The sequence below is a fragment of the Pocillopora verrucosa genome, chromosome 6, assembly GCF_036669915.1.
Source record: "Pocillopora verrucosa isolate sample1 chromosome 6, ASM3666991v2, whole genome shotgun sequence".
NCBI classification, from domain to species: domain Eukaryota; kingdom Metazoa; phylum Cnidaria; class Anthozoa; order Scleractinia; family Pocilloporidae; genus Pocillopora; species Pocillopora verrucosa.
The window spans coordinates 21975780-22203404 of record NC_089317.1 but is presented as its reverse complement, the minus strand read 5'-3'; the positions used below and the strand labels follow the sequence as shown (position 1 = coordinate 22203404).

General features: G+C 38.1%; 21 protein-coding genes and 2 non-coding genes across 31 annotated transcripts; 15 read left to right on the top strand and 8 right to left on the bottom strand.

Annotated features, from left to right (window-relative positions):
- Nucleotides 1-8916: 8916 nt before the first annotated feature.
- On the bottom strand, nucleotides 8917-19871 carry LOC131783558 (coiled-coil domain-containing protein 191). Its single transcript, XM_059100317.2, has 15 exons — nucleotides 19716-19871; nucleotides 19598-19633; nucleotides 19296-19398; nucleotides 18829-19071; nucleotides 18187-18353; nucleotides 16910-17133; nucleotides 16198-16372; nucleotides 15110-15300; nucleotides 14661-14928; nucleotides 13816-14308; nucleotides 13283-13365; nucleotides 12589-12690; nucleotides 12107-12403; nucleotides 10520-10674; nucleotides 8917-10262 (listed from the first exon to the last, which is right to left on the bottom strand). Exons 1-15 carry the CDS (start codon nucleotides 19770-19772, stop codon nucleotides 10112-10114), a joined length of 2745 nt encoding a protein of 914 aa, XP_058956300.2. The 5' UTR covers nucleotides 19773-19871; the 3' UTR covers nucleotides 8917-10111.
- Nucleotides 19872-20588: 717 nt separating this feature from the next.
- LOC131783576 (dynein axonemal heavy chain 8-like) lies at nucleotides 20589-71388 on the bottom strand. Its single transcript, XM_059100341.2, is given in 92 exon segments — nucleotides 20589-21059; nucleotides 21327-21578; nucleotides 21735-21794; nucleotides 22190-22342; nucleotides 22434-22590; nucleotides 23533-23693; nucleotides 24089-24190; nucleotides 24276-24392; nucleotides 24749-24904; nucleotides 25284-25436; nucleotides 25801-25874; nucleotides 25982-26184; nucleotides 26280-26398; nucleotides 26776-26897; nucleotides 27452-27642; nucleotides 27987-28240; nucleotides 28949-29053; nucleotides 29173-29265; nucleotides 29544-29633; nucleotides 30191-30346; nucleotides 30809-30964; nucleotides 31548-31716; nucleotides 32170-32297; nucleotides 32648-32785; nucleotides 33336-33422; nucleotides 33515-33643; nucleotides 34322-34489; nucleotides 35169-35243; nucleotides 35726-35827; nucleotides 36588-36810; nucleotides 37016-37242; nucleotides 37755-37919; nucleotides 38315-38468; nucleotides 38882-39012; nucleotides 39254-39376; nucleotides 39782-39851; nucleotides 40540-40612; nucleotides 40615-40825; nucleotides 41978-42096; nucleotides 42656-42757; nucleotides 42760-42868; nucleotides 43416-43462; nucleotides 43465-43537; nucleotides 43623-43757; nucleotides 44212-44354; nucleotides 44697-44931; nucleotides 45343-45483; nucleotides 45776-45804; nucleotides 45807-46016; nucleotides 46682-46928; nucleotides 47233-47394; nucleotides 47787-47921; nucleotides 48875-48982; nucleotides 49117-49203; nucleotides 49281-49468; nucleotides 49601-49699; nucleotides 50021-50273; nucleotides 50772-50996; nucleotides 51348-51509; nucleotides 51829-51933; nucleotides 52337-52439; nucleotides 52669-52832; nucleotides 53117-53270; nucleotides 53628-53827; nucleotides 54290-54530; nucleotides 55166-55404; nucleotides 55907-55969; nucleotides 56071-56184; nucleotides 56622-56726; nucleotides 57131-57366; nucleotides 57491-57623; nucleotides 58760-58947; nucleotides 59063-59246; nucleotides 59821-59938; nucleotides 60420-60778; nucleotides 61176-61412; nucleotides 62106-62186; nucleotides 62622-62809; nucleotides 63372-63627; nucleotides 63905-64004; nucleotides 64258-64334; nucleotides 64405-64602; nucleotides 64896-65144; nucleotides 65762-65869; nucleotides 66170-66283; nucleotides 66783-66959; nucleotides 67609-67772; nucleotides 68358-68553; nucleotides 69086-69234; nucleotides 69398-69488; nucleotides 70716-70850; nucleotides 71085-71388. Coding segments are annotated over 92 exon segments (13941 nt in total). The 5' UTR covers nucleotides 71256-71388; the 3' UTR covers nucleotides 20589-20771.
- A 316-nt stretch (nucleotides 71389-71704) lies between these two features.
- On the top strand, nucleotides 71705-77811 carry LOC131783547 (UDP-N-acetylglucosamine--dolichyl-phosphate N-acetylglucosaminephosphotransferase). Of its 2 annotated transcripts, none has more exons than XM_059100304.2 (7): nucleotides 71705-71943; nucleotides 72855-72975; nucleotides 73369-73582; nucleotides 73768-74002; nucleotides 75150-75338; nucleotides 75874-76117; nucleotides 76909-77811. In XM_059100304.2, the coding sequence occupies exons 1-7, from the start codon at nucleotides 71786-71788 to the stop codon at nucleotides 76981-76983; spliced, it is 1236 nt and encodes a 411-aa protein (XP_058956287.1). In that variant the 5' UTR covers nucleotides 71705-71785; the 3' UTR covers nucleotides 76984-77811. The 2 variants fall into 2 exon arrangements, with proteins under 2 accessions (XP_058956287.1, XP_058956288.1); XM_059100305.2 differs by lacking the exon at nucleotides 76909-77811 and adding an exon at nucleotides 76336-76853.
- Nucleotides 77812-77957: 146 nt separating this feature from the next.
- Nucleotides 77958-85349, bottom strand: LOC131783560 (serine/threonine-protein kinase Chk1). The gene is made up of 15 exons (XM_059100319.2): nucleotides 85207-85349; nucleotides 85017-85116; nucleotides 84761-84884; nucleotides 83957-84021; nucleotides 83640-83709; nucleotides 83433-83539; nucleotides 82807-82888; nucleotides 81916-82020; nucleotides 80965-81046; nucleotides 80611-80642; nucleotides 80269-80365; nucleotides 79618-79795; nucleotides 79246-79377; nucleotides 78695-78796; nucleotides 77958-78476 (listed from the first exon to the last, which is right to left on the bottom strand). The coding sequence occupies exons 1-15, from the start codon at nucleotides 85266-85268 to the stop codon at nucleotides 78405-78407; spliced, it is 1410 nt and encodes a 469-aa protein (XP_058956302.1). The 5' UTR covers nucleotides 85269-85349; the 3' UTR covers nucleotides 77958-78404.
- A 79-nt stretch (nucleotides 85350-85428) lies between these two features.
- On the top strand, nucleotides 85429-90982 carry LOC131783510 (omega-amidase NIT2). Of its 2 annotated transcripts, XM_066168817.1 has the most exons (11): nucleotides 85429-85458; nucleotides 85531-85649; nucleotides 86617-86829; nucleotides 87251-87344; nucleotides 87490-87564; nucleotides 87842-87920; nucleotides 88627-88642; nucleotides 88775-88857; nucleotides 89510-89565; nucleotides 89829-89935; nucleotides 90424-90982. In XM_066168817.1, the coding sequence occupies exons 1-10, from the start codon at nucleotides 85446-85448 to the stop codon at nucleotides 89915-89917; spliced, it is 837 nt and encodes a 278-aa protein (XP_066024914.1). In that variant the 5' UTR covers nucleotides 85429-85445; the 3' UTR covers nucleotides 89918-89935; nucleotides 90424-90982. The 2 variants fall into 2 exon arrangements, with proteins under 2 accessions (XP_066024914.1, XP_058956254.1); XM_059100271.2 differs by having other exon boundaries at nucleotides 89829-90980.
- A 131-nt stretch (nucleotides 90983-91113) lies between these two features.
- LOC131783511 (DNA damage-regulated autophagy modulator protein 1) lies at nucleotides 91114-93107 on the bottom strand. Its single transcript, XM_059100272.2, has 2 exons — nucleotides 92392-93107; nucleotides 91114-91795 (listed from the first exon to the last, which is right to left on the bottom strand). Exons 1-2 carry the CDS (start codon nucleotides 92749-92751, stop codon nucleotides 91388-91390), a joined length of 768 nt encoding a protein of 255 aa, XP_058956255.1. The 5' UTR covers nucleotides 92752-93107; the 3' UTR covers nucleotides 91114-91387.
- Nucleotides 93108-94413: 1306 nt separating this feature from the next.
- On the top strand, nucleotides 94414-99305 carry LOC131783557 (alpha-1,3-mannosyl-glycoprotein 4-beta-N-acetylglucosaminyltransferase C). 2 transcript variants are annotated; one of them, XM_066169235.1, is made up of 5 exons: nucleotides 94414-94851; nucleotides 95921-96073; nucleotides 96713-96830; nucleotides 97477-97590; nucleotides 97685-99305. In XM_066169235.1, the coding sequence occupies exons 2-5, from the start codon at nucleotides 96056-96058 to the stop codon at nucleotides 98383-98385; spliced, it is 951 nt and encodes a 316-aa protein (XP_066025332.1). In that variant the 5' UTR covers nucleotides 94414-94851; nucleotides 95921-96055; the 3' UTR covers nucleotides 98386-99305. The 2 variants fall into 2 exon arrangements, with proteins under 2 accessions (XP_066025332.1, XP_058956299.2); XM_059100316.2 differs by lacking the exon at nucleotides 94414-94851 and adding an exon at nucleotides 94876-95172 and having other exon boundaries at nucleotides 97685-99304.
- LOC131783556 (uncharacterized) lies at nucleotides 99088-101047 on the bottom strand. The gene is made up of 2 exons (XM_059100315.2): nucleotides 100867-101047; nucleotides 99088-100239 (listed from the first exon to the last, which is right to left on the bottom strand). The coding sequence occupies exons 1-2, from the start codon at nucleotides 100988-100990 to the stop codon at nucleotides 99212-99214; spliced, it is 1152 nt and encodes a 383-aa protein (XP_058956298.2). The 5' UTR covers nucleotides 100991-101047; the 3' UTR covers nucleotides 99088-99211.
- Nucleotides 101048-103246: 2199 nt separating this feature from the next.
- On the top strand, nucleotides 103247-110647 carry LOC131783584 (zinc finger protein 667). The gene is made up of 6 exons (XM_059100351.2): nucleotides 103247-103720; nucleotides 104268-104336; nucleotides 105756-106227; nucleotides 106924-107126; nucleotides 107404-107580; nucleotides 107967-110647. Exons 1-6 carry the CDS (start codon nucleotides 103651-103653, stop codon nucleotides 108269-108271), a joined length of 1296 nt encoding a protein of 431 aa, XP_058956334.1. The 5' UTR covers nucleotides 103247-103650; the 3' UTR covers nucleotides 108272-110647.
- Nucleotides 110648-111450: 803 nt separating this feature from the next.
- Nucleotides 111451-116376, top strand: LOC131783545 (zinc transporter ZIP12). 3 transcript variants are annotated; one of them, XM_066168744.1, is made up of 7 exons: nucleotides 111451-111568; nucleotides 112142-112288; nucleotides 113532-113701; nucleotides 114057-114191; nucleotides 114277-114532; nucleotides 115035-115222; nucleotides 115740-116376. In XM_066168744.1, exons 2-7 carry the CDS (start codon nucleotides 112273-112275, stop codon nucleotides 115884-115886), a joined length of 912 nt encoding a protein of 303 aa, XP_066024841.1. In that variant the 5' UTR covers nucleotides 111451-111568; nucleotides 112142-112272; the 3' UTR covers nucleotides 115887-116376. The 3 variants fall into 3 exon arrangements, with proteins under 3 accessions (XP_066024841.1, XP_066024840.1, XP_058956285.2); XM_066168743.1 differs by having other exon boundaries at nucleotides 111504-111798; XM_059100302.2 differs by having other exon boundaries at nucleotides 111504-111880.
- Nucleotides 116377-116445: 69 nt separating this feature from the next.
- On the bottom strand, nucleotides 116446-119975 carry LOC131783581 (uncharacterized). The gene is made up of 4 exons (XM_059100348.2): nucleotides 118800-119975; nucleotides 117273-117822; nucleotides 117048-117192; nucleotides 116446-116661 (listed from the first exon to the last, which is right to left on the bottom strand). Exons 1-4 carry the CDS (start codon nucleotides 119783-119785, stop codon nucleotides 116516-116518), a joined length of 1827 nt encoding a protein of 608 aa, XP_058956331.2. The 5' UTR covers nucleotides 119786-119975; the 3' UTR covers nucleotides 116446-116515.
- A 439-nt stretch (nucleotides 119976-120414) lies between these two features.
- Trnat-cgu (transfer RNA threonine (anticodon CGU)) lies at nucleotides 120415-120486 on the top strand. Its single transcript has one exon. It is a non-coding gene; the product is annotated as a tRNA-Thr (tRNA).
- A 917-nt stretch (nucleotides 120487-121403) lies between these two features.
- On the top strand, nucleotides 121404-133122 carry LOC131783559 (endothelin-converting enzyme 1). Its single transcript, XM_059100318.2, has 17 exons — nucleotides 121404-122298; nucleotides 123405-123458; nucleotides 123823-123939; nucleotides 124205-124276; nucleotides 124827-124954; nucleotides 125579-125801; nucleotides 126942-127040; nucleotides 127770-127847; nucleotides 128293-128396; nucleotides 128790-128848; nucleotides 129671-129725; nucleotides 129877-129944; nucleotides 130076-130212; nucleotides 130798-130863; nucleotides 131453-131548; nucleotides 131737-131813; nucleotides 132351-133122. The coding sequence occupies exons 1-17, from the start codon at nucleotides 121591-121593 to the stop codon at nucleotides 132448-132450; spliced, it is 2241 nt and encodes a 746-aa protein (XP_058956301.2). The 5' UTR covers nucleotides 121404-121590; the 3' UTR covers nucleotides 132451-133122.
- Nucleotides 127923-127994, top strand: Trnad-guc (transfer RNA aspartic acid (anticodon GUC)). The gene has a single exon. It is a non-coding gene; the product is annotated as a tRNA-Asp (tRNA).
- An 897-nt stretch (nucleotides 133123-134019) lies between the features above and the next one.
- LOC131783518 (dixin-like) lies at nucleotides 134020-147959 on the top strand. 2 transcript variants are annotated; one of them, XM_059100279.2, is made up of 15 exons: nucleotides 134020-134400; nucleotides 138694-138814; nucleotides 140468-140590; nucleotides 140866-141100; nucleotides 141357-141771; nucleotides 142375-142552; nucleotides 143413-143672; nucleotides 144119-144217; nucleotides 144658-144759; nucleotides 144905-145006; nucleotides 145482-145562; nucleotides 145642-145708; nucleotides 146252-146348; nucleotides 146610-146718; nucleotides 147248-147959. In XM_059100279.2, the coding sequence occupies exons 1-15, from the start codon at nucleotides 134233-134235 to the stop codon at nucleotides 147356-147358; spliced, it is 2268 nt and encodes a 755-aa protein (XP_058956262.1). In that variant the 5' UTR covers nucleotides 134020-134232; the 3' UTR covers nucleotides 147359-147959. The 2 variants fall into 2 exon arrangements, with proteins under 2 accessions (XP_058956262.1, XP_066024429.1); XM_066168332.1 differs by lacking the exon at nucleotides 134020-134400 and adding an exon at nucleotides 138360-138594.
- A 591-nt stretch (nucleotides 147960-148550) lies between these two features.
- On the bottom strand, nucleotides 148551-153365 carry LOC131783519 (out at first protein). The gene is made up of 4 exons (XM_059100280.2): nucleotides 153146-153365; nucleotides 152457-152591; nucleotides 151417-151588; nucleotides 148551-150357 (listed from the first exon to the last, which is right to left on the bottom strand). The coding sequence occupies exons 1-4, from the start codon at nucleotides 153353-153355 to the stop codon at nucleotides 150068-150070; spliced, it is 807 nt and encodes a 268-aa protein (XP_058956263.1). The 5' UTR covers nucleotides 153356-153365; the 3' UTR covers nucleotides 148551-150067.
- A 1410-nt stretch (nucleotides 153366-154775) lies between these two features.
- Nucleotides 154776-164806, top strand: LOC131783521 (AMP deaminase 2). The gene is made up of 15 exons (XM_059100283.2): nucleotides 154776-154935; nucleotides 156026-156426; nucleotides 156691-156883; nucleotides 157379-157619; nucleotides 158048-158177; nucleotides 158539-158670; nucleotides 158909-158971; nucleotides 159726-159780; nucleotides 160251-160491; nucleotides 160987-161113; nucleotides 161697-161860; nucleotides 162152-162272; nucleotides 162663-162836; nucleotides 163304-163414; nucleotides 163803-164806. Exons 1-15 carry the CDS (start codon nucleotides 154875-154877, stop codon nucleotides 163953-163955), a joined length of 2367 nt encoding a protein of 788 aa, XP_058956266.1. The 5' UTR covers nucleotides 154776-154874; the 3' UTR covers nucleotides 163956-164806.
- A 796-nt stretch (nucleotides 164807-165602) lies between these two features.
- Nucleotides 165603-174066, top strand: LOC131783550 (uncharacterized). The gene is made up of 11 exons (XM_059100308.2): nucleotides 165603-165866; nucleotides 166228-166479; nucleotides 166876-167124; nucleotides 167880-167955; nucleotides 168158-168298; nucleotides 168959-169077; nucleotides 169665-169857; nucleotides 170661-170804; nucleotides 171648-171768; nucleotides 172686-172798; nucleotides 173070-174066. Exons 1-11 carry the CDS (start codon nucleotides 165823-165825, stop codon nucleotides 173166-173168), a joined length of 1551 nt encoding a protein of 516 aa, XP_058956291.2. The 5' UTR covers nucleotides 165603-165822; the 3' UTR covers nucleotides 173169-174066.
- A 1785-nt stretch (nucleotides 174067-175851) lies between these two features.
- LOC131783578 (homeobox protein PKNOX1) lies at nucleotides 175852-181396 on the top strand. Its single transcript, XM_059100344.2, has 5 exons — nucleotides 175852-175937; nucleotides 176070-176460; nucleotides 178022-178729; nucleotides 178992-179068; nucleotides 179204-181396. The coding sequence occupies exons 2-5, from the start codon at nucleotides 176080-176082 to the stop codon at nucleotides 179889-179891; spliced, it is 1854 nt and encodes a 617-aa protein (XP_058956327.1). The 5' UTR covers nucleotides 175852-175937; nucleotides 176070-176079; the 3' UTR covers nucleotides 179892-181396.
- Nucleotides 181397-182446: 1050 nt separating this feature from the next.
- LOC131783574 (phosphatidylinositol-glycan-specific phospholipase D) lies at nucleotides 182447-192087 on the bottom strand. Of its 3 annotated transcripts, none has more exons than XM_059100339.2 (11): nucleotides 191718-192087; nucleotides 189466-189689; nucleotides 188953-189152; nucleotides 187919-188357; nucleotides 187566-187840; nucleotides 186655-187039; nucleotides 185770-185975; nucleotides 185260-185385; nucleotides 184422-184522; nucleotides 184189-184215; nucleotides 182447-183876 (listed from the first exon to the last, which is right to left on the bottom strand). In XM_059100339.2, exons 1-11 carry the CDS (start codon nucleotides 192060-192062, stop codon nucleotides 183721-183723), a joined length of 2484 nt encoding a protein of 827 aa, XP_058956322.2. In that variant the 5' UTR covers nucleotides 192063-192087; the 3' UTR covers nucleotides 182447-183720. The 3 variants fall into 3 exon arrangements, with proteins under 3 accessions (XP_058956322.2, XP_058956323.2, XP_058956321.2); XM_059100340.2 differs by having other exon boundaries at nucleotides 182452-183876; nucleotides 185260-185532; nucleotides 189466-189553; nucleotides 191718-191858; XM_059100338.2 differs by having other exon boundaries at nucleotides 182453-183876; nucleotides 185260-185532.
- Nucleotides 192088-195777: 3690 nt separating this feature from the next.
- LOC131783520 (ATP-binding cassette sub-family G member 4-like) lies at nucleotides 195778-208124 on the top strand. The gene is made up of 13 exons (XM_066168257.1): nucleotides 195778-195794; nucleotides 195897-196212; nucleotides 199570-199644; nucleotides 200534-200576; nucleotides 201506-201638; nucleotides 202060-202116; nucleotides 202447-202716; nucleotides 202942-203056; nucleotides 203463-203680; nucleotides 204188-204404; nucleotides 204650-204750; nucleotides 205627-205785; nucleotides 206194-208124. The coding sequence occupies exons 2-13, from the start codon at nucleotides 196005-196007 to the stop codon at nucleotides 206557-206559; spliced, it is 1962 nt and encodes a 653-aa protein (XP_066024354.1). The 5' UTR covers nucleotides 195778-195794; nucleotides 195897-196004; the 3' UTR covers nucleotides 206560-208124.
- Nucleotides 208125-208528: 404 nt separating this feature from the next.
- Nucleotides 208529-219867, top strand: LOC131783546 (tetratricopeptide repeat protein 28-like). The gene is made up of 4 exons (XM_059100303.2): nucleotides 208529-208566; nucleotides 210461-213617; nucleotides 214367-214538; nucleotides 219756-219867. Exons 2-3 carry the CDS (start codon nucleotides 210488-210490, stop codon nucleotides 214369-214371), a joined length of 3135 nt encoding a protein of 1044 aa, XP_058956286.2. The 5' UTR covers nucleotides 208529-208566; nucleotides 210461-210487; the 3' UTR covers nucleotides 214372-214538; nucleotides 219756-219867.
- Nucleotides 219868-225607: 5740 nt separating this feature from the next.
- On the top strand, nucleotides 225608-226507 carry LOC136281948 (uncharacterized). Its single transcript, XM_066168991.1, has one exon. It carries the CDS (start codon nucleotides 225608-225610, stop codon nucleotides 226505-226507), a length of 900 nt encoding a protein of 299 aa, XP_066025088.1.
- Nucleotides 226508-227625: the final 1118 nt, after the last annotated feature.

Genomic DNA, 227625 nt, shown 5'->3' with positions numbered 1-227625 from the left:
GTCCATTTAACAAGTTTAATTCATATTTTCTGCGGAGTTTGGACTCCAGCGTCTATTTTCGTAGATGGATTTTTGTCACACTGTCCATCAAAGAGGAACACACTTTTGCAGTCTGTTCTACTGGAGTGTTCGTTGCTCTGTCACGCGAATCGTGCAAATCAGAGACCAAATGGAAAATTTAAGTGGCTAACAGAACACAAGAAGTTTTATTTGATCTGCTGATTCATATCTAGTTCACAGTAATACAATACAATTATCTAAGAAGGAGTAATGCTCTTAACAAATCCGATATACTGGGCTCTCAAGGGAGCTCGTGTTGCATCATACTGCTGTTAATTTTAAACAGCCTAGCCCATATGTTAATAATAATCGCATCTCCTTACAACAAGTTTTTGTTTGTAGAAATGAAATCAGAGAGTAGGTTTCCTTTAATCTTCTTATTAAAAGTATATTATGACTCACAGGTTTTGCATGTGTTGGGAGAATGTTCCATATTAGCTATCTCTGAATAAAGTTCAAGAAATATGGAGTGGTTAAAATTGTCCGTACATAATCGACATGAACTTTATTTGATGATCTTGCATTTTGATTGTGTAACCCCTTGTAAATTTAAAGGTGCATTATTCGTCGATGTTTGTGGAAAAGTATTGTAAAGTATCTTATTCAATGGAAGAAGTCATAGTTTCCTTTCAAAGGGGGGGGGAACAGTGAGATTTCTATTTGCTGTTAATGTTGTTACTCTTATAATTTTCTTTTGTAGTTTTCATAAAGATACTAGTGTTGTGTGGATTCCTAAAACAGTCGGCTTCATTAATGTATACTACCTTGAAAAGTTAGGAATGTTCCTTATTCATTTTGATGAAGGGGACTTGTATGAGATCTTCCGAAGGAGGTCAACTTTTTCCTAGAAAAAGGAAGAGAATAATTCATGGTGAAAAGTTGGGAATTTATCAAAATTATTATTTTTTATTTTTTTTCACGCCATCAAACTGAAAGTAAACGGGCTAAATTGTCTTAAAGCCAAGAATTATCGAGAAAATTTATACCAATCTGGCTTTTTCTTTCGGAGTCGATTATTTTCCACTGAGTAGGCGATTGTCCGAATTTCAGACAAAAATTGATAAGGTGTAGTTTGAGGGGACCAATTTTATTTCCCTTCATAGACTGTAAATACAATGACCGTAAAGAAAATAAACATTATTTCTTTCCGCTGCAAAAATGATAAGTTGACAACCAACATTTTTATACATTCATGATATCTTTCTCAGCCAGCCAATTATATATTTCGGAACAGCATTGGATGTCATGTTGATGACTGGCGAAAAGTTTCATTTTTCACAGGTTTTTCCCTTTCGGGGTAAAACGTCAGTTCCCTTGCATGCCGTAATATATGTAATTTTGGATTTTTAAGGATAATTTTAAGGATATTGCCCGGTACAATCAACCGTTGAGTGTTAGAGACAAATTTAATTTTCAAATCGTTTCTAGTTCTGTTGTATTCGTGTTAACGGCCATACATCACGGATCGTTTTAGAATTAAAATCCCCAACTCCTTAAAATATTATCTGATAGTTTATAAGTTCATGTTTTCACTTCTTTTGTTAAATATCTTTGATCATAGTTCCCATTTTTCCTTCAAGTTATCAAAATTTGGTAACAACAGATTCACCTACTCAGACTACTCATGAGGGTAACTTGCGTTCTGGGAACGGGTAACTTATACCCACTCCATGGGTCTTATACCCACCCCAATTATCCATTACTATTGGAAAAAGAAACTTCCGGTAAATTCTGAGTAATCAGAAGTACCTGACATCAGAAGGACAAATTACTCGTACCAGAAACCTAGGAACTTTGTTCCGATCACTTGGTCAATTTTACTCGTTACAGTAACTTAGGAACTTTGTTCCGATCACTTGGTCAATTTTACAAGGCCTGAGAATATCAGGAGAAGGCACACGCTATCAGAAACTGGCGACAGGAGTGAAAAAGCAAACCTAGGAACTTTGTTCCATTCACTTGGTCAATATGACAAGGCCCGAGATTATGAGAAGAAATAGAATTTTCAATTTTGATAATTCGGCTAATCGCTCGCAGCACTACTTTTCAAGTTTAAATCACTTGCCCGAGTAAAGAGAATATGTAAACTCAAATAGATGACCGATGTTGTACATTCTTGTTCATATTAACACTCTTAAAAGATGAACGGAGAGAGAAATTTGTTGTCTTTTAAGGGTAAAGCACTGATTAACCTAGCCGTTCCTCTTATTTACCAACTTTGTCTTCGATGACGCAAATCGCACTTGCTGGAAAATGAACAGCTCATGAAGAGATAGTCATCGACCACAAATAGCTTACCGTTTCGAGATAGAAGCTCCAATTTAGCACTGTAACAAGTCTTGATTGTAATTTTGTGTTAAAATCCAACAGTTCTTGCAAAACAATGTATACTGAGAGCGGATGTTAACTGCAACCAAAGAGAATTGTTTCGTTTTTGCATGCTCACATCCGTCATCGGTAAAAAAGTTAGACGTACAAAACCGAAATGCATTTACGTACATCAGATGGCGCCGCTTTAAAAGTAGGATAACAAATATGTATCGATCTCTCCTTATATTTCCTTCGTTGCAAGGAACATAATGAATTTCATTTAAGCTTTTGTATAGACATTCGGAATGAATGAGTTGCCAGTAATCAGATCCTTGTGTTTACACACAGATTTCTGGGATCGCCACGGGCAAACATTGCAAATCACTAGAAGGAAATGTACGGCGAACGTTTGTTTCGAAGTCCAAAAAAGACGATTTTAGCGAGAGATTTTTGGTTTTCGCCGCTCTTTTATCAGAAATGGATTTGGGTAATGCTGATACTAGAGAGGCTCAAGTTTTTGTTTGAAAAACCATGTAATTTGTAGTAAAATCTACCGATTAACTTGTCTCCATGCGCAAGGTTTATTGTGAATTTGACGTCGCGTAGTGGTCTCGACATTTTGAAAACATAACTAGAAATCGCCAAGGAATAACTCAACTAAGCCGTTTCAGTATTTAGTACGTGTTAAGTCTCTTTCTAGCGTTTTTCGTGGCTTGGTAATACAAAAGAGCGCTAGAAGAGCTAACTTGAGACAGCAGGAGGTTGAAATGACGTGTTTGATTATCAAATATTGCGGTACATTAAAGTGCTGAATCACCTACACTGCTTCTTTGTTGTGATGAATGCGAACGAATCAGCGTTAATAATCGGCTAAAAACTGAACCTTTTTTCCTGTGACGATTAGTGATACAAATTGGTCCCTTAAGGAACGATGCACAACCGATGATATTTCCGCAGTTTCTGCCGGAATTCCCGCGATCTTGCTTTTCCTGACAAGATCCTTCAAGGAGTTCGAGGAAAAAAGTTGCAGCTCAGAGACCTTTGGATTTTTCTCAAACAAGCTATCGCTTGAACGAGGGATTTCCTCATGTTTTTCATCGCTTATTTCATCCTTTCAGAGAGCAACAGCTCGGTAAAAATTATTTCCATCTCAGTGGACGACTTCTCTCCTTAAAGGAGGTATATTTTCAAACGTCGTAATTTGTTCATTAAATACGTTAACAAGCATGAAAACAAGCTGTACATATATAAATACAACTGAAAAGAATTAAATGAGTTATTTCTTAGCGATCCCTGGCCAACTTTGTAATATTTCGGGACCATTACGCGATAACGATTTCACAATAGACCTTACGCAAGGAGAGAAATTTTCGGTATTTTTTTTATGACATATTTCGTGATAATTCCAACTAAAACTTACACTTCCATCCTATCAACATATCTCTATCCATGTATAATGAAACTGCGGCGAAAAAGCCATAATCTCTCGCAAAGTTCGCTTTTATTGGACATCAAAAGAACCTTTCGCCATACGTTCCTTTCCCTTGTGGCGATCCCAGAACTCTTTGAGCAAACGCAAGGATCCGATTACTGGCAACTCATTCATTCATATTCAATGAGGTATCATTTCTCACTTACATGAAGCAAAATGCTCTCGACCATGACATCACGTGATTCTTACAATATTTCCTTCCTATTCAAGTTAACACCATTCTAAGATAAACGGAGAGAGCAATTTGTTGTCTTTTAAGGATACAACACTTATCAACCTAGCCGTTCCTCTTATTTACCAACTTTGTCTTCGATGACGCAAATCGCACTTGCTGGAAAATGAACAGCTCATGAATAGATAGTCATCGAGCACAAATAGCTTACCGTTCCGAGATAGAAGCTCCAAGTCAGCACTGTAACAAGTCTTGATTGAAATTTTGTGTTAAAAATACACCGGTTCTTGCAAAACAAAGCATAATGAGACCGGATGTTAACTGCAACCAAAGTGAATTTTTTCATTTTTGCATGCTCACATCCGTCATGGGTAAAAAAGTTAGGCGGACAAAACCGAAATACCTGCATTTACGTGCATTAGATGGCGCCGCTTTAAAAGTAGGATAACAAATATCCGTCTCTCCTTATCTTTCCTTCATTGAAGGAACATAACGAGTTTCATTTAAGATTTTGTAGTGGACATTTAAAATTCATATTAGTCACATAACTGTTGGAGTTCTGAGCGAGGTTGGTGCATCAGTAGTAAAAAATCCACGGTGAAAAGTCGGAAATTTATCAAAATTATTTGTTTCGTCTCTTGTCACGCCATCAAACTGAACCGTAAACGGACTGAACTTGCTTAAAGCCAAGATTTAGGAGTCAATTTCTTTCGATCGCCCAAATTTCGGACAAAAATTGATGGGTCTAGTTTGAGGGGGACAATTTTCGTCCCTTCTATAGACTACAAATGTTATGACCGTAAAGTAAATAAACATTGTTTCTTTTCGCCATAAAAGTGATAAGTTGACAAACAATCAATCGATACCAACATTTTTATACATTCATGATATCTTCCTCAGCCAGCCATTTTAATATTTCGGAACAGCATTGGATGTCATGCTGATGACTGGCGAAAAGTTTCATTTCTCACAGGATTTCCCTTTTGAGGTAAAACGTCAATACTCTTGTATGCTGTAATGTATGTAATTTTGGATTTCATAGCGTCAAACGAAAACCAAGGATATCGCCCGGCGCAATCATCCGTTGAGTGTTAGAGACAAATTTAATTTTCAAATCGTTTCTAGTTCTGTTGTATTCGTGTTAACGGCCGCACATAGTGGATCGTTTAATAATTAAAAAATCCCAATTCCTTTAAATATTATCTGATAGTTTATGAGTTCATGTTTTCACTGCTTTTGTTAAATATCATGGATCACAGTTCCCATTTTTCCTTCAAGTTATCAAAATTTAGCAACAACAGGTTCACCTACTCAGACTGCTCAGGAGGGTAACCAAAAGGATCTTCAGTTGGTTGTAACCAGCTCCCCCAGCAGAAATGATAATGGAACATCATGGTTTACTCCTAAATCCTTGTTAGAAGCTGCTGTAAAACTCCTCTCCGCCCCCTTCCCCATTAAAAAATATGCCCGCCCCTATCACCCATCACTATTGGAAAGTGAGACTTCCGGAAAATTCCGAGTAATCAGGGGTACCTGACATCAGAAGGAAAAATCACTCGTTCTTTGAAGGAGGTTTCGATGAGATTCAGGAAAAGAATATGTGGAATAAACTTTACCTTTTCAGGAAAAGATGACCGATGTTGTACATTCTTATACAGATTAACACCCTTAAAAGATAAACGGAGAGAGCAATTTGTTGTCTTTGAAGGGTACACTTATCAACCTAGCCGTTCCTCTTATTTACCAACTTTGTCTTCGATGACGCAAATCGCAATTACTGGAAAATGAATAACTCATGAAGAGATAGTCATCGAACACAAATAGCTTACCGTTTCAAGACAGTAGCTCCAATTTTATTAGCACTGTAACAAGTCTTGTAATTAATTTTGTGTTAAAAATCCAACGGTTCTTGCAAAACAATGTATACTGAGAGCGGATGTTAACTGCAACCAAAGTGAATTGTTTCATTTTTGCATGTTCACATCTGTCATCGGTAAAAAAGTTAGACGTACAAAACCGAAATACATGCATTTACGTACATAAGATGGCGCTGCTCTAAAAGTAGGATAACAGATATCCGTCTCTCCTTATTTTTCCTTCATGGACGGAACAAAATGAATTTCATTTAAGCTTTTGTAATGGACATTCGGAATTCATATTTTTCACAGAACGGTTGGAATTCTGCGCGAGGTTGGTGCGTTGGTAGAAAAAAAAATCCACGTTTAAAAGTCGGGAATTTATCAAAATTATTTTTTTGTCACTTGTCACGCCATCAAACTGAAAGCCAACGAACTGATACGGCTTAAAGCCAAGAATCATCGAGAAAATTTATACCAATCTGGCAAAGTCTTTCTTTCCGAGTCAATTTTCTTTCGATTTTGGAAGTCCATTTCTTTCGATCGCCCAAGTTTCGGACAAAAATTAATGAGGGGTAGTTTGAGTGGGCAAATTTGTTCCCTTTCATAAACTGCAAGTCCATTTCTTTCGATCGCCCAAACTTCGGACAAAAATCAATGGGGTGTAATTTGATGGGGCCAATTTTATTCCCTTTCATAAACTGCAAATGTAATGAGCGTAAATCAAATAAATATTGTTTCTTTTCGCCATAAAAATAGTAAGTTACCCGTTGCGTTCTGGCAACGGGTAACTTATACCCACCCAACCGGTCTTATACCCACTCCAAGACTATTGGAAAGTGAAGCCTGCGGAAAATTCCGAGTAATTAGAGGTACCTGACATCAGAAGGAAAAATCACACGTTCTTTGAAGGAAGTTTCGATGAGATTCAGGAAAAGAATATGTGGAAAAAACTCCACCTATTCAGAAAAAAAGGCTAAATAATAATTTGAAAATTATTTTCAAATTCTTGAAAATTAACAAGCTGCGGAAACCTAGGAACTTTGTTCCGATCACTTGGTTAATTTTACAAGGCCCGATAATATCAGGAGGCGGCACTCGCCATCAGAATAGAAATTGGCGACAGGGATAAAAAGGAGAGCTACGGAAACCTAGGAACTTTATTCCATTCACTTGGTCAATATGACAAGGCCCGAGATTATGAGGAGAAATAGAATTTTCAACTTTTTATATTTCGGCTTATCAATAAAGGGAAAAATTACTGAGCACTGATTGGTTGAGAGAGAGGGCATTTTTTTCTTAATCGAGGGCATTTTTAGTAATCAAGAGAGGACATGATTACCTGTTAATGATTGGCTAATCCGTTGCATTGCTAATCCGTTGCTTCCCAGATAAAAATAGACTGCGCGCGTGATTTTCCTTCGTATAAATTTTGCCCTTTATTGATAAACAAGTAATCCCATGAGACCTCGTACTATTAAGGATTAATTGCACTTGAGTTTTCAAAATTTTCCAAATTTTGGAAAATTTTGAAAACTCTCGTGCAATTAATCCTTAATAGTACTTGGCCTCATGTGATTACCTATACTAATCGCCCGGCGCACTACTTTTCAAATTTAAATCGCTTGCCCGAGTAAAGAGGAAATATAAACTCAAATAGATGACCGATGTTGTACATTCTTAGGAAAATTCCTCTTTGTTAGAGCGCTCCAGGATCATTATTAAGCTTTCCCTCCCCTCCTAAAAGAGGTATCATTTCTCACTTACATGAAGCGAGATCCTCTCGATTATGACATCACGTGATTGTTACAATATTTCTGTCTTATTTAGATTAACACCCTAACGAGATAAACGGAGATAGCAATGTGTTGTCTTTAAAAGTTACGACACTTATCAACCCAGCCGTTCCTCTTATTTACCAACTTTGTCTTCGATGACGCAAATCGCACTTACTGGAAAATGAACAGCTCATGAAGAGATAGTCATCGAGCACAAATAGCTTACCTTTTCGAGATAGAAGCTCCAACAAGTCTCGATTGCAATTTTTTGTCAAAAATCCAACGGTTCTTGCAAAATAATGTATACTGAGACCGGATGTTAACTGCTACCAAAGTGAATTGTTTCATTTTTGCATGCTCACATCTGCCATCGGTAAGAAAGTTAGACGTATAAAACCGAAATATATTTTTATCAGATGGCGCCGCTGTATCCGCATATCCGTATGTCTTCATCTTTCCTTCAGTGGAAGGAACAAAATAAATTTCATTTAAGCTTTTGTAATGGACTTTCCAAATTTATATTTTTTACATAACGGTTGGAATTCCGCTCGAGGCAGGAGCGTTAGTACATAGCCCTTCCGCTAACTCAGAGAATGTCGGAATTTAACCTTCAGAGAAGGTAGCTTGAAAGAAATCATCATGTCCACTGTCGGTTAAAATACCACTCTATTCGTCGATTTTAGTCAACTTTGGTAGGTCTAGGTGGGGTTAAAAACATTAAACCGACTTTGCCGCCTATGTATTTCTTTCAATTTCTATCGCACATATCAGAATTCTCTTCCGTCAAGTCATTTATCACATTATTCATAACTGAACGAGGTCCTGGACGGCGATCTTTCGTGTTCGTTTAATTTCTTCCCCAAACCTCTACTCGCATTCAGCTCGCAAACGAGGTTCTGCCGAGGCACGACATGTACTTGATTTAACTGTTTACGTCTTTGGCCGAAATGAATTATTTCTTTTGCATTTTAAATCGAGATAATGCCTCCGAAGAAACTACCGAAGTTAGATGATACTTGAGGCCAAAGAAAACTTTCAACTTTTTTTTAACCAAGCGGTGTGTGCACTCCGATTGCGTTGTATTGTGGTAGCTTCATTTTCAATATGGCGGTGAAAGCGGTAGAAATCGGCAGATTTTTACTGAACATTTCGCAAGTTAGGCCGTTTCTTTTTCTTTTCACCATAGGTAAATGTAATTTGATTTATTAAGAATGCGTAAAAGTATTTTTTGTACATATCTGTCGGGTATGCTATTGTTCTTATGGACAAACGTAATCACTGTTTTTTTTAGTATGTAATTTGAGACTGGTTTTCGAGTTAGTCAAATTTGATGTACGTCGTTGTTTGGAGCCTTTCAAAGATTTGGATGGCCGCTTTGATCCTCCTTCAACAGCTCTGACGAAAAGCTCTCAGACGCTCTCCAACGGTACATGTGTTTCTCCGCATTTTAAGTGCTAGTGTTTGAGAGCGATAACGACCGAGAAGAGGCCTATTGTTGCGTTACACAGCGTTACTTTCCTAAGTAAAAACAAATTAACTAATCGCGAGTGTTGTATGGTAAATCTACTATCTTGATCATTGAATGAAGGACAGGTGAATTAGAGCAATGGAAGGAGTCACTTGACCAATGAACAACTTTACAATGCACATGGCGACGCGCCGGGTAAGCGGGAAAGCAAAAGGCAGTCGATCGTTAAAAGGTGTTGATAGACTTGTGCGACTCCTGCCATTCGCTCAGCTGTTATTAAGATATCTTTTGATGACTTTTGTACTTGATGACAGTATTACAATAAAATTCGTTGATTGATTGAGAAATGTAAAACTTAAATAAATAAAATAAAAAAGTGAAAAACTGGAAAAAAAATACTGTACATACTGTCACGAATTGCTATTTCCGTTTTCCTTTTCATCCGGCCCATACTTCTACCAAATGGCCCATAACTTTACAAAGTTATGGGCCATTTGTCTAATTTGCCTTCCCAATCCCTGCATTGTACATCTAAACAAAATGTTTCCAGGGAAGCCGTTTGCGGGTTCAAATGGGACGTACATGTAGTAAAAATTCTGACGATGGAACGATAAGAGAAGGTATTTTGAACGCTAGGGATTTATGAAAAGGAAGGTTTTGTATATCCGCACAATTATACGTTAGTTCGCAAAAGTAGAAAGCGGTTTCTGTACTCTTTAAATGTAACACCATTAAGAAAAATCGAGGACTACATGACCAGTTAAAACCGCCATTCTATTAGGGACCTCTTGGATAGATTTTTAATTGAGATGTATTGTTTGTAAATAAAAATACTTCTAAGAAAGAATTCGAGCGAGATTTTGAATCCAAGTTCTCGCCCTGCAGCCAGACGATCAGGAAAAATTCTTGGTCCTAGCTTTGCGTGAACAAAGATGTGGAAGTCTGGGGAGAGGTCACGCGGCGCTCTTAGGATGATCAGGGTGATGTTTCCGTTAACGACTGAAAATCAGGCAGCCATGAGTGAACTCTTTTCCTCAAGTCCGCCCTCCTGACTTCCTTTTCTCGTTCTGATCTCAACATTGGTATGTACTTTTTCCAGTAGATCATCGCGAGTTTCTTCAATCGCCTATGAATGTAACCGAAACATCTATTCAAAACAAAGACATTGCCACTGGCGCTTGAGGAAAGCGCGGGAAAACAACCCTACGCTGCCACACGCGCCAAGAAAAAAGGCGGGAAGGCATCGATCTGTTTCCACGCACGTTAAAAAATACAACACGTGACCACTACAACAGTGATCAACAAATACCAAACTGAAAAAGGACACAAAACTAATCAAAAATTCTTTCCGAAACCAATGAAAGACATTCTATTTGCTTTTACCATTCATTGTGTTCCTCGGCTGCCCTCTCTTTCTCCCATAACAGGATCTGTTGCTCGGTAACGTAGTCCTGCCAGAGTCTGAAGTATTTTTTCACAAGGTACGAGGAACAATAATCTTCGGCGACCAACTGCAGTCGGACAGCATGCTGGCCAAACTGCAACATACACAACAGTAATTTTATTGGATTCCTGACCAAAATGTGTCCAACAATAGTAGAATGTAATTCAAACTAAACAGTCGAACCCAGAGTTTTAACTAAGAAAAAAAAGAGCACGATACTCGACTCCAAAAAGATAGTTGTCACATTTCGCCGGTTACACATATCTAGCTTGCTTGTTCAACCACAACCAAGGTTACCTCATCAGCCAATAAGAAAAAAAATTACCAACTAGAATTCAAAGTAAAATCAAGCAAACTTCCTGGAACGGGGAAAAAATCGAGTGAAGTCTGGCGAGCAGGCCTTCATTAATAGCGCTGCAGGACGCGAGTTTCTCCGCCCACGGGAAGTTTTCAGAAGTGTCCGGGAGAGGTTTGCTGAGTGTCTTGCATTAATTATCAGTGCTTCTCCCTTAAACTCCCAAGATCTAAGTGATAATTCTCCCCTTTAACTGCTACACATTTCCTTGGAAATCAGTTATGAGAATTTGGTGTTTTATCAAGAAAAGAACTCCTACCCAATGAGTTTGAGTATTCTCATTACCTGTATGCTGTGTGGATATCAAAGGGAGAAGTTACGCGTTAATCACTTCTGGGAGTTAAAGGTTTAACCCTTGCAGATTTCTCGCCAGCTGACCTTGCTCAAGGCTTCATACTTCCCTCGTGCGGAGAAACGCTCGTCCCGAAGCGCTAATAATGAGCGTCTTCCCGCACGCTATCTAGAGTAATCTGGTTGTGATTGGGGTTGTTGTTTTATTTCATAGGTACTGAGATTAACCCACAAAAATCGTACAGAATAAAATTCGTACTGATTCTAAATGTAGCCAATCAGGAGTACGAACGACAAAATTTCACCGTGAAAAATTATCGTTCGTCCAATCAGCAACGCGAACGACGAAATTTCACTAATGATGAATGAACGTACTGAAGAGAACGTCATGCGAGAGCCGTTTCACAAAACCCGTGCGCTTTGAAAAATGGCCGAGGGAAGGTTCGCTTCTGTTTACTCAGTTGAAGAATTCATTTTAGAACACGAAAACAAAAATACCGCTCAAAAACTGAAAGAGATGTAAGATTGCTTGAAAGATTTTTGAAAACGAAGGACGAAGACAGGAAAATTGAAGATATTCCAGCGGCTGAGTTGAATGAATTCATTAGCGAATTTATTATCTCCTAGAACTAATTTTTACGCTTTTCATCGCCCCATTTGTGCTATTTGTCTACCAAAGACAACACGAAAAAATCTCAGCACCTATGAAATAAGCACATTACAGCATGGAAAATGCTTTGTACGATTTTCATTCACTCGTTGATACGTATCAGAAAACTCACTCGTTCGCTGCGCTCACTCGTTCGTTTTCTGATACTACACAACTCGTGAATAAAAATCGTACGCGCGCATTTTCCATGAAGTAATCTCTATTTCTGACCTTTCTCCACTGTCTCCACATTCGTCGCAACAAAATATTTTGGTGCAACGCTTCTGATGCCTCAAGTCTATCTTCATTCGCTCTTCTTGTGAAATCCAGCCACGGATGGAAACATCTTGTAAGCAACAGTCTATTATGATGTAATACTGCACATGACATATTTTCCCGTGTCGTCTCCACTAGATGTCTCCACGGTGACAAGCCGTACTTTTTCAGCAGGACACAAGCGTAGTGCTGGGTTGCTAGGGAAATCTGCTGTCGGTTTTGTTCTAACTGCCGTTGTTTCTCGAGCTCTCGCTGTGACAAAGGGACAATAGAACTCTGTATATCGCAACTCGATGTTCAAATAACAAATTCACGTACAAAAGCGTTTAGGCTATCCTTTACAAAGCCCGAAACTCCCGCAGTGCATCAAGGATGATGATCATCGGCTTATTCGTGTTGGGAGAAAATAGATATTTAATAGATAACGAGTTTCTCACCTCTCTAGCGATGCGTTTCTCTTCTCTTCTTTTTTGTAACGCTTCTTGTTTCTCCGCTAACAATTCTGCTTCTTTACGCTCTTGTTCCTTTTTGAGAAATTCCTGCCATTATGGTAATACTATGTGTAAGCATGAAAAAGCTGAAAAAGGTTTGACAATGTTATGTGTGACACAATCTTTCACGCATGGTAAAATATGTCACACTGGAGGAAGAAACAATAAAACCTGGTGTTTGTGGGCTCAAACGATTCTTGTCATACGCATGACCAATGGAACCATAAGTTTTTCTTACAGGAACTACCTTAAATTTTTGAGATTTTTTATCGTTACCCAGTGTTCATGACGGCAATAAAATCAAGCAAAGCGACATGTTGTCAACAGAACACGCGGAGAGACTTGTGGTAAAGACCCTTTGCAGTGACTTGCCGCGTGCGTCGATCTTACCCTTAGCACTTCAATCTCGGTATACATAGTCTCCTAACTGTTCTCGATAATTTATTATGGTATTGACAAGAATAATCTGTGAAACGATGAAATGTTGTTATAGTTCGTGATCATCCCCTTCATTCTCGCGACTTGAATGTTTCAGAGTTTCAGTAGTGATGTTGTAGAAATTGGATGCTCTTCACTCTTGAATTTTACGGTTAAAAGCAGAAATGCGCACAATTCAGAGTTTATTAAAGTGTTCACGTACCAGTCTCTCCTCTTCCGCCTTTCTCTTTTTTTCGTCCAAAGCTTTCTTTCGCTCCTGGCGTTTCTGAGCACGTTCCTCCATGGCTTGAAAGGAAGCCAAGTTAAGTTAGTATTGGTCGTTGCCTAGATAGAATCTTGTTGAAAAATCATTATCCAAACTTGTCGAGATAATCACAATCATCATGATAATATTTTTTGATGCACTACCATCAAAATATGACTTTTACACTGCAAGAATAATAAGGAAAGAATTTAGGATTGAAAAGATGAGAAAATAAAGAAATAAACGAGAATTCTTTTTACTGGGGAGGAAGTGTTTGAAATTGTTATTGCAAATGAGCCGTGGTTGAGGTGAATTTTGTCGACAAGAACATACCAAACGAGTGGAGAAAGCTTTTCACGCTGGTTTCTTCGCTCCCGGCTAGAAGCGAAACTAGGGCAGAATAATCAGTCATCGGTTGCCAGAAAAGTTCATGTTGCCATAACATGATGCAAAATATGACTCACGTCTACGAGATTTACTGTACAACTTACCCAGATGTAACGGTTTTGTGGTTGGCTTCTGTGATTTGACAACGGCTTCTCGTGAAGTGTACTTACTAGGTGCAGAGGATCTGCCATTGTCCAACGAAGTACTACTGGCTGATCGCCCAGTTAAAACATGTTCTCTAGATTCCGCCTCTTGTGAATCAAGTCTTTCATCAGATTTACTCTTTGAAAAACCTGGGTTAGTTTCCTTGTCTTCACTTTTCGCTTTTTCTCTATTTTTGGTTGTAGAATAAAGTGTTTCAATGTTTTCCACTTCACTGTAACTGCGTTGTCGATTGGATTTACTCCTAGCCTCTCTGCCTGTCTGGAATTCTCTCTTGGATTGCTCCTTTCTCTGTTGCTCACTCCAAGCTGGTTTAATTATTGGTGGTTTGTCACTAACTTTAGTCCTTCTTGAGGAAATCTCCTCTGGATCTATTACATTTGTCAAGGAATGTTTGTGGTTTACCGTCCTTGCAGGTTGTGAGAAAATTTCGTCCTAAGAAGTACAAACAACAATCATAATTTTAATAACCCCATTTTTAAAGCACCATTCCTCGAGTCGTTCATTTAACAAATAGATTCAAAGTTGCTGTGCGTCTGTTTAGCAATAGATCACAGATGACGTCAAAATGTGGTAACAACGAAAACGTGGCACAGGGGACCAGTCGAGTGTGTCACTGATGTTCTTACCATATCAACCTGCATTACAGGTTTAGGCGTGAAGTTTCGGCTTAGAACGAATCGTGCTTCGTGGTTGTGGTTTAGCGAAGAAATTTTACTAAAAACAACCTCCCTGCTTCGCAAAACACAGCTTATTTTCCAGCGGCGCTTAAATCTCCAAGCCTTACCAGTTTTCTCGCAGTGCTTGAGCTCTGCACATCCTTATCATCTTCAATGTCTTGAAGTTCTAACCCCGTGTTAGTATTTTCCCCCCGCTCACTCCACAATCTTCCAGTAGCTGCTGCTTGCAGTAACGCCGCCATCTTTTGTGTCTTTTTTTCGTGTTCTTCCTGAAGCTGTCTTCTTTCTTGTTCTCTTTTCACCCACTGTTGCCACGACCGAAGGCAGCGCAGCAACAAATGACGACGATGGAATTTCAAAGACAATTGCTCCTTTCTGAAACATCAAGAAATTTTTGGCTGAGAAATTTTATAAGGTGAGGAGTTTTCAGTTTGGTAAAATTAACATAGAGAGATTCTTCAAATTAGACTTGAACTGCTTCTCCATTTGCGACCAGTCCTAGAGAAGGATTATTTGGAAAGAATCGGCAAGCAAACGCAAATTACATATACTGTACCTGTGCTTTTCTTTCATCTCCATGGTGATGGTTTGAGCCTCCTTATCAGATCTTATGTGATTGACGTAGGCCAACCATGCATTCCAAGCTCTTAGTTTACAACGCCAGTCAGACATAGCTTTTGCTTTACCAAGTTTGATCCTCTGTGATGCAACAACTGAATACCAAGCTGAGAAGTGTCTCTGGAGAATCTGATATCAAGTAAAAGAGAAAATAATGAGACTGATTTGGTATTTAGTGCATATTCAACCACTAAAATGTAATTTCACCAAATAACGCAGAGACAACTAAAAATACTTGAGACCCTAATACATTGCAGTTTACCAATTTGACCGGTTTGCAGGAAAGAGACTAGTTTCACCTTTAGACAAACAGAGATCGAATACGAATGGAAAACACGTATAACGGAGATATAATGGTCAAACTGGACGTTAAAACGCTCGAAAACTACTCCTTTACAAACATGTAAATCCCTTGTCATTAATCTTTTCGCTTTATCCAATCGAATTGAACACATTTCACTGCCTCTCTGTGCTGTGTACATCAATAGCGAACCTGTATAACAATCCTTTCCGATCAAATTGACCATATTTTACTTGCTGTCTGTGCTATCTGTAAAATTATATTGCCAGGTTACACTCCTTTCCGTCTCCTTCAAACCACGCGGGAAAAACGTGCAAGGAGAGAGCGCCGCGCGAGAGCACAATTTTGTTCCTATTTGCTCTATACATTTGCAAGACTCCTGCTGTTCTCACCCGTATTCCTTTGAGCAAAAAGGAAACGGAAAAGAACGCTTCGCAGGCGAGACGTTACCACACGCAGTCTAGCAATAAAAACATAAGACAGGGTGACATTTGATAAAGGAGAAAAGTTTCTACAGAAAAATGCGTTACTGCGTCAGTGAGGGTATTAAAAGATAATGATCAACTGAGTTGATATGTAAATTGGCCACCGTAAAGAGTTTATAAAGCTGATGTATTAGCGTTAGCCCTTTGTTAGACGTTGGAAACTTCAGTTAGAATAACACTAGGTAAAATTACAGACTCTAAGAAAAAAATCTTTCAACAATTAACATAATTTGAGTATACCCTAAGACTGTTGCTGGCCTCTTTTGCTGCCCTCTTCTCCATCTGTTCCAACAACATTCTCCTCATCTCCTCTTTATCTTCTGCGTCCCTCCTCAGCTGTTCTTCCTTCTTCCTCTGCTCTTCCTCGAGATATTGCCGAGCCAGCAACTCCGCTTCCTTCTCTTTGCGCCGCTCACTATGAAGCAATAACAACAACATAAAGCAGACATGTGATCAGAATAAAGAAAAATATGAAATGGGGATTATCATTTGATCCAATACCAAATTCTCCAAACTAACATCACAGGAATTGTAAGGCAGGCAGTAAGGAGAATTATTAACAAGATCCTGGGAGTGAAAGATGAAAGAGTTAAAGGTACTCACTTGTGGACTAAGCAGTAAAACACTTTGTTGTCCTGATCTGAAATAAATTTTAACCTTAGACCGCTGGGATTTTTCATAAGACTGGCTACTCAAACAAAGTTTTCTATAGACCCTTGAGATATTGCTAATTTGAAAAATTGCTGACATAAACTATTAAAAAATCATTCACAAAAGGATAACATGCAATTTGTGGCAATGGTCATTACCACAAACAAGCCTTCACCATGGCTTGATGACAGCGTATCAGATAAATATAGCAATCAGATAACACCACTTAAACAACATCTGCTTGAGGTTGTACAGATATTGTTACAGATAATTTTAATCAAAGCACTTCAAACAAGCTCACTTGTCTAGTTTTTCCTTGGTAGCCTTCTTCTCCTCCTCCATAGCTCTGCGGATCTTGTTCATTTCTTTTTGTATTTGATCCTCTTCTCTTTTGAGTTTTGCTTGTTGCTCTCTTTCTTCCCTGAGCAAATGTTGACGAGCTTCTGCTTCTGCTTGCTTACGAGCTGCATTTTCTCTTCGTTTCTTTTCTATATCCTTCTGTCTTGCTCGACTTTTCTCTTTCACCTAATACAATGGTAGAATTATGTTTGCATTTAAGCTCTCAGGAGTGGAGTTGTTCATAATGCTCTTTTTTAATTGACATGTTTCATTAACCAATAAACATGTATCTCCTGTGTCTTGAATTTTTGCTCTGGATGAAATACATCAAAACAAGAGTGACTGTGACTTTTCTTTCTGTTGTATCATAACATAACCTAAATTCTTAGGAGTTACAACAATTGCCATTGAAAAAAAACAAAACAAAAAAAACAGCTATAATGTTCAGAGGGATGTTAGTGGGGTTTGGGTGAGGAGATGGGAGAAAATTGGTATGCCATCCCAGGGTTCTACCATCCTGGTTTTATATATCAACTATTTTGTCACGGATTTTAGTACTGACAGTAACTTGACCTACATTACAAAGACATTTTTGGCTGCTTTTGTGTTTTGTGTTCCATAAAGAAAATTGTGAAACATTTTCACTAGCATAGGATTTAAATCTAAATTCCTTCTTTATTGTAGAGCCAGCTCAATTTTCGATCATATTTAACTCTTTAACCCCCTAAGAGTGACCAGCCTCTAATTTCTCCTTACAATATCAACTCTGAGTCATACATTAAGGTTATAAGAATAAGGGAAATGATCCCCAACTTAAGAAGCTCTTGATTGATAAACAAATTCTCCTTGTTAGCATCTTAAGAAATGTATGGAGAACAGTATGGAGAATATGCATAATGATATTAAGTGTAAAGGTTTAAAACAATGATGGTTGTATATTTATGATTATTAAAAGAATATCATCAAATCAATTTTAATTTCCTTCTTCATTGCAGAAAAAGCTTAACTTTCTATGATATTTAAACTGATGATGGTTGTACATTGATTATCATTAAACAAATATCATCAGAATAAGGTTTAATTTCCTTCTCTATACACAACCAGCTTAGCTTTCAATCATCTTTAAAACAATGATACTAGTACAATGGTGATTAACAGTACTAAAAGAATATCATCGGCTAAAGATACATGTAGCAACTTCTATAAATTTGTGACTGATTCATATGAGGCCCACTGTACCTGTTTATGTCGGAGCTCCATCTTAGGCCTTGGGTCTTTTTTCTTTTTGCTGCCATCAAATCCTAAGTCATTCAAGATCTCTTTTTCAACAACATTCTTGTCCAACATGTCCCTTAGTATATGCTGAACTGATATCTCATCATTAAGGTCTTCATCATATTCTGCACCTACAAGTAATATGAACATGACAACTGAAGTCTGCAACCTGAAAAAATTCATTATTTTCCAGCAACAGTAATCTTTATTAATACATGTGTATTCACTTTAATACCATTAATAATGTAAATGAAAAAATTTGGCACTTCTAGATGGGCTGAAAACAAGTGCATTCTTGTCTAACAAGTGTGCAAGAGAGCAAAGTCGTAACAAGAGTGCATGGTTATAATACTAGGGTAAATTACAAATAGGGTGCACACGCTTTCAAAATCTTGTCTGTCTTGACTTTCTGTGATGCTTTTTTTTTCATGTAAATTATTAACAAGTAAAAACATGATCTTTCATGCAATTTGGTGTCATAAGCGCTTGTAAATTTTTCAAAAACTACAAACTGCACTTGCCTTACAAGCTTATTAACACCAAACTTCCCTCCAAATCATGTTATCACCTAAGTATACACATTTTTTCATGAAGTATATATCTTACCCATAGCATTAGGAACCTGGTTGCTATGATAACTGTTCAGTGTTGACCAGTCATGTGACTGTAAGAACTGGTCAGGCATATCCCTATAATCACTGTAATCATCATCAGTAATGGATTTTCTTGTGACTTGTTCCAAGGGTTTGCCTTGCTGTGCCCACTTTTCATGCTTAAATTGCACTTCTAAATTAAATTGATCATCTTGATGTTTCTTTTCATGAAGCCAGGAATCCAATAAATCTTGTGCTGAAAGCAATGGGGGAAATAAATAAACCCACTTTGAGCAACAGTTCCATGATGCAATGCTATGAAATTATTTTTTTCCACAACAACAATTAAGCACTAAGGTAGTGCACACTGCTACACATTTTAAGATGACTGAGCTCTAGGGGATACTCAAGGATATTTATAAGAATCTGGCCAACTGCGATATTTCAGAAAATAAAAATTAAAAATACTGTTTCTCTTACCTTCCACCAATGCATCATCGTCAACATGGACTTGTTCTAGAACACTTTGATAATTGTTTCCAAAAACTTCTCTGGCAGCTTGAGTTGATTCTCTCTGTACTCTCTAGAGTATCAGTAAGGGATTTTTGTGTTAATCTAAGGGACACAAGATCCTCTGAAATTTTTCAATAACTCACGTATGGATTTATAAAATTGTCAATGTTTGGCTGTGACAATACACATAAACTTACTACTATTATCCTCAGCGGTTGCTGAAGTTTGCTAACGAAAAGCAATGAAAATTCAGCGATTTAAACTTTTACCTTGATCCAATCCTGAACCTCACTTCGTCCGGAGTACTGTTGGAAATATGGAGTCTAAAAGTTAGCATTCGTTGAAATCAGAAATGTACGAAGTGTCAATTCTCTGCTATGAGCTCACCGTCTTGGGATTTGTTTGTCGGTTCCATTTAAACAGGTTTTGTCTCGCCCCTGCCATTGTGTATTCTTATAATTGCGGTTAAAGTGGAAATTTAAAGCAGCAAACCAATAATATAAAATAGGACACCAGAAGATTGTTTTCATGGACATCTCAAACTTTCCGCCATTTTGAATAATACCCATGAGGCACTGCCATCCTAACTACTACTCATTCTTCTTCGCGACATTTAGTCGACCATAGGTTGCCCAAGGGGGTAAAGGAGGGGAAAGAAATCGAGGCAATAATTTAGCTCGCCAAGAAAGAGAGGAGTGTTAGGTATAAGGGAGATGGTAGCCTGGAAATAGTCTCTTTCTTTCGAAGAAGTCCGTTCGAAGAGCTGAAAAGAGTAGCACCGAAGATATGCGGCGGCCTCGATGAAGGCGCCTTTCCTAATGCCTTGTTTCTAGTAGGAAACTTGAATGACCAACCAAAAAATGGAGGCTGCTAGTACTTTAGAGAGATGGGCGGGAGTTCATGATATGGAGATTTTTTTTTAATTTGAAAGTCGGATTAGGAACCGAAATAGTTTATGGAAGCAAGAGATTCCCCCAACCCCCCTCCCCCCATTCCGTCCTCCTCCATAGGACATCCATAAGGTATTATGTCGAGTCTAAGGCTTATTTGCTATAACAAAAGATACTGGTGCCACCCTAAAAGCGTTCTTTACAGTTTGTAGAAAGTCTTATGTAGTCTCTATAAAGATCTTTAATTGTTCAGGAACAGAAATATAACAACAAGCCTTTTGTAAACAGACTTTTTATTGAAAACATTTCGTTCTTTGATATTTGAAAAATGTTTTCTTTAAATTTACATATAGCATAAAAGAAAGACCGAAACGTTCTGCAGAACTATTTGTTTTATCAGATTAAAAGAACATTGAGAGTCATAACATTTGACCAAAATCGCAATCTAAACGACGAAGTTCAATAATATACCAAACTAAGAGTGCCAAGGTTAAGGTCAAGTGTAGCACAAAAGTAGAAAAAAATGGAAGTGGAAAATTACACCAGATTCCAATCACTTAATGTCGCACAAAAGAGCGACCCCTCTAAGAATCCAATGATCGGGACTCAGCACAGTCTTGAGCCACAGCGGGGTGATGTAAGTCAAATCAGTCCTCTGCGGTTTCTTGTATACGGGGCACTGGTACAGACGGGAATCCTTGGGTGCTGTGGAGTTCACAGCATACACGTGTACCACAGGGAGAAGGGTGAAGAGAACTTTGGGCTGAGGTTCAATTAGTTTACAGCCACGGCGGTCCCAGCCGGCACCATCCAGGTACAAGCCATATATGTACACACCTTCCTGTTATGATAGTAACATGAAAGTATTGTTAAAAGACATAGGTCTATGATGCTTTTCTGAAGGGGCGTATATTAAAGGTTTGTGAATGTAAAAGTTTGAGCGCTAGTCAGCGTAAATGTCTCATTCCCTTGAACTGTAAACGACATTGGACACCTTAGAGCCACTATCTACGTTAGCAATCCAACATGGCAGTCATAAGGGATCGGGGGAAAAGTACCCCCAGGAATTGGATGTTATTACCAATAAATAAATACTACCGAAACCCACCGATGGAGGGGAATTTATGTCTTCCTTCATTGCCCTGATGACATCATTGTGCAATACTACAGAGTCCAAGGCCCAACCCTTGTGTGCACGCGTGACCTCCTGTCTCATTGCTGTGAGAAAGCCCTGAGGATTGAAGAAACCAGTCATCCAGAAAACACTGGGTCGGCCATTGAAAATCCATGTAGAGAATTGGTTGTTCCTCTCCAGAAACTCTGTGAACCAGAAACCCAGGGTCGATGACTCCCACGAGATCTGAAGGGAAAAAAAAGACAAATTGTGTCCGCTATCACAGAATTGATTATTCTTGAGAATGAACATGCCGTACAATGACACCGCATTCACGAAAATAGTTCAGTCAGACTTTGTCTACTATCTTCTTTATCATTCTTAAAAACGAAAACGCCCCACCTTTCTCCACAGCGCAGGAATTCTAGCATCGTACATGTTGTCCAGTGCGTCTCGTAGATTCTATTGTCAAGGATATAAAATTAGTTTCAAACACATTTTGACATCCGGACTGGGTTTTATAAGCTTTCCCTTGAGTTCAATTAGATTTAGTTTATGTTTTGCTTTTCTTTTTCTTTTGTTTACTTGTCTCTGGAAAAAATAACGAACATAAAGAACAAAAATTAACAGCGACATCACTGAGCGATTTCATCGTAATTTTAAACTGATCATCCCTATAATTTCTATTGAAACTAATGGAGTATTCGCATTCTTTAAAAAAACGGTTTCTCACTAGCACATATCGCCAATCAAATTTTTCCTTTGAATGATGATTGCGCAATTGTGCTGTTCACTGGCAAATTGGGCAGCCACTTAAAAAAAAGAGCTTCGTTTACCGTTAAAAGATTCCTAAATACCTCGCTCATTATAATTGTTCCTTCTATTGCCAGCTTTAAGTCAGTCAGGGTCTGCCGTACCAAAGTGATCACTCGCTGCATACGGTCGATCTCTTGTCTCAAAAAGATGTTCATGGAAGCAAGAGCTCCCATTTTCTGCAGTCGCGCTCTCACCTGCACACAGACGAAGAATGTCAAAGTGTTTCGTCTCGCATCTCATGGAAAAGAACTCAAACTTTCACTACGATACAAACATCTTTCTTACCTCGTGTGGTACGTAATCATTCGGAAGTTTATCCAGCATGTCATCTGCTTGTCTGGTGACTACACTCTCACGAGTCTCCCCAGATCCTCCCCCTGAGTCTTTAGGTTGGATGCTCATGATGGTGTCCAGAACCTCTTTAGCTGTATTGCTCTGGTATCTGAAAGGCAAGTAAAGAGGTAACAAGACAACTGATATTAGAAAATTTGTTGAAGAAATAAACTAAGAAATGAGACCAAGTCGCAGGAAATACGACGGTAGCAGTTCTTTGTTGCAAAGGAGTGAATAGAAGTGGCGAATGAGGGTGAGGAATGTTAGCGCGGATGCTGTGGATTACGAGGGGATAAAACTACGGGTAAGTGAAAGGACATCCTAAAGCAGACCTCGAAATTACGGCAGCTCAATGGACAATGTCCTGTCAAATATAGGTTTTCTGACACTAGTCTCCAAAATCAGACACTAGCGTCAAAAATCGGACATTAGTGTCCAAAATCAGACGCTAGTGTTCAAAATTGGACACTAGCGTTCAAAATCGACACTAGTGTCCAAAATCGGACACTTGCGTCCCAAATTGAATAGTTTATCAGCTTGCTAGCTATAGTGGGTATTGATGTTTAACGGTATGCATAAATCTGAAACAACAAATTAACATTGATTTTGCCGAACGTTACGGCTATATCGCTTTTCCTGCATTGAGTTCAAGGCTCCTTGTGCAAGAAGAGGAGTGAATAGGTTTATTTTATTAAATAGGAGGGGGGAGGAAAATTTATTGAGATATTCATTACGTGATGGATATTTCTCTCGCAAAAACTGGATTGTGTCCGATAAAAAATAGGTTTGATGGGACAACCTGACATGAAATTGTTTCGAGTCTGGTAAAGATAAACTGCCGAGAGGAAATAAGCCAAACACATTTCCTGTCTACACTCTATATGCCTATTAAATTTCCTTGTTTGCCATCCGTCTTTTCACAGCCGTTCCGTTTAACGGATGAAAGAGATGAATTCCCCAAATAAAAATACTGAGAGATGGCAATTGGAACGTATCATGTTGATTTGCGAATCGTAATTTGTTTGTGAAAATGAAAAGAAGATTAACTTACGTGATATCTGCATTTGGGTGCAGGCCAAACACTTGAGGCGTGTCCACAGATGGGAGAGCTTGAATAGCCTCGAAGAAATTCTCCAAACTACGACACTTAGGGATCTTGTAACCAGTGTAGAAACAGAAGTCTTCAGTGAACATGTGCTCTCCGAACCACACCTGAAACAAAACCACGACGTTAATGCAATGACAAATGTCGCGGTTCTTTAGTACAAGAAGGACGTTGTGGTTCACAGATTAACACCCTTGATTGCAGATCGAAAGATAATGATGTCGTGTGTCAGGAAAGCTATGGGAGTCTCGAATAAAGACTTTTTCTTACCCCGAAAAATGTTGGCGACAATTGAGTCCTAAAGTTGATGGGCCATGCTTATACATTTGCACATGTGTGGGGTTCTTTGTCGATCATTTAATTCCGTTTAGCCGCATATTGAACTGTTTTATCGTCGAATAGTTGTAAGAATCGAAAACCACAGGACACAAAAACGAAATTAACGAAGGTCACTGACACGAAGTGGTTTGAGGAAAAAAGGAATTCTCGACAATGCTATTACCTTAGCAAATGTGTTCAACAGGCGCTTGTCATAATCATCCGTGACCCTTCCTCCGTACTGCACTTCTCCCAGCATGTACCTCACTGTATTCCAAGACACGCCCTGTACAAATGAGAAAGGACTTACAGTTAAGGTGACGTTAAAATAACGAAAAGGAGATTGTAAGTTTAAATCGCGAGCTGAGTACCTTTTTGGGATCGATATCATCCAAGTGGTTTTGGACAAACTGCACACTCGCGGCAAAATCGGCCTGATTGAACTCGTAAGGGATATTCCAGCCCAAAGGACCAAACTTACGCCTTTCCTGTTGAAATGGAATACGTCACTGACAAAATATGTTGAAAAAGAGCTTCAACCCAATAACGAACTAAGAAGCCGTATATTCAAAATATCCCCTTTAAGGCAGAGCAAAACAGCCACAGCTTTTGGAGGCTTTGACAGCAGGAGAGCGGTAAAAGAAATAATGAACGTGCAAACTCCGACAGTTTTTGTGTCGACCTCAATAGCTGGGATAAATGAGCCAACCCATATCCGTGACAGCAATGAGACATTTGCGAAAGGGTAAATGTAGTTTTTTAAACTAACAACAATACGTTATCTGCACTGCACTGGTGCAAAAAGTTTCCGGTAAGGTTTTGAGTAGAGAAAATCTCTCCTGACCTGAACGACAGTATGCAAGAAAGCAACAGCATACAGAGTTGGCTTCCACTGAGGCATGTTAGTGACATCCAACTGATCTTGAGTAATGCCAGCGTAAGTTCTCTTCAGTCCTGGTTTCACACCTTGTGGCGGCTCATTTGTAAATTTGATTGAAGACTACGAGAGAAACAGCCGTACTTAAGTTATATTCATAAATGGTTCTTTGGGTTTGTGAGCAAATGGGAAAATTATTTAACATGTGATGTGTTTTGTAACAGCTAAACGTTTAGAACAAAACATAAAGCTAGTTATTTAAGAAGAGATCAAGTCCTTCGCGACAGCAATGTTTCTTGTCTCTTGAGTATCTTGGAGCCCTCAACAACAACTCCGGCCCTATTCGCACATCTCCAGATGTCTCCTAAGCCGGGGATTCATCCTCCGTTTTACACACGAAGGCGAAATTTTCAAGAACAAGTACAAAAAAGAACTTTCAGGAAATAGAAGACAGGAAAAACTTTTCATTATTCACACTGGAAGGTATAAACTACAGCCTTACCTGCAGAAGACTGATGGGAAACTGGTTGTGTGCCTCTGTTGTGATCCAGACTCTAAAGCCCTCGTGGGAAGACTCTGAAGTAGTCACAGTCTCCAGAAGCTCATCCATGAAGTTCAATCCAAGGTGACAGTTCTGTAAGAGGACCCAGCCTCCCTACAGTTTTAAAAGAAGACTTTTATAATTTCTAAAGGTGTACCATTTGGGGAGGTAGAGCACCACCAAGCAGTTGAAACACCTTTTTACAAAAGTGACAAAATTTGGTTGCAACTAATAAACATTAGGCTACCATAACCTGGAAATTATAAAAGACACTTTCAGAGACTAACAACGAAACTTCATCATTTCAATCGCAGAAAAGCGGTAAATCTAAATGGAAAGAAGGATCGTGAACGCCAATTCTATTACCCGAAATATTTTGAATTTTCTCGGTAAATTGAGCTGTGTCTATATTTCCAGCCACGACAACAAAAAAGGGCACAAAAAAAATATTTTACATAGAGGGAAGAGCATAACATACCCCAGCCATAGACTGCTGAAGAAGTCTTCGGGCGTGAACTTCTTGCCCTTGGCCCATGGAGACTGCACGACACTCTACAAATACAACCATGAAACCATTCCACAAAAATTCATCTCTAACGCTAACTGCTACCCTTGAGTTCCAATGAACTTGATAATACAACAACAGACTTGTTACGTACCGATTCCCTTGCGTTTCGCCAGGTTCTCAATGGCACCTGTAGGGTCTGAGCCCATGGAGAGGAAGCAGATGAGTGGCGTTTGGGGATCACTCTCTTCCCATGTGGCTTCCAAGTTGAGAATGACGCCTTCAGCGTACCTTTCACCCATGGTGTCAGCTATGTACTTGCGGGCCTGGTGCAGCGTTCGATCTGGACACCATGACCTGCATAGGACCATTATCTTGGATTAGCATTGAGCATACACGGTCATTTCCCACAATAAATTAGATAAATTAGAATGAATAACACCCCTTCTTACCTGACTAGTAACAGTTTCCTGAAGGTATCCAGGGAACTATCGTATCCATCAGGAATGGTGCTCTCTTCAGGTGCGTCTTTATCGAACCACTGCTTCCAGCCGGAATCGTTACGACGAACCTTAAAGATGTTGTGCATTCCTTATCAGTCTTTAATAGCGGGGGCTTTTAACAATAATGGTATAAAAGAATCTACATTTCTTAAAAATCCTTAAAAAGAATATCCATCTCAACTGATCAAATTTAAATGGTCAAATTTAAGGACGAATAAACTATTTACTTCAGGCTTAAAGAGACTTTCTTTGTTGCCATTTTTAACCCTGTTTTCTTACTATAGCCATTCAAAAGTTGTAGATAGTCTCTAAGAGATTTATTCTGCTTCATTAGGAACAGTCGTTTTCCATCTTCGTAAGAGTCACGTTAATAATCTGCAGTCTTCTTCTCCTTGGCTACCTTTACCTTCATCTCCTACCTATTTTGTTTCGCTGTCTAACACACCTGGTCTAACACGCCTGAAAACTGAGGTAACTTGCTGAGCTCAACTAAGTTCAACCATGTCATGTCCATGATCCATTTGCTGGGTTTGGGTTGTACAGCCTTAAGATCAAGAGCCGCGCCACCTTAACCAGAACAATCACAGGTTATCACCCACTCTAGCGCTTAACCTTATTTTAGTTGTGTTTAACATGTTTGCGTTTTGACGACGTGACGTGACGTCATGAACTGGCTTTTAGGCCTTTTTCTCACCGCTCTTGCTTAGTTTAATACGTTTTCCCGCGCAACGAGTTACAGACTTGCTTTCCCGTGACCGGATGCATTTTCATCCGAGCTTTGCAACAGTTAAATCTCATTTACTTGACTTTTATATGTTTGGCAACGCTCACAAGTAACTTGTACAACTCTTAGGTTCTAACTAGCTTATCGTACTCTCAGTCCTTACATCGATTTTCAACTCAATAAGTTGATAGTTTGAGAAGTTCAACTAAAAACTACTGGACAGAATTAATACAAGGTGTTATAATAATAATAATAATAATAATAATAATAATAATAATAATAATAATAATAATAATAATAATAATAATAATAACAATAACAATAATACAAGAACCATAATTCTGTCTAGCCCGCTTGTCTCTAACTTCCTCCTTCATTTGTTCTTCTACACGCTTACCTTTTATAAGAGTCTGGAATTCCAGCACCTTAACCTTTCCGCCTTGAATATCAATCTTGAGGGCCAGAAGCAAGGTGAACAAAAACTTGTGGTTCTCGAATAGGCCACGACATGAATACTTGAACACCTCATACGTCAGAAACTCGATGATGTTCTGAATTCTTTTAGCTGGGATCGGTGACTTTTCGGACCTATCGGTGATTGGAAAGAAAAAAAACGTCAGTCTTGTCTTTGTTCAACTATGACCTCCCTCTCTGTTAAATAAACACATCACCATAACCTTATTATTTCAAAATTCCAAATTATTTCTTTAACATGAATCTTTTTACATGAATTTCCTCTTTTTTCACTGAAGTCTAAAACGAAACACGTGTCTCTGTCGCTCCTCCTTAGGTTGGCTGTGTCAGTAAGTCTGCTGATGATTTCAACATTCAGAGACCACTGTTTATCTGGGCGAAAGACGAACACAAAGATTAACCTGATTGAAGTTGAGAATTACAGTGCCCTTAATCTTACGAGTAATCACATCACTAACCTTGCCATGGACAAATCAAAGATTCCCAAGAACTGTTTCAGCGAAGTCTGGTACATAACATTCACCATACTCATCTCAACAATCAAAAAGTATAGAATGGAGCCGCGCGTAGCTACAGGACGAAACTCCTCACGAGCTAAGTTGATCTTGACTTCTGTCTCAGCAGCCACAGCAAGCTTCTCACTCACTTCCTCTGCTGTCTCTTTGGTGGTCTTTAGTACAGCTACCAGAGATTCGTCCTCAACTAACGAGCCCTATGGGAAAAAAAACTGCCAGATCAAATAATTTTTAAATGTAATAGACAGGAGCACCTTTTTCTCCATATCACCGCATTACATACTCGACAGGGTCGTTATGGCTCTCGGTGGGAGGAGATGGGGAGAAGGGCAGGGACGGCGCGGTACTGAGAGCGCTTGCCGTCTGTAACTGTGGCTTGTATTCAATTCTGGACCCTTGCATCCAGTGCGTATTGGTCAATATTGTTCTCGATTCTAATCCTTTCCCCGGCGTTTTCTCTCATATTCACCAAAGGTAACAGTCTAAATTACAAATCCCTTTGGAAACAATGAGAGAGGAGCCACTTTGCGCACACTCCACTACTAAAATTCAAGTTGCTACTAATTTTCAATTTTCCCTCCTAAAGGACCCGTTGTTAATATAAGATATAAAGACCCTCGAAAAACCACAGAAAACTATATAATCATGACCGAAACTGAGGCAATCCCAGAAATATCACGATTCGAGACAGATCATTCCACAGGTAAATGGGTTGGGAAATGACAATTAAAAAGAATTCTGTTGATTAGGAGTAACGAGTTAATAACACCAAACACTTTAACAAAATGATTTGTTAAGCAGTCTTCAGCAGTTCGAAGTACTTTTGTTTGCAAAGTGGTAGAAGAGCGTAAGTGATTCCGAATAAATTCTTTTATAACGTAACATTACACAGGAAACCAACTGACCTGAGTACTTGTCAGTCTGAACAACAAGTTATCCTCAAGCTCCTTCATTTTTCTTTTGTTTGACGTAACGTCCTCCATCAGTTTCACTCGCTCTGCTTCTAGTTCCTTGATTCAAAAGAACATTGGGAAACAGGCTGAAGAGATTAGAGAAGACTACAAAAGAACCTGAAACGTAAAAATGACATGCTCAATGGTGGTATTAAGCCATACGTCGCGCGGTTTACCTCTTTTTCTGTGTTGATAACTCTGCCGAGAAGCTGTTCTTCCAAGCCTTTCATTGTCACCGTGAAGTCAATAATGGCTGTTCGTGCACTGACCTAAAAGAGAGAGACAAGAGTCCTATTCCAGGCTTAAAATAACGAATTTACAGTTGGTTCAGGCGCCAGCGTGCGTTCGTCGAAATGTGAAGTTTGCAGGTTTTAATAACCTGAAAAAACGCACAAGAGTTGGCAGACTTTACAATGCGCACAATCAGGTCATTAAGGTATAGACTAACATTACAAAGCACGTTTAAACAATTGAATTTGGCTTCGCGAATCAACTGGCTGTGACGGAGGTATAAGACTGGTTGTTTACTGGTTTAATCTGTACGTACCTCAGGAGTGTATGACGGGTTTCCCAGTTTTGTCGTGATGTACATTCTGAAACCGCTCATGACATCACATTCTTTATCCCCCACTTTGACCTAGGAAATGGAAACGAAAAGATATTTACCAACGAGTTTGTTACATTAAAAAAGTTTTATCGTGCTGCGCAAGCAAGACTCGACCAAAAAGCCTTACAATTAACAGTGATCATGTTGTAGAAAAAGAGCCAAGAAACTACAGTTCTCATATTTCCAAGTTCGAAAATGCGGAAATTGCTCTCCGCTTATGGCGTGGGCTGCCTCGCAGAAGTAGCGCGCGCTCTTTTTCTTTGCGCGTACTTTAAATTGTATAAGATTGTGTCGTCATCATTTACTGACCGTTACTTGTCTTTTAAACACTTGAATGCTCTGAAGCGTTCTGAGAACCGGTCCACGCTTGACTCAAACAAAGACGTTGCTTCTTGGTATATAAGGTAAGCCATAAAATTTTCCACAGTGAACGTATTTATCTTAAACACGTTCATCGCAATTATTACTCCGCGGCACTTGTAACTAAGGTTATCAAAGTCGTCTTAATTTAGCTAAAACATATCTCATCTTGCTGGGTTTTCCTTACCAGTTCGGATGATTTTCTCTACACAAAAAAGTTTTCGAACCTTATACGTAGAACCAGACTTGATAAAGTTCTTCTCGAGCACATTATCCAAAGCAGGGTCCAACTCCTCTCCGACGTCCTCAATGAGAAGGGGCCTCCCAAGAGACAAAGAGTCTTCTAGGTGATTTCGGAAGTACTTGTGGTTGAGAGATGTCACCTAGTAAAAGCAGATTAAAAACCCTTTGAGAATACGATTAAGATCTAATACCTTTGTCAGTTAGAGAAACATTCCATGAGAGTGACACTGTTGGGTAAACTGTCAGCTTTAATGGCAATATGAATATTTTGTAGTGGAAATTTTAATCTCATTTTTAGTCAGAAGAAAATCTTGAAAAGCAGCTTCAGACTGCATAAATCAATAAAATGAGCCTTAAGCGTAAAAAATTCCACTTCATGTCCATTCTCGAACTTGCCTTTGTTGGGTGTATAACCCAGACAGGTAATTACACATGATCATTAAAATTGTTATCGTGTTCTTTAAGCTCCTCCATGGAATTAATTGCTTGAGTACCAGAATTTCTGCACGTGCTAAACGTTTAGAAAAGTCTTGAACTTTGAGTATACTTCTGATATCATACTATACTATAAACCTCTGAGAAATTTAACAATTTTCCCGCACCTGCAATTCATTTTCTTTCTCTCTACTCATGATCCAAGCCTTGCCTTGTGTTTGCGGGTCAATAAGAAGAGGATATCTCGTTGCCTTGGTAACAATGATACCATTCTGAATAGAGAGCTCGTCGCTAGGTAACCCGTGAAGATTCCACTCACCAATCTGTAAAGAGGAGCCTGGCTTACAAACTCATTAAATAACATAATAATCGATGCGCACAAAGGTTAAGAACGATTCTCATTTGACTCCCTTCCACCAAAAAGAAATAATCTCGACCACCTTCGAGTGCATAAACAACAAATTTCAAATACAGCCAAGGGACTCTCAAAATATTACTCTTCAAGGAATATTACAACGCCTAATATGAAATTTGTCGTTTCAATCCAATCAAGTCTCCTCCATCTTAAGTCAATTTTTCTAGTATTTTATTTTTGGCTTGTTGTTCTTGTATGTTCTTTTTCTTCCTTGAAAAATTTTCATTTTCAGGCATCGAAATAGAGCGAAATACATGGATCGCGATAAGGATTTACAAACAAAGGAGACTAAGTTGTGATTGATCTTGCATACTTTGTACTTATCCTGATGGTCGTACAGTTATGTACGCGATATTTTAAACCAATATGGGAGCAAGGTGAACCAATCCCAAAGCAGATCCGTATTGCTGGAAGACAAACTTTTGAAACTCGATGTATCAGATCTTTTGAACTCGATTAGTACACACTCAAAAAACAATTTCACCACACACCGTTGCGGCATCTGTTAGCATATTGATGAGATTCAGATTTTCTGAGAAGGGGATCTTGTTCTTCGTCATTTCCTTCTCCCACCTGCTCAGCAATAGGTTACGGAAGTTTTGGTTAAACGGTCCTAAGTATGAAAGGAAGCCTGTGGCCAGCAACACATCTCCAACGAGCCTAGAAGTAAATAAACCGACAAACATTCATTCCAACACGTTCTTATATTTAACACATATTCATCAAATATCAAAGGATTTTTCTGCACGGTCAAAGATTATTTACGAACGTTTACGTGGTAGTCAAAGAAAGATGTGCAAATTACATCTAAATTCTTCAAATCAAATGACAGCAACACAAGTACCTTATATTCGGGAGTTGTTTTTCATTGAGTGCAGTGAAGCCAAAAATAGTGATCGCTACAAAAATCTGAGCAAAGCCGGTAAATATCACAAATAGCTGCACTTACTTTACAGTTAAACCAAGCGCAGGGAAATAAAATTAAGTGATCACGTGCTTATGGATTTTAGTTTTGCAACTGATTGGTTGAGAATGTGGCGTGAGTTTTCTAGGCCAATCATAAACGTCATGAAGTAGAATCAATACAACAAATCTGCTTCCCGATTGTCTTACCTGCCAATTTGATCCTGAAACTCTTTACTCTGTTGAGTCCACCGAACCTTCTCACCTCCCAAGCCTGTAATGAGCGCAGAAGCAGCTTGCATTTTGTTCTTACATGATTCAGCATCGTCAAGCAACTCCTGTCGTAGTAATAAAAAGCCATTTTCAGAGGACATTTCAAGGATAAACTTCTTTTAAAAGCATCTATCTGGAGTAGTGTTCTGTCAATTATTCCATCACATCTTGATCGCTTTTTCTGCTGGTTCTGACATTTACTTTTCAGTTAATTTCTCCACACAGTAATTGAAACGACTAGCAGCACCTTGCAGAGACGAAATTGGAGACCTGCACGGAGCCCCATGATTGTAGATTAGTCTAATGTCAACACAGGAAACCGGGATGTGCTCCAGTCGTTCCACATAGCGATAGGCTCTAAACCAAATACCTAGAAGAATATTTTAAAATACACGTTAGTAGACGCCGTTGTCACCTGTTTCTCCCTGACAGCGGCATCGTACATTGCTTGCACTTTGTCCAGTTCCCGCTGCTTATCATCCAATTGAGCCTGTGCACTGTTCAGTTCAGCGGCAGCCACTTTGAGTCTTGCCTCCTGTACGACGAGATTAGCCTGGAAAAAACAGACACAATTAAAGAAATAACCCATTAAAAAAATAAATGCAAATGTTTCCTTCATTTCCTTCCAATGGCATGCTTTTGTTTGCCAGCGTGACGTGGTGTTTTCAAATATTTGTCCATACAGGAAACTTGTGTGAGTTTTGTTTTTTTGTTTTTCCTGATTGCGCGAATCTAAATTGTGAGTCATATCAAGTCTCTTAAATCTAATCACCGATCAGTGCCTAATGAGGGGACTCCAGTTGTGAGTTAATGCTCATGTGCAATTTAATAACCATAAAGCTTTTAGTGAGATAAACCAACTCTCTTGGATGCAGCCACTCAACTAGGCGGCTCCTCTCTCTTCTTGTGGCTCTTTCCTTCTTCTCTTCTCGTACAGCTTAGTTGGAATAATAAGCCATTCATCTTCAGAACTTCTTTACGCGGAATGACCGTAATACCTGTGTACCATTTCACTGCCTTGGGTCATTAATAAAGGCATTGAAGACAGTCTGCATAACAACAATAAAGGATCTAATATCTCCTTTTGCCCCTCCATAGCTTACCTTCAGAGGTAAAACCTCTTTGTTCACTTCATAGAAAAAAGCCATCGCACATGTCCACGAACACAATCCTGCCACATTGCCACAAACCTTTAAAAGAAAAACAGAGGAACGGAAAGTGAGTATTAAAAGGAAGCCCTGGACATTTCTGTAAAGCATTCTTTACGACCAAAGTGACAAACCTTTTTAGCAGTTTCTAAGTTGTAGTCTTCCATCGAAAGGTAGGGTTGAAGTAATTCAACAGCTTCCTCGTTGATTGTGTCTTTTGGAAAGTTTACTAAATTTTGAAGGAATCCTCCCTGACTCATAAGCTATACGAAAATTTGATACATTAGTGTTCATTCACTGTAACATAATAAAAAGTAAAAAGTCAAATAATAATAATATTAATCATCATTAAAATAATAACGATAAAAATAATAATGGTAACGAAAATAATAATTATAATAATAACTACGATAGTAATGATAATAATAAAAACAAGCTCTCTGTAAATTTCCCCTGTCACTTTGCTCAGCTTTAAGAAATCTCCAAATGACAAAATGTCAGCTTTCTTTTGATTTACTTCTTTTATTCAAGCCAGGACGCGGCCATGAGGTAAATTATCTTTTTCTTGTAAGATTGCATGGCGATCTGTGGCGAACTATTACTCTTATCTTCTTTTTTTGCATTAAGATTTTAGCACTTTTCTTTCTGTAAAAGAAATATAGATCAATACTAGAGCATAATTAGGAACAAACATAGAAATTTGAATCAGGTAAATCCAATCATAAGGCTCTTTCAACGAATTACTTACAAGTTGCTACAGCTCCAGATCGAGCATCCAATCGCTTCATGTTTTTAATATTGAACAGATTCAGTCAATAGGTGACCTTCAAGACAGAAGATTACCTCATTCCGAGTTACGATTTAATAACATATATGGCGAGGATAGTTGCAAAACCTAAACAATGTCTCACATCGTAGAGAGTAAATATGAATGGTGTCACCTTAAGAGATTCACTCCAACTGGGTGTAAGACACTGCCTCTCTGCATCATAGATAAATGGGGACACTGTACGTCTGAAGAGAAGTAACACACAGTCCATGATGCGCATGATCAAATGAGGTGGTTTGGCCAGTTTACGAACAGTAGATATGTCAGCAGCTTTGATAGTCTGGCGAGACAACAAATTAGTTACCATAGATAAGGAGCTTGAATTGCAGTTCGTTCCTGGAATTTTACTTGTCGTAAGGCAAAACAATAGGCTATAGAATAGGCAGTAAAACAAGCGCAAAACCACAAACGTGATAAAATACCACACCGAAATACCCACAAAATGTAATTCAAAACGGGTTTTAAATCGTAAAATTCCACCTAAGTACCCACAATATGTAAAATTTGAATTGGATGTAAAGTTATATTTTATAGGCATCAAACAATATTTTCGGCCAACCCTGTAACTATGTAGCAGTAAACTGGAATAATAAGCTCCAGTAAAATCCACTTTACAGGGATTGAAGAGTGTGTAAGACATAGGGCGTAGGAAGAGAAATGGTTAGTGGCTGAATTAGTGAGAACAAATTCAATTAGTGTATGGCAAACCTAAAGAGCATAAGGTCCTGTAAAATTAAAAATGTAACCGGTTGAGTCACGTGACACATCTTAAAGTTGTTCCGCCAAACCTCCCAGATACCGCTATTGGTGTTTCATAAGAAATTATATGGTCATAACGAATAGGAAGTCAGACAAGATCGTTTTTAAGGAACGAAGGACGGACATATAACAGAGGATAATGACGGAGTTCTGCCCTAATTAGCCTGAATACAAATTAACCACGCTCCATTTGCACCAACCTGTAGGGCTGACTCAGCTTCCTCCAGAGCTGGCTTGGCTGCTGACAGCTTCTTTTCCGCAACAGCTTTATCAGCCTAATTAAAAACGTTGCACTCGTTTTGTTTTCAATAATAACCTTTCACCGGCGACATACCTGACAATTTTTTCGCTAATCGCTGCGATCGACGTATAAAATCGCCGATATCTGGCATGTGAGATATAATATAGGCTATAAAATACGTGTGTCGCCAACTTTAAGACTGCCCGCTCGCTCACGGCTTGAATATGGGATGTTTTTTTTGGCAAAGGGCCATGCAAACTTCACAAGGTATTATCCAAGGTATACTTGCAATTGAAAAAAAAAGGAAAGGACATTCATATTAATGATGAGAACTAGATTGAAATTTACCATCGCTATGATATTCTACAGCGCCAAATTTCCAAACGTTTTCATTCCAAGTGATAAGGATTCACATCAGCAGTAAATGTTTACTCCGGCCAAAAGATCGACATTCGATCGAAAATGAGCAAATAAAGCCAACAACCTTGACTAACACAGACTAAATCAGGCACTTGCCTCAATTTCATCCACGATCGCTTGAGCTTTGTCTTTCACTTTCTGTACCGAGGCTTTAACTTTCTCGGCGGCTTGAGCACTAACGGTCACCTCCGCCAGTACCTAGGTAAATCACATGAATACCCCATGACTGCAGTGACGCAATAAGGCAAAGAGCAATACTTCAAAAACCAGTTATTTTGGCTATGCATTTTTTACTCGTTAAAGAATCGATGAAAATCGCAAAGGCATAACGGAAGAAGTTAATCATTTACTGAGAACGTTGGGCAAAGAAACGAAGTAGCGCTAAGCCTCAGCCAGTTATGATTTCGCGATAAGATACGCCATTCAGCCGAACTACCAAGAACTCGCTGGGAAGCCAGGCAACGACGAAAGCTTATACATGACATTCGTCTTGTAAAGTATTACAATATACGATATAAAAAACGTCCAGTGCAGAATGAGAAAGAAGATACATTTTACGCTCGGTCAGCTTACAGGCCGGTTATTTACACGAGGTTTAACCCAAACCACGGTTTTACGCAATCAGTGGGCCTCAGGTTTTCTCTATAAGAAGAGCTGATTTAATTTTATAAATTTCCTTCCACTGTTAGCTTTCGGTCCTCTTTACACTGTTCACAAAAATAAATTTTCAGATGAAAGATTCAGCTCAGTGACGATTGTTTAGGACGAGGTTTGGTTAAACAGTGGCTAAACTATGTATAGCTAACCGGCCCTACCAGTTTGGAGAATCTGCAACTTAGCTTCAGCCCCAAAAAATTGTACAGTTTGAGCCAAACCCGTACAATTTTCGAATTCGCAATCGGTATGACCGAGTCGACAATCACATCTACACGACAACACTTAAGGAATAATTATATACTTTGTCAGCCTTGACTGAGGCAACGGCGAGTTCCTTCTCTTTCACAACTAGCTCCTTTGCCAGCTCCGCCACTGAGGCACTGGCTTCAACCAGTTTATCAAGTCCAGTGTTCATACGGTTCGCAAGTTCGCCAATCTGTGATCTCTTCTCGGCGTAGATGGTTTTGTACCCGTCCACAAATGACAGGTACGATTTGGGAGTCACGTGTGTTTGACGACGGAACCTGGAAAGTGGCATAAGCAAATAAGAGATGAGACAAAAAGTTTCTTCATATCAGAACTAGTGTTAGAAATTTAAAGCCGGTTATTTGAACTTTGAGGAAGTATGTTGAAAATAAATCAACTATGAGTACCCATACCTCTGAGTCATAAAGTGACTCATAAGTTGGAAAATAAACGCAGTAGCAATACATTTTGACATTTCCTTGCCTTTCAAAATACTCGACGCAGGCCTCAGCCACTCCATCATGGAAGGTTCCCATGGTCTGCACCACACTATTCTTAATAGCCGCCGTGCACGTGATGTCGAACTTGGACAAGAAGTAGTCTGCCACTGCAATCAATGCATCCTTTGGCCAGCGGGTAAACCAGTCCATGGTACAACCACTGATCAAGCCGGGAAACTTCAAAGAGCGGTTTCGAAATTTCTCTCCAACCTGCAGTAAAATTTAATAGAGTACGAAATCGAGAACTACTGAAAAACGCCAATTTGAAAATAAGATGCAACAAATACTCTTAAAGGTAATCAAAATTAAGACATGAAAGGGAGCCGCTTTGACATTCTCTCACCCAGTTTAGGAGAGTGGTAAGGTATGGTAAACGATGGTTGAAATTGAGAACCTCTGAAAGTATCTATTTCTCGTAATCATTGCTCCGTTGTTGTGTATTGAGATACCGATCTGCTACTGTTCTACAATAAACACTTTTTAAGGGTTGAAAGTCGAACAATGCCAGAGAGGTACAAGTTACAATTCGTTTATCTTGCTTAAAATAATTGCTTTTTAAAATAAAACAATTTTCCGCTTCCACCAATTTCTACCGAGTCTTACAAACGAGTCTCCTGCATTACACTGTTGAACTGCAGCAAGCCAATAAGAGCCCTAAATTATTCCCGACGCTGCACCCCGTTTTTTTAAGGGACTTTAAGGAATCATTGAGTAAAACCTACGGGTGAAAAACATAAAACCACATGCAGATTCTTTCTGGAGCGCGAGATGAAATAGCTGTACAAGTTATCATTGGTTGGTGGAACTCGCGGCATCTCCTTCTTCATGACTCCGATGAGACCTTGAGTTATTTCGTCCAGCTCGTCACGAGCAAATAAGTTAGATACCTGACGATAGAAGAAATCATTGATGAAGCCGCATTTACGTTGGAAGTTATTCCTTAAGGTGTAGATTGAAAAATGTGATAAGTTTTTCCTTAAAACGTCCTCTATTTTACAGCCTGACTAGCCTCTATTGTAAAAAGGAGACTTGTCCGGGACTGGTATAAATAAATTACCAAGGAAATTATTAAAGGATAAAGAGAGAGAGTTCTTTTGTAGCAGTTTCCTTCGACAAATCCATGTGTTATTTTCAAATTTTCCTTATAACTGTATTTAGCATTCACAAGTCCACTTCCCAAAGAAAACTCACAACTATAAATAGGACATCAGTTTGAAAAAAATTCTACCAAAAGCAGTAACATTTGGAGGAAAGACCACAGCCGTAGTAAAACGCTTCATACCTCTCCGGAAGAAAGCACATTGTTCAGATATTCCAGGAAACTCTCATCTTTGATCTCATTATCAGTGAAGACAAATGTAATGCCTTTTCCTTCAGAGCCTGCGACACGGTACAGGTATTTAAGGTCCTCCATCAAGTTGCTGACATTGTATGACCTGCAAATTTGACCAACAGATGTGACGTTGAATTGACTGAGCACTTAGTAGCTATAGTTCAGTAAGAGTCTAGCAGCAGTGCAAAAACCTGCGATGAGCTTTCGTCCTAGGACGCAAAACTAGCGTTAAACTAAACTAAACTAGTATTAAAAATTTGTAAAACTGGCTGGCCAGGGAATGGTCACCTCTTCTAATTTCCAGAAAACGAGACCCTACCCCCACCACCACTCTCTTACCCTTTGAAAACCATGACCAATAAATCTCAAACCTGTAAAGTGAATTGAATGGGCAATAAAGCTTGAATCAGTTCATGAAAAGAGAGAAGTTATTTTTTTTATTGCACATATGTAGACTTTTAATCCCGTGAATGCTGCAAAACAAAACCCAGTCGTAACAGTTGAGTATTGCTTCACCTTGTAAGTGTAATCTGGAAGATTTTGTATCCAGCGATAAAAGAGGCTAGTCTTGTAAGAGATTGTTTGCCAGACCCTCCTACTCCAACAAGAAGGGCGTTGCCACACGGTGTGCGGATAATACGGGAGATCTGATAAGAAAAAACAGTTTGAATAGCCCACGTGGCGCACAGAACAGTACGAAAAGTATCTAGGTTTTGAACATTCGGATCTGCACTATCTGATGTGAAACAGATAATTATACCACATACAGGCAGATGAATGTTCATCTCAACTGAATGTCACATGAAGTCATGGTTAAGAGGACAAATTGGTTCCTCTCTCGTCTATCGCAAGGCTTTTTGTCCCACCACATGGGAAAACAAAGTTTACCTTTACGAGATGAGTCATTGCATCTTTGAAAAACACCAGATCTAGGTTTGCTCCTCGAACGGTATCGTTATACATCGCCATGTACTGGCCTAGCTTCTCATTCAAAAAATCCAACGTCGGCACCTGCAAAACACAAGAGCCACTATAGCAATGCATGTCTTTTTCATTTGCAAGGTGTTTCAAGAACAGGGTTCAAAACAGGGTACTCAAAAAACCTTTACACACCACAGTGCTATACACATGATAGTTATTTAAGATTTATAAGCATGTTTATCGCGGATGGCTGCAAGGACTGTGCCCTTCGAAATCAGAAACGTCATAATTTGAGTTTTCTATAGATCTTACCGTAGATTCTGATATGATTACATTAGTCTATAACAATTAATTTCATTTCAATTGTACTTTAAAATTAAATGTCCCCAAAGCAGTTCGTTACTCAGGAATAAAATAGTGTCTTTTAGCGGCCTATTTCGCATGGTAGCTGACCTAGTCTTGGTGACATCTAGTCTCGTGCGCTCTTTAATTTACCATTTCGTAAATCTTGGGTGCATCCAAATCGGCATCTTCTGTTTCCTCTCCTGTCGGTTCTGGTGCATCCCTGAAAAAAAATTCACCTTTTTATCAAGAATTTCCAGGCGTTATAGGCATGAGCTTTCGATGCTTTCATCCAGATTAGGATAGTGCCTACAAGTTCATCGCCATATACCATGTATGGTAAAGTATAACGTCCGTAAACAGTACTATATTGGTGCTAAGTGTTCTAATCAACAAGTGGCTGCAATTCGCTGGTGAAAGGTTTACATTTTATTCTAAAATATTGGTATAAATATACCACAAACTAAGACTATATAACAGCAAAATGGTGATATGGTAAAAATGGTACGTTGAAGCCACAGGACGCTCTCTATCGCAACAGTTATGGTGGCTGCGACAGAAATTTGATGCAAAATTAAGCCACAGCGCTAACACCAAAGACAGCTGTTCTGGTCTTGATAAGCCTCAGCATAGCAAAATGATGAAAACAGCCAGATAAATATTCAGAATGTGAATAACTAACAAACAGTGCAAAAAAAAACAACAACAAAAACAAAAACAAATCAAAGGACAGTGAGTAACAATTAATAAACAGAGCTAAGGCGAGGAATAAAACCCTTATCGATCGTTACATTACAGCTCAGACTAAAAGAGTTCTTTTCAGTTCAGTAAACAAGATCACTCTCTCAACTTAACACCAAATGTTTCAGTTGACTCACCAACTCTTCGAAGACCTATTTCTACGTACACACCTGAGAAAATCAACGAAGTAAGGTTCGTCCATCAATTGTTCCACACCTTCCTCGCCCATATGTTCCTCAATTACTTTGTTACCGTCTTCTCAAACCACTTGCGGTCGGCGTCGTTCGTGAAGCGATCGGCTATCACTCGAGTACACTCGTGTTTCCACAACGCGAGAGCAAGCTTCCTAGTGTTGACTTCTTCTCCAGCTACGTTTAGCATGCCTTCCCATATACGTGACAAGTCACGCAGGTTGAAAATATAGTGGAACTTGGCGGGTGTAGGTAGCATCTTGTCCTAAAGTAAGTCAAAGAATGGTTACTACTCCAACACTGAATGGGAGCAGGTTTCAAGAGATCCAAAATCTCAAGAACTGAATAAAGGAGGCTGGAAAGGGTTTTTAGATGCACGCGCGCGCACAATCTACACACGCCACCACTAAGATGCACGCGTCAGATGAGTGAATCAAAATCAGCACACCAGAAGTTAAATGTTGCTTGAAATTGCGCGAACCGGAAATAAAATCTGCGAAATACATTTGTTTCTAGCTCGAAATTTTGTTCGGATGACCTATCTTGATTTTTTGCATGCACGCACCATTCACGATGGCACGTCAAATATAAAAGTTTCGGGAAAAATATCCAGTAGAATTTTCTGTAAGCCATAAATCGCATTTTCTTTAAATATATTTAATTCTATTGGATAAATTATTTCCATACTGTCTGAAAAGTTAAAGAATTTAGGGAACTTTCCAACAAAGAAATAAAAATGGTAGGTCACCGAATTAGTTTTTCAGATAATTTACAAAAACTAAAATTTAGTGGACGTTTTTGTGGACCCTGTACGTTGCCATGGTAACTGCTATGACGTCACAAGAACTCTCAAAGTATAGCCCAGCAATGGAGTTGCAAGTTTGCCCACCACATTAAATATCCTTCTTTGTAATTTTCCATCGTTTCACAAACACTGCAACACGAAAAACCCTTTCGAGCCTCCTTAAGACCGTGTAGAACAACGAAACGATAAAGCATACTGCTTCTCCCTTGTAGGGGCTGCTTAGCTGAATCCGAACGCTATTTTTTTAGGTTCATCACGAGTTACTTGACAGCATTTTACACTCCCGGAGTGTAAATGGTGCTAATTTAGCTGAGCCCTGCTAAGACCAAAATTGCACTCCACTCAGTTCACTTATCACTACTTATTTTCAGGTAGCAACTTGCAATAGCTTTCATGTAAGCTGGGTTTACAAGCAATTCATGGCTGTATTTGGTGCTCTTGATTTGTGCTTGGCTTGTATACCTCATTCATAGTTAGATAACAAACAGAACATTGGATGTGTACCAATTCAAAGTTAAAATTAATATATCCACCACGGCCGTGCAATAACCTTTGCATCTTCTGTGGAGATAATAAAATGTAAGTCGTCTTACAGAGCCAAGAGTTTCTTACTTTGGTTTTCTGCCAAAGAACCCTTGTGCAGGCGACGAGCTGATCGACGATATCTTTGCAACACTTCATGATCTGAGAATCGGAGCTGGCCACCAAAAATACCCAGTAACCAATGACACCTTGAATGGGAGGACTCGTTAGCTATTAAGCGTAAGATCACTCACTTAGAGACAAAAAAAATTTAATTTTTAAAAGGCATTACAAATAACTAATACATTAAACAACCACTAAAAAGTTATGTTGGAAAGTAAGTTGGCAGGGAAAAGGTAAGGATATAAAACTGCGCATCCTTAGTTAACTTGGACAGACTAACTTTACAAGCTCAATTTTATTTTCAGTATTCAACAAACTGTGAAATTAGACCAAGGTTATTCTTTTTGGCCTATAGCAAGTTGAGTGTATGACCGATAACGTGACATCATTACCATTTAAAAGTTTCAATCGTTCAAAGCTGAATTTTCCTAAGAGATTTTTGCTTCTCACAAACGTGTCGCGATAAACGAAATTGATACCTTTCACTAACTAATGCCTTTCTGAGTTTTACCAAAGTGCGTGCTGAACCGCAACTTGAGGGCCTAAACGAAGTGTTCTTTACTGTAAGTTAGGTAACAACATGCATCAATTTGGCAGAAGAACACTTAATGTGGTTAAGACTGTCAAACTTTCAAGAATACTTACCAATATATTTATCTATAGACGCATTTGAAGGCAAGGTACAGTTGAAGATGCTAAACTGACGCTTGAGCCTCTCAGGAATATCATTCCTTCCTCCTCCTGGTGGATCATGGCCGCAATAAATTGAATGTCCACGATGTGTGTGAATTCGCCAGGCTTCTCCAGATTATAAAATCCTTGTTGCTCCATTACTTGACGCACGATCTCGTTTGTTACCTAAAAAGGCACCCGAAGGGTATCGCTAAGTGAGATCAGCAGTGAAAGAGGTGTATTCATCTTGTTCTTGTTGGGGAACAACATTTCCTTTGAAGTCTGACTTATCTCTTTTTTCCCCTGCATTTTCTGATTAACTTCATTATCAACGGGGCTAGCACTTTTCTGTGAGACCCAAAAAAGTCACATGACCAAGTTGTAACTGAATTTGCTTTTGCAACTGAGTTAGAGGTGGCAAGAGAGTTTTTAAAAATCCCTTGGAGAACATGGTGGGGGTAGTACCAGTGAATTCACGGATTGATTTAGGACACTTAATCTTAACCGCGCATATATGTAATCATTACATTAATTTCCGAAATCTAAGAGATTCGACCGAAGGGTTGCACTGACGCCTAGAACAAGCGCGCGGATAAAGGTCTAACTCAGAATAAGGTAAATACGAAATGGCAAGATCAAGCACGTGGCACATCTCAGAGATTTAAATGTGCCAACGATATAAATGGCGGCAAAGCTCTAAATGGTGACCTAAAATATATAAGAACTAGCTAACCTGATCACCCCATTCATTTATAATAGGCATATTGACGTCATCGATAAGCAGGTCATTTTGCGCCCCGCCGGTGGTCCGTACGTGGTACCCACGCGTTTGTCCACGTAGCTCTCGATTGTACGCTATAAAAGGAGCAAAATGCGGTCAGAGTAAGCTTGGAACTATTATTTGGAAGCTAAAGATAGATCTGACAATGAGTGAACTGACCTGGAAGAGTAAAGGTGTGGTGGCAGAAGAGAAGTTGACGCTCTTACTCATGTGCACTTCAGGGTTGTATTTGGCAAGGTAACCTTTGATCATCACTGTCTTTGCTGTACCCTGTTCCCCAATGAGCAGTACTGCCTTTTAAAAAAGGAAGCGAAAATCTTAATCTAACTTAGTGTCAAGCTTTCTTTTTCTTGTCGGTTGAGTACACCCGAATTTACACTACCAGGTTTTCTTTAACGGGTGCCCGTTAAAGAAAACCAGGTAATAAACCCGGTGTTTTCCAACAGGTTTTCTGTGCAGCTGTGAACAGTTGTCTATCCATGTAAAATCACCTCGCCGGACACGGAAATTACGGTTTTTGAACAAGGCGAAACTTATCGAGGACCTAAGAGTCGTCAGTTTAAACTCTCGAATAGCTCTTTTTGTAATTAAGGTTTAAGCTTTCGTTCAGCTTCCAACAGAAAAGTGAATAAAATTTAAAAGTTGACTGATCTGGCCGAAAGAATGCAAATAATAATGAAATCTCTTTGAAATCTAAGTGGTCCAACCTTCCAGAAGTATATTGGGGTAAACACACTAAAGCACGAACCTTGCTCTGCTTGGCGATAGTTTCCATAAGGAAGCTGGTTCTGACATTGTCAACATTTGGTACTAAGATGGAGGAGTACTCGGGTTTGTAATCAGGTGGGTAGTTGTACTCTTGAACTCGGTTCAACCAGTGTTCCCAATTACCTAACAGTACAATTAACAACACCATCAGCTTTGGACATTTCTACCCAGGATCTGAAATACCTATTTTCAACAATTGTGTTATGTAAATCAAAAAACAACTTTTATATCATGTACATAAAATGTTGATTATAATAATTTCCCACATTCTCAATTACGAAGATATCTTACCGGCCGTAAGACTAATGCCTTCAACGACACCAAATTTCAAAACCGTAACAACCTTTATTAGGCGCTTAAGACGAGTCTATTTGTGCATGTTTCAAAGTTTACTATTTACTTTAGGCGTAGATCTTAACAATCAATTTTTGTGTTATGGGAAAGTAATAAATAACCGGTGCTCACCACAGTTGTCTACCACAAACTCAAAGATGGTGTCCTGGCTTCCTGCGTCGATATCAGGCAGAGCAAGCTTTCCGTGTTTGACAAGAAACTCCTCCATCTTGGCACGGTCTTCTATCTCCAGCAGAGCACCCACTCCCCACATGAGAGCAAAAACGAAAAGTCGACTTAAGTGGTTTGGTTTAAGAACACCGTGTTCCTCTTTGCTTGGAATAAGACCCTCCAGTATGTCGATACACTGCAAAATGCGAACAAAAACAGCCGTTATAAGGAATGGATTGAGTTATCTTGCTGTGGTGCTGATGTTCATGGGTCTCAGCGACCCTTCATAAGTTTTATTTGTCTACGACGTTAGTCCCCAGCAAGTATCAACCAGACCAGACAAGTGGAAGTGTGTATAGTATGGCTTAAGCCAACCAACATTGCCATCCATCTGAAGATTGACCGATGAAAACGTGAAAAAGATAAAGAATCCTTAAATTGAAGAACAGAGAAAACGTGCTCTCCGTCACGGCATCCTTTTTGGTGCTTTGAAATTTAAATACGCCGAGTAAAATGAGCCCCCCCTTACTTTAGAAGCCCTCGAAATTGATAAGCACCCCCCCCCCCTTCACGTAGGAAATTTACGTTGAGAGAGCTGCACAGTTACCTGTTTGATGACGTTACATTCCAACACCTCCATCTTTGGAGAAAGATTCTGCTTGACGTAAGTGTAAACCTCATCAAAGATGCACTCAAACAACGGTTCCAACACGTCATGTTCCTGCACTTCTCTCTTGTTCAGCCAAGCCTACGTAGGTTTAAGAATCAAACAATAAGTCAACCAGGAAAGCTGGACAATGAGGGCGATTTTGTTTTTAAGGATGGAAATATGGTGGATTGTTTGACAAGTCATGGTTGGCGCCAAACTCAGGGTAACAGAGAATCGATGCGTCCTCTTTGATTCTTTCACTTGTATATATATAAATAAAATTATACAAATATATATACACACACACAACAGTTTCATCTACAAATTGTTAAACGGAATATTTTTTCAGCTTTTTTTAACAGAGGACGTTTCATTGAGAAAAGTGAAGCACCTTGACTATTGGTCTCCAGTCCATAACGAGGAGCTCATGTACACCATTCCATTACGCGATACAGTGGCAGGTGAAGCATTATCTATGTTGTGTGGCTCAAACACAACTTTACATTGAGGTGACATAGGGATTCGGTCCCCGTTGGCTAGTGTAAGTGTCTTGTTATCGTCCAGAACGCTGTTCAGGTTCTCGATCCAAATGGCATCCACAGGACCATCTAGTACGATCCAAATGTGTTCCCCTGCAAAAATCCCGCATTAGACCCAAGAGAGCTAATTAGCCATTAACAGTAGAGTCAATCTACATTGTGAAAGGTAAATTCCTCCATTCGCTCTGACGAAGGGCTAACGCTCGAAACGTCAGCTTTGAAGCTCAACTCAGTTGATAATACTAAATTAGCCTGCTATACTCTCCCACCGACGCAGTACTACAGTTTCTTTAGAAACTTGCCCCCTGTGTACATTGTGAAAGGCTTTTTTTTTCATCGTGCTCGAATGAACGAAACTGAAGCGGTCAGTTTTACCGTTAACGTGAAGCAACTCATCGTCATAATGCGCCAATCACAGCTGCTGACCAATGCGAAGCCGCTTTTACGCGCTGTTACGAGTTGCCATTTTATTTCAGTGCCAGAATAGGAATAACAGCATGGATAAATTTGTGAAACGAACGATTATACTTCATAATTATTTTGCCCAATTCTCTGTGGTTTCATTACAAAGGTTAGACATGGGAAAAAGGAAATTCTTAGTTCTTTCAAAGTTGGATGGATTTGGTATAACTTTACCACATTCGCGTTTCGTGGTCAAGTTGAAGATAGTTTTCCACAAAACAGAAATTACTTGGTCATAAAATTACATTTGATGCGCAATTTGAAGAATACCTAAAGAGTAGCTCGTGGACACAAACCTTTCTTTGCCTTTAGCGTTTTTCGCCACAAAGTAGAGAATATGCCATCTGTCCAGTCATTAGTCGCTACATCCAACCTGCCAAACATCTGCGGCGCAGTGATAGCCTTCGGGTTCATACGCATCTCCCGATGTGGAGCACCGCAGTCACCCATGGCCTTCATGAGGATGTTAATACAAACTGACTTGCCGGCTCCACTTGGTCCCAGGGTCATCATTCCATGACGAACACGCTGAGTTTCGTAGAGCTAGGATGAACAAAAAAACCAAAGCAACAGCTTGCGATGATTAAAAACACAAATCCTTTTCAATGCAAACATAGACTAATGGAAATCCTAAAAAAGCCAAGTCTTAAAAACTAAACGATACAAAATGTCCCTATTTTTGTCATGTTTCAACACGTTTCCATGCAAATCACGTTACAACTGCGGTAAAAAATGTGTCTAAATGTACCCACATTAACTAGTTATCTGGGAATGACCTGGTATAAATGATTTCTTCAAAAAAAGTAGGTTCAAGGCTAAAAATTTTCCTCAAGATATTTGCCGATACCTGGATTAGTTTGAGTATCCAAGGAGGATGGAAGATCAGTCCTGCCTCTTCAACGTGTTTCTGAATCATTTCTTCAAGTTCAGGGTAACCAGCCTTGTCCAAGACTATTCCAGGGAACAAATCATTGATCAAACTCAGAAAAAGGGGTTCGTCCTCGTCCACCTAAACACATAAAACCAAAAGTACAATGTTTGTGTTCAAAGTTCAGAACAAGTTTTAGACTTTTTCTGAATCCTTTCACGGATTTTCACCACTCAAATCGCATGGCCTGAACATTCATATGTGGGAGGTTTGCCACAAAATTAGTATCATTCAAATATTTCAGTTGTCAGTTCAGTAAATTCAGAAATCGTGCCGAGCTTTCACCTAGCAATTTGGCAACAGTTGCAGTTATTTTGAGCATTTTATTTCAGTAATTAATTTTCAGTTTTCACTATTTTTTAAAGCTCTTGAAGACTCCCGAATTCAATACCTCTTCAAGTCTTCAAGTCTCGGAACAAATCAAGTCAACACGAACGATCTCGTTTATTCTGTTCGTATTACATGCATCTTACCAGTTTGGATAGGTTCATATCTCGTAGTACTCTCATTACAGTGGTACTTTCACTATCCTGTGGGTTGGCTCGTTTAGCAGCACCCAAAGTACGCAGCACTGACAAGATGTTTCGCAAACCAAAGTCGTAGTGAACCTACACATTTTCAGTTGGGAAACAAATACTTCAATCCATGGAATCGTTACTTTGCACTGAAATTCTGGACACGAACTACATGATGAGGTCAAATTATTGAAGCTGCTGGTATCAAAATCAGATTTCCCATACAGCCCTGGTAGCCCTTGTCATAAAGAGTGCAACAACCTGACTTTCATTTCAAATTGAGCAAAACAATTTAAGTTGAAAGGAGATAAGACTAAAAACTACACGGCACCAATTTTCTCCCTTTCACCAGGTAAATGGCAAACATTTAATGATAACCCAAGTAACAAAAGCTTATCTTATAAGCACCAGTCTCTTAAGGTAGTCAACATAGTAATTGAAAACCATTTTCACTAGGCCAGCCGAAAATAAAGTGTTATGGATAATACCTGTAAAGATAAATATCTCGAAATTTCTAGAACGCTTTGTCATGCTGACATACATACCATGGAACCTTCTAGAACATTTTATTAGGTCACGCATTTATAATGTAACTAACCAAAATAGTTGTTTTGTAAGCTTCCGGAGTGTTTTGGAATACTTTGTAAATGTATATAGGGACTCAGTCGTATAGTACTTGTAGTTGCTGTTGTCGGGGGTGACCGACTGTTTGGAAAGCTATTCTGAGAGAGAGTTACTGTGAAAATTGTTTATTAAAGGAGCTATGGAGAAAACTATGAGTTTGTGTCAGTGATGAGCTAGGATAGAGACTGTAGCAGGCTAAAATAAGTTTGGTGAGGATAATTACTGTATTGTCTTTTGGAGTCGCTCCTTATAAAGAACAATACACGTTGTTCAACAAAGTAGTTAACCTTGTAGGATTGTAGTGTTCTCTCTGTCGGTTACAGGCGTCTGCTGCTAGAGAAAAGATTTAAATGAACTCTTCTTCTCCCTAAACATATCCACACACAGAGAATCTACATTTTTTTCAATAACGTTACACGAACCTGTTTGCTGAGCTGCTCTTCGCACAGTTTGTAGAGCGTAAAGAATTTCTGAGCCAGAATGACATTTTCAATAAAACCGCAACTGGCTAGTTTCACCCTCATTATAATCTGAAATAAGAAGTACTTTTAAGTTATAAATAAACCCTTTCACGACTGGAATATTAAAATATTACAACAAATACAAATTCACTTCTTTTAAACAAAGAGAAAAACAAACCGACACAACAAATTGAATTGAGAACCTGTCTGTCGGGAACCATCATGGCGACAGTGCGAAACTGGACTTTGAGATTCTCTGGCAACTCCTGACGGCCTGCGTATCCCGGATTCTACAAAAAAGGCATGTTGAGTCAATAATCACAAGAACTCTGACAAAACAGTGACGAAATCCAATTTGCTCACTTACCATGGTTAGAAAAATACCAAACTCTGGGTTAAGATCTACAACATCTCCATCGCTGAATACAAACTGCTTCTTTCGGTCCTTCTTAGCTGTTAGGACGATGTAGATTTGTTGTGCGGCAACTGATAACACAGGAAGTTCAATGCGGTTGAACTCATCGAAACAACCCCAGCTTCCAGACTGTGCTAAACCTATATAAAAAAAAGAATCGCAATTAGTTCAAAACGTCTGGCGTGATGACAGATTTACTACCATTGTCTAACTTAACTTTGATTGCATTTCTCGAGCAGGTTTGTTCATAATATCGATATGATTGATTTTACCTTTGTAAATGCGACCCAAGCCTCTGAAGTCCATCTGATCAGAGCAGTTAAAAACGACCACGTACTTTCCAAGAGCCTTTCCCATGTCTTTAGTTGTCTCTAGAACAAACCAAGCAATTTCCAATTGATAACAAGTAGAATGGTTAGCGTGATAACTACGGTATAAAGCAATTATACGAAACCATATTCAGAAAATAGGCTTTCATGGTGCTGACGCAGTTCCACAACAAAAATTTCATTATAGTCTGACAATTCCTGGGGGCAACACGAGCCTCCAAAACCAAAGCAGGAGCATTTTAGCACTCAGATTTTCAGAAGAATATTTTAAGAGGTGGCTCTCAATAAAAATCGAGGAGTGTATCGTGTTATTGTATCTTTAAACCAAATCTTAAAAACGTAAGGTTGCGACAGCACTCTTACCAGTCTTGCCAGTACCAGCAGGTCCAGCGGGCGCACCACCCATAGACATGCCCAGTGCCTGAGCAAGTGTTATGTAACATCTGTCCGTGAGGGGAGTGATGACGAGCCTGTCTGTGCAGCCCAGGAACTCGTTCTGATAACTGAAGTCAACGTCTGTGATGGAGATAATACAATCATCGATGTCTTCCTTGAAGTAGAAGCGAGATTGTTTCAGCCACTCGAAGTCTGTCACTGAGCGGATGTGCATCTTGACCTGCGATAACAATGAAGGAAAGTAGCAAAAGTCGGTCAGTGTGCATGCATTTTACTGACAACTGAACATTCAGAGATTTGCCACTTGGATAACAGCAGTATGGACATACACACCGTGTGTTATTTGAATTTTAGAAAAAAGTACTTAAATGGTAATTAATTAGAAAAGTACTTAGAAAAAGAGGATGCGTGATTTTGGAAAGCCCATGTTGATTGTATTTTACCAAATAATCACTAAAGACTATTTAACCTTTAAAATAATTTACCATAAAGAGTTCTTCAAACTCAGTGTCTTAATTACATCATCTCGCTATTTGAGAACTGATTATGAACAAATTTTGTGTTTCACACTGCAATTGACAGGTTACCCGTGAAACATGCCATTTCAGCAACACTTCTTGCTCTAACAAGTTGACTTGTGACAAACCTTTCTGTAACCTTACAGAGAAGCGGAAGACATGGATGTTTTAACGAAATACACAAAAAGAGGAAATCGTACCAAATCATCAAAGATGTCTCTCTGATGTACGTGAATCGTGACAAATGTCTCAAACTTGGTCCTCTCCATCTTGGTCAGTTCCTGAGTCGTAACCTCAATCAGTGAGTTCAACAGATTCAAGAACTTCTGGTTCGTCGTGGCCATAACTTTTTTGTCCGATCGCGCATTCTTAAGCGCTTCTTCGGCATCTCTGGTCCAGATCATTTGAATGCCTAATAAGCCAACCTACCCACCAGCAAAGAACACAATGTAATATCACCGTATCTGTAATAGCTAAGCATAACACCAACTGAGATCTCCAGTAATAAGCTATTAAAATGTGCAGCGACATCAAAGATTTAAAGAAGATCATGCAGCTGAAGAATAGGATGATGGATATCCAGCAAGACGCCCAAAAACAGTTAGAAAGTTTATAGCAATTTTTACTAGGATGTTAAGGGATGACCAGTCTTTAAGCATTGTTCTATAGCTGGAATTTTCCCCAATTTCGCACGCTGTCATGGGTTGCTTTGGAGTCACAAGCGTCAAAACTCCACAGTAGCACATATAAAATGGTAGGAAGTCATAGAGACGTACCTGCGATGGAAACTGACCCAAGAAGCTCATGAGCTGAAAGCCACCGTCGTTGATGGCGTGATAGGCATCTCTGATAACTGCATGGAGTGAGTGCATAGCTTGATTGAGCAGTTCCCCTAACCACAACTCCACATTTCCTTTTGCCATGACGGGTGATTCCAGCTGTTGACGGGCAGTTATTGAGTGTTACGATCGAACTTCTGAAATAGCCCAACTTCCTTCCTAGCTGCTCAGAGCAGTTTTCGACGCATTTCCCAAAGTAACCCGCGTCTGCATTTATTTTCTTTTCTATGCTATTTAATGGTCTGGAAAACTTGAGTTACCCTCTTAGCCAAGCAAAGAATGGTCACAGATGTCCACTTTGATTTTCATTTAGTTCTCTGTGTGGTTCACTTTTGATGCTATTGATCACTATAATTAGTTTGGTTTTGTTTTGCAACCTTAAATCAACAAGTGTCCTTTAGAGCCAGGCCATCCATACCTGTACAGTCTCTCCCTCGGATGAGATGATGGCTAAGATCCTATCATAATCCTTCTCATGGAATGCCACGTTTTTCACGTTATCAAACACGTTCAGTAAATGCGCCTGCAATATAGAAAAATAAATATCGGGCATGAATAAAGTAAAAGCAAATTTAGCAGCAGATAAAGATGGGGTATATTTAAAGCTAAGTGTAGACAAAAATACGCGATTTTATCCGTTTTGCTCGCTACGTTCAGGCATGGGCTTAGAAAAGCTGCGCCACCTAGCTTCTCAACCAACCAGATGAAAAACCAAAGTAATCCTATTCTCAATTCAGTCACTTGCTCTTTCCGACCCCAAAAGTCGGTTACATGTGTTTAATATGGGTTCTTAATGCCGCCTAATGACAAATATTATTGTTTGCGTACATGTTATGCCTATTTCAGTTTTTCTGTCACGACGATTCATCGAAAAGCGCTCTATGTTACTTCCATGATTCGTAAAAGAACAGAGTTGTACACCAAACCTGTATGGTGTGTGAGTCACTGGCTTGTCCCAAAATTTCCAAAAGCGCTGGATCAGAGACAAAGAAGAAACGGGGAAACACAAGTCGTTTCTTTTCCAGATAACTGCATGAAAACAAATAAGAAATGTTTGGTCAACAAAAGTACATACAATACACTCGAAATTTAGTCAGTTTATTAAAAACCATTTTCCTGAGAGCAACGCAGACAAATTTCCCTCACCTCCACCAATGATTCAACAGCAAATAGCGCATTTGAGAAATACAACCCTCAGTATTCCTTGCTACTAGTATTTGATACTCAGGAAATGAAAATCAAAAGACTAATATCTTACCCAGTAAGCGATTTTTGACAAAGCTCCAATTGTTCCAGTAAGTGAGGTAACAGCTGACCAAGAGTGTCGTCACCCACACAGCATTGAACCACGTTAGGTGTCTCATGCGCACGCGTCAAGATCTTCACCCAAGACTTGTCAATGTTGGCAAATCGCTTGGCTTCCTAAAAGCAAAGTAAGAGAGCTCATAACAGTCAGCCGATTAACAGAACAGTTTTAAACGCTGACACTCGCTTGCAGGTCAGTTGGCGTTTTGTTGTAAACGTCTATGAATAGGACCACATACCAAGACAGGGTCCGAAATAACCACCGAATTCAAGATAGTGCAACATAATATTTGCTATATAAACTAGGAGTTGCTGCTCCTCAACAGCATTTAATTCCCTGCAATTGATGAGAAATTTATTTTCCTTTGAAATAAAGACCTTTACACCAGCTGAAATTATACCTGTGGTAGTTGTTTTGCGATATCTCCACCTACAAATACAGCCTCTAGGTAGACCCACAAGTTTTGCACTATCATCCAGTTCTCGATGATGTCTGAAGTGTTGGATAGCTTCTGAACCCAGCCTTGGATATCCTTCTTGAACGGTGCATTGTATCTAAACAGAAAAGAGTTAAATACCGTCGACTGAAGGGAAATTTTCATCAACAAATACCATGTGCCAGAGAGTTTGATATAGATTTCTTTAAACCAACTTACGCAAATTTCACAACTTCTCTGCTGGTAGCAATATTTCTTTAAGATCCTTATTCAACGTAAATGTATTGTACTGTTAATAACATAAAGCAAGTCCTACGTGTTACGTAAACAAAATCACACTTTCCGTTAAGCCGGGTTAGGGTGGACGAAGTTCTGAGAATTCTATTTTTTTTTTTTTAATGAAACATTTTATGTTCATTTTAAAATAGTAGGTTAAACGCAACACGAAACCTAATCAGCTCGATTTTCAAATTACCTGTTGCTTAACAGAGAACCCAACACCATGAGGCTGTCTTCCAGTAGTGAGATAATCTCAGCTGTTTCACCTCCTTTCAGCAGCAACTCTCCACGGTTCTTGAATCCTGCGAAGCTGAACATTTGAGATTTCCATTCCGCTACAACCTGGCTCAGCTTGGCCTCAATGTCCTTCTCCTTCACGGCTGAGATGCAAATGTCCTAAAACAAATAACTTAAAATAAGAACTCAAACTCTACTGAAGGAGTCCAACTCTTGGGCATTAAGACTGTTTAAGAACTCTTCTGTTTCTTTTTTGATCAAACTGATCAAACTTGAGTGACCGAGTTCCCCCCAGTCAAAGTAACTTTTTAATAAATCAAAGTTTAAACGCCTTCAGTGATGCCTTCCGGAATAAATTTTAACCAGATACCAGCGGTCTATCGTCGCTTACGTGTATTGTTAAGGCCTCTTACGGCCGTCTGTTTAGATTAAATTTCCAGGATTTATACGCCCCTTTCGTGGTCACAGCCACTTGGAGAAAAAACATTTTTGAAAGGCGCCACTTTTGACTGAATGACAGTCAAAAAAAGCCATGTGAGATAGTTCTGGAGACTGGGAAAAGACACTTTTTGCACCAAATACATTCATATAAAGTGGTTTGCATACGCATTATTAACGTACCTCAATATCTTCTTTGTTCTCCAACAGGGGAGCTTCCATGATATTCCTCAGCAAAAAGTTCTCCGACTCGACTTCAAATGTGTGTCCTGTAAGGGCAGCTAATCGTTCCCAGTGCCTATCCTTCATGGCTTTGTTCGCCATCAACTCCAGAAGTGGACAGCACTCGTTGAAGTCGTCAATCTTTTTCTTTAGCTCATTAAACGCTTGCCACTCCCTGAGCGCTTTAGGAAGTTTACGGCATCTAACAAATTCGCAAAAGAAACAGGAAGTTAACCCTTTAGCTCCCAGAAGTGATTTACTGGTAACTTCTCCCTGTAATATCCGCACATTATCCAGCCAACAGGTAACGAGAATACGAAGACTTATCAGGAAGAAGTTGTTATCTTGATCTAACACCGAATTCTAATAATTTTTTAAACAAGGAAAGGAGTTTAAAGGTGAAAGGTTACCGCACGGTCATGTCAGTGATCGCGGCTGCTACGCGAGCAAGCTTGGTGGCATGAGGTGAAGACACTTAGCGAGGTTAAAGATCAGTAGCTACTGCCAACTCTCAAAATCAGCCTTTCTCCTTCTACCCCCAGAAGTGATTAAAATCAAAGTTACGAGTACTGATCAGTACTTCACCCAGAAACAGAGGTATTTAGAATGAACAAACCGGCTTAGTTTACACGTCACGACTTTGCAGTGAGTGGAAAAATATAAGACTAAAATAATTTTTGACAATTATTTGAATCTTCGTAATTGAAATCCTCGTAAAACTATTCAATTAGAATCTGTCGTCTCCTCTTTTTCCGGAAATTTTCAGGATTTTCGGACCACGAATTCTCAACTCTTTTTGAACACTCCTACACGTTTATCCAAATGATAATGACAGACCTGTTTTGAAAGTCAAGCAGTTCATTATTGATCTTCTCAATGTCGACTTCAATCCACAGAATATCATAGTAGCCGTTGACACCATCAATAACAGCATTGTACAGTCCATACAGTTTCTGCAGCAATCCCAGTTCCTTCTTGGTGCGAACCAATTCAGGATATTCAGTTACAGTGAGGCCAAACAATTGTTCGCCGCCGGAGTAGGTGGTGTATTTACGCCACAGTTCATCAAAACGACTCTGAAAATTGAAACAATAATTATGATTGGAAAAGTTTAATCATCGTTGCCTCGGCTACACCAATGTCGTAATTTTCTTTTCCGGGAGCCTGATAACTAAAGCACACGGTCTTCCACATTTGAAACTAGAATCAATCCAGTAGTTGGTAATATGATACTCACTACAACTAAGTTGAAATGAGTTCAGGAAAATAACCTTAAAAAATAACTACACACTACTCTTCAAATGGACCAAATACGTATAATTCTACAGTGTGCATCCCACTCAAGATTTTGATTAAATTTCGCATTCATTCCTAAAAAACGTGTTCATCAATGTTCTTAATTACAGCGAAACTGTTTCCATTGCTGCCATGTCTCGTGGTTTCTACTTCTTCTCTTTTCGTTCGAAGTGCACCAATCGAAATGGAGTATAGTGCAGTTGCCGCTCCCGCAGTTACTGGTTAATAAGCTTGTAGCACCTCTCTGAGCTGTTCTTTTACGTATTTCATTAAGACCATCACCTGGAAGGTATTGAGTCTGTCACTGGCCTCTTGAGGAGTAATACCACTCACCATCGGCCCAATCTGAAACCCGTAAGCACCAGGCATAAGTGACAACAAAGAAACCGAAAAAAAAAAAACTCGTCAAAAAGTATTTTTAAATGTTTGTCTGTAGAAATGCACACCTCGCTGTAGTCGCTCATGTAGTTAGAGGAGGCTTCGCGAAAGACCACGACTTTCTCTAGCAGGTCAGCTTTGAACTGGGGCTGAATCTTCACTAAGTGACTTTGTACTTGACCCTGTAAATAACAGAACAATGGTCATCAAAGTACGCAAAAAAGGTACGGTTGTGGCATGCACAGTGGCCAGTCATCGGAGGGTCCCAAAATGAGAATTTGTTCCGACAAAAAAATAAAAGCGCGAATTTAAGCTTGTTTAAAAAGTGTGCTGGCTTTGGAGGGGAAAATGGGTCGAAACAACTTGCTTAAGAAGTAATACACAAGAAGCGGTGTCTCGAAAACATCAATCTTGTAACACTTAAAATAATGATAACGGTCATAACGTTAAAAAAGAAACAATCCAACGCAGCCCAAACGAGTATGACAAGGTTCAAACAGTACTATACTTCACTTTCAACAAATTTCCTACTGTTATTCATTGTAATCGAAAAAAGCCACGTATTGTTTTGCTATGGGTGTACACATATAAATCCGGTATTAGAGGTCTTATCACTCACCGCCTGGGCAAGAAGTTTCTCAAAAGAGTATCTTAGGGTGTCCACGCCTTCTACTTCTTCACGAGAAACGGAAACCTCGAACTTGTTGAGCATGGAATAAGCTTCCTGAAGTTTAACACCGAAAAAAAAGCGAGCATTCAGCCGTAGCTAACAATCAAATGTATCAGTTCAGTTCTAGATAATAGACAACGTCAAAATGTGGTATGAAAATCTAGTTATCACACGAGCTAGTAGATGTTGATTTAACATCACTAATTTGCCTCAATACATTCAACTGATCTAACATTTTTCCACTCTGAAGCATTCTCAAATCAGCAAGTGATTTATGCTGAGCTTTTCTTGGAAAAGTTTGGCAAACCCTTTTCAAAACGAAGCTCTTATTGACAAAACAAAGAAAATAATATTTCTGAGACGTCTGTCGCATGTCTGTATTACGACAGATCACAAGCAACGATCAATCCCAGAGAGTGAACTAATCAATTCATGGTAAATTTGAGTAAATGGAGTACCTCTATAGGACCAAGGATCATATCAATTCGAATCTCATTCTGCCTGATATCTTCCAAGGCAGCCATAGCATTCCTGACATCTTCCAAGTCGTTGATCTGTCGGGCGAGCCGCTTGCTGTAATCTGACACAAATTGTGTGATCTCGTCCATGCTATGTTTGTATTTGTTATTGATGCTGTGGCCAAAAAGAAGCTTCCATGCTTTCAGCTCCACTCGTAAGGCGAGCTTAAACGGTTCTGCAGAAAAACGTAGGGAAATCGTACAGTCATTGTAACCAATTTAAAAGTTAGTGCTAATGAGAGGTTTCAGATTGATTATAGAAAACCTAGAACAAAAGGTTCTTATTACAAGCAGTCTAACCTGAGAATAACTCAATAGCTCCGTGACCCACTCTGAAGGAAGGTTCAATGTTTTCAACGTCCTGCTCTATAACCTGATATTTCAAGATCTCGGATTTGAATTCTGACAAAATTGGATCCGAAGCAACGAAATCCTACGAAGGAAGAGTATCCAATTCAGTCAGCATCATTCACCTCTTACGCACCAATCGTATCTCACGGGATTCGGGGTTCTTGTCACTACCATAAGGCTTTCAGTATGTGCTGAAAATTACGCCACACTGTTACTTATACTAGATTATCCACACAGTTAGAACAGGTCTACGGGTTGCAAGCCTTCAACTGCACCAGGTCCGCGTTTCTCGAAAGTCCCTGTAACCTAACGGGCCCTTTAAGCTGTTCTCTTTTCCTTCAAGATGAGTGTTTCAAAAGTTTTGTAGAATTATTCTATAAAATCATCAATTAAAGAAAGCAGATGAACTGGTTGGGATATTTTGGGAGACTCTTTCTCTTCTCTTAACGGCCTCCAACCAAAAGTCATTTCGTAAAAAGACGCTTTAAACAGCTCATGAAGGCGAAAAAATACCACAAATGCGTCGATTAACATTTCATTTAACATTATTGAGACATAAAGACTGAGATGTAATTAAGATATGCAATTTTCAGAGCTTTATTCCTAACTCTCATAGATTTTGTTCGTCTCATGTCAACAATAACCACAAACACATAGTGTGGTCTGCCTATGCCAGGACTTTCGAGAAGTGCGAAGTGGATTAATTACTTTAAAATGACGAAGTTTGATGTTTCTGAAGTGTCACAAGAGAGTTTTTCTATTTCCAATTTTTCCTCTCCTTTGCTGACAATAGTGTGCCCGACTTAGCTTCAGAAAATTATATACGATGGCTTATCAAGGAACAGGTACTCGCCAGTATTTTATTCTCTTCCTTAACGTGGGCATGATATGCTCGGAGAAGGAAAAAAAACAATATACTAATAAGCATATATCAATATCTCAGTGACGGCAGCCAAAAGTTTCTCTAACGTTTGGAATCTATGAGTGAAACATCCCTGGAGCGTGTGCCTGAATCCCATACGCCGATTTAATTAATTGCACAGATGGTAACGATTCTTGACGAGACGAATCCACTCGACCAGCATCAAGAGAAATGAGGGGACTATGTCCTGGAGGTTTTCCTATATTTAGAGTTAAGCTAATTGTGCGATAAACTTAAGCGCAGATGTGACAAGAATGATTAGTTTTAGAACGACCTTGATGCAAACGCGTACTTACAGCTACAGTCTTTTCTTTGTCTTCATCCCACACGTGGTGAAACTGTGTGAACGAGTCAAGACATGTCATCACCTCAGCCTTGGTGGAACTGATCACTGAAGTAAGTACCATCAGCAGTTTAGTAATGTCTTTGTGCTCTGCAACGCTCTTGTAGTAGTTCTTAAGTTTGGATGCTGGAATCTCCTCCGCTGCATGCAAAACCAAACATACCTTAACACCTTCATTGAAATACACAGAGACGATCACTCCTGACATATCTAAGCTGAGACACGCCCGGTATTAAAATTTAAACAGGACACTTACTGGAATCATTAGCTCGAACTGTCCGTTTAATGTGCCCAAGAGCACCATCGTCCTGTGCAGAACTAGTTTCCGTGCATTTAAACCTCTTCTGCCCCCACTGGGCCACAGACCGAGTAACATCCAGCACCGCTTGGGTTGCTTTGTTAAGGGCCTGTTGGACATCGTCCAGGGTGGGTTGTACAACCTGTGCGGAGAGATAAGGGTGGTGTGAAATATTTCTTCTAATAATTAAGACGAAGTTCATATTAACAGTTAACTTTGACATCTACAAGCTCATAAAAGATCACACTGCAATTTAGGTTAATTTTTTTCACAATTCTTTTCTCCAGTGCTACTGAAGGAAACAACGCAATGAGGCAGTGGTAAATAATAATGACTGGTCGAATTTCCCAATAAATTAGACTGTAATAAATTAGTTGGACCAATTATTATAACAATTATGTTCATCGCTGACTAGGAACAGTTCGCGTTCAGACGGCTGATTGCAAGAAGGAAAATACAAATCATTTCGGCACATTAATCTACTACCATTACAGCGATCATAGCGTACTGGATCATATGTTCCCCCTGAAATATTGGATCTTTCAAGGATACACTAAAATAAGCAAACTATCACTCCTCAACGGCCAAATGTCGTTTTTATTCACGTGGTTTTGATTCCATATCGCACTTTCACTCGTGTTAACGCGCCAGTTCCGAACGATTATGCGAACTCGTAAAAAAAACCATGGTATCAAGGTTCGATAATCAATATTTACCACAAGTGGAATGACCAGAGAAATATCTGCCTTGAAAAAAGGAGCCTTGTTATAAGTGTTTGCGGGCAAATCACTGGACAGCGAAAACGTCCCCTTACCATATGTTGAGCGTGTTGTACTACAGAAAAAATAAAAAGGTGAATCATGAAACAAAGACAATAGATTTAACATCAGTAAAATCATCCCAGTAAACCTAACAAGGTTCTTACATAATAGATGTTGGCGGTAAAACTATGCTATTACAGTTTAAGCTTTATGCCGTCGTGAAACAAGCATGTAAAGTCATCATTCGCCGGCGTACGATAAATTGAAAAGGAAGATTTTAAAGGGTCTTAAAAGGTTCTTATTTTCTTAAGAAATATGCGCCTATAATCACGCAAACTCAAAACTACAATACAAGAGCAAAATGTTGCTTCAAACGGGTTTATTTTCTTCGCATTCCGTATTCCGAATTGTTCGGTAACACTGCTTGTCACACTATTCGACTCGTTTAACATGACACTTTCGAGACGTCTCAAATAAGGAACAAACAGTACTGAGGCTGCAGCAGAGAATTGTACATACTAAGAAGAATATAAAATAATTTTGATTAAACTTACTTGGTACAAAACAGTCTGCGTTTCAAACCATCCAGAGCGTTCCTTGTGGCTCGTAAAAGAGCCTCAAAATTGCGGTGATTAAAATACAAAATCACCTCATCAATTTCTTCATCGATAGTTTTCTCATCCGGTACTTTGGGTGTCCTTTCTCTCTGCCCCTCTTTGTTGTTCTCTCCGCGGCTTTCCAGTTTGCGATCTCTGTCTCTCTCCGAGGGCTTGGCAGACGGAGAACTGGGTCCCAATGCTGAAACACCAATCCTCTCCAAGCTTTCTACGAAAATGCTGGCCAACTCGTGGACAGCCTCTTCGATGCACAAGCTCATATGATCCAGAACCTTTCCAAGAGGCGCGCAGCGTTTCTTAAATGACAAACAAATTCTCTGTTACGATCTAGCATAAATCTTCCAAATGCAATCTCCTCTTTACAGCCATTGGAGGCAAAAGACAGGCGAAAGTGATCGGTCGGGTTTGCATTGTTTTTCTTTTTTCTCGTTTCTTGGATCTGCATGAACTGGTCTTAAAAATCTGACGCCACTAACCCAACCAAAGAAATGCAAAATTGATACAAGTCACCACGCGGTCCTTACGTTCTCCCGCGTATGTATATAATAGTCATGAACAGTCAATCAGGAAATTAAAGCCTTTGTCGATTACACTATAGTCAAGGAGTCCAAGAAGTCCACTTCAAAATCAATGCTTTATTTTGTGGAATTCCTAATAAGTAAAACGTTATTGAAGGTAAATATCATAGTTTACTTGCGTTTCTGTTACGAACTCATCAATGGTCCAAGGGTCGTCACCAGGTAGCTCACAAAACACAGTTTCACTCATCTCTTTCAGGACTGCATCGATGCGTGCATCACGGATATCGTTGACTTGTTTAACCAGCAGATCAACTTCTCGTAACCGGCTGTACACGTTGGAAATGTAAGCAGGTATGTTGAGTGAATTCCAATTTAGCATGGTCACACCAGGACTAATCGCTACCTCCACCTACCAAAAGAAAACATTCAGTTAACGTTTTAGTTTTAAATCTTAAATCTTACTTACAATTGCATTTATTTCCGTGGCAAGCACACTCGTTGAAGGAAGATTATTTTCGATACATGGTCTAGCAAAGAAAAACTTGCCATGTGATTTGGTGCAGTAGAAAACCTCACAAGGGAGATTTCCCTTAAACTCTCAACGATTCCTTGACATGTGTCCACGCTAACTCATCTTCACTAGCAAATTTTGTTCTAAAAAGAACATAGAGGGGACTCTTTACTTCTCAAAGAAGAACGTGTGGTAGTTTGACATCTACACTGCCAAGACAAAGTTGCTTAATTATGGCTACACAAAACTTTCTTTTCAAGGTTTAAGCCCAAAGGCCAAAAGGATTAAACTCAAGCTTACTATAAAGCTAGTTTAAATGTAAAAAAACATTGTTCACTCGTGTTTTCAACTTGTAAGAGAGACTCGCATATATAATAATGACCGCTTTGCCATTAACCTGAGCGTGAAAAGAGTACTGACGAGACTTTGGGTGGGTTTCTACATTATCTAGTAACACTTTCAACATTAGAATGGAATGACTCGTGTACATTCGATTTTCTTTAAACGGGGCAAAATTGACAAAACCAAAAATCAACGTAAATATGTCTCAACATTGTACAACAGAAACTGCAATTAGATTAGTAAACTTACTCTTTGCATGTGGGGTAGCATCAGAGGCATAAAGATATTTGGGATCTTTGCGCGAACTTTCTTGACGTCTTCCAGCATCATCTGTGAATGAAAGGTGCATGTACTATAGAGATTCTGGGTATTTGTCTCGAGACAACCATATTTTCCCTCGTGCTCTTTCATGCTTTTTACAATGATTAAATTCAGTAACATCACTGGAAAGAAAAGCTTTTCCGTTTCATGTCAAGAATTACATTCACCAATGGCTAGTTTTTTTCTCAAATTTTGTCATAGTTTGGATTAAGTGGTAACAGGACTTCGTGCTGTCCAGTTCTGTCAGCAATCATACTCGTATTTAAAAAAATCGGACTCCCGCTTCGTGGTCGTCCGATTTTGTTAATCACTCGTATCAGTTACAAACCAACTTGAATTCCACTCAGTCTTATTACCCTTACAAATCGGGCTGGTGAAAACCAATCACGCTCGAGAACTTTGTCATAGATTTACTTCGATATACTTTTCTGATAAATCACCAACCTTTAGGTTACCATCCGCCGTCTTAATAATATCCCTTCTTAAGAATATCAGACGTGCCGTCTCAGGTATTGGCAGGTTAAGCTTCATCATGTACTCAGTTTCACGGATCAATTGTATCAACTGAGGATCACAGTTTACATACAGCTCGCCCGTATCCGGATGTCGCACTAGCAGTGATGCTTGCAGTCCTAAAAATATGAAATATGAAAAGATCATTTTTCGCTTTCAGAAAATTAATAACACATCTATTTGAACTACGTCATTAACGAGGCACTTATTTCCCACGATGGAACTTAGTATGGCATTTGTTTTTCTCCTTGAAGGCGTACTGACTTTTCGGGTTACTATTCATTCAAGCAACAATGTACTAGGTAGGCAGACAATGGTTTGCAATGTTATTTTTTCCAGTTGAGAGCATTGTAGTCATCCTGTGACCCGTTCAAAAGCTGGGTCTTCCACTTAGCATTTAGTCGACGTAACAACTAAGAGCCATGGAGCCAAAAAAATATGAAAAACTAAAAAAAAAAGACGGAGATTTATTTTCTGTTGCCGCGACCAAAGTTGTATCGTTTGCATGTACTGAGTATCTGAGCAACTGCGCACCTACCCCTCCCCTAACCCAACATTAACCCTAATTTGTTATTAACTGATTGTTGTTGGGTTAGGGGAGAAGTAAGTGTACAGTTGCTCAGATACTTACATTGATCCCAAATGCTGTAGACCGTCACAAACTCTAACATAGCCACACACCTGTTTTGGCTATCTCTACTTGCTTAAGCCAGCCCTTGTGATACAGAATCTCAAACTCGACCAGCACAGTCGCTAATTGATTGAAGTTGCGAATGATTTTATATGCCTCTGGTGTTTTTAAACAGCTTGAGTGCTGCTCAAAGATGTTCATAGGATTCCGTATGCGCCTCATGAGCTGCCGTGCCCAGCTGATGCGACCCGAGATAGGAGGAACATCGCGATGCAAAGGAGGATTTTCACAGTGCCGCTGGTACATCTGCAATACAATTTAAAGCAACCAGTGACACGCATGTCTTGATTAAGGACATACATTTTTTGCCTCGTGCTTTACATGGAGCAGTTTCTACTACGTGTGACAATCAGGACGTTCTTAAACTCTGACACAAACGCCTGATCGTTAGGAAAATTGTCACATGGACTTGATAACGTGGTAAAATAATAAAGCACGAGCAAAGCTGAGCCATAATCATACCTGACCAATAAAGGACAATTTAAATGACAACTTTCCATATCATAGCAATGATGGACCATACCTTGGATATAGCTTCCACTTCCTTGCCAAAGTGATGGAGAAGACTGGCATAACGGTCTTCAATATGTGCCTGCAGACTGGGAATCCCAAGCTTCCCAAATCTGAAAGGCCAAAAATATTAGCTTTTTACTCACTAGAACATTGCTTTCAACCGTTATAAAGGCGACAGTTCGCCTTTACTGTAGTGTTGCCATGAATATCTCGGATCTCTGGTGCGATAGATGAAATTATGTTCACCTTGTCCTTAGGAGGTTTAAAATGATGGGACTCTTTAGCCTGTAAGAGCTAATATTACCACCGACCACCTAGAAATTCTCTAAGGTACGCATATCAGTCATAAGAAAAATTACTCACCTTCCCAGCAGCTCCAAAGACTGTGAGATTGAGACAATCTTTTCAAAGCAGCCACTCATAAACATTTTTAAGTGATTCTGTCAAGATAAAACAGTCAATATTGACGCCTATAATCTATCAAATGAGAAAGGAAAGGGTTTCACAAACCTCAAAGTCGCTGATCTGTCGCCTGAATTCAGTGAAATCCGCCTCAAAATCCGGCTTCCTATGATCCAACGGGTCATACGGCTTTTTCTTCAACGCCGAGTACATTGACTGGAATCTGTTAGATATCGGTTCAATTCCCTCTATCTTAGACTCTGACAGAACAGAATAAGTTTCCAATGCATCCAGCACTTCTATGATCTGCAATAGCAAAATGGAACAGGCTCTAAGATCTAGTCGTTTGATTTGAATTCTTTTATCCTCTCTTCGTTTCACTGCATGATACTTGAGACCCAAAAACCTTGATCTGGAGTCCCAAAGAGCCTAGTATCATTGCACCATGCCTTACCTAAATTATGCTCTGGTCGAAGTTCCATGGAACATAATTTTGAACATTGCTTTATTTAAAAAAATCTTCTAGGATTCCATTCCTCCTCCCTTGGCCTGTTCCACCCAAAGGTTCGTCACTGAAAGGTAACTAAAGCAGGACCCACCTGGTTCAAACGCTTACAAAAGGCGTCAAATTTGCCAAAGATGTACATCTCAGAAAATTCAAATGGTCTCATGGTTGGGTCCTCAGCGATTCGCTTCTTTGTCCGCTGGAAACACTTTTGATATTCTTGGTTTAATCTCAGACAAGCTTTCAGCTTCTCTATCATAGGCTGTCTAGGTTGATCCCAAACACGATTCACACCTCGATCAGTTAAGTAGTTCTTACATGCAGTAACCATTTGATTTGTTACCTGGAAAATAGCAGCAAGAAGAGCATAAATTAGCTTAAGAAGAGATCATGATCATCAATCAAAGAATCGTGATCCAAATCAATTAAATATTTTTTGCTTCCACACTATTGGTATGGACTGAAATAAAAATGTCAAAACTAGGGAAAATACAATAAACATTCCACTGGACATTCTCCTCAATGTGATACATAAGATACTCTTTTAACCCTTTAACTCCCATGAGTGACGAAGACAGAGATTCTCCTTACAATATCAATACAACATCAAGCAAACAAATGATGAGAATAAAGAAAAATATCAATTAGGGGATTAATAAATTAATTCAATCCCAAATTCTCCAAATTATCATCACTAGAACTGCATGGTAGACAGTAAGGAGAATTATTAATGAGATCTTGGGAGTTTAAGGATTAAGTGGCCAATTTTCATTGTCACCTCATTTTATCATAAAACCAAATTATCTTGCAATACCCTTAACTGTTGCAGCACCACAGCTTCTTTAGAAAACTACCCCCTTAATTCAATATGATGAACACCGAAGTTTTGATTTCCCTTTGAATGAAGGTTGCAACCAAAATCTCACACCCACAAGAGCAACATTAAAGTGCCTCAGTTACCTTTATGAAAAGTGATGTCATCCTTTGAGAGGTGTTGCAGTATCTTGATATGCTGTGTATCATCTGTATGGTATTGATTAGTTTAGGAATGCAGTCAATCATGGTAACCTTTGAGGAAAATCACAGTTTCCAAGGTGAGTCAATTTTAGGGTAAACACAGACACTTTTCCAATGACCTATAATAAGGTCTTGTCCTGGGCCCAGTTGTATAAAGGTCAAATGACACTATCCAACAGATAAGTCGTTATCTAGTGGATAAGTGATAACAAAACCTTTGACACTATCCACCAGATAGAGATTTATCAAGCAGGTAGCATTATTTGAACAACCAGGCCTGATGTGCCAATTGGGCACACATGATTCTAAGAAACCAGATGAGGCTCCATTGAAAATAAATTTGTTGCATACCGGGTCTGCATGATAGAGTGGATCACATTCCTTCTCCAATGTGTAGAGGAACTTCACATTATCTTTGGCTTCATTGGCTGCATCTGTAATGCGACAATCCAACTCACGCCAAAACTGCCATCATAGAAATCAACAAAGTAAGATTATTGAGTTACATACCAATATGTGTAAGACACTGCCTAGGATAGGTAAACCTTTGATAGAGTACAAGGCAACCCACAAACATATATCAAATTCTCTTTTGAATTTTCTCTTTAATTACCAGACCCTTTCATACAATAATTTATAGGCAAAACTAACACCAATCTCAACCTAATAACATTTTCTTTATTTTAATGTTTGCTTGTTTTTCTATAGTTCTTGTTGCCTTTTTGAGTCATTATGTTTGGTAAGCACTATTGCCATACTTTGCTTTAGGTCTATAACAATAAATCAAGGTATAGTCTAAGTCCAAACTACATGTTGGTCACTAAGTTTTCTGTAAGTATTTAAATTGACTACTGACAAACCTGCGTCTTTAATAAGCCACAAAAAGGTCAATCAACTGAGTGATCTTCCATGTGATAAAAAACTATATCATTTAAATGTTTGTTGAAAAGATTCAATTTGTTACCTTGAGTGTTTTCGACTTGGCAATAAGCAGTATTTTTATGACTGCACGACACTCAGCACCCTTAATTTGTTCAACAAGTGAGTTGAATTTTGCCATTCTCATCTTCCAGTGTTCCAGTTCTGCCATAGGACCAGTGTCATCTGCCTCCTTCCGCATTTGTTCACTTTCAGCTAACACCTGTGAGACAAAAGCATTACATTTTCATTGTTACATGTGCATCAAACTATGAAACAGGAGGAGAGTTGAGTTCATCCTAGGGCCAAGAGAGTTACAGACTCAGCATTTTCCATGGTTTCCTAACAGTTTCATACTCCCAGGTGAACAGAGGCTCCAAAAGAACACAGCCAGAGCTTAAACCATGCAGACTCTTCTCGACCCAAAAGACCCCTTTCAACAAACCACTGCCTAGGTCTCTTAGACAAAATGAGACAAGGTGAGAGAAATGACTGCTTTGTTTGAATCCTTTTTTCAGAAAAGAGGTGTTTTGTTTATGTCAGCAGACTGAGAGGTATGAGGGAGTTATGACGAATTCTGTATGCTTGAATGTCGCTTACTTCTCCACACTAAAAATGTTTTCTTTTTTCATGACAAATCTACAACATTTACAATGAGTGAAGAAAGCTATTTGATGTGGCATTATGTGGGGATACTGCAATCTAACAGTTATATTCCCCTCAATGAGCACAAAGATTCCTCTTAGTTTTGAGAACCTAAAATAACCAAGTTATCCTCACTGATTCCTTGAGGAAATGCTTGAGACAACTGCAAAAGCGAAGGAAAATAAACATATGAATATCATGTAGAGAAGGCTTGAATAAGAACTAACTTGTTCAATCTGTTTGCACCAGGAGTGTACTAGTTCATCCAGTCCAGTCAGTATATCTTGGTTGTTTGCTATGGCCTGATAGTCAGCTGGACCCTCTAGAGCAGTCACATCAATTAACTCACATGGGTGAAGAGTGATTGCTTCATTAAGTGCTGCATGAGCTCCTGCGATGGACAGATCAGTTAGAGGTTTTTTATACGCTAAACATATTGAGGAAAACTGAAACACGAGGTAGTTTGGCTGGCAAAGGTCACTGACAGTGTAAGCTGCCACACATAGCTAAGAAGATGAAGCCCCTTGGGACATTCATACTCTCTGATTTCTTTATTTATCTATCCTAGTTATTATTAATCTATTCTTTCATTAATTTACATGTATTATCTATTTCTTATTTCATTTGATTAATTCATGTCTATCAGATTGGCATTTATTATGCATGAACTTGCCATAATTATTGCAACCATACATCTGAGATACTAACATGACGTTCTACTGCCTTTTAGTATGGCTGTGGTGGTTTTACATATGAATTTAATTTGAATTTAATATTCATCCTCAAAGGTTGTTGTTAGGTTTTTTTGCCATTCATTTATCTCCTTCCTATCAATTACTGTAAATTAATTTCTTAGTATAATGTCAAACATAACAAGTCAACTACACTCTCTAAGGAAAGGGGTGGTACATAATGAGTAATGTTGAAAAGTGTTACATGGCCTACATTTTGGCATTAAGTATCTCAAATATCCCACCATCAATAAAATGAACAAAGCCATCCAATGACTCAACAAACTGTGCACTGGCTTTTACTCCTTGTGGTGTCTTTTCCAGTTCTCCCCAGCTAGACATGGCTCTAATGGCTGGTATATAAATCTTTGTGAGATGTGTTCTTAGGGCTGGAATAAAGGATCCTGCTTCTCCAGCATTTATCATTCCAAAACATGCCTCCTAAAAAATCAATTACAATTTCCAGAAACAGTTTCTACAGTTTCTGTAAGTTTGTAATGAAGACAAACTGATACTTAAAAATTCATGTATTTTGACATCCTATGAAATGAGAGGATGTACAGTGCACTGACTAAAACCAGGCCCAGCAAGCAAGAATTTAAACCATGAACACTCTTTTATACACTGTTTGTTTTCATCCACATTTCAACTCAGACATTGACCCAATGGTCATTGAAATAACATTTAAATCCTTAAAAAAAAGAAAACTCTTTTAACCCTGCAAAGCCAGAAAACGCTATAAAACTCGGTTTTATGAGTACTCTAATCACATAAACATCACAAGTAAACAAAGAAGCTGAGACCCCATACTGTTTTGTATCTGAAATTTGGCTGAATTTAAAATACTGGAATCTTTAGCTTAAATTTAGCCCTCTTATTTATTTATTTTTTAATCAAACCCCTGCTTCACTGGATATACAATACACTAGAACAAAAAAAAAATTTTTTTCACAAGCTCCAGTTGAGTACTTACATCAGCAATGTTTCTCATCTTAAGCTCTTTATTTGCATCAGCCTTCACACAGTATACTAGGGTCCCAGTCAGTTTCTCTTCAAGACCACTAGTTACTAGCAGCACTGCTACTTTACCAGACTTTACAGTACGAGCTCGTACCTCTGTGTCTTGAAAAACAAAGTCAAACTGTAAGATTAAAAAGGTTTGCTAATTTCAATAGCACCACTTGGTGTAACAAAATAACCTTCTAATAAATCATCTCAGAATTTTATCTCCTGATTTCATTAAATTGCTTTAAAATTTCTAGTAGAGGTCCATGAGAATACTTACGACTTCTTCCCTCATGATCAACCTCCTGATAGAAAAACATTAATGATCTTCTTCCCTTTGGCTTTAAAAAGCTGTTTATCAAGTAAACTGCCTAGAGAAAAAGAGACCAAATCCTTCTTAAGTCATGAAGTTGTTGGTTTGTTTCTCACTGAGTTTTTCCCAGTAGTAATCCTAACTTAGGAAGAAGTTAAATTTCAGTCAAAGTATTGCCCCAATTGTGTTTCTGTCCAAATTCTCATTGTCCACAGCTTTTTTAGTTTTGGGTCATTTTAGCCTCCATTACAGAAACCATCAACACTGAATATATTGACAAAAGAAAAAAAGGGGGAAGGAAGAGGTGTGGGAAGTTACACTTGAAAACAACCACTAAAAATAAGATCAGGACTGTTGAGGAATGGCTGTTACCAAATCTGCTGGAGAACACAAAGATTCCAGCTTAATTTGAAAAAAGATACCACCTTCCACATGAGCCTGTATATGCATGTATTTGTGACCATCACTGCTCTTAAACCTTACTCCACTTAACTATCATTTCACTAAACCTCATGTTGTGAACATGTTGTTTGAACCTGACAATTATTAAGGACCACTAAAACATTCAAGAGGGCAGAGGTAGATTCAGCCCCAGAGAGTGAAAAATCACTCTTTTGAAGTTGATCACACATACATACCTTTTTTTTACCAACATCAGGAGCCCATTACCCAGAGCTTTCAACTTCCATACTTACCCTCTGCGTCAACCCTGTCCCATATCTTTTTATTTTCAGAGGCACCTTCCACAGGGTTTTTCACATGTGTTTACATAATAGCAAATCATAAGAGAGCTGTGGTCATCTATTGTTTATGTCACATGCAGGTAACATGGAAGTATATCAATAATGGCAAAAAGCACGGAAAGTCAGCGTGGAAATTAAAGAACCCATCTCATATCTCAGTTCTAAAACTAAAAAGATATGGGACAGGGTTGACTAAAGGGTGCAATTGGTTTGGAAGCTCTGAGTAATGAGTCCCTGCCAATGTATACTGACAAAAAAAGGAAAAACAACTTTTGATCGACATTTATCTACATAAAGGAGGATATCTGTGACATCGTTTCAATTGGTTGTGTTGCCATGGCAACAACACAAAGAAGCTTACGCATGTACTGTTAAAACCTTTCATTATCCCAACTTAAGCTTTCAAGCGTCAGCGTTTTCATGAAAACCATGGAAACAACATTAAGATACCTGAAATAGAGTACTTTTACCTCTCCTCTCATTTTATTGCGAAAGGAATCACAGGATTAAGGGCAAAATCTTGCGGAAAGAGTTAAATTTACCTCTTCTGAATCAAGTACGAATTCTTCAACTGCAGACACATCCAGATCTACGTAGCCTCCAACGATTCCCATGAGAAATCTGTACTCGTCCGTTATCATTCGTTTCCTTGCTTCACGGTTTTCTCTCACTTTTTGCTGTAGAAAATGGTTCACACGGCTTACAAAAACTTCACAAGCAGGTTAACAAGATTTATAATTTCTTTGATACCTAAGCTTGCTTAAAAGTTGGCAAATGACGAATGGGGGTAAACTGAAATTGAAGCAAAAGAGTAAAAAAAAAGGATTCCCTTCTATTAATTTTTTCCACAAAACGCTCTAAGTAAGTAGTTTTTTCATTCTGTTTTAAGATTTATTTGTTTCGATTCGTACCTGCCTTTCTTTAACAGTTTCGCCAGTCAAGGGATGAGCGAAAAGCGAAGTACCGGTACTACCTTTCAGAGAACTTCGCCTGTTTCTATCAGCTTTTGACCCACCAGAATGCTCCTGGGATGCACCACCGGCACTTTTCTTCGAACCTTTTGAATCCTTGACACTCGGCATTGTTCTAGTGTTCACCCACTTTCAGGGTTCAGCCGTGTTTTGGCAGCTTTTTCTTGGACGCTCTAACAGTTCTGTAAGTTGCAAGCGCTCGGAAAAAACGGCTCAAATCCGACGAATTCCTTTCCTAATTCGAATTGAAAGTAATCATGAAACTATCGCGTTATTTCATATCCATAACAGATTAAAAAAAAAAGGTTACCCCTCAGTATCTTCTAGGTTTTCTCGGAACAAAAATCCTCACTTATCCGCGAAAATTTTTGAACTGCAAATTTGCGTAATAGTTTTTTAACCAATCACATGCTAGAAAAATAAGCTATCAATCATTTTGTTGCTTAGATACATATTATGACATTTCGCGTCCATTTCGCGGAAAGTCTCGCGCGATTGCATATCTAACGTCTGATCAACGCCGCTTCGATCAGGCATCGGTCAGCGGTTATCCTCAAAGGTACAAAAGCTTTGAGATTTTCGATTGCCCAGCGTTTAATTAGGACTTTCAAAACGCGATAATCTGGAAAAGATAATCGAAAATGATCTACAGAATGATATATCCGTTAACTGTAAACTCTGTCATGTCCTGTGTGACATTTTTTGTGGCGTTGAAGTTAATTTCAGGTATGAAATCGCTGTTCCTTAAAGCTGGGCTGTGCGGGAAAGACCTCAACAAGAAAGACAACAAAGAGAAAGTGTAAGTCTTGAGAGATCTTATTTCGGGGCTTGGGCTGATAAGTAATGGAGATCTATAGGTCACACAAGAGGATAATTCCAGACGCTGTATTCCTATGGCTGACTCATGTTGCATGGTGATTTGTCATGCAATTAATTACTCGTACTCCAATTCAAACAATACGAGTACTTGTTATTAATTCACCGTCCATCCTCGTGATTAGAGAGTGGAACAGTTTTTTTAAGGTGACTCCGGAGTTTTTACTTAATTATCATAGCCTTATTGTAATCTATACTTGCTGTAAAAGCTTTTTTTGTAGATTTCTGTTCATCAATAAATTAATACAATTTTTGGTAATACAGCTGTGTTGATCTTTGTCAAAAATCAAAACACTTTAATCCAAATTATTCTTCCTTTAATAATTCTACGTCTTTAACCCCCTTTTAGTATTCAGAGATGCTTATGGGTACTCTTCAGTATTCACTGCATCTGGCTCTTGATAAGTGATTGATATCTTGGAATTAAGATGGTGATAATTCTTTGTTACTATGGTGAAAGTAATCCAGAAAAGGTCTGTTGTTGGCAGCATTGGCAGTCACTACTACCAAAAACAGTTCCTTTCAGGACCATTTCACCTGCCAAGTTGGATTACATGATCAACTGTTGCTTCAGTGTTCCAACCATTCACTTCATCAACAATGTTGCCAAAAACTGTTGTGAATATTTTCCCTATAGATCAGGACATGGTTGTTTAAAAGGTGGATAACACAATCCACTGGATAAATCCATATAAAGTGGATAGCTCAGTATCTTTTGTTAACATTTATATGCTGGATAACGATTTATCCATTGGATAGAATTATTCACCCTTTATACAACTGTACCCAAATGTTTATTAATAATTAATGTACATGTATGTTTTAATTCCACAGTGCAGAGGGTTTAGGAGTTGTTAGTGGAGCAGTATTTCTTATTACGATGTTTTTATTCATCCCAATCCCTTTCCTCTCTATTTGGTTTGAGAAAGGTGATTATGATTTTCCACATCATGAGGTGAGTTTATCTCATAAATGTGAGGGTATAAGTAGCTTCTCCTGCTTATAAAAACATTGTATACTCTATAAAACATGTCTTTGAGCAGGTTATGCAATTAAGAGGAACCATGTGTCAAGCTGTTTGACTTTATTACCATTGTTCTGTTACTGAGAATTACAGAAAATTGTTTGGTCAATTTGTCCTAAAACTTGCTTCTTGATCCTCACAACAGTGAAGATATGAAAATCAAATTTCAAGTAAAGACTGTCAACTTTCCCAATTGTCTGGTGCTATTTGAGATTTAATCACAGTCTACAAGAAAATGGAATTGAATTTTTGAGATTCCTCATCTTACAAGGTTCTTTACCTATGTGTGGATTATTTTAACCAACATTACTGTTCCTTAAATAGTTTGTCATGTTCATCACTGGCCTTCTGTCCATCTGTTGTATGATCTTCCTGGGATTTGCGGATGATGTTCTCGATCTCAGGTGGCGAGACAGGCTTCTTCTGCCAGCAATGGCATCTCTTCCCCTCCTCATGGTCTACTGTGTCAATATTGGTGTTACAACAATCATTGTACCAAAACCCATCAGATTCATTTTTGGCTTTGATGTAGATCTAGGTAAGGTTGTATAGTTATGCAGCACAGTTTTGAATTATGGCCTCCTAAGTCAGTTGGTTTAATGCTTTTGTGGTTTCTGTGACCTGTGAGAGCTCAGTTATTGTACAAAGCATTATGTAACTCAAGAATAAAAAGAAATGAAACTATTTAAAAGAATAAACACATGCTTCCATTTTATTCTTCAGGAATATTATACTATGTTTATATGGGAATGTTGGCAATATTCTGCACAAATGCAATCAATATCTTGGCTGGTATCAATGGCGTTGAGGCAGGACAGTCGCTCATCATTGCAGTCTCCATTTTGATGTTTAATTTCATTGAGCTTCAAGGAACTTGTTGTTGGCAGGCTCATTTGTTCTCAGCATATTTCATGATGCCTTTCATTGCCACATGTTCAGCATTACTTTATCATAACTGGTGAGTTGTTGTCTGAATTAAGTGAAAACTGCTGAATTAACCCTTTCACTCCCATGAGTGTGCAAGACAGAATTCCTCCTCAACTCTCTAACTCCCAAAATCTTATTAGTAATTCTACTCACTGTCTACCATAGAATTCTTAGGATGTCAATTTGGAGACTTTGGTATTGGATCAACTAATGATCCCCAAATTAATATTTTTCTTTATTCTCATCACTTCTATGCTTGATATTGAATTATAAAATAATTCAAATAGTGTGCGCGCTCTGATTGGCCATAAAACCATTTTACATGAGCGTATGTAAACATGGTTTTCGTTCATCTTTCATTAGTTCTTTTATAAAAGAAATGTAAAATGGTTTCCGTGTTTACATAGCCTGATGTAAACACGCGGGGGGTTGGGAGAACACTCGATAGGCTGGAAACCACTCCGCTTCGCATCGTGGTTTCCTACGCTTATCTCATGTTCTCCCAACCTCCCGCGTGTTTACATCAGGCTATGTAAACACGGAAACCATTTTACATTTCTTCATTGATATTATAAGAAGAAATTCTGTCTTGGTCACTCATGGGAGTTAAAGGGTTAAAATATCAATACAATACCTAGCATCAATGAGAATGAAGAAAAGTAGCAATTAGGTGATTATTAGTTGACCCAATATCAAATTCTCTGAAGTAATATAATAAGAATCGTATAGCAGACAGTCAGGAGAATTACTGGGAGAATTTCACTTTCTGTCACCATTACTGTCCAACTCCAAAAACCATGAACACCTGAATTATAGACACTATGTGTTACATTGTATTATGACCAATCCTAATGGAGACCAAGGCATGCAAAATCACCTTCAAACCACAAACTAATTGGCAATACTCCACACAGGTCAGTTTTTCCACATCTTATTGGCTTTCTCTGTGACACCAGAATTTGTCCCTTGTCCATAGTCTTCTGAATTATAAATTACCGCAATGCATATATTGTATTTTTTTAAAATCATTTTTCATTTGACATGTTAAGTGTTTTTAAGTTACAAGTTCAAGTCATCCTTACTACCTTTCCCAGAAATAAACTAGTAAAACTTTAAATCAAGAATAAAAGTGAACCACCAACACATCTTTCTTATATTTGTCCAATATTCCATTTTAGGTACCCATCCTCTGTATTTGTAGGAGACACATTCTGCTATTTTGCAGGAATGACATTTGCAGTAGTCGGCATTTTAGGACACTTCAGTAAAACAATGTTGCTGTTCTTTATTCCACAAGTTATCAACTTTGTTTACTCAATTCCTCAATTGTTTCGTTTCATACCATGTCCAAGACATCGACTACCAAGGTGAGTTTGGAAATGTAATAAGTAGTTAGACTATAGCTGAATCCAGGGCTTTAAAACTCCTAAGATCCAATTAATGACCCTCCCAATTGACTGTTACATGTTTACACTTAAATAGGACAGGAGAACTCCATTTTAAATCAAGAAAACACTCTCCAACTGACAAGCATCTCAGTTCTCATAACTTCTTTGGAAGATAATGTATTGGAATGGTAATGAGAAGTTATAAGCTAATCACCTCTGGGAATAAGGGTTGACATGGGTCATGTGAAATTCTAAGGGCCTATTTACACGGTACGACTTTGTCGCATGCGACAAGCTTACGACAGGCTTACGACACGAATTGTTTCGTGTAAATCAAACCTACAACTCGCTTACGACTCTTAAGTCATGTCGTAGGCCTGTCGTAAGCTTGTCGCATGCGACAAAGTCGTGCCGTGTAAATAGGCCTTAATAAAGTTTAGCAAGTGAAAAGTTTAGTGTCTGAAATGTGCCAAAGTTCACTCATTTATTATTGATTAACTTTTTTCTTTTATAGGTTTAACCCAGACACTGGTTTGCTAGGAATGAGTTACAGTGTGTTTAAAATGTCTGACCTTCATCCATTAGGGAAACTTATATTGTCAGTGTTCAGCCTTCTAAGATTAGTTACAGTGGAGGAAGGTGTTGGTGAAGACAAAAAATCTACACGCGTGAACAACTTGACACTTATAAACTTTGTTATCAAAGTGCTGGGACCCTTACATGAAAGAACATTGACAATAATAATCATGGGAATACAGGTAAAATTATTAATTAAAAACCTCTATCAGTATCTATGAAGGACCACTTTACAGTCACATAATTTGCTCAAGGCCATGAAGTATGAACCAAGGGCACTGAAGTCCATACATTAGGACTGAGAGCCAAATATTTGCTTGTTCCACTCAAGTTTACTCAGTCAGTAAACATTTTCATTACAAGCCTAACTCTCTTTTTCTGTCTCTTTTTTTTGGTTTAGTTCCCTTCTTGTAGAGCCATGTGGCTCTTTCCAACCTGCTTGCTTCAAGGTTAAGCCCTATTTGTACCTGCCAGTCATTTTCAATAACAAGTTTCTATGGTTTTTTTTTCCTACGTTGCTGTACAATTATCACAAAGGGATATCTTATCATAAGTCCTCTTCAAATATTAGCAAAGAGTTTTAGAAACAAGAAAACATGTTGAGGACACTTCTTGGGGGAACATTTATGGGTTTGAACAACTAGATAGAGAAACTTGGCAACTTTTCCAGAGTTCTTTTTCATGCTTTTTTATTCCTGTTTTCTTTTTGAGCAATTGTGCCTGACCTCATTGATGTAAAATTCAAGAAATACCCTCATATTTATTAAATTGCAATAGAGAACAATTTTCCAAGCCTTAATGTTTTGTGAAATAAGTTAGGTATATTGTGTTTCCTTCATGGGTAACGATCAATCAGAAACATTTTTGCACATGTATATGTTGCATGTAGATTATAAACCTCAGTGATGTAATTAACATTACAAATATATAGAGATCTATGCAGCCAGCTAATTTTGAGTTCTTTTCTTTGCAGATTTGTGGAAGTGTTATTGCCTTTATTATTCGTTACCACCTTGTGAGGTTTTTTTATGACATTGAGCAGCATTGAACTTATCTTTGATTTTAGTGTTATGAACCTTTTAACTCCCTTGAATGACCAAGAGAGAATTTCTCCTTACAATATAAGTACAATATCAAGCAGACAAGTGATGAGAATAAAGAATAGCATCAATAGGGGATTATTAGTAAATTCATTACCAAATTTTCCAATTAACATCACAAGAATTATATGGCAGACAGTAATGAGAATTACTAATGAGATCTTGGGAGTGAAAGGGTTGATTATCAATTCATAATAACAATGGAATAGTCATTTTTTATGCTTGAAAATTAAAAGGGAGAATGCTGATCTGTATGCAGATTTAAAAAGCTTTTTTTATAGTCATTCCTGTAAAAATTTTGTACATTAACATGATAATTGCATGTGACAATTAGACACAGAATTATTTGTAAAGATTAAAAAGCTCATGATGTCACCAAATTGTTTGATGCTCCTATGGAATAAACCCTTATTTTAACCCTCAAGAGTGACTAACATTAAATTTCTCCTTTTGGTTTCTCCCCTGAATCAAACATTAAAGTCATCAGAAGAGAGAAAATGATCGCCAACTAGAGCAGATCAAATTCTCCTTGTCAGCACCTTAAGAAATGTATAGAGAACAGTATGGAGAGTATAGATTCTGATGTTGGGGTGTAGAGGGTTAACTGCTGATTGAAATTTTTTTGCTCTAAGATTTAATTCCCAGACTGTGTTGTGCCTTGAAGATACGCCTGTAAACTTTTTTTCCTATCACACGCACACAATAAAAAAACAACAACAGAAGCAGCAGCAACAAATGTAAATGCAATTTCACTTTGAGCCAGCATTCACTAGAGACAGACTTGGAATTGAAGTGGTAATCAGAGTAGTATGATGTAGTGAAAATCCAACCAACAGAATTCGTAGCCAAATATCTATGCTGCAATGTCTCTATTGCTCTTGAAATTAAGGTGAAGTTTTTATATATTTGTGGACACTTCTCTGACTTTCTCTTTAAATTTTATTTAAAACTATATCATTGGGATTTCAAAATAAAAAGTCCACAAAAAAAGACAACTTCCTTTCCCATTAAAATACTTTATTTAGACTTAAGCAACCTTACCCCAAACCCATATGAATACAATTTAAATGCTTCCATCTTTGCACGTGATTAAATACATGTACAAAGCATGGTCTTATGTAAGTTATAGAAAATTTCTTTTGAACAGGAACAGGTATATCTCTAACTCTTTCATTTGTTTTTTGTATAAATCCCTTAGTTATCTTTTTAAATATATTTGTTTAATTAAGCTAAAAAAAAAACAACAGGAACAACAACAATGAGGGCTCCTAGTAGTTCACAGGGAACAGTACATGCTGGGATGTGTTTTGGTACAAGAGAGTCCTTAAATGCACCCATTGTCTTGTGGCATCCACAGTAATTTCACCTGCTACCTGTCAATAATGTCCTTTAGTTGAGCCTTAATCTTCAGGAAGTGACGCTTGAAATCTAAACCATCACCCTGAGAGGAAAAAAATGTCCAGAGTTAGCCACAGAATGTTGTAGTACTGTAACATTAGAACCCAACATAAGTTGGAGTAAGCAGGAGTTCAAATTAGCTGATAGTATAGTGTACCATCCTCTTACCATTTGCCACATAGAACCAAAATTTTTACAAATCTTTGAAACAGTTCTCATTGTATTCATTTTTCTTAACTCTACAATATCAAATTTATTTACCTTGGATAATCTGAAGTCCACCAACAGAGAGGGATGCATATCAATGAGGTTTACTTTAACACTCAGTTTATTTTGTCGTCTGTCAGTTGTCAATATTGTGACCTACAGTGTATTAAAGAAGAGGAAATTGTTTAAGTTGATTTTTTCCTAGGAACACATTCTTTCTACTGTATGGTTAAAGACAAGAAATTTACTATATAAGAGTCTTCATCAGTAAAACATTTCATTTTGCTCTCTAGCAAAAACAAGGGCCATGAGAAAATTGTGCTTTACATTATTCTTTCTTACACTCATTATTTTTTCTTACACTATCTTGCAAGATGATCAAACCCTTTGATGCCGAACATCACCCAGCATCTAATTTCTCCCTACAATATCAGCCCTGAATCACACATCAAGGTCAAGAAATTAAAGGAAATGATCACTGACTGAAGAACCTCTTGGTTGTTGAAAAAATTCTTCTGTTAGCACCTCAAGAATTGTATTGAGAACAGTATGGAGAATATGCATGCTGATGTTAGGGTTTAAAGGGTTAAGGTGTATCTCTTTACCTGACGAGGAGAATTCACAGTAAAGCTATATTTAAGTTTGTCCAAGACTTCCTTTAACTTGTGAAGTGTCTTGTCTGCACTCCTCTTTGTGTGGAAACGAGTCATACGCTTAACCAGACTCTGGAATGGACTCTAAAAGGGAGCAGTAAAGAAATGTGTACTCATTAAAATCATTATTGTCATCTGGTTGTTAAAAATATAACTTTTGCCTCGACTGATTTGTGCCCGCAGGGAAACTTTAAACCATATAGTGTTATTATTCATGTGAAGATACTTATTCAAGGTTTCTAATTAAAGAGGTGTTTGCATTGGCTGCTACTGCAAAACATCAGATTAGACAAATGTAATATGTAAAAAACATTTTATCTTCACCTGTGATGTTCCAGGAGTAGACTGCATCTGTGTGCTTAGTAACATGTGATCCAGATGGACAGGCTGTGAGAAACACAATCCATTCACTGTCGCCTCGTCATCAACAAGCTCCAATGCACCACTCCCAATACCACTGTCCAGTCTGCGGGGCTCAGGCTGAGAGGCAGATATGTGATCCCTAAAGAATGCAAGGGAAAGTCTTGAAAGCCTAGTTCACAGAACACTCACAAAAGAAGCTTATCTGGATTTTGGAAATGTGAGAAACCACAAATTTTATGACACAGAGTTTATTTTCAGTGACAGTTGTTAGAACCTTTTTATACTTGTGGGCTTGGTTGCCCTAAGCTAATAGTAAAGCTGTCCAGAAAACTACACATGTATCTTGCCATGGTAGTGAGATCTGCATTAGTATTGATCGTACTTTGAACAACTTAGTGCAAAGAAGTTTTGAAAAATGAAAGAAAGTGTTTTGCCTAAAACACATGCACATTACGAGTATCCAGGTGAGAGCTCACATCCAAACTTCTTGATCAAAAATTTGCCATGCTAATCATTGCTTTTAGCATAAACGCTACACAACTGTCTGAAAAAATATTTACCAAGGACAAAGTAGGAATATAATGATATGGCTAGTCACAGCACAGCACTCACTTGTATCTTTTTGGTCGTTGTGGAGAAGAAACATCTGCTTCAGTGCATCTTCTCTTAAATGTTCCAGTACCTGTGGGTGTGTTCCCTGGAGAACATCCTTAAAAACAGAAAGATTTACACATTTGAATCCCAATAACTCAAACCCTTGATAACTAGAACCTTGTGCTTACATGAGCCAAAAAATATTTCCCCTCAATTTGCGACATACATTTTCAACAATCTTACCCTCAGTAACTCAAACCCTTGATAATTCTAACCTCTTGCTAACTCAAAGCAATTTCACTTGTGAGATGTTGCTAAATCTGGTCAGAAATATTAAAAATTTTAAGGACATTCACTAACCATCTCTTGGACTTCTTGATGTACTTATTGATCTAGAGGTAAAATAAATTGAAAAAGAACTCAATAAATTCATTTTACATTTGGCAAGATGTTCATTTAAACTTGAGGAATTTAACCCTTTGCTCCCCAACATCAATATACATGTTCTCCATACTATTACCTTAACAATTCCTATGGTATCAACAGGGAGAATTTGTTTGATAATCAAGAGCATCTTTATTTGGGATCATTACCCATTTTCTCATATCCTTAATGTTTGATTCAAAGGTGATATTGTAAGGAGAAATTTGATGCTGGTCACTTGTAGGGATTTAAGGGTTAAAGCAAAAAAGCAAATCATACAGACAGCCTTACCTAGAAAACCATCGTTCTTTCTTTATTTGTGGTATTGTTAGCCTCCTTTTAGCATTTTCCACAAGAATTTCTGACAAGAAATCTACAGGTAAAAGAAAGGTATACATGCAGATTTCAACAGAGGACACCAACCTACAAAGGATAACTTAAACAAAGATGTTTTTTCGTCTTGTCACAAGCGTGGGACGAAGTCTCCACGAGGAATTGAACCTCAGACCTTCAGATTCCATGCTTCCATGCTCTAAGCCCATTACAAAGTTCCAATAAGAAATGCGTCCAGCATACTGCTAGGATCAGCAATTTCAATAATGTCATGTCTTGTAAATAGAATAAGAGAGATGTAAGTTTTAAGCTCAATAAAGAATAGAGAGAGATGTTTTTTGTCTTGTCACAAGTGAGGGACTAACATGATCAACAACAAGGAACTGAAAAGAAACACTTACTGTACTTCATTAGTGAATAGAGACTGACCAATCACATATTTATTACCAATAATATTTTAACCAAACAGCTAATCACATCACAGAACAAATGACTACACAATTAACGAGAACAAATGTTTAAAATCCAACTTAAGAACAACCCTCATCTCTGATAATGACTTCAGTTCTAGCTGTCTTATTACCATTCAGTTACTTTCACCCTTGCTCTTGACCCTTTAATTCCCAGATCACATTTGAAATTCTCCTTACTGTCAACCATACAATTCTTATAATATTAGTTCAGAGAATTTAGTATTGGATCAACTAATTATCCCCAAATTGATATTTTTCTTTATTATCATCAGTTATCCAGTTGATATTGTATTGATACTGTAAGGAGAAATTCTGTGTTGATCATTCACAGAAGTTAAAGAGTTAACCTCCACCACTACATTTTCCACACATGTGTTTATGCATAACTTTTACTTCCACACTTGAATTTGTAACTTCATAATAAAAATGAACAAACCTAATGACTGTGGGTCCATTTTGCACCAAGGTGTCCTGTTTACTCTGCCATTGAGCCAGTCATTATACTCTTTGTTTGATTTTGTTGGTTCATCCCATGGAAGCTCTATTTTTGATAAAAAATTCAAATACATTCACAAAGATACTGACTTCTTACAGAATTATTTATAGGGTTTCATGAAAAGCTTGTTACTGGTGGTCTACTGCTGCCTATAAAACCTCTTACCCCTGCCTGTGTAGCTTACAAGTTGGATTTTGCCTTACAGCACCTTTTAAGCACATGTGCCTATCACACCATCAGCCATGGCTTATGTTAAAAGTTATAGAAACCCTCGCATATTATGTTAAGGACATTGATTTACACCTGCAGTGAAGGCAGCATGAAGTGTTGAGGCACAAGGCATGAAGCTGATATATTACACAGGGTGAAGCTGAGGAGGGGTCCAGGCGTGTGAACCCTTCCATTCACCTCACTCTCCTGAACCCTTAAACTCTCAAGATCTGATTGTTAATTCTCCCCTCTAGCTGTTATACATTACCTTCTATATTAGTTATGAGAATTTGGTGTTAGATCAGGATGAAAACTTCTACCTAATACATTTGAGCATCATAATAACCTGTTTGCTAGGTGGTGTATGGATATTACAGGGAGTTATTTCATGTTAGTCATGAAAGGGCTAAGGAATTCATAGTTAATAGTAATATTATTATTAGTAATATTATTATTAACAGTATTATTACATTTTCATATTACAAAAGAAGGCTTTTAACTTCCAGTAAGTGTTTGTTAAGTGGTCCAATCAACTGAGGTTTATTCCCTTTCCTCTAGACAATATCGTTAAATCATTGAAAATTAATTTTATCAACCAAAAAATAAAAAATGACTACTTACCTCCTGCCAACATTGCAACAAGAACAATACCACAGGACCAAATGTCTGCAGGCTCAGCTCTATATTCACCCTTTAAAAGAACCTACAGAGAGACACACCTTAACTTAAGTAACCCAGATTACTGTTGACTTTGTCCCAATTCTTGTCGCATGGAAGAACAGTACACATGCACATAAGTACATGTATATGATCACTCCATCTGGATGGAATGCTAATCCATCACAGGCTGCCCTGTTCTTCACAATTTTCTGAACTATTTGAAAGAATCAATTTTTACCCCTGAGTAGACTTGGTCAATCACTCAGTCACTGTGAAAGTTGAGTGTGTCTACCAATCTTCTTTGCTCCTGTCTGTGCATTGTTTTGTCCCTTTTGGACTTGCACAACATGAAATTTATCTAAGAATGCGTGAGCACTCTAGATTTATCTGCAACCATATATGATTTCAGACAAAATGTTCCTAATCCTAAAATTAAATTTTAAAAAGATTGAACCCAGCACAATAATCCCACAAAGACCCAGACGACAACACCCTACTGGTCTCAGGGCAGAAACTACCAGGGCCACAGTTTGATTACATGTAATGAGAAATGAAGATTAGTTAAAAGCTTTAAGTGTTATTCCTACCTCAGGAGCAACATAGGGAGGTGTCCCACAACATTTTCCTAGTAGACGTTCCTTTCCTTTGTGTCGGAATACCGTTGACAAGCCAAAATCAGTGATCTTTAAATTATCTATTATAACACAGAAAACAGACAGATAAGGTGAATCATTTAGTACAGCAATATGTTTGAACTTTGGTATAATTTGAACAATTGTTTGACTTTCTCTTACCATCAGCATCCAACAGAAGGTTCTCAGGCTTTATGTCTCTGTGTGTGACACCTTGCTTGTGAAGATACTCCTGTATGTGACATGCGGAGAAAGAAAACATCTCAAAAGTCTGATAATAACTTAACCCATCACACCTTAACATCAGTGTACTCCATACCAGATGGAGACTTAGCCCTTTTCCTTTATACCGATATGCCTTAGACTTAAGATTAAAGAAAGACAATACTTAGTCATTCACAACGTCTAAGAATTCCATGCGCATAATCCTCAACTTGGTACTAACGGTACAAGTTATCTAACATATAACACCATCATACCACGCCCTCAATAAGCTGCCTGAAGTAGCGATGAGCTTGTGAAAGAGGCATTCCAACATCAGGTTCTATGGAGGAAAAATGGACATCTTGTTACTCACACTGTATCTGATCAAGTACGTGTTGGTTAGTTTTTTTACTAACACTACCAGAAGAAAGAACACATTTACTTGGCCCCTCCACTTTACATTTAAGGCAGGACTCACTCTTGCATAAATTCTGAAGGACTTTTGCTGTACTCAATTTTGATGTTACAATACATGAATCAAGTCAACTCAGTGAGACAGACATGATCAAAACAGCCTTTACATGTCTGTCCTAGAGAAGGGCCAATTACAAGAACCTGATATCCATTTAAGGAGATTTTCCATGCGACATTTGACAGTTTAACTTCAATGTAAGCTGTTGTTTCTAAATAACTGAGAAGTCTACCAGGGAGAAAATCCAGGAAATTAAGAAAGAGACCAGATGGAAAGAAATCAAAACCTCACTCAGTACCGACAAAATCTGCTAATAATCTTCCACATTAAAAAAGAAAAAAATTTGAAATCTCAAAAAGGGAGAGGCAGAGCCCTCTTGCTCCTCTTCCCCCCCCCCCCCACCTTACCGTGCCACTCCCTCTACGTCGTACTCTCTCCAAATATTCTCATAACTACAGCTACACATGATTGCAAGTGCTTATTTTGACAATTGCACAGGAGAAGGAGAAGCTCTTAAAGGAAAAGATTACCCCACATCGGTGAAGAACATGTTAGCAAGCAAAAATCAAATCACATTTTGTAATTTACATGATCTTATTAAGCTAACCTATTCTGTCAAATAATTCTCCACCGCCGGCGCACTCCAGAAACAGATACTGTTTCTTCCCTTCAGTTCTTTGTCCGTAAAACCGAATAACGTGAACATCTTGGAGCATGCGATGAATACAAATCTGCCGACACAATAAGTCAATTTGTAAATGATATATATTTTAATGCACGTGCTTCTACAGAGGTTAATACTGCAGCGATTCTCTCTCTGATCCCTCACATCAATTGTCTCGATTTCGATAATCCCCACTAACCTCTTTCCTGACATTATCGTAGCAATCAGCAGCTTTCTCTACATCGATAATTTTCACAGCAATCGCCTGCTCCGTTTCTCTGTTCACTGCTAGTTTTACTCTAAATATAGAACATTGAAGAATCGAAGACAAGTAGTCATTCATCTATATCATTCACAATAACAACAAATTCAGGATTCGCGACACTTACTCGCCATAAGCACCTTCACCCAGCGTCTCTACAAAATCCCATCCTTCGACAAAAGGTGTCATCCTACCATTAGAATAAGATCAACGCTTGAAATTTCTCGTTTTCACAAATTACAACTTCACAGCCGCCATAATTATGCAACGCAATGCTGATGAGTGAACGCAAATTTCGCGCGCTCTTTCAAGGCACTAGTCACGTGCCAAATAATACCAAATACGGTAAAACTCACCTGAAGGAACATGTCAGCCTCCAGTTAGTAAAATTTCCTTTTCGTTAAATGAAATATTTTTCAGTTTTTCATCCTTTAATATATTACTTTTTCAGAATTCCGTATCGCGCTGATTCAGCTTGCAGTAACTGCAAACAAGGCTCAGAATTTGCTGCGTGCTAAAGACAAGATCAAAGAAGCTGTCTCTAACGGAGCGAAGATTGTCGCACTGCCGGTAATATATACCTTTTGGAGAAATTTCCACCATGAAATTGTTAACCAAAGTGTTATGAGAGATTCATGTAATCGAATAGGAACTCATATTATGGTGGTGTTTTGGAGTCAAATGGGATGTTTTCAGTGATCCTTTGATGGGATGAGTGACTGGGGGGAACTCCTACATTAACAACCCTACCCCTTTTAAAGGGGAACGTTTTTGGAAGGGGAGGGGGGGACTCTGAAGCGCAAAGCTCTGATAAAATACCTCAAAACACATTCTTTTCTTTGTTTTAGAGACAGTACACTGGATCCCTTCAGGAAACATTATCATCATTTCAATCATGGTCCTATGTGTGATTATTTTATTTACACATTGCAGAGACCAATTTTTGGAATCAATTTTTAAGCATTGAGTATTAACCTTTAATCTAACATCAGTCTGCATATTCTCCAAACTGTTCTCCATACATTTCCTAAGGTGCTGACAAGGAGAATTTTTGCAACAATCAAGAGCTTCTTCAGTTGATGACATTTCCTTAATTCTCATGATCTTTCTGTGTGATTCAGGGGTGATATTGTGAGGAGAAATTAGATGCCAGTCACTCCTAAGGGTATAATTTTCATTGGAAATAGTAGGCAACAATAGACTCAATCTCTACATGATATTTTAAATCTCACCAATTTGAGATTCCAGTATTCATAAGCACCTTCTGTGTCACCCTTATAGAAGAAAATTGGTTTTGTCAACTGAGTTAATAATGTAAATTGATCACTGTAAAGATTTTCTTAAGTGTAGTTTCAATTGTTAGCCCTCCTAGTTTGAAAACACCAAATTATCTTGCATTATCCCTCACCAACACAGCACCACATTTTCTCTAGAAAGTTATCCCCATTATTCATTTGTCACCTTCTAAGGTTAGTTAAGGAATTATTCTTTTTATTATTTTCTTAAATTTAACTTAAAAATAATCCGACTCCATCAGGAATGTTTCAATTCACCTTATGGCACTCAGTATTTTGCCGATTATGCTGAGCAAATTCCAGGGGAATCCACAAACATGCTATCATCTGTTGCTAAGGAGACAGGTTGTTACATCATAGGAGGGTCTATCCCTGAAAGTGATTCTGATGGGAAGCTGTACAATACTTCAACTTCTTTTGGACCTGATGGTGCCATGCTTGCCAAACACAGGAAGGTTAGCACACTAATGCAGCCCCAAGTTGTTGTCAGATTGAGAAGTTGGTTAACAATTTATAGCAGTTGTTTTTAACTCACACCAAGCCATTTAGATTTTCTTAATAAATGACCTCAGATTTTTGATATTGAGATTTTAATTCTCAGATTTTGACCCTAGAGTTGGGGAAACAAGAAAATTTGAGGAGCATTGAATATCTATACTTTTACATGCTTTGTTCCAATCTGTATTTTTATCAATCTATGTGGGCAGTGTTGGGTTTCCAAATTCTGTTTTGCTTAGCACCATCTCCTTCTTAAATTTCAAATTTTTTTGTTGGAAAAGAGTACAATGTCAATCTCCCTGATATCACTTGAATCCAGTTTGTTATTTTTTTCTTTATAAAGAATTTTTCTGAACAGGTATCACATATTTTTCATAGGTTCATCTCTTTGATATTGATGTTCCAGGAAAAATTCGCTTTCAAGAATCAGAAGTTTTGTGTGGTGGGAAACAGCTGACAATGATGGATACATGTATGTTGGTTTAAAATCTTTTATCTTTATTAATCACTCTAAACTGGGAATGCTGCCGTTGTTGAAATTATTTTGTAATGTTATTGTTTATGTGGTTGTGGAAGCTATATTCATTTTACCTGAAGTCATGTTATTTTTTTGGCAGCTCTCTGTAAAATAGGAATTGGAATCTGTTATGACATCAGGTTTCCAGAGATGGCTCAAGTTTACACACAGCAAGGTGAATGTTGATCAATTACAAAGCTGAGAATGGCTAGTCTGCCATCTTTTTTACTTCCTACTTTCGAACTTGTCAACAGCCTTGCAATTATCATCTTTTTTCATAATAGTGTTTTTATCATTATGAATACTAAGGTGTGCCAATGAGAAACTTGCAGTACCTTGGTTGAATTGGTTCAATAAGATCTGTTGTTGAATTGTGCAAAATTTTTTTATGCATTTTTATAAGTTTATTAAAAAACATGCACTCATCACCAAAAATTGCTTCAAATTTTTAGGGTGTAAACTGCTATTTTATCCTGGAGCATTTAACATGACCACAGGACCAGCTCATTGGGAACCACTCATTAGGGCAAGGTAAGTTTTTTGCAGATTATAGTGTATAGTTGTAGATTTAACCCTTTCACTCCAAGGATCTAGTTGATAATTCTCCCCTCTAGCTGCAACACATTTCCTTGCAAATTAGTAACAAGAATCTGGTGTTACCATAATTTTTGGCCATTTACCCGTGGGTAATCTGTTGATTTTGCATTAAACACGTGCCACTGCGGGTACCTCAGGTACCACTGCGGGTACCTCGGGTACCACTGCGGGTACCTCGGGTACCACTGCGGGTACCTCGGGTACCACTGCGGGTACCTCGGGTACCACTGCGGGTACCTCGGGTACCACTGCGGGTACCTCGGGTACCACTGCGGGTACCTCGGGTACCACTGCGGGTAGATCAAGACAGCAGCTGTTTGCTGGATAATTTATGGATATTACAGGGGGTAGTTACATGTTAATCACTTCTGGGAGTTAAGGGGTTAAAAGAAAAGAGTGTTCAAGAAAGCATGTAATTTTCATCTCTGCCATATGAACTAAAACATCATAAAATGTAGTTCTGACTAAACTGCTTAAATTTATCTTCAAATGTGTTAAGATTTTAACATAACACCATTTTGAAATTAACTTAGGTATTTGCCCTTACCATAATAAGATACCTGGTCAGCTTCCACTGTTGTTGCTTGAATTCTGATGTAGAATGTTCTGAAAACTTAACAGTCTCTGTTTTCATTCACAGGGCGCTGGATAATCAGGTCAGGAAAATTAATCATCCAATATTTGTGAATTGAACTCACCCTTGTTTAGTTATTAACAATAAATAGTATTATACATTGAACAAAAGAAACACAAATTATGAATTTCAAGTTGTCTCTTTTTTTTTTCAGTTGTATGTAGCAGCTGTGTCTCCAGCCAGAGATGAAAAAGCAACATATGTTGCCTGGGGCCACAGTACAGTTGTCAATCCATGGTAAAAATTTATAAACCTGTAGACCCCTAAGAGTGACTAGCATCTAATTTCCCCTTACAATATCACCCCTGAATCATTTATTAAAGTCGCAAGAATAAAGGAAATCGAGCACCAACTACCAAAGCTCCTGATTGTAAGGGTAAGGATTGTAATGGTGAAAAGGTCATTTGTAAGCTTGTGGTTTATCACCAGCCAAAGAAAGATGCAGTTGGATGAGAACAGAAATTGTGTTGTGATTATTATGACTTTTTTGTCATTGATTTCCTAGATAGTGTTGAGTATTTTGGGTGTGTTTGTGTTTGTGTTTTCCTCTGATCATCTGAAAAAACTGGAGATCAATTGGAGGGCTCAGAGCAAGAACGATTCCTTGATTTTTCGGCCATTTTTGAAAGTGTCCACATGCCAAAATTCAACTACTTCTGAACACTTTCAAAAATGGCCGAAAAATCAAGGGATCATTCTTGCTCTGAGCCCTCCAATTAGGATCATTCCTGTTTTTCTGTTTCTTTGATAGTCAGTTGTCATTCCTTACTTAATCAAATTTCCTTTTTTAACTGCATGGATCAACCATCATTTATTATAATTGATTCATGCTTTGTCACTTTGATTTTTATTGATAAAATGATGATGCATTGTGGATGGTTTTTCTTAGGGGTGAAGTGATTGCCAAAGCAGACCATACAGAGCAAATCTTATATTCAGATATAGGTATGTTTGTTTTTACACATGGTCTGTACAGCTCTCTTGCAGATTTTATTTGTTAAGGAGTTGATTACACAAATCAAAGAACAAAAAAATAAATTGAATTTGTAATGGCATAAGTAAAGATGGTTGTGGAAATACAAAAATATCACAGAGACAAAGACTAGATCTTCTGATTTTGTATTATTCTTGTTGTAGAATTATTGCTATAAAATTGAAAAAGTTTGATTTCCAAAAATTCATTTAAAGTCTTCCCATTTTTTTTGCAGATGTTAACTATCTTGAAGAAATAAGAGCTCAGATTCCTGTTCAGCAGCAAAAAAGAAGTGATTTGTACAAATTAGAAATGTCATCCTGAAGCTGATCTTCATTAATGGTAGAATAATAGCATAAAATCAGTGGTGGGGTAGATGTCAGGAGCAGTGACTTCTTTAACCCTTTACAGTCCAACATCAGTATCATATTCTCCTTACATTAACTAAGGTGCTGACAAGGAGAATTTGTGTAACAATCAAGAACTTCTTTAGTTGGTGATCATTTCCTTTACTCTCATGACATCAGCATGTGATTCAGTGGTGATATTGTGAGGAGAAATTAGATGCTAGTCACTCTTAACAGTTAAATGGTTAATGCTTTAAAGGTCACCTCTGTCAGCTCTGTCCCACAATGGATGCAAAAAAACGTTAATGGTGAATTTGGTGGAATTTTGCCAATGGTTTTGGTGAAGGGTCTGCAACCAGTTTCTTCAAAGTCCTAGTAACTTAATGGGCTGGAAATCATTAAAACAATAGAGAAGCAGTTTCTGGCACTGTAATGAGTCCATTTTGGTTCTTTGGCTAATAGTTTTTTTTGTATGTTTTCTAGACCTTTTAAACCCCCATCTGGAATTAAAATCAGAACAGCTTTACAGGCCAGTAAGTTGCCAGGACCTTCAAGAAACAGATCCCAGGGCATTATGCTGGGGCAGTATTTTTGAAAGCAATGTGAATATAATGTTAAACAATTAATATTAAGGGAACTGAATTTCCAAAAACAAATATTTCTACATTGGAAAATATGTGTCTGTATTATCTATATTTTGGAGATGATAGCTTAGAGAAAGTAAAAAATAGAATGGTGTTGAACCACAACCTGTACTGATATAGCTAGGGTAAAAAATATGATTATATAATAATGAAATATTTCTCTTGTTTTGCACTCTGTGCTCTCACCAAGCAGTCATTCTAGCAGACTCTTTTTTTTTTCACGAGTGTTTGGACATACTTCTGAGAAATTTTGCTGAAATGTTATCAGTGAGGAAGACATCATCAGCACTTAAAAGAAAAGTTTTAAGTTGTGTCCACGCCTGGTCAAACTAAGTGCTAACTCGACGAAGTTCAGCTTCAAAGCTTTTATGATCAAGGTTTTAATTTTTAAAAGGAATTCTAATAAAAGAGTTGTTGAAACGTTATTATGAAAATGTCCTTCAACTATTGTAGCTCAGTACCCTGATTATCGAGGATGATAGCCAATCTGGACGTAGAAAGGCCCCAGCAAGTCTTGTACCCAGACCTTTCCCAGCCAAGCGGTTGTAAGCTACAGTTACATTGTAGGATCTGGGTTCGAGATTACTCTCATGCTAATCTGGCGCTCTTCCGTTTGATGAACTGTAGCTGAAAAATGCTATAATCAAGGCTAACATTCACATGTTAAGACTTCACTCTTTTAAAGCTCCTGGCTGTTTTGAGCGCGTAATTTTAAAATTAAAATTTATTACCGTATTCTAATTAAATTTCATCCAATACTGAAAAAGGAGATCCGAAGTGGGCTGAGTTCCGCATAGAAATCGTCACCAGTAATCAGTAGACGAAATATCAGATGTTATCTCTATTTGCTGGAACTCGTGCGCAAACGTCAACATAAACAGAAGCATTCCTCCACACATACTCCATTCTGCAACATTAGATACCACGTGGTAAAAATATCCCGGATCTTCAGGGCTCCATTTGAGTTTGGCTAAGAAATGATAACGAGGCCGAGCTTGGTCCCATTCCCAATTGGCCTTGGTCTGGCACGCGCCAAATATCGCCACGCAAAAGGTTATGAGGAGAGAGACCGTGACTCTGGAGTGACACACTGCTGAGCTGTTGATGACACCGTGGTCGCGTAGCTTATATGACATTGCGCATTGTAACCAGCAGTAAAGAAGACCGCTGAAAAAGGCTGTCATCGCACCGATGTCGTGAATGGACCAGTCCTGAATAGTGTAAAAGCAAAAGTGCTTTTTCTTCGATCTACGTTTTAGTCAACCATGATATCTTACTCTAAAAAATGACTAAATTATCCTCATCACTTAACACCCTGGGGTGATTTCTTTTACGGCACCTCCCCAACAGTATGTCTTCCCTTCCCCCCGCCCACCGAGATTCGAAATTTCGGGGTACGATAACACCTGGGGTAAGACAAAAAGGTTCCCGCCCGGAAGACGTCTCCGGTTTGAACTATGGGACTCCTCTATTTCTCGTCAGCTTCAGAGACAGAAAAAGTCTGAGTTTCAAGAGTTAATATAAGCTTGAAGTTGCTTGCATTTCACTCAAAGACCAATCATTATTTATCACCGGGGGAGGGAAAGGGGACAGAGGAGAGAGGCCGCCCCCGCCATATCGGCGATAAATAATGACCGGTCGCTTTATCTAACATTCGTATCACGATCTGCGAGTTTCTGGTGTCATGAATCTCAAACGCCACTCACTAACTTATTACATATGAATATATCCGCTTTAGAGATCGGAAACAATATCAGAAGGAAATTGCAAGGTTTTAAGACTAATATAATAACTGTGTTAGCCATACCTTTTCTATTTCAAAGTTAGCCACGAAGGTCATTCCGACACCTGCCAAGATGGCGACCACAAAAGCCAGTTTGTTGAGACGTCGCAGTTTTACATGCTCCTCTCGACACTGCTCAGCCACAAGCTTGTACTGCATAAAACGGACAAACGCATTGGAGATGAACAAAAACGCAGTTAAATTTGTTAACTCTCTAAAGACATATTTCTCCGGAAATAAGACGCCAGTTTCGCTAATCGCCGGCAGAAAGGGATAAATATGTCCATGAGAAAGAGCCACGCAATACGATGAGACAACTGTGACAACACTACAGATAACTAGTAAGATGCAAAGCCAGCCTAATCCACATCTTGGCCATGGCATAACTTGACTTTGTTTAGCCGGCAAATGATCGACAGTTTTCGTCCAAAGAGTTTCCCTTGTTTGTTTGTTTTAACGGAGTATAACGTTCGTTAGTTGCTATAAGACGAATATCACTGTCGTTCTGTAACCTAACGAGGAGAAATATTGTAAAAAATCTATGACAGAATTCCAAGATGAACCATGATATATATTCGCAGTTTCCATGAAAGCGTCTGTTGACGGCATTTTATCACCGTACACCCGAGCAATTCCACATACGAAAAATAAAAAATCCAAGCCGAATTTTCTCGTCGGTCAAGTTAGCAAATTAACCTCCCGGTACCAGCCACAGTTATCTGACCTAAACGATAAAATCACGTTCTGTCTCTTATATTTGAGGCGAGTCAGAGAACTGCTTAAACATGAGTGGATAGTGTTTTTTTTTTCTTTTTTAAGTAGCAAAAAAATGGCCCATAGATACCCATTACTTTGATTCTGAATCATTGAGGTCACGCACAAATATTATTATCGTTAACACACACGGTACCTGTTAAAAATAATTCATGCGTATCTTGTTTTTTTCTAATTAATTTAAGGTCAAACTGTTGCTCAAACAAATGTATTCCCACTGTCTTAAATTGTCACGATTCGCCAGACATTAGTTGTGTAGTTTAGGTATGAATTGTTGCGTAGTTTATACTAAGAAAGAAAATTCTTAGTTCCCTGTTCATACGCTCTTAAATTCGATGTTTCCATGATTATCTTTTAGGCTCTTCTACTGGCGTAAGGTTCACATCTGTACGTGTTTCTACAGTCGAACCTGTACTAAACGGTTCCCTCTATTTAGCGGTCCTGGTCTCCCTATACAAAGTCCCAATAGCCTGTTTCTATCGTCCTCCACCTGTATTGAACGGTCACTGAAAGCGGGATCACTCTAATAAAACTAGCAATAATCTATCAATTAATCAATTCTCTCCCAGATTCAAAGTAAATAGTATTTTTGAGCGAGATTCAGTTTACGTTTTTTTGAATACCCCAAATCTGTGGAACATGTCTTCAGTAGTCGACCCGTATTGAGCGGTCTATTTCCAGTGGGTGACTGTGATATAAAAGTTTTCTCTAATTTTGAACTTTTTGTGCTTCAGATTGTCTGTCACACGCTCATATGAGCCGCTATCTCAAACAGAGCACAAGTTTGATGTGAACTTTTCAGATTAAGGCAACACAACACAGTGAGAATATAAGGGGTATAATTTTCTATAGAAACTGTGGTGCTGCTTCGGTGGAGGGTGTTACAAGATGATTTGGCTTTATCAGCTGGGTAGTTTTAGTAAAGACGGTCGAAAACGGAGACGTCCTCCTTTCGAAAACGAGGACGTTGGATGACGCCATAGCGTCGTGCAACCTTATTTCCAGGCCTCTCGTCTCAAATTCGAAACAAATAAGACGGATGAGCGTATGGATATGTTTTTAATGTTGTTGCCTTGCTTAATCGCTTGTTTGGAGCTTAATATTGCGTCATTCAACCTTTTGTTGAACATTGGTTCTCTCAAACGGTTCGCAACTCACCACTCGGACAAGTAAGTCAAAGGGAAGCCAAAGGTCGTTCGCTCAGGCATGCGCAGTTTGACGAGTACATCAAATCACGTTTTGTATGCGTTTTCGCGTGTCTTAGTGTGGATATTCAAAAACGCTATGAAAACGCTGATGTGGACGCAAAGTATTCGATGCGTTTTTAATAAGACGAAAACGGAGCGTTTCGGAAACGCATTTGTGTGGACGGGGTCTGAGTCTGTCGAACAATAACTAGGTCTTGGGATAATTGGCAGTAATCAAGAGAAAGTGTTCTCTTGCGCCAACATACCCAGGTGTAAAGTGCGAAGCGGAAAGTGGAGTGGAGAGCTTCCTAAAATGAGTCCAAATGCATGCTACGTCATCAGAGCTTCGAATGAGACACGGCAACCTTGGAAAGCAGGCTTTCTTAGGAGCCGGGCAGAACTAGATATTTTGCTTGTAAAATCAGTATGCTGAAGGAATCTACAAAGTTATCAATCAATCTAAAGCGGGACATAACTCTGGGGAATTTCTATCAGAAAGCAAGCAAAAATTAGCATTTCCAGGGTATGATTTATCTCATAGATTCACACTATTTCGACGCTGAACTTGTTGCTAATTACAATTTTTGGAAATTCAATGTCCTTAAAAACGACGTGGCTGGAAAAAAAATTGAAATCCACGGTAACGAAAACTCACTGATCGCTATTTCTAACAAATATAACGTGAATTTTGCATAAATTACCTTTGATAAGTTCGGAGGTGACCGAAAGAAGATGTATTTGATGCAGACGACAGGTTTTTCGCTACACAGAGACAATTTTGAATTTGGAAAACTGAAATAAGTGAAGACTCCTACAGATCAACTGTGTCAACAACGCTCGGAAGGTAGGACGCGGTTCTCAGACCAACTATGGCGAATACCGTATTCACCAAATGTTTTGTTCCGATAAATTTCTTTCGCATGATGACAATCGCCATCTCTAAAATTTTATTGATTTGTGTTATGGTGGTGATTCAGGCCATTAAAATAAATTTTGAGAGCAAAAACAATTTGACTGATTTCCGAAATAACATTGTTTCAAGCATGAAAAGGCAGCACAATCCGTTGGCCTCTGCAACAATCGAGAAATTATTCATCATGGGCGCTGAAAGACAATGGGTATTTGATTTCTTGTCGGTGTTTTTTAATCATTATTAAATCCTTTTTCTCGAAGGCTAGTTAAAAAAAAAACTTCGTAAGAAACGTAAAAAATCTCCAATATTGTTAATAAAAAAAACTACTTCATACGTGAGTTAGTTCCAGGCATTCTGGAGACACATTTCAAAATAGACTTGGCTTTCGTTGTTGGGTCAGAGGAAGGGCGGTTGCGCAGTTGCTCTGCAACTGAGATTGATCCAGAACATTTTAGCACGCAAAAAGTTGAAAGACAACGGGTACTGATTTCTTCATGAAATATTTTAAATCGCCATTTAATACTTATTCTTGAAAGCTTCATTCAAGGGTTTCTATGATTTGAAAATGTTTCAGTATAAAGTTTCATGATCCGCAATTTCTTTCAGCTTTCACAACGCTCTCTCGGAAAAAGGGATAGATGAAAGAGAGAAAATCATTTCTTTTTTTTTGATATTGCAGCCACAGATGGACCTCTTGGCGCTAGAAAAATCTGGAAAGTGAGAACAATAGTGCTTTAGAAAGTCGTTAATAAAAGGTCTCTTCTCTGACACATGATCGCACTTAATTAAACACTCCAAGGAAAACGTCGGTAACATGAGGTGGATGGTAAAGGTAAACTGAATGAATTTGCCTATGGTGTTATTTCTATTATTACACATTAGACTTACTTTGAAAACTCTAATTGGTCGAGAGAGCATACAGTCAGTATACTTTAGCGTGTGAAGTTGACATGATAACCCAGTGTCTGCAGCGGATGTTGAGTCATCAAGTCGAGTTCAAAGTCTGCCTAGTTTCCAAGTCTCATACTTTTACAAACGCAGAGAGAAGTATCTTCTCTTGCAAATAGTTTAAAAATGTATGATAAAAATATTATTGAATTCGTTTTTTGCATGATATCATGAATTATCAAACCTCGAGTTTGTGTTATCTGCCTCAGCCTTTGGCTTCCGTAGGTAACTCAGAGCTCGGCGTTGATAAATCATGATATTATGCTCAACAATTAACTTCATCCAATAATTGCTCAGTCTCCATTTTTTAATGTCAATACTTTCATTGCAAACTTAGTCCACCAACACGCCAGGGCAAGATAAAATTCTTAGTTTACCCAACCCCTTCTCCCAAGTGTTCGCATTCTTCAAATCTTCTTGGCTGTCAGTTTCGTTCGCACCTTTGAAGATGAACAAAGAGAAAATGGACGGTCTGTGAATAGAGTATTGCAAAATGTTATAACAAGTTTTTGTTTCTTCACAGTTGAAGTTATGTCTTGGTTATTCAAGAGGAAATAATTCGCCTTCCAAGACAATTCTCCTGATTTTCACAGCGGGACTGATGCTTCATTTAAACTGGAAATTTCAACCACCTGACGTCAGTAAGTAGTCAGGGGTTTTTCGAGGAAACAGTGCTGTGATTGGTTCAAAATTCACCCCCCCCCGGCCCGGTTCTGAATTAAGACAAAGAATCATGCTGATTCTCGCACAAACAACAAGTCGCAAAACCAAGACCAATCGTAAATTAATTTATCTACGATCTTTCAGTTGAGCATGATTCACTTTGAGATTTTGCGAGTTCTCATTGGCTTGTTACACAAGTAACCACGACAGCGACGGCAACGGGGACGTGGCAAAACAAAGGACGTAAAAGACAGAGCAATGGCTCAGCACGAGTGTTTTAAAACTTTGTACATTTCTTTGTACATTTCCGTCCTCTGCAAGATCACCAACATTTTCGTGATCTGACAACGGGAACTTAGACGGTATTTTAAGCATCGATTTAAAACTCAACGCAGAGCACTTAAGTCATGTTGAAGTTGAGACGTGGCGCTGTTAGAGACAGTTAACATATCCAGTCATTCGCGAAATTCTAACTAAAAATATACGTTCACTTTTAAATCGAAGTCTTCCTCGGCGTTTCTTTCCTGGCTGCTAAAGGTCTCTAATATGAATGGGTTACGGCAGAGTTAATGGGGAGAAATAATTCTAAGATACGTCTAAGAGTAACGGATGTTCTCTTCTCAGGTATGAGTTGTAAGGCAAGCTGTAATGTGAAGGACGTTTTGTCTTGTTCACCAAACGGGGAGATCATCACGAAGACAAGTGTGAGGGAGCTGGGAAAACCACTTACGAGAAAAGGTACAAAATGGAAGGCATCACGATTATATCCCTTATTGCGGTTTATTTAATCAAATGTAACTTTGCCAATTATTTTCTAATCTTTTTGTTTTAGTTTTTCTAACCATTGGAATTCCAACTGTCGAAAGAACTTACAAGAACAAGACGGAAAGTTATTTGACTGCAACTTTAAACTCGCTCTTGACGAGTAATGTTTCGGAGGATGACCTTAAAGACATCTTAATTGTTGTTTTTCTCGCCGACACCGAAGAATCAGCCCGCGCGATCGTCAAAAAGAAACTATTAGAAAACTTTATTAAATACGTGGAGATGAATTTAATTCATGTAATTTCGGCTCCTCCCTCGTTCTATCCTCGCTTGAAAGGAATTCCGTCTACTCTTGGCGACGGGCCTGACAGAATGTACTGGCGTTCAAAACAGAGCATGGATTACGTGTTTATGTTTTATTACAGTCATGGCCTTGCAAATTATTACTTGCATCTTGAAGATGATGTCACAACTGAGCCCAACACTTTGAGTCAAATACGAAAATTTATTGATCAAAGAGGAAATGTTACTTGGGAGGTGTTGAATTTCAGCATGTGGGGGTTTATAGGAAAGCTTTTCCACGACGAAAATCTTCGATTGCTGGGTCGTTATCTCGAGAAATTTTACTTTGAAATGCCTTGCGACTGGTTGTTATATAATTACTACGCTTCGAGAGGAGGAAAATCAATGCTTAAAGATAAGAAGAACATGTATGAGAAGGAACTTTTTCATCACATTGGTCACCAGTCTTCCTCTCTTGGCACATAATATGGTCAGCAGTCTTTCAAATTAGCACTCATTACCATTTCTCCTCCATGAATCACTATCAGCAATCTCCTTACTAATTGTCCTTCTCTCTGAAAGTGGTGGTCACAAGTTCTATTCCCCCTCTATTCTGTTTTTCTGATATAAATTCGCTATTCTAAGCTTAGGAAAAACCAGCTACAGTTTATAAAGATCACGTTACGACATCGATTATTCTAAAGAAATACACAAACCTAGAAAGTTTGCCATCAAAGTTAAAGTTTTTTGGAAATTTGTGGCTGAGAACATTAATCCTCATGGCATACGAAAAAGAAACTGAAGTCCCAAGGAAGTATTCTTGGCCAGGAGAAAGCGTGATGAGAGAGGATCCTGTCCATTTAATCAATGGGCTTTTTGAGGTGGACAAAAAACTGAAGAAACTTGTCATAAAGCTCGGAGCGAATACGTGTGCCAAGTGGCTAATCTTTGGTACGTGTGCTGTTATTTTGAATCTCACTGTTCCTTTTATCACTGATCTCCATGCAATCTATTTCAACATTCAAAGAGCTATAAAAACGAACCCAGAAAGGTAGTCTTCGTAATAATCATGGCAGAAGTTTCTTTAGTGAGCGTTATGGTTCTTGGAACGTAAGTTGAATTTAGGGACGTCATTCACGAGCAAAGTTGTGAAACCCGAGTTGGATTTTCACCCCTCAGGTTCTCAGAACACAACGAGTAATATTTTTTATAAACACTTATTAATGGTAGAGATAATAACCTTGTGGTTTCTAGAACATATTTCTCCTGCAACAATTAATTTCTAGATATAAAAAATTGATCACACTATAAACTAGCTATTTGAACAGTTTGTATGATTAAATCGATTTAACAACACTTCCACCATCCCGACTGAGTTTTTTTCTGCAGAGTATTTACGCGTTAGCACAACAGGTCTAATATAACTTATGTTGCGCGAGATAAATCGCCAAAATAAACTACCGTCGTTTTGTGCGCGCTCCTCCCCGTAAATAAATCCGATATCTACTCCTGATATTTTCTCTGATTTTTCAGACAGATCGAGCATTTTAATCATGGTGGGAACTGCTATTTCTATATACACCTGATACTTTTGAAAAATAGTGGACAGTTTTTCAAAGGCAGTGGCCAGTTCTGAAGGAATATAAAATAGGTTTGAAAAGCCTCGATAGCACATGTTTAAGCCACGCCCATTCCATAGCAAAGCATTTAATGAGTTTTCCACGTCCCACGAGCTTTCTTCTTGCCCTTTACTATCAATTATTGCACGCTTCTGCGCGTCATTCAGGAAAATAAGGTCTTTATAGGCCTCCTCACAAGCTTTTAGCCCCCATGGCGTGTACCACCAGATCCAGGAATCGCGCGGTTGCTCAAACATGACCTGGTAACCAAGCTGTTCAGAGCTTTCCCATATCCTAGATCTATTCAAATTTGAAATGCTCCAAAAATTTAAAAACAAATCACTTCTAATAAACAAATAACCCGTAAATTGAGGTTGTGTTCTGATTGCAGTGCTCAGACACTCGTAAGCTGTGACTCCGTGAAGCATAGATACCACGATCATCTTGTACTCTTGGTCTCCAGGTGGTTTTGTAGGTCCGCAATAAACTATATGTGGAAAACGATGTCTGTAAAGTCGCTCCAGTAACGGAATGGAATCATAGAAGATTTCCACAAAGACAATAACTAATAAGATATCTTCAAAATCCCCTTCTTTACAAGTTCTTTCACTGAAGTTTCCTCTGTGGTTGTTGATGATGGGCAGTTCGCGTTTTCGTTCGATCGAATTACTTTCCTCTTCGACGATTTCAAATCCTCGGCTGACGAAGAAGGACAAATAACCTATCAAAAGTATAGTTGTTACTTTTATTAAAGAGAATTTCGAATCAAACTCAGCATTAAAAGGACAAAAATATATTTTTAGTGGCACTAACGAAAGAAGAGATTAGTAAGGGCATATCGAGACAATTCTAAGCTCAAGCTAAATCTTGCTTAGCAAGAACATTCTACGTGACATAAAATAAGCGAACAGGAGTAATTTTACTCCCCCCTTACCAACTATTCTCCCTGGTTGGAGGTTTTTTTTTTCTTTTTTTTCCAGGGACACAACTCAACGACCCGTCCTGGGCTTGAACCCGGAAATCTCAACGACCCAATGTACTGTGCAATACCCTTAAAGCAATGATTCTTTTACAGTTAAGTTTTGTAATCTGAGTTGATAAGCAAAGGACAGCTTTGATATGTTTACTATTTCAATGACAGTGCTGATGGCTCTCGATCGAACTCGCGACTTCAGGCGCCACTTTGAGAAGTATGTTAATAAATTTGTTTTACGCTTCAATGAATGTTTAATAAGCGATCATCTCGACGCACGGGGTCTTCACGATTATCTTCCAAGCAAAATATGGATGTTTTTAGATCATGGAAAGTAAATACCCCTTAGCAAGAGGATCCTTTCGCCGTGCTTACCTCTTGACATGATGAACACAACGGAACAGAGAGAGAACGTTATTAGACCAAAAAAACAAAGACGATGGCAGAAGCGATAAGAGGCCATGGGCAATTCAACATCGCCCGCTTCCTCATGAAGCATTTGTTTTGAGATCCTGTACGAAGTCAATCAAAACGTTGAAGCAGAGTTTGCTTTCCATTTATCCTTTGTAAGCTAATTTCGTTTCCTTTGTGCAAGGAGCAACGTGAAAAAAACCGCTGAGGCCACTGCGCATGAGCGTATCATTTTTAAGCGGGTACCAGCTACACGCAATTTTTTATTTTCATTTGACCGACCATTACCATTTGTTTTGCTTGATATGAACATGGTTTATTTCAATTATTTCGCACAAATCCGTCGGTTTTCTTTTTGTCCCTTATGTTCCATTTTGAAGAAAACTTTCAACACAACAACCGAAACAATTCGTCAAAAATCTGCTTCTTTTTTGGGGGCATTACAAAAGAGTTCTAAGTTGTTGGTGGCAAATCAAAGCCGGTTTCCCTTAGTCATTCAGAGTCTAATTAAAGCACAGAGTGGTGGAGCCATTCACCGCTACTGCAACGCTTCTCCAATTAGTTAGGTACCAATAGATTATTTAAGTGTTGCTAAAGACAAATTCGTGGAAAACATTCCCACTAATTGTCTATTTATCACGGATCATTGACTGCCTAATCATACGGTCATCTCGCCTTAAAAAAACAATTCACAATTAGAAACTAAACACGGAGATTTAAATGACGTCTCAAGAATCATCCTCTGGAAGGTTTTCCTTTAAGTGGATAGCTGAAAATCGAAAAAACAAAGTTTTCTTAATTGAGAATAAACGCTGAAAGTTTGAGCCGAGAAGCTGCATTGGACAACATTCTCTCTATTTCCTAATTACCTGAATGCTCATCGATAAACTTTGAGACCACAATTGTTTATTTGGATTGTTTTGGGAAAACAGTGAATTTTTCTTTTCTAAGAATTTGGACGTAATTTCCAAATCTAAGCTTGAAATTAGAGGTGAAAGTTTCCAATTTTGTAGACAGATAAATTATTTTCAAGTTCTATAGTTGAAAAGGGAAAGCTCAGTGTTGCAAGTGACGATGCGCGTTCAATTCTAACACGCAACCTGTTAATGCATATGACCTGCTTGATTCAAATATATCTCTTACGAAGTGCAATAAATATGAGGAAGCAATTTAAATTGTTCTTGAAACAAAACTCACTTTAAGATTTCAAAAACGTTTCCGCACGGACTCAGGAGAGCATTGAATTCTTGCCTCTACAATCAAATGTTCAATTAACGTTTTCATGGAGACAGAATCTTCTTGATGCGCAATGGTTTATCGGCAGCTAACCTCTGTCATCTAAATTCTTAAAGTTGTCAACATTTTTAATTCATTCAGTAAATCCAGGGTCAGTAACTAAGCTCGTTATGTAAACTTTAAGACGGCTTTGATTTTAGTATGAATTTCACCCATCGTGACTCTTTTTTATATTGATTGGAATTCGTCACATGCACAAAAGTTTCTGAAAGAAGTTAGAATGATCCTAGTTTCTGACACGATATCTTGCTCCATAACACTGCTTAATAGTGCAACTGGTTAAAATACAAAATTAACTTCGTGTTCAGCTTTAAAACTTTGTGTTCAACCAAACTATCTATCGCAGAAAATAGCCATACACTGGGAAGGCAAAAAGTCGCTTGTGGTATTAACAACACTTCCGGCTGAAAGACGCACTATGCATTGAAGAAACGTCGGAGATTAACAGATCATCTTACGTCAAAAATCAATCGCGTTCTTTCCCAATCTTGATTGACGAAAAGTTCGATAAATTATCTCTAAAACAAGAGGGAATTTCGACAGTGATTTCATCCATGTAGAATAGACACTCAACCCACGCTGACATTGATCTCTGCTAGTGTTGTTCAATTTATTCTGACCTTATCACACTGAACACACGGGGCCTAGTCGCTGTTTACACATGTTACTGTCGGCCACCTGTAAGTTTACTCACTGGCTCGCCGCTCGACACCGTAACAACTGCTAAAAACGGGTCGAGCGCGGGATATTCAAGAACCGGCCAATAACAAGTATCATACCGGTAAATATCGAGATATCCGCATGTTAGCGGACCTCGAAGGGACGTCGGCAGGAAGCCGATTCAAAATCTTTTTTAAAAAATGTATACTGACTAAAATAAAAAAGGGTGAATGGCACCAACCGTGAGTAATTGAAATTTGAGAGTCGGTTAATCTGGGAGCATGACTCTAACCGTAAGACAGTCAATTTTATTACCTAACCGTACACCTGGTTGTGACGTAATTGCTAACTTATTCAATCCGCTTGGTCAGATGGACCGAAACTTCTCCAAACAGCTAGCGGTGTAACATCAACATTTTACCATCACTGTCGATTGTCACGAAAATTGTGGAGAGTTATCTTCATCACATACTACCACGGTTAGAATTAGAATTTTCGTTCAAGTTTTAGTAGACGTTTGCAAGCTTTAATCTGAACGCGCACTTCCAGGTTTATTTTGAAACGCCAGATTGCTCCTGCGCGTGCGCAAATCGTAAGGATATCAGTTACGCGTTGTTAATGGTGATACCTGATGGGGGTTTGTGAGTCTCAGAGACGCAAATGGAGACAGGGCTAATCGGTTGATAACGTCATTTGAGGCAAGGAGGGAGGGATTCCTCCTTAAGTTGCCTTAAAGCTCGATGAGCAGTGGAGTTGGTTTGAAGAGAAAGAACGCGTCCGAGTCTAGAGGATATGCCAAAATCCTTTCTTGTGAAAAAAGCCTCTCGCAACAAGAGGAAGTTAGCCGAGGATATACACCAGGGTAAGTACCTGTACTGTTATACCAACGCACCGGGATCAACTTGGTTTCTCAAGATTAAAGGTCAATCGTGTTTTTCAGCTAAGAAACTCTGAGCCTTTCCATTAAGAAGGCTTTTGCTTGTGCGATGTCATCATTTCTAGTGCAATTTTGTTCATTTTCATAACATTTTCTCTGAGTTATTTTAATTTTTCTGTTGAGGCGTCAGTCCGCGGTTCGCTGGGTCAGCGAAAGTCAGTCAGATTTAGTATTTCTGACTAATTGGTGGAAAGGAGTTAGATTCAATTGTTTTTCATATTGAATTAGTTTCTTACGCTAAAGAAAAAAAAAACTTTTTTTTATCGTGATTTTTTTCTTCGGAGCGCTCAAATTTCTTTGAGATTTTCCAAGCGCTGATTACTTCAGTGAGCGAGTATGCAAAAGTAGTGAAATCACTACCTGGCATCAATAATTCAACCTTGCGTTTAGTGTTCTAAAACTCTTTAAATCGAACTTCCTAGAATAGCTTTCTCGACTCATTTTGCAGAAAAAATTCTCTTTTGTTTGTCAGAAAATGAGGAGTTATCAGACATCGCTGAGGAAGCAGAGAAACAGACAAATCCGGGCTCATCAGCCACCGGTAAGTGTTGGTAAACTTTGTTGACATGACCACCTGTAAAGTCCTGAACTTCAAAATGGCAATTAGGGAAGATCTTCACGGTCCGAAAATCACAAGTAGTCCATACTAAACTTCCTAGCCTCTAGATTCGACGCGATTCCGGGCTGTAAACTTGTCTAAACTGGTTAAAACCGACCAAAATGCTAAAACCTGTTCAATAAAATTACTCTCGTCAGTAAAAAGAGGATTCTTTCCGAGGAGATTCCAGCGCAATATTGAGCTAGGTACACTTTGTTCACACTACTTAGAAGTAGATATGAAATGCGATAGGAGAGAGACTAAGTGCGAGGGAAAATCCAATTTTTTCTTCACATGTCTTTCGAAACAGAACCATTAATTACGCAGCAACAAATTTTTAGATTTTTCTGTTATTGGGTTAGGTGATCAAAGTTACACTATCAAATGGCAAGACAATTGTTATTTTCTTTTTATCTTCACTATATGGGACAGATCGAATTAATTTAAATCACGAGAATGCTCAGATCAGGACCTTGAATTTTTTACAAATATTTCCTCTCTATTTTTTAACAAAAAATTTCAAAAATATCGGTGTAGCTCGGAAGTTAATTGTGTTATTCGATGCAGTGAAAATTAAGCCCGCATCACGTCATCACACGCTCAAACACTCCAAGAGGAAAAAATTGAGGTAAGGTAGGAAATGGTGTCATATGATAAATTCAGATTAATGCAAAAAACAAACAAAACAACATTCGTATGCGGTTTTCTATTTAAAAAGATCTTAAGTTATCTAATTTCACTGGAGATTTCCGGCTGTGACAAATAGATTCGACTTTTTCTGGTGGAGTTTTATCCAGAACCCTATAGAATTGATCCGGTTTAGCTTTTGAATCATCCACGGTTCTAAGTAACAGGTTTTCCTTGAGAAAAACAAATTTTTGAAGGAAAAATCAAAGGAGTTCAAATGAAATTTTGCGAGAGGTAGCTCTTTACTTGAACTTGCGATCAGCGTAAACGCACAGAACGTAAAACGTACAAAGTTATTAGGACCGTGTAGCTTCATCGTCGAAGATATTTCCATTTTGAAGATAAACCCCCCTCAAAAAATTTACTTTTCTTGGCTTTGAACACTGAGATAATTCACCGAGAGGACAGATCATGGAAGGGCAGAGCACTTGTAAGAGCTTTCTTTTGCTTTATTTCGATAAACTTTTTTTCAATAGAAGGGTAAGTTCCTAAAGAAACTGTGGTGCTGCGTCGGCGGGGAGCAATACAAGATTATTTGGTGTTATCATCTGAGTTGATGATGTAAACTGGCCACCGAAAAGAGTTTCCAAAGCAGAGTGAATGGATAAATTATGGGTTGTGTAAGTGCATATTTTTTCTGTAGTTTCGTGTTCAAAACTTTAATTTTTTTTTCAGGCGATGTGGCCATCCAGTGCAATTTGGAAGCCAACGCGGACTCTTACATTCCCCGCACCAATAACGGGAGGAATCAGCCGGTGCCTTTTCCCGCGCTCGACACGCGCGGATTACACACGCTTGCTGAGCTGTGCTTACGACGGGCAGACTACGAGTTTTGTACCCAGAACGTTACTGTAGACCACAGGAAGATCAATGATGGCGACGTGCATGAAACTGAATTAAACGAAAGCGAGACTTTTAAGGAACCTCGTAAAGTGCATGACACGAAGTTTAAACGACGTGTAAGCGACAGTTTAACAAGTGTAAAAAGAGAACAGGTCAACGTTGAGGAAAATGAAACAGCCGAAGAAAAATGCGAGGATCTAAAGGAGAGAAAGAGTAAAGCTATGAGACGTTCGATAAATCCCGTGAATGAAAACAACTCAACAAGACTCCACAAACTTGAGGAGGAGCTGGAAAAAATGCTACAGTAAGTTTTGAAAAATTTTCTTTGATCTCACTCAATGTTATCTCCTCCTCCAGTAAACCGTTTTGATAAATGCCGCCAACCTCTTTGAGAAACGACTTTTAGATAAAAACAACACCAGTTTATCACAATTTTTATTAGCCTTGTAAAGAAAAAAATATTTTTTAGGGAATTGAACTATATTTTGTGAACAGAATACACAAAGGACCTGTCATTATTTATCTCCAGAGAGGGGTGGAGGATTTTGGTTGGTCGCAATGGTATTAATCTGATTCCCCCTCAATAATAATTCTACTAGGTAATTGTCAAATTTGCCGAGCTCCTACCGATTAGCTCAGAGGTTAGCGCGCGGACGTCGGGTTAGGAAGCCTGGATTCGAGCTCTGAGAAGCCGCGTTGTCTATCGGCGCAAGACTCTATACTGTAACAGTTAATTTTACATCTGGGAAATGAATCGGCACCACAAAAAATTTGGGAAAAAGTAATCAATAAACATGGGGGGAGTGGAGGGAGGTGACGTAAGACGGACCAGCATCCTTTTCGAAGGAAAAGGCGTTTCTCTTTATCGTTCCAAAGCTAAAGATGGAAGCCGGACAAATCTCCGGCAGTAGTATTTTACTTCCTTAAGTTGATAATCAGTCCAATCAAAATTATCCACCAGAGGTATTCTACTTAACTAAGAGATATATGTCACATTTAGGGGCAAAGAAGAAATCATTGGACGAGAAATCAGAGATTTTATGGAAAACAACAAGGCTTTGGAAAAAGAACTGATTGAGGAGACTGGCGTGTCGCAGATAGAGATTACAAAATACCTGCAAGAAAGCGTCCATTTGAAAGAAGACAAACGAACAAAATTGTTCAGGTGGTATCTTGAGAAGAAGCTTAGCAGAGTGGAATCGGGTAAGTTCAGTAAAGAATGGCCTAGACCAACATTTTCGGGACAAAAGGGGGCTTTATGGACGAAATCGTAGACTTAGCCAAGGAAAATTTTGGCCCACATTGATAGAAGGCGATGGAGATGAACGGAACGGACGAAAATGAGCAGGGGATTCAACTGAGTTTGAACACTTTGATTTCAGATTCAAAACAATCATCAACATCTTGGTTAAGTTATTTCTTGAAAACTTTCACGAGTAGATAGCATTTAAACTGATGATTCTCTTCTCTTGATTTTAAGACGACGAGAGTTACACGTGCTACAAATGCGGCAAGATCTTTGCATACGAGAGTTACCTAGAGCGTCATGTTAAGTACGTTTGTCCTGACAAGACTGGTCGCACATGGAAGTGTTCTTACTGCAGTAAAGCATTTCAATACCCTTGTTACTTGAGGAGGCACATGAGATCACACACAGGTAAATGATATGTACTTATTGACTGAGTGGGAGGGCTGGAAGGGAAATATTTGGCTCGAGGATCAACGTAAGGACCGAGCATAGCGAGATCCGTGCGTTATGATCATGAGCCATACAATTTCCCTTTCAGCCCGAATTAGCGCAGTCAAGAAACTTTCTATCACATGACTATCCCTCTTTCTTTAACTTCTTTTCCTCATCAGCTCGCATCTCGAGGGGTCTTGCGGCTTTTTCCATCTCGTGCGGCCCTCAAACGGGGATTTTTATCTTAAAGTTTTCAATAAAAGCACGCGGGGTGATACAGGTCATTAGGTGACTCAAGCTGTGATACTTAAATACATTTGGTCGCGATAAAATATCGTTTGACGGTTGCCTTTGTATTTCAGGCGAGAGTCCTTACAAATGCACGCAGTGTTCTCGAGCATTTGTTCGTTCTACAGACCTTCAAAGACATTTGAGAAATCACACCGGTGAAAAGCCGTACAAATGTCAAGAGTGCTCGAGGGCATTTGCACGCTCCACGGACCTAAAGCGACACATGCGAACTCACACAGGAGAGAAACCCTACAAATGCTGGCAATGTTCCAAAGCGTTCTCTCAGTCTGGGAGTTTGCAAACCCATTTACATACGCATTATAAGGAGTCTTTGCAAATGAAGGGAGTTATACCGGAAAAAACGAAAAGAACTTAAAAGTGGCGCAGAAGCGTCGCAATTTTGTCGCGAGGAGCGGATAACGGAGGGTTAGCAAGCAGAGAAGCATTTGCTGTTTAATCAGTTGCATAAGACCAAAATATCAGACCTTTCAGGCAACAAGCGCGATATTGCCCAGTATGTGCGCTTCGTCAATTGAAGGATCCATGTTCGAGCTATCGGTATATTTCTCTCTGCATCAGAAAGATCAATCTTTTTGACTTTGTTTTGAGTCACATTTTGCTGATGAATCCATGCATGCTGAAACAGTTCTGGAAGACAACTCTAAGAATCTTCAAGTTTGATAAAGATTCACTTTTGCTTTAAACGCTGAACGAGCTTTACCCAAAGAAACTGCAGACTTTAAGACGCATGGGAGGTTCAAACCTTCTAGGTGGATTAATGCTCATCAAAAACAGTGCATTTGTGTTTTACTCAAATGGTTTAAGACTTGATAACTTGATTTCTGCAAGAAAATGAGTGTCATTACGCAGTATTATATCGAAGGCTGGACTTAACTGGCAAGGAAGAAGTTAAAGTGAAATTGGAGAAAGCATTGACGGTTTTACCGAAGAGGAAATTGCTCTCCGATAGTTTCTGTTTCTATCTGCTTTTTTTACGTTGCTTTTTTACATCGCTCGAGATGGACGCTGATAACACAAAAACAAAAGGCTTAAAGAAAAAAAAATGAAAAGCGCATGTATATTTTTGGAATTTTTGCAAGGGTAAAATATTTAGTTTTGTGTATACTTTTGCTCGGGAAACTATTTTTATTTGCTTTGCTTAACTTTTGAAGAAAGTGAAGGATCTACTTGTATAGCTCTCAAAAAGGTTTCTACCAAAATTTAAGGTGTTGATCCGATCTTTGTCACACGGAGTCTACAATGTAAACGAAAAATCAACAATAGCTTCGCATAAACATCCACCATCGCATTGGGTAAAGAATGTCGACAACATTCAAAAAAATGTAGATTTCAGAGAGTAAAACCACAGTCTTAAAGACTGTTGTACAAGAAGGTAAGGCTTGTTTTGGAACTGAAAAACCAAAAGATCTCTTTACATTGTCGACTTCAGAATTCCGCCATGATATCACTAAACTCGTTGCATTGGCAAATTTTTCAGTAGCCACTCTAAATCAACTACTTTGTCAGTCACATTCTGGAAGAAACGTGATTTGGTGTAAAGGTTGCTAAATTTTACTAGAGACCTTCTATAGATGTTGACATCCAAAATACTCGCCAGTTTTCTCCGGGATCTCCTCTCATTTTGCACAGTTAAAATTAAGGAAGTTGGGGATTATTGTAATAACCGAGCAACTGCACATCTACCCTTCCCTTAACTCAGCAACAGTGAACTGAGAACAAGGTAGGGTTGATGTTGAATTAGAAGGGGGGAGGGGAGGGGGTAGGTGCGCCTTTGCTCAATACTGAAATTGATCCCAAGTTGGTTCGTAGTAATCTCGTCCCCAGATCCTATCGTTTAATTGTAACTAAAATGGACGAGGAAGATCTGGGTATGAGACTAGGTTCGTGGCAATGACGAAACTTCGATTCTACGTTTTTCCCATTTTCTGTTCAGCTATGTTTGTTTCTCTTCAAATAAGGTTATGCGCGAAATTCTTTCAATGCAGCATAGTCCCAAAGAATTTTGTCGAATGTTGTAGATAGCTTCATCATGAATTGATTTATTTTGTAACTTTCCTGTACATATGTTGCGAAATAGAAATCACTTTCTGGTATCATAAGCTCATTAATTGAGTTATATTTTTGCTATTCAGCTTTTATCAATAGCTGGTGTATATAGAGCATTATAGCTTATTTAAGCTTCAATTTTTTTTGTTCTGTGATTGGTCGATTGTAATTCTAGTTTTCAATTTATAGTACATGATAATCATGCCTACTTACTTTCATCGGGAAAAATAAGACAACATTTGTTAGTTCTATCGAAACATTAAGTTTGTTACTGCCTTCTTTGACAAAGCCAATTCATTTTTGCGATCAGTTTGATTTCTGACGTATCAAAATAAAGCTGGCTACTTACCAAATACTTTTTTTTCAATGAAAATTGAGTCTAAACATATATTTTTTCGAAATTATATATCGCTGGAGTAGTTTAATTCTCTTTTCCATTAAAAGAAAAGACTATTTTACCCGTGTGTCTGTCAACTCTTGTTCTGTATAAAATTGTTATCATAGCTTACAAGATAATAATTTCAATATTCTGCGCAACCAGTTTCCAGGGTCTCTGTTCTTTCCTACTGCGGGACCGCGTGGGCATGTAGAAGAGAGACATTGAAACGAGGTTGCATCCTGGAGGTACAATGTGTGTTCATTTAAGAAAAGATACTTAACACGAGCTGGTCTCAAAGTCATTCAATAAAAGCAAGATCTTAAGAACGACTGCAGTGACTTGTGACTGTAGTAACCTAAAAATTCCTCGCCTTTTTTAAATTCCGCTTTTAAAGTAGAAGAGGGTTACCTTGGGTTTGAAAATGACTCAACTTTCGTATTTTATTGAAGGTTTCAAAACTTAATCTGCATCGCGGAGTGACTTAGATTCTAATGTCTTACTCGGTTTTGGTCAGAATATCCTCCTTCCTCAAGCAAGCGTCAGCACAAAAATTAAAATTTTTAAGGGATAACGACTTGAAGACTTGAAGATCTCTAATGGACCCCCCTTTCCCGTGGAAACAGACAAACTGAATCACAAGTGAAAATTAAATGCATTTAGACAGTATCTTGGCAGAGGGTAACTCAGATCAAAGAGACTAAGATGAAAGGTAAATTATGTATGAGTATCTTGGAGGAAAGGCCTCTTGCGTTGCGCTTTTAAAGGATCTAGTTTTGCGTTATCAACTGGTCACTTTTGAGGGCCTGGGTGTGGAGGACTTTGGTTGAGTCAAAATAAAATTTATCAGTCCTCCACCTTCATACTCTGTTAGAAACGACTGATCCTCCTCCGTGCCTTTGAAAACCACCTGATCGTACCAAACATCCTCAGCTCCCCACCCTCCCCTCCCTGCCAAGCGATAACTGGTACTTAAAGACTCAATGTCTGCTTCTCAAAGAGCATCGTTCTGCGAACAAATTAATTTCACACAACAAAGCTGCACGCGCGCGCACGAGTTTCCCTTTAGTGACTCGCATTGCCATAGCAACTTTCATGTCTAGTAAGATTGTGCCAAATTTGTGTATCATTCTTGACACCACCTGAGAGGAAATAATTTCGACTTAAGAGGCGGTCAACAAGTGGAAAGCAAACCCCCTTAAAACATCGCCGTTGGTAAATATTGGAAATGTAAGGATGAAGAACACGTTCGCAAAAGTAACGTTACGTTACCTTCTCCTAGAACGCTTTTTCGTGTACGCTGAAATATCAGTAACAGGCCTTTTGATAAATACGGGTACCGTTTGGAATATTTAGCCTTTGTCTCCTATTTTTCATCATAATTTATTTTGAAGACTCGTATTCGGTCAGTCAAAAAGTCAACTCCATGGTTATTCCACTCTGAAAAGGATATTTAAAAGGTGAATGGGAAATAAGAGATATACTACTCGTATTCCCTGATTGCGAAACTGTATATTTGAGCCAAGACTGAATCTAACTAAGGTAAGCACTCGATATTTCTCCCAATGAGAATTAAAACATACTGGCCCGCGAGTCTGATCGGTGAGTACTTTTAAAATGCACCTAATCTCCTGCAGGTAAACTGCCGCGTACCCAGACTTCGTTTTTTTTTCAAAGCTGCGATTTACCTGGTTCAGAACTGGTGGCTTTAGTCATTGTAATCCCTTCCCTGTAAACAGCGTTTAAAAACGTGACCTTGCTACCTGCTTTTCTATAGATATTTATGTGTTATTATTTCCTCAGTGTTCTTCACTTGTGGAGACGTCTTCTTTTAATTTAACAAGAGAAATTTTGCCTCGTTCCGGCCAAAAAAAGGGATTAAAAAAACCGAACGCTTGAAACCTCCGCATCGACCGAAGGAACGGCACTCGACCATGTCCATTACCAGAGGTGAGTGTTGAAAGTGATCTCTCAATTCAAAATGAATTATTTGAGAATTTAAGCAGTTGACGAGCCAGATTGGCGAACCCAACATCATTGGTTTTAAATTTTAAGTTTTAGATTAAAAAATAGTGCGACCACAACACATCTTAAAGTCAATTTGATGTAATTGTAAATATTTTAACCCTTCTTTACGCTGATTGATCTCTTCTAACTCCGCTAATTGCAATCGTTGGATAAACAGCACCTTCCAAAAAACCACGACGTGCTCTCCATTTCACAGGGGGGAGAAGGAGGAAGGGAAAATATACCTTGTGCTCCTCGTTACACGAAAAATATGGTTTGATCTCTCCTAATTCTGCAATGATTGCAATCGTTGTATAAACAGGATCTTGCGAAAAATAAGCCATGCTCTCCGTTCGACAGTGTGCAAAGTAAATATAATTACCGGCTCTCCTCAAATAAAAAAAATATGCAAATACAGTAATTTTTCGAATGTCTCGCAAACTGGGCGACTAATCGATTCTTAAAAATGAAATGCAGTGAATAGGAAAAAAGATATTGAAAGTTGAACGATGGAGATATTTTTCAGGCCGCAGTATCTGCACTTGAGAAAGTGTCTGTTTATTGAACCTGCGTTTACTCAAAGCTGAAAGGGCAAATGTCGGAAATTAAATTTCACATTAATTTAAATACAGCTGATATCGTGCATCGTTGCCACGTTGCTAAGACAGGTTGCCATATGATCAATAAAGCTATGTCAACAGAACCGACTCATTTCCACCACAAAAGTGTAATTTTCACTTAAAACACACTCTGCCTGCCATGGCAAGATAGATCACCGATGCGCTTTTTCTGAGAGACTAGCGTGAAATAGGCCTAATGATGTGCTTTGCGTTTCTTGTTCTCGTGCTCATGTCTAATTTTTGGGCCTAGATACACAATTTTCGTCTCATACCCAGACCCTTCACGGCCAGGTAGTTACATTACATTTCAGCTATAGTTACACGGTGGCACATTTGCAGTTAATTGGCAGTTAATTGGCAGTCAGTTTCCCTATAGTCCCCCCCTTTATACATTGTTGGCGACGAAAAAAAAATACCACTAACTCCCCCCCCTTCTAAAAAAAAAAAAAAAAGAAAGTCCTTCCCACACAGGCGATAAATTATGCCTGTACCTTGGGCAGGATGGTGGCGTTGAAGTCATTGACGAACCGTGTGATTGGTAATAACTTTGATGTTATCGCCCTCAGTTATTCTTCAGGGATGCGGAGCAGAGACTGTCATTTTCTTCTTGTCTGTGCTGTCATCAGCTGTTATATGTCCCGCCCTTGGTAGATATTGTAAAGACGCAATCACAGTGCTCATCGCTCTTGGAGCTGCTTGTCTCACCGGCGACGCGATCTTCCACCTCTTGCCGCACGTAAGTAAAACTAACAACTTAAAAGTGTATTTCTAAAAAATGAACACTAGGAACTGTGCTCAATCTCAAAGCGGTTATGGATTTGGGAATAGGACGTGTTAAAAATGAGTTTCCCAAAAGCCAAAACTGAAAAAATCACAAGAGTGGATTAAAAGGATAGCGAGTATAGGACAGTATCCTGGACAAAATAATGTCAGATTATCTCAATGGCGAAAAGTCTTAGCTTTTCATCTGATCAGTTGAGAGGGTTGCACGAGTTTTCTTGACCAATCACAGAGTGGAGTGAGGCAAAACACATGCATTTCTTGATTACCTCTGGCACTAAACTTCAGTACTTCAATCTCAAATTCTTTAGGCATTATCTCAACATCACGACCATGACGCTGGTGCTACAGAATCTACTCATAGCGTACTTTTATGGCGTTCCTTCTTGGTTGTGTGCAGTATTTATTCCTTCTACCTATTCCATCTTTTTTTTCAAGTTATGGAGGTAAGGAGAACAAAACTGTGGTTGGCATGGTTGTCTGCTGTGCCTAAGTCACGCACTATGACAGTAACACAATCTCATTTTCTAGGGTAGTCACTCTCACTCTCATACTACGTCACCTGATCCACTTGAGAACAAGGGCCTGCTAGAGGCAGAAACCAAAGCCAAGCGAGAGCAGTCTGCGGCCAAAATTAACAAAACGCTCATAGGAACGATATTAGTGGGTGAAGTACTACACACATCGTGCGATGGAATAGCTATAGGAGCAGCTTTCTCAAAATCATCAGGGGACGGACTCAGTACGACACTAGCTGTGTTATTTCATGAAATACCGCACGCAGTAGGTAAGGAAATGACCAATTCCATATCAATCTTTTATGCTAAGCGAGTGTAGCCTCACTACATTTGCAAGCTCCTACGCATTTGGTGTGGGTATTACGCCCATGGGTTGAAAACTCTTTTCATTCACGTGCACGTAGAGAAAATATGCAATGGGCAAATTGTAAACTGGGCATGTATAATTTTTTTGAGAACAAAAGACATTGAAAGAATCACAACTTGCATGAAATACAACCCAATCTACACATTGACTTTTTAGCCTCTAAGAATGATCAGCATGGAATTTCTCCTGACATTATCATCCCTTAATCAAGCATCAAGGTCATGAGAATAAAGGAAATGATCGCAAACTCAGGAAGCTATTGTTAGTTTAACAAATTCTCCTTGTCAGCATCTTAGGAAATTTATATATTACTGTATAGAAAATATGCATGGGGTTCCATCGATTAAGTTGTCAGAAGCAGCGGCACTGCAAAATCCTTTTTTCGCTTTTCTAATTTCCTCTAGGTGATTTTGCCATCTTTGTCTCGTCTGGTCTGCGTTTCCGCGAGGCCCTGGGTCTGTTATGTTTCTGTTACCTATGCTCATACGCGGGCATACTTGTAGGAGCGACCCTAAGCGCCAGTCTGAATATGACGCCCTGGATATTTGCCGTCATAGCAGGAATGTTTCTTTACGTAGCACTGGCAGAAATGGTGAGTAGTGACCGTATATTCCTTGTTCATTAAATGGAATGTAATTGCTCCCATGATGCAACATGATAACACTCTCAAACATATGCTTGGACTCCCAAGTCGAGACTCCAATGTTTTAGTGTAAAGAGTCAAATTGAAGAAACAAGAACATGCTTTAATGAAATTTTGTAAGTTATGTGTTTTCGTCTTGTCACGAGCTTGGGACAAAGAATGACTAATTCTGAGTCCTAACGAGGAATCGAACCTCAGACTTTCGGGTTTCGTGCTCCATCGCTCTTCCACTGAACCGAAGAGACTCTACGGTGGGTCAGGCTATCGCTAGGTTCATCTCTGACACGCGAGCCGCATACACGTACTGTCAGGATCAGCATCGAAAGCATCGAGCGTTTCAACAGAGTAAGAAAGATGGAAAATTTTAAGATCGACAAAAAGAAATGGAGAAAGCTAGCATTCCATCCTTTTGTGCTTTAAAGTTACTGTTACCATGACAAATAAAGCTTCATTATTCCCATTTCAGGTTCCAGAGATGTTCGCCAGCATAACATCAAGATCTGATAAAAAACGGCGAGTTATATTTCTACAAAACCTTGGACTTTTGCTCGGATTTGCTATAATGATGACGTTAGCCGTTTTTGAAGAAACGATAAGGACATCGTTGCAGTAGTTAATACTATGGAAATGATTTTTTGTAGTTACCCCTCGGCTTCCTTTTCGCACAGCAAAAGTAAAATGTTGTTGAGGTCAGTCTGAAGAGAGTGATTCCAGCGGAATTTTCTCGTAGCCAATGAGAAATAAGCGGTAATCAGAAACGAAATGAACATGAACGCGAACTTCGCAGTAATGAACACTACTTTACCAGAAGTGAAAATAAGGCCTGACAAAAAAATTCAGGCCTGTACGGGATTTGAATCCTTGACCTCTGCGATATCGGTGCAATCAGTCTACCAACTGAGCTAACAAGCCAACTGGGAGCTGGTCAGTATGTTATTCATCACTATTGAGTTTATTATGAACCAACATACTCTGCTTAAGTACTATTCATTACTGCGAAGATTGCTTTCATATTCATGTCGAACATGAATTTATATCTGGTAATCCTTGAACACAGATCTTGGTCTTATCACTGTAAAATTAGGCTTACAAAAGAATAAGAACGAAATAATATTTTTGTCCTTTTTACGAAAGCGAGTGACAGAATTCTCTCTTGTTTACTTAATGTCCATTTATAGCATTTTTATTGCTGTAAAGTCGTTTTTGTCCTCAATCAACTTTCTCTTTTATAAAATTGACAAGCTATGTTACGTTTAAATCACGTGGCTTGGGATAAAACAAGCGAAACAGATTTTCAGTCTTCAAACGTGCCACGTGCAAACCGCTGGATAAAATGCGATCCATTAGGTCCCAGGCGGCTAAATGATCTGCTGTTCCTTTATCCATTCCTATGAAATGTAGAGGATTGTGAAAAAAGAGAATGAGGGATGAAAAGATCAACTGCTGCCGTTTCGATTTTCTGAGATGAATTCGCCATGTGCTAAAGAAAAAGAGCTAAGGCGCATTTTAATTGTCACAAAATCAAACGACAATGCCCAATAAGAAAGGAATTAATGAGAGCACGGAGTTAAAAAAGGAAATGACATGACGCATCGGAAAATTCGAGTGACCAAGGCACGAGAAGCTTCAGTTTTACATCCGATTGCTGGGAGGAAAGCCCCAGTTTTCTAAAAAATTGGAAAGCGTGTCAAACATAACCAATGAAACTCCGAGTACCCTTAGCACTGTTTTGAAAATTTATAAAAAACAGTATGAAAAAAAAAACCTTCCTAACCTCCAAGCCGATCCCAGTCGCTCTTGTAAATGCCGATCGTTTGGTAACCCCGGTCATCCCATGATCCATGCGGTTCAGCAGGATATGCCCCACAGTTCAAGCCGAAAAGGACTGGTGCAAATATCATCTTCCCTTCTATGCAGTGCTGTGACCCAAAGGAGCAAATAACATTTAGATCAATTTAACAATAATCAACAGAATGAGCTTCATCATTCTAGAGCTTACCTTTCGACAATTTTCAAAAATATCCGCTGGCAAATCCGTATGAACGTCACTAGTTAGAACAATACTCTGTGAACTCCGCACCAGTCCTACTCCAGAATTAATGGCGCGCGTCAAAGAGAACTCCCCGTTCAATTTTTCAACCTTGTACTTCTGCAACGAAGTGCCTTGCAGAGTCGTCTCGACGTCTAAGCCCGATTTTCCAGAGTGAACAATCACCAACTGAAAATCGACCTCTAAGCTCTCTCGCACGATTTGTTCCACTCTTTCAATAAAACGATGCAGCCGTTGACCTTCACGATCAACAGCAATAATCAAATGAATTGAAATTTCCTTCTTCCAGCCCAGATCCCTCGGATAACAAAGTTGCACGCCCTTCTCTTGTGAGTTTTTACCAACTTCGTTCTTTTGTAAATAGACATACTCTGCGACTCTTTCTGTGTAATCTAAAGCATCACAGCTTAATTCTATCTCAAGAAAATAAAGAACAGCATTGTTCTCTTGTTTTGTTGCCATACGCTCGAGGGTAAGAATTCTCTCGACGAAGTACTTTCTGGAGAATGGTTGAAAAAAAATAAACGAAAGAACTCTAGTTATTGTAATTTTAGTTATGTTTTAAGTTCCTATGTTCCTTTCTCTATCTAAAGAAATGAGGTTCAGCGGACCCTTTTTTTGTCTTGTCCATATCAAGTGCACATATGTATTTTTTCTTACCGATGCCTGATATTAGACTGAAAGACTGGCTGACAGTCCGAGTAGGTTACCGAGTGATTAGCTTAATGGATGAAAGAATGACTGACTGTCTGAATAAGAGAATGAATGACTTCCACACTGAATGATGCGGGAATGCATGAATGAATAAGTGAAAGAGCCACCAACCCATCCACTGACCCCCTGACTGACTGACCACTGATTGACTGATTAATTGGCTGACTTACTGACTCACTCACTCACTTGCTCACTGACTCACTGACCATTGATTGACTGACTGACTGACTGACTGACTGACTGGCTATTGATTGGCTGAGTTACAGACTTACTCACTTGCTCACTGACTCACTGACTATTGATTGACTGAGTGACCGACCCGCTGACTATTGATTGACTGACTGACTGACTGACTATTGCTCTGACAATCGCTCTGACGAAGGGCTAACGCTCGAAACGTCAGCTTTTTTACCCTTTACGGTGGCTAATTTACGTTTTCAACCCAGTTGTTAACACTAAATTACTGACTATTGATTGATTGACTCACTGACTCACTCTCACTGACTATTGACTGACTGACTCACTCACTCTCTCACTCGTCGATTATTAACTGAGTCACTCGTTCACCGACTGACTCACTCACCGACTTACTGCCTCAATAACTCTTGACTGACTGATTCACAGACTGACTCGCTGATTCAGTAACTATTGACTGACTGACTGACTTATTGACTGGCCCGCCGACTGACCAACTGACTTATTGACTGAGGTACTGTTACGAAATTAAATTATCGTTTGAGAGTTTGCAAGATACAGACTTACTTTGGGAAAACTTTTTCGAGTCCTGCCATAAAAAGATTTACCACCAACTTTGCTTCCACGTTATCCTGCCATTTCCGGTCATTATTAGTTACTCTGATTATTTCTTGAATAGCTTTGTATCCATGGAAACGGGGTACATTCGGCATAGTCGCGGTTGGAAGCGTATAGCTGCACGTGGGAAGCGTGCGTTCCACAGTACTGTCCGTGAGGAACGAGACGAGATAAGGCTTTGTAACTTTTAATTGGCTATCCGATGAAGCCTTCGAAAACTCAATTTGAGATACGAGGCGCGATTCTGCAGAATGCGAAATGTACTTCGATGTTATGACCTCCAAATAATGTTTCCCAGGTCGAATCCAGTGCAATTCCACAAAATCAGCGTCGGTGCCTTGAAGATGAATAATCTCCAGGGGGTATTTATTTCCCCTTTCGAGCAGAAAATCATCGGAAATCTGTGAATCGAAGCGAATTTCGCCGACAGGAGCGCTTCCTACGTGATCACGCATGGCCACGCTCGCAGCAAGTTTTAAACTCGCCAAGCTTTCATTTGAACCAAACCAGAACTCTGATCCATCATCGGAATATAGGACAAACTTGTAATAACCGGTTTCTGGTGGATGTAAATAACCGAATGCACGCTGGCCATAGTTGCTTCGATTTAACTGAATCTTCGTGTTTGAAATGAAGTATAACTCGTCGTAAAACCGTGGAAAGAAAGGAGAGTTAAGCAAATTTGACAATTTTCCGCCACAAACGTTTGACCAAACTTGAACTGCTATTTTTCCCATAATTTTCTTATTGTCATCTTGTGGTGCCGAAGATTTTGTTGAAACCTCTTTCTGCCATAGGTTCTGTAATCTTTTCAACTCGCCTATTTCGTGCTTCTTTGTGACATGGTTGTAAATCAACACTAAAGCCAGAACGGAGAGAACGCTGCCGATATGATCCAGAAGTCGGAGCACATTTCTCATACTTGAAGATCTCATTGTTTCAAAAATCACGAAATATTCGACAAGTGTTTTCCGTGAGATTTTACGCAGGAAAGATCGTGAGAATAAACGCTCCAACTTTTTGATCTTCCCAAATACGGTGATTATTCCTTTGTTACAAGGGTGACCCTTGGTAAGTCAAAATCACTTGCAATCGAACGTAGAATCGGAAATGGTTCTTTCGTCGTCTGATGATGGTTGTGTTGTTTTGCAAGCCTTTGAAATTTTGCATAAGCTGTTGTCAGTCATTTCCAAAGAAACGGGAACTTTTTAGCAGGAATGCGTAACCGCGTGGTTCAAATGTTTACTTTTGGAAAATAAAAAGATAGAAGCATACTCAAAATATATATCTAGACTATTAAATAGATTAAAATGTTATTAATGAAAAGAAGTTCCTGTAGAATAAGATGTTAAATGTAATTTATAAGCCGCTTAAAGTAGTCTGATGCCTTTGATCCATGATGTTTCGAGAGCCATTCATATTCTACTATGAAGAAGTGGAACGGTTTATTTGTGTTGTTTTTTTTTTTTCCAAAATTTTATTCAAAATTTCAAATGCAATGGTGATGGAGCACTTGGCGACCAAAAGTATATATCTCTAATGAAATGAAAACTTCTATCGCGTAGCCCTGTTAGCTCAGTGGCAGAGCACTGGTCTCGTAAACCAGGGGTCGGGAGTTCGATCCTCCTACAGGGCTGCTTTTATACTAGAATTCTTTTGATTTAGCTACCTAATCTTCAAGACCATTTTCTGTCCCATTTTCTGTCTCCTTTTAAAGAAGACTATTACTATCTTCTACATGGCTATGAAAAATGTCTTTGTAGAATAGAAAGTTGAAATAAGATACTCTTAGTCCCTTAAATTAATGTATTGAATGAACACCAACCATTTACATATCAACCTTAAAATTGTAATGTTATGATTGGTGTTGTGACTCAGGATGGTGTTCTTTTTCTTTTTTTTTTTTTACAAAATTTTCATATCGATTAACGTCTAACTATGCGTTTTCAAAGGCAACACAACAAATCAAAATATTGCGCATTTTAAACAGTTAATTACATTCACCATCATTGTTTTTCTTCAATGGGACCAAACTATACTTTTTTAAACAATTTCAGGCTATTAATTAGCATTATTATACTTAAGTATGATGTAAGGCTTTTAAAAAATTCCCTTTTTTAAACTTTTTTAGGTCATTAACTCACACTGACTCAAAAATAGGTCACAAGTCCACTTTATTCCACCTCACCTCAAACATACTCACAAACATATAAAATTCTCTTGACACAAAATCTTCCAGAAAACCCCCTTCTCTCCATCCCCCAATATAAAATTCCCTGGGACATGAACCCATCCGTTTATATCCTACTTAAAAGCCCCGATAGAACTTAGTGTTACGAGAAGAGCTTTAGTTTTTTTTTTGTCTTGTTTTATTCAATTGTTTTGTTTTTTTGGCTGTAAAGGTACAGTTTTGATCAGTTTTTACCAAGAGTATTGTTTGAGCAACCAATGATTTATTTTTGCAATTTTTCTCGACATATTTCCTCCTAACCCTCAACAGGTGGCAAGACGAAATATTCGCTTGTCAAAACAGGTACCGGTCACATTCCGTAATCACCTGAACAACTTCTCACTCGAGAAAGATCACAGAAAAGTATTTCTATCGTCTTCTCTCTAAGAAGACTGAGCCGCAACGAAAGAACCTCTCACCTTTTTCTCCTCTCAAAAGATTTTAATCAAGGAACCGATGTCGTAATCACAAAATAAGTCACTTTGTAACATACAGCCTTCTGGAGCCGACATGGAAGGAAGGAAATTATTTAGGACAGGAGTTGACTCGATCGTAGGACACCATATCCAGGTTTTTGCTTTAAATGTTATGTTTCTCGTTTTAGTTTCATGCGCTAGTTTGCCTAAAGACAATATTCCTGTTCGAAGCGCTTCGCCTTTAAAAATCGATGCGACAAAACCCGCTCGTTCAGATAAAAGTGAACAAAACAGTATTATGCCTGGACCTATCTGCCAATCAGAAAGTTGTAAAGCGATTTCAAAGTTAATCCAAAAAGTTCGCAATGCGTCGGTGGACCCTTGCGACAATTTTTACGAGTATGCTTGTGGTCAGTGGATCAAGGAGAATCCAGTTCCTAAAGGGCATCTGCAGTTCTCAAGGATAACACAACTGTCCAAAAATAACGAACGAATTATGAAACAAAATCTTCTTGCCGATGGACCTCATAACACGGAAACGCTGATGAAAGTGAAGAATTTTTACAGGTCGTGCTTGAATGAGGTAGCCATCGACCATCTTGGAAATAAACCGCTGTTAGATTACATCGAAAGCTTAGGATCTTGGTCTCTAGCTAAAAACTGGAGAGCAAAGAAGTGGAGCTTCTATGATACGCTAGGCTATGTGCAGAAGAACTATCCCGTAGAAGTGTTCTTCAGTGTAAATATTATTCAAGATCCCGTCAAGAAGAAGGGAAGCGCAGAAAGAAAATATGTCATTCTGGTGAGTATTTATACAGAGAAAGAAAATTTATTTCTCTACGCATGTCGATGTTAATGGTTAAACGGCATAAAAGCCAGGAGAATCGCAACTCTGACGCTTGCCCTTGTTATTCGGTAAAGAGATATTTCTGCTCCCCCCCCCCCCAGCCGTTAAGAGCATTCCAATATATTTGCACATTATAGGGCCAGACTTTTTTCGGGTTCCCTGACAGTTCGTTAAGTGTGTGTCTATTTGCCTTGGTATAGGTAGTGATAGAGCTTTGTCCTAATACAAATAAATTGACCCCCACTAGGAGGGGGCTGAGAACTTGAGATATACCGCAAGTTCATCGTAGATTTTCCTCTGGCCTTTTTTTTTTTTTTTGCTACCGTAACAAAGTATTTTGACGCCTTCTGGTTTAAAAAAAACTGAATGGGAAAAGAAGTGTAACGTTAGACATTTCCTAAGAACAGGAAAAAAAATGTAATAGGTTTTTGAACTGGGGGTGAATCTAAAACAAGTTTCCCCGGAAACCTTAAAAACTAGGCGAGAATGGTTAATATTTTTGGCCTCCGAGGTTACCATACACTTCCTTACACCAAAGTTATTTCAGATTTACCTGGCTCCAGCTTAGATAAGGGTCTCTTTGACGAAAGGCACCTTAAGTATTTAGTGCCTCACCATTATGTCCGAATTAGGTAATCCAAAGAGATGGTTATCGATTAAATAATATAACTTCGATCAGATCGCCATCTAGACAAGTGCAATTTCGGTGGCAATTTCGGTTCTACACATCTTTTTATTAAAAAAAATTGTCCACTACGAAGGTTAACTTATAGACTGGTTTGGGCACATCTACAAGAGTTCGTTGGACTAGTATAGTAGCCACAAGTTCTTTACTGAGACCTGTTCTGCACTTTTACATTAGACTTCTGTAGTAACAAATGACTATGTCACGCGTTTGCCAATTATCTCCATGAGCCTATTCATTGTAATAAAGGTAACCTTCGTCGAAATACGATAATTTCTAATGCCATAAAACTTATATATAGGAATTGTAAAGAGGATCAAGGTAAATATGTATTAGCGATTTTTGTCGATATGTTTTTTGTTCCTGTTTCCTTTAGATTGACCAGGCAACTCTAAACCTTCCACAAATCATCTATTTCACAAGCAAAAAGGTAAGAAGCCAAAGCTAATAAACATTTTCATTGATTCTCAGAGTAAGGAGTTGTTAGATGTTATTTTTTTGGGGACCAGTCTCAATTAATCGCCTGAGGGGAGTGGACGGGGGATGGGGGGGATTACATTGTTTTCACGAGGTAACGGAGGGGGGTCAGTCGTCTCAAACAGAGTTTAAAGGGGTACTGTTGAAAAATGGCTGCCAATGAGTGTGGGGGGGGGGGGGGGCGGGAGATCATTAGAGTACTACATAGCCTTATGGGGGATATCCGGCAAATCTTATCGTGAGAAATCTTACGCACGAACATCACGCGCTTATTTTCATGTGTCTTTGAGGTTACTGACTTTTGTTGTTTGCCTCAGGTTTTAAAAGAAGTATGGAAGTACATGTCAATTATCACGAGTCTTTCTGGGGTCAGTAAAAAAGACTCCAAACGAGCAATGAAGGATTTGCTTCTATTTGAGGGAAAACTTGCACTGGTGAGTGAAAAATTCACATTCAAATATACACCAGTCATTTTTTTTTAAAGAGGAACATCTGATTTTTTAGAGAGAAGCAGAAATCTGACATAAACTCATATATTGTATTACTGAATCAATTTAAGTTACGTTATGCGTTTTTATAAGAAATGCCAGTAAAGGCTGTTTTCCGTCAGGCGCAAGAAACTGATAGCCGAGAATGCCCTTCCAAGTTTCCTAAATTTAAGAGAAATTCAGAATTATTAAGTTCCTCATTCATTTACAGTACTGGGTTCCGAAAGTGTCCAAGAAATACGTACGGATTCCTATCGGCAAGCTGGAGGAGGCTCTTCCAGAGGTAAACCCCTAAATTGGTCTCTCCCTCCCGCGCAGAGGCTCAACATGACTTCGTAGAGAGAGGCCGCTGAGAAATGATCGCAGGTTCATGTTTTTAGCTTCACGATCCTCACTTTACTGCAGAGCTCAAACAACAAACCTCCTCGGGAAAATAGGGGGCCTCAAACATAACTGATAGTCTTCCAAATCAGGTCGATCATAAACATTTGTTTATAAAGCGTTTCACGCACGAGCCACTAGCAGTTATGCAAATTTAACAGCAAAAAGGAAGGTGATAAAATAAGGAAATGATTGAAATCCTACAAAAATTTTCTTGGTACCCCCATCATAGCCACCATCCTGTACTATAATCGCCACATAAACATGCTAATACGTTACTTATTGTTTTTTTAAAAAATAAATTCAGTGTTTGTTAGAGGATTTAACCGCGGAATCCGAAGGTCTGAGGTTCATATCCAAAAGGAAGCTCAGATTTTATATTTTTCCTATTCTGGAGAAAAATAAATAGCATCTCTCTTTAAGTAATAAATTTTTTGCTTCTTTGTTCATAGTTCCCTTGGCTGAAGCACTTGCAAAAGGTGTTGTCAAGGCCTGATCTCACTAAAGACGACTTGGTAGTGGTGCTAGCAAATGACTACTTACAGAATATGTTGAATCTACTGCGCACGACCAAAAAGAGGTGAGCTTATTCGAGTTTTTCTCCGTTGCTTAACTTTTTCAATCCCTTGGAGTGATCAGCATCAAATTTCTCCTTATAGTCTCACAGGGGAATCAAAGGTTAAGATCAGGAGAATAAAGGAAATGATCACCAACTAAAGAAGCTCTTGAATGTTCACAAATTCTCCCTGTTGATATCATAGGACATATCTAGAGAATGGTACGGAGAATATGCATACTGATGTCATGGTGTAAGGGTTTAGCGTACAGTCTCTTCAGCCGGGGGGCCATGGATGAGATCAGGCTTAAGGGAAGAGACGAATTAGTGACTTGGTAGACCGACAGAAATGTTGTGAGGGATTAAGCAGTGGGAGGAGAATATGTTAATGGAAATTATGTTTTGTGTGATTCTTTCTTTTAAAAAAAAAATATATATATATATATATATTTTTTTTTTTTCAAGTTTTTATTCCTTCCGGACAATCTTCAAAGAAACGGACACTAGATAGAGCGGAGAGTGACAGCAATAATACAGAAAGCCCCGTGAAATTCACCGATGAATTGCTTAATATCATAGTATCTAAAAACTTCTGCCTAGTCATGAGCCCAGCGCGGTATTTACTTCATGTTGTTTTGTTTTTCTTAGTGTTTTATCAACGTATATGGTATGGCGCTCCATTAAGGATGTCGTGCCTCTCCTTTCAAAAGAATTCCGAGCGGTTCACCAAAAATTCAAAGTGAAACTTCTTGGAAGCAAAAGAAACAAGACCAGAGCAGACATCTGTTTTAGCTACACCAACAACATCCTTGGCCCAATGCTTGGAGCGTTGTTCATCAGAAGTGCTTTTGGTCCGAGCAGCAAGGAGAAGGTAGGAAACTCGCCAACGTCATACCCAATCGCTCTGACGAAGGGCTAACGCTCGAAACGTCAGCTTTTTTACTCTTTACGGTGGCTAATTTACGTTTTCAACCCAGTTGTTAACACTAAATTACCTGCTATACTCTCCCACCGACGCAGCACCACAGTTTCTTTAGAAACTTACCCCTTTATTCAACGTCATACCCAGTTCCTCTCGTCCTTTTTGCGCCCGGTCCTCTTTCTGTTTGTCGTTTTGGCTCAGAGAAATCTGGGAACGAGATTAAATGATATGACATGACATTGTACCATGAAAGTAACAAGGCTAGATCACATGCAGTCAACTCTCGTTACCACGACCAATCTCGCACGATAATTTACTGTTTGTATCACTGCTATTTACATGAAGAAGTGTTGTTTCTTCATCCTATTTCAAAAGGGTGAATCGAGTAGTGATATCGTGAAAAAAAATCCAGAATTTTTGGGCGATAGCAAAGTACCAGTTTATTTCGAGCGTTCAGAGAGTTTGTTAACAATACGAACATTACATTGAAACTCCATTAAACATTCAAAATTTTGGAGTTGATGAAGTCCGTATTGCGTCGACACCGTGTTGGCCGGGAACTTGCAGCAGCTCAGTGACAGTGTCGCTTATAACTGGGTGTCCTTTACAAAGAGATATCTGAAATGTGAAAGTTTCCTACATTCGAAATGCTTGGCTGTCTCTCTATTTCTAAACTGAGGGTCTCAATTGGTCAGGTAATTACATGGTCTTTACGCAGACCTCCAATTTCTCTTTTCCTCTCCTCAGGGCGTTCTGGCACTCTTCCTTCTTGCGCTTCCTCGATCAACTTTAAAAAAAAGAAAAGAAAAAAAAAAACTGGACCGGAATCCCTCTCTTTGTTCTATTTTCGTAATCGAGTGTGTACAGGGCTTTTTTCTCGACATTCTTATCATTATTATGAGGATTTTTCTTCGATGGGCTAATTCAGGCGAACCGCAAGAATGACATGCATTTCACGATCCTCTCACTGCTATCGATTTTTTTTTTATTGTTGGTTTTTTTTATCAGTGAAACGATCCTTACTGTACATTATCCTAGATCTCCCAACATCCTCTACGTAAAGCTGATCACGCCATTTTTCTTTTCAAGGTGGAAGTTATGATGGAGGGTATCATCCGGGCATTTAAAGACCGTGTGGCAGGGGTGGGCTGGATCGATAATCAAACTGTTCAAGCCGTCAGAGAAAAAGTCAGTAAAAGATGTTGAATTCAAAATATTCATATTAAATGAAATCATAAAAGGAAATCCCTTTCAAAATGATTTGATTGTGTGCAGTCTTAAAAAAACGAACTTAAACTTTTGAAACAATCGAACCCGCACGTGTCGTTAATGATCGTCAATGATCTTTTGGGAAGAGTTTCCTTAAAACCTTCTCAATAGATCGTTTACGTTTCTTAAATAAAGACATTTAACCCTTTAACTCCCATGAGTGACCAGGACAGAATTTCTCCTTACAATATCAATACAATATCAACCAGATAACTGATTAGAATAAAGAAAAATATTAATTTGGGGATAATGAATTGATCCAATACTAAATTCTCTGAACTAACATTATAAGAATTGTATTGTTTATAGTAAGGAGAATTAAAAATTTGATTTGGGAGTGAAAGGGCTTGGACGACAGGTGCGAGCACCCTGTGTATCTATTGTTGGATCCCTTTTGTTTCTGCGAACAACAGAGAAGAAAGTGGATTTTATGCCCATGCTAAATTTTGTCAAAACGAAGCGTAAAATAACCAGATAAGAACCTTCAGAAAGCTTGAATGAAATATTCATGCTGAAAGTCAATTACTTTCAAAAGTGGCCAGATAAATGGAGACCTCGGGGTTCATACCCTGTGCATGTGCCTTTTAAAGTTTCCAGTTGCTCCAATTTTTATGTGGTTGACATTTTACTTCTTACTTTGGTTCTCAGGCGGATGCAGCACTTTATCAAGTTGGATATCCTGATTATTTGTGGAACGAAAACAAATTTTCCGAAAGATATAAAATGGTAATTTTAAACAAATTGATTCAATGTTGCTAAAGAAAATCTGTATCAATACGTGATTTATGTAATTCGTTAACATCCTCGGTAGTATAGTGGTGAGTATCCCCGCCTGTCACGCGGGAGACCGGGGTTCGATTCCCCGCCGGGGAGAATGGTTACTTTCTTTTTTTTTTCTTTTTCTTTTTTTTTTTTTCGCTTTATTTGGTGGAAGAAACATTTAAGTCCTGCAAAATTGTACTAAAGCTATTACTCTACCCTTTGGATTTTTTTCGAAACTTAATTAGAGCATGAAATAGCAGCTGTGTCCTCGCCCCATCCTCCCGATCAAGGACACGACCTACATTTTGATTTCTTTCAAACGCCGACAGCCATAAGACAAGTTTCAATGCAATAATTTTTCTAAGCTTTCCGTTTATTTAATGCTTTTTTCCCGTGATTTTTCTTCTAGCTGAACATTACAGGGAACCAGTGGTTTCAGAACGTACTGAACACAGACCAGTTTTCCAACTATCAAACCTACCACAAGTGGGGAAACCCAGTTGATAGACATCAGTAAGTCGGGTAACTGTTAGTGTACTTTTAGAAAAGTCGCCCGTGCATACTTTCCCCCGGTACTGTTCAAACTAGGCACATTTGATAAAAAATTCCATGTACTCACAAGTAAACCTAACTCGGCAATTTGGGATTAGGAGAACTTGTCAAGGAGAAATTATTATAGAGAAAACTTGCTAATAATAAAAGATTATTTTCGAAGGAAACGGTAAGGAAAAGATTGAAGAGAAATTTTTCTCCATTACCGTTGCCAATTTTACTTGGCTAAGGTTTATTACAAGAAACTTTTCCCTGAAAAATACATTTGTCAGGAATAACTTGTTTGTTGGTTATGATAGACATTTTCTGCTCCGTCCTATTTGAGAACTTGTGTTTTTTGCCTTCTATTTATAGGTGGATAACTGTTCCTCAGTTGGTGAACGCGTTCTATGTTATAACTAAGAATGAAATAGGTAAAGAAATCAATCATTCGCACGAATGGCATGATATTCAAAGGTTAAGATTAGTAATAAAACTTGAAAAAAGCAAGAAACCAGCTTGTAAAGGAAATTTCTTGAACCGACTACAACACAATTTTAATCGTGAAGAAAAAGTGATTCAGACTACTGTGATTATGTCTCGCTACGCATGTAGTCATTGTGTGACTAAGGGCCTGGTTCTCGTGCGTTTTCCTCGTGATTTCTCTGGTGTTGACGACTCGACAATTAACATATATCTGCTCAAACTGTTGGCATGGATGAACCTGGGCTACATAAACTGGGCCCAACAGACAGTGAAGAGTTTAAAAGCTTTTAAACTTTTTACGGTGGCCAACTTACGTTATCAACTCAGTTGATAACACTAAATTACCCTGATATACTTTCTTACCGATGCAGCACCACAATTTCTTTAGAAAATTACCCCCTTTATTCAACAGACAGTAAGTTTCTTTAATCAAGCTCTTCGGACTAAGTTTCACCGCCCGATCACAGCCGAGCATAATAAACGTGTAACCGGTCCTGCATTGCCTAAAGAATTATCGCAGTGTGCATTTGAAAGGTCGCGACTCAGATAATGAGTGATGACCACTTTACAAAATTATTACTAATTACTCTATTTAATTTATATCAGTTATAAACAACTCTTAGTTTAGATTTCTAATCAGGTACATTGCATTCATTTTGAGGTTATATCACTGTGATGTCAATGTGCAGCAATTATGTACCGGAGAAAAAATGGTAAAGCTAGAACTAGGCGACATGTTACAACAAACACGTTTTCTTTATTTTTTTCAGTTGTACCAGCGGGAATTCTGCAAGAGCCATTCTTTTATGGAAACGACATACCAAGGTGATAACACAAAAATTGAACATTTCGAACTAGTAAAGTTTTCATGAAGTGTTTCAACAATCGCTAGTTCTTATTTGTGTGGCACTGTTTTGTCTTAACCTGGCGTCGCCTGGTGAGTTCTTAAGTTTTCCCATAAATTGCCTCGTTTCAGGTCCTTAAGTTACGGTGCCATTGGTCACGTGCTAGGTCACGAGTTGACGCATGGCTTTGATACGACAGGTAACAGTTTTCACATGATTTTAGCATGCAACTTCGTTCTCCCAACATGCCGAGCTTTAAATTCTTTTTTACAGCTGTTTTTGCTTTTGTAACGTTAGAGATGAGAAATATGTTTTTCTCTATGTTTCCAGGAAGAAAATTTGATAAGAATGGTGAACTTATTGAAAAACGAACTCAGTGGAGTGAGCCTGCGATCAAGATGTTTCAAGAAAAAGCAAAATGCTTGGTGGAGCAATTTTCACAGTACAAAGTCCTTAACAAATTCCACGTAAGTTCGAAACGCGATTATTTACCAGCGTTTAAGTGATATGTATAGGATTAAAGGTATTAAACCGATTTTAATACATAGTTTGAACCCAGGAGTATCATTTTTGAGTTGAACGGTATGGGTAGTGGTGATTGTCGAAACGTGAGTCATACCTTCCAATAACAATCCTTCTTATGACTCCTTTGACCTGCACGGTCAAAGAACTCCTTCTTGAAGAAACGTTAGTTCATAGCAAGTTAACACAAAGTCGTTCTTTAGATTTCCCTGACAGTTTCCTGGTGTATTTTTTACCCCCTCCCCTCCCCCCCCCTCAGTTGAGAGAGGCACTGTGTTGTAGACACGAAGACGAGGCTTGAGCCCCCATCTTAATCACGTGGCGGAGTTCAGGGTGCAGTCTTTAGATCACCGTCTTTCTCATTACTTTTTTTATCTTTAACATTTTCTTAACAATTGACCAGATCAACGGTCTTCAAACTTTGGAAGAAAACGTGGCAGACGGAGGAGGCCTGAATCTAGCATACCATGTAAGCAATATCACGTGATAATTCTCACGTGATCGTACTTTTCTTTTTATTTGATAAACAGATTAGTGGACAGAAAACTCTTGGCGAAAACATCGCTGACTTGGGAGGAGTCAACCTTGCTTACCACGTAAGAATTATTTCCTTATTACCCCAGCTACGTCGAAGTTCTCCTATGAAATTTGTTCAAGTTCAATGCCTAATATTCATTTGTCAAGTGTGTTCATCTGCTTGAATTTACTCGTAAGATTCTTATCCCAAAAATGTAAATCACAACAGCCTGGTTAATGTCAAACCGAGGTCCTACTTGCATCGCTAAGATGAAGGTCCCTGCCTCTTGGCCACGCAAGGCTTGGGGTACGCGAGTACAGCCAGTTATATAACAAACGAAAATAATGTAGTCGACCTATGAAATCTCGAGACAAAATGCGTGTATTTGATGCAAAGAACGGTTAAACGTATGACCAGGCTGATGCAGTAACCAATAATAGTGAAAAACAGATAACAGAATCAGCTTATGAGATCTCTAATAAAAATATGTAGTTCAGGAACAAGGCGCGGGAAAACTCGCAAAAACTCTGAGAGCAGGTCGTGGCTGGCTCTACCGAAGTTGCATTTTAATTGTCAAAACTTCTGCTAGGTTTTAATGATAAAGGAGCTATTGTGTCTTGATCTTCCTTTTTCCCTATTATTTTAAATACCCTATGTCTATTTGACAGGCTTACAATTCGTTTATCGAGGAGAATGGACGGGAAGAAGTACTACCAGAGCTTAACATGACAAGTCAAGAGCTTTTCTTTATCGGATATGCCCAGGTAAATTGAACAGCACAACTTCCAACTGGATTTCAAAATGTGTTGCAGACTGAGTGAATTTCATTTGCTTTCCTACTCAACAAATAGATTCCATGCTGCCGTGCGTCTGTTTAATAATAAATCACGGATGACTTCAAAATGTGGTGAGAACAAACACCTGATGTTCTTTCGAAATTTTTCCCCTGCAGAAAGAGTGTACGCGCACCACTCCAGCCGCCGAATTCTTGTCAGTAACGGAAGATGTTCACGCCCTAACCAAGTACAGGTAATACTGGAGGTTCCTTTCCTTTCTCTGAGAAACACAGAAGCGTAATGAATGGTTAGCGTTTGTATTAGACCCCGCGTCAATAGATTCAGAACCTACCTCTAACCGAAGTTATTGCGTTGTGTTGTGGACGAGGTACTTTTTCAGTGCTTTTGCACATCTCAGGAGTATCAATGGTTAGTAACTACCACACAGGAAAATAGTACTTTTCGCGAGCGCTGATTGGCTAATTCGGAAGTGATTAGCAAGTACTATTCATCTTAGAGAAGCTGAAGAGACAAAACTCGCCCTTCAAGAGTTTAATTTCCGAACAATTTTCGGTATATTGACAGAAATAAACTGAAAGTTTTGGTTTCTGCGTGGTATGCACGTCCTCTTTCTCAGCTTTAGGGAATGTGGGGGCCTTTTGAATAAAAGCCTGAATAAGGAAATACAGCACGTTCGCCGTAAAGGGCACAAAAATGAAGAAAGGATTTGTCCTATGAAATTTTTCCTCAGCATTATTTCTTAACGCAATGTTATTGGTTTTATTCTTAGGGTTATTGGTACCTTATCAAATTTTAAGGAGTTCTCTAATGTTTTCAAGTGTAAAGCGGGATCATATATGAACCCAAAGAAGAAATGTGAAGTTTGGTAGACGCACGACATACGGAGGTCATATGGACAAGTGCTCTTGCATAATTGTTGAATTTGCTATTATTTTTCCCATACACCGTTTGCAATTTTTGGGGTTTATTTTCGAGTTCTTCTGTTTTCAGTTGACAGTCTTACAGTCGAGTATTGTATTGAAAAAAAAATGTCGTACGCCGACATATTTACTCTAACCGATCACAAGCAACACGCTATGAGATACGGTGTTGTCTCAAGTAACCAATCGAAGTAAATGCAACCAGCAAAAGTATCGAAAAAGTGTATGTTCAGTTCACTGCTTTCCTGCGAGTCGTGCGTTTGTACTTTAGCGGTTTGATTAAGTCTTAGAATTTTTACCCTCGTCAGTGATTACCGCACTTTGGTTTACAGTTTACGCCCTACACTACGTAGGTCTTAGAGGCCGGTGATGTTCTTCTTCACCAGCGACTTTCCTGGAAGTCACAATCGAGGGACTGAAACCGTTGCGTCAGTCACCCTGTAATGTTCGTGGTGGGCGATTACTCATGTTTTATTCTTGTTAAGAACAAGACATATATATGGGTAGTTAGCGCATTAATTTTAACCGCATTCAAAGTTGAAGATTTGCCATATGAATTTGTTATAATTTTCTGTACTAACCTATAGACACCAAATGAAGGAATAAAGATTGAAAATCCCACCTTTGTCCTGTATGCAATCGTGATTCTGGTGCCCAGAATTAGGGGATATGAGAACGAAAGTTAGGCCCTCATTATTATGCGGAGAACTCTCCGCCTACCTCGCGCGTTCATTATCGCTAGTTGGCTCGAAACACGCGGGCTTCGCGGCTCGTATCGCGGGTGCTTAAACGGACCACGCTTGATCATTGCTCCAGTCTTGAGTACTAAATAATTGTTCCCTAAGCGCGCGTCGGATATGAGATGGTAAACAGCCAACTAGGCGCGTAGGGCCAAGTTGGCAGTAACCAATCTCCTATCCAACAAGCACGAATGGAATGATTGTCTTATTGAATTTTATCAAGTCCTGAACGTTCGGAATATTCGAAGCTTTTATCAGCTTTGCAACAGCGGGCGCAATGCATTTCTACATGAGGTTACTCGGAATATGAGCTGATAACTGGAGTGGAGTGTACCAATTATGATACTAGAAATGCAATATTCGGAGTTGAACATTTAATAATGACTTTTGGATAAATAAACGTAAGGAAATTGAGAAATAAAAAAATCGTGATAGCCGCCTGGGTGTTAGCATTTTTAAATGTAACCTATATAAAAAGGTCGATTGACTCGAGACTATCCTATTAATTACTGCTAGTCTGTTTTAAATCATTTTTTGAAGCGGTCTTGGAAACAAGCTTAAACCTGAGTTATCACCTATAAAAACCATGCGCGCACGTGCTGTGAAATGCAAGACGATCTCTAAAGCCGCTTTCGAATATTACGAAGGCCATCATAATATTTTCATAGGAGAAGGCATTTCGATCTCCTTGTTTTTTTAAGGTGCTTGAGAAAACTCTTGATGTTGACATAAATTTTTTTCCGTTGCCATCTGTTCTGTCTTTGTTGGCCGGTGTTGCTTCTGCAGAGATTTACGTAGACGAACTAGCATTCCCATCGAGGTTACACCGAGCGAATATCGACTGAATAAATTATCTTTCGGAATTACAGTAATGGTTTCCTGTTGGTAAGGCCAGAGGCACACAAGCGAAGGCGAATTGAAATATCGAGCGGTAAATTATAGATGGAATGTCAGAATACGAAAATACTATGAGGCAAGACATAACGACAACATGTACAATTTTCCAAACGAAGCTGGTCGACCGGTCTCTGTTGCTTCGCCGAGCAGTGCAAGAGGCAAATTGAAGAGAGAAAGCGGTTACTATGCAGAAAGTTGGTCGTCTTCACCTTTGACAAGAGAGACACTCAAGCGAAATGCGGAAGAAGGCAACAAGAGAGAGGTAATTAAACGAATATCTTTCGTTCTTTCTTCTTCTCTGAAAAGATCACAATTCTTGTTTAGTGCGTGAACTCTTTGCTAAAACCGTTTCCTGCGGAGCTTTTGTTTCCACGGTGGTTGAACATTTGTCGAATCATGTATACTTGTGTACGTGTACATATCTTATAAAATGCTACAGTTTTTATGCCGAATAATTCTCGCATATTCTTTATACAAATTCAGAGCTAGTTTTTACTGAGGAAATGAAGTCTTCTTCAATACCTAACCACTTCTTAATTAGAGAAAAAGCCGATATCAGTAGTTTAAAATTATATTTCGAAGGCTACTTGCAATGCAATTAATGGAATGACAGATTTCTTTGGCAAGTATGCTCTCCTGGAAAATCGAATGGAATGAAAACAGATTAGTGTTGACGTTCTCGGCTGTGTTAAAACTTTTGCTAACTGCTGTGTGCGTTTGTTGATTCTCTGTAACGCGATCTAGTGTTAAATTATTTGGAATTTTATAATTTGCCTGCCTCGAAGTTTCTGTGTCAATAATTTCACTTGCTCGGAAAATGAAATTTTTCTGTAAATGTATCACTTTTCGCTCAGAACATCGCTATGACTAAAGGCTTTCCTGATCTTCAATCTATTCTTCAGATTACCGATAAACTTCGTTTGAGTACACGTTACGCATTCTGTGATATTTATACACTTATAATTGAGAATCCAGACAAGTGTCTAAAACGGTATTAAAAGTAGCAGATATGAAAAGTTTCTTTTCTGGTATTGCACAGAAATGTGAGATAAAATTTTAGATGGAAAATTTAATTTAATTAAAAGACAGGAAACAGCGGGGGAGCCGTTTTCAAAATTGTGGCGGTCGTGTTATTGTCTACTGTCAACTCCATGTGACATTATTAAGGTTAATGTAAACAAAACTGAAGATCAGAAGTACTAAATGAAGTGTTTGTCAAGCCATATATGCAAATTTTACTTGATGAGATATGTATACCTATATAACTGAATTAAGTTGTCAGGAATTCACGTCTAGTTTAATTCTGTAATCTCCTGAATGATGTATTCTAGAAAACGAAAACTGTGGATACTTGGAGACTTTGAAATTCATAAATAATTGACGTTCGTAAATGAACCCAAACCCAGCTCTAGTTAATTTTTTTTTCATTCCAGCTGCAAACATTATTAATATTTTAATGCCATTTTATCCTGTAACAAGAACTATTACTTCAAAACTAAAAAAAGCATCACAATTGTGTAAGTTCTTATTGTTCGATACTTTTTCAATTGAGTGTTCAAATGCATAGTATCTATATTAACTAAATATAATAACAACTAACTAAATTCTATATGCTACTCCTCAAAGTTCTTGATAACTAAATGCCTTGTGTTTGGACAAGTCAAGTGAAAATTGTCACAATTGATAAATCCCTTTTCTTTACTCAAGTATGTTCACAAACCTTCAACCTAAGTGTTGTTATACAGAGGAACTCAAACCTTGTTTGAAGTATTACTGGCTCTATAGAAACTACAGATCATAGTGCACTTAGCAAGAGCATGAGAGATTGTGAGACATAATCAGACATAAAACTTGAAATTGAAGTTATATTCACATTTAAATCAATACAGTCAAACCTGTATTAGATGGTCAACCACCAGGAATGGGGTGTGAATGGGGGAGGGGGGGTGATCACTTGATATAGGTTCCATAGAATAGGGGTAATATAAAAAATGATTAAAAAAAGGGTTATTTTATGCTATAATTAACCACTTCATGTACAAAAACTTTTTTAACCTTTTAATTCCCAGAAAGGATTAACATGTGACTTCCCCCTATAATATCCTCTGCTCATCCAACAAACAGGTTGTAAGAAAACTCAAACTTATCCGTTTAAAGTTGTTATCTTAATCTAACACCAAATTCTTGATACTAATTTACAAAGAAATGTTAAGCAGCTAGAGGGGAGAATCAACAATCAGATCTTGGAAGTTAAAGGGCTGATGATACCACTAACATTGATTTTGGGAGAGAAACAGGGATTACTTTTATTTGAAATATTATTCTGTGCTTTATTTTCATGAGTGGTTCTGGTTTTAGTGACTGTTCAATACATATAGTGGAAGACAATATAAATAGGCTGTTGGACCTTATTCAAAGGTGACCATATCTGCCTAACCCTTTACCCCTTAACATCAGTATGCATATTCTCCATACTGTTCTTTATACATTTCCCAAGGTGCTGACTAGGAGAATTTGTTTAATAATCAAAAGCTTCTTTCATTAATGATCATTCTCTTTATTCTCATAACCTTAACGTGTGATTTAGTGGTGATATTGTAAGGAGAAATTACATGCTAGTCACTCTAAGGGGTTAAAGGGTTAACAGAGGTGATTAAGGGGAAACAAATTTGCGACTTTGATAACGACCGCCTAGAACAGGGTGACCGTTTAAAATGGTGCCACTTACTACAGGTTTAACTTTAGTTCATTTATTGATCTGCTGATGAAATACAAGATAAGAAATTATCCTTGCTTTGTTAGTTGCAAAGGAAGAAATAGCAGAATGAAAACCTGAAAAAATTCAGCTTGTATCTGGAAGGAACAGGCTCCAATCCTGCTAAAACCAGAAGTTTTTCAAGTTCCTTTTCTGAAATTCTTTACTATTGCTTCTTACTTGCAAGGATCACTTCTCTACTTGTAAAATAAATATATGTTTAGGAAGTTTTGCACTTGCAGTGGAATGAAAACTCACCACAATTCCAAAGCAGTAAGCAGGTTTTTTATTTTAACCAGAAATCCTTTAATAGCAAGCTGTCAACATCTTTTCTTTTCAGTCATTTTCTCTGGCAATGAGACCTGAGTGTTTAAATTTTTGGATAGAATGGTAGCAGTCATCATTATAAGACTTTATTTTTCATCAGTGATCTCTTTTTTGTATGTCTCAGTAACTGTCAAGAGTTAAAAATATTACTTTTGCAAAATCATGGTTTTTCCTTTAAGATCTTGCTGCTTTTCTTTAATTTTATTATAGTGGATGCAATTTTTGTCTCCCCCAATCTCTATATTTTACTCTCAATGGGTCTAAACCCACAATATTTTCTTATTACAATTTCAATACCTACATGTAATACCTGTCAGAGGTGTTGTCTTGATAGGATTTTAAATTCTCTGCATTAACTTTGACAGAATGTTTATATACCAGGACCCAGTTTTTCATAGGGTGAACAATGCTATCCTATGGATAAATTGTTATAGACAGGAGAGAGATTTATTCAGTGTATAGGGTCGTACACCATTCGAACAACCAGGGCCAGTATGGAAATTTACAACCAGATATTGGTTAGTTTCAGAGTTAGGGGTTGTGGGGTGTGAATGAAAAAAGAGAACTCTTTGTTGTCTCCCATCCCTACTAAGACACACTCCTGTCCCTGCTAATTTTTCAGTATCTGTGTGTCAATTTTTTTTTTTTTTTCATGAACTATGTGCCACATTATTCAGCTGATATCCTATAATGGACTTGTTCCATTTAGCTCATGCCATGTTCTATTTGAAAGGGATTAACTGCAATATCAACAATGCGGAAGGTGTTTTGTGTGGCATTCAAATGTGTGAATGTTTCTGTTGTCACAGCCCTTGTTAAATTTATTATGGAGATTTTAAGAAAATTATTCTATTTAAATTTTAATGTACAGGGAAATAGTTTACATAAGGTTCTAACTGTAATTGACTTTTTAATTTCTGTGAAGTTGTGATCTTAATTGGAAAATCTATCTTCTGTCACTTTCCAATTGTAGTGGTGCATCCTTTCTCTTGTGGGTTTTCTTTTTGTGGTTTGAATGTCTTTTTCATTCCTTCAATATCCATTATTGTTATGCAAAATTTATTCTTCTTGAGGCAGTCAACCAAAACAGAAGCCCTGTATAGGAGTCGAACTTAAGTTTCATTTTTTTGTTTGATTCCTTTGTAGTATTTCATTTTAAGTAGATATCTCTTGATTTGAAATGTTTTAAACATAATTTGAATCCAGTGACAACAAGATTCTTTGTGAGTTTGTCAAGATGCCTAACATACTGCCTAACATTATAGTTTTCTTACGTGGATTTCATAATGGTGAACAGAATGCGTAGTGATCCCTGTGTAAACAAAAAACAAAATGTCTGACAAGGAGAAAAATCAATCTGAAGATCTATTCACGGTAAACAGTTTTTAAGTTGTTATGTTATTTTGCAGGTGTCTATTACTTTTTAGGGGTATTCTAAAATATTATTCTCTGTCTTATTGTGTCACTTAACAGGAGCAATACGTTGCGTGGGTGAATTCACAGCTTAAGAAAAGAGCTGGGAACCGTTGTGTTCGTGAAATCCCACGGGATACAAGAGATGGTGTCGCTTTGGTTCAGCTTGTGGAAGTGCTGGGTGAGGTTTAGTTCTTTTTAACATTCTTTTTTTTAAGTTAACTTGGATTTTCATGCATACAGCTTAGTTTCACACACTCCATTGCACTGAAGTGTTAGAATACTGTGATACCTCAGGTTTCTGGTGCAAATATTGACACTGCTTCTAACAAGTGTCACCTCAACTTAATTAAAGACTAAACTGTATGCATCCTTATGTGCTTAAAGTTGAAGCCTTAGCTAATCTTATTATAAGTGAAAATTAGTGGTCTGGATCCAGTTTCTCTGAAAGGACTTTGATATTCTTTATTAATGTTGTCTTCTACTGAGTATATGCACATCACATCATTGTGTTTATTATCATTTAGACCATGATATATTAATCAGAAAATAATAATAACATTCATCATTACTATCTTTGCTCTGGTTTGACACTTGGTAACTAATGTTGTTTAGAAATATAGCATAATTATAATTAAATAGTAAACTCAGTTATAATAATTATGTGTCTGTGTTGGCCTAATGTTCTGTCAGTGATAAAAATGACAAAGTTATAAGTTTTAAAGTGTTAGAAGCAATGTTTCATCACTCCTAGACCATCAAATGAGTTCCTAAACTTTTGAAATTTTATTGTCAATGAGACTCTCTAAGTGTATATTCCTTGATTTTGTGAGGAGAATTTTTAAGATCCCTTAAACAGTAAAATACTCCTAGTGGTTCATGAACCTGTGCTTAAGTATTAAATTTAGACAGACTGTGATGCTTGAAGTTCCTTGTGTATTTTTTTTAGCTTTACTGCTTGATTAGCTGTAACGAGTTGGAAAGCAAAGATTCTCAGTCACTTGGCAAGAATCTGAAAACCACTATTTATAATTTGGAAATGTGTTAAAAATGTGCACTTGATAATCCCTCCCATATGTTAGTAATATACTGGATTTATAACTCAGCATGCTAAATTAATCTCTCCTGGATTGTCATATTTGTTTTGATTGTCATTATTCCATCTGTAATACAGAATAAATGACCGAATAACTATATGTATTGACATGGGTCTATGCAAGATGTTTTCTATCCTCTCTGTAAAAGAAGCTACTGTGCTTTAACTAATTTTGAATTCAGTTAATAGTTTTAGTGGCCACCATATGAATATATAAATAAATTTTTAGTATGGTCTACTGAGCACAACACCTGAAGAATCTATCTAATGTGTCAACCACATATTTGTTGTAAATGTCACTTAAGCAGGGATAAGAGAGACAAATTATTCATTGCTTATCGGTGCCTTGTATAATTGACTGTTAAATGAATGGTTACACTGAGTGGCAATTATTTCAAATTGTTTGTTTGGGTAGATCTTACAGGCAAAGAATGCAAGGAATTAAAAAAGAATAGTTCAACTTATTATTTCACGCAGTGAATGTTAAAGCTTGCGTTGACAATAATTAATCAGAGTTCTTACTGGCACTTTTTTATGTTGTTGCTCAATAATAAGTGAAATCTAATTTCTTTGTCTGCTTTGTGCAATACACATCAATTTTCACAAGAAATGTGCGGTCAGGGAGTTCACCCATAGGGTGACACTGTGCAACACAAAAGTGCATGGGGTTGACTCTATATGTTGGGACCAATAAAGTTAATCAAGGTTTTTATGTGTCTTTTTTTCTTACTTTTTCAGCTGGTGAAGCTCTGAAGTTTGATGACTCTCCAACAACATATGCAGCTAAAAAAGAGAATGTAGACCAGGTCTTGCAATTCATGGCCTCCCAGAGAATCAAAATGAGACAGATCTCATCAAAAGGTAAGCAAAAGAGTGATAAACAATTTGAAGTCTTTTGCATTCTGGCACTAAATCTATGAATCATTTGGTCAGCATTTTGGCTGAACTAAATTATTATATCAATTCAATTTCAAAATAATTTTATGTAGTTTGAGAAATAGGCACATTAAAATTTTGATGATGTGGTTTTTTCATATTGTTAATGTCAAAAAGGCAGGATTTGAATCTTTCTGTGTTAGGGCAATCACTTCAAGTTTTACCTTCAAAATCTTGAAAATAATTTTTCCTTTTTTTAGAAATTGTGGATGGGAACTTAAAAGCCACAATGAGGCTTGTGCTTGCCCTGGCAGCCCACTTCAAACCTGGAAGTGTGAAGCCAAATTCACATCAGGGTGGCTCTCCTTCACATACCAAGCTCACTCGCAGTCCATCTGCTGCAGCGGCTGCTGCTGAGGCTGCTGCTGCTATTGGTGAAGCCAGCAGGAAGGCTGCAAGTGCTGGTCGTCAAATACACATGCCATTCAGGCTCAGGTAATGAAGCTTGTCATCCCAAAGAAAACATAAATTTGGGGATAATGTTTGATTTGACACCAATGTTTGATTTGACACCAAATTCTCAAATCTAAAATTGTAAGAAATTTATGGAGCACTGAGTGCAGAGAATCAATATTTTCATCTTTAGAGTGACAGGATTAATAGAAAACCTGGGGTTAAAGAAAGTTGTCCTATCTGTGGTGTCTTTTACAAGTTTTTCATCTACTTTTTGAACTTTTCTTTTAATTTTCAGAAAAACTCCAAAGAACTTGCCTGTAACACCAAAGACAGAGCGGCCTCCTATTGATGCTAGTCCAGGAAGCAGCCCTTTACTTTCTGCATCACCCCTTAATACACCATTAAACAGAACTCCTGTTCGCAAGATAAGTAGGCCATCAAGTGCAGAATCTAGACATGACAAAGACAATGGGTCAGATGGCTCCAATGTTAGCAGTGGTGCTACCACACCCAGACTACAACACAGAGACCTTGCAGCACTTCAGTCCATGTCTGATTCTGAGTCGATTTTATCAAAGGATCTGTCAAGAAATAGTCATTCCAGTACCTTTCCAAATTTAGAGTTTCTGCAAGAAGTAACTGAAGGGTTGGAAAACATGGAAGATGAAACAAACACTGTAAAGGAAACTCTGTTACATCTGCAGAACTTGGTGAGTTTGTTTTGTTACTGTGGTCCAATGCAGGGCCAATATTTTTTGTTGTTTGAGAAAAAAAAATTAGGGAAATTGCTATATAATTTAACCGTGCTTTTGAGTACCATATATAAAACTTCTGGCAGTCAACCCAATGAGAGTTACTAGCATCTAATTTCTCATTATAATATTACCCTTAAGTCACACAATGAGGTCATGAGAATTAAGGAAATGATCATTACTGAAAGAAGCTCTTGATTGTTGAACAAATTCTCCTTGTCAGCACATTAGGAAATGTAGAGACAACTGTATAAAGAATATGCATGCTGATTTTAAGGTATAAAGAGTCAACTGTTCCACTCCTGGGAGTGAAAGGGTGAAGAGCAGAAACTCCCATAACTACTTTGAAAAACGAGAGACCAAAATTTCGTGGTAGAAAATTCATGATGGAAAAAACACACAAAAAACAAGAATTTAGAATTGTCCAAAAATTCCTAATAATTCCATTGTGACATCAAATTTAGAGTTATTTTAAAGACCAATGATCCCCATTTGCTACCATTTCCCAACTCTTTTAGACACATTAAAGACTGGAGAACAATTTTTTTGGTTATTTTACAGTTGCTGGATGGCAGAGTGGAGGAGGATGAGATTCCTGAAGAGTACTGTGGCCTTGAGGGTTCAACAGTGCAAGAGCAACTGACGATTGTGAGCAGTCGACTTGATCAAAGAGAAGCTGAATATGACAGCCTAAAAACAGAACTTAACAAGTCTAAAGAAGAGTGTATTAACTTACAAGGTGTGTGCTAATTTTGTGTGTAAGTGCAAGAGACCTTTTGTGTATACAGTGATTAACTTGATACTTCAAAGCTGTGACATCAGCCTATTAGGTTGCTTATTGGCAACTGAAGTCAAACACTGGCTAGAACTCTTGAGAAAATTTAAAATTATTGTAATAGGACTGAGTGGAATCCAATTCAGTTTGTAATCATGCAAGTGATTAACAAAATTGGACAACTGTGAAGCAGGAGTCTGATTTGTTTTTCGCAAGTCTGATTCCAAACAGAATTGGACAACATGAAGTACTGTTACTGATTAATCAAAACTATGACAAAATTTGAGAAAGAAACTAGACATAAGTTGTATGTTTTCATAAAAAATCAACAGTCGACTCAACAAAATACTATACAACATCACGCACTCATGACGCGTTCTGTCCACTTACATGGGCATGATGTATTACCTGTCCCTTTAACTGTCCTATAACACTGTCCAATTAAAAGCATGAAGCGTATGCTGTCCTAGTGCTCAAATTGGGCTGGTGATAACCAATCACATTTCGAGAATTTTGTTATAGTTTTGATTAACTCTTCTACATTTGATAGTGCAGTAGTGAAAAGTGATGAACACCATCCTTTTTAAGTTTGGGTTTACTTCTGTTTGTAGAGTTGTGTTTGGTTATAAAGTTGGCACTTAGTTGATTAGTTGATTTTTATCCTCAGTCCAAAGATTTCCCCATTGGTTTCAACATTTTTCTTTTCTCCTTTTTTTTCTACTCTGAAGTGTGGAGGAAAATTCTCTTCATAAAATTTGCTTCTGCTAGAATCTAACAATTAATCATTGATTTAATAAAAATATGTTTACTTACTATTTTATTAGGTATTAAGTCAGGACTGCAGTCAAGACTCAACCAGCAGGAACAAAGCATAATGCAGCTACAGTCAGATTCTTTAAAGCATGAATTAGCACAGCAGAAACACGAGTCAGATGTAGCACAGTTAAAGTGGCAGCTTGCTGAGCGGGACAAAGAGGTGTCTGCCCTTAGAAATGAACTGGTACGAAGAGAGAAAACTGTTGATAAACAGAGAATGGAACTTGAGGATGCTATGAGGCACATTGAAGAACTTCAATATGCACAGGTTTGGGATAATATTAACCCTATAATTTTAAAAAGCAATCGATGTGTGACTTCGCCGCAATGTATACATGTGACAAATTTTTTAGTTTGAAAATGAAAAAAATTAAACCAATTTATTAACTGTAGGATGTTGAACCAGACTACAGGGAAGAGGATGACATCTACAGTATATGTATGACCCACACAGTCACATTATTTAACCTCCAATCAACCACAGATCAGTTTGATTTTCAGATTTAAAATTTAGAATTTTGCCATTGGAAACAACTCTTTGACAAAAGAAGCTCTGGAAAAATTATGAATTGAAGGGTGGTCACTTTCTAGCTGCTGGTATTAATATCCTACCAAAGTAGCTGGATATATTTTTTTCTATTTTGAAGGGTTGTTTTAATAAATGGTGTATTGTTAGTATCAGTTATATTGAAAGTGATATGTTTTGTATTACAGGCAGGTACAGGAAGAAAAGCAGATGATCACTTAATAATTGAATTGCAACAAAGGATCAGAGATCTTCAGGATAAGCTTGATTCTGTTGGTGTGTATGAGGTAAGAAACTTATAACATTTCATATCACTGTTAGATGGAGGGTCTTCACTTGTGTTTAAATCTGATAGTCATGTGCATGATACTGGTATTTTCTTGGTGTAATGCTATTGCATTTAGTAGATTTTTAGCATTATTTCAAATTTGGGATTTTCTCAAAGGTGGTTGTTTATTTTGAAATCATATTTCTTAACTCACTGATGATAAATGTGGTGAATCATTAGTGAATATTAGGTGAAGCAGAAACTTGGGTTATTTTGCAGAACAAATCCCTGAAAAAACCTGTGTCTGTTGGCTAATTGCCAGTACCTTATTTTGCATATATTTTTTTCCAGAAAAGGGCATACTGATTTCAAAGGGTTTGATACAGTAAATACAAAGACCACTTTTACTTCACTCAATTAAAAAGGAGTGTCTCTCATCATCTCTTTGAATGATTCTAGGCCACCCTCTCAGCTCGAATTGCCACACAGGATGAAAAGATGGCATCACTAGAGAACCAGATTTTGAATCCTCGTGAAGCAGTTGCTTCTCATGGACTGAAGGTGAGCTTGGATAATGTTTGCCAACTGCATTCTGTTCACTTAAACAATCATTTATAAGACAAGAAACAGTTTACTCTACTTGTGATTAGGGATGCAATTTTACATCTGATGATGAAAGATTGATGTCCTTTTATTTTGTTGGCAGAGATCAGAGGAATTGGAGGTGGTGCGTGAAGCTATCGAAAGTCTTCGAAGCTGTTTCAGACCACATGATCCACATCACCACACCCTAGATACATTAGAACAGGTGCTTGTCAGAACTTTTCTTTCTGTAACATCCTTTCTGTTGCTCATGTTAGAGCTATGGAGAATACACTTTATAAATTTATTATCACAATTATTTCAAATTTTTTGTTGTTTATCGGCCCACTGTCGGCTGACAGGTAGCCTATATTTCAGGCAAAACCTGTCAGCTGACAGACGACCAACTGTCGGCCGACTGTCGGCCGACAGTTGACCAACAGTCAGCCGACAGGTTTTTTGGGGAGCTCTTCTTCACAATTACCAGGATTTGGTAGATGTGGAGATGTGTGTTGCTAAATGTAGTTAGTCTTCTGGGGAGAGAATGGGTACCACATGTCTACCCTCAGCCTGCAGCATGAAACTCCAGAACAGTTATTTTATTGTATCAAAACAATCTCATAGTCAAAGAATGTTTTGGGCTTGCATTTATTTACTATAGATATTTTTGTTTATCTGATAAGTTTTCCTTTTGTTTCCAGAGTGTAATTGCGGTTCACTCTTCAGACCAACAAACTCACTCCTTCAATTCTGAAACTGAAAATGCATCAATTAACTCCAAGGTAAATATACTCCACTAGTTGAAAGCATTTGTATTTGACATAATCGTCAGAGTTTTGAGAATTTGTTTCTCTTTTTCAGGGGGTGAATGGATTTGAACACAGCAATGGATACAATGGCAAATCACTTTCACATCACCGGCAGCTAGGTATGTGATTTCATTTAACAATCATTACCAGGGGTCTCATTAACTTTTTGCAGTATACATGGCTGCCGATAGTGTAGAAGGTGGCTGAGCTAGGAAAAGGGGCTGTAAGGTGAAACCCTAACTTAAAATACCTGCTTGCAGGCAATACAGGGTTTTCCTGGAAAACCAGGAAAGTCCTTGAGATTTATTTTGACATCTTCTACGACTAAAAAGTCCTGGAAATCTGCCTAACTCAAGCAGTAAAGTTTTAGGAATTAATGTGATAAGAAATGTATCAAGTACCTTTTATAACTACTTTAAATTGTTTGGAATTCTTGAAAATTCATTAGGTAAGAGGATTGCTCAACCAATTTGAAAATTTATTTTACCTGTCATGCCCACAATAACAGAGAACACTGAACCTAGAACCTATTTAAGAGCACTTTTCTTTTTTTAATTTCTTATTTCTGATCTTTGGGGCATAGTGTTAGGGTATGTCTGATTTTTATAATTTTCTCTTAAACAGTTATGTAATATAATGTAAACATTTTTTTAATCTATTAGAGAGTAATGAGAGAGTTCAAGCATCAGGAATCAGCACCAAAGTGTTGTATTTTACAGAGAAAAGTGTCACTCCTTTCCTTACATCAATACCTAGAAGGTTAGTCACATGTTCAACTTTGTAATTCTTGATGGATTTTAGGAATTTAATTAAATTGTGAGAAATTGCCAAACATGTTTGTATTAAAAATAAATTGAAAATTTAAACTTAATCAAGGAACAGTTGGTAAAACTGAAATTATCTTTCAGTATGATAGGTTAACAAATTCATGCTTTGTCATCATTTGCATCAATTAGATGTGTTCTTTTTCTCAAGAGGTTCTGTGACATCAGTTTCCCTAGAAATTTTGTTTCTTTTCAGACTCGGAGAAATAACTTTAGGAGACTTCAAGGAAGCCATTGACAGACCTGGAATGTTCCGTTATCACTTTAAAGCCTTAGATCCTGAGTTTGGAACAGTTAAAGAAGAGGTATGTAAAGGGTTATTAATACTATGATCCAAAGGTGGGATAACTGACCAAAGTTTGTGATATATTTGCAGTATGAAGCTAGCACGAAGGGGGTTAGTTTCTAAAAAAACTGTGGTGCTATGTTGAAGGGGTATTACAAGTTAATTTGGTTATTATCAGCTGAGTTCTTAATGTATTACTTAATAATCCAAAAAGCTGAATGTTTTGTGGGTTAGCTTCATTTTGAGTGTTTACTCAAGGCTCAGGTTAACATTCAAAATGTCAGCCTTAGAAAGTCTTCACAGTGGCCAATTTACATTAATTTATTAACTCAATTGATGACCCCAAATTGTCATGAAGCTGGCATAGTCTATCTTGTAGCCATAACTGGTGCTTGCTGATTGTCATGTGAAGAAAAATTAAAGACCAGCAGCACTTTATAGACAGTAGATGCCTTAAACTTATGGCAACCAGATACAGGGTGTGGTTATGTAATACTGGAATAAATTCATAAATTTCACCTTAACCTCCACTTCTTCCTCTGTGGCAGGTGATAGATGATGGAGACATAGTACCAGGTTGGGAAGGAAAAATTGTTGGCTGGGTTGAGGATGATACAGGACAAAAAGCTCTTTCTGGCTACCAAGACCAAATGACGTGACACAACAATGCATTGAAGAAGACTAGATTAACTGTTATTAATAATATTGTGTACATCAATTTCAAATACGATTAGGACCTTCAGCTGAGTTCCTGAAGCTGTTAACTTAAAGTGTATCCGTAAATTGTAGCTTTGTTATACTTTCAGTGCAACTATTTGCTAATTAAGCATTGTAAATTGAAAAGTGAGCCCTAAAGATGGGCCCTTTTCTGCATGAGCTCTGCCATAGAGGTTGAAACTGAACCCTTTCTCTTATTTAAGAATTCCTTGTTTGGCTCTTTTTCTGTCAGTCATATTAAGTGCCTTATTGATGTACTGGTAAATGTAGAGACCTCATAAAGAAGGAAATTGTACCTACTTCTTTCATAAAACAGTAAAAATGTTTATGGCTCATATTAGTTGACAAATGAATATATTTAGTGGTTGTCCATAAATGGCAGATATTTTGTCTACACGAAATACTCCAGTATTGTGTGATGACTTTAAAATAATTATTGAATTTGCTTATTGTTTGGGTGAAAAGCTTGGCTTTTACAGGGTACAGATATGAATGTGCTACAACAACTCAGTCATCAGATGGGAGATTATATTGTTATTATGAATAGTTATCTGTAGATATCACTTCAAATATGCATACATGTGAAAGAGGTGTAAAGAAATCATGATATTTTTTATTTCAAGTTTGACCGGAACATATACACATCTGCACTTAAATTTAAACCAAAGCCTTTCTGTGGGGAAGTTGTGAAGTTTTAGATCTAGCCTACTCCAGGCATTCAGTTAGTGAAACAGAGCAAAATAGCATAATGGTAATGGAGGAGTGAAAAAGTGATTGGGGTTTGGGTCAAGTTGGGTAAAGAATGTGACAGGACCCAGACCTCCCTCTCCTTTTCACTCATCTGCCATCATACTATACTGCTGTTTACTGTTACACTTTGTTTTACCAAATGAATATTTGGAACAGGCTATTTCAGATCCAGTTAGAGTAAAAGAAATTACAGTTTGGCCTTGTAAATGGAGAATTACAATTAAGCAATGTTGTTTCTTTTGCATAGTGGCACAATATTACTAGTTGTGGCAAAGTTTGAATTGTAGAGATTAGATGTTTAGATAAGCTTCTCACAAAAAATATGTAAATATTTATTGTCTAAAGGAAATACAGAGGATGTAAAAAAAGTGTGGTTGGGATTACCCTGTTTATACCCTTAACCCTTTACAGCCTAAGATCAGTATCCAAGTTCCCTATACTGTTCTCCATACATTTCTAAGGGTACAGACAAGGAGAATTTGTCTTGCAATCAAGAGCTCATTGAGTTTCTTGATCATTTCCTTTATTCCCGTGACCTCTATGTTTGATTTAGGGGTAATACTGTGGAGAGAAATTAGAAGTTTATCACTCTTAGAAATGAAATGACCTGAAGACAAATTAAAATGAAATCATTCAGCTGAATTTTTAAGTTGTGGGGAGGCAACTGTGTGATGTAAAAGTTTGAAGTGTTTGGTATAAAAGGTCTAGCTTTTCAGAAATTGTTATGTTGGATTAGCCAAACATTAAGTTAAACACACCAACTGGTAAGTGTACATTTAAGTAATACTCTGCACACGGAATATTTGTGGTGAAGACTCTTTTTTTTAAGCTTAAAACCATCTTCAATTTAAACTTCGAGTATGCCCACTTTCTAATGTAATCCTATGATAAATTTAACAGAAAAGTAGAAAATGTCTTCTGTTCACAACAAACGTATTCCAACTACACATTCCAACTGTTTAGTGAGCTAATCAGGCCCCAAAATGCAAAACAAGTTTTGCAAATTAATAAATTAAGACAATTGAAACCATTAGAGTATTAAAATTAAATAAACTTTTTTTTTGTTATAAGTAATCTTTACAGTGACCAACATTCCCAGTAAAAGACCATACAGTTTTCAAACCAAGAAATCAAGAAAGTTTAACCATGAATTGGAATTCATTGATTGCTATGCCATAATTAATGTTCAACCTGGTTTTCACATGGCTTCAATCATGTAAAGGACAGGAGGCTAGTGAGTCGGCTTTCATTGCAACAGCAGACAATCAGCCAGTTTGCAGGAGAAAAGCAAGTGAGGGGCCTGGAACAAATTGATCAGCTTGCAAGCCAATTTCTTGTAGCTTGGTAACTTATAACCCAGTGCCGATGAGAGCCAGTGATTTGCCTAACCTACCCCCAAGGGGATCAGTAATCCCAATCCAGAGCATCCTATTCGAAATACAGGCAGACTTGACAGGTGTATTTTAGCACTCCCTGCTCCCTTCGCAAAGGAAACTGGCACTTTATTGCCTAGAGACATGCAGGGTGCACCAACTGTAAGGGAAACAAACTGTAAGAGACTGGGAAAACCTTCCTCTTGTATCTGCTCAAATATCTTGCATGTTTGAACAAAAGTCACTCTGGCAGTATCTCATAGCCTGCTTTGCTTGCTGAGCAAAAAGAGAGATTGCAAATTTGCCAAGTTGTTATTTATAAATGTTTCCTTTATCCTATCTGAATGGTCAATAAGGGATCTGGTCCTACTGTAAAGGAAAATTCTGAGTCATTGATTCTTTGAAAATTCCAAGCGTGGCTTTATAAATACATTTACAAAACACAATTTCAAGTGTTAACACTTCAATATACACAACTAACAATATTATTTTACACTGATTTATCTATTGTAAAAGATAAAATTATAATTAATTTGTATCCCAAAAGCATTGTCGCCTTTCCCCAACATAAAAGTCAAATTCATAGCATTTTCCACAAGTTTTGATTCCACAGCGGTATTCTGTTAGTTGTCCATTGTCATCTTCCCCCTGGCAGAGTTTCAAGTGACATGGATACCAACTTAGACATACTTCAACTCTACAGATGCACTCTGCACTCAGTTCTGGTGTATTTTTACATGGCTTTAGCACCTTTGAAAAGCCAGTTTGATCTTGTGATGCCAACTCAAGTTTATCAAGATCTTCTAGGGTTGAATTTCCTATTCAAAGATAGTGATAATAGTTTAAGTGAGTATCCTACCAGTATGGGGTTGTAAAAGAAAAGAAAAGAAAACTGTGAGCCCTCCTCCTTCCAGTTCAGTTTTGAGCAACTAGTAGATTCAAATTTAAAAAAATTTGATTGTATGTAAGATAATTTGCTTTTACCAGTATGGGGTTGTAAAAGAAAAGAAAAGAAAACTGTGAGCCCTCCTTCTAGTTCAGTTTTGAGCAACTAGTAGATTCAAATTTAAAAAAATTTGATTGTATGTAAGATAATTTGCTTTTAACCCTTTAACTCCCATGAGTGACTGAGACAGAATTTCTCCCTACAATATCAATACAATATCAACCAGATAAGTGATGAGAGTTAAGAAAAATATCAATTTGGGGATAATTAGTTGATCCAATACTAAATTCTCTGAACTAACATTATAAGAATTGTATGGTTGACTGTAAAGAGAATTACAAATTTGACCTGGGAGTTACAGGGTTAACGAATGAGTTGATAATATAAATTGGCCATCACAAACACTTTCAAAAGTTGAAGTTTCAAGCATTAATCCTTTGTCAGAATGAATGGGAAAGACTCTGGTGAAGGGCTTAAGCTCAACACATCAGCTTTAGAAACTCTTTACAAAGGCCAATTTACTTAAAAACCAATTTGTCCTGCCTAACCCCCTTTATTAACTATCACATAATAGAAATCTAAAGTTCATTACCTAATTGGTAAATAGATAATTTTTCTGTTAAATAACCATTCACCCTTACAGATCAGATTCATTTAGAAAGTCCCACTTCTAGCTGTGTTTCACTTCCTCTGTAAATTATTCTCATGGAGTTTTGTGGAATATGAAAAAATTGTATTCTACCTCAAAAGTTAGCCTTTTCTGTATTATTCTGTGCTGATAGTTTGAAGAGAAGTTTAACATCAACTACTTCTGGGCAAACAAGGAGCTTTCAAAATTAGTTTTTCTATAGCCCATACCACTCTGAAATGAGGTTCACGAAATATGTCATGAGCTTATGACAAGAGCAGACTTGAACCTTACACCACATACCTAATAACAGAAGTTTTGTGTTAGTTCCACTAAAGAGCACTTTTCCAGCATCTTTGCATAGCTGACCGATGGTTCCTTCTGTTACATTTGCATCCAGAAAAACCACATGATCCATGATGTGAGATTCACTGGCAACATCCTCTTCAGGAACCCTGATTGTACTTGGGTTTTTCTAAAAAAAAATTCAAAGTGAAGTTTTTAATAAAAAAAATGGCACTCATTAGGATGGCAGTCAGCCTATCCAGTCAGTTCTTACACATTTCAGTAGCATTAAAAACAACATGGATTGTTTCTAATTTCCCAGCCATACTTAAGTCCATTGCGATGTTACCCTCCCTAACAGTTTCCCAAAAGTCATTTTTACTCTCAGGAGAAGAAAAGGACTGAGAGAGAAGTATTTTTCAAGGGTAAATGCCTGGCTGCTACACACAGACTTTAACAGACCAGTAAATACCCAATAAGTATTAAACTTCCAATGGTCACAAATCTCATTTACTACTCAAGAAAACCTAAACAATTCTTGGAATGGTGTAACACTTCAGATAAATGTCTGATTCTTTCAAGGTTTGAGAGAACCTTTCTGAAGAGAGTCAGTGAAAATAGCCCTTTACACCCTAACATCAGTATGCACATTCTCTACAATGTTCTCTATACATTTCTTAAGGGGCTGACAAGGAGAACTGGTTTAATGATCAAGAGCTTCTTAAATTGATGATCATTTCTTGTATTCTCATGACCTTGATGTGTGCTTAGGGGTCAAATACTGTGAGGAGATATTACAGGCTAGTCACTCCAATGGAAAAGGGGTTAAAATCATGCTGCTGTATCCTAACCACAGTTTAAGTGCTATGCCAAGGACCAAAACTCAGAGACCTGGCCGCTGCCTAAAACCAGAAGTTCCAAGGCAGAGATCAGTGCACCAGCCAATACTTTAGGCCCCTTTATCTTCCATATATCATGTATGTATTCTAGCTGCAACAATACAGCCAGGACAAACTAACCCCTGAGTCATGGAATGCTATGATTTTTCAGGAACTGACCTGTCTGAGTTTTGACATAGCATCTGATGATATGAATTCTTCTTCTTTGAGTTCAGCTACAAAGCACATGGCTTCATAAGAACTCTCTGCTTTATCCATTTCTCCAAGGACAATAACTTGAAATATCTTTCGTTTCTATGAGAAAAATAATTTCAAAAATATGAACAGTATTCACGTGGTTGAGACAGTCTAATTTTATTTGTTGAAGTTTCTTTCTTCCTTTTTTGGAGAAATCAGTAAGACATGCTCTACATGCTCCCTGTAAAGATGTCTACAATGTCTCCATGGATATCATAAATTCAGGTAAGAATTCACAAAACTATTATGTCAATTAACAAAAGAACTCTCCAAACTGAAAAATACCCAAACAATTATCTTTCCTCTCATTAACTTAAGTCTAAAATCTCAAGAGCACACAAAATGGAAATCACAGCCATCGGCAGATTGGTTTGAAGCAATTCGACAATTTTCAGTCCCACTAAAGTCAATAAACTTTACGAACCTATAAACGTTTCATGCCGAAAGAACAGATCGGAAAGAAAGAGACCCCTAAATATGCTTTATGAATCATTGTGTACAACACAGTAGAAATGATTTTAAAAACTCTATCATTCTTTGATTCTAATGAACAATGATATTGTATATAGAGCTTAAAAAAATATCTTTAAAAGGGAAGCTTTGACACATACCTGACGGAAGTCGATGTACACTGAAACGAACCTATTCTCGTTACTTTTGTAATCGATGGTAACGAAGTCTTTTTCGGGATCTGCGGAAAAAGTCTGCTGCACTATCTCACCATCCTTTGATTTAATGTTAACAACTAGAGTAAAACTACCGTTTTGGACCAGAAATGCAGGAAAAAGAAGAAACGACAGCCAAAAGTGTGTGATCGCCATTAGGGAGAAATCGCGCAAGCATTGATGACAGAAGAGTGGGACGAGTTCAATATTTCTTCCTCTCAGCACAGGAATACCACTTTCTTGCAATTGCAGCAGTACCAATCTCGAAATCATCCAATCTGACGGTCGCTTCATTGTTCAGCAAGAAAATGAAAACCAGCTTGAATTTGGAAGCTGACAAATTCAGACAAAGTAGAAATAAGGTGAGATTTCATGCTCATAATGGAGACTGGGAAATTCATCTTGTACCTGGGAGACTGCCGGATAATATGTAAGGGTTGACATACTTGCGCTTGATTCTATTAGGTATTCCACTCAGTTTGCATCTCCCGGACTCCACCTCTCTAGCTCGGGTATCCGCAGTTCTACCGCCCTTCCCAATCTTTACCATGAAATGCATGTCTTTCTATCATGACTTTAACTATTTACTGCAGGGATTTTACAGCTAACTCTTAGCAGATATTGCGAAACGCTTTCCTGTTTCCTGTTGTTTCGCACATTCCAACTTTGCATATGTACTTGAAAAAGCCAACAACAAGTTTACCAATGAAGCAATTATAAGAGGAAATGAATAGCCAATGGAATTCGTTTGTTCTTTATTAATCATTTTGTCCTCATTTTTTGCTCTTAGTTTTTTATTCTATTCAAACTTTAATCAATATTTGTTTGTTTGTTTGTTTTTGTCCTGTTTATATTTTTGTTTGTCCTGTCCGAACTTTTTCTAGCCTGTTTTAGGCGTTTTGTTAGCTAAATGGAGCGAAATAATAAACGGTGGCAGTGGCAGAGCGGAAACGAGGGAGGTTTTCACTCCTCCGCTCCACTATAACTGAACCCCTGGAGCAAGATGAATTTTTTAAGTCCCTCTTATTCATTAAAACTATACTAGGGAGATTAAGAAAAGTTCCATTTGAACTGAAAAGCGAAAAAAAAAAAAAAACCAACGGAAAACTAGAAGCACCACTTCCCTCTGTTAAAACAGAAACACAAATGCAAAATCACTTGCCATAATGGGCTCCTGCTTGCGCTAACTAAGCATATCTTTAAATATATTCATATATGATACGTAATTGTACATTCCTGCATAAATGATTAGGATTTATTTTTGTGACGGGAGTGTTTTGATTCTTTCTGTCCGACCAATCCTTTCACCTTGACCTGTCTGCTATTTTTGGTATCAGTTGTGGTCATTGGTCAATGTCACTATTAAGAATATTCCCAAACGCCCTCGGGGCAAGAGACTCTCTGAAAAATGAAAACCTACTCAAATTCTTTTTTTTCCTACTTTTTGTTTTTCTCTTCAAAAACAGACATTAAATTTGAAAATAGCAACAATACTGATGAATATACCAAACTATAATCACTGGTGTTGTTTTTATGAAGTTAGCGTGACTTCCGGTCACTGGAACATGCGATCGAGGTACCTCACCAGGAAAGCAACCGATCGGCCGCCCATTGAGAACTACGTACTTGTTATAGTGGCGAGAGAAAATCGTCGCAGTCGCTCGATCTTGATATAATGGAACAAAACGAGGCTCTAGCAGCTAACGAATTAGGAGACCACGTTGGAGATGTTGAAGGTAAACAAATCGAGACGTTACTTTCTTCTCGGTTTTGACGCCTATTTGTCAGTAACGAAGTTAAATCGGTCGATCGTCCCTTTCGATGTAAATTATTTTTAGATTTAACGTCTGGAATCACATGTTTTTATTCAAATTCATATTCTGTGCTCTTCAAAATTACCAGGAAAGGCACTGGGAAATTTCTACCGATACGGCGAATTGGTATGAGCGATAAAAATCAAAAGTATTATTGGAATCGATCGAGATTTGTCTGAAGTTGAAAAAATTTAAGGTTAAATTTAAATGCTCTGAATCTATCCTCTCCTCTTGCGTCTCTGACGAAAATTATTCGTTAAATTTGAGTTGAAAACGCAAATTTATTGAAAAGAAATTAACCGTGAACCGGTTACATTTGCCAGCGCTGCTTGCTCACTTAGGTTATTCATCAAGACCGGGTTAAATTCAAGATTTTTCCTTCGGCAAAGCGATGGATCTTTGTCGTCAAATTTCATGCTTCCTACAGAATTCGTAAAATCCTTTCATTATTCATACGTCTTAGTGACGCTATTTGAGCTATCGTTCCCTAATTCTAATGACATCAAATTTTATCTAAAGAATTATTCTTTTCTTGTCTAAACTCCCTTGAGAAGGGCGATTGTTTTTTTTTCGCTCAACAAGTTACATGTACCGTGAAGAAGTCAAACACACATCTTGACCCACTATTTTCCTAAAATTAAATGTTATTTTCACAAGTGTGTCTCAGGGGTAAGTTAAATAATTGCGATCTGTTTGGCTTAGGAATTAGTTTCGGATAAACTCTCTCAATCGGGCATGTAAGATGTTTACCCGTACATTTCGTGTTATGGACTGTTATTGACATATCTGCTTGAATGGCTACGCCAATAAGATCATTCGTTGGAAGTTCTTGACCGATTTAAACCAATTGCAGCTTGCGTTACATAATAATTCAATAAAATGGCTGACAACCGTGCAGTAGAAGATGGTAGTGAACAAGTCCGAACCGAACGTCCAAATTCTCTCGGATTTCCAATGAAATCCAACGAAACTCCCGAGACTTCTCACTCAAACGAACATGTTTTCTCTCCAGATTCGGCCAGGCGGCATCGATTTTTCTCTGGACCTTCAAAGTTTGCAGCAGTTGTCGGGCAGGTTGTCGCAGCGAAGAACCACGATGTTTTCCAAACTTTGCAAGAGACATTGGGGGTCCTTCAAGATGAGGCGGAAGTATCAAGGGATTCACACAAAAAAGAGGGTCTTTGGTGTCATCCATTTGAAATTCCTCGCCATCCCATAGAGCAGATTGAAATGAAAAACGAAGAAATTGACTTGGAAAGACAACAGTCCAAGATGATAGAGAGCTTAACTCCAGATGATTTCTCAGAGATAGAGGAAGCCTTGAAGAAAGATAAAGACGATGAGCTAGGCTATGGTGCAGAGCGACTTCCTTTTTATCAAAGGCTGTCTATTTCCGGCGGAGATATAAGCGGGGTATGTAAATATATTTGGACAGTGCACGTGCATGTAGTCTACCAGCTCTAGCCGTAGTTGAGTAACTTTCGGTTTCTAAAGATTTCTACAAATGCCACGAAATAACCGTGGTGAAAGGATATTATGTGAATATTTTAGGGAGGAATTGCATGTTAATCACTCGTGGGAGTCAAAGGATTAACTTGCAGTGCTCTAGCTTCTCGAGGAGTACTTGCTCAACAGCTTCCAACTCATGAATCAGCAATAAAATTTGTTTTGTTTCAGGTGTCCATTGATGAGCTGCAGCAGGCTGCCAAGCTCCTAGTAGAGGCCTTGTTCATCAGATCAAAGTATATGGCCATGAGCATGCAAAGCTTTTGTTCCACAACTGCTCGGAAACTGAAGACTGTGCATGAAGATTTTGATACAGAGGCTCAGTACTTTCACTTAAAGAGACATTCCATTGATGACGATTTAGGTAGGTACTCCCCCAGCTTGGAATGCAAGGTTCCCTCAAGCATTTCGTTAACTTAAAGTTTATTCATGGTCTGCTAGTACCCATATATACTCAAGAGTGTTAAGAGACACTGAGAGAATTATCTGTGTTCTGGCCAATTAATGGTTAACCCTTCAACTCCCAAGATCTGATTGTTAATTCTCCATTCTAGCTGTTGAACTTTTTTCCAGTAAATTAGTTTCAAGAACTTGGTATTGAATCAAGATGACAACGTGTACATGACAATTTTAAGTTTTCATATTACATTTTTTATAGACAATGTATGGAGACTATAGAGAGAAGTTACATGTTGATCACTTTTGGTAGCCAGTGTTTGTTTCATAAAGTGTTTGCTGTTACTCAGTGTTTAGAATTAGGCATGATATTAGAACTTAAGAAATGACATTGAAATGCCATAAGATACATCTGGTGTTTCCTTTTATCCGACTAAATTTATTCTCAAATTTTTTTTCTAAGACACCTGCCTTCTACAGCCATTTTCAATTCAGTCACCATTTGACATTGAGGTACCTGGTGACTGTGGGTATATCTTTGAGATGATTGATGGTGTCTACCATATCACAGCTTGTAAAAGAGACGTCACCAGTGATTTTACTGTCAGTGACTCAGCCCAACCAGTAACACACCCTGCTCCAAATCTCCAGGAATTTTTTGAAGATCAAAACATTCTCCTGGCTCTATCAACTCATGGACCTATGTAAGTAGCTTATTATGAGCAAACCATATATATTTTGTTCTTTTATTCCAGAGGTGATCAGCATCTAATTTCTCCTTGTTAGATCAATTTAATATCAATCAAAAAGGTTATGGTCTGGAATAAATACATCTATCAACTAGAGGGTTTTCACACTTGTTAATCATCAAATTCTCCTAGGAAATTTATGGGAAAATGCGCAATAACCAGAAGAGAGAATTGCAAGGTTCTGTAAACAGCTATTAAGCCAGGAATTTTTTCGTAGTCAGAAAGCAGACATTACAGTCTGATTTTGGAAGGGGGGAGGATGGAGAAAGAAAGATTCTTGTCTCTAGGAATGTTTTGGCCTGAAAAAATGTTTGATACAATTACGATCACTCAGACGCTACATCAATTTACTCTGGCTGTATTATATTTTTGTGTTTTCTCAGAAAGTCATTTGCGCACCGACGTTTGAAGTACCTAGATTCTCGACACAGTCTTCATTCCCTGCTAAATGAGAACAGGGAACTAGCAGCTATGAAGGATGTTCCACATAGGGACTTTTACAATGTTAGAAAGGTTTGTCAAGTTCTTTGATCTTGCATGTTCTTGTGTGCTAATGTGTAGCTATGTATTGGATTAACATTCTTGTTGGTCAAGGTTTTATTTATGACAGTATGTAGCTTGAACTGGGCTAAGTAGCTCGTGGGAGTTTGATGATGATCTCTGCAAAGGTTGAAACAAGATGATGTAGCATAGAAAGTGAAATTGGGGATTGAATAATCAATATTCCTCTTGTGCACTTCATTTTTAATTTTTTGGTTGGGGGGGGGGGCAAATTGCAATTTATTTGGGGCTGAGGACTTAATCAAATAAATATGGTATACTGGTTTAAGGCTAGTATTGTCACTGATGTGTGTGGCTGGATGGTTAACTTCAGGTTGACACTCATGTACATGGAGCATCCTGTATGAATCAGAAACACTTGCTGCGTTTTATAAAACGGAAAATGAAGTATAATGCTGAGGATTTAGTTACGGTCCATGAAGGAAGGGAGATCACATTACGAGAGGTAAGGATGTGAAGTATGTGATTTCTTAGGGAAAGATGTGAAACATTTTTTGATTAAAGGGGAGAAAGAAAAAAAATAGAGTCCTTTGTGAGGATTCAAACCTTATGCCTTTTGGCAGTTTTATCCTCTTCCAGCTTAGCATCAGTCATGACAACTCATTGGTCAGTTAGGTGATTGTACACTGTATGCATTGCAGATATTATAGGCCTCATATGAGTGATTCTTGATTTTTCATCAGGTCTTTGCCATGTTGAAGCTGACCCCATATGATCTAAGTGTTGACAGATTGGATGTTCATGCTGTGAGTGTATTGATTCAATATTGTATATGTTATCTTTCTTTTAGATTCTCTGTCAGTCTTGTATTCTGTTATTTCAGAAAGATGATTATGATGGATCGTTACTTTGAATAAGATATCCCTACTTGATGCTCTCTGAAGAAAAATGAATAACCTGCCATTGAAATTAGCAAGCAAGCAATCCAGGGAGAGAGGCAATATCCTTTAGTTAGTGACTTCTGATGCAACTGAAATTTCGACTAGCTCACAATTTTTTTCAAAGTCAGTTTTTTTTTCAAAGTTGAACCCTAACATTATTTAATGCGGCTGTAGAAAGATAGTGTGACCAGCATTTAATTCCTCCCTATAGTTTTAATACTGCTAAATCATTCATTAGCCCTTTACTCCTTAACATCAGTAAGCATATTCTCCACTCTGTTCTTTATACATTTCCTAAGGTGCTGACAAGGAGAATTTGTTTGCCAATCAAATCGTTTCCTTTATTCTTATGACCTTAATATGTGATTCAGGAGTGAATTGTAGGGAGAAATTAGATGCTAGTCACTCTTAAGATTTAAAGGGTTAAGATAATGAGATTAAAGGAAATGGTCTCTGACCAAAGAAGCTTTGACTTTTTGACAAATTCTTCCTGTTATTACCAAACAAAAGACATAGAGAAGAGTATGGGAGAATATGGATATACTGATGTCAAAACACCAATGTACTCTGTAATAACCAGTTTGGAATATTTTACAAATACATGCTTTATATATTTCAGGACAGGAACACTTTCCACCGCTTTGACAAGTTCAACACCAAGTACAACCCCATAGGTTTGACTTTTGCTTCGCTTTTTTTTTCCCTTTCACTCCCCAAGATCTTAACCCTTTAACTCCTGTTAGTGACGAAGACAGAACTTCTCCTTACTCTATCTATACAACATCAAGCAGAAAAGTGATGAGAATAAAGGAAAATATCAATTATGGGATTACAAATTGATCTGATACCAGATTCTCCAAACTACTATAATAAGAATAATTAGGCAGACAGTAAGGAGAATTACTGATGAGATCTTGGGAGTTAAAGGGTTAAAGTTAATTCTCTATACTGCCCACAATACAATTCTTACAATTTTAGCTCCAAAAAATTTGTATTGAATCAAACAATATCCCCTAACCGTTCTGCTGTAAAATGTACTCATAAGCTAACTAAAAGGTGAGGTGAAATTCCTTTTTGGTCACTGCTGGGAGGGTTGTCATTTGTGAATTTGTTTGGAAGCTCAGTAATATTTTTTTGCCTCTAGGTGAAAGCAGGTTGAGGGAGATCTTTCTCAAGACAGACAATCACATCAATGGCCGTTACTTTGCGGAGATGTTGAAGGAAGTCATAGCTGATTTAGAAGAAAGCAAATATCAGAATGCTGAATACAGGATATCCATTTATGGGAGAGCAAAGAATGAATGGGATATCCTGGCTTCTTGGGCAGTTCAACATGACATGTATTCAGACAATGTGCGCTGGCTCATTCAAATTCCTCGACTGTAGTGAGTAGTGTTATTTTAATTAATATTATGATCCACAATATACACCTCTGTCTAGAATATTATCAGAAGCCTTTTTCAAATCAGTATTTTTTTTTTTTTTCAGAACAACAGAACCTAGTTGAGTTAAAATGAGTTTGCCTCCCAAAAAAGCAAAATACTATTCAAAGAGCAATTTTCAACTGGTTATTGAAAGAAATCAAGAATTCCATTAGCTTTGCATCACCTTACTCTTGCAATTGGGCTAGAAAATCAATCCAGTCAAATGCTGTATTAAAGTGCAACTTGGTCCCTCAGTTTTTCTTGCACTATAAGCCAACTATGATTGTCTGCACTGAGTTCTCATTGGCCTTTTCTGGTGTTTTCCCCTGTTATGATTGGCTATGGTGATTACATGTATTTTCAATTGGCTTTGATCTGGTGACACTTGATAATCAATATAAAGTCTAATCTAATTGTTGAATTTGACTGTATTCTATTTTGTCTTTTTCATTTTAGTGATATCTATCGATCAAAGAACATTGTGAACAATTTCCAAGAGATGTTGGAGAACATCTTCCATCCATTATTTGAGGCCACAGTCAATCCACAGGCACACCCAGACCTTCACAAATTTCTTACTCAGGTATTAGTCAAGAGCAACTCATATTTAGCTGTCTTCAGAAATAAATGGGCTTTCTGTGCTTATTGTTAAGTTCTCTGTCCCATATAGTGTTTACTTTCAATTGTAACATGATGAAGTATGAATATTTGGAACATTCTGGGGATCTTTCATGTGTTGTGATGAGAGATTTGTATTCATTTGGTAATCAGGATGTGGGAGCAAATATTGTTCCTGATTACAGTTTTGTTTTTTGCCTTATCAACTTAAAGGTCTTCATAGTACAATATTTCTCTTGATATATTAAAATATATTTTTTGTATAACAGTAAAGCAAGAGCTTTACTTGTGTATCTGCCTGCTGTTCATACAGTTATAAAGATGCTAACAAAGGTTTGCATTAGCAGAGCAACAAGAGGGAAAAAATGAGAGACAACTTGGTGAAATTAAAAAAAAAATCAAGGAAAGATGTTGATATGTCGTAAGACAGATAAAAGATAACCAACTATTGACACCATCTAATTTTCTAAGGTCTCTTTTTTTAATATTTCTTAGCTGGGAATTCTATGAGAGGATCACTGTTTTGATTGCTACTTCATTGTCAACAGGTTCTTGGCTTTGACAGTGTGGATGATGAGAGCAAAGCTGAAAGTCATTTGTTTTCAACCAAAAGCCCTTTGCCTGCCGACTGGAACAACACAGACAACCCACCCTATGCATATTACCTCTACTACATGTATTCCAACATAGTGGTGCTAAACCACTTACGAAAGTAGGTCTCATCCTTGTTATTAACCCTTTACACCCTAAGATCAGTATTCATATTCTCCATACTCTGCTCTGTACACTTTCTTTGTTATTGACAAGGAGAATTTGTTTGACAATCAAAACTTCCTAAGTTGGTAATGATATCCTTTATTCTCGTGATCTTAATAAAGAGTCAGCATTATTACTGTAAGGAGAAATTAACTGATGGTCAATCTTTAAGTTTGAAGGGTTATTGGTAATAAAAATCATTTTTTTAATCAAACTAAGTTTGAACTCCTTTGTTTGCTTTTCACAGGGAGCGTGGTTTTAACACATTTGTTTTGCGACCTCATTGTGGAGAGGCTGGTCCTGCCCATCATTTGGTATCAGCATTCATGTTGGCTGAGAACATCTCTCATGGTCTTCTTCTTAGGAAGGTTTGCTGTTTCACAAATTTTATTAAATTATGAACCAAAGTCTGGGTTTGTGTATGGGAGAAGGGGTGCCCCAATAGCCAACCCATTAGGGCAGGTTCAACACTTGATCAGGTCATTGTGTTGTGTTGTTCAGCACAATACTGTACTCCTGCAGTGCTTCTTTTGTCCACAAGTATTAGTTATGTATCTTTAGGGGTTTCAATAAAAATCAGTTACTGGTGGTCAACTACTACCTGTGAGATCTCTCAGCGGCATCTGTAGAGCTTGTAAGCAGTCGTCTTCTTTGGTTTTTGTAGAGTTTATCTAGAATTTCATTTTTGCAATCAGCCCAAGATAGTTAAAAGATGGACTGCTTTGGTTTCATGGATTTTCATTTTGTTTTATTTACAGGTACCAGCCCTGCAGTACCTCTACTACCTGGCTCAGATTGGAATTGCCATGTCTCCCCTGAGCAACAACTCTCTCTTCCTTAACTATCAGAGGAATCCTCTCCCAGATTTCCTGGGTCGCGGCCTGATGGTATCATTGTCAACAGATGATCCCCTCATGTTTCATTTTACAAAGGTAGTTTGAATTTTGATGCCATATGTTTGAGTCTCCAGGTTTTTAGTCTGTCTGGTTTTGTTTCTTCATACATGACCATTGAGGAGTATGCTTGTAAATATGAGCCTTAGACCTTGAGATTTATGATAGAGAAGAAACTGATTGGTTGTTAACATCTGCCTGACCCACCTTTACCCAAATTTTAAAGTTCCTTGGGCTATCCAAGACATGTCTGTATGGCAGCCTGCATTTCCAAACTTGTGACTGATCCTACTAGTAGCAAACTAGACATTGAAACTCAGAATATCCATTCTTTTACTTGGTCAACAACAGTCCTCTTAATTTCAGTCATGAGAATTTAGTGTCACATCAGATTCTCTCATCAAGGTGATTGATGGGTGTATTTTATTCACCTTGTGCTGGGCTATGTGTTTACTTATTATTCTGAGGAGAAACTGATCCTTTTAATTCCCATTTTAAATTGATAGGAACCACTGATGGAGGAGTACAGCATTGCAGCTCAGGTTTGGAAACTCAGTCCATGTGACATGTCAGAACTGGCTAGAAACAGTGTGGTTATGAGTGGCTTTGAAAACAAGGTAAGATGTTTCTCTGACTTGAGAGACTTTTTGGAGAATTTGCCTTGAATGATTAATAAGGTGTTACAATGGCAATTGCAAGGTAATTTTATGGAAATAGAAACAGAGGTTTGAAGGGTACCAAACTGTGCAAAAACTTCAGAATGCCCTCAATTTGTGTTCCTGGACTCAAGGGGAAGTAGTGTGATGGAAGAGGTTAGGGTGCTGGTCTTATAATCTGGTGGTCCTTGGTTCAAGCTGTCGTCTCTGCCACTCACTGGTCTCAGTTCAGCAAAACTAGAGATTAAATGTTTTTTTTGACGACCAATTTTAAACCAGCTGAGCCAGATTTTCACTTACTTTTGGCATACAATAATGTAAACTCATCACAGGTGAAATGTTTTGACAGGTGAAACGTCACTGGATTGGTGATAACTATGGCAAAGAAGGACCTGCTGGAAATGATGTAACAAAGACCAATGTTCCGGATATTCGGGTTGCGTTCCGTCATGAGACTTTGGTAGAGGAACTGAGCACACTCTGCACGGCTGCACGTGTCTAGTGTATGTCTGCTTGTTAACATGTGTCCAATGTACGAATGCACATCACCAAATCACACTAGTTAAACATGTAACAGACATATTCAACTTCCTTTGATATTATAGATCTCAAGCCAGCCCAGTCCAAGATATTTACTCCAGAGAGAGGCTTAGCTCCCTTTCCCAGCCTTAATTGGGTTTTAAAAGAAATATGAAAAAGAAATTATTGAGATCTCGAGTCAGTAAAGTATATTAAAATCAATTCAATGAGGGCATATGAGACAATTATACTTTATTTATTGATATTAGACAGCAGTCATTGATCAATGCCTCTCATTTAAACTTCTTTATGAGCTAAAGAACTAAGATTGAAAAATGATAATCTCTTTGGGACACTGTAATGATCACAGTGGTAGCATTATTTTGGCATAGGGAAGACAAAATTCTTACTTAAGGTATTGAAATTATTATAGATAAAATACTGTTCATTCAATTGACATGCATTTGCTTGAAAATATTAGACATGATTTATTTATGTTTCCAATAAGTGATGTATGGCTCATTACGCAAGGTGTCACCTGAGCATACAGCCACCATTATTTAAAACATTTGTCCCCACTTATAATGGAGGCAAAAAAACAGATTATTTGGGAGCATTTTTTTCTGCTCAATCATTTTCTCTTTAATGTAATTTATGAATTGTATTACTGTCAGCACATCTTTGATATAAACATAAATTGTATTTTTGGGATGTAAGTTGAAATGGAAATGAGTTATTGAGATTTTATTTTTATTTAGTATACTACAATATGAAAAGTTAGTGTAAAAAGAGAGCATATATATTCCTTGTAATCAACTTCATTAAAGATTTTTTAGTCCATATAGGGTAATTTTCAACCTTTTGACCTCTGTGAGTGACTGGCATCCAATTTCTCTAACTCAAATCACCCCAAATCACACATTTAGGTCGTGAGAATAAAGGAAATGATCACCAACTAAAAAAGCTCTTGATTGTTAAACAAATTATCCTTGTCAGCACCTTAACAGATGTATAGGGAGCTGTATGGAGAATATTCACTGATGTGAGGATTGTAAGGTTTGAGTCAAATTCGAAATCTCCCTTTGTCATTATCTGAGAATTGGTATGACAGTACGTTTCCTCAAGCGGCCACACCCGCCACCCTTCAAGACTACTACATTCACTCCTCTACCTACCCCATGGATTTCCACATTGGGGAAATGATTCGAGAGCCTTTGACTTTCCTTTGTTCTCGATTCAACCCACATCAAGCAACTCTGAAAAAGTCTGTTTTTAGCGGACAGTCAAGGAAAAATATGATAATAATAATAATAGAAAGGAGCGTGGAGATTTTTGAAATTGAGGCGCAAAATTATGCAGAGTGGAGAGTGCAGTTTCGCCAAACGCAAACTCTTATCTAAAATAGAAGAAGAAGAAAAAAATTATTTTCACCTCAGGGTACTTTGAAGTTTTATCAGACTGGAAAGATGTTTTCCAAATTTCTGACGAATATTCTTGCTCTTGAATGGGAAATCATACATCTTAGATGTTATCTATTCTGAGATCATTGTAGTAAAAAATGTAAATTTAGTAAATTTAGTATCTCGTGCGCTGCGCTTGTGCGAGAGGGGTCTAGGGCCAAGCTCGACATTCAAGATGGCCGACGCAGTCAAGCTTAAGGAACTTTAACAAATAGGGAATATTATTTCAATCTCGTTCTTCTTTTTAAAAATTTCTGCTTATGAAAGGTTAGATTAAGATGCAGAATTTCCATCTGTGTCACCATTATTGAGGGAATACTCGATGAGAAATGAAACTTCCTTGTTTGAGTGCAGCGAGGATTATGTTTCCTGGGCGACGACAGTCAAAGTATGTCAGCATTTGACGGAAATCCGCGAAAGAACGTGTTAGAGAGGTAAAGATTCAAATTTTCTGGAACATGATCAATTTATTATTAAGTCTGGCAAGATTTCCGCGCAGTCCCATATTTCATTTTGCTTACAGATCCTCCGTTTGGAACTCCTTTTAGTACATGTTTGGTAATTAAGCCCCACTCTTGATTTTAAAAATATGTTGAAGGAAACCTGAAAAAATTTCAAAGCTCAGAGGGGGGCTCCTGAGGGTGCCTTCTGCTCTTGCTTCACCCCTCCCCCTTAAAAAATCTAGCTATGGCCTAGAGCATGACTTTGCTTTCTCTGCAATTGTATTATACCTACTGCATTTCCTTTGCGTTAGAGAACCTTGAAGTTGCTAACGCGGCATACATTCTGTGCTAGGCTAAGGGACAGAGAAAGAGGCAGGGACTGGTCTGCACTTGACAAGACCTACAGAAATCGATCGTGGTCAGCAGATTCCTATACAGGAGAGAAATTTGTCCCTCCAAGGAAACCGGGAAGCCCTGCTTACCTCCCTAAACTTGAAAACCGGCCAGCCTCAGTGGATTCAGATTATGAACAAGATTTGAAACGTGGAAACCTGAAAGTCATTCCTCCATTACCTGCTGGAGAACAACATGGTGTATCCCGAAGGTACATGTTGCTGAACATGGCGAGGATTCTTATTTAGATATCTTTGGCAATGAAAGGGCGATGCACTTATTAAAGACAATGCTTAAGGACCAAACATGGTCCAAATTTAGGATAACAGGGTCTGGATATCCAGGATTTCTTGAGCTCCTTCTTTCAGAATAATTCAAGCAATTTTTTCAATGAGTATAAAACTCCCCAGGAAACCAAGGTGAACTTGTCTGTAGTTACAAGATTTGTCAACTCTTTACAATATACAATAATAATACAATATCCTCTTATAATTGAGAAATTCAGAATTTGAATACAACTTTATGTTTCAACTCTATGTGAGTTTCTGTTCCCTCTGGAAAGAGTTATAGAGTGATATATATTTCTGTTTTCTTCTTCCACTAACAGGGATGATCAAATCAAAAGGAAAATTTCAAGAAAAGAAAATCAGGCTTTTCAGGGTCAAAGCAGCAGTTATCCATATGCAGCTCTGCCATCTTACTATCCCCATCCACCTGTGGCACCCCCTCCTCACCCCCCTTTGATGTACCCAGTTCCCATGGTTCCAGTGCATCCTGGGTATGCACCTTGGATTGTACCCCAGCAAGGCTTTAATGGAGTCAATAGTGGTCTTTTTAATGCACATCATGCTGAAAGGTAATGCATAAAACTTGGAAGATGGATCAAAATCTCTGGTATTCCCAGGTTTCAAACAATGTTTACCATAAATAAGACATACAACATGTCAATGATAACAGATTTAAGGTCTCTGATCATTCTGTGATCATTCAGGTCAGTGACCAGGGAGGTTCCAAGGTATTTTGGCACCCTCCTTCTTATCAGACCTGTGTGTTTTTTTTTATTACTAGTCTGACACCAAAATTTTTACTATAACAGGATGACAAATAATTATTATTATTACTACACAATATGAAATATTTTATATTTACCTAACTTACAACCTTTCTTAATTCAGTTGGGCTACTGTGTTGAGGAAAAAAAAAACTTTTGTGTTTTCTTAATCAAAGCCTGGAACCTTCCCCCACTCCCCCACCTTCAGTAAAAATTCTTGGATCTTACCCTGCAGGTTTGGGAAGGACTGTTTTTGGTTACAGGGACTCATATAACAACAACCTGTATTCTTCCTAGTCCAACCTATATATAGTTACAAAACTGAAAAAATAAAATCAAAGTACTAGCTGTATGGAATAATAGGCAGGATTGATGGAGCCAGGTATCAGAAGAGTCAATTACAGTCTAATTCATTTGCACTGATCAGTCCATTTTGGATGATGTTTAGATCTTTTGTAGCCCATTTGGATAAGATGACCAAACAGGTGTAATTTAGATGCTCCACCTGGTTTGTTTCAGGTCTGTTGCATTCTGAACGAATTTAATTTTCTTCTTCTCAGACCACCTCACCAGTTATCCCGATCTCAAGCAGCAGTTGTCATCCAAAAATATCACAGAGGCTGGCAAGTCAGGAAGGTTAGGCACTTGTGATCTCTAGGGACAAAGTTAATGTATGATAATATACAAACCTACAAAACTACTAGGCTAGGCATTACAACTTCACTGAATGTATAAAAACTTTCTTTAAGTCGACAGGGATATGTTTTAATCAACACCACACACTAAACAAGTATTTTTGTTTTTTTGTTTTTTGTTTTCAATTTTGTTGCTCTGGCAGGGTCCTCGATTTGCACTCTGGCGCCACATGTGTAATAGGAAATATTCGAGAAAATTTGTAGACGATTTGATTAACAGCTTCCTAATTGAAGAATTTGTTCCAGATGTCTTGATTGATGTTTTGGTTGGTAAGAAATTCTTGGTAAGTCCCATCACTTTGTTGTCCTATTGTAATTTTGATGAATTTTCAATAGACTTACTTTGAATCTCCAATATTAAGAATTTTTTAGAATAATTTTAAAACTCTGCACACTTCTTGATTACCACAATAGATTTTCAGAGGATGCTCAACTTTCTAGGATTGCAAGGATAAAAAATTATCAGACCAAAACTACAAGGATATTTTAAAGTAATATAATTTTGCACTGTAATTATCAGAGTATGGGCTCATACATCCAAATAGTCTTAAAAAGCAGCTTATCAATAAGAAACTATTCTTAGTGGTAGTACATTAAACATAATTAAATTAAAAATTTCCAATGGGCTCTGAAACTAAACTAGTCATGGAAAATTAGTAAATTAACTGAGTCAATAATTTAAATTGGCCACTGTAAAGAGTTTCAAGGCTGACATTTCAAGCATTACCCCTTCATAAGTGCAAAAGACGAAGGACTAACCCTCGAAAGGTCACCTTTGAAACTCTTTACAGTGGCCAATTTACATAATTGACTCAGGTGTTATTGCTAAATTACCCTGTTATACTCTCAAACTGACACAGCACCACAGTTTCTTTAAGAATAGTTACCCCTTTTATACAACTTAACTTAAAACAAGTGTTAGCTGATGGTAAGTTTTGTTTCAGTCCATGCAAGATCCTAGATACAAAGCCAGTGAGAGGGTCTGCAAAGAGATCATTGATCAAGATGTAACTTCCTTTATTCATGAGGTCACCCTTGGTGTCTATTATGCTCATCAAGGAATGTGAGTGTTATTTTTACAACCTGTGCTACAGTATAGTCCCTTGAATTTTGGATATCTCAATTCTCCCATTATTTGAAATGTAGGAAATATCCTTGACGGTAGAAGTCTGTTGCCAGAATATCTGTGCTGTCAGAAATTTGTTAGAATATTAGTACTTCAAATCCCTTAGTCAAGACTCCTCGGACTGGTGATCATTTTGGTTATTTTCCTGGTCTTAATAAACAATTTAGCAGTATTCTGGTAAGGAGAAATTAGATGCTGGTCACTCTTTGGGTTTTAAAGGTCTAAATACTCCCTAGATAATCAGTTACTGAATATTCATTTTGCATTTGCTGTACAGTGCAATGATGTTCAAAAGGAAAATAAGGTTTTAGACACCTTTGGGAATAAATGAATTTGAAGAGAACAAAAAAGTCGAAGCATGAAATTTTCAAAACAGCTATCCTATCCTTTTTGCATCTGTTTGGAAGAACTGCAGGGCAAAAAATTCATCTCTTCTGTCCTCTTTTTGTTTTCATGGATGTGTACTAGTTTCTTTTTTTAAATGTATATTTATTTAACTATTTATTTAAATTTTTTATGCTTAGTGCTTACTCCAGAAGAGATCCGTCTGTAAAAGCATGTGATAGTATCATAGGTGAAGTCGTACAGGAATTTGCTGGGCAAGTTGTGCGATCTGTGGTGGAGGAAAAGGTTGTGGGTCACATGGCTGTAATCAAAGCTGGTGATTGGTTAGAGGACTTCATATTGGAGACAATTGAACCAATGATCCCAGTAGTGGTAAGAATATTATCCAGGACTTCAAAGTTAATTTCAAAGAGTCTGCTTGTTTGTTTGTTTGTTTGTTTTTATTAGTAAGTTTTTTTTTTTCGTTCCACATTGAAGCAATATAGCTGTGGTTTCTTAATGAGAGCAAGCTAAATTCCAAATCAAGTGGCTGAGGTTTGAGCCCAGTATGGGGTGCCTGTGTTATGTTCTTGACTACGAAGACTAGTTACTTTTTACCCCTTTCCCAACCACCAGTAAATAAGCACTGAAAAAATCATAATAACTAATAATGTTGGGGGTTCATCATGCTAAGATACTCAGCTTGATGAAGAACATTTTAGGATATTTAGCTTTAGATTAGGCAGGTAACTTGTGAATAAGTCTTGACTTTGATATCCAGTTTAAAGATGCCAGTAGGTATTGAGTTTGCCATATGAAACATAAAAGGGGACAATTTCATGTATACTTTACTCTTTAACCCATAAGAGTGACTAGCATCCAATTTCTCCTTACAATATCACCCCGAATCCTGCAGGAGAATAAAGAAAATGATCACCAACCAAAGAATATCTTGATTGTTAAATAAATTCTCCTTGTCAGCACCTTAGGAAATGTAAAGAGAACAGTTTGGAGAGTAAGCAGACTGATCTTAGGGTAAAATGGTTAAGCAAATTTTAACACAAACTATAGCTTTCCCTTCTTAAATAATTTAAGTTACACTATGATGAACGATAATTAAAAGGCAGCTTGGTTCTTTAAAAGCCTTAAGAAACCACAAGAAACAATACGGTATTTGACTTTCATTCGCTCTTCAGGTCTCTGAAGCCATGGATGGATTCCAAAATGATGACCCACTTGATGAAGTTATCGATGAGGTCATAACGTCTGAATTGAGACAAATCGTTATCGATGTTTGGCGGGAAATGATGGAGGTTGACAGAGAGAAACAAGTGAAAAAGGTAACTCCTTGCAACTTGCGAGCCGAAATGGTACCGCAATATTTCTTGTATCCACAGCCAAAAGTCCTTGGCAAGCTGGTATTTTCTGGAAGAGAATACAGTGGTCATGACCATGAAAAGATCGTGAAAAGTATTAATTTTGATCCAATGTTAGCGTAAGATAATACCCATTTCATTTAGCGCGAATTTGAATTTACAGTTGAAACGCTATGGATCTAGATATTTTGCAATATTTTATGATTATAAATGATGACTTTATTGGTAGTAGAACCAATTTCGATAGAGTGTCGCATGACCAAAATCAAAGTATTTCACAACTGCCAATCAGAACTATGGAAAATATGAGAAGGAACCCAAGTACAATCAAAATAGAAACAAGTTAACTACTTATCTCGAGAAAAGGTGCGATCGGCCATAGCGCAATTGTTTTTGGTGTTCTCTTTTTGGTCCAGAGACGATGGCGCAAATTTTCTAGCCCAATCACAGAGCATGGCGTAAGTTTTCTAGACCAATCACAGAGCATAGCGTGGGTTCTTCTTTTAAACCAATCATGGAGCGTGGCGCGTGTTTTCCAGACTTAACACAGAGCGTGACGTGAGTTTTCTAGGTCAATCACCAAGCTTAGTTCAACAAAAGCATTAGAATCCTGAATCACTTTCAGTCCTCAACTTTGAACTGAAAGCTTCGTTAGGTATTTTGATGACCATGCAGTGATGTTTGGTTAACAAGTCCAATTAAGATCCACTTCTCTCGTACAAAGATTTGAAGAAATTATATGAAGTTCTGCGAAAAACATAGGTAAAAAAGGAGTAAGAATGATTTTCCTTGGTTTTGTCTTTTCAGCTGTCTGTGTACGCAGAGGATCGCCTGTTAGACTCACTGTGTCTTCAGCATCTTCTGAGTCAGTTAGCTGGTGATGATCTGTCCTTTCACGTCAGAGGTTATGCACAACAGGCTTTAGACGGTAAGGAGACGATTTCCGATTATAGATACTAGAGTGTGATTTGACATTTTAGACACTAGTGTCTGATTTCCGATTTTAAACATTAGAGTCTATTTTTTTTAGACACTAGTGTCCGATTTCTAATTTTGAACAGTCCAATTTTGAACATAAGTGTCCGACGTCGAATTTTATGTCCAGTTTTAGACGCCATTTTCCGATTTGAGGCATTAGTGTGCGATTTTGGACACTTTGTCCGATTTCCGACTTTGAACACTGGTGTTCTTTTATAGACACTTATCTCCGATTTTAGAGACTAGCTTCATATTTTAGACACCAGTGTACGATTTTAGACTCAAGTGTCTCATTTTAGACACTAGTGAACACCAGTGGTCATTTTTGCAATCTTGTTTCCGATATTAGACACTAAGGTCCCATTTTAGACAATAGTTACGATTTTGAATATTGGAAGACTCTTTAAATTTGCCATGACAAATTGATGAATGGGAACGTGGAAATTTTAAACCATCTATAGCTGTGCACCACTGTTGTAAGTTATGAATTGTTTATCAAAAGAACGCCAATAATGTAGAACCCTTTAAATATTTATTACCCAAACCTAGCTCGGAATTATATTCTTTTCCTTTACATGCGTAATCAACCGGACAAAATGTCTGGTCCTCTTAAGAGTTGACTCGATGAAACATGTGTTTGGCCGGATATAGTCCAAATACCGGCCGTTAGTTCCATCCCTGATGCTTGGGAGAAATTGGTGCTGTCATCACCTTCATAATTAATTTTTTGACGTTTTTTTTTAATTTTCCAGCGACAATCTCAGAAAACTGCTCGTCTTTCCTTTTTGCAATTTTTTTCTTTTTCTTCCAGTAGAATAGAAATAATTACATCCCATCGTTAAAATACAGTTTCGTTTTTTATCACAGGCATGTTGTGTGGATTGCTGATCCGTAATTATTTGGCCGTGAATGATCAACTGGAAGCGACACAAAGCAGCGCTGCTGTAAAAGAATTTCATGAAGAGGTTTTCTGTGATGTGGTAAATAAAAAACTGCAAATTTTCTGCAGTGTTCTTTAAAATGCTGTTTGATGTAGTAAGTGCTTTCAGCAATATTTATTGAGACCCAGATGTAGGCACTAGGAAACAACTTATAATTTGAAGAGGTGTGATGTTGGTGATAACGCTAATAATAGCATAATGTACCTATTTAGAAGATCAAATATGCTTTAATTTTTCTAAAAAAACTCTCCATGGTAGACATTTTATTTCGCGATAGACGGTAAAGGAATTGTTTGTTCTTTCCACGTAGGCATTGGATGTTCTTTTGGAAGAATTGACAGCAAATCTGGATGAAGACATGCAAGATCTACTAGAACACGAAAATCAAAGAAATACTTTCGACCTTTAACTTTCTAAGAACACTTTAATACCTTTAAGCACGGACTGTTTTAAAAGCCAGTGAACGGGTCTATTACATAGCCTGTACGTAGATTGTCTGCGAAGGATTGGTCGGTATATCAGTAAACAAATCCTACCATTCCTGTTCACATATCTAATATCGTTCGGTCATTCATTCTTTCGGTTTGTAATTCATTCCTTTCTTCGTTAGTTCGTTCATTCGTTCGTTCATTCGTTCGTTCATTCGTTCGTATATTCATTCGTTCATTCATTCATTCATTCGTACGTTTATTCGTTTTTTCGTCCGTTGATTCATTGATGTGTTCGTTCTTACGTTGGTACATTCGTTCCTTTTATCATTCATTCGTTCATTTGTTCGTGCATTCGTTCATTCGTTCGTTCGTTTATCCGTTTCTTGGTTCGTTAATTGATTCATTTCAGCGTTCGTTCTTACGTTCGTGCATTTGTTCCTCCTATCATTCATTCGTTCATTTGTTCGTGTATTCGTTCATTCTTTCGTTCGTTCGTTCTTTTGTTCATTCATTCGTTATTTTATTCGTCCATTCAATGTTTTTTTTCTTCCTTCGTTCGTTTTTTTTGTCTATTCTTTCGCTCCTTCGTCAGCTCGTTTGTTGGTCCTTTCGTTGATTCATTTATTCACATGTTCGTTCGTGCGATCATTCAACCCTGTGGTTAGTCCTGGGTTCTTTTTTCCTTCAGTGAGTCAGTATGTTACTGTGACACTTAATCGGCGGCTCAGGTAGTCAAGTTCAATTTCCATAAAGCCATTATCACAAAGATGACAAACAATACAGATTCACAGACGCCGCGATATCCTTGGTTTAGTCGGTAGGGTCTTAGTACGTTCACAGTTTGTGATACTAAATAAAACTGTACCTTCAAAGGAAGATCCTTTTTTTCTCTTTCCATTTAAAACTTTGTTCGATGGGGATCATTTTCTTCTTATATATATATTATATTGCTTAAACAGGTATTTAATCCAGATTGGGATCATAAATATTTCATCTCAAGAAAAAAAGATAAAATGTATATTTTTTTAGTTTGTGGCAAATTCGTTGTTGAAGCATACAGAAAGAAAAATTTGTGAGAAACTCTTTAAATTATTATTTTTTTTAATTTCGCGTAAGAATGTGAAGGCTAAAAAATACACATATATTTAAAGAAAAAAATTTAATTGAAAGAGAAAAATTTCAAAAATGTAGTTTGTCTGTGTTTCTGACATGTTTCACCAGCAGGCAGCTTTTTACCCTGATGAAGATTTTGAACCCGTTACTAAACGCACCGGATATAAAAACGAATTCTTGGTTTTTTCGAGAAAAGGAAATTAAACATCTATTGCTGACGTGTATGCCAATCAAATATTATCTCTGCAGAATTGACGAGACCTTGTCAATCACATATCTCGGATGGACTGATTTGCATGCCGAGAATTGACAGTATTTTGCTTTATCTGTCAGTGGCTTTTGTGTATTGTTATTAGTCCTGTCTATTCTCCTAATTTTGACCGACAATTTGTTTCGTGTCATTCACTCTGATCGAAAATTAATGTCAAGTAAGTTATTCATCCGCTGTCAATCACCTCAACAAATGATGCGTGCGTGTTTTGCATAGGCCTGTAATTGTCTTTCGGGGAGGGGTAGGTAAAAATAATCTGGCGAGTAATTTGAAGATTAATTCATTTATAACCATACATCTGGTAAACAGGGAGGAAAAACAAGGCCATTGAAAGAAAGAAATCAGTGGATCTTGATTAATGTAACTAAAGATTATCTTAAATTACGTGGCAGTGGTCCAATACATTTCAATAACTCGGCAAATGATTTGAAATAGTACAGATGTTTTTTTCTGAGGGTATGGTAGAACTAAACACTGGTCAACGTATTTGAACATCTTGTTCACAAAGAATTAACGTTTGAAGCCTCAGTACGTATTTTGATTAAATTCTCTTTACCTACAATCACATTTTTCTTTTAATTATTTTTCCAAGCAGAAAAATGGAAAGTTATTGAATCCATGTCCCTTATCGCAAAGTCACTAAAAACAAACGCTTGATCGCATGGTGTAATTGCAAGTTTTCGAATTCTAACAATCCCTTTCTCGTGAAGTTCGCGTAAGGTGTAAAAATATACTAAGCGTAAATAAAAAATGTTTACTGCAGTTCATCTGAAGCTTATGCCATACTAAGAATTGTTGCCAAAGAGGGAAAAGGTAGAGAAATTCTGAACTTCCAGGCTCTGATATGAAGGAATGCAAATACAATAATTAATCAAGTACGCCCCCAATAATGCGCCACATATCACCAAAACCACCCGTTCTCTGAACCTTTGTTTTCATAACACTCCATGGAACCTCCCACATTAGGGGTCGAAATCAATTTTTTTTTTTTTTTTTTTTAATTCTTAGCTTGTAGCAGGGGAAAAAAATCTATGTTTGAGATGACGTTTCCGGTTGTGACTTAGAAAATATGTAGCGGTAAAAAGAATATCGACGATGTTGTTTTGGCAGCTGAATCACATCATGGCTCAAAAGCCAACATCGGCATTATTCAAATCATTCATTATGCATGCATCAATTATTCCCCAGTGTGCGACAGGTATAAATTAGCATGGGGACAATAGTAATTATGTAGAAATTCGTCGGTTGGCGCTGTCAATCAGGCAAGGCAAGGCCGCGCCAAAAGGAGTTTTTGACGTTGACGAGTGAGTGACACCGTCGCTGTTCCATCGCCTCGTGCATTTCTTTTTAATAGTGACCAATTGTAAGTCTTTCAACCTCCCATACAAACACATTAACAGAACAACGATTATCATTTCATTTGGTCTTCCAGCCGGGTCCGTTCATCGCCAACATGCCAGTCGAGTATAACGTTGTCTTTTCTCTTTTCGAACAGGCAGCCTTTGATGGAAGGGCTTGCGAATCGAGTGGCCACCAGTCACATGCTTCAAGGCCAAAACATTGCTACTTCGGCTCATTATGGAGGTATATCTCTCCAACAGACACCAGCGGACAAGATGCCCCCTCCTTCTTACGACGAAGCCCAGATAACTGTTCAAGCGGTCGACTTGCAACAGCTTTCAAACATGGAGGCGGAAAAGCAAGCAATCTACCGCCATCCTTTATTGCCTCTTTTGGCGAAGTTGTTTGAAAAGTGCGAGCAGTCAACTCAAACCTGTGAATGCACGCCTGCCACGGCATTCGACAACGAAATTAAGAATGGAATTTTACAGATGAACAGGGAAGGAAAGCCTTTCTATACGGAAGATCGAGATCTCGACAACTTGGTAAGAATAAGCCGAAGCTTACTCTTTACTTCGTTAGATTCAAATCTCAAAGGTTTTCGTTTGTTGAGACGAGTTGATCGTAATTTTGACAAATCTCAAAGTAATCAAGACTTGTTTTGGGTCACAGATGACATTGAAGACCTTCGCTATCTACCAGTGAATCTCTTGATGGATTGAACTTCGAGCTACAAAATGTTTCAAATGTTGTAATCAACAGACTTGAAATTATTGCGTCGTTCTATCGAAAGCTTCACAGTCTTGGGCTCTTCGAAATTTTTTATACGCATTTGTTGTTGAAAGTGCCCGCCATGTTTCTATGTATTGTAAATGGCGGGTGGATAGATTTTGCAATGAAAACACTCACTTTTCGCGTGTTTCAGTACAGGTACTATAAATGGCGTTTCGTTTTGCTTCCTAATGATACAAGAAAATTTTAATCCAGATTAAGTGTAAGCTTTTAATGGCGTTCTGAAAGAAAATCTCATACCGAATCATCCATGAGCCTATTGAAATCAATTACAGAACGTTCTATTCTAAGAACACAAAAAACCCTGTTTTCCCTCAGGCTTCTGAATTTCCGAGTACCCCTTTCTCGAAGCAGAAGTATGACGTTTTTGTTGAAAACTTTTCATTTTCCTTCTAATCGAAGATTTCCTGTTTTCATCCTAAATCCTGTTGTATGTTTTCCTGATAGCTAGATTTGGGTGTTATTTGTTATATGGGTAAATTATAAAAATGTCTTGATATTTTTTTATATATTACTGCTGACATTAACTCGCTAAGGGTATTACATTCAGAGTTAGCCGACTTTTGTGAAGGAAGCAATTTCAATGAATTGTTATTTACATATGTAAATATTTATTAAGAATTAGAATTTGTTTTGTTGTCAATGTAAATTTTTCAGCAAACACGGACCTCATCTTTTATGTATGTTTTTTACTTTCATACTTCTCTAAGCAAATGACAGCATTTTCGTTCTCTCAGGATGTTTATTTAAATTTTCAGGATATGATTGTCTGAAATTTCTATAGATTTTAGCTGATTTATTTTGTTATTAGCAAAACGTGGGGGTGGAAGTTAATTTCTTAATTTCCTCCTTGTTTAGAGATATAAAGCCAGCTTGTGTGTGCTAAACCTATCAAAAACTTGTGTGTTAGGTTTTTATTGGTTTTAAAAAAACCTTTGCTTACTCTTTAGTTTATTGTGCAAGAGAACAGATATTTTTCTGTTGATATCTTTCAAGATTTTATTGTTGGGATTGAAATACAGCACACATGGTTATGAACAAAGGAGGTTTTCTCATTTCAACAAAATTTGAATCACCCAGACAAAATTGTTCTTTATAAAATGATTACAATATCAGGCAGACAAGTGATAAAAAGAAAGAAAATATCAACTAGGGGATTATCAGTTGATGTGATACCAAATTCGTCAAACTAACATAAAAGAGAATTGTATGTCAGGCAGTGAGGAGAATTTGTTAATGAGATCTTGGGAGTGAAAGTTGAAAACCAATGAAATGTGTCTGTCACTAAATATGTTTGTTTTGTCTTGTCAACAGATGGTGAAAGCTATTCAAGTACTCAGGATACACCTACTAGAGCTGGAAAAAGTAAATGAACTTTGCAAAGATTTTTGCCAGAGATACATAGCTTGTCTGAAAGGGAAGATGCAGAGTGAGAACCTGTTGCGTAGCCCTCTTCAATCAGCATACTCTCCTGCTGTGAACGTGTTAAATGCAAATGTGCAACAACAGCCAACCACTCCAATCCAAGCACAACAACCAACATTTCTCCCGCAGCAACAAATCACTTACTATACCCCAGCAGTGGCTCCGTGCACAATAGCAAATGCAACTCCTACAGCAAGTGTTATTGGTTCTCCTGTTCAACAACAAGTTGCAACTGTTGCATATGTTCCACAAGGAGTGGCACCCAATCAACAGATTGTCATAGCACAGGTTCCCCAACAGCCAACCGTGCCATCAACAGTCACGTACAGCACAGTACCAGCAACTGTAACATACACCACAGTGCCAGCAAATGTAACTTACGTCAGCACACCAACTGTCGAGACTGTCACACCACCCAGACTGCAGACACATTCCTCCGGAGATGAATCTCCCACAGAAATAACAGTCCCCTCCAGTGTTCCTCTCCCTGCCCTGGACTCACCAACGGAGGTCACTGATAAAAAGAGAACTAGGAGAGGAGTGTTACCCAAGCAGGCGACAAACATTATGAAAAGCTGGCTTTTTCAACATCTGGTGGTGAGTTAATTTTGATAATTAGTTTTGTTGCAATTCCTTCTAGATATGGCTTCAAAACTTAACTTTAAACCCTTGTGTGGTACAAATATTACTGTTAACAAGAAGAAATCTGGTCACAATGGAGACTTGACTGGTTTACAAAATTATTTTCCTATAGTGTTTCACTGTGATAGTCAATTAAGAGTTTAAGAGTCTTAGAAAATAAAAAGTTCTTGAAAGAAATAATTGTTTTTCCCATTTTGGACATTTTTTTTTTAACCAGCATCCGTACCCAACAGAGGATGAAAAGAGGGCTATTGCGGCACAAACAAATCTAACAATACTTCAAGTGAACAACTGGTAAGCTTATCACTGGACTCATTATACACTGGGCAATATATGTCTTACTGTCGTACAATTATTTCATTTTAAAGAGGATTTTCGGGTAGCATTTCTCTGTTTCATTGTTTAACTCAAAGTTATCTCTCTATATAGGTTCATAAATGCTAGACGTCGCATTTTGCAACCAATGTTGGATGCAAGCAATCCTGAAGGACCTAAAGCCAAAAAGTCTAAAATCCAGAGTAGGCCTGCTCAGAGATTTTGGCCCGACACTCTTGTTCCCAGCCAGTTCAACACCATTCCAATAGCTCCAGCTCCAGTGACTGTCCAAGCTGCTATGGTGCAGGGTGCTGTCCAAATACAAGCAGTACCTCCTGGTGTGGCCCTTCCAACTGCTATAACAATACCTAATGTCCAAGGTACCACAGTCATACCAGGTACTGTCACTTTGCAACAACCTGCAGGGACACCAACCACAATGGTTGTTGTCACATTACCTCCCTCAGCAAGCCATGTCACCACAGTGTCAGCATCGGAAAGTTCATCAGCAGTCACAACACACCCAACGATGATTGCACCAACTGTGTCATCACAAGTTGAAACTGTTTCTGTAAGCAGCTTGTCTCCCATGTATTCTAACATTCAGCAAGGCAGTCCATCTCTTCAGAATTCTCCATTGCCGACCATGGTTCAAAATGGTGGGGAGAGTAATCTTGTTAGTTCTCCACACCACATGCCTGTCAGTTCAAGCGTTAGCATGGCTGGTGTTCAAGATAATCTGGTTGGAGTTAACACCATTTCACTTGACTCTGCTGCAGTTTCCAGAGGTTTAGTGAACTGAGTTAGTCTAGTTAATGTGAATAATGTCTTTGCAGCTTAGAGTCCCTACTTTCCAAGTTTTTTTTCATGTATCTCTAAGTCTGTAACCATCTTAAGAGAATTGTTAGCCATGGTAATCTCTACTTGAGGGAAATTGTGGTTTCGTTGAAAATGGTGTAAATGTTAGCTTTGGTACTCTGTTTTTTTTTTCCTCTGTGCATTATTCCATTTCTGAGCTATCTTTGTCTCAGTTTCAAAACCAGGCTTGTTATAAAGAAAGTCTTCATTTCAATTGTTTGAGTGATTATGGCTATGCAATTGAAACCGTCATGTTAACCATTTGACCTTCAAGAGAGACAGTTTTTCGTTATAATATCACACATTAACGTCACAAGAGTAAAAGAAATGATTGCCAGCTTAAGAAGCTCTTCATTGTGAAACAAATTCTCCTTGTCAGCGCCTTATGAAATATGTGTACAGCAGTATGGAGAGTATGTATGCTTGTTTTGAAACTGAGGTGAATAAGCTCAAAATGGATGCACTGATGGCATGATAGTCATTAGCCTTGCCTCTTGTGGGAAACTGAATGTTCATCTGGTTTTATACATGCTGAGTATATGTCTTGAGAACTGTGTTAACTTTGGGTTAGTAACTGTGGTCCTTTAGTCATGTTACATGCTTCTTATGTAGTTTAAACTTGTGAGAAGCATGTTGTATGCTAAAACTGTAGGATCATGGGTATATGTAGCAGTGTTTTGAAGCAAATTTAAAGAGCTTGGCCTCACTTTGAGTCTAATCCTAGAGGAGAACACTCATCACTTATGTGATACTTCAACAGCAGAGTAAGTAATAATTTGATGCCCTCATTGGTGAGTGCAGGAGGTTCCTTCACTGTTTAATAGTGTTATAAATTTGTAGGGAGAACCAAGGCCGTGGTTCCTTCTACAGGGAAAGAGTTAAACAAATTTGAATGTTAGCAATCCCCAAAATTGCAAAGCTACAAGAGTTGTGATACAGTGTTAGTTGTCTTGGTGTGTTTAAGTTTGAATTGTTACAAGATCATTATTGGTTGTGTTGTACCATGCAAAATGCATGGTTGTTCCTCTTGTTATTATTACCTTAGCTAGACATATTTCTTTTTATGAATCATGCCAGCTGGTAATCAGTCCAGCAGGTGTGATCAAAATTTGCAAACATATTGCGTTCAACTTAAGACTATGATTTATAGCTGTAAAAATTAAGAGGAGAATGAGAGATTTTATAAAGAAATTAATAGCTCAAACAAGTATAATTTTATAATGTATATTATTTTATGGAGCTGTATATTGCTGTTAAATTATTAACAAGTGAATATTTTAAGACTTATTGATGTTTGATATTTGGTTAAACATTCAGGTATATTTTTAGTTAAGTGAGACATTCAACTTGGATTGAAGTAAAAGTCAAATGATAGTTAGATGTCATGGAATACTGATTAAAGTATTGCTGAAAAATCATCAGACATTTCCATCATGGTAACTTTCTTCAGCCATATATTAGGCTGTTGATGTAGTTATTTCGGGTCTGAAATTCCCTTTTTAACACAGGTTCCACAAGGAAGTTACTTAGTTTTGTTTCATCTGATTGACAGATAGAAAAATCAACCAAAAAGTGCTGTTCATAAGTTTTTTGGAACAAATGAAATATGGGTTAAGCAGGAGAAACAATGATTTAAAGAGGTTTTGCCCTTATGTTGAACGATGAATATACCAAGTTTACCCCTACTTTTTCATTAGGAAAGGGATAACTTCTGTTGAAAGAATAGGAACTGAAGAATTTGGGGCCGACTGAAAAAGATAGGAGTGAACTTGTTATTTGATGGAGTAAGCTTGTTCAGGTCAGGTTCAATGAGTAGTGGGTGAACTTGCAATTGTACTAAATAGATAGATATCAAAGGATTGTGAGGAGGACTAAGGAGAGTGAAGAAAGTATTGTTGCAGGCCACAGTACTCCCACCAAAAATTCACAATTGGACTCTTGCATCCCACAGCTTATTCCAGAACCCAGAAATTGGTGAATTTACACAGTTCAATGGAATAGGGTTGGATGTGGATGATTACCACAAAGCTGTTTATCTTGGTATTTTCACCTTTGGTTTCTCTTCAACATAGTGCAATCACTTTGGAATTATTTTGTCTTTGCCAATAAACAAGAGTAAAATGGTTTCACAAATAGGGTGTGATGGAAGGAGCATAAAAAATTCAACTAAAAATAAATAACGCAACAATACAAAGTAAGTAACTCTCCATTGTAATTCTTGCCATCCTTGGTGTGATTTGATCCCAACTTGTGATTATTTCTCTGAAAGCTCAGTTCTATATTGAAGCCAGTAAACTCTTCTTCTTTGCTATCTGAATCGAAAAGCACAGCCACTACCAAAACTACAGACACAACTTCCAATATCTTCAACTCACAATATCTCAGTAAATTCATATGAATACCTCCCCTGAAAGTTAGCTTGAACTAAGCCACTACTCTCACCTTATTGGTTAAAACACAATAGGCCAGAAGAAACACTGAAAATAAGTATCTTTTATTGGTTAGAACTGACCATTGTGAAGAGTGCCATATGGCTCACTTAGAAATTTGTGGGGTGGTACACATGAGTACCATATGGCACTGTAGATCAGGAAAGGGTTTAGAGCCTAATTTTCCATTCTAATCTGTGTGCATTTCCTGAGGGTACTTAAAAGGAGTATTTTTAAACAATCAAGAGTTTCTTGAGTTCATGATCATTTCCTTCATTCTCATGACCTTAAAGTAAGATTCAAGGATAACACTGTTGGGAGAAATTAGCTGTTTTTCACTTTTAGGGGGTTAGAGGGTTTGGCTACCAGGTGAACATAGAGACACAGTTGATCTTTGCATTGACAATATTAAATTGCAATGCCTTTGATACTTAATTCATTTGGGTTTTGATGTAAAAATTTATTTGAAAGATGAGTACTCACAATTATAGGCAACTATTATAATTTATCTAATTACAAAAAGTTCCAGAAGCCACAAACTCACTTGAGTTGGACTAAAGGGGATAACTACTTTTAGTCCATCTTTCATAGAGCTCAGTAATGGCTTTGATTCCAAAAAGTTTCACTGCTAAAATTCAACACATTTTTACTACATTCTGCTGGTTCATTCAGTGAAAGTTAGCAGAGAGACTCCATGACTGAAGCTTGCATCAGAAATGATGCAAATTTATAGAAAAAGAAGGCACAGAAAGAGTAATATCTTGATTTGTAAACAGAAAAATAAAAATATGGTACTAGTACCTGAAAGTAATTGGTTAAGTTTGTTGGTCCAAATCTATATTACACCCCACTTGGGATTATTTTTCATGACCTACTGGTGATTTTTTTGTATTAAAAAAAACTAATATTTAAACTATTTAATATTCTTTTCTTGTATTTGCTTCCCACTCAATCATTCCAGGGAAATAAAGTTAATAAAAAAAAGTATCTAAAATTAATAAAAATAATTTTTCCTGTTTCCTTTCAGCCAAGAGCTAGTGAGTCATAACTTGAGCTAAGGGTAAAAGGAAGCAAAAAATCACAGGATGAGTGCATTTGCTCCCTTTTACATCATGTCTTCCTATCACTCACACCACACCTTGGCATTCTTAGCTTGGCATAAAGGAAAGAAAATAAACTGCTACCCTGGCTAATTAGCTCTGACCAAGGGCTAACACTTGAGAGATCAGCTTTAGAGACCCTTTGCAGTGACCCATTTATATTATCAGTTCAGCTGATAAAAACAAATTATCTAATTATAAACTAAGGTGATTTTCATTTTCAGTTACTTTACATTCATCTTCGTCAGACAACAGCCATTTGAGAGGCATGTTGAACAACATGAACAGAACCTGAATGAAAAGCTTTATATGAGCTGCGAGGTGATGAGATAATTAGGGTTGAACCAGATGACCTTGCATTGGGGATATTCAGGAATGTCGTTCCCATGCGAGACCTCTCCTGTGGGTTATAGATGATATTTTTGTTAAGAAAAAAAAAACATCAACAAGATCACTGAGCTGGTTAAAACATTTACCACTGCAATACACTGAAGTTATACCTGTTGAATTTCAAAATTCTATTACTACTAACCAGTAGTAATATTTTTGCTGCATTTTGTAATATTTTTACTACTTACATTTTTTTATATTTTGTAAACCCTGACCCAAAACTGTCACCTTGAGAACAATGGGAAGGGGCTGATATGGAGAGGCAGGACACTTAATATAGCATATGTACATCATCATAATAATGATTATTAATACTTATTACCTCACTGCTTTTCATCACATTAGATGCCTGGAAAAGAACATTTTTAACATCTTGTTAAATATCTGGTAATTTTTACAACTATTACAGGTGTAGTAAATCCAATCATATGTCGCCTATCAAAGAAAAGATTTTCATGAGCTGTTCAAATTGAATTATAATTAAATGCCTAGGAGGATTGAAGGGTAGTTGAATTCAAAGTAAATTGGAGACATACCACAAGAAGTTGATATTACCTTTTCTCCAGGACAGGGTTCCACTTCTTTACATCCTCTTGTGGCATTCCCCAATGGAAAAGATGTTCCACCATAAAAAACATACAGCCCTCCTTCCTCAGCTAAAAAAAAAAAATGGAAATTAGGGAAATACCATGAGCTTTTATCTTCACTTGTTTATGTTGTGTTGTTTTGCTTTTTTCTGGGTTAGCTTTATTATGAACATTATACCAAACATGTTAGTCAAGAGTACATGTGTTGAGGATTCCTTGAAAATAAAAAAAAAAGATAATTTGACTTGGAGATTATTTATGTATCTAGTTCAATACAAACAAGGACCTATAATAGGGTCAGTTTCATCTCCTAACGCCTTAGCTCCCTTGGGTGACCAAGGTAGAATTTCTCCTTATGCTGGTAATATCAATAAGATATCAAGCAGAAAAATGATAAGAATTAAAGTACAATTATCAATTTGTGGGTTATAAGTTGATTCAATTCCAAATTCTCAGAACCAACATCACATAAATTGCATGGCAGACAGAAAGGGGAATACCTTAACCCTTTCACTCCCACAAGTGACCAAGACAGAATTTCTTCTTATAATATCAATACAATATCAAGCAGGCAGGTGATGAGAATAGAGAAGAATATCAATCATGGGATTATTAGTTGATCCAATACCAAATTCTCTGAACTAACATCATAAGAATTGTATGGTAGATAGTAAGGAGAATTACTAAATAGATCTTGGGAGTGAAAGGGTTAAATGAGATCACTATCTGAGCCAGAATTACAAGTTAGAGTGAAGTACCTTAAGTTAATTTTCACCAGGAAGAAAGAAAAAGTTTTAATCACAAACCTCCTTTCAACTCTTCAGTAATATCTTCTGTTCTGAATGGTGCAGAGAAAACCAAGTCTGTGATACCATCATGGTTCACATCAGTGAAATCCAAACTCCAACCAAATCTGCCATAGCTGCGGTCACCTTCAAAAATGGCAGTATATTGCAAATCATTAAGAGAGATATCACTTCCACTTTGCAGAACTTTTGTGGAGTTTACCAGGTAGATGGCACCTGATTGGGTAAAAGAAACTGGCATATCCTCCACATCAACCAAATGGCCTTCAAATGCTACAAACAAAAGATTTTATGATTAATAAATTTTAATGAATATTATTGCTGATAAATATAAAATCAATTAAATTTCATGGTGGGGAAAAGTTGATACAAAGCTTATAACTGATAAGAAAAATTAACCCTTAAACTCCCAGTTATAAATAACTCACATTTAATTAAAGGATGTCTAGTATTTCACCGGGAATAAACAGGCGGAGGGTTAAATCAATTTTTTAAAAGAACATAGATTACATAGAGTTGCAGCAGAAACTGCAAGGATGTCTTCACTGTTGTTGTAAGGTTTTCCTACAGAGAGGCTGGTTCCAAGCTTCATGAAAGTCTTGTGCCCTGTTATTGTTGCCATAGGTTGGGGTGATAGATTGGGATGGAACAAATACACTCTGCCAACACTTTGTACGTCATCCTTAGAGTAACTGCAGTCCTTATTGGCACATAATCTGCAAAAAAAAAATTTTTTTTTGCAGAAAATCTTTTTGTATTTTTAAATTTCAAATTACAATTCTTCTCTTCTTTTCCCCATTTGTATTTTCTTTGTATTCATGTGGGGTGCACATGATTTCACAAATTAGCCAATCACATCAAAGAATTCTAACCTTGACACTGGAAAACTGACATGGATTTTTTAACAGTCAGTAGTTAACAAAAACAATCACAACATGCTGTTGGCAAGCAAGCTCAATCTTACAAAGAACCTTTCATATACAGTGTACAGGTAGATGTGCCTTTTAAAGCCTAGATGCATTCTCTTTGATCCCCAACAATGCATGCACCATGTGATGAATAACTAAAAATCTTCTCTACAATCATGACCTGTTAACTACAGTAGATAATAGAGAGTTCAATCATTACTAATAAAATGTAAATGATAACTCATTGTAAAAGAAAGTAACATTTTGGCCCTGAAGTATACACTACTTTCAGTTCTTGGGCAAGAATTGTAAAAGGGGTGTTGGAAATTTTCTGAATAAACCTGACAACCACAAGTTAACCCCATATTTATGCACTATCAACTTTCTATAATTTTATGGATTTTGAATGGGGTTTTCACCATTAATTTATTGGGAGAACTATAATTTATTTGTTTAATTACCAGCTCACTAGATAACAAAATTTTACCTGAACGTAGGTGCACCAACAAGTAACACTATCTTTCCAATTTCCTTTGTCACAGTCATTGAATAACCAAACCAACTGTAATTTTGTTCACCAAGAGCAATCCAGTCTGCATTATGCACAGACAAATCCAAACCAGGTTTCATACGTGTCTTGGCTAAAAATATAGCAACAGATCCTCTCTGGGGCCCTCCTTCAGGAGCATAAGGGGACCCAATTATGAGGTCCTTAAATCCATCCCCATCAATATCAGCCCCCAATAGAGATGTACCAAGATTGTAATATGTTCCATTGCCATAGATTGCAACACTTGGGTGGGGATTGAGTCCCTCTTCTTTGATTCCAAAAAAGATGTACACTGTGCCTGTGTACTGAAGATCATTTGCACCTATACAGAACATGAATAAAAAATATTTATTAGTTTATATTTCACCTAACCCTTTACACCCTACATCTGTATGTATAATCTCTAAACTGTTCTCCACACAGCACTTAAGTGCTGACGAGGAGAATTTGTTTCACAATCAAGATCTTCTTTAGTTGGTGATCATTTCCTTTATTCATGCAAACTTAATTTGTTCAGGGGTGATATTGTGAGGGGAAATTAGATTCTAGCCATTCTTAGTGGTTGAAGGGTTGATAGGTCAATGGTATAACTTTATTAATTGAACTTGTCAATCACAATGTTGTAAAATTATTATAATTATTTAACGCCTTCTCAGTTGTATTGTGTGACAAATCCCCTCATGCTTTAATTTTTTGTATACAGGACTTTTCATGAGAACTCCTCATGGTTAAAATAGCGCTTGACTGTGCTAGTGTTTTGTAGCTTCACCCATAGCCCCTTTTTTCACTGCGGTTCATCACTGACAGTCTTTGACAGCAAAAAAGTAGAAACTGTCAATAACTCATACCTGTCGCTGGAGCACTCACAGCCAGGTCATCCACTCCATCTTTATTAAAATCCACTACAGCCACAGCAGTACCAAACCGTCCGTTCTCCACAGTACCATCCAGAATCATGTTTGCAGACACATCCAAGTCCAAGTCTTTATCAGGTAAGCCACTGTCAGCATCACCAGTAACAAGATATACCCGCCCATGTTGGCTGTTACCTGGGGTACCATACCCCGGTGCTCCAATCACAAGGGAAATATTCTGACCATTAAAATTGCCATAGGCAAGAGACCTGTAAACATTGGAACATTTTTGCAAGTGAATTGCTTCAGATCTTTAAGTTTCAAAGGTTAATCATCAATTTACTCACCATCCTAATCTTGCATAAGGCACAGATGATGAATATTCTGCAGACATTAATAATGCCCTTTTATCTGCACTGTTCTCATTTGACATCACTTTTAAATGGCAGTTTTGAGAACCATGGCAATCCCTTGACAAACTTTTGCTTTTCAACATCTTTTCATGAAGAGACTCTGACAATGAAAAGTAAGTGCCTCTCTTGGTCTGCTTCATATTTATATTAGAAAAATCGGCAAGCTTAAGTATTTCTGCTGGTGTAACTGTTCCAGGATTCTTGAGTTTTTTGTCCAACTGTCTCCTTGATGAAGCTGTAGCAGAATCACTCTTATTGCAAGAAATAAAGAGAGGGCTATGTGGAATAACACATACATCTGTTCCATGTTCTAACATGTCAATAGTTTTGTGCCACAGAAGAATTGACCAGGCTGCCATGTCTGCTACACCCCCTAAAAGCATCAATTGCACCTCAAAAGATTATTAATGACACTCAAAATCACATCCTCTCTAATAATTAATCAGAAGTGGTCTAACTGTAAAATAATCAATAGACTCCATATTGCTGTCCATCTATTCAGTAACAGATCACAGATGATATCAAAATGTGGATAAGAACAAAATGGCACACAAGGCACTGCCAAGTGTGTCACTGATGGTCTTGCCACATTTTGATTTCCTCTGTGATCTATTACTGTACAGATCCACAGCAAAGTGGAATTTATTCGCTTTGTATAATAACTAAAAAAGGAAAATACTGTTATTGGTAATGTCATCTATGCATCTGTCCTCAAATAGATCAATACTGTAATTAAGACCCAATCAAAATGCATGGTTAATTCAGCTTAGATCAGACATATCCCATACAATGATCTTTGGTTGACTTAAGTTTAATTCTACAAACATCACTTTTACTGGGATTTTATTGAGACTTGTTCTCTCCAAAGGAATCATACTGTTGAAAATAAGAACTGATGTGCCTCTCTAAGACAGTCTAAGGATGAATATCTCATAGCTAATTACAATCAAATACAAACACTAACCCACCTTGGAAGTATGAGTGCAGGTCCTCCATTAAAAAGGGAGAAGTCTTTGAATACTTAGAAAACAACTTAGCTCCACCAATGTGCTCTCCAACCCAACCAAGCAAAAGGAGGGCAGTGCAGAGTTCTATCTCATTTTTGTCAATCTTTTTTTCCCCATAATATTCAAGATAAATATCTTCTAGATCTCCACTTGGAACATACCTGATGCAAAATGATAAAATGAATCTAGTTAACTTTCAAATGTATTCCTTCAGCTCTTCATACCCTAAAATCACTTTGCATATCCTCCATGCTGTTCCCCATTCATTTCCTGAGGTACTGATGAAAAGAACTTGTTTAACATTCAAGAGCCTCTTTAGCTAATGATCATTTTCTTTATTCTTGTGACCTAAATGTTTGATTCAGGGGAGATGTTGTAAAGAGAAATTGAATGCTAATCACTCTCAGGGGCCAAAAGGTACAAGATTGAAAATATTCCTTAAAAAATATGATTTTTCAAAACAATGTTGCCTACCACTCATTAATGCTGGCAGTTATATTCCTTGTGTCCCCCTCAAATGATGCAACCATATCTCCACCAGGGTCACCGATACTGTGAGCTGCTGGAAAGGAACCAAAGAAATTAACATCTCCCATTGTGGTGAGGAATCCTTGATCAATTCCAAGACTGTGCCATGTCACATCTGCTACTTGGTGTGATACAAATCCCAGGGTAAAAGCAACCAACTTTTCTGTCTCCTATCAAATCAGGTGTAGTAAATTTAAAATGCTTTACTGGTGCATATGTTTACTAAAGGACATTTTTCATCATGTGGTGAGTAGCTATGTAAATTTTCTTGAACAAAAGAGACCATTGGCATAAGAATAGATGGGGTGGAAATCCTTCAGGACTACCTTGAAAATAAATTGAGTGACCAAGTAACCAATTTGGCTGCTGTTACAGCCTGTAAATACAATCTGTATACAAAGCAAAAATATTTTATATTATCTTCCTTGACATGATGTGTTTGAAATCATCAATGTTGACCAAAGAGTTAGATTGGTCTCCTTGCCTTTATTTTTTTAGGGTTGGGGCATTTCATTTTGAAGGGGAGAGCTTGAATCCTATTTTCTAAGGTTTCTTCCAGAGGTGCTTTTCATTTTACTGTATTATTTCTAAAAGACTTCCCCATGCCAATTTTTTTCTTGTTTAAAAAAATTGCTTTTGGAAGATGACCTGATTCACCCTCTCTCGTTAAAATTGGTGTTTTATAAATTTTCAACTGATAAATAAAAAAAAAATTTCTTTTTTGGCCCAAAAAGTTTGGGACTACAATGTCTATCTAATAGACTATATGATGAGAATCAATCATATTCTTCATTTGAGTGACACGTGATTAACTCATGTCCTGGTAATTGTGAAGAAGAGCTCCCCAAAAAACCTGTCGGCCGACTGTTGGTCAACTGTCGGCCGACAGGTTACCGACAGTCTACCGACAGCTAACCAACAGGTTACCGACAAGAAAAAAGAAAAATTGTGTTAAAAACGAACAGTTAACGTGACATAACAATCCGTAATGGTGATGTATGACTTGACAGACTTCACCTACGTACCGATCGACGGCAAAGTTGAAAGTATGTAAAGAAACGTTTCTTCCAAAATGTTGTTATCAGATGCGTATAGGATATATCACTTGCGTAATTTACAACACACCACACAATCTAAGAATCGCATTGGAAGATAATTTAATCGAAAAACTCGGCCAAAAACTCTGATAACCAATTTCAAGTTTAATAAATGATACAACTATCAATCTTTTTACTCGTTATGTTAGGTAATAAATTACTATACGCAACAATTCGATAATTAGACTTGGATGCGTGATGCGATAATTGATTTAGGCGCGCGCCGTTAAAATCATGATTCTACGAGTGAAGTATCTTGTATATTTCACCACTCACAAAACGGCTCCTTTAGGAGCCACCAAATCTTGAAAGTCAATTGTCAACGTATTACACATGTTGGATGTAGTATCAAGCGAAAACCGAGAGAAAACATTAAGGTTTGTGTTAACGTTTCACGGACAAGCTACCGACAAGCTACCGACAGGTAACCGACACATTACCAACAGTCGGCCGACTGTCGGCCGACTGTCGGTCCACTGTCGGCCGACAGGCAGCCTATATTTCGGGCAAAACCTGTCGGCTGTCTGTCGGCCAACTGTCGGCCGACAAACGGCCGACTGTCGGCCGACAGACGACCAACTGTCGGCCGACTGTCGGCCGACAGTTGACCGACAGTCGGCCGACAGGTTTTTTGGGGAGCTCTTCTTCACAATTACCCATGTCCTTGTTGACATTCTTCCGAAGATTCTGTAGATGGGATTTTTCCGCATCTTTCCTAACAAGCTATATGCTGAGAAATCGGGATTGTTGTTTTAAATCCAAATGGTAAAAATGATGTGAAAGTGGTCAACACGGGAAAAAGGCAATGTTCGGTAATATCGCGTGACACATTGAAGCGTGATGGTTCAAGAAAGTCTCAATTAACCTTCCATTTACCACTTTTTCAGTCTGTAAATCACCACAACAACCTTAAAATATGATCATTATTCAACTTTTCATTATTCTACAGCGATAGTAAACTCAGCAGTAGCCATACATATAAAAAATTAAGTGATCAGTGGGGTCAAGTTTGAGTTGTTAAGAGTGGAAAATGAAGGATCGTGATTGGACATGTCAAGAGCGCAGTTCAAGTAAAGGATATGATCTATCGATTCCACTCACCTGATCCCAAGGTTTTGGGTATTTCTTCCTGATATACCTAACAGTGGCATTAATAAAGGGAGCCCAATGTGTATCTTCAGCGACCGCATGAAATTTTCCTTTAAAGCACAAACCCGAATACATGGCGTCCGGATATGGATTTCCGCCTATGAACGCGTCTTGGTGCCTCAGAATGATTTCCCTGTAATCAGTGTTATTTCTTGTATCTTTAAACCAGTTGATAGCCTGATGGCCAATGTCTATATGTGTGCTTATTCCACACGAGGAAACTCGCAGAGTGACAAAGCAGAGCAAAAAGAAGAGAAATGAAAATAACTTTAACATACTGCTGCGTAACTCCGCCATTTCGCCCCTATTTTTATTTTTTTACTTCACCGCTGGTAGACTGTAGGCTCAAACACCTCAATGGCCGACCGGAGAGGACCGGAGAAGAGGACGCTGTTGGTTACTGGGAAAGCAGCAGTCGTCCTGGTTAAGAGATCGCAGATCGATCTTTAGAGGAACATGAATGATATAGACAGTAGACATCTTTGCTTTGTCTTTTTACTTGTTCTCAATACCACCTAGGCAACTGGAAGGACTGAGGAGGCGGACAGCTGGCCGTCAAGGTGTATAGAATGGCGCGTCTGAAACCCGTCTGAATTCGTCAGTAGTTTTTTTTTTAAGTTGTTTTTAAAGATTACAATTTACAGCAAATGGTTTGAATCAGGAGTTATCATGTGATCGTCCGGATGAGTGAAGTCCTGAGAAGGGTGACAATATAATTTATTTTTCACATTTTACTCGAAACACTTGACATGTCCGTCTAGTCAAATAACACTCAACAGCTCAACGTGCGTTTTTTCTGGATCGAGAGATTTCCTTGCTAACGATAAAATAACCTTCACCTTGACTATAATCGCTTCAATCACCTTCGCATAGTTCTCGAATCCGTGTAACTGCAATGCGAGACGTGTCAGTGTTGCTTACATTCCCCTCATCATTTCTCCCTATGAACGCTCTGTTAGCGTTAGCCTACGTGTAGCCGTACCCTCCTCCCCAAGGAGAAACGGAAGGGGGAGGAGGGCACGGCTACACGTAGGCTAACGCTCTGCATGCTATTGCTGGCTTGTTCTTAACGATGTTTCGCATACGTGCTTAGCAAAATGATGTGTCTGCAAGTCTGCTTCCCTCTGCCGCGTTAGACTGCAGCTTTTTCAATAATCTCTCATCATGCTGGAGTCGTTGCGAGTGGGCGGGGGGGGGTGTGGGAGGGGTTAGCATTGCTTTTGGGGCATGGAGAGTTCTTGCATACTCAGTTATGTGGGTTGGTAGAAGGAAGATGAGTTAGAGGATTATGATACAGTTGTTTTTGGCTTTCCATACAAAAACTGGCAAAACCAAAGAAAAGGTGACTAATTTCTAATTCCTCTAGCAATTTGAAAAGAGGTTCCGGGAATAGGATAATTTGGAGATTTGACAAAAATTCTTGGAAATTTTGAAAAGAAACTTCAACAATTTTTTCTGAAGGCTTACATCTTTTCCTGTCTGTGATGAGTGGATAAAGTATGGGAAGGGGGGCCTTGGACATTGGATGAGAAATTTGTCTTATACAATCATTCCATTGGAAACAAACCTGACTGTTGTGATTAAAAACAACTAAAAAGGGACAATAAATGCTGCTGTCTAATTTTGGTGCTAATCCTCCAGTTCTACTAACATCAAGCTACCTCACAGGCTTATCCCATTTTTTTTTCGATAAGTGCTTATTTTTTCTCTCTCTAACTTCTTAACTTACCTTAACTTCTCATCACTTGTCTGCTTGATATTATATTGATAATGTAGGAAGAAATTCTGTCTTGGTCACTCATGGGAGTTAAAGGGTTAAGTTTTAGTAGCTGTCTGAGGTTAATTTGAGGGTAATTCCTTTACATTCACTATACAAAAGAAATAACCCCTGAACACCTATGAGTGACAATCAGCTATTATCTCCTCACGATATCACAGCTGAATTGAACAGCAAGGTCACAAGAATGTAGGAAATGTTCAGCAACTAAAGAAGTTCTTGATTGTTAAACAAATTCTCCTTGTCAGTTCCTTAGGAAATGTGTAAGGAACAGTATGGATGCATACTGATGGTACATCTCAAAATGTTTTGATAAGAGAGGGTAAAAATTCATCAAATAGACAGAAAGACATTGTTTGCTTTGGAATGTGCATTTTTCTTTGGTGTTTTTTCTATTTTTTGTACTATGCAGAGGTAAAGTGCTAACTGGCCCTTTTTAAAAACCTTAAGAGTGACCAGCACCTAGTTTCTCCTTACAGTAATACTGGTGAATTATTAATAAGGGGGTATCAGGGTCAAACCATAAAACTGTAAAAACTGTACAAAAAATCATTCAAAACCCTAAAACCACAGAAAATTCTATCAAAACCAAAAACCACTCACCAAACCATCTAAACCAATAAATTTTCACATCCCAGTTATCAAAACCCTAATTGATCCAATACAGTCAGTGACAAGTGGAGCATGCAGAGGTTTTGTGGCTATTCCAGATCAGTGGAGGTGCATAATTGCTGCTAAAATAGAGGAGAAACAGGAACTCAAATAGGAAAAACCAAAAACCACATCAGATACCAAATCCAAAAACTCACTGGTGATATTTATGAAAACCAAAAGACAAATGCTGAAAAACAGAAAATCCGCCAACTGCAATACACACTTAAACTGAAAAACCACAGTTTTTTGGCCCAAAACTGAAAAACCGATCTAAAAACAGCCAACAGTGCAAAACAGAAAATCCGAATGCCCTCCCTCATTAATCAAGATCTGTGATGAGAATAAAGGTACCGATATGATTGCCAGCCAAAGAAGCTGTGAGTGTTGAATAAATTCTCTTTGTCTGTATCAAAGAAGATAAAGAGAGGAGAGTGTGGAGAATATTGATACTGATATGTTAGGGTGTAAGGAGGTAAAAAAAGAAGATAGAGAAAGTGAGAAATTGAAAATAATGTTTGATATGCATGCTCTTTCCATTTATCTGTTAGGAAGATCAATATCATTTATTTATTATTTCAGCCTGGAGTTGGAAATTCACTTTGCCATATTTTTAAATATTTTTCTTTGCAGCATCTGATGTTTATCATTTCATTTATTTATTATCTCAGCCTGGAGTTGGAAATTCATTTTACCATATTTTTGAATATTTTTCTTTGCAACATGTGATCAATACCTTAATTTAAGGTCCAATAACCAAAAATTATTTTGAATCAAGACATCTTGCTCTGAAGTATTTCAGATTACTGAAGGGCAATTTTACTTATTATTCACATTAATCAGTTAGAAGACTTGGTGAGAGCCTAAGAATGATGTGAATCATAGAATCAATGTGAGGAATTCAATTATTTCACGGTCAACGAGTTCAAGTTACAACTGGGCTAGCAAGTAATTTTATTTTGTGGCTATTCAGGCTATCTTTTTGGAGGAAATTCGTTGCTGGATTAAAATTCGTGATTTTTGCATGATCTTGATTGGTCGTAGTTGACCATTTGAGTAACTCGGCTGATATCTATTGTGCGTATTCGCCACGTGGAATATTACTGAAAATAGACACAATATCTCCGGTTCCAAAAATGTGGGAGGCCGTCTCAAGTTCGTTTTTGTTGTTATAATAATTTTTTTAAAGTCTTTTGAACAACGGTGGGCCATGAATTAAATTAAATCGTCTCGATTGACGATATGTGATGTTGAGCAGGACTTTCCTTTAATGTTGTGAAAAAAACATGTTTCGATTGAAGACGATACAGAGCGTAAAATTGGCCCGTAAGTAGATTCCTCTAGCAAGCCCTTTCAATAAAGAATTCGGCACTGTTTTATTACGGCTGTGAACTTTAAGCCTCTCCTTGCAGCTACTCCGCGAAAACAAAAGCGATAATGCTATTAGCGATATTTTGTTACGCTGGAAATTTGTCCAGAAGTTTGTGACGTAACAATCCGTTCTGCAATTAAAGTAGCTTGACTTGACCTCGCACAGGAAATCTGCATAATTTCAATTTCTAAAGGAGAACCTTCTGGCAGGAACCCTTACAATACTGGTGGTTCGTAACCTGTTCTATCCAACCGCAAGTTTGCCGAGATACAGAGAAAATTAGACATTTGCGCCGAAAATGTGACTTATAAATTATTAATTAATTACACAGGTTGGACTTTGAGTCGACGTAGACGAGTACAAAGGAGGTCTCACATGATTCAAGAAAAATAATAATTTGAGAAACAATATACCCAGGAATTGCAAGTGGGCAAAGTAAATGGAAAATTTTATCACTGGACGAGCCGAGAACTACAAAACGGCGGTAAAATGCTGTTCAGGAGAGGATGCGAGTTCCGTGGATAGCAAGGATTCGATGCTCGAAGCCGGGGAATACCTCGAACGGTTAAGTTTTTGGCAGCGACCGAGACAGCGAGTCGATCTAGAATTCAACGATGTTACTTACAGTGTAAAGCTGGGTCGACAAGGTAAGAGGAAACATATTTTCCAAGCGAACACAAGCAACATTCATTGCTGAAAGCTTGCAGAAAATCTAGATCTCTCTGGGTGATTCTTTGAGTGCGGACTCGATTAGGAAACCGAAAGCGAAATTAAACGTGGAGGAAGATGTTGACGAAAACCCTTCTAGAAAAAAGACTAATCTCAGACCCTAAATTTAATAATGTGTCTTCAAGAGCTTCATCTTAAATACTTAAATTTTGAATCAAAAAATTATAATAATTGCTGAAAGAAGTCTTTCTTGAAGACCTTCGTTCAGGCTTGACGAGCATAACAACTCGACACGGTCACACTATGGCCGACAAAGGAAGACAAAGCGTTGTTAAGAATTTGTCTGAATTTAGCCCGGCGTGCCTGTAATCATGAAATATATATATCTGCCTTCTGTAATATCTTTTACTCTGATTATTTTTTTCGGTGAATTTTCCCTGAAATCGAGAATCGTGTTTTGGCTTCTCCTGAAAGAGAGCACTTCACAGTTGTGCAACAAACATTATTGGAAATACCTTATTATGGTAAACAGTTTTCTGGCTTTCGCTTTCAAGCTGGGAGAATTTCTTTTCAATTTTTATAAAAAATTTTTCCCGGCATCAATCGTGTTCATTACAGTTTCTTTTACAAATAAAAAAGGATTTTCGAAGAAGAAATATTCCATAACGACATCACATCACAACGGGAAAAGTTTTAGTACCTGTAGACTTTTTCCAGGCGTGGGTCTAGCTAGTGGGTTTCCCCTGATGCTTATTTATTTTTCCTAAAAGTTTTAGCGCATGAATCGTTCTAAACATATCTTTTCTCCAATCAGTCAAGTCAACTTTCCTGCATTATTTGAATTATTTTTGTTGACTATTTTAGAGCATTTGATACTCCTTTGTTTCAAGTCGTTCGTCCGCTTCATTTTCAAAGATTTTAGCAACGAAAACCATGTAAAATCCGCGTTCCGTTCAGGCACAAAAACAAGAAAAATAATACAATTTCTTTTGGTTACAGCCCGAGATTTAATTTCAATTTATACAATTTTAAATGATTAATATACAATTTTTGGTTGCCTGAGAAAAGGGCAAACTTTTATTGATGTATTTTACTTTCGTGAAATCAGAAGCTAAAAAGGACTGATTAAGTGTTCGTTAAGCCCCTGTTTGGATAAACATATTCGAAGCAAAAAAGAAACATAGGCAATTGAAATAACGTGTCTTTTACTGAAAGGTCTTGGCGCTCAAACCCAAAAACATTCAGTTCATCCAGTCGTATTTAAGTATATTTGTTGTCAGGAAAACTGACCTTCATACTTAACCGCGGTGTAATATAACAGGAAAGTCTGTGCACGATGTTGACCTTAAGTGCAAGTTGCCTCTGTTGTTTTCGAGGTTTCCAGAAAAAAACAGTAAATACTCTGCTTCTTTGATAGACCCAAAACGTACTAGAATTTTAAATAATCTCACATTAAAGTCACAGAGCTTAAAGCATTTTTGTAAATAATGTAAATTTAATAATGAAATTACTTCTCAGATGTTTGAGAAGGTAATACTACTGATTATGCTTTACATTCTCTGAATATTTAATCTTGATATGAGATCATTCAAATAACATATTCCAGATTATTGTGCAAAGTGCCACCAGGATTTTTTTCAAGTCTAAACAAATTTCCATTATTACCTAATTATGTATAGATAAACATTGAACTTTTTCAAAAAAATTACACCCAGGAAGAAGTCTTATTTGTTCTAGCACTCCTACTTATATTAAAGTACTTTGCATGTGCAAGCACTTGATGTTGTTATATCCTGTTGGGACAGACTTACTGATTGACAGGAGGTAACAGAAGTACACGCCAATTCTGCATGTTTGTGGCTGGATTGATCCTGTAGAATTGGACTTAGCTGGAACATCTGTTGGAAGTATCCATGGAAGACAGAAGTTTGACCACTAATCCTGCTTGTTAATACCTCGTTTCCTCTTCCATGTCAACTTTTATTGTGTGATGTTACCCTCAAACTCTTTTTCATTGCTTGGTTATTCAGTTACACTGAGTTGCATAATAGCTGCACAATTCATGAAGGGTCGGTAGTAACCAGCAGCTTTTAAACTATGTATGCCCACTGTTATGTCTGACTTAACTGCCTAACTACATGTATTTACAAGTCAATTGAAATGATGACCTTTGAATACTTTTTGTGTGGTGTGATTGTACGAGTCCAGAATCATGCAAGCCTGCTGTCCTTGCATGTGACAGCTGATTTAAAACAGGAAAAACCAGTTTTAGCTAGGAAATCAAGTTAACTTTAGCCATGCACAGTAATTGTGGAGTTTAGTTGAAGTTCATTAGCTTTTTTATTATATACATGATTCAGAACAGATCTTTGGTTTGAATGTCATTTCATCACTTTTGAAAGACATACAGTTACAACATTCCTCCATGGAATTATATTTAGTCACAAATATGGACTAGAAATATATGTGGTATGTGTGTGGTATTTTAATGTCCATTTTCAAGACCTCTTGACCTTTGGAAAATTTTATAAATAGTCAAATCTGGCACATGAATGTAAGTGTCCTGTCACATGTTTGCAAGCTGAGTGAAAAATGATACTTCCTATCCTTACCCCTTGAGAGTTTAATCTTAAAAATTAAGAAATATTTAAAGGTAGCAAATTACAACTCATCTGTAGAAATTCTCATCAGTAATAACTTTTTGTTGCTGATTGTGCTGATTAAAAGATTTCCTCTAAACCGTCTAATCTCTGGATGATTCTTTGCTATGTGACCTTCCAAACAGAAGCTAAGTTGAGTAGTAATGGCCAAGTAGTTTCGAATAAGCTGTGTCTTTTTCTGTGACTGGAGCATTGTTCGACTTGATGGAAGCCAAACAGTAGAAGTAAATGTAATTGATGTTGACTTAACAATGTAATCAATTCAAACCTGAAATAAATGAAAAAAAGACGGTCAAACTTCCATGGATTAACCAAACAAAGCAAATAAATGAAAAAAAGACAGTCAAACTTCCATGGATTAACCAAACAAAGCAAAATTATGTTAAAAAAAAAATCAAACAGAAAATGAAATATATTTGATAAAAGAAAACTGAAAAAAAACATACAGTAAAAACATTTTTCCTGTTGAACCAATAACATGATATGATCAATACTTGTAGTTCTGACAGTAGGCCTGACTACAATAAGATTCGGCATTCTTTCAAATTTCAAGCTGTTGTTGATTGCCACTCAATGTGTTGCATTCAGCTCTTGAAGTGTTGAAGGTCTAAACCAAGACTACTGTAGAATTATATTTCAATGTAAAAAGTTTTTCTACCCCTATTTGTTTTGTAGAGCAAAAGGCAATTGTTCATGGGGTGTCAGGAGAGTTTAAAAGTGGAGAACTTGTTGCTGTCCTTGGTCCCTCAGGTATGTAAACAGGGAAATAGATATTAAACGATTAACTGACTGATTAACTTTGTGACCTGAGCAGTCAGACAATTGAAAAAGAGGCTCACACATCGCTAATGCATACTTTCAATTTGTACTTAATTACAATTTTTGGCTCTGGTTGTGCCTTCTTGCATCTTCTACCCTGCTCTACTTGATGCTTTCCTTTCCTTCCTATGATCTCAGTGGTAATTCTCCAAAGTGCCTTCCATACATTCCTGGTTCATTTGGAGAATTTGTTATTGGATCAACTAATGATCCCCTAGTTGATATTCTTCTCTATTCTCATCACCTGTCTGCTTGATATTGTACTGACATTGTGAGGAGAAATTTTTTCTTGGTCACTTACAAGAGTTAAAGGGTTAAGTGAAAATGGGAAGATGTTGCTTGCAGGGCCTAATTACTGGATATGCTACTCTGAAAAAGTGGAAAGCTCCCTTTTCATTTTTTTCACCTGTAACTTTTACAGTTGTTCTCGGAATTAATCTCAAAGCCACCTCAGTTTCTACATCAATTAAATGTGGTGTTTTGCCAATTTGTATATTAAGTTTCATTGGATTATCTTGCAAAGTCGAGAAAAGATGAGAACCCAAACTTGGCAATTTTATAAAGAAGTGAATAATACATATGCTCCTGCCTAAAGAATAAATTTTGTGGAAAAAGTTGCCATGAGTTAGTGATACTTTGCACCTTTCCTAAATTCACCATGATTCATCTTGGAATGAGGCTGACTTTCTTTGGTGTTAAAGGGGAAATTTGGCTAAATTGTGTAATGCTAGAAGTGGTTAACTTTCATTGCAACTTTAACTTAAACTATACAATTTTATTTCCATGTGTTAATGATATGCTGTATTTTGTCTTCCTGTAGGAGCTGGGAAGTCCACACTGATAAATATTTTAGCAGGATACAGGTGCATATCTGTCATAATTTATAATTTACAATGTTGTTATTACGAAATTCAGAATAAATTTGCGAAGTTCAAGGTAAGACTCCAGAGCAGCTGCAAACATTTTTGCCAAAAGTAGTCACTATTTCTAAATTTCAGATGTAATAAACTTAACTGTATTGTTACAGTTGAAAAAATTGGTAATGCCACAACAAAGAGAGTTATTTTTGAGCAAACATCAGTTTTTGTCATCAATGATTATTTTGATGTGAAGCAGCTTTACTCAGCAGGCTTCTTTGCACTGAGCCAAGTTATCTTCAATTTGTATCTACCTGTATTTGCATAAATTATGTCAAGATGTTTTCCTCTGAATTGAAGTTTGAAAAATTGCTGCCTGGTTATTACCAAGTTGAATGTGTACACCTTCCATTCTGGGGAATGCCTTCTTTTATTGTGGAAAATTGGACAGATGAGAGCAGTTTGTTTAAACTAGTTAGCCCTTAAACTCTTACGATCTGATTGTTAACTCTCCTCTCTTGCAGTCACACATTTCCTTTTCCATTTGCATTCAGGGTTAGATAAACATGGCAACTTTTACCTGATAAGTTCAAGTTTTCTCATATTTTTCTCTCTGTATTTTTGGATGATGTATGGATATTAAATGGAGAAGTTACGCGTTAGTCTTTCTGCATAAAGAGTTAATGTTGAAAAAAATATATGATAGAAGAGAGAAGTTTCTCTCTCTTTCTGACTTTGTTAACTTAGAGGTGAAGGTGCATTAAGTTTGTTAAAACTAGCTTTCTTTATTAATTTAGAGTTGAAGGTACATTAAGATCTTGAAGGTAATTAAGGCTTGGACAGTGAATGTTAGGTTTCAACTCTACTTATTTTGCAAATTATTTTTGATAAGTATAAAGAGCACCTGAAAACCGCTGATCCAACTTTTTCATCAGAACCAAAGACGCAAATGGCCAAGTACTGGTCAATGGCGTGGAGAGGAACTTGCGGCAGTTCCGCAAAATGTCTTGTTACATCATGCAAGATGATGTGCTCTTGCCACATCTCACTGTCATGGAATCCATGATGGTAAGATTGTTTTTGTTTTAAGAATCAAAAAATAAACCCTATTTTATGGTTTAACTTATATTACTTGCGGATATTTGGCAAGTTGCATAGAGCAATGAGAAAAATGTTGGCTCCTTCTTTGTTTTAAACCATCAAGGGGATTTATTATGGTAATAGCATTTGGTTGATTTGACTGGCAGAAGTTATTTTTCTAGTGGAAAAGTCTTGTCTAACATTTTGGGAAGCCATGACAATGCTTAGACAGACAACCAATTGACCAACTTTCAATAAGTTAAGTAAGATTAAAGGACTAAAATAGGCTAGCAGTAAGTTAGATATTATGGCCTTCCAGCAGCTGTAAACTGCAGTCAACTGAACTTGAAGTTGATACAAGGACTGGTTGTAAAACATTAATTTTATTGATATTCTCATTTTCCTACAGGTGTCTGCAAATTTACATCTCAGAGAATCTTTATCCCTTGAAGAAAAAGAAAGAGTTGTAAGTTAATTGACTTCCAATTATGGTCTTAAAAAAACTGGTTGTAAAATTTAGGGAAACAGAAACTAGATCTTTCCAAATCTTAAACTCATCAGTCTCTAATAATTATCAGTTTGATGATTTTAGATATATGAAATTCATATATTTGCACTGCAGTGGAGAGATGAAATTAAGAGCTCCTCGCAGCTAAAAACACTACTGAAACGAATAGTTGAAAATAGGACCTGAAAAAAATTCAGGCCTGTGCGGGATTTGAACCCATGACCTCTGTGATAGAGGTTTGTTTGTTAGTGTACATAAGCATTTGAATTGTTCCTATTTGTTTTCCAGATCAACGAAATCCTATTGAACCTGGGCCTTACAGAGACTGCTGACACAAGGCTGAATGAGATATCTGGAGGACAGAGAAAACGGCTTGCAATAGCACTGGAATTGGTGAACAATCCACCATTGATTTTTCTAGACGAGCCAACTAGTGGTCTGGATAGTTCATCCGCATTTCAGTGTATCAGCCTCATGAGAACACTTGCTCATGGTGGGAGGACTGTGGTGTGTACCATTCATCAACCAAGTGCAAAACTGTTTGAAATGTTTGATAAGGTGAGCTGACCCTGTACTGACCTCATACTTGCCCTATTCAACTTTGCCCTGGTGTCAATTGTGGAGAGCCCTCAATTCTTTTTTCTTCTTATTTAAACAATGAAAATTGCTTATAAAATTTGAACACTTTAAAAAAAATTCGGTTCAATTGAGAAGAAAGGGAAGCTCTTTTTTACAGAATGGTCAGGGTATTTTTATTAAAATTCCCCTCCATGTGTATTTCAGTTGTACATTTTGGCAGAGGGTAACTGCTTGTTCCAAGGCACTGTACAAGATCTCATACCTTACTTGGCTTCTGAAGGTCTGGAATGTCCCAAGTACCACAATCCTGCAGACTACAGTAAGTACTTGCTTGAGCTCGAGCGCTTTTTGGTCTCCTTTGTCTATTTGTTTTATTTTGTTTCTTCGTTTTTCTCTCGCTAGTGTCATAGATAAATTGCGGATCCAAAAGTTTTCTGGTATGAATTTGGATTTGGTTTATTTCGCGACCAATCAAAAGCAAAATTGATCCAATCGTGACTTTCTCACTCGTATATTCCCGCTCCAGGGAAAGTTCGACTCCTCTTTGGCTCTCTTCGATGTTTTTATGTCTTCTGATTGGTAGAGCGTACGACATATTTCTTAACTAATTCTAGAGCTCCTGTTCTCCGAACTTTTTGAGAAGGAACTTCGGGAAAGAAGCGCGGGCTCATTTCTGAGCAGCGAAGATGTCAGTTTTCCTCATCTTTGTTGTTTTATTGTTTTAGTTATAGAAGTAGCGTCTGGGGAGTATGGCGAGAACGTGATACCCAGGCTAGTGAAGGCCTGGAAGGCGCGTGAAGAGGCAGAGACGCAGAAAAAGAGCCTGACCAGTAGTACCAGCAGTAGCTATGATTCAAGAAACATGGTGGTGTCAATACTACCAAACTGTAATGTCAAGACCAGTACTGACAGCATAATACATGCTGCAAGTCAAACCACCCAGGTGCTTAGAGTGATTATATCTCAACCCATTACACCTTAACATCAGTATGCATATTCTCCATACTGTTCTCTATTCATTTCCTAAGGTGCTGACGAGGAGAATTTGCTTAACCATCAAGAATTTCATGGGTTCATGATCATCCCTGTGTTCTCATGACCTTAATGTGTGATTCGGGGATGATATTGTAAGGAGAAATTAGATTTTGGGTCAATCCTAGGGTTTAAGTTACCATTGTGAACTGATTCGGCGTGGTGTGAACACATAATTTATGATTTTTAAAGTGTCAAAATCGGTGTAAGTAAGCTTAATACCGTAACACAGACGAATTGAGAGCGGTAAACCCGCGAACAGATAGAAAGAAGTGTTTTTCAAATCAGAAAATGTTCTGTTATCTCTCGTGGTTGCCAACAGAGTTTGGATTGTTCCCTGAAAAGTGAATTTGCTTAGTTAAGGGCAGCTTTTTTCTTCTGCCAAGATGCTTAATTTTTAATCTTCTTTTGTCTACAGTTCCTGGTGTTGTTCAAAAGAGCCGCACAGTCCATCTTCAGGGATCGTATTTTTACTCACCTACGTTTCGTGTCCACAGCATCTGTCGGCCTTCTCATTGGACTCCTGTATCACGGCATTGGTAATGACGGCAGTAAAGTCTTCAACAACACTGGCTGCTTGTTTTTCTCGCTTCTGTTCCTCATGTTCACATCTCTTATGCCCACTGTGTTAACATGTAAGGGAAGCAAGATCCTTGTAACTCGATTTTGGTTTCTAAATGCTTCAGTTTCGGAGTATTAACAGTTCTGTTTTGTTCTCTTGGCTTTTGTCTGTTTGTTTGTTTTGCAGCGTTTCACTCCTTACAACATGCATAAAACGCAGAGGCGGTGGAGTGCTTGATGTGAGGAGGGTTGGGACTCATACCGTTTACTAAGTCAAGTACCGAAATAATTTTACTCTTTCCCTTTTTTTCTAATTCAGTCCCCATGGAAAAACTAGTGTTTATTCGAGAGCATTTGAACAACTGGTATAGCCTCAAGTCTTACTACCTAGCAAATACAATGGCGGACGTTCCCTTACAGGTAAGGATAATTGAAAACTTTAAAAAGAAACTGGTTCACACGCGATTGATAATCAGTTCTCATTTTGCTGTGGGTCTGCTGAGTGTCAAATCACAGATGGTGTCAAAAATTGGCCTGAAAAATAAGCGGCTGTAGGCGAGTTTCGTTATTATCCTTACCACAATTTACGTCTCCTAATCAACTGATGCACGCACGAAAACGTAAGTTCTATTTTGTGTGGTGTTGAAAAAATAATTGCCTGTGATGACTTCACTTATGCGTCTGGGTCCAGTTTTTCAAAGGGTGGATAGTGCTATCCAACGGATCAATCGCAGTCCAGTGAATAAGTGTCAACCAAACATTCTGCGCTATCCACGAGATAGAAATTTATCAAGTGAACAGTGTTTTCGCAGGCTTGGTGTGATTCAGCCTTTGAACAACCAGGGCCTGGCCTTGAAGGATTGTTGGTAATAACTGGTCAAACTCTGGGTTTAAGTCAGTACGTCATGTGCGTAATGTTGGCCAGGAAAACGGCTTTAAATTTGATTTAGCCCCGTAGCAACAACCCGGAAAAGTTAATACTTTATCAAAAAGGTTAGTTGATGGTTGCATCTGGACAAGCCTACAAACTATTTACTCATTCGAATTGAGTAAATTGTAGGGTAGCCTGTTCTTAGACCCCTTTTTGTCTCCAAGATTATCTTCTAGAGCGCGATTGTAATAAAATCCTCTGGGGATGTAACCAACGTAAACGCACGGGAGTTGGAATAGGGAGGGGATGTCAGGAAATAGCTGTCACTTTCGTGCTTTTTTCCTCAATTTTAATCAAACGGCTGTGGACAAACTATCTGTGATGAGTCAGTTTCAACAAATTGCAAATTCCTGTTTTCTTTGCAGATCTTGTTTCCAGTGATTTACTGTACAATAGTATACTTCATGACAGATCAACCAAACGAAGGATTGCGTTACACTCAGTTTGTAGCCGTCACGATACTGACATGTCTTGTAGCGCAATCCATTGGGCTCTTAATAGGGACGGTCGCGCCCAGTCTTCCGGTGAGTTGTGACACTTAAACGTAACATACAGTTGTTCTCCTTCTCATACATTTTAAATCCTCTGGTTTTTTTTCAGCATATTCTACTGCCTACGAATTTTCCTGAGCCCTCCTCTGATTAACTCTTTTTTTTGCCTTTGTCTACGACACCAGTCTTAAGTTTCTCGTGTTGTTTGTCGTTTTTACGTTATCCGCTATACGCAAATATTTTTTCTGTCTCTGCATTAACCGCTGCGTAGGTCACAAATGTCCCGTAATTTTTTTAATTTGTTTTATTTTTTTCTTGCGATTTTTGTTGGCTTAATATGTGTCTTACGCTTGCTGTCGTTCAGAGCGTTTTACCTTTCAACTGATTGCATATTTTTTATGGGCAGTTAAAAATGTCTTATCGTTTTATTTCCTGTCATAGACTGCGGTCTACGTCGCTCCAGTGACTGGTATCCCTGTCCTACTGTTCAGCGGTTTCTTCGTTAACTTTGATACCATTCCAAAGTACATGCAGTGGCTCACATACGTTTCCTACGCGCGGTACAGCTGGGAAGGAACGGTGGTGGCCATATATGGCAATAAAAGAGGACCTTTAGAATGCAAGGACAGACGATGTATATTTACGAACAGTGAAGAAGTTTTGGCGTCTATGGATGTGGAAGAAAATGCCCTGTATTTAGAAGGCGCGAAGGTTTATTTCGATTGCCTCGTCCTCTCCCTTTTCTTCATTATTTTGAGATTAGCGGCTTATTTAGTGTTGCGGTACAAAGTGAAGTCGTATCATTAGCAAAGTTGTGGTGTTCTGGACGATTGCGTTTGGAGTCGTTGTCATCTTGGACGCCATCTTGACAAGTTTTTGACTGTTCGTGAGCGAGCTTGCGGTGACCGCTGATCAGTTATACGTGGGCTTCTAGTAAATCGAGTTGAGTGGGATTGTGGTGAACTTGGAAATGGCAAAGAAAATTAGGAGCGTTATTTTTAAAGTCATCATGAGCTACGTATTAGGGTTCGCGTTTTAGGGATCCTTCACTCATTCATAAAATTAAACAATCATTACGTGTTTTTAATATATGCTAAAAAAAAAAGGCTCTGCTATGTGGAGAACGTATTTAATCAAATTTACGGGAATCTCATACCAGGAGCCCAAACGATACCGACCAGATATGACAATTCTTTGGGCTGACTTTGGGCTGAGTATCGCAGCTGTAGGGGACGACCTTCTTTGTCCACCTAGCGCCCAAAGAATCTCTGAATATTATTTTTTATTTTTTTTTGGTTTGGGGGTGGTTGTGGGGGGGGGGGGGGGGGGGGGGAAGAAGGATTCGTCGGAATAGAAAGGCCCTTTTACATTTTTCCACTTTTTCCTTTCAGATTTTTTCTCTCAATCCAACCTGGCCTCAAGGATTGACCAAAAGTACTTCATAACATTGTATTTCTTCAGAATTTTTTTTGGCTTTTGGGGAAAACATGTAGTAAGGGGACAGAGAGATGAAAAGGTAGCGGGTCTTTCCTTTGAATTTTCTTGTTTCGCTTCTGCAGTTTGGTCTCCTAAAGTTTTTAAAAGATTTGATAGAGTGGCTGGACCATTCAACTTCTGTGAAACTAACCACTTAAACACACCTGTACATTCAGTTGTGTTCCAGCTCTATCCTGGTCACTCGATTTGTTTTTAAACTAGTCGTGTGTGATACTTTCTGAGTTTCACATCTATCACCAAGCTCTTGTCTCTTCAACCCTTTTCCTTCAGAGCTTTGCTCCTATTTCCAATATTTTTCCTAATTTCCTTTGTAACAGACAAAAGGATAGGTACTAAGTCGATTGAAAACACACTTGTCGTTTTTTTTTTAATTTGTCGGCCTTCCGCTCGAAAAAAAAGCGACCAATACAGTTTCCAGTTATTAGGCGATTGTCAGAGGGGGGTGTTGATTAGTAAGAAGGTATTGTTCACTAATCTTATATCTCATGAAATAATTAATATAAATATTTATAAATTTTATATTATGGAAATGGTGGTGTTTTCCATGTCTTATTGTATCACTTTAAATTTACGCGGGCTATCGAAAAAAAAAAGGTAAATGTATCGAGAAGCTTTGCATCACTTTGGGGTAATACATGATCAAGAAATGGATATGGATTACAAGGCTGAAGTTGAGAAGATTCTCGAGGTGGATCTCGCACATCGGGAAAATCTTGATACTTGAGTGCTGTGAAGTGAAAATTTCCAAATCGTTGTCAATGTAAAATATTTTCATAGAAAAACAACTGTTTAGATTTAAAAGAAGCTATCTAGTATTTGCACTATACATTTTGTGAATACCGGTATGTTATTAAAGTTGATTTCCTCGCAATTCATGTAGGGAGAATCTAATCGTTGGTTGGTGGCATGTTTACGTAGCGGATTGCGGGTAAAATTTCACCAAAAAAATCGTCGTTAGTAAATTGTCACTAGTAAGTAATTATGGTGGCGTCACAGCGCACTCGTTTTCATAACAACCTTTAGTTTGAAAAACTATGGCACCTGCCCTATTTTCTCAGCTAAACACCGCCCCAAAAATAAACGCTGGACCTTCAAGGCTTTGTTGAGAAGAGCCTCCTCTGATTGGCCGGTACATAGACCCTCATACAGTCTTCTCCACCCCAAGGGATCATCGTAATCAAGAAATCTAGTCTTTTACGTAGTCCTCCCTCGTCGAGTCTGAGTTAAAAAGGACCTGGTAATGAGATTCAACATGACATTACAGACATTGCCCGTTTAACAAAATTTATTCTTCGGAGGTTAGACTCGGACCACTTGGTAAGTCGTATTTATTAGGTCACTACTGAGCATTTTCTGCAGCGTTCTGTTTCTCGTTCAGCTCGGGTTGCATGTATGATGACTGTGGTCGCCGACCGCCGGCAAATAATTGGTCTAACTGAAGTAAATTGAGCCTAATTAACTCTTAGCGCCAAAAGGATTCTTCCGATCGGAAAGATACCGATTGTTTGATCAATTGAGATCTTAATTAGTCATCGAATCTCGCAAAACGATAAATCATGCAAATAATTATGTCTGTGAAAGGCGTATTTTATCTCCTTAGCGCCTGATGCGTGGATTTCTAGGTTCTTTGATCAGGACTCGCCTGACCGTGAGTAGAAAACGAATTTATCGGAATAATGATATTAAATGATCATGCTTGAAAAATAGCGATAAAGGACGTAATCAAAAGACATCAAAAGCGACTGAAGGTGGACTACTGTGATAACGATGAAATAACTTTCAAGGAGGATAAATGTGCGCATGTTTCTACTTATGTTTGGTTCTATTCTCAAAAGTTCGAAAATCGTACGAGGAGGTTCACCTTCAATCTCACAAGAGGCTTTGGTTGAATATAAATGTTTTTTTTAATCCCAACTCCAAAAAGATCGATAAAAGAAACAAAATAAAACTTATTGCGTAAAAGTCAAGGAAAACCGAACCGATCAAACGATCGATCTGAAGTCGCATCATTTCCGTGTCCTTAATTTGCATAAATGTATGTTCTCTTTCTGCTGAGAAAGTCACGCAAAAAGAAAAGAAGTCACGCTACAGCAGGGTCCACACTCACTCTGCAGCTCGAGTGTCGAAGCAGTGAGATAGGAAGACAATCGTAACGCAATGCCAAAGTACAGGCTCGGCCAAGGTATCATGGCATTCGGGTACCCATGCCGGATGTTTTCTCATCTCAAAACTGATGCAAGAGATCTCGCGTACAATAATTTCTAGTAGTTGGTTTCCATTTATTATATACTGCAATTTTAGGCATTTGTCAATACATTTATGGACAAGTTTAAGGTCTATTGGTATCCCACTTCTCTCTTCAAAGACCCCACCCACACTGGCCTAAAAGACAGCCAGCTCAGCCAGTAAATAAGGCACGTATTACAGGGCCGTAGGAATAGGGAGGGGGGGGGGGGCTGAGGGGGGAAGAGGTTTATGATATCCCCTCAGTTAAAAATTTTTCCTACAGACCTGTATTAATATAAAATTTAACTCCCCTCGCGCATGAAAATTTTAAAATTTCCCTTCGGAAGCTTTCATTAGTCACATCACTTAGGCTTTTATCCTTGAAGAGATCGTTCGGTTGTCTCTTTTATGCGCAAGGAACGGTAATTAAACATCAGTTCCAAAATTATCCTCGCTACGAATGATGCATGCTGAATCAAGACATTACAATCTCTTGGCTGAATGCAATGCAAGTAGCCGCAAATGTCGTCGAAACTGAACGGGGTAAAATCAACAGTATAGAAATGCTTCCGGTTTTCAGACTAAGTGGGAGTACAATGCCTAAAAACAACTGACCACAGGTTGCCTGAATGAAACCATGGAAATTCCTAGGTTTTCACGTTTTAATTCGAGGAAACTGTGACGCGAAGCGCTGTAAAGACCGTGCTTTTCATCAAGAGAATATGTCCCCGTTTCTGATATCGTATCTTATCCCACAGTTACGGCATGCTGTGAGGCACATGAAGCTTTGGCATTCTACCTCCATCCGCTTTGATATTTGGTTTGACAATCATCTTTAGCCGGCTGCTTGCCTTTCGCTCTGAACTATTCTCCTCCTTGTTTTGGCTAACTCAATCTTCTCCTTTCCTTTGGCCTTCAGCCCCATGTTTTAAAATATTGTGCTTGTCTTGATATGAAAACTCATAGTTCTCCTGTGTTCTTTCAGTTGTTTACAGTTACAAGTGACTCCGTAATGGATCTTCTAACCGGGATATGGACGAACCTCATAGGTGTACAAGTTGCCTATTTTCTTATGAACACTGGTCGAGTTCACAAAGCCATCGAGCTCGGCAACGAATTTTTGAAGCTATTAAATGCCAGCTTGCAAGGAAAAGAAGGTGAAATTGCAAGGAAAATTTACAAACATATCTATATTATGATGTTCAAAGCATACTACTTTATTTCTGATTCCCAAAATGCGTCAATATATGCGAGAAAGATTTTCCTCATAAGACGCGGTTCCGCTGACCCGTACGAAACAGTGGAATTTACCTTGGTCATTGCAAGAATGTCATCTAGACTAAATAACTTTGTCGATGCGAAAGTATATTATGACAAAGCAATAAACTTGACAGTTCAAACTGGTGACTGCAAAGAAGAAGCAGATACCTGTGGAGAATTTGGAAAACTGCTTTTAGAGCTCAGTGAATATAAAAAGGCTAAAAGTTACATCGAGAGAGCACTTACGATCAGAAAGGAAATTGGCGACAAAGACGGAGAGGCCAAGGCTTATGGAAACTTAGGAGTCATGTTTTACTATCTTGGCGAATACGCCAAGGCTAAAGAATACATCGAGAAAGCACTTGTGATCAGAACTGAGATTGGTGATAGGAGTGGAGAAGTAGCGGATTACACAAACTTAGGAAATGTGTTTCACTCGCTTGGTGATGTTACCAGAGCTAGAGAATACTATGAGAAAGCTCTTGCGATTGCAATAAACATCTGCGACAGCGATAAAGAAGTATGTCTTTACAGATGCTTAGGAAATATGTTTTTCAACCTTGGAGAAGGTAACAAGGTGAAAGAATATTACGAGAAAGCATTGGCGATTAGAAATGTAATGGGCGACAGGAGAGGAGAAGAAGAAGACTGCGAAGCCTTAGGGAAAGTGTTTCAGTTGCTTAGCGAATTTACAAAGACTAAAGAATATCTCGAGAGAGCACTAGCGATCAGAAGAGAAATTGGTGATAGAAGAGGAGAGGCTGCAAATTACGGAAATCTTGGAGCCGTATTTCAGTCCCTTGGAGAATACGCCAACGCTAAAGAATGTTACGAAAAAGGACTCGCGATTAGAGTTGAAATTGGCGACAGAGAAGGAGCAGCTGCAGATCACGGAAACTTAGGAAATTTGTTTCAATCTTTGGGAGAATATATCAGGGCTAAGGAACATATTGAGAAGTCACTTGCAATAAGAACTGAAACTGGCTGTAGACATGGAGCTGCAGATCAGTATGAAAACCTAGCGGTTGTGTCTTTTGAACTTAAGGACTTTAAGGAATATTTGGCAAAATCACTCGCAATTAACACTGAAATTGGAAACAGAAAAGGAGAAGCAAAAGCCTACGGAGATCATGGGGATTTGTTTTACACACTCGGAGAATATGTGAAGGCTAGAGAGTATCGTGAGAAAGCACTTGCGATCAGAATTAATTTAGGCGACAGAGAAGGAGAAGCAAGAGAGTATAACCGCCTTGGATTTCTGTGTCTACGTCTGGAAGAATATGCCGCCGCTGAAAAACATTATGAGATGGCACTGGTAATCGCTAAAGACATTGGGGTCCGTGAAATTGAGTTAGATAGCTTAGATGGCCTCGCTATATCCATTTTGCGGCAGGGAAACAAAATAGAAGCGCTACGTTATCTTTATCAACGTTTTGAAACATACGAAAACCTAAGACTTTCTCTTAGAAATGAAGATCATTTAAAAACATCTTTCTTAGAGGTTCAGGGCTTTAATACATACACGTTCTGTAGTGCTCTTCTTTGTGAGAACAACAATCCCCGAGAGGCTCTTTATGTTGAAGAGCTGGGACGGGCGAGAGGCCTGACAGACCTGCAGGCTGATAGATATTCTGTTCAAACAAACATTTCAGCCAATCCGAAATCATGGATTGGGATTGAAAATATTGTTAGAAAAGAAACTGACTGTGTATTTTTATACATTTCATTTGCTGATGATGACCTTTTCATATGGATCCTTAAAACAAGTGGAGAAATTCATTTCAAAAGAACGACAGTGGGTGAGGAAATTCTTGGCACTCGATTAGAGAGTAATTTGAGTGATTTTTTTGCCAAAAGTTTCCGGTGCCTTGGCATGCAATCCAAATGGGAATGTGAGGATCGATCTTTGCCTCTTGTCATCGAGCCACAACACAGTTCAGATGAGCTGGGAAGCCTCACAGATCTGAGACTTCTCGAAGAAGATGATGAAGAAGTTGTTTCAGATTTCCAATCAAGTCTTTCTATGAGTTCCAAACTCTTCATCTTCCACGTTGCAGATTTCCTTGTGGAACCCGAAGTCATCATTGTACCTCATAGCAGCTTATATAAAGTTCCATTTGCTGCCCTGCGTGAAAAGGAGGGGCAATTCTTATCGGAGACCCGTCGCATCCGTGTAGTTCCCTCATTGATGACGCTCAAGCTCATTCAAGATAGTCCAGTGAATTATCACAGTCGGACTGATGCACTGATCGTGGGTGATCCCAAAGTTGACTGGGTCATGTTCAAGGGATATTTTCAGCACATCGCCTCATTACCTTGTGCAAGAAAGGAAGCAAAGATGGTTGGACGACTGGTGGGCGTAAAGCCTTTGTTAGGAGAGCAAGCGACCAAGCGGGCAGTTCTTGAGAAGATAACATCAGTGAGCCTGATACACTTTGCTGCACATGGTGAGGCAGAAAGAGGAGAAATCGCCCTTTCCCCTATCCGTACTCCCGACAGCCCTGATATCACCCCACAAGAACAAGATTATCTTTTGACGATGGCTGAGATATCACAAGTTAAAGTAAGAGCTAAACTGGTTGTTCTCAGCTGTTGTCACAGTGGAAGTGGACAGATCAAAGCTGAAGGAGTGATTGGAATCGCTCGAGCGTTCTTAGGATCCGGTGCTCGGTCGGTGTTGGTTGCATTATGGGCCATATCAGACACAGCAACAGAACAGCTCATGCAACGATTCTACGAACATCTCGTTGGTGGAGAAAGCGCCAGTGAATCTCTTCACCAGGCCATGAAGTGGATGAGAAACAACGGCTACACCAAAGTCCGTGAGTGGGCTCCATTCATGCTGATTGGAGATGACGTCACGTTTGACTTTGGTAATAAGGGTAAGTTTTATTTGGAGAGAGTAGTTGGTTGCATCAATATATTAGATTAAAATGCTTTTTGTAGCACGGTGAAGAGGGCCTTCGATCAGGAGAATGAAATATTGGGAAAAAAGGTGAAGAAAAGAAAGCCAAAATTTTCTGTGTGCAGCTTTCATTTGAATGTTGATAGTATAATTCCGAGATTGCAAAAGGTTTTTTCTAGTAAGCTCTATAATTTGTTCAGGAAACTCGTGTTATCCTCTCAGCCAATTCCGTGGTCGTTTCCACAAATGTTATTGGAGTCCTAGTTGGCTGCTTGGTGATGTTGACACCGACCAGTTCAGATCGGCTGTGGCAATTTCTCTGTTTCTTTGTTTCACGATACTCAATCGAAAAGTACTCCTATAATTGTAGCCGAACGGATGAGGGTGTTTCAATTCGGTAAATTTTATCGCTTCCGTGGATAGCCTGGCGCTGAATTTCAAGATCTATTATCAGAGGAAGAGAAGCCTTTTATTGAATGGTTGGGAAGCACTGAAACAAACAGACAAGGCCGGAATTTTTCATATGTACCCTAATTCAATAAGTTTGAATTTTCTATAATGATAGCCATCCATGCACATACTTTGACTTTACTTTGCTACCTTTTTTAGTTCTTATTTACACTTAAGGCATTACTGTTGGCTAAATTGCTTGAGAGGCTAAGGAGTACTTTTCTGACAAAGATTCTTAAGGGGTAATTCACTGAAGAAGTTTCTTCTTTTTTGTAGACTAATGGGTGACACTGACGCAAAAAGTGGGCCTGACAGTATCGTCGGAAATGGTGACGACACGGACATTGCTGTAGATATAGCTGAGGAACTTACTCATGGTAGCCGAACAAACGAGACGGAGTCTGAATTGCGAAATGAAGTCGACAATGGCATAGCCAATGATGGTCAGGTAATAAGCTGATGGAAGTTCAGTTTGTTTCAGATGTAGAAATCGACTTATTTGCGACGAGAGGGGATGACGAATGTCATTAGAAATCTTCCCTATGAAGTTCTAGAAAAAATCCAAGAAATCCCAGAAATAGTGTTAGCGTCATCGGCCTTCCTCTTTACTGGTAATGTATGCCACACATACCAAACATTACGTAAAGTTAATACGCGATTCAGGGTGCTGGTGCAACGTCTAAAAGGATTTCTGCAAAGGCTTCATATTTCTGGTTTATTGAGGTCTTTTTTAATCAGCCCTCGAAGTCTTTTAAAAAAGTGTGGCCCTTTATGCGGTTTATTTATCGAGTTGAGGGAAATCTTCTCCACTCCAAAGTGGGCTAATGCTTGGCTGGAAGTTCAAGTGGATGGACTCGATTGGTACGCAATCATTAGGAATTTTTTGGTAAAAAAATTGACTACAATTGATGATAAACTAACATGCTATTGTTGATGTTATCGTTCGTGTCAAAGTCGTAAGTAGTGATGCACCATTTTAGAATAGTTTGAGTGATTTCGCTGTCACTAGTTAATCCCAAAGAAAACGGTATTATAATCGGTAGTGTTTCTGAAATTTTGCAGATTAATGTTATTCAGTGTCAGTTGGTTTTAACGAAGCATTTGAATTCATTTTTAAGAATGACTATCTTGATTTATTCAATTTGAACCTGGAATATTGCATTTCTAGCCCTCTGTGGCTTCACTCCACCTCGGTAATAAGTTCATGTACCATATGACTATAAGTGGAAACTGATGAGCTTTCTTTTTCATTTATTTATTTATCTATTCATTTTCTCCCCCCACGGTGAGGAGAAGAGATGAAGACAAAAAATGAAATAAAAACTTGATATCTACTGTGGAATATATGTTTTCCCAATATTTCGGTTTGGGAACTGATGAACCCGTTTTAACGGGCTTAAAAAAAAATGATTACTTCATTAGACCATCAACTGACCATCATGTGTTGAATGTTGTAGCTCAATGATTCAATTTGACTCTTACGTGGAAAAAAGCAACATGCCGAGACCTGTGATCGTGAAATGGGATAATATATGATCGGTCGGTAGATATCTTGCTCTATAAGTCACTTAATTATATAGCTAGCAACGCGCCCGGGCAAGATGAAACGAATCCTGTGTTCTGGTTGGTTACATAAGCGGGCAAGATGGGCCCATATTGCCCGCTCGGGATTGCCTGCATTGATCCCGCGCAAGAAAACTTACAAAATTCGTAACTTTTGGACAATGTCGACATATACATAGAAAAAATTAAACGACCCTCTTGAGTTTATTGTTCTGCAAACACGGTTGGCTTTCACTCTCGGCTCTCGAAATAAACCAGTCATTCTTGATTCTTATTGAAGCAAAATCTTTTGCTATACAAAGTATCCTGTATCGATTAAGCCAAGAGAATATAAACTCTCCTGACCAAGTTTGTTCGGTCAAGATGGCTGAATATTAGCCTCGTTCTTTTCTTACGTTTTTATGGACCGGGACTTCGTCTCAATCCATAAGAACGCAAAAAAGAAAAAGAACTTGGCCAATTCAATCCAGCCATTTTGACCTCACGCTTGATCAATAGCGCATATGAATGTATTTTATTCAGACCCCTACAAATCTGGCAAGGGAAGACAGTACAAAAAATGCTCTTCCGAGCCCGGAATTTGGTCAGTGGACTTCCTTTTCTTAATATTCGGTTCATGAAGTGTTAACTTCAGCACTGATGACACAAGTACATCGTCAAAATCTGCTGCACTAAAGAGTCTGAGACAATGATATAATGAGAGCTATTGGTCAGCGTTCTCATTGTTTTTCGTCTGTCAATTTGATGCCAAAAGCACATCAGTATAAGGGTTTTTAACCAATGCTTCTCAACCTATGTCTTAAGCAGATAAAAAGACGCTGATTAATATCAGCGAGCCCGCAATATGTCTTGAATATTGGTCAGAGGAATCTTCGGTGCAACAGCTTTTACTTTAACATCTCAATATGGATGTCCACTCTAACAACAATGCACTAGCGAAGTTAAACAATCGCATTGGAGGCTTATTGCATTTAGGACCAAATGTTAATACACTTAGGACTTCATTAAATTTAGGACCAAATGTTATTACATTTAGGACTTAAATACATTTAGGACAGTTATTACATTTAGGCATTCAACAGTAACCACATCGAATGATCACGGACATGGTGCGTTTATTTCGAAATTCTCTTTGTAAATTATTGAGTTAGCACGTACACAGGAACCCATTTTCACAACGTATCAAAAATTTATAATTAAAAAAAAGGTCTTTGAAAGGAATTTTTGTTGTAAATTTTTAATGATATGTATAGGTTTTCAACACCTAGTACTTCTGCATAATCCACATATGGCATCTCTGTTTCTTTTGTCATAGCGCAGAATTTCACGAAAACCTTCTGATTTTCCTTCTTGCCAAGTCATCTGTATTGTCAATTGATATTTCGTTGGCAAGTTTTTCCTTAAATAGCAACTTCCCTTCTTCCAAAACTGGAATTGATACACTCGAATTTTTTTTCCATTGACACTGTAGTCGCAAACTTGTCAACGGGAAAACTTATAAACACATATTTTATCACACAAAACTTCTCAAGTTACACTTCCTTTATTATTAGTAACTCTTTCCTCGTACTCCTAATGGCCACTAAAAAGATCCAACTCGCAATATCATCATTTTTCCACGAAAATAAGCGACAAAGAGAAAGGAAGACAGGAAGTTAACGATTTTGTTTGTTTTAACGCTAAAATGTCAAAGCAGAACACAGGCGGCCCAAGCTCCAGCTGTGAGATAATCATCATGCGAAATACTGAGTCATGGCGAAATTATAAGAGTTTTTAAAGGAATATTTATGACCGCTCTTAGGAATAAAAAAATTACAGTCAAATTCTCAATGAAAATACCTCACCTTACATAAGAGAGGTCCACAGGGCTTCTCTTATGTACGTGATAACTTAGAGATGGATAACTCGCTAAAATGGGTTCTTTCAACATAGCAAGCGGTCAGATAACAAGCGATGCACTGTGGAAGTAAGGTGAGATACTTTTATTGAGAATTTGACTGTATTTTTTTATTCCCAAGAGCGGTCGTAAATATAATTTCGCCATGACTTTTATTTCGCAATTTTATTTTGTTTGACCGACAAACATGGCACTGAGACACCCATTGTTGTAAAAACAAAGGAATTTGTTAGTTTGTACGTCAGAAAATGGGGAGCAGCTGGAATCACTCAAATTCTATTGGTTGTAGTCAACATTCCAGTTGCTGATAAGTGAGTTGCATCAGAGGCCAGGCTAAATTTCTCACATCAGCGACGAGACCTCCTCTCAACATGTTTTTTGGTCTTCTTTATCCCCTTCTATTTGAGCTCTCTGCTCTAATTCCAGATCCAGCCTTTTCACAAGGTTTGTAAGACGCATTTATTAATGCGTATCTCTTATTGTTTTCGGTGTTAGAACATTGATGTTGGTGTAATTCACTTATTCATAGTATTTCAACTCAGAATCTGGATACAAGTTCGATGTGCCCTGAATTCTGTCAATCTTTATTTTTTGTTATATTTTCACTTGGCTAGTGATGGGCGTTGAATACTCTTTAGAAACTTGTTTCGACTATTTGCTTTACATTAATAACTTGGGACGCTGTTGAATGGCACAATCTCAACGTTTAGTTAACTTCCTTTCATATATATCTGCTGTTGTGAAGTTGCATAGTTAAAGTCGATCTGTTTCCCTCTAACGTTCGGCACTTCAGCTTGGTTAAATGCAAATAACACTCCATCACTTCACATTGAAAAAATGTTTTTCAAGACTAAGATAAGTCGTTGATTGAAAAAGCCTTTATTCAACTTCAATTTAATTGTAGCCAAAAAAACAGGTACACTCCTTTTAACTTGGATAAAATTGCGGAAGTTATCTTCAGGCTTTCGACCTTGCCATGCTTTTGTTCAAAATAATTTAACAAAGACTTCCAAAATTGGGTTCGCAGAAACATTCGCATCCTATGCCTATCAGATCATCGATTGATGTTATTCATTTTTTCAAAGGAAAGTTTGAAAGTTATATGTTATATTTAGATAATTAATCAAGAGAAGCAGAAACGAATGATAACATTACAGCACCGAAGAGCAAGAAATGTTTAAAATCTAAAGGTTTATGACTTGCGAAAGGTCGCATGATTTTATCCGAAGGTTGACCGAGGGCCTCCTGGGCTGGGCACCAAACAGAGTTTAACGACAACGGTGGAGAAAAGTTGTCAATCAAATTTGGCGGAAGTCAAGGGGCCCAAGATGTTAAGACAGCTACAAGTTATTGACAAAATAATATCTGTTTTGCTTCCAATTAACAAATTTAGGAGTCGCTCCTCATTAAGAATATCACTCGTTGTTTAATGAAGCAGTTGACTTTGTAGGACTGCAATGTTTTCTGTCGGTTGGATTATACCGTAACTCTTTATTAACGACTGTTTACTTGGTTTCGTATGATCTAAAAGTACCTTTAGGCCTCTAATCAAACGTCACATATCTTTCCGTAAATTCTCAAAATCTTTTAAAATATCTCATATTTTAATAGGGTGCAAAGTATCGTGTAAAACACTCAAAATATCTCGCATGTTTGTTTTCATAACGAACCACAGTCAAACCTGTGTTAAGCGGTCACCCACGGGGAATGCAAGGGTGACTGCTCAAAACAAGTTCCGAAGAATAGGGGTATCATAAAAAACGATGAAAAAGCGCCATTTTATGCCATAATTGACTGCTTATTGAATAAAACCTCTCTCAGAAATACTACTAACGTTGATTTCGAAAGGAAAATATGGATCAATTTTTACTTGAAAGATAATTCTTCGTTTTATTCGAGCAATTCCACTTTAAGTGACCGCTCAATACAGGTGGAAGATAATACAAAGTCATTTACACTCACTCAAAGGTAATTGCGACCGCTTAATAGGGGTGACCACTTAATTGAAGTAAAGGAGTAACGGAGATATAATAAACATCAATCACTTTGAATGGTATGGCGGGGGGGGGGGGGGGAGTACTGTTCTATAGGCCACTTCATCCTCTCTTCTAACTAGCCAGTCCCTTCCTCGCCACTCCCTCCTGTGAGTGGTGCCATCATGTCCATGTCCTTTTATTACTGAACTGTCCTTCTTTCCTGTTACAGAATCAAATCCCGTGTATCGCGAGGGCAACCGCCCCTCCGCCAAAAGAACATTTCTGGGACGTACATTCATTAAACACGAGTTTCATCACTTGAATGTGCCGCTTGTTGGAACAGTGGCAGTGTCTGATGTTGTTGACTGCGCGTCAGAATGTCTCAGCAATCCGTTCTGTTTTTCTGTAAATATGGCCGCCTTCAAAGGAGCCCATGGAAAACTTTGGTGTGAATTGTTGTCATCTGATAAGTTCAGAAACTCCACAGAGTATATAGGGAATAAAAGTTCGCATCATTTTGCCATTGAGGTAGGGAACACTCTTAATTTTGACAAATAAACGTGTTAAAAGATTGACAGCTTTGTCAAGATCGTAGAGAGAAGGCAGTCAGGTTAAAGCCACCGCAAATGGTGTCCGTCTTGTGGTGACAATCGTATTTCTATGGCATGTTGTAAAGCATGAAAGCAGTTTCTCGTGCTCAAATGAATCCAGACCGGATTGACGGAATAGCGCAGATTAGCGGATTCATGTATCCCTATTCACCACATATTTACAGACTTACAGCTGCCTTTCAAAATACATGAACCATTTTCCTACTTTGTTTCTCTACAGTCACCTTGCTCGTCGTCACCTTGTCAACACGAGGCTACCTGTGTCACAAATTATAGAGATGGCTCGTTCGGTTGCCACTGTACAAAAGGCTTCAAAGGAGAATATTGTGAAAAAGGTGAATAGTTTGGCATGGTTTGTGACTGATATACATCCAACAGCATTTAATACTACAATTCTCAAGTGACTGCGATAAATTTTTCTACTTAACCTTGCAGCACGAAAATTTTCTGAAATAGTTCGCGAAATTATAGAACTAAAAAACATTTAATACAATACATAAAGATGGTGAATCTCTCGATGCTCAAGTTGATTGAGCATCTGACTGCGAAATCAAAAGGTCTGAGGTGGGGAACTGGATATTTACTTGTTATTTTTACTTCTCCTTTAGGACCAATTATCATTTACCCCGGGGGAGGGGAGGTGGAGGACTTTAGAGGATCACATGACTTTCAGGGGGAAAGGGGGGGAATCTACGGTGGTCCACAACTGTCACGGCAAAACAAAAAATCACGGCACTACAATCTTTACTCACGGCGAAACAAAATTTATTCACGGCAAAACAAAGAAAACGAGTTGGTCAGCGGTTGTTATTTCCATCTGAAATGGTATGTCGTGTAATAGTAACACACTGCTCGCTCGAAAAACCGCCATTTTTCGAGCTCGCGATGTTTTGCTGCGCGTGTGGATCGGTAGTAGATGAAGATGCAAGCTGTGGTAGAGGTACGTTTCTCAATTTAAAGTGTTCGTATCTGCATTTCTTTTAGTTCCATATAACGATAGGCGTGAGAAGACACTGCTACAAATGAGCTGATTAACACGTGTCTGGAATAAGATTGTGCATGTAGCCTGTGTGTACAAAGAAAATATTCATAGTGTATAGGCGTTGATGAAATAAGGAGTTTTCAACAGGTGGAAAATACTGTGCGCCTGCAAACAGTCAGAGGGCACGAGGTTAAAGGCCAAAACATTCCTGATTATTTCCAAAATCATTCATCTTGAGTTTTATTGATGTTAAAAAGAATTAAGGAAATAACACTGTTTAAAGTAAAGTTTCCTCTGAATATTAGAGGTGTAAGCTACATAATTTTGCTTCATTGTTTTTTATTCCACCTGTTGAAAAATCCTTAATTTATCAAGGTACATACATTATGAATGTTTTCTTTTTACACACAGGCTACATGCTCAATCTTATTCCAGACACGTGCTAATCAGCTAATTTGTAGCAGTGTCTTCTTACGCCTATCGTTATTTGGCACTAAAATTAATGCAAATACGAACACTTCAAATCAAGAAACGTACCCCTACCACAGCTTTTACAGAAGTTTGCATCTTCATCTACTACCGAACCGTGAGTTAATTTTGTTTTTCCGTGAGTAAAGTTTGTAGTGCCGTGACTTTTTGTTTTGCCGTGACAGTTGTGGGCCACCGTAGGAATCAGCCGTCGCCGACAGAGTTTAAAGGGGGGGGGGGGGACTGTAGAAATTGACTGTCAATTTTAAAACTGCCAGTGAAAGGGGATCGTAAGAATATTACAGAGCCTTAACAGAGAGGGAGGGGGGTGGGGCGATCTGGTTAATTTTATCGTGACACAACCAAAATCCTCTGATCCCCCCTCCCTCGGCAGTAAATTATAACTGGTCCCTAAGTAATGTTTATCATCTCTTATTGCTTAAAGATTTTGCTAATAGATTGATACAAGAATGCACAACGACTCTACTTTTGTGTCCCCTACTGGACTGTGATAGAGCCTAAATATCTTAAACACCCGACTTTTCTTTTTTCTTTACATTCAGGCATTGAGTCCTGCAAAGAAGCTTACAACATTTTCAAGTAAGTGATACCAAATGATTATCTTTTCGAGCATAAAAAAAAGAAAAAATTATCGAATAGTTTCAGCATCGAGAGAAGATTTTTTGCCGCAAAAAAATATGATCATGAATGGATTTCTTTTCGTATCAAACAGGTCAAACGCCAGTCAACTGGTTACATTAGACCTTGACTCTAAACCAATCACAGTCCTTTGTCAGATGGGGGATTTTGGATGCGGAGATGGAGGATGGACGCCTCTAATGAAGATTGACGGCAGCAAGGTAAGCATTATTTGGCGGAATATTCTTGGCAGGGTTTTCTTGCGGGTGATGAAGCGCGAGCAAGAAATTTTCAGAAGCGTCGAAACTACGATAGAATCTCTTAGCAACTCATCCATATTCTTATCGCGGTCCCTGCTTGCGGAAATTCCTCTGGCATGAGTGCTACAATACCCTAATATCTAAAACGCCTGCAAGGACCTGCAAATAGGGTATAGGTTGATGGCTTGTACGCGAACTGTGTTACTGATTTCATGAGGGTCCTGCCTCGGTGATGCATCGTGTTATTTATGTTTAAGGATAAATTAAATCTTCTTAATTCTTTTCAGGCAACGTTTGACTATGACTCTCGCTACTGGAGTGATGAAAACCAATACAACATCCTCAGCGGGAGGACTGGGTTTGACTCACAAGAGACCAAGTTACCGACCTATTGGAACACACCTTTCTTCAAGATCTGCCTCGGTATGAAGATAAGTGGACAGCTCAGGTTTATTGTCATTAACAAGCAGGCCAACTCTCTGTACTCTTTGATTGCTGATGGGACATACCGCGCTACTTCACTGGGTCGTGACGAGTGGAAGAAGTTGATTGGTGCGGAGGGCTCTCTACAACAGAACTGTAACAGGGAGGGTTTCAATGTTGTAGGTACTTCAAGTTATTATTCTAAAGCAAGAGTTGGTTATATAGCAAACTATGAAAACGATTGTGACTCTTGTGACTCCAGAATTGGGTTTGGTACTGGAGGATATCCTGATAACTCCACTACGTGTGGAAACGTAGCATTTCATTTCCCAGATAATGGTGACAGAAATATCAAAGCTATGGGATATATTTTGGTGCAGTAAACCCTTTCAATCCATGTATGACCTTAGCAAACTCACGGAGAATGGGGGAGGAGAGGTGGGTTACTGAAAAAAGCCCTTTTCCATTTATCCATCCCTTCCCCCTTCTACCCTCAAACGCCAGAGTGAGAACTTGCTAAGCAGACTATAGATTGCCACCTTCGGCTAGTGATTTACAAACTTCTCTTCTTCCTCCAACATCCCATGTTAAGCCGGTAAACTGATAGAAAGTGTGCTCTATTGCTTAATTATCACTAATCGTTATTACCACTAATAATTATTATTAATCATTTTTAGTTATAAAGATTTCCGAACTAACCCTTAATCCAAGTTTAAAATCAGTTGTATGGACTTTTAGTATACCTAACACTAGGTTTGCACGAAAAAAAACGTCCGACACAAGAACTCTATTGTAATGCAATTTCTACACAATAGCTAGAAAAAGTGCATGTGATGATTTGATAACAATAGGTATTAAATAAATGAAAAACAAATAAATAATAGGCAAAACAATATTTGAATAGGTATTAATAAAAAGAGGGCGCCAAGACACCACATTAGAAACGCCACAGTAAGACACTACAATTAGAATTAAGATTTCAAATTCAAACTCATAACTATGCAAAATTTGTGGAATTAGAAGAGTTACAATAGAGTGGAGTAATCTTAGAATTGAAGGTTCACTGTGCAAAATACAAGAGTTCATCAGATACTTTAAATAAGATGATGTCTGCTCGGAAAAAGGTACAATTAATGAATACCGTATTTCCTCGACTAAGCGCCTACGCTCTAATGAGTGCCCTTCCCCGAATAAATGCCTACCCCCTATTTCATAATGTCAAAAAAGCGCCTCCCCCCCCCTCCTTGAATAAGCGCCCAACTCTTCCCTCACTTTCTCAGTGGTAGGAATACAAGGAAAACTTGTTTCTATTGACAAGTTTAAGTAAACAATGACCGCATTGGTTTGCACGTCAGAAAGCTCGAAGCAGCTACAATCATTTTTAAAATTCTGTTGGTTGTAATCAACGCCTTGGAAATGTTCACAGGAGAATTAAATTTTGACTGCAGCTCGTCACTGATCGCAGTTGAAATAAAGCTGCAATTCTTTCCTTTGCTGACGAGAAGATTCAATTTCTTTAAACATGTTTTTTGTTTTGTCTATTCCGTTTAGCATCTGAATATTGCTTTTCCCCGGTATCATTCGTTTGTACTTGGGAAGAGTAACATATATATATATATTTTAAAATTATCTGGACGCACGTCCAATGAACAATGCCATCAACGTTTATTTCCTCGTTACAAGGAAATTTGTGCTTTTAAATGTAGCTCAAATGTAACTTTTTTGAGGATTTGGTTTGTAGTTAATACTCTAAAATGGCAACATCTCGATGTTTAACTACTTTAGATGTATATAAACCTCTCGCAAGGAAATTCAATTCTTGAACTATACCACACAAGTCCCAGTGAGGTCGAGAATCTTCTCTCAGTAAATACCACACCATCACCTAATCAATTGAAAATATATATTTACCAGCAATTGCCGGTCGCCATAAAGATTCATGACAGAAATCAAGCTTTTATTTGTTCTCGATAAATGTCAAATATAGTCAAAATAGCGGCCAGCTTTATTTAACAACACCAATAGTCTGGGAGCAAATGTGGCCCCGTGTGAAGTTCGTGCTGAAAGCAAGCACCTAGTGTAAAAGTGTTCATTAGGTCCTACTAAACATGAAAAGTTTTGGTGCCAGCTTTGCCACTTGCTCAGACGGCTTTTAAGGGGGGGGGGTTAAATTCTGACCCATGAAATCCAGCGTGAAAACGAGGCTAAAACACATAATTCCTCATAACTTTGTTAATAACAGACAAAAATACACCAGACTTGCTCACATGATTGGGCATGATCCTCCCTGTTGGTTTATGCTAATTTACATAGGTCACGTGACCTTACGCATGAAAGCGAGGCTGAAACACATAATTTACTATAAATTTGTCAAAAAAAATCCTTATCATGCCAAACTTGCTCACCTTAGTCAGTTAGACATCTTGCATCGATTGGTGCCACTTTGTAGTGTCACGTGACCTCATACATGGAAATGAGGCTGGATTGCAAAACACGGCAAAGGTGAACACATCATCCAGGACAATAACGTTGACTCATTGTAATTCATATTAATGCTGTATGTAAAGCATTTGAATGAAAAAAATAAAAGCTAAAAAGCTGCAATGATAATGTATTTCGTGTGGCTTATATGACTTTATTATGAGCGATTTCTACAATCCTATTTCGCAATGGGAGACAAGTCGTTGTGGCATGGGGAATGGAATGTGAGGCAACGCACAGAGACGTCAGGTATTTACGAAGTACACAAGAAGAAGCCGACACGAAGATTATTTTACATGCTCTGGATGCCTCTGCTCAAGGTGCTACCCAACTATCTATATATTCTCCTGACACTGATGTTCTTGTTTTGGCTCTCCGACGGTATCCAGATTTGTGCTCCAACCCTTGCTTTGTTACTGGAACCGGCAGTAGTCGTAGAGTTATCAACTTGAAGTCAATCGCAGACGCCCTTGGGCCCACTAAGACGGCTGCGCTGCCAGCATTTCATGCATTGACCGGAGCAGATGGGAGTTTCTCTGGAAAGGGAAAAGCCATTTGTTGGGATGAGTTTGATAACACCAGCACTCCTATCTTGCAAACTCTTGCTAACCTCGGTTGTGGGGAACAGCCAGATGACGGCACAAGAAGTGGAGTGGAACAACTGATTTGTCGGATGTACCAACCAAAGACAGACATCAAAACCGTCAAAGCCCTCAGATGGTCCCTCTTTAAGAAAAATCAAGCTGAGTCTGAGAGGTTGCCGCCCACACAAGCTGCTCTCCATCAAGCCATACTGAGAGCGCATTACCGGCTTCTTGTTTGGAACAACGATCATGTAGCAAACCCGGTGTTGCCCTCACCAGAAGGCTATGGATGGCAAGATGAAGATGGAAAGTGGGTACCAGTCATGAAAAATCTTCCACCAGCTCCAGAGGCAATTATACAGCTTGTCCGATGCAAGTGCGCCAAGTCCCGTTGCTCTAACAACCGTTGTCAGTGTCAAAAAGCCGGACTTGTCTGTACTGATCTCTGTCTGTGCTCTGAAGATTGCCAGAACGAGTTTGCTGAAAGTGATGATGAGTATGATGAAGACGAAGTCGAACAGGAAATTCCATAGGAATGGACAACAGAACAATGTATATAGATATTTAGTAAGACTTTCATGACTGTATATATAAAACAGCAGTGGTCGCTATTTTCATTTTCTACCCTTGTTCCAATATACATGCGAAAATGAATACATGGAACCAGTATCATAAGTTGGCAAAATTATTGATTATGTGTACAAGATAAATTCTCAAATGGAGCCTCCGCAGTATTTGCTTTATCCGTCTTGTCCCTGTGCTATGGGCCATAGGACAATGATTAGTTGAAGTTTTTATATCTGAAATCGGATAACCAGATATGTATCTGCCTAGTAGTTGTTAATACATTTGGCAGGACAAATGCCATCCTACACGATGCTACCAGATATATCCAGCCTCGTTTCCATGTATGGGGTCAAGTGACACTACAAAGTGGCACCAATCGATGCAAGATGTCTAACTGACTAAGGTGAGCAAGTTTGGCATGATAAGGATTTTTTTTTTTTCAGACCCCACAAAAGGTGTTGGTTACTATAGACAGCAGGACGGTGGCCATGGAAGTCGGAACCCGCTAAGGAGTGTGTAACAACTCACCTGCCGAAGCAACTAGCCCTGAAGATGGCTTTCAATTTTGCAATGCTATCGTTAGAACCAGTTGCAACAGAAACTTCCCGGAAAATTTTTACCAAGGATAGAATAAGGAATTCTAATTCTTTAGTGTTTCAAAAAGCACTAAAGACTCAATCCTGACGAAAAGGAGAAGAAAATAAAATGACCTGGCGTAAATGTTGAACATGTGAGGCCTGCTTTTACAAACTGGACATTGTGAATTTATCCTAATTGTAAAACAGAGAATTTTATCTGAACGATTCAGGTTGCCCTTAGAAACAAACCCAAACGACTGGGTGTTACTAGCATGCTCATTTATAAGTAAATGTTCATTGCGCAATCAGTTCATCACAGACTATTTAGAAAATGTTCCCTTTCTGGATTTAAGGGAAGAGTAAAGCGGAAATTGGGTCATGGGATCATTTTACAACTAAAACTAGTTCAAATCCCATTTTTGACTCGTTTCCTCCTCCGCCCTTTTAAAACTCAACCAAACAAAGAAAAGTGCTAATTTGTACATCAGCAAATTAGGAGCAGCTGG

Coding starts and splice junctions, on each gene's coding strand:
- LOC131783558 (XM_059100317.2), bottom strand. CDS start 19,772: ATGGCAGGGGCGAGACAAAACCTGTTTAAATGGAACCGACAAACAAAT. Junction 16,373..16,909: donor ACCAAGGAAAAACTAGACAA/GTGAGCTTGTTT, acceptor ATTGCTTCATAG/TGAGCGGCGCAAAGAGAAGG. Junction 13,366..13,815: donor CACAAAACCGTTACATCTGG/GTAAGTTGTACA, acceptor CTTCCTTTCAAG/CCATGGAGGAACGTGCTCAG.
- LOC131783547 (XM_059100304.2), top strand. CDS start 71,786: ATGATCTACAGAATGATATATCCGTTAACTGTAAACTCTGTCATGTCC. Junction 75,339..75,873: donor CCAAGACATCGACTACCAAG/GTGAGTTTGGAA, acceptor TTTCTTTTATAG/GTTTAACCCAGACACTGGTT. Junction 76,118..76,908: donor TAATAATCATGGGAATACAG/GTAAAATTATTA, acceptor TTTTCTTTGCAG/ATTTGTGGAAGTGTTATTGC.
- LOC131783560 (XM_059100319.2), bottom strand. CDS start 85,268: ATGACACCTTTTGTCGAAGGATGGGATTTTGTAGAGACGCTGGGTGAA. Junction 83,540..83,639: donor CCTTCTGTTGGATGCTGATG/GTAAGAGAAAGT, acceptor GTGTTATAATAG/ATAATTTAAAGATCACTGAT. Junction 79,796..80,268: donor CAACGACCAAAAAGATACAA/GTGAGTGCTGTG, acceptor TGCATTCTTTAG/GGATCACATATCTGCCTCTC.
- LOC131783510 (XM_066168817.1), top strand. Junction 87,565..87,841: donor TCAAGTTTACACACAGCAAG/GTGAATGTTGAT, acceptor TCAAATTTTTAG/GGTGTAAACTGCTATTTTAT. Junction 89,566..89,828: donor AATCTTATATTCAGATATAG/GTATGTTTGTTT, acceptor TTTTTTTTGCAG/ATGTTAACTATCTTGAAGAA.
- LOC131783511 (XM_059100272.2), bottom strand. CDS start 92,751: ATGCCATGGCCAAGATGTGGATTAGGCTGGCTTTGCATCTTACTAGTT. Junction 91,796..92,391: donor CTAACTTTGAAATAGAAAAG/GTATGGCTAACA, acceptor TACACTATTCAG/GACTGGTCCATTCACGACAT.
- LOC131783557 (XM_066169235.1), top strand. Junction 96,831..97,476: donor ATTTCAACCACCTGACGTCA/GTAAGTAGTCAG, acceptor TTCTCTTCTCAG/GTATGAGTTGTAAGGCAAGC. Junction 97,591..97,684: donor AAAACCACTTACGAGAAAAG/GTACAAAATGGA, acceptor TTTTTGTTTTAG/TTTTTCTAACCATTGGAATT.
- LOC131783556 (XM_059100315.2), bottom strand. CDS start 100,990: ATGCTTCATGAGGAAGCGGGCGATGTTGAATTGCCCATGGCCTCTTAT. Junction 100,240..100,866: donor TGTGTTCATCATGTCAAGAG/GTAAGCACGGCG, acceptor TACTTTTGATAG/GTTATTTGTCCTTCTTCGTC.
- LOC131783584 (XM_059100351.2), top strand. CDS start 103,651: ATGCCAAAATCCTTTCTTGTGAAAAAAGCCTCTCGCAACAAGAGGAAG. Junction 104,337..105,755: donor TCCGGGCTCATCAGCCACCG/GTAAGTGTTGGT, acceptor TTTTTTTTTCAG/GCGATGTGGCCATCCAGTGC. Junction 107,127..107,403: donor GCTTAGCAGAGTGGAATCGG/GTAAGTTCAGTA, acceptor CTTGATTTTAAG/ACGACGAGAGTTACACGTGC.
- LOC131783545 (XM_066168744.1), top strand. Junction 113,702..114,056: donor TCTTCCACCTCTTGCCGCAC/GTAAGTAAAACT, acceptor CAAATTCTTTAG/GCATTATCTCAACATCACGA. Junction 114,192..114,276: donor TTTTTTTTCAAGTTATGGAG/GTAAGGAGAACA, acceptor CTCATTTTCTAG/GGTAGTCACTCTCACTCTCA.
- LOC131783581 (XM_059100348.2), bottom strand. CDS start 119,785: ATGAGATCTTCAAGTATGAGAAATGTGCTCCGACTTCTGGATCATATC. Junction 117,193..117,272: donor TTTTTGAAAATTGTCGAAAG/GTAAGCTCTAGA, acceptor TTTGGGTCACAG/CACTGCATAGAAGGGAAGAT. Junction 116,662..117,047: donor CGACTGGGATCGGCTTGGAG/GTTAGGAAGGTT, acceptor TACATTTCATAG/GAATGGATAAAGGAACAGCA.
- LOC131783559 (XM_059100318.2), top strand. CDS start 121,591: ATGGAAGGAAGGAAATTATTTAGGACAGGAGTTGACTCGATCGTAGGA. Junction 128,849..129,670: donor TATAACTAAGAATGAAATAG/GTAAAGAAATCA, acceptor TATTTTTTTCAG/TTGTACCAGCGGGAATTCTG. Junction 129,726..129,876: donor TATGGAAACGACATACCAAG/GTGATAACACAA, acceptor GCCTCGTTTCAG/GTCCTTAAGTTACGGTGCCA.
- LOC131783518 (XM_059100279.2), top strand. CDS start 134,233: ATGTACAATTTTCCAAACGAAGCTGGTCGACCGGTCTCTGTTGCTTCG. Junction 140,591..140,865: donor GAGACAGATCTCATCAAAAG/GTAAGCAAAAGA, acceptor TCCTTTTTTTAG/AAATTGTGGATGGGAACTTA. Junction 143,673..144,118: donor AAGAACTTCAATATGCACAG/GTTTGGGATAAT, acceptor TTTGTATTACAG/GCAGGTACAGGAAGAAAAGC.
- LOC131783519 (XM_059100280.2), bottom strand. CDS start 153,355: ATGGCGATCACACACTTTTGGCTGTCGTTTCTTCTTTTTCCTGCATTT. Junction 151,589..152,456: donor CTATGTCAAAACTCAGACAG/GTCAGTTCCTGA, acceptor ATTTTTTTTTAG/AAAAACCCAAGTACAATCAG. Junction 150,358..151,416: donor CACAAAACTTCTGTTATTAG/GTATGTGGTGTA, acceptor ATCTTTGAATAG/GAAATTCAACCCTAGAAGAT.
- LOC131783521 (XM_059100283.2), top strand. CDS start 154,875: ATGGAACAAAACGAGGCTCTAGCAGCTAACGAATTAGGAGACCACGTT. Junction 161,861..162,151: donor GTGCTAAACCACTTACGAAA/GTAGGTCTCATC, acceptor TGCTTTTCACAG/GGAGCGTGGTTTTAACACAT. Junction 163,415..163,802: donor TGAGTGGCTTTGAAAACAAG/GTAAGATGTTTC, acceptor ATGTTTTGACAG/GTGAAACGTCACTGGATTGG.
- LOC131783550 (XM_059100308.2), top strand. CDS start 165,823: ATGTCAGCATTTGACGGAAATCCGCGAAAGAACGTGTTAGAGAG. Junction 168,299..168,958: donor TGGTTGGTAAGAAATTCTTG/GTAAGTCCCATC, acceptor GTTTTGTTTCAG/TCCATGCAAGATCCTAGATA. Junction 169,858..170,660: donor AACCAATGATCCCAGTAGTG/GTAAGAATATTA, acceptor TTCGCTCTTCAG/GTCTCTGAAGCCATGGATGG.
- LOC131783578 (XM_059100344.2), top strand. CDS start 176,080: ATGGAAGGGCTTGCGAATCGAGTGGCCACCAGTCACATGCTTCAAGGC. Junction 176,461..178,021: donor ATCGAGATCTCGACAACTTG/GTAAGAATAAGC, acceptor TCTTGTCAACAG/ATGGTGAAAGCTATTCAAGT. Junction 179,069..179,203: donor ATACTTCAAGTGAACAACTG/GTAAGCTTATCA, acceptor CTCTCTATATAG/GTTCATAAATGCTAGACGTC.
- LOC131783574 (XM_059100338.2), bottom strand. CDS start 192,062: ATGGCGGAGTTACGCAGCAGTATGTTAAAGTTATTTTCATTTCTCTTC. Junction 188,358..188,952: donor CCTGCACTCATACTTCCAAG/GTGGGTTAGTGT, acceptor TGATGCTTTTAG/GGGGTGTAGCAGACATGGCA. Junction 187,841..187,918: donor CCTTATGCAAGATTAGGATG/GTGAGTAAATTG, acceptor CAATGTTTACAG/GTCTCTTGCCTATGGCAATT.
- LOC131783520 (XM_066168257.1), top strand. CDS start 196,005: ATGGAAAATTTTATCACTGGACGAGCCGAGAACTACAAAACGGCGGTA. Junction 196,213..199,569: donor TGTAAAGCTGGGTCGACAAG/GTAAGAGGAAAC, acceptor TTTGTTTTGTAG/AGCAAAAGGCAATTGTTCAT. Junction 201,639..202,059: donor CTGTCATGGAATCCATGATG/GTAAGATTGTTT, acceptor ATTTTCCTACAG/GTGTCTGCAAATTTACATCT.
- LOC131783546 (XM_059100303.2), top strand. CDS start 210,488: ATGGATCTTCTAACCGGGATATGGACGAACCTCATAGGTGTACAAGTT.
- LOC136281948 (XM_066168991.1), top strand. CDS start 225,608: ATGGAATGTGAGGCAACGCACAGAGACGTCAGGTATTTACGAAGTACA.